The 255,395-nt window shown below is 55.3% G+C and overlaps 18 protein-coding genes, 3 long non-coding RNA genes and 1 pseudogene across 34 annotated transcripts; 11 read left to right on the forward strand and 11 right to left on the reverse strand.

Moving 5' to 3' along the window:
* The first annotated feature begins 8,047 nt into the window (after positions 1–8,047).
* C15H19orf84 (chromosome 15 C19orf84 homolog) lies at positions 8,048–9,937 on the forward strand. Its single transcript, XM_013366419.3, has 2 exons — positions 8,048–8,176; positions 8,904–9,937. The coding sequence occupies exons 1-2, from the start codon at positions 8,118–8,120 to the stop codon at positions 9,412–9,414; spliced, it is 570 nt and encodes a 189-aa protein (XP_013221873.3). The 5' UTR covers positions 8,048–8,117; the 3' UTR covers positions 9,415–9,937.
* Positions 9,938–10,214: 277 nt separating this feature from the next.
* On the forward strand, positions 10,215–14,657 carry Lim2 (lens intrinsic membrane protein 2). Its single transcript, XM_078031502.1, has 5 exons — positions 10,215–10,280; positions 10,568–10,748; positions 12,786–12,935; positions 13,985–14,119; positions 14,330–14,657. Exons 2-5 carry the CDS (start codon positions 10,574–10,576, stop codon positions 14,389–14,391), a joined length of 522 nt encoding a protein of 173 aa, XP_077887628.1. The 5' UTR covers positions 10,215–10,280; positions 10,568–10,573; the 3' UTR covers positions 14,392–14,657.
* Positions 14,658–17,930: 3,273 nt separating this feature from the next.
* On the forward strand, positions 17,931–19,159 carry Nkg7 (natural killer cell granule protein 7). The gene is made up of 4 exons (XM_005342660.4): positions 17,931–18,401; positions 18,477–18,623; positions 18,706–18,840; positions 18,936–19,159. Exons 1-4 carry the CDS (start codon positions 18,245–18,247, stop codon positions 18,992–18,994), a joined length of 498 nt encoding a protein of 165 aa, XP_005342717.2. The 5' UTR covers positions 17,931–18,244; the 3' UTR covers positions 18,995–19,159.
* A 2,112-nt stretch (positions 19,160–21,271) lies between these two features.
* Positions 21,272–22,677, forward strand: Cldnd2 (claudin domain containing 2). The gene is made up of 4 exons (XM_078031504.1): positions 21,272–21,449; positions 21,809–21,949; positions 22,198–22,317; positions 22,560–22,677. The coding sequence occupies exons 1-4, from the start codon at positions 21,281–21,283 to the stop codon at positions 22,631–22,633; spliced, it is 504 nt and encodes a 167-aa protein (XP_077887630.1). The 5' UTR covers positions 21,272–21,280; the 3' UTR covers positions 22,634–22,677.
* Positions 22,678–23,269: 592 nt separating this feature from the next.
* Positions 23,270–35,213, forward strand: Etfb (electron transfer flavoprotein subunit beta). The gene is made up of 6 exons (XM_078031503.1): positions 23,270–23,403; positions 29,997–30,155; positions 30,274–30,432; positions 32,242–32,304; positions 34,065–34,223; positions 35,002–35,213. The coding sequence occupies exons 1-6, from the start codon at positions 23,347–23,349 to the stop codon at positions 35,170–35,172; spliced, it is 768 nt and encodes a 255-aa protein (XP_077887629.1). The 5' UTR covers positions 23,270–23,346; the 3' UTR covers positions 35,173–35,213.
* Positions 35,214–37,516: 2,303 nt separating this feature from the next.
* Positions 37,517–45,729, forward strand: Vsig10l (V-set and immunoglobulin domain containing 10 like). Its single transcript, XM_078033328.1, has 10 exons — positions 37,517–37,532; positions 38,107–39,042; positions 39,481–39,774; positions 39,905–40,189; positions 40,839–41,093; positions 41,794–42,072; positions 42,658–42,954; positions 43,773–43,886; positions 44,104–44,258; positions 44,747–45,729. The coding sequence occupies exons 1-10, from the start codon at positions 37,517–37,519 to the stop codon at positions 44,816–44,818; spliced, it is 2,703 nt and encodes a 900-aa protein (XP_077889454.1). The 3' UTR covers positions 44,819–45,729.
* A 709-nt stretch (positions 45,730–46,438) lies between these two features.
* Iglon5 (IgLON family member 5) lies at positions 46,439–61,498 on the reverse strand. The gene is made up of 8 exons (XM_078031506.1): positions 61,363–61,498; positions 53,671–53,749; positions 52,770–53,002; positions 51,211–51,330; positions 49,835–49,969; positions 49,528–49,648; positions 48,897–49,051; positions 46,439–47,730 (listed from the first exon to the last, which is right to left on the reverse strand). Exons 1-8 carry the CDS (start codon positions 61,439–61,441, stop codon positions 47,642–47,644), a joined length of 1,011 nt encoding a protein of 336 aa, XP_077887632.1. The 5' UTR covers positions 61,442–61,498; the 3' UTR covers positions 46,439–47,641.
* Positions 61,499–66,634: 5,136 nt separating this feature from the next.
* LOC101969860 (SIGLEC family-like protein 1) lies at positions 66,635–78,352 on the reverse strand. Of its 4 annotated transcripts, none has more exons than XM_040279102.2 (7): positions 78,220–78,352; positions 72,997–73,298; positions 72,294–72,575; positions 72,071–72,173; positions 70,911–71,029; positions 69,092–69,178; positions 66,635–68,214 (listed from the first exon to the last, which is right to left on the reverse strand). In XM_040279102.2, exons 2-7 carry the CDS (start codon positions 73,184–73,186, stop codon positions 68,174–68,176), a joined length of 822 nt encoding a protein of 273 aa, XP_040135036.1. In that variant the 5' UTR covers positions 73,187–73,298; positions 78,220–78,352; the 3' UTR covers positions 66,635–68,173. The 4 variants fall into 4 exon arrangements, with proteins under 4 accessions (XP_040135036.1, XP_040135035.1, XP_077887633.1 ...); XM_040279101.2 differs by having other exon boundaries at positions 69,075–69,178; XM_078031507.1 differs by having other exon boundaries at positions 66,635–69,178.
* A 733-nt stretch (positions 78,353–79,085) lies between these two features.
* LOC110597284 (uncharacterized) lies at positions 79,086–104,143 on the forward strand. Of its 6 annotated transcripts, XR_013430604.1 has the most exons (5): positions 79,086–81,645; positions 84,501–85,290; positions 89,909–90,244; positions 101,551–101,708; positions 103,751–104,143. It is a non-coding gene; the product is annotated as an uncharacterized LOC110597284 (long non-coding RNA). The 6 variants fall into 6 exon arrangements; XR_013430608.1 differs by lacking the exons at positions 101,551–101,708; positions 103,751–104,143 and adding an exon at positions 91,800–92,206; XR_013430606.1 differs by lacking the exons at positions 101,551–101,708; positions 103,751–104,143 and adding an exon at positions 91,357–91,764.
* On the reverse strand, positions 82,701–85,203 carry Siglecl1 (SIGLEC family like 1). Its single transcript, XM_078031512.1, has 3 exons — positions 84,798–85,203; positions 84,544–84,649; positions 82,701–82,945 (listed from the first exon to the last, which is right to left on the reverse strand). The coding sequence occupies exons 1-3, from the start codon at positions 85,201–85,203 to the stop codon at positions 82,738–82,740; spliced, it is 720 nt and encodes a 239-aa protein (XP_077887638.1). The 3' UTR covers positions 82,701–82,737.
* Positions 104,144–110,586: 6,443 nt separating the features above from the next.
* LOC101969279 (myeloid cell surface antigen CD33) lies at positions 110,587–116,416 on the reverse strand. Its single transcript, XM_078031509.1, has 5 exons — positions 115,105–116,416; positions 114,642–114,920; positions 113,018–113,120; positions 112,605–112,686; positions 110,587–111,049 (listed from the first exon to the last, which is right to left on the reverse strand). Exons 1-5 carry the CDS (start codon positions 115,577–115,579, stop codon positions 110,804–110,806), a joined length of 1,185 nt encoding a protein of 394 aa, XP_077887635.1. The 5' UTR covers positions 115,580–116,416; the 3' UTR covers positions 110,587–110,803.
* A 3,634-nt stretch (positions 116,417–120,050) lies between these two features.
* On the reverse strand, positions 120,051–123,518 carry LOC144370699 (uncharacterized). Its single transcript, XR_013430609.1, has 3 exons — positions 122,563–123,518; positions 120,410–120,493; positions 120,051–120,204 (listed from the first exon to the last, which is right to left on the reverse strand). It is a non-coding gene; the product is annotated as an uncharacterized LOC144370699 (long non-coding RNA).
* A 272-nt stretch (positions 123,519–123,790) lies between these two features.
* LOC144370698 (sialic acid-binding Ig-like lectin 8) lies at positions 123,791–133,659 on the reverse strand. The gene is made up of 7 exons (XM_078031511.1): positions 132,912–133,659; positions 132,450–132,728; positions 132,185–132,232; positions 131,048–131,305; positions 130,362–130,458; positions 129,920–130,001; positions 123,791–125,145 (listed from the first exon to the last, which is right to left on the reverse strand). Exons 1-7 carry the CDS (start codon positions 133,360–133,362, stop codon positions 124,957–124,959), a joined length of 1,404 nt encoding a protein of 467 aa, XP_077887637.1. The 5' UTR covers positions 133,363–133,659; the 3' UTR covers positions 123,791–124,956.
* An 8,462-nt stretch (positions 133,660–142,121) lies between these two features.
* LOC144370697 (myeloid cell surface antigen CD33-like) lies at positions 142,122–145,531 on the reverse strand. The gene is made up of 4 exons (XM_078031510.1): positions 144,806–145,531; positions 144,342–144,620; positions 142,563–142,656; positions 142,122–142,253 (listed from the first exon to the last, which is right to left on the reverse strand). Exons 1-4 carry the CDS (start codon positions 145,278–145,280, stop codon positions 142,181–142,183), a joined length of 921 nt encoding a protein of 306 aa, XP_077887636.1. The 5' UTR covers positions 145,281–145,531; the 3' UTR covers positions 142,122–142,180.
* A 9,756-nt stretch (positions 145,532–155,287) lies between these two features.
* LOC101963898 (myeloid cell surface antigen CD33) lies at positions 155,288–163,734 on the reverse strand. The gene is made up of 5 exons (XM_078033329.1): positions 162,955–163,734; positions 162,574–162,905; positions 159,679–159,772; positions 159,267–159,345; positions 155,288–159,018 (listed from the first exon to the last, which is right to left on the reverse strand). The coding sequence occupies exons 1-4, from the start codon at positions 163,509–163,511 to the stop codon at positions 159,273–159,275; spliced, it is 1,056 nt and encodes a 351-aa protein (XP_077889455.1). The 5' UTR covers positions 163,512–163,734; the 3' UTR covers positions 155,288–159,018; positions 159,267–159,272.
* A 6,635-nt stretch (positions 163,735–170,369) lies between these two features.
* Positions 170,370–171,155, reverse strand: LOC144371120 (myeloid cell surface antigen CD33-like; annotated as a pseudogene).
* A 6,352-nt stretch (positions 171,156–177,507) lies between these two features.
* Positions 177,508–186,078, forward strand: Ceacam18 (CEA cell adhesion molecule 18). Of its 6 annotated transcripts, none has more exons than XM_078031518.1 (7): positions 177,509–177,687; positions 179,010–179,369; positions 180,536–180,817; positions 181,406–181,678; positions 182,416–182,557; positions 184,467–184,522; positions 185,040–186,078. In XM_078031518.1, the coding sequence occupies exons 1-6, from the start codon at positions 177,636–177,638 to the stop codon at positions 184,483–184,485; spliced, it is 1,128 nt and encodes a 375-aa protein (XP_077887644.1). In that variant the 5' UTR covers positions 177,509–177,635; the 3' UTR covers positions 184,486–184,522; positions 185,040–186,078. The 6 variants fall into 6 exon arrangements, with proteins under 6 accessions (XP_077887646.1, XP_077887647.1, XP_077887645.1 ...); XM_078031517.1 differs by having other exon boundaries at positions 185,574–186,078; XM_078031520.1 differs by lacking the exon at positions 182,416–182,557 and having other exon boundaries at positions 177,508–177,687.
* LOC144370700 (sialic acid-binding Ig-like lectin 8) lies at positions 186,023–197,244 on the reverse strand. Its single transcript, XM_078031514.1, has 7 exons — positions 196,527–197,244; positions 196,070–196,342; positions 195,804–195,851; positions 194,674–194,931; positions 193,990–194,086; positions 193,549–193,630; positions 186,023–188,420 (listed from the first exon to the last, which is right to left on the reverse strand). Exons 1-7 carry the CDS (start codon positions 196,960–196,962, stop codon positions 188,232–188,234), a joined length of 1,383 nt encoding a protein of 460 aa, XP_077887640.1. The 5' UTR covers positions 196,963–197,244; the 3' UTR covers positions 186,023–188,231.
* A 12,827-nt stretch (positions 197,245–210,071) lies between these two features.
* Positions 210,072–215,701, reverse strand: LOC144370701 (sialic acid-binding Ig-like lectin 13). The gene is made up of 7 exons (XM_078031515.1): positions 215,080–215,701; positions 214,623–214,895; positions 214,357–214,404; positions 212,299–212,556; positions 211,897–211,990; positions 211,484–211,562; positions 210,072–211,233 (listed from the first exon to the last, which is right to left on the reverse strand). Exons 1-6 carry the CDS (start codon positions 215,513–215,515, stop codon positions 211,490–211,492), a joined length of 1,182 nt encoding a protein of 393 aa, XP_077887641.1. The 5' UTR covers positions 215,516–215,701; the 3' UTR covers positions 210,072–211,233; positions 211,484–211,489.
* An 8,861-nt stretch (positions 215,702–224,562) lies between these two features.
* On the forward strand, positions 224,563–231,369 carry Ctu1 (cytosolic thiouridylase subunit 1). The gene is made up of 3 exons (XM_005341692.5): positions 224,563–224,704; positions 227,260–227,784; positions 230,766–231,369. The coding sequence occupies exons 2-3, from the start codon at positions 227,277–227,279 to the stop codon at positions 231,281–231,283; spliced, it is 1,026 nt and encodes a 341-aa protein (XP_005341749.2). The 5' UTR covers positions 224,563–224,704; positions 227,260–227,276; the 3' UTR covers positions 231,284–231,369.
* A 2,790-nt stretch (positions 231,370–234,159) lies between these two features.
* Positions 234,160–239,443, forward strand: LOC120887961 (uncharacterized). The gene is made up of 2 exons (XR_005731382.2): positions 234,160–238,901; positions 239,148–239,443. It is a non-coding gene; the product is annotated as an uncharacterized LOC120887961 (long non-coding RNA).
* A 689-nt stretch (positions 239,444–240,132) lies between these two features.
* Positions 240,133–245,160, forward strand: Klk14 (kallikrein related peptidase 14). Its single transcript, XM_005341691.4, has 5 exons — positions 240,133–240,900; positions 241,622–241,793; positions 243,717–243,970; positions 244,084–244,220; positions 244,736–245,160. The coding sequence occupies exons 1-5, from the start codon at positions 240,861–240,863 to the stop codon at positions 244,886–244,888; spliced, it is 756 nt and encodes a 251-aa protein (XP_005341748.2). The 5' UTR covers positions 240,133–240,860; the 3' UTR covers positions 244,889–245,160.
* Positions 245,161–255,395: the final 10,235 nt, after the last annotated feature.

Below are 255,395 nucleotides of genomic sequence, written 5' to 3' on the forward strand. Positions count from 1 at the left end.
TATATTTTTTATAAAGCAGCTTTGGGTTCAATTCCCAGTACCAAAAAATAAAATACAACTCAGCCTAATCTTAAATCTTAACCCCTAAATTGAGTTTAAATCCCATCACCTCAACTCTCCTCCTTGTCTGGTGTAGGTTCCAACTGGCACCTGACCCCAGGAGATGACAGGTAGAACTTTGGCTCTAAGATCCTTTTTTGCCATTCCCACTTTATGATCTTGTTTCTCCAAGGTATTAGGGCCCAAAAGAGGGACAACTAATGGGACAAGTGACTTTTAGCCTAACTGGTCACAGCTGTGGTCTCTGATGGCCAAAGCTGTGATCTGTGTCTAAAGCCAGCTGGCCCTCTGCAGGGTGGGTCTCCAAAACTCTGGTTCTCATGGAGCAAAAGCATAAGGACTTGGGCAGACCCAGTGAGGTTTCGTAATTCCTCCATCTTTGGACATGAGAGTAGTGGTCTCCACCTCCTTCCACACCTTCCCCAGTTCTACTGCTGGAAGATGACGCATGGCTTCTTGAGAACTTTTTGGTGAGATTCTCTCTAGAGAGCTGAAGCTTGGTGCCCACTCAACCCGCTATACACTGCCTGTGTCTCCCCCAGATTTTGTGCTGAAAATCTAACCCCTAATGTAGGGGCTAGGTGTGGTGGCACACACCTGTAATCCCATGCTCGGGAGGCTGAGGCAGAAGGATTGCTAGTTGGAGGCCTACTTCATAGCATCTTTAGTGAGCCCTAAGCAACTTAGTGAGAACCTGTCTCAAAAAGGGCTGGAGATGTGGCTCAGTGGTTAAGCACCCCTGAGTTCAATCACCAGTGCTCCTCCCCCCAAAAAATGAAAGAAAAAGAAAATAACCCTAACCCTTAATGAGACAGACTTTGAAGGTAATCAGGTCCTGAGGGTGGAGCCTCCGTGAATGGGATCAGTGTCCTCTTAAAAGAAACCCCAGAGTGCTTTCCCCTTTCACCATGCGAGGTCACAGAAGGCAACATCTGTGACCTAGGAAGTGGGACCACATCATACATTGGACCTGCCTGCATCTTGATTTGGGCTTCCAGCCACCAGCACTAAGAAAGGAATTTCTGTCATTCGTGAGTCACCCAGATGATGGTGTTCTGTCAAATGGCCTGACAACCTCTGAAGCAGGAAAACTTAGCCAACTCCTGGCTCACCCTAGGAGAGCTGAACAGAACATCTGCAACCCTCACGGTGGACCTGGGAAGGCCCGGAAGACCCTCCCCAGTGGAGACTCTGCCCTGCACCAACAGCCTCCAGCTCTAGAGGGCGCCATGGCTACTTCTGTTTCAGACCTCTCTATCTGCCCCCAGCACCTCACCAGCTCCAAACCAGCCATCCTCCTGCACCACCAACGACCTGCAAAGCACAAAGCACCCCACTCCGCCATCTCTCCCAGACCCCATACTCCAACTTTTAGGGACAACTTTGACTTGTCCCTCACTCCCCACTCCAACAATCTCAGCTATTTTTTGTCCTAAATAGCAGGTGGGGCTGCCTCCTCTACCTTCCCTGTGACTATTGATTTTGATATCCACATTCTGCCACTTGGAGTGTGCGTGTGTAAGTGGATGTTAAAAAGCATAGGTGCCCACGCGCCACTGACAGGTTGCTCACTGAGAAAGAGCTTCAGGCTGGGCCTGGTAAATACTCTGTCGTGTTCTCAAATCAACAACACTGAAACAAGTGTTATTAGCTAGCCCCACAGTGAAACTAAAGCTCAGAGAGGCTCAATAACTTGTCCTAGGTGACACAGCTTTTCAGGGGTAAAGTCAGGCTGTGACATCACTCAACATGCCAGTTGAATTTCATGCCCATGATTTTAACACATCCCTGCACTCCCTCTCATTATTGTTGATTTCTAAATTGTCTTGACCTTCCAAACTGACATACAGATTTTTTTTTAAATAGCTAACCAATTGTGATTGTCCCTCTGCTTAAAATTTTCTACAGGCTCCCCACTGCCTAACAGAACACAGTTGAAGCCCCGCTTAACCCTGCATAAGCTGGTCCTATCTACCTTTTGGTCTATGTTTCCATCACTCCTCTGATGAACCTTCAGACATATCATTTCTTCTTGCTTTCTTTTTCTTTGCAGTGCTGGGGACCAGACCCAGGGCCTCATGCATGCTAGGCAAGAGCTCTGCCACTGAGCTACACCCCAATCCCAGACATATAATATTTTTAATTTCCTGAATTTGCACATATTATTTCTTGTGCCTGGAATGACCTTTGTCTGCCTTGGAAATTCCTACATCCTACAAGACCCAGTTCAAATATATTGGCCTAGTCAAAATGAATTTATGGTGCCAGACATCATGGCGCACTCCCATAATACCAGAGATTTGGGAGACGGGATGAAAGGATTAGAAGTTTAAGGCCAGCCTGGGCAACTTAGCAAGACCCTGTCTCAAAGTAAAAAAAAAAAAAAAAAAAAAAAATTAAAAGGGCTGGGGATAAAGCTCAGAACTAGAGTGCTTGCCTAGCACTGGCAAAGCCCTTAGTGGAATTTCCAGTATCAAAAGAGAGAGGGAGAGAGATCATTTATAATGAAAAAAAAAAAATCACAACAGAACATGGTTGCCTGTGAGGCGGGTTGGCAGGAAATGACTGGGGAGAGGGGACTTCCTGGTGACAGCAATGCTCAACATCTTGACAGGAAAGCATTACATGGGGGGGCTCCTCAAATGATGTACACGTGTTGGGAGGTGATTAGTCAGGAAAGCTCCCCGCAGGAATGAGATTGGGACATCTGTAAAAGAGGCCCCAGAACTGCCTAAGCCTGTGCTAGAGAAGGCGAAGGCACCGGGCAACAAACCTTCCCCGGACGTGGAATCCACCATCACCTTCCTCATGGACTTCCGAGCCTCCAGAACCGTGGGAAACACACTTCTGTTTACAAAGGACTCGGCTGATGGCACTTTTGTTATGACCAAAACAACAGAAGCTGACCACCACTCCTCCCCGTGGTCGGAGGCGGCTGGGACTAGACAGAGCGGGGAGGAGGGGGGACAAAGTCCGAAGGTGACCCCTGCATCTTGACGGAGCCGGGAGGGGGGCTGCGAGGTGAGAGCCTCTGGAACGTGGGGAATACTAGGGAAGAGAGGCCAGGCCTAGGGACGGAGGGAGGGACAGGATGAAAGGGGACAGTGGCAGAGGACCCCCAAGATGGAGAGGGCCTGTCCAGCTGGGACTCCGGAGGGGTCGGACAAGGGGGAGGTGGAAGAGGAAAAGGAGAGCCGCCGCGGGGTGCCCTGAGCAGCAGGAGGGGCGGGAGCGGCTCTGAGGAATCTGGAGCACCTCTGCAAAGGGAGGTCGAGTCTCGGAAGTTTGAGGGTCTAAGGCCGGTGAAAGGGCAGGGAGAGAAATGAGTTGATCCCAACAGGTGGACTCGGCAAGGGGCCTCCCCGACGACTCATCTCCCTCACGCGTTGGCTAGCAGTCTCCGGGCCGGGCTGGCTCCTCAGGAAGCCGCCGGCCGCGCCCAGAGCCACCACAGACAAAGGCCTAAGTCATCACGCTTCCAAAAGGCGCGGAAAGATGCTAGCCAATCAGAGGGCGGGGCGGGGCGGGGCTGCCGATCAGAAAGGCAGACCAATCAGGGCGAGGGTGCCGGCCGCGCCTCTGGGCTCGGGGCCGGGACTTGGAAGCGACTCCGCCCAGGACGGCGGGGCGAGGGGAGTTGAGTGACGGAGCTTTCCGGCCAATCAGAGATGAGGGCGTGGCTAGTGCTGCGTACGTAACAAGGGACGGGCGGGGCTGAAAGACAAGCGCTGCTGCATTTCCCGGCAAATCCACAGCCGGCTCTACCCAACCGCTGGAGTCGGTCTGTCGGCTTTCCGAATTTGCCAATCTTTTTCGGAAGCTGCCTTTTACCGACATTTCCTCAAGTGGCGCGAGGTCCCGCCTCCGCTCTCCTAGCCAGGCAAGCGGACTTTAAAGGGCCAGGTACCGGGTCAGCAAAAATGGACCTCTGGTTCCCAGTAGAGTCGCCCGGGATGACATGAATTGGAGGAGCAAAAAATAGCAGTGCCATTAAGAACCGACTGAGCTTGAACAGCTTGCTTGAGGTCACACACTTGAAGTACCTGAGCGGAGATTCAAGCCCTTATTTCTGAGTCTGAGCCTTGTATAGAAATAAGATGCCTCTTTGGCAAATGAGGTATTGAAATGGATAAAACCCACATTTGAAATCTGGAGATCCGGTTTTCATCAGTTTCCAGGAGAAAGGAAGTCAAGCCTCTTGATAAAAATCCTTCTACTCCAGCCGCTTGGTGTCATCTGTCGTGGGGCTACCCTCCATATCTGGAACTTCTCATCCTTAAAATGGGATGTTGTGAACTTTTCGCTTTAAAAATTCATATTAAAAGGGGCCAGGATGAATACTTATCTTTGATTATCCTTACCCACCCCAGTAGTCCAGCAGCAAGTCCTAATATCCCTTCCTTCAAATACACCTCAAGTCCTTTCGCATCTCCAGATCTCCAGCACCCTCACCCTCCTTGGAACTGCCACCACGTCTCTCCTAGAGAAGAGCAGCGTCTTCCCTAGACTTTCTGATCTCACTTTTGCTCTCCATCAAATCTGTTCTCCAAACTTCAGGAAAAGTGCTCGTAAAACATGTCTGGTGCAGATGCTCACAAACGTAATCTCAGTGACTCAGAAGGCTGTGGCAAGAGAATCAGGAGTTTGAGGCCAGCCTGGGCAATTTATCCAGTCCTCGTCTCAGAATAAAAAAGGCTAGGGCTGGGGATATGGCTCAGTAGTAGAGTGTCTCTGGGTTCAATCCCCAGTACTCAACAACCAAAAAAAAAAAAAAGCAACCAAATTATATCATACCTCTGCTTACAACTATTCAGTTTTTCAGTATTCTTACAATTTAAAAAAATACAGATGCTGGGGATGTAATTCAATGGTATAGCACTTGTCTAGCATGCATGAAGACCCTGGCTTCAATCCTTAGCATCACAAAAAGAAGAAAAAGGAAAAAACCCCAAATTTTTCATTGCCGCCTACAAGATTCTATATAATCTGGATGCATCTTGTTTCTCCATTGAAAACACGGACTTTAGGTCCAGGTTTCTGAGTTCAAATCCTAGCTGTGCCACATAGGTAACTTTGGGCAGGTTACTTTACCTCTCGGAGATACAGTTTGGTCATCTGGAAATAAGGATTGAGTTTGTGGTATTCATGAAGACAGATCTAACAGACAATAGACCAATGATACAAAATAGAAGACAGAGACAAACCTACATATCTTCAGTCATCTGGTCCTCAACAAATGTCAAAAACATGGGCTGGGGTTGTGGCTCAGTGGTGGAGCACTTGCCTTGCAAGTGTGAGGTACTGGGTTTGATCCTCAGCAAATCATAAAAATAACTAAAGGTAGTGCGTCCATCTACAACTGAAAAATACATATATTTTTAAAAAGATGTAAAAAACAGACATTGGAAAAAGGACAGCTTTTTAAGGGCTGAGGCTCAGCAGTAGTGCACTTGCCTGGCATTTGTGAAGCACTGGGTTTGATTCTCAGCACCACATATAAATGAATAAAATAGTTGTCTATCAACAACTAAAAAATAAAACTAAAAAAAAATTTAAAAAGCTTTTTAAACAGTGCTGGGACAACTGGTTGTAGAAGAATGAAATTAAATCCTTATTTCTCACCCTGCACAAAAATCAACTCAATGGGTCAAAGGCCTAGGAATTAGGCCAGAAACTATGTAAATGCTAGAAGAAAATGGAAGGTGAACACTCCAGCATATGGGCACAGGCAATGGCTTTCTCAATAGGACTCCTAAAGCTCAGGAAATAATACCAAGAGTTAATAAATGGTATGGTATCAAATTTTAAAAATTCTGCACAGCAAAGGAAACAATTTGGAATGTGAAGAAATAATCTACAGAATGGGAGAAAATCTTTGCTAGTTTCTAGTGACAGAGGATTAATATCTAGAATATATAAAGAACTCAAAAATCTTGACTCCAAAAAGTCAAATAACCCAATTAATAAATGGGCAATTGAATTAGACACTTTTCAAAGGAAGGAATACAAATGGCCAATAAATATATGAAAAAATGTTCAACATCACTAGCAATTAGGGAAATGCAAATCAAAGCTACACTGAGATCTCATCTCACACTAGTCAGAATGGCAGTCATCAAGAATACAAATAATAAATGTGAAGAGGATGTGGAGAAAAAGGAACACAATTACATTGTTGGTGGGATTGTACATTAGTACAACCACTATGGAAATCAGTATGATAGTTCCTCAAAAGACTAGGCTTGGAACCACCATATGACCAAGCTATACCACTCCGTGGTATTTATCGTAAAGAACTGAAGTCATCTTACTACTGTGATACATGCATACCCATGTTTATAGCAGCACAATTCACAGTAGCAAAACTATGGAACCAGCTTAGGTCTCCATCGATGGATGAGTGGATTAAAAAAATGTGGCATAGGGGCTGGGGATGTGGCTCAAGCGGTAGCGCGCTTGCCTGGCATGCGTGCGGCCCGGGTTCGATCCTCAGCACCACATACAAACAAAGATGTGTCCGCCGAGAACTAAAAAAAATAAATAAATGTTAAAATTCTCTCTCTCTCTCTCTCTCCTCTTTCACTCTCTCTTTAAAAAAAATGTGGCATATACATTCAATAGAGTTTTATTCAGCCATAAAGAAAAATAAAATTATGGCATTTGCAAGAAAATGGAAGAAACTATAATCCATCATGTTAAAATAAAACTCAGAAGGTTAAGGGTTGTATGTGTGCATGTACGAATATGTAACAAATTCCACTCGTATGTATAACTATGATGCACCAATAAAAGTGGGAAAAATGTGTAAAGATAATTTTAGGTATCAAAAATAAAGACTAAGACATACAAAAAAAGAGATCTCCATTTTATAAAATGACTGACTCAGTACTCTACAAAATTGTTGAGGTTGTGAAAACTAAGACTGTGAAAGGGCAGCAAATCACAGATGTAAAAACTGGTGAGATCTGAAGTGTTGAGTTCACTTAATGTCATGTCTGTTTCTTAGTTGGGATAAATGTACCATGCCAATGAGAGATGATAACATTAGAAGCTGGGTGAGGATTATAGGGGCATTCCACGTTATCTTTGTAACTTTTCTGTAAATATAAAAGCGTTCCAAAATCAAACGTTTATTTTAAAAATTATTTCTTCTAGCTCATTCCTTTCCAATCTTGCATGCGCTATCCTTGCTCTACCCCCAGAGCTATGCAGGCTGTTCCTTCCAATCTCCAGGTCTTCTGGTGCCTTCCCACCACAACATTGCCTAAGGACCTTATCTAAACATCCCTTGCCCTGATTTCACATCTTCAGGTAATGAGTCCTACAGAAAATGAACTATTTAAGTCTTGTCCTTCACCCTCACAAGCATGCAATTTCTTGAGTAGTGGCCACATCTCTTTTGTCCCCAGCTCCCAGCCTGGAGCCCAGCACACAGCAGGAACTGAATAAGTATTTCTTAAATGCATGGAGAGGAGAAGGACGATTACTTCTCAATAAAACACTACCGGGACAAGCAACAAGCCAACGCATTGGATCCAGACTGACATCTGTTCAGACTGTGTTATGGCTTTGCACACGTGGTATCACGGGATATCACGAAAGCTTCACAAGAACCTGGGTGTAACATTAGCCCCGGTTCTCAGGCAAACATTAGGTCTCAGTTCTCGGACTGAAGCAAAGAGAAGAGGAAGACCCTAAAGTCACCAAGTCAGGCTGCACAGAACGGAATCCAGACCCTGGGGCGGCTGAGATTCCCACCATCTAGCTTCCCCTTTGCCCAGGAAGTATCTAAATGTCCAGTTTTCCCTGACTATAATGTCCAGGTAGTCCTGAAGGATGTCCTGAGGCCACTTGTAGAAAGAGGCAGAGTGAAGGTGGAAGGACCCCTTGTCCTCTGGGTCTGAGGGAGGAAGGGGCTAGGTCAAAACGTGATGCCAGGGCTGCACCGCTCAGCGCCCCTTGAGCCCCGGCTCTGCGCACTTGGCCAGAGCCCGGCCCTCTTTCTTCCCAGGCCCCGCCCCTCCGTCCCAAGCCCTGGAAGGATCCACGCGAAGTTGATGGAAGAGACTCCCGTGAAGATGGAACAACTAAAGAACGGACCAGCTGGATCCGAGGGGTAAGAGACAAAGACCCCTAAGAAAGAGAGGCCCAGAGAGAAGAGAGGTCAGAGAAAGTGGGAGGGGTGGGGGCTGAACCGACCCCCCCCCCCAGAGAGTGTCTGGTGGGGCGTTGGGGGCGGGGATCAGGATATCATCACATGGAAACAGAGTCTTAGGGGATTTTGGTGACGATATGGAGCCAGAAACTTAGAAATGGGGAGAGGGCTAGAAAGATATTCGTCCAAGAAATTTCCAAAAAGGAACCAGGAGACTTGAAGGTGCTGGGGCAGCCATAGGGCTGAGAAAAAAGTAAGTGACACGTTTCCTGAGCACGCACCAGACTCAGCCCTTAAACACTCTTTTGATGCCGCCAGGGTTATCTTTTTCCACCCCTTCAGTGCTGGGTATTGAACTCAGGGAGTCTGGCATGCTAGGCAAGTGAGTGCTCTGAGCTACACCCCAGCCTCCACAGCTGTGTTTTGGTATGAAAAATGTGGGTTCCAATGAGAAATGATTTGCCCAAGATGCACCACAAGGGAGGCAGCTGCGAGGCAGAACTGAGTATTAATGGCACAGCTGCAGGCCGTTCTGCAGGAAACAGGGGGGACAAAGAGAAGGAACTGGAGTGAGGGTGTGAGAAAGTCAGAGGGGGGCTGCTGGTGGAGGTGCAGAGGCTGCCCTGCAGCCACAGGAGGAGGAGTTCAGAGAGGTGAGACCCACTGACCTGTCTTCTTGTCATCCTAGGAACAGCCTGCCCCTCCTGACACCTGGAGCTGAGGGCTGCTCCCCTGTGTCCATCCCAGCCCTGCCACCCTCGCTGGTGGGCACCCCACACCCAGCCCACCTGGGACTCCCCGAGCACCTGGCCTCTGTTACTGTTCCCATCCGCTTGGATGCCCTCTCCTACCTCCTGCACAGTGCCCTGATGGGGGCCTACAGCCTCCAGCAGTCCTTCCCCTCCTGCTGCTGCTCCCCACAGGGGTGCCACACCCAGCCAGGAGTGGCCAAGAGGCCCTTCAGGGGGCGTGGAGGGTGGGATGTTCCCCGCAGGCCCAGCCGGGGCCAGGGCCAGTCAAGACGCGGCCCTGGGAGAGCTGAGCAGCCAGAGAGGGACAGGGCAGGGGTCCCTTGGGCTGGCCCCAAGACCCCACCGGTGACACCTCCATCACCACCCACCCTGCTGGCCCAGGATGGGAAGAAGGAGCCACTCCTGGACCCCACACCTGCTGCTGAGGACTGGGAGACAGAATATTAGGACCCAGAGGAGGGTCCAGCACTTCATCACCCACAGTTTATTTTTTCCTGGAGCCCAGAGTGACTTAGCCCTTAGCCTCCTGTTAACCCCACCCCACCCCCTTCACGTGGTGAAGCTGGGACCTGCCTTAGGATCCCAAGTCAGGGAAGCCCTGAACCTGGACCTCACATCCATGTCCACACCCACGCCTGCCTGCTGCATGGCCTCAGTCCCATCCCCTGTACCATTCCCAACTGCAGCTACACTCCTGAGCCCACCAGCACCTAGGGCTCCTCCAGGGCCATTCCCAGGCCACTCGGGATCCCTCAGCCCTTCCCCCCTGCCTCTCCACATCTCCACTCCTGTCCCCAAACCCACTGGCTCCTTCCCCTATCCCCAGCCCCAGCCCAGTCTCGGCCTTCCTTCCCAGCCCCATTCCCTGTGTGCCTCAGCCCCCTGCCCATGTTCAGCTCCATCTACAGACAGCTGTACCCCAGTACTGTCCCCTGCTGCTCAGGGTGCCCTGCTTGAACAATAAATGGAAGGCTGCACTTCGTCTTGGTGTGTTGTGTGTGCACGCAGCTTAGGCTAGCCCAGTGGGTGCTGTGAGAGGAGGAGGGTCCAGGGAGGGTCACAGAGAGAGGCCAGTGGGGCCAGGGGCTGGGGCAGGAGCCACCTGGATCCCTGCTTCAGCGAATTCCATTTGAGGCCTCTGCCACCTCTGCACTTCTGCCTGCTGGAAGCTGCTGGGCCATGGGGCCATTGTGTAGGGAGGCTTAAGGGATTTGGGGGACACACGGGGCAGAGAGACCGTTGACCTGGCTCGGCTCAGTCTGCACAGAGGGGCTGTGGCAGAAGAAGGGCTCAGAGCAGGCTCTGCCACTCAGGTAGGCATCAGGCATGAGACCTGCAGCCCCCTCCCCCAGGACCTGAGGTCTGGGCTCCCCGCCCCCACCTTGTCTAGGGACCTGGTGTCCCAGCCCCAGCCCCCTCTTCCCCTGGGATCCAGGAATCCAGGCCTCCAGCCTGCTTCTCTCACAGAACCAGGAGTCCACACTCCAGCTTCCTCCCCACAAGGACTCAGGGGTCCCAGGCCTCCCCCCCTCCCCAAGTCCCTTCCTCCACCAGCACCCAGGTGCTCAGCTCCCAGCCCCCTCTCTCCCCTTCCCTGCAGATCACCATGTACAGCTTCATGGGTGGCGGCCTCTTCTGTGCATGGGTGGGGACCATCCTCCTGGTGGTGGCCACAGCAACAGACCACTGGATGCAGTACCGGCTGTCAGGGTCCTTCGCTCACCAAGGCCTGTGGCGGTACTGCCTGGGCCACAAGTGCTACCTGCAGACGGAGAGCATTGGTGAGCCCTGGGACAGAGCCCCGCCGCGGGGTGTTCCGGAGGGAGATCCTCGGGCTTTAAGGAAAAGGGACCACAGGCCCACAGCCACTGGGCTTGGAGGGGCAGAATCAGGATTTCAGGATTGTTTTCTAGCTGCAGGGGCAGGATGTATTAGTGTGGAGGTTAGGCTAGGAGGTGGCATTTCCTGAAACAAAGAGGTGTCAGGCACAGCAGCTGGAGCTGGGGTTGCCTGAACAACATTTTATAAATATCTGCTACAAGTGGGTTTAGTGGTGATGCAGTCCTGTCATCCCAGAGGCTCCGGAGGCCAAGGCAGGAGGATTGCAAGTTCAAAGGCAGCCTCAGAAGATTAGCAAGACTCTGTCTAAAAATGAAAAGGGGCTGGGGATTGGAGCTCAGTGGTTATGCATCCCTACATGCAATCCTTGGTAATAATAATAATAATATACAAATAAATATCTGCTATGGACCAATAATCATGTTAGGACCTGGGAGGCAGAGAAGCTGTTCAGGTGCTGAATATTGGATGATGTACTTTATTACTTACTGCATGCCAGGCCACCTTGCACACAGACATAAAGAGAGATGCACATACAGATGTACAGTATATTACATAGAATAATAGTCTATCATATCCATAAATTATATAGTGTGTCTTATGCATACAAATTATTTTAATAACACATTACATTTGATAGATTTGTAGTATATAATATAAATTAATAATATGTAATTGTAATACATTGCATAATAGTTAATATGTTATTTAACTAATATTATAGTTACTAATAGTACTAATAGTAGTAATAGTAATAATAGTAGCAGCCTGCATTTATTGAGTGCTTACTGTGTCCTGCGTGCTATTTTTTTTTTTTTTTTTTTTTTAGTGTTTCAAGGGCATTCCTAGGTTTACAGAAGAATTAATCCGAAAACACAGGGAACTCCTATTTACTCTCCCTTTGTGCTATTCTTAACACTTTGTGTGGGTTAAGCCCCTGCTGTCTCCCAGCAGGTCAAAGATGTGTGTGAATAGAGAGATTTGACTGTGAATAGTCAAACATCCTCTGAGGGCCATCCTTACCAAGATTTCGCAGACCCCCTTGCTGAGTCAGCCTTGAGAGAGGGGCAGCTCAATACCCACTGCTGGGGGACAGCCTGAGGTGGGGAGCAGTGGGAGGGTTTGTCATCTGCCTGACACCACACATGCTTTTCCCTTGTGGCTGACCCTTGGTGACCCTTTCTATCCCTCCCCCTTTAGCCTGGGCCCCCTGTGACTGCTCTGAGTTGCCTCCTCAGCTCATCGCTGCCAGGTTTAGTGCAGCTCTCCAGTTCCTTTGACATCCTTGGGGCCACAAAACCAGGGACAGCCAGCTGCATGGATTCTTGGGTATTTGTCAAGTCAGCTCACTAGACTTGAATCGGCTGTAATTTGCTCCCCCAATTTAAGAGCAGGAGCCCTTGACTTGCTTCCTGGGTGCCTAACCCAGTTGCTGGTTGAAGATAAGGAGTGGGAGACAGTACTAGGGCCCTGGTAGCAAGGCCCTGTCTTCACAGAGCTGAAAATTTGGTGGGAACAGACAGGCATTGTGGACAAGGTAAAAGTAAATGAACAGGACTTTGGAGATGAGCGAGGGGCCTGAGGAAATGGAAGAGGGCACCGAGAGAGAGCGAGAGAGCGCAGAGCATGCTGAGCAGGAGGGCGGAGAATCTGAACTCACCGCTCATTCAACACGTCTCCAGACCCGTGTGCAAACCAAACCTGGGCTGAGGTTGTTCACGGCAAGAACCAACACAGTCCCTGGCCTCAGGGAGAAATCAGGATGAGGTGAGCGTGATGCCCGAGAGACGAAGGACCTTCTCAGAGGAGGTCTTGAGAGACGGGCTTTGGAGGATGAGTAGGAGCTTGCCAGGTGGAAAGGAAGGCGTCTGCAGAGCCCAGGGCAGCTGGCTGGGGTCAAGGAGAGGGCGAGATGTCCGGTCCCAGGGAAGCAGGGTCCCTGCTAGAGCAGCCTGGGAGTGACCTGGGTGTTCCCACAGCCTACTGGAATGCCACCCGGGCCTTCATGATCCTGTCCGCTCTGTGCGCCACCTCGGGCATCGTCATGGGCATCCTGGCCTTTGCGCAGCAGTCCGCCTTCACCCGCCTGTCGAGGCCCTTCTCTGCGGGCATCATGTTTTTTGCCTCCAGTGAGTGAGCCCGCCCTTCCCCCCCTTCCAATTCCCAGCTCCCCCTCATTCCCAGCTCTGCCCCCTAATCGCAACCCACTCCCCAAACCAACTTCTCAACCGCCCCCCTCCACTGAGAACCAGCAGTTCTGATTCCAGTCGCGTCTGACGCCACGTGGTGCACTTTACTTCTGGCCTAACCACCCAGAGTTAGCGTGGGACTCCACAGGTTAGGGTCACAGCTCCTGGTCACAGCTCCCAGGCCAACCGCACTTCTGACCAGCTGACTACAAATCCAAGGGTTCCTGAAATGTATTGGAGAGAAGAGCAGCACACCCCTGTAATCCCAGTGACTGGGGAGGCTGAGGCAGGAGGATCACAAGTTCAAGGCCAGCCTCAGTGCAACTTAGCCAGACCCTGTCTTAAAATAAAAATTAAAAAGGTGGGTGGGGAGCTGGGGATATAGCTCAGTGGTGGAGCACCTCTGGGTTCAATCTCTAGGACCAATACACACACACACACACACACACACACACACACACACACACACCCATATTGGGGCAACTCGTAGAACTCAGGAAAGTGCTCTGTTTACAGCGGGATCAGACAGGTTCCCCACGCACCCCACAGTCCTGATCTGCAGGCAGACTCTGGGTTTCAGTCAGTGTCGTTACACAGGCTTGCTTGACAGAACAACTGGCCATGAGTGGAGCCTGACTTCCAGCCCCGCCGCTCCCCAAGAGGTTGTGTTGACATCACGGGGCTCAGAGCTCCAGCCCCAGGCGCTTTCCTGGTGACCGGCTTCCTGAGTCACGGATGTGAACTCAGGTGTGGCCCACGGGCTCAGGAATGACAGAGAGAGTCCTGTTACTCAGGGGCTCTCAGGGATTCCACCTCCCTCCTGTGTGTACACTGCCCCCCTGCCCCAGTTCCCCAGCCCCCCAACCCATGCACACCCTTCTCCCTACCCCCATCCTGCCTTCCCTGACCTCTGCCCCTCCCCCGGCGGCAGCCCCCTGCCCACCCCACACCCAGCCCCCTGGGCCGTCCTCACCATCCTCTCTCCCCAGCCCTCTTCGTGCTGTTGGCCTTGGCCATTTACACGGGAGTCACGGTCAGCTTCCTAGGGCGCCGCTTCGGGGACTGGCGCTTTTCCTGGTCTTACATCCTGGGCTGGGTAGCCCTGCTCATGACCTTCTTCGCAGGTACCAGGGTGGGAAGGTCGATGTCCGGGGCAGGGTGGGCACTCGGGGTGGGGGCGAGATGCTGGGGTGTTCCCCATGCACCCCACAGTCCTGATCTGCAGGCAGACTCCAGGCCTGAGGGGCCTGGGGCCTGTGGCCACCCAGGGAAGGAGGGAAGGAGTGTGGGGGCTTGGGAGGGGTCTGCAGGTCCACTGGGATCCCTTCCCGCAGGGATTTTCTACATGTGTGCCTACCGCATGCACGAGTGCCGGCGCCTGTCCACGCCCCGCTGAGCCCAACGTCAGCCCAGTTACAGTGAGGTCACTGGAGAGGAGGAGGGTCTGGAGGCCTGAAATCCTGGTTCCTGGGGGGATGTGGGGCTCAGTCCCAGACTCTGGGAAGGGGCCTCTGACTCCTGTGTCCTGAGGGGAAGGAAGAAGAACAGGGCCTGGCGGCGGGGAGCGGAGGTGACCCAATCCCCAACCTGCCGGGCCGTTGTTAGAGAAACAGTATCCTTTAGAGTGACATTTTGGGGTCTAATAAAACTGACGTGAAACTACCGCAGTGTGAATCTTTGGAGGTGAAAAGAAGCAGAGGTGAGTGTGGTAGGTGGGTGTGAGGTAGGGGAGGCCCGGCCCTCTCCATTTCTGTAAGTTTGGGGACAGAGATCCATCACGTGGTCTCACCCAGGAGTTAGTCCTGGATGTGTCAGATCACAGGACCCGATGAAAAGGTGAGAGAGAAAACGGCCTCCCTCGGAGCCTCCCCCAGTCCCTGTGGCCTCCTCCAGTCTCCTCTCCCGCCCTGGCAGGGGCTCCTCCAGCTGCCAACACCACACTCGGAGCTTGCACCGTTCATGAACCTGACTTCTCTTCATTCACCCACTCACTAGTTCATTTAGTAAACAGGTGCCAGCCACAGGAGACCAGTTAGTGAGGTGGATTCTAATAATAAGCATTTTTATCACAGCCTCTGCGAATAAATGTTATGTGAATAGGAGCTGATTCCCTAATGCATTATTTATTGGAGCCTCCTCAAAAAAACAATACTGTATTTATAGAGGCTTCCTCTGATAATAATGGCAGTTGAGGCCTTCTGTAATAATAATGTATTGGGGTCTATGTAGGTACAAGTATTTACTGAGGCTTATTCCAGTAATCGTATTTATAAGGGCTTATCGGGCAATAATAATGATATAACTCCAGAATCAGATCTCCAGCTACTGACTCAACATTTCCTCTTGAAGAGACATCTCAAATGTCACAGGTCTAAAAATAAGTTCCTCCCTCTCTCTCTCTCTCTCTCTCCACCCCACTCAAGTGCTCCTCTCATGCTCTCCCCTTCTTAGAAAATGACAACTCCAATTTTCATAGTTGCTCAAGACAAGAACGTTGCAGATCATCAGTCCTCCCCTTCCTTCCTTCCTTCCTACCTTCCTTCCTTCCTTCCTTGCTTCCTTCTTTCCTTCCTTCTTTCTTACTTTTTTCTCTCCTTCCCAGGGATTGGACACAGGGATATTTAACCACTAAGCACATCCCCAGCCTTTTCTCTTTTCATTTTGAGACAGGGTCTCACTAAGTTGCTGAGGCTAGCCTCAAACTTGAGATCTTCCTGCCTCAAGCCTCCCAAGCCACTGGGATTACAGGTGGGAGCCACCATGCCCAGCTCTCAGTCCCTTCTTTCTGTCACATCCAACATCTAATCTATGAGCATATTTGCTCATAGATCAGCATTATTATGTTGACTCTACCTTTAAAAATGTATCTGCATTTTGGCTCCTTCTTGTCCATCCACAGTTACCACCTGGTCCAAGCCTTAATCATCCCCTACCTGACATTGCCACAGCCTCCTAGGCAGCCTCCTGGCCTGGTCTCCCCTCTCTGACCCCTGCGGAATCTGCTCTGCACAGGGTTCAGATGCAGTTTTGTGAAGACACGATTTGAATGGTGCCAATTCTCTGCCCAGGTGCAGGCATTCACTTCTTCAATGGAATGTATGATATAATGTAGGTTCGGGGACAATCAGGGTCCTACATGCCTTGTGCAATGCTGTATTCTCAATTTGGGGCCCCTAAATCAATAAGATCTTATTCCTGTTAAGACAGAAATAACTTCTTGAAGTCTGAAAAAAACATGGAAAGTAGTGGAAGGAGAGAGACTTTGGATACACCAAATAAAAGAGTAGAAGTGTGAGGCACGGGAGGAGGGTCTTGGGTGCGGGTGGAGCCTTGGGATTTGAGGCAGGGGGCATTGGCCCTGAAGACAGAATCAATACCAATAGAGCCAAGAGCAGCTCTCTGTGTGGCCAGGGTGGGTGGAGCAGACCCTTCACAGAAGACCCCTGAGTGATGACACTGGGTGGGTGTTCTGTATGGTTGGGGGCTGCTAAGGAGTTTGGAGAGGCAGGAAAGGCCTGGAGAGACCCGGGGTGACTCAGAAAAACTGGCAGCACTTAGACAGGTAGAGATCTAAGGAAACCAGCAGTTTGGCAGTGTGGACAAGCAAGGAACTCATGTGCACTCTCAGGAAAAGCTTCAAAACCAGCCTGGTTTCCCCTCTGGCCACCTCAGACCAACCTCCTGTTCAAGGTCACATTTGGCTCTCCTGCCTTTGTGCTCTTCTTCCTGACCTCCACCTGCCCCCGCTGGCTCAAGGTGTGTGTGCCCAGCCTGGGCCCAGCCTGGGATGCTCACATGTGCAGGGAGTTGCTGGGGCCAGGTGCAACTCACCTCTGTGTATGCGGGAGGCCTGGATGTCAGGGTGCTCACTTGAGGGAAGGAGAAACAGGGGTGTGGGCTTGGACCTGGAGGTGAAGATGAGGGTGACAGGTGGGCAGGGAGGAGCTAGAGGGGCTGGGTTTGGGGCTGCGGTTGAGTTTGGAGCTGGAACTGGGGTTATGATGGGGTCACTGTCACAGAAGGCCTCTGTGCTCACCACCCACCAGTAGCCCCGACTTCCCGAAGCTGTCTGGCTGCTCCTTGCCACAGACCTGTCTGTATGTTTGTGCTGGTGACCCTCCTGCTCATGATGACCTTCACCCATGTCTGCAGGCCTGTCCTTGTTTTCAGGAGCACCCACTTGTCTCACTGGTGGGGACCTGAGCAGAGATGGGGCCTGCAAATTGAGGAGAGAAGCTAGCCTCCTGGGACATTTCTTGTTCTCTCCATTCTCCAGCCGTCCTGGGACAGCTGGCCCAGTTCATTGACATGACCAATGTCCCCTTCCAGGCTATTCCCCACTTCATAGGAGGAAGGTGTTCCTGGGCCTTCTCCCTGGGCTGTGGCACTTCCGCCTCCCAGGTGAGGTGTTGTCCAGGACCTGATGCTGAGAGGCCAGAGGCCGGCCCTGACATGTTTGTCCCCACTGCCCAGGCACCTGCAGCCCCCGTGCTGAAGGACCCACCACGGGGCAGAGTTGCCTCTCATTTATCAGATGAGGATGTGGGCAAGTCTTCCCTCCATGGCCTTTCAGAATGCTAGCTCTCCACCCCGTTTGCCTGCCCCAGGTATAAATTTCAGCCCTGGACCTGGAGTCTAGTTCTGGCCCCCTAGTCCCTTCCTTTGGTGGAGACCCTCCCTGGAGTTGGGGCCCTCCTTTCCCAGAATAGAAGGTTACAAAACCACAGGAAAGCATGACAGGTCACCAACTGTCCCCTCCAGCCACAACTCCCCTCCCATTTAACTCACACCAGAGCCTGATTGGCCACCTCCCACCTCCTCCGGGGCCCCCAAGTCTCTCTTTCTCACCCCTTCCAGGAAGCTATCTCTGGTGTTAAGGGTTCCAAGGGTGGGAGGTATAGAACCTGCCACAAAGACACAAGTTCTAAGCCACCAGCTAAACCACCAATGCTTTGACACCCCCAGTGCCCGCCCTCCACACACGGCAGGAGGGAGCCCAGCCTTGCTGGGGAGGGCGGGCTTGGTTGTATGTGCAACTCAGGAAGAGTCAGCTGATGGGAACTGTGAGAAAACAGCCTGGCCTCTTCTGAGGTTGCACAAGGCACCTAGCAGATCCTGCTGCTTGCTGGCTTCTTCTGGAGCTCAGAGAACCCAGGAGTTTGGGCGCACGGTTCCTCCTCTCTCCAAGTCTGCAGCCTGGGTCTGAAACCTTTTCATTGCCTGGAGCCCAGAAACCCAGCACTCACCCCATGGAGCCCTGCCGATCTCTGGCCCTGCTTGCTGGCTCACTGGGCTTGATAGCCACTCTGGTTGCTCTGAGCACCGATTTTTGGTTCGTGGCCATGGGACCCACCTCCTCTGCTCACTCAGGCCTCTGGCCACCGGGACATTGGGAGTCAGTAGCAGGTAAGGGGGAGAGGGCTCTCATGTGGGAGGATGGCCGGTGGGGAATGGACACTCAGAAGTCTCATCTGCATCCAGCTTCCATCCACGTGACCCAGAGCTTCTGCATCCTGGCTGCTGTGTGGGGCCTGGTGTCGGTGGGCTTCCTGGTCCTGTCCTGTATCCCTTCCTTGTCTGCCCCAGGCCGCGGCCCTCTGGTCTCAACCATCACAGCCTTTGCTGCAGGTACTCTGGGAAGGGTTTGGGCTTCGAAGCCTGTGAGCTCCTCCAGAGGCCTGAGCCAACTCTCTCTGTTCCTTGCCCCCAGCTCTCTCCTTGGTGGTGGCCATGGCTGTGTACACAGGAGAGAGGTGGGCCCAGCCTCAACACCCCCAGATCCAGACCTTCTTTTCCTGGTCCTTCTACCTGGGTTGGGTCTCAGCCATCCTCTGGCTTTGTGCAGGTAACCACCCAGCCCTGGGGAGCTGGGGAGGCCCAGCTAGAAATAGTGAGGGTGCAAAGCAGGAGGAAGTGCTTAATTCTCTCTGGCCACCCCAGGTGCCCTGAGTCTAGGTGCTCACCTTGGTGCCCGGCAGCCCGGCTATGAAAGCTTGTGAGTGGAAGGCGAGAATACCAGGATGAGTCTGGGGCACTGTTCTCTGAAGGCATCATCAGAAGCTGCAGGAACGAATGCCTGACTCTGCCTTTATCTCTCTCTCCCAGCCCTTCCCCCTCCATTTATTATGTCTTTATTCATTCAATAAAAATTTGCTGAGATCTGATATTTCAAGATTAATTCAGTCAAGATGGAAACCAGCCACACATTGGCTCCTTGGTGGGTGACAGTGGGTGTCCAGGGTAGGTGAGAGCTGGCCAGACCTGCCTGCAGGGTGCTTCTGCCCTATGTGGGCACAGGCTCAATATGTCCCAAGTGTGTCTCCTGCTTTCTTTCTCTAGTGCTTTCCTTTTCTTTCTTTCTTTGTACTGGGGATTGAACCCAGGGGCACTGTATCACTGAGCTCAGCCCTTTTTTCTTTTGAGATAGGGACTCACTAAGCTGCCCAGACTGGTCTGGAGCTTGCGGTCCTCCTGCCTCAGCCTCCCGAGTTGCTAGGATGATAGCTGTGCACCTCTGCACCTGGTTCTAACGCTCTTCTTTCTCCCTGTATCCCTTTCTCATTTCTTCTGTGTCCTTTCCCCTTTAGCTAGCTTTTTACTCTTCTCTCTCCTTTGCTGGGCCATGCTAGGGTCACTGACATGTCAGACTCAGTTCCTGCCCAACAGGGGCTCAGTGAGAAGAGGAGAGGCAGTTCAAGACTAGCCTGGGCAACTTAGCAAGACCAAGAGGAAGTGCCCGGGAATTTTTAAATAAAATTTTAAAAGGATCTGGGAATGTAGCTCAGTGGTGGGGTGTTTGCTAGCATGTGCAAGGCCCTGGGTTTACCCATGGGAGCAGGAAGGTGACAGAAAGACCAACCCTCTGGTAGAAGTGCAGAGATGAACTCTTGAGGGGAAAAGGCATTTAGGAACTTCTTGAGGGCCAAGACAGGGTGATTTCTAGGTAGAGGGACCCAAAGATGCAGGCAATAGGAAGTCCAGAAGTTTTCAGGGGATGGAGAATGGTGTTCTGTGGCCAGAATGTGGAATAGAGAGGGAGAGAGAGCAGAGAAACAGATGGGATCTGGGGACCTCTAATGCCACAGTGGGCTTTCTCCTCAGGGTGATCTGGAGTTAGGAGAAATCTGTGAGCAAGGGAGGGACAGTGTCCCTAAGTGCCAGAAAGATTCATCTGGAACATGGAAGTGAGGCCTGGAGGTTAGGGAGGCGATAGGAGAGGGGAAGGGACGGGGCCTGAGCTGGATCAGGGCCCAAGATGGAAAAGAGGGAACGACCCTGACAGATGCAGGGGCCTGGACAGTGCCCAGGGCTCTGCCTGATGAACTGGGTGGTTTGGTGGGTCCATCCCAAGTCTGGTGGAAGCCTCTGAGCTCCGTTGGGATGTGGTTGAGTGTGAGGTCCTGGGGGACAGCCAGGAGCAGGTGAGGACTGGTCTGGGTCTCAGAAGATGTTGGAGATGGATTGGGGGTTGTCCTCAGAACCTCAGGTGCCAGCTGGGGGAGTGAGGAGGCCCACCTGGAAAGAGGTGCAGGATGGCGCCTCAGGGGACAGCAGCGCTGACAAGGGCAGGGGAGGAGATGCCAGCGTCCTGAGCCCGCATGTGGTCTGAGAGGGGCACAGCTGGAGAGCTGCCACAGACCCAAGCTCCTGGGGTGCCTTGAATGTCAAGGGAAGAGAAATGTCTCCAAGGACTTGATCTCCCACATGGTGGCTCTCAAGCTCCCCTACCCCTAGGCCTGTGGTTGAGGGGGCTGCTGGCCAGTGTGTGGAATGTGGGAAGGGGCGGGGGTATTCCTTTAAATGGCTGCTGAGGGAGGGAGTTCTGGAACTTTGGCTGCCTCACAGACACCCAGTCTCCCTTCCCCCACCCCTCTGGGCTCCGAGTCTAAGAAGCCCCAGGGAGCTGAGTGTGAGTCACTTGGGTGGGAAGGACACTGGGCGGGTTGAAAGGACATTCCACCTGTGGAGGGAGGCCCAGGGAAGAGGTTCTGGAGCAGAGCTGAGGCCTGGGGTGAAGGTCTCAGGGGCCTCCATGGGGGGGTCTCAAAGTCCCTAGTAGGAAGGCTTGGGCATGGAGGACTGAGGGTTGGGGGAGGGGCAGTGGGTCCCCAGGCCGAGTTACTAAGGGAGGGACCTGGGCGTGGGGGTCTAAAGGAAGGGGGTCTTCAGGTTCCCAGGAGTAGCGGCCCCAGAAAGGGGTACTGGGGGCGAGAGACATCCTGAAGCGGGGCCTCTGGGGTGTGGCCAATCCTGCCTGTGTGGTCCTTGGCAGCAGCCTCCTTGGCATGGGGGTGAAGCGGAGCCTTCAGAGCGGGGGCACTTTGCTCACCATCTTGGCCAACGTCCTCACGGTGCTGTCCACTGCCACCAACTACTGGACCCGCCACCACCAGGGCCACAGTGGCCTGTGGCAGGAATGCACCAAAAACACCTGCTCCAACATCCCCTGCCAGAGTGAGGCCCGCCCTCCCAGATGTCAGACCACACTTGTGAGCCCCCCAGACAGCCCCAGACACAAAAGCTGGGCCCAAGAGCAGGCGCCCGTCCGCCCTTTTCACTCCAGGCCCAGACCCAGCTGCCTTCCATGGCTCGGGACACTGCCGACTCCCACTTGTGGACCAGATTCCCGGCCACGACATTAACCGCCCATCCCGATGTGACCTCTAGGTCCCCAACCAAACACCTGACTCTGGGTCGGGAAAGCTGGGCTCTTGGCGGGTGGACTTGTTGGCCAGGACAGCTCCATCTTGCGACGGAAGCTGTCGCAGGAGGGGCAGCTCCCGCTCAGAGCTGATGCGGCCCACTCTCCCCAGCCACGCTGGCCGTTACCGCGGCGTGCATGGTGCTGACGGCTGGCTTTGGCATCGTGGCCATGGTGATGGGGATGCGGATTACGTGCCACAAGGGCGAGCCGCTGCGGGCCCGGACTACAGTCTCCTTGCTCTTCCTTAGCGGTGAGAGGCAGCAGCCACCAGCAGAGGGTGGGCCTGGGAGTGACCAAGGCGCTTGAGCTGGGCGGGAAAAGAGCAGAAGGTGTCGGGCAGTATTTGGAGCAGGAGGAACTAAGGGGCAGGACTCGACGCCGGGCTTGGAGGGAGGATGGGCGTGGTCACAACGGGGCGGTTCTTAGGGGTGTGGCCCGGGTGGTGCCACGGTGTAGACCCACCTGGCCACGCTCACCTGGCGGGCGGGCGTGGCCCAGGGCTGCTGCTGCTGACCGCCCTGATAGGCTACACGGTGAAGAATGCCTGGAAGGACGACGTCTTCTTCTCCTGGTCCTATTTTTTGGGATGGCTGGCTTTACCCTTCTATATTCTCGCGGGTAATTTGGACAGTCGGGAAGAGGGTTGAAGAGACTGTCCAGAGGACCCCCTCCCCCGAGACTCCCCAGCCACTCCCCGGGGACACCCCACAGTGACTTCCAAACGCACTCCACTCCATACTCCCGCGGACCCAGCAGAGACGCCCTTGGCACCCCAAATCCCGGTCCCCCGGTCCCGCCTGGTCATCTGCCCCAGGGCCCACTTTCCTCCACCCGCCCTCCGCTCCCCTCCCTCCCGCCAGGCTTCTGCTTTCTCCTGGCGGACATGATCCTGCAAAGCACCGATGCCATCAGTGGATTCCCCGTGTGCCTGTAACCGCGTCTGCCTGGGACAGAATAAAGGAACGGCTTTTATCGCCATGGCTCCAAGTGCATTTCTGGGGGACACAGGGCCACGGGGTCGCTGACGTGGGGGTACATAGAGGCTCAGGGGGGACAGAAGGGCACGGCCGAGAGGGAATGCGGAAGCGGAGGAGGGGACGCGAATATGGGAACACGAAGCTGGAGTGGACACAGGGGAGTGGAGCCACGAGGGGACGTGGGCGCATGGAGAGGGTATGGCGACAACGCAGAGGGAAAGTGGGGACAGGGGTGGACGCGGATACGGAGGTGGTGGGAAACGCCGGCAGGGAGAGAACCTGAGGACTCAGAGGCGTAGAACAAGGGCACGGGGTGGGGACCTGGGCACGGAGATTTAGAGAGGAGGAAGAAGGAGGATCTGGAGGGACACTGGGAGGAGCTTAGAGAAGCCGGGAGTCCGTCCCTCCCGGCAGAGCCGCCCTCGGCAGCGCTACCTTTCCCCTACTTTCCCGCCACGCCCCGGGTCCCGCCTCTCTCCTGGGGATCCGCCTCCCATTGGCTCCATCCCTCCGGCCTTCTGATTGGTTCCCTATCGGGGCGGGGTAACCGGACCGTGGTGGTTGACTGGCTGGCCGCGAGGTGCGCAGGCGCAGAGACGGGGCGGGCGGGGGCGGGGGCGGACGGAGGGGTCGGGTGCTGGCTGACCCTGCAAGTGGCTGCGGCGGGAAGATGGCGGAGCTGCGCGCGCTTGTGGCTGTCAAGAGGGTCATCGACTACGCCGTGAAGGTGACCGGGCCCCCTTCTCCCACTCCCTGAGCCCCGAGGCCTTGAGCTTCCGGGATCACGAACGCACTGTACGGGGATCTTCTCGTAGCCTCCGATCTCTGCCGCTGTCCCCCGAACGTCAAAGTCACACCTGGGGGCAAAGATCAAGGGCTGTTAGGTTCTGATATCCACCCCTTTCAAGGCACCGACCATTTCCTTTTCCTCGCTCTGGACTCAGTTTCCTAATAACTGTGCAAAACGAGTTGCTTTCTGTATTTCTCACTGACTCTAAGAGCCACAGTCGCTGTTTAGCCACATGGGGAAGCTGAGCCACAAGGAGGTCATTCGGCTAGAAGGTGCAGAGCCCAGAATCCTGCCCAGGTCCTCTGAGTCCACACTCAGACTCAGGTTTTGCACACGAGCCAAGCTTTCACCCTCTAGGACCCATTGCCTGCAGTACTCCAAATGTCCTAAGACCCCGTCAGACAGGGCACGATTGGACACCCCAATTATCTTTCACCCTCATAGCCACAGGTGGGAGAGGGAGCTCTAGCTAGGAAAGGAGGGAGACATGTTTGTTAGAGAGGAAAGTTCAAAGGGCCAACCTGACTGAGCTGGGGGAGTGAGTCACTTAAGGGGTTGGGGTAGGCAGCATCCCTAAGGATCTGGCTTGTCCCCAGAGGGAAACTGGTATGGGCAGAGATGAATCAGACATGGACCCTCAGGCCAGTTTCTCTTAATGCTTGGCCTAAAATGCTGTCATATCTGACCTCCCATCAGACTGGGAGCTCACCTGTGTCCCCAAGCATTGCCTGACACAGGATCTTAGGGTGGGTGCAGCTGGACCATTGATAGTACCCCTGCCTGCTTGGGGCACTTGGGGAGGAGGGTATGTATCAGAACATCTGACATTAAGTGGGTACTTACCCTGTGCCAGGAGGCATTCTGAGTCCTTTACAGAGATGAACCCATTCAGTCCTAACCTTTTCTATATCCACTGTTATTAATCCCATGGAACAGACAAGGAAACCGAGGCCTGTGAAGTTCTCTTACTTGCCAGATAACCGAGCTAGTAAGTAGCAGACTTAGGAAATCCAGGCAGGTCCTGTTCCAGACTCTGTTGTGCCTGACTCCACTCAACAGCCACTTGGCCTGATGATGCCTCAGGCAGCATAGGACAGGGGTGTCACTTCCATCCTGTTTTGAGACATGCTGTTTTGAGGTCCTGGAGCCTGACTCCTGATTTCTTCCTACCTTTGCCTGTTCCTCAGTGGCCCCCATTTGGATTCCTATGGACTCATCCCCCTGCCCCAGCACTGGTCTCCCTGGCCTGGGCTATCTAGGTCAGCTGTGTCTCCCTCACCATGCTTGACACAGCTGTGGTCGAAGTGGCACCCAGCACAGAGCCTGGCACATGGGTACCCGTGGTGTGTTTGGTAAGAGAACAGAGAACAAAGTGTGAATGCAGAATTGTATCTGTTTCCCAAGGGTCAGTGCCACTTCCCCTCCCACACTGGCCCAGGGCTCTCTCTTACTTCCTGTCTGGATGGGTCTGATTATGGCCCTTTTGGAAACAAATAAATGATTCAGACACTACTAGCCATCTCATCACGGGGCCAGACCAGGCCCCAAGCCCGTTCCTAAGCCTCACGTACTGCAGCCCATCTTCAGCCTTCTCTCCCTGCCCCACTGTCTCCTCTCCATCCCCTCGGCTCCTGCTGTGCAGGCCTCCTCTTGTCATCTGGCTGCAGTACCAGGCTCCCCTTTTCCCCCAACTCAGCCTTTCCCTCCAGCCCATCTTCTAGCCTTAGGGGCCTTCCTGCATCCAGAGCTGACCCTGCTCATGGCCCTCCTGTGGCTCCCCAGCACCCTCAGTATGAAATTTTTGGCTGTTCAGCCTGGCATTAGAGACCCTCATGGTCAGGTTCAGCCATCTCTATCCCTTGTGGGACCCTCCGTCACCACAGCTGCTTCCACAACTCCAGCCTGTGCCTCCTCTCCTGATGCACCAGGCTGCTTCTCGCTGGGGCCTTTGCCAGTGGTCTGCCTTCTCCCTGGGTGCCCTTCTTGCTCCTCCACCACCTTCCACCCTGGCCTTTGTGTCCCTCTCCTGTCTTGCTCGCCTGCTTTTTTCCTTCTTTCCTTCCTTCCTTCCTTCCTTCCTTCCTTCCTTCCTTCCTTCCTTTCTGTACTGGGGATTGAACCCAAGGGCACTTAACCACTGAGCCACATCTCCATCCCTTTTTAGTTTTTATTTTGCTACAATGTGATGCTAAGTTGCTTAGGGCCTCCCTGAGTTGCTGAGGCTGATTTCGAACTTGCAATCCTGCTGCTTTAGCCTTTCAAGTCGCTGGAAGTGTAGGCATGTGCCACCATGCCCTACCTGTCCTGCTTCATTCTGATCCATCGATTATATCAGAAGTTTGTCAACCTCCAGGAAGCCTCTCACTCTACTCCAGGCTACCTTGGTGTGTCTTTGGATACTCCTGAGGCCCCTGGGCGTGGTCACTGGCCTTTCTCACACTGGACTGTGATCCTCTGTTTGCCATCATCCCCAGACTGGCAGCTCCCCACGGGGAGGACCAGGTCTGACCCATCTGTTTCCCGCATCCCTGAGTTGCCTCATCTCCTTCAAGTCTTTGCTCAAAGATCACTTTCTCTGTGGCCTTCCCTGGTCCTCTCAAGATTACAGCCCCAGAGTCTCTGTCCTCCTCTTTGCTGTACCCGCTGCCATACTCTTATCACATTACATTTATTATTTCAGCATTTTGTCCACTCCTCCTGGAAGTTGGAGTCTGTCTGGTGTGTCTGTCTTGGCAGCTACACAACTTGAGTGCTTCAGAGCCTTGACTCCCAGACCAGCTGCTTGGGTCCACTTCCTGCTGCATGACCTTGAGGAAGTTACTTAGCCACTCTGAACCTCGTGTCCCCCTCTGTACAATGGGGATGATGGAAGTACCTGTTTGGTGTGTGTTAGTGAAGATGGAGTAATCTCTTAGGACAGCACCTGACACAAAGTTTGTGTTGACTGGCATGGAGTAGGTACTGTCACTATTTGTGTGTGTGTGTGTGTGTGTGTGTGTGTAGGGGGGGGGCTCTTAAGAGGCAGTTGGCAACCATTGACGCCCAGCCTTGGCCAGGGATACATTTTCCATGAAGCCTTTGGAGGCCTCTTTTAGGGGCCCAGGAGAGGCAAGGCTGGGGCAATTTTGTATTCATAATTTGGGCTTCATTTTCTACTTATCGACTAATTGTTGTACTGGGGATTGAATCCAGGGGTGCTCTACTACTGAGCTACATCTACAGCCCTTTCTCTGTTTTGAGACAGGGTCTTGCTAAGCTGCTCAGGCTGGCCTTGAACTTGCCATCCTCCTGCCTCAGCTCCTGAGTTGCTCCAAGACCTTGAACAATGCTAGGCAGGTGCACTACCCCTGAGCTACATTCCCAGCTGGGATTCAGGACAGGAGCTTGAAGCCCAGGAAGGCTGTTTCCACTTGGGCCCACCAGCCCCACCCTCTCCCAGTTCTGGGTGAGAATGCACCTTGGCTCCCCACTTTCCTCCACTCCCCATACTTATGCCCCCTGCCTCCTCCTCTGCCGGGGCACACATACCCCCTCCTCAGGACTCTTCTCCATTGGCCCAGGAGCTCCCTTATTGAAGGGTTCAGAGCCCCAGTCCTGTAGCAGCAGTCTGTGGCTGGCCTTGCTCACTGGCCACAGTCCCTACACCCGGCCTTGCTGTGCTGCTTGCTCTGGGTCCCAGGTACCCTTTCCTACTATGCTAGACAGAGAAGGCTAGAGGACAGAAGCAAATAAGTCCTTGCCCTGTGTCCAGGAGGGGCTGTTGAAATCACACCGTCTAAACCCTGTCAGATGTAGTGGCACGAACCCGGCTGTCTAAGGCCAACTCAGCCTCTTCCAGAGCCACCTCATGCCAAGACAGTCTTGGGGTCAGATCCCTGATCCTGCCACTTTCTTGCTGCATGACCTGGGGCAAGACACTTTGCCTCTTTGCCTCAGTTGTCCCCACTATAAAATGAGTCTGGTAATGGCAGTGACCAACCTCTCGGGATGGCAGGACAGGGATGGGAGTTAATGCATATGAACCCTGGGGGTGTTGCCTGCAAGGATCGAGGATCGTGGCTGTTGTTGTAGAAGTTCAGCCTGTTGCCCCCTTAAGAGCAAACCTAGAAATGTATCGCTGAATCTTTGGCCTCTGGTTCTAAAGCACCATTACTTAAAGCAACACAAGGCCTCGACTCTCCCATCTCTCCATACAGCCTCAGGGCCTGTCAGTTCCCTTTCAAATCCTCGAGTCCATCTGCCTCTTGGTCTCCACTTCACGGTGGTCTGAGCCACTGTCTTCTCTAAAGTCAGTGACTAACAGCTGCCTGTCTCCCACTTTTTCTTGTCACTTCCAGCTTCTCCCACAAGAATCCAGAATGACCTGTGAAAACTCCAGTTGACTCCAGTTGGCCACTTCTTTGCCCTGCCCTGAGGTCCTTAGGCCAAGGCCCAGTGCCTTGCTTCCTCCCGGGCCTGCGCAGTTGAATCCTGTGGCTGCAGTGGCGAGATAGGTGCCACAAAGCCATCCCCTTACAGTTCTGGAGGCCCCAGGTTGAAATCAAGGTGTCCACAGGGCTGCGTTCCTTCTGGAGGCTCCAGCACAGCCCAGGTCTCCGCTTTCCCAGCTCCTGGAGACCACCTCATCCCTGTGGGAGGCCTCTCCCCTCCTCCTGCAGAGCCAGCAGCGGGGCATCTTCTGGCCTCTCTATGACTTGGACACTCACTCTCAGCGCCTCTTCCACTTATAAGGACCCCTATGATTACATCTGGGCCCACCCAGGTAACCCAGGCCAATATCCCATCTCAAAACTCTGAATTTGGTCACACCCATAAAGGGCCTCTTGCACATAAGGTCTCATTCTCAGGTTCCAGGACATGGACAACTTTGGAAGGCCATCACTATGCCTGTCACAAGGTCTAGCTCCTGCTGTCCTCTCCAGCCTGATGGCATCCTGCTCCCCACTGGCCACACTAAGTCTCCTTTGACTCCACAAACCCTCCCTGCACCTTCTCACCTCAGGGCCTTGGCACCTGCTCCTGCCACTCCTGGAACCCTTGTTCCTTGCAGTCCACCTGGTCAGTTCATCTTTCAGATCATAGCCTGAGTACCTCTACTCCAATGAGGCCTTCCCTAGTTGGTCCCATCATCCTCCCTCTCCTCCCTGGACATGGCAACGTCAGGAGATACAACAGGGGCCCAGTACACACGACAGACCCAGTGCTGACCTCAGCCAGATGCTTCAACTTGGAGCCTCAGTTTCCTTGTCTGCACAATGGGACGATGACATCTCCTCCCTCTGTGGCCAGGATGAACACATCAGGACATGTGCAGTCGCTGAGAGCAGGGCTTGGGCTCGGTGCTCCTGTACTGTGGTGGCCAATAATGTCTCTGACTGCTTTCCAGAGGACTGGATGGCTAGGAAATGGCCCTGGGGAGTCCATCCCTAGCCCTGGACTGAGGAGGGCCCGTCCAGATGCTATGCATCACACAACTTGATTTCCTGTAGTGCCCGGTGGGCCCTAAATACCATCTCAGGGGTTCTTGTGCTAGAGCGGCACCAGGGATATTTGACACACAGAGGAGAGGCCACTTGCAGACAGGTGAAGGTGCTGGCCTTGAAGATGAAGTGAGGCAGCCGTGGGGACCCGGAAGAGCAGGGAGCAGATCTTCCCCTGGGGCCTCCAGAGAGAGCCCCCTGGCCTCCAGAACCAGGAGCCCCAGTTCACACTGCAGCCCTGGGCACAGCAGTGACCCAGAGTGCCGTGTGGGCCAGCACATGGCACCGTTCAGTGCAGACAGGCCACGTGGAGAGGGGTGAGAGGGCCTTGGAGGCCCACCGCCTCACCTGTCAGGCAGAGAGGCCTTCCGCGCTGGGGTTTTCTAGATTGGGTGAAGACGACGCGTGAGGATAAAACGAAGAGGGCTGGTATTTAGTGAGAACGGGGTGTGTCATGGGGGGGGGTGCATAGCAAGGTGGGTAATGCCACAGGACGTGACACTCAGGTGCTTGTGTGCAGGTGGGCCTTCTGATACACTTGAGGGTGTTGCAGATTCATCTTTCCCTGTGGGCAAAAGCAAACAAAGCTTGAGAAACCCTCTGCCAGACCTGAGGGCCAGAGACACAATGGTGATAATCACGTTGCATGTCCCTGGTGCTCAGGAAGGTCTGAATGAGAGGCAGTGTCCTCCCTGTAAATTCTTTTTTTGTGTGGGGGTGGGGATGGGTATTGAGAATTGAACTCAGGCACTCAACCACTGAGCCACATCCCAGCCCTATTTTGTATTTTATTTAGAGACAGGCTCTCACTGAGTTGCTTAGTGCCTTGCTTTTGCTGAGGCTGGCTTTGAACTGGATCCTCCTACCTCAGCCTCCCAAGTGGCAGGGATTATAGGTGTGTGCCACTGTGCCCAGCTCCCACCTGAAATTCTAACCCTGCCCTGGCCCTGGAGCTGTGTGGGCCACTGTAGTTCCCATCTACCCATGAAAGGGTTGGTCCCAAGGTCCTACCTGACTCCCCGATCTTGCCCTTCCCCTCCTGCTGGGCAGATTCGGGTGAAGCCGGACAAGTCGGGCGTGGTCACTGATGGTGTGAAGCACTCCATGAACCCCTTCTGTGAGATTGCTGTGGAAGAGGCCGTAAGGCTCAAGGAGAAGAAGCTGGTGAAGGAGGTCATTGCTGTCAGCTGTGGCCCCTCACAGTGCCAGGTGTGCAAGGTCGCTGGGGGTGGTCTGGACCCCTGGGTCTGAGGGAGGAGGGTCTTGGGTCCAGGTTTCTAGGTCCTTCTCATGACAGAAACCACACGAGCCCCTCCTTCCCTGGCAGGAGACCATCCGCACTGCCCTGGCCATGGGAGCAGACCGAGGCATCCATGTGGAGGTGCCAGCTGCGGAGGCGGAGCGCCTGGGTCCCCTGCAGGTGGCTCGGGTCCTGGCCAAGCTGGCCGAGAAGGAGAAGGTGAACCTGGTGCTGCTGGGCAAGCAGGTAGGTCTCCAGCTCCTCCCACTCCGCCTGGTCCACTCAGGTGGGGGTGTAAGGTGACACTGCTGGTGGCCCGGGAGTCCACACATTCCAGGTTGAGCAGGGGAGGGCAGGTCACTCTGGGTGTCATAAAGATCCCTTGGAGCCCTGTGAAGTGAGGCTGAAGCTCCAGACACTGAGGATCTGGTGCAGGAGTTAGAAGGAGGTCGAGGGGGAGGTGGGGCCAAGGCCCCGGGGAGTGAGGGAGGGACAGCCCCTGGTCTGGCCTGGTAACACAGGTGAGGAACCTGGAAGATCCCGTGACCACTACTCAGGGAGTGTGACAGCCAGGGACATCTGGGGGACACAAGGAGGCAGTCTCAGGAGACAGGTGTGGGCTTGAAACAGAGACTTGGGCCTTTAGCAGGCACTGGGGAGCCACAGGGGCCTGTGAGCAGGAGGGAGTGGGACCAGCTCAGTGCAGAAAGACCAGAGGATGGGCTGCGGTTGGAGGGGACACTGGAGGCCTGGCACTCAGCTGAGGCAGGTGTTCCCTCAGGGCCCCAGGGACACTGCCTTCCTTGGGGTATCATCCTCGTTTATCCCCTTGGAGACCAACCTGGTGGCCTTACCCAGGGGAGGAGCAGAGGTGGATGACAGGCTGCAGGGAGTGAGGGGAGAGGGAATGAGGCGTGGCTGCTGAGAAGGAAGGTCAGAGGCTGAGGTGAAGGAGGAGCGGAGGTGACAGGGCACAGGAAGCTCAGAGGGGTGGGGTTCCAGGGAAGAAGCGGAGCCAGGCAGATGCAGACAGTCCCTGGGTCCTCCGGGCCCTGCGGAAATCAGTAGAGAACAGACAGCTGACCCCAAAGAGAGGGGGCCAAGAGCAAATGAGTGGGCTGGGGCAGAGGCCACCCAAAAGAAGGCCAGGAAACAGGCCCGTGTGGCTCTGCCCAGGTCCCACATCCGCTCCCTGGCACATGTTGGCAACCTGCTGTGTTGAAGCCTGTGCATTTCCTGTGGCTCTGACTCAGTTCCTGGGGCTAGGGCCTCCCGCTGGGGAGATGCCAGATGAACTGGTCAGGGTGCTTTCAATCTGGGCAGCCAAATCACAGCTCACACTGGCCTTAGCGAGATAGCCGGTTCCTGAGCTCGTGTAACTCACATGGTGCAGCCTGATCCGGGGTTATGGGTTAGCACCCGGCCCTGCTCCTCTGCCTCTGCTCATCTGCATCTCCAGCTCACATCCCACTGACTAAGTGACCCAGCAGAAGGCAGAGAGCCTCTTTCCCAAGCGCTCCACAGAGCTCCCTGGGCTGGCCGCTGCCCAGTTTGAGTCTCAAGCCCGAGCCTGAACCAGTCACAGGGGTCCGGGGATAGGTGGTTCTCATTGGCCCAGATCTTGTTCATCCAACTTCCTGTGGTGGCTGGCTCAGGGCCTGGCTCACAGAGGCTTCTGCAGTATTTGTACAGAGGGCAAAGATTTCGCTCTGGGAATGCTGGGGCACGCCCGGGTTCCTGGAGGCGACTGTTTACTCTGCGTCCATGTGAGGGACTGTGCTAGAGCAGGAGTCGGCACACTATGGCCCACGACATAACCTATTTATTTTGTGAATATGGTTTTGTTAGAACACCTGCACACGTTCATTTATGTGTTACCTGTCACTCCTTGTGCAGTGCAAGGGCAGAGCTGAGAGGTCGTGACAGAGACTGGAAGACTCGCAGAGCCTAAAATGTTTAGAAATATAGAAAAAGTTTGCTGACCCCTGTTCTAGCAGAGGCCTGAATAGACATGAGAAGCTCCACTGATCGTAGTCTTCTCTCTCCCCCCACTAGGCCATCGATGATGACTGTAACCAGACAGGGCAGATGACAGCTGGACTTCTGGACTGGCCGCAGGTGGGGCTGGGTTGGGGAGCACAGCTGAGGGCCTCATCCCGGAGCTCAGCCTGCCTCGCGGTTTCCCTCGCCCTTCCCTCCTCCTGGGACCCTGTCTGCTCAGATGGCTGCATGGCTTCCTCCCTCCCTGCCTCTGGATCTCCGCTTGTCCACCCTGCATGAAATCCTCAGGTCCCCTCAGCCCTGCCTCTGGTCCCCATCTATGGCAGTGCAAGTAAATTTAGCAGTACGCACAGCCACATTGAAAATGTAAAAAGAAGCCACAAGCCAGGCACAGTGGTGCGTGGCCAGAACCCCACAGCTCAGGAGCTGAGGCAGGAGGACGCAAGTTCCCGCCCAGCCCAGGCAACTGAGCGAGACCCTGTCTCAAAATAAAAAATGAAAAGGACTGAGGGTGTGGGATGTGGCTCAGTGGTAAACCACCTCTGGTTCAATCTCCAGTATCAAAAGAAAAGAAACAGATGCGTTACCTTTTCTAATGTTTAACGTAATCCCATCACATGTAAAATGCTGTCATTTCAACATGTAACCAATATGAGAATACTGAGACTTTTTACATTTTTTTATTCTTTTCTGTACCAAGTCTTCAAAATTCAGGATATATCTTATATTTGCACCACGTTTCAGTCCAGATGTTGAATTTCATCAGAAATACTTAATTTGGACTTCTAAAGCAGTTCACGTGCCCATGTGGTGCCAACAGACTGAAATTTCCCAGTAACTGTGAGGCTCAGGGCTTTTACAGCTTTGCCCACAGTGACCTGCACACATCTAAAGCGTGCAGTGGACAGGTTTTGACACAAGGACGCGCACATCTCCACACTCATGATAATGTATCAAATAGCTGTTTTTAAATTTTAATTAATTAATTAAAATCTGAAGTTCCATTTGTCAGCTGTACCAGCTGCATTTCTTAGGTTCAGTAGCCCCTGGTGGCCAGCAGTGACCAGAGGGAACAGCACAGTTCTTGACCATTCTCCTGTTTAATTTTCTCTGAAGCACTTATCCCCACGCGAGCAGCCCCTGAAGTCACCTTCCTCCCTGATGCTGGCCATCCTCCCCACTGCCGTACATGTCCCCCAAGGCTGGGGCGATTGGTCCTGTTCACGTTGTGTCCCCAGAGCCTGGCTCACAGGGGCACTGGGTGAGGCTGCTTCTGTGACGCCCAAACTGTCACCTGAAAGATGAATCCAGTGAACGAGTGAAAGGAGGCAACAGGTCAGCTAAGCAGAGGCCTGTGGGGTGTCGGCCAGCAGGGGAGGAGACGTGGATTCAGGCCCAAGCGGCCTCAGCCAGAGGATGGGGTCCCAGAGGGCCGTTTAAGGACCAAGGTGAGCTCACCTTGTTCTGCTTTGGGCCGGTGGAGAAACCTCACAGAGCCCCTGGGGAGCTGGTTGCCAGCCTCAGGAGTTACTCTGTGGGTGACGGGCGCCTGTTGTTGAGCTGTGGCTCGTGCCTCCTGGACTCTCTGAGACGCGATGGCTTAATACACGTGAACTGCCTGGAGCAGGGCCCAGCACTCGCACACGCTCACTGTCATTACTGTGGGGACTCGTATCCAGCAGGGCCGGGGAAGTGCGGCCCCTCCTGGACTTTTGAGGTCCCTTTCTGTGGCTCCCTCCCCAGTTGTGCTGTGCAGGACTCCGTCTTTTGCCACCCTCTTCCCTGCCTGCTCAGCATGGCCTGACGTACCCTGCTGAGGACCGCTCTCTCCCCGGCTTGGACTAACCTTGCCGGCTGTCCACACTCTCCCTCCCCAGGGCACATTTGCCTCCCAAGTGACGCTGGAGGGGGACAAGTTGAAAGTGGAGAGGGAGATTGACGGGGGCCTGGAGACCCTACGCCTGAAGCTGCCAGCTGTGGTGACTGCTGACCTAAGGCTCAATGAGCCCCGCTACGCCACGTTGCCCAACATCATGGTGAGCACTCAACTCGCGGGTCGCTGAGGGCCTAGGAGTGGGCCAGCACACTGCAGGCCCAGTGCCTCTGTCATGGATGGATTGAGGAGGGAAGGGCCCCAGGGATAGCCCACCCAGAGGAAGGGATCACCTGGTCATCTGGCAGATAGTGGGTTTGCTGGTCATCTCTGCTAGTGATGAGGGGACTGCTGGGCTGTTCTGGCTAATTCTCCCCAATAGAAAGATTCAGTGGGCAACAGAGAAGGTCCTCCTTGTCATTCCAGCCAGTGGAAATGTTCACTGGGCAATCTTGGCCAAGCAAAGAGGATCCATGCAGTCATCTCGGTTCATTAGGGAAGGTTCCCCTGGGTAATCCTTGCCATCAGGAAGTTATCGCATAGGCCATCTTGGCTACCAGGGAAGGGCTCTTCAACAGGAAGAATTCACTAATCATCTCCAGGACGAGTTCCCTGGGTCATCTCAGCCACCAGAGAACATTCAGGCATCATCCCAGCCAACAGGAAGGGTTCTGTGGGTCATCCCAGCCCAAAGGATTGAACCATTATTGCCAAAAGGATGGGTCTGTGGGTGCCTTGCACTGGTGCGGGGCTCCCCAGGGTGGCTCCCAGGAATGGTCACCCAGGTGTAGCCCAGGAGAGGGTGTGTGTGCCGGCCAGCAGGAAGGGCAGAGGTTCAGCCAATAGGAATGGCTCTGCAGATGTGGCCGCCCTGGGGAGGAGGCCGTGGGAGGCTGGGCAGGGGCTGCAGCAGCCCCTGAGCTGAAACTCCCCATGTGCAGAAAGCCAAGAAGAAGAAGATTGAAGTGATCAAGGCCGGGGACTTGGGCGTGGACCTGACTTCCAAGCTCTCTGTGGTCAGCGTGGAGGACCCACCTCAGCGTACCGCCGGTGTCAAGGTGGAGACCACCGAGGACTTGGTGGCCAAGCTGAGGGAGGTGGGGCGGATTTGATCCCTCCCTGAAACTCAGCAATAAAACTATGACCCTCTTAATGCCTGTCTCTGTTACCTCATTCTCTGGAGGTCTGCTCTTTGATTCATTCAACAAATGTTTACTTAAATCTCCTGTGTCCCTGGCCCTGTGCAGAGCGATTCTGGAAGCCAGGTGAGTAACATATAGCCCTGCCCTTGAGATGCCTCTGTACTGAAGGGGACAGACGCTGGCAAAGGCAGCTGTAACACAGGGTGATGGGTGCTAGGTGTGGAGACACACAGGGCTTGGAACCTAGCTGGGGCACTTGGCCTGGCCTGTGGGGTCAGAGAAGCTCCCCAGGGAGCCTCATTCAAGCTGAGTGTTGAAGGACTGTCAGTGAGGTCAGTGAGAAGGACTCTGAGCTCAGAGTGTTTGCTGGGCCTGCTGGTACCAGATCCCTGTTGAGACTTGGGACACAAGAAGGATTGAGATTGGAGGCCCTGGTTCTGGTCAGTGAGACAGGACCGCAAAACTTCATTTGGGGACGAAGAGCCCAGGGCCTACAGTTGGATTTATTGCTTTCAAATCCTCCCTCTCACCTTTACCTGCTGAGAAGCGTTGGGTAAGTTGCTTCCTGTCTGAGCCTCACTTTCCTTGTCTGGCAGGCCAAAATACAAGGGAACAGCAATGGAGGACTTGGGTTCTGGACCCTGAGACCAGGGTTCAAACCCCGGTTCTGACCAGGGTCTGGCTCCAGGAGGACCTGAGGCAGGCACCACTCCCTGGGCCTGGGTTTCTTCTTCCATTGGATAGAATTAATAACATCTTGTCTTTTTCTTTTCTTTTTTTTTTTTGCCACATAGCAAACTACCCCAACACTTGGTGGCTTGAGACAACAGACGGATCATCTTGCTTACAGATCTGAAACAGATCTGAAACTCAGTCAGGCTCAGCAGCTCTTGTCTCCATGTAGCATCAGCCAGGGTGGTGTGAACGGGGCCAGAGCATCATTCCAAGATGTCTCACTCCAGGGCCAGCAGGCTGGCTGGGACTCCTGACCCAAGCTGACTGCTGCCTGGGGGCTTCAGCCAAAGCTGTGACCAGAGGCCCTGACCCCTCTTCTTGGGGCTGCTTGAGAGGCCTTATAGCATGGCTGCTGGGTTCCAAGAGGCAGTATTCTATGGAACAGGAAGTGGAGGTGCCAACCTCTAGAAGCAGGAAGTGGCCCCAGTTTACTTTCTTTCTTTTCCCTTGGTACTGGGTATTAAATCCAGGGGCTCCACCATTGAGCTACATCCCTAGCCCTTTTTATTTTTTGAGACAGTTTCACTAAGTTGCCAAAGCTGGTCTTGAACCTAAAATCCTCTTGCCTCAGGCTCCTGAATCACTGGGATTACAGGTGTGGGCCACCACACCAGACTCTCCAAATCCTCTGATCTAGCAATGACAGAGCCTGCTGAGACCCAAGGGGAAGGAACATAGACCTCACTCTTAGTGGCAGGAGGGTCAAATTTGCACCATCCTTAAGCTACAAAGCCTACCTCAGGGGTTTTAAAAAGGTAACTTATGTAGCACTTCCAGAACCACACCTGACACACAGAAAATGCTCAACATGTATTATTGCCAAGATTATTATCAGCATGGCAAAGATTATGCCAGGTCTGGGAGGACTGGGAGCTGAACTGAGGCACTAAGCCCAGTATGGGGTAGCAGGAACGAGCCTTCTGACCATCCTGGGCCCAAGTCCAACTTCCTTTTCTGGCTGTGAAACCTCCTGCAGTTCCCTTGTCCTCTCTGAGCCATAGTTTCCTTCTCTGTAAAGTGAGGATAAAGACTCCCACCCAGCTCAGAGGGCATTTAGAAGGATTCAGCGCGATGGATTCCTGGCACAATGTAAATGGTAATTATCATATGGTTCTTAATAAGGTGAGACCTGAAGGACAAGTTGCAGTTTAGCCAGATTGAAGGGTGGGGATAGTGAGTGATAGCATGCCAGGTAGAGGAAGTAGCACAGGCAAAGACTGGGGAGTGAGGATGGCATAGGAATGGCGGCAGGTTCAGAGTGGGTGCTGGATGGGTGGGAGTGGCTGGGTGGGCTGAGGAGCTTGGGCTTCTCCAGAGGGCACTGGGGAGCCAGGCAGGGTTGTAAGCAGGGGAGAGCAGCAGGAATTCTGGGTGTGGCAAGACCCTCAGGTGGACTGGAGGGGACTGGAGCCTGGGGGGTGGGGAAGGGGACAGTTGGAAAGGATAGGCCTTGCTGTGCTGGGGCCTGGGCCCTGAGATTCAGATGGAACCATCCTGGAAGTGGAAAACCAGGGGGAGGATGCTGAGTGCATGGGATGCAGGGCTTGTGAGAGCCTGGAAGACACAGAAATCCGGCTCTATGGGTCTCAGGAGAGGTAGGTAGAACTAGGGACTTGAGAGCAACAGGGAACCCTGGGATGACCTGGAGCAGCGGGGAGCAGGGTCAGATGTGGATATCAGAGGCTACAGGCAGGACAGAGGGAGCAGAGGGAGAAGGCTGGGGAGGAGGAAGTCTGAGCTGAGGGGAGGCCATCAGAGGGGAGGCTCTCCAGCAGGCCACGTTGCCTTCCTCTGGGAAGCCTTCCTGGACTTGCCTGATATGTCTGCTACCTCCTTTTCAGCTGGGACTCTGTTCTCCCCCTCTCCCCCTGTAGTTAGAACATGCAGGGACAGGGCTGGGTTTCTCCACAGACAGGGCCAGCCTATGAGGACAACAAGTAGGGTGGGGTGGGCGGCTTAGCCACCAGTTCAGCCAGGGGGACTCTGGCACCTCCTGCTGGGTCTGGCTCCCTTCCCCGCCCAGGAAGCTAAGCTACCAGTCCTGTTGGACTCGTCCAGCCCAGGAGGGATGGATGCAGGCCCTGGATCTCTCTCCAGTGTCCTCTCAGGGGTGCGGCCAGCACCATGGACATCCTGCAGGCTCTGCTGCTCTTCCTACTCCTGGGTAAGTTCCTTTCTTGACCCCTTCCCCACCAGCCCCCTTCCTAGCAGCCTCCCCCAAAGCCCACCCCTCCTACCTCTCCACTGCAGCCCCTCCGTTAAGGATCCTTGCCCTGGGAGCCACTTCTGGACTTCAGCAAACCAACTTTACCTCCGCCTCCTTGGACTCAGCCAGCTCCTCCCTCAGCCTGGGCTCCAAAGTTCCCTCCATCAAACCCCCCAGCCAGAACTTTCCAAAATTCTCTCTGGATTCACAAGCCTCTGCTGAAGTTCCTGATTCCAACTGGCTTCCCAAGGCCCGAAATTCAAATGATGTGTCTGAGTCCCTCTGGTCAAATATTTCTGCCGAGGGTCAACATTTGAGCCCCCATCCCACCTTCTCTACGATTCCTGGTTCAGAAGTGTTTCCTGAGAGGTTGGATTCCCCAGTTCCTGCCAAAAGTCCTGTGCCTTCCTTCTCTGTTAAGACCACAACTTCAAACATTTCTGCTCAATTTCCTGACTCCAAAGTGACTGTTGAGGCCCCAGATTCAAAACTCCCCCCTGAGAATCGGGACCTTGAATTCTCTGCCCAGAGACCCCAATCCAAAGTTCCTCTGGAGACCCACTCAGCTGCAAGCTTCCCCCAGCAGGTTGGGGGGCCTCTTGCTGTGCTGGTGGGGACTACCATCCGACTCTCCCTGGCTCCAGCCCCCAGCCCTGTTCCTCCTGCCCCTCTGGTAGTTTGGCGAAGAAGCTCCAAGGTGCTAGCAGCTGGGGGCTTGGGGCCAGGGGCTCCTCTGATCAGCCTGGACCCTGCACACAGAGACCGCCTGAGATTCGACCAGGCCCGAGGGGGGCTGGAACTTGCCTCTGCCCAGCTGGATGATGCAGGGGTCTACACAGCTGAGGTCATCCGGGGTGGGGTCTCTCGGCAGATTCAGGAGTTCACAGTCAATGTGTATGGTAAGTGGGCCCTGGAGTCACAAGTGCAGGCTGCTGAGACATTTGGGCAAGCCATTTCTGTTGTAAGGATGTTTCCTCCCCTAAGGGACAAGGGACCGAGGCAGGGGTGCTGAGGAAGGTTGGACCTGGATGAAGACTGGGGCAGGGATCACCTGAACTCCTGTGTCTGAGGGAGGAGGGCTGGGGCCTGTACTCTGGGTCTGACGGAGCAAGGAATGGGGACTGAACCCTTGGGTCTGAGTGAGGAGCCGCTGGGACTGGACTCCTGGGTTGGAGGGAGGAGACATCATGGGTCAAGGAGAGGAAAGGGAAGGGACGGATAACCAGACTCCTGGGGCTAAAAGGAGGCAGTGGCTGGGGGCGAAGACCTGGGAATAAGAGAATGAGTACTGGGGCCTGGTTCCTTGAACGGATCCTAAGGGCATTGGCCCTCTCCAGAGCCCATACCCCAGCTGTCTGTGCAGCCAGAGACCCCAGAGACGGAGGAGGGGGCGGTGGAGCTCCGGCTGCGCTGTGTGGGCTGGAAACCAGGCTGTGGGCAGCTGAGCTGGACCAGAGACGGCCGTGCTCTGAATGCAGCGGATTCTGAGGGAGCGGAGTCGTCCCGGATCCGCGCAGAGGGCGACCAGCTGCTCATCGCTCGCCCTGTGCGCAGCGACCATGCGCGGTACACCTGCCACGTCCGCAGCCCCTTTGGCCACACCGAGGCTGCGGCCAACGTCAGCGTCTTCTGTGAGTGGGGGCTGCCTTGAGCCAGCTAGGAGTCCCTCTGGAATCCCAGGAGAGAAAGGACTAGTGGCCTGGTCTCGGGATTTCTGGAGACGCCCCGGTTGAGCCTAATCCCGACTCCCTCTTCCCCCAGACGGTCCTGATCCGCCGGTCATCACAGCGTCTTCCAATCGAGACGCCGCCCCGGACCTGTATGTCACTGCAGGCAGCAACGTGACCTTGCGCTGCACCGCCGCCTCGCGGCCGCCGGCTGACATTACGTGGAGCCTGGCGGACCCGGCCGAGGCCGCAGTGCCCGCAGGGCCGCGCCTCCTGCTGCCAGCCGTCGGGCCAGGCCACGCGGGCGCCTACGCCTGCCTCGCAGCGAACCCGCGCACTGGCAGCCGGCGCCGCTCGCTGCTCAACCTTACGGTGGCAGGTGAAAGCGGCTGGGGCGCCACAGCTAGGGCGGGGCCAGCTGGGGAGGGGAGGGGCCAGCTAGGAGGAGCTGGGACAGCTGTGGTGGTGTGGGGTGGCGCCCGCGGCTTGCAGCGGGGAGGGCGGCGGTGATTGCTGGTAGAAGGGGCGGGAACGCCTAGGCGAAAGGGCGGAACCAGAAGGAGGAGACGGCGAATGGCGCAGAATGGGATTAGAGAGGGAAGGGAAGGGACCCAGTTGCTTGGGCCAGCAAGTGGTATCAGCCAAAGGAGAGTTACCTGGCAAAGGGGGTGGAGAAGGAGGCTAGGTCTACCCGGGAGGGCGGAGCTACCCAGGAAAAGGGGCGGTGTCTCGTGGAGTAACCCAGGAGGGGGCGGGGTGACCTGGGAGAGTGGAGCCAGAAAGGAAAGGGCTGGGTCACGTTTGGAAAGAATCAGTGTGTGAAGTTGCAGTTTTACGAAAGAGGGGCGTTCAGGAGTTGCGCGCTTAACGGGGATTACTGGGAACAGGGAGCTGAGTCAGCCAGAGAAAGGGACAGGATTTGCACCTATGAAGCGGGGCTAGGTGAAGAAGTGGGGTCCGAGCGCGGAGAGGCAGCCCTGGAGAAGGTGGGGAGACCGACTCAGTCCTTGATCTCTACTTCTCTGCAGATCTGCCCCTCGGGCCCCCAAAGTGCTCAGTAGAAGGGGGTCCTGGGGACCGCAGCCTCCACTTCCGCTGCTCGTGGCCCGGCGGGGTACCTGCAGCCTCCCTGCAGTTCCAAGGTCTCCCCCGCGGTGTGCGCGCGGGTCCGGAGCCCTCCGAGCTCCTGGCGGTGGTTCCCGCCCACCCCCAGCTCAGTGGAGTCCCCGTCGTCTGCCTTGCTCGCCACCTGGTGGCCACGCGCACCTGCACTGTCACCCCGGGTGAGAGAGGCAGGGCTTTGCTGTTTGGAGAGAAGGGAACTTTCCTTTGGTCCTTTGGGACTTGTAGGGCGGGAAGAACCTCCCTCTACTCCAGGAAAGGGCAGAACTTGACTTTCTTTGAAACTAAAGAGGCAACAAGTTTTTTTTTTTTTTTTTCTGTACTCCAGGGTGGGGAGGGGGCAGGGGCAGGGTTTTCCCCCTGGTCTCAGGAACAGGGCAGTCCCTATATTTGGAAAGATAGATTAATCTTTTTATTTTCATTTTTTCAAAGTAATGAATAGCTGAGCATAATGGGCTTCCCAGCCCTTGCCCATGTATAACATATATTCAGTTAAGTGTTTGCTGAGGATATCAGTGAATGAATGAATGTGAGAGTGAATGGGCAGTTCCCCCACAGTGCTGGGTTCACCACTATTTGATTTATCGAAGGACACAGGACTTATTATTCCAGTGGAGAATATGGTCTTGCCTTTTTTTTTTTTCTCCCAATACTAGGGATTGAACCCTGGGTGGTTATACCACTGAGCTGCATCCCCAGCCCTTTTTATTTTTTATTTTGAGACAGGGTCTCTCTAAGTTGCCCAGGCTGGTGTGGAACTTGTGATCCTCTTGCCTCAGCCTCCTGAGTTGCTGGGATTACAGGTGGGCCTTACCACACTAGGCAGGTCTTGACTTTTAACTGGGCTTCTGTCACCTACAGAGGCCCCCAGGGAGGTGCTGCTACATCAGCTGGTGCGAGAGACAAGGTCAGGGGAGGCAGAGGTGGCTCTGGAGGCTTCTGGCTGTCTCCCACCCTCTCGAGCATCCTGGGCCCGGGAAGGAAGGCCCCTGGCTCCAGGAGGCGGGGGTCGCCTGCGAATCAGCCAAGATGGGCAGAAGCTTCTCATCAGCAACTTCAGCCTGAATGTGGACCTGGGAAATTACTCTGTGTTCTGCAGTGGGGCGCTGGGTGCTGGGGTCGACCAGATTACCCTTATTGGTGAGCCCCGCCCATTCCAAGAACCTGTCAATTTAAGTCTCCCACCTCCTCCTCTCCCAGACCCAGGAGTATGTCCAGGCCCCCTCTCTCATCCCTGAGGTCCAGGCGCCCTCCTCCCTCAAACCCAGGGTCCAGGCCCAGCCTCCTCCCTCAGACCCAGGGTCCAGGCCCAGCCTCCTCCCTCAGACCCAGGGTGCAGGCCCAGCCTCCTCCCTCAGACCCAGGGTGCAGGTCCAGCCCCCTCCCTCAGACCCAGGGTCCAGGCCCAGCCTCCTCCCTCAGACCTAGGGTCCAGGCCCAGCCTCCTCCCTCAGACCCAGGGTCCAGGCCCAGCCCCCTCCCTCAGACCCAGGGTCCAGGCCCAGCCCCCTCCCTCAGACCCAGGGTCCAGGCCCAGCCTCCTCCTTCAGACCCAGGGTCCAGGCCCAACCTCCTCCCTCAGAAGCAGAAAGCTGGGCCCCTAGCTCCTTCCTCTTTCCAGAGACAGGAATGTAGCTCTCCATGTAGGGGATTTAGGTGTCCAGTTCCCTTTCCCTCTCCTCTCTAGCTCCCAAGAATCCAGCCACCCCCTCCCCTCATCCCCAGGCCCCTCCATCGCCTCATGGAGGCTGCAGAGAGCCCGGGATGCGGCAGTGCTGACTTGGGATGTGGAGCGTGGGGCCCTGATCAGCAGCTTTGTGATCCAGGCACGGACAGAGGGACCTGAACTGGGCAGAGCCACAGCCTATGAGGACTGGATCTCCCTGCTTATCCTGGGGCCTCGGGAGCGCTCAGCTGTGCTGCCCCTCCCTCCTCGGACCCCCAGGGCCTGGACCTTGCGCATCCTGCCCATACTGGGGTCCCAGCCAGGGCCTCCATCCCAAAGCCGGGTCTACCAGGCAGGTGAGTCGGGCCGTGGACATCTTCTCCTGGACTTCCTCTTAGAACTCTGGCCAGCCATTCTCAATCTGTTGCAGTGGCTTGTCTTCCCCCTCTGGTAACCTGCTAGGGCACCATAACAATGTACCATGACCTGGGCGACTTATAATGGCAGACGTTGATTCTCTCATGGCTCCCAGGGCCAGAAATCCAAGATAGGGGTGTCTTCAGAGCCATGTTCCCTCTTTCTGGCTCTCTCTCTCTCCCTCTTTCCCCCTCTCTCCCTCTCCCTCTCTCCCTCCCTCTCCCCTCCCTCCCTCTCCCTCTCTCTCCTTCCACCCACATTACCCTGTACTGAACACAGAAGGCTCTTCCCAACCTCTGAGCCTTCTCATTTTCTGTTCCCTCCTCTTGAAACACCCTTTCCCAGGTTTAGCCTGACTAACTTCTTATTCTTCAGATCTCTGCTCAGCTGTTACTTTCTTAGTGACCTTAATCCATCACCCTTGCTAAACATCATCTCCCCTCCCATTATGTCTATTACAGGGTTTTTTTTTTTCCTTCTTAGTCCAGTCTGTCGTTATGCTAGTTGTTGCTCCTTATTCTGCTGCCCTTATTAATCCCCATGGAGTAGGCATCTGGGTTGTCTTACCCACCAGTGGATCCTCACCACGAGGCCGAATTGCCAGGCACTGGGTAGTCCGTCATTCAGAAAACATTAAATGAATTGAGAGTGCTCAGCCCCAAGTTCTGTGTTCTGAGAGGGACAGTGCACGGGATCCTCACAGGAAGGGTGAATTAGGGGTTTGGAAACTTCTCTTCCTTCTGTTTGTCTCTTCCAGGCCCCACCTTGGGCCCCGGTGCCATTGCTGGCATTGTCCTGGGCTCCCTATTGGGTATAGCACTGCTCGTCCTGCTGCTTCTCCTCTGCATCTACTGCCTGCCCTGCTACCGGGGTGAGTGGGGAGCCTGCAGAGGAGGCCGACTGGGAGGGGCTAGAAAAAGGGAGACCTAAGTGAGCCAATCAGCGCAGTCCTAGCATGTCCCATCTTCCTACCTCCATATCAATCAAAGTGAGGTCCCGCCTCTCACCCCAGCTTCCCTTGCTATTGGCTGGGTCTGCATGTTGGGGCAGCCAATCACATGTTCCTATTTCTCTGCCTCCTCTCTCAGCGAAGGCACCAAAGAAAAAGAAGCATCCTGCAGCCTTGGCCCCTGTGGTCATCTCTCCAGAGGAGAAGATGCAGACTGTGAGCCCAGTTCAGACCCCACAGCCACTGCCCCTCCAAGTCCCTCTGAAGGACTCTAACAAAGCCAAGGCCTACCAAGTGAGTGCACCTGTCCCCATTTCCTCCCAGAATGGGGACGGAGCTTGTTTCATACTCAGGAAGATGAGTGTTTCTTAATTCCAGTCTCCAACTTTGTTTGTCAGCTTACAAAGTTGGTAAAACCTTATTTCTTAATAAGAAAAAAAAAATCTGGACAGGATTTCCTGCACAGCTTTTAGGTATCCTAACAGAAGGGTGCATCCTAGTATCTTCTCCAAAGGAGAATGAGGTGAGGCCTCCTTTGATTTTCATAAAAATTGCTCAAACCTTCCATTTTTCTCCCTGAGGCAGTGGAATTTCCGTGTTTCCCATTAAAGTTGGGTTGCTGCTGCATGTCTTAGCCCCTCCAATGGTGGTCAAATATGGGGGGCAGGGGGAGGGACAGCTAGTTTTTGAAAAGTTTGAGCTAGGCTGGGGAAATGATGTGGGTGAGTCATGTCACATCCAGGGTGCCTCCTGAGATCACCCCTACTTTGCTTCTCTTCCAGGCCACCAGCCCCAGTCCAGTCATCTTTCCAGGTGGGGGACCAAGAACTGTTCGGACAGCCACGCAGGTGTGATCCGAGCCAGTGCCCCACTCTTCACGGGGGATTTTGGGGCAAGGATCCTGTTTTGCCCCAGCAGCAAGTAGGGCCAGCTATGACTGAGGGCTGGGCCCTGAAAGTGGGACTCCCTGTCTCGTCACAGAGAAGACTTACCCTGTGTTTGTAGACCCAGCAAGCTGGGACTCCTGGGACAGGAGGTCCTGCACATCTGAAACAGTGCAGTTCTCACAAGCCCCGGCTCTGGGGCGGACAGGCAGGGCCGGCGTGTTCCTCTGAGCTGGAGGGGAGCTTGCCCAGGTTCCCTGAAGTGGTCTCCTGTCTTCACCTTGCCTCCTCTGGGCCACACCCCCTCCAGCTCCCAGGCTTCCTTCTTTTCCTTCTTCTCTTTAGACTCTTTAGATTTTATCTAAACTCCTCAAGGACCTCCAAGGTCTTGTGCTTTGGCCTGTTGGCCTTCATCACCCTCTTCCCAGGACTAACCCTGCTCCCTAGTGTTTCTGTTTCTTTTAAATACCTTTATTTATTTTTATTGGTGCTGAGGATCGAACCCAGGGCCTCACAGGTGCTAGGCGAGCGCTCTACCGCTGAGCCACAACCCCAGCCCCTCCCTAGCGTTTCTCTCAGCCATATTTCTCCCCCTCCAGGCCTTTGTCCCTGAATTCACTGTCTGGGCACTTGTCTTCCCCATATCGATCATCAGCTCCCAGGTAGCCGTTACCATCTTTCCCCTCACCTCTCTTTGGTCATGGGTTATGTCCCAGAGCCCCTGAACTTTCCCTCCTCACATGTAAATACATCATTACGCGTAGCTTAGGTTCCAGCTCTGCACTGACAGCGTCACAGAGGCAGAAACCACACATTATCTCAGCACTTATCACAAAGCCTGGCACACAGCAGGCGATCAATAAATTATTTGTTGACTGATAGATGTTTTGGTGCCAGTGAAGGGCTGGGCTAGCTGCTGCTCTCTCCTGCATGTCAGCTATCTCACTGAGAATTGGGGGTCCACCAGTGGGGATTCTCTTGGCTGCAGATAACAAGATAAATGGCAGCAAGAAATATGGAGGCGGTTGGTTTCGGGTTACGACCCAGTGATCCTGCAGATGCCCACCGTGAATCCTGGAGCCCTGTTACCCAGCAGACGCACCACTCCTCATGAATCTACTCCCTCCGTAGCCCGGCTGGGCCATGTGCACACCTCTGAGCCACTTGCGGTGGGAGATGGGCTCTGGGGAATGGCTTAAGCCAATTAGGGGCCACTGCTGTAATGGGCCAATTTAAAGGCCCCAAAGAGAGAGTGGGGGATGGGAATGACGCTGGGGAGGCACCTCCAGAGATCCACGACCCCGTGCCCTCCACTCCCAACTCCTAATGACATTGACAGCTGCAGGCAGAGACTTTGGAAAAAGGCGTTTATTGGTGCGGTGGTCTCAACACTCCCCATGAATCGGAACACACGGCCCCCAGGGCCCCCCACCCTCCCCGCCCAGCAGCCCTCCCCTCCCTACCCGATCCCTGGACCCTGGGAATGGAAGACAATGTGGGATGGGGCCCACGCCCCTGTCTGAGGTACAGTCACTGCCCCTTGCTCCCCCGCCCCTCTCTGCCCTCTTCTCCACCAAGCTCTGGGTGGTGTGGTGTGGGTGGGTGGGTGGTTATAGAGGGTCTCCAGGGAGTTGGAGCTGGTGACATGGCATCTTTTCTGGGCTCAGGATGTCACCCCCCCCACACCTCTGTGTGTCGTGGTGTACCAGGGTGGAGTATCTGACAATCCGAGCTGAGGCCACAGCCTCAGCATCCCTTCCTGACAACAGGGGCCCACCAGGGATCAGCAGCTGGTCACCAGCTACAGGACAGCTGGAGCCAGAGGGCTATTGCTGGTCACAGTCGCTGGTGTGTGGGTGTGTGTCTGTGTGTGAGGACGGTCAGGTTAGCCTTTGGGAGGTACATTTGGTGGAGGCCAGGGAGTGGGAGGCCGGGAAGCCCACACCTGTGGGCCAGCTGCAGGGCCGGGGGGAGCTGGTTGGTACTGCAGGTGGCCAAGGGGAGTGGTGGCGGGGGCGGGGCAAAGCACTGAGACAGACAGGCGACTTCTGTCACCAGCCTGACAGTTGGATGGAAGCACCGAATGGCCCAGGAGGGGGCCAGAAAGTCCAGGGTGGGGAGGGGCAGGGCAAGTGGAAGGTCTCAGGCCACGGAGCCAGTGATGGGGCCTCTGGCTACAGGCAGCAGGTGGCGCAGCAGGGAGGAACCTGCCAAGGCAGCCCTCACCTCTTCCTGAAGGCTGAGCAACTGCCCAGCTCCAGACCTGCCCTAGTGACAGCGAGGGGGAGGGGCGGGCAGCGTGCACACGTGGGAAAGCCTGGCCGTTCTCTCGCAGCCTCACAGAGAAGCACCCACATACCTACCTCCAGCCAGAGGAGAGAGGCAGCAGGGCGGGGCAGGGGACACGGGGTGGCAGCGGGGGAGGACTGCTGGTCCCCTCCTCCAGCCTCCCCCCCACACACACCTACACATACGTGCGGGCTCACACTCACACACCCACCCACACACACGAGCCCGTTGACAGCCTGAGCTAAGAGAGGGGTGTGGGGTGGCGGGGGTGGGTCACAACTGGAAACGTGAACGGGTGGCGAGAATGGCTGTAGAAAGATGCATAATTTTGCGTTATCCCTCACAGTGATGGGTTCTCTAAAGATCCTCCTCCTCCTCCTCTTCCTCTCGTCCTTCTCGGTGGCTGAGAGCTCTTCTGCCCGCTCGAGACCCACGGCGCTGGCTCCCCCTTTTCCTCTTGCTCTTGGCCCGAGGCCCCCTGCAGGGGGAGGCCCTGGGCTGCACCTACATCCTCCACCACAGCCAGCCCAGGGCGGAGAGCAGGGCCAGCGGCCCCGGTGGCCTAGGGGCTGAGTTCTCCAGGGATCCTGGGCCTGAGGGAAGAGGAAGGGTCAGGGACGGAGGCAGCAGCGGGGAGGCTTCCTGCGTGTCCCTCTGGGTGCCTCTCAGGGGGCCTTCCTGAGACTTTTCTGCTTTGTGAGTCTTAGCACGCTCTCAGATCTTCTCCACTCCGTTCCACTGTTTTAGCCCTGTCCTTCTGTCTTAGGATCTGTCTGTCCAGCATTTCCACCAGTTGTCTCATCCTCCACATGCCCAAAATTGTTTCTTGGACTTTTCTGCCTTTGGCTGGCCGCCCTCCCCTCCCTCTTCAATACTTGAGCATATTAATATTTCAGCTCCAGCCCAAGCCTCAGGAGCACTCTGACTCAGCTCCTCCCTTACCTTAGCTCGCACATCAGCCTGGCACCTAGCCCCATGGCGCCACATCCAAGGCGACTCTGGACAGAGGCTTCATGCTGTCCATCCACCCAGCTCTGGATCTCTACAGCTGCCCTCCCCGCCAGCTCTCTGCCTCCATCTCAGAGCCCTAAGTGATTGTCTTTAGAAGTCTCAACACATGTCACTCCCTGCTTAACTGCCCCCAGTGGCCTTACCTGCAGTACAATAAGCCCAGACCCCTTACTAATGGGGCAAGGGCTACTTTCCTTTTTCCTCCCAGGTTCCCTGCAATTTATCTGCCACACCAAGCTGTTCTCACCGTATCTTTGCAAATTCTGTTCCCCTGCCTGTGAAGCCCTTCCAGCAGAATGGCACAGGCTGGCTTCTTATCATTCTGGTCTCAGAGTAATGATGCCCCTCAGGGTAGCCTGACTGATGACCTTGGGTAACACCTGCCACCTCTAATCCTATCTATTCGTTTCTTGCCAGCTCTTCTTGATATTCAAAATAATATTTTGTTCATGTATTTGCTTATTTATCTACGTGCCCACATATATGCTTTCCTATTACTACTAGGCCACGAGCTCTGTGCATCCCCAAATCCTGTCTCTTTTGTGCACTGCTGTGTCCCCAGCACCTGGCCCTTAGTGGGCGCTCAATGAGTATTGATCCAGTGGATCGGTTTCTTTGCCCAGTCGCGTTGCTCAAGTCTCACGGTTCCTCTTTCCTAAATTCAGGGCCAGTCAGGGGGTGGGTCCCGGGGTGTCTGCCTCCCCTTCCCGACCCCCGACCCCTGCCCTGCCGCCACGCGCAGACGCACGCAGGAGCCTCATGGAGGCGCTGGACGCTCCGAGCCGGTTGGCGGCGCGGCACGTGTAGTTGCCGTAATGCCGGGCGCTCACGTTGGCGAAGAGAAGCATCGAGCGGGTGCGCTCCGTCTGCACCTTCAGGCCCTCGGCCGCGCCACTGCTCAGCCTGCCGGGGACGGGATCAGCGTTGGGCCAGACCCTCCTGGGAGCAGCGCCCAGTCCCCCGTCTCGGCCTCCTCCAGCGACCACTAGCATCGGGCTCTAGCTCTCTAGCTCCTCAGGGATGCCTTCTCCAAGCACGGTGGCCCCGAGGGACACTGGACTCTCCCTGTGTGCGCCACAACCCCCAATTCCTAAGGGCTCTCAAACCCGGTCCCAGTGGTCCCCTTGCACGCCAGATCCTCAGCGGACTCCCGACCCTAGACCCCTCCCTGAAGAGTCCGGGAGACGGGCTTCGGCGTTCATCCCGGGACCCACGTTAGTCTCCCTGGACCCGGCAGGCTCTACCACCTAGACGCTGGACCCTCACTTCTCAGAACACAGAACTCGGCCCCTCCACCCCCGCGCCCTGGCCCTGCCATTCCAGGGACCGAGGGCCTCCCCCTTTCCTCCTCTCCCGGCCGGCCCCGGGGCGGTCCTCACAGTCTGTCGTCCTTGTACCACTGGAAGTCCGCAGGCGGCACGGCCATGGCTTCGCAGCGCAGAAGGGCTGCCCGGCCCAGGGCGGTGCGTGCGCTGGTCACGTCCGTAATGGTCGGGGGATCTGGCGAGGGTGTAGCGTCGGCTAATTTTAGCAGCGTGGGGACTACAGGGTGCCACTCCAGCAGCCTCCTCCCTCGGACCCAGGAGCCCCGCCCAGCTTCCTTCTCCCACATACAGACCCCGCCTCCCCAGGGCCCTAAGGCCCACCCCTCTCCTGCCCAGTGCCGGGGTGGGGGTGGGCGCTCACAGTTGACTGTGACCAGCACGCGGCGGCTGTCGGGCGCCGAGTTAACCCCGTTGTGAGTCACGCACTCGTATTCTCCGGCCTGGCCCCGCTGGATGTCAGAAATCTCCAAGATCTCACCCTCGGAAGTGAAGCCGTCTGTGGGGGAGGGAGCAGGAGGGGGCGGGGCCGGACACAAACACTTAACACGGGACAACACGGGCACAACACGGACACACATCAGCGGGGCGGGCACAGCACGGCCTGGAGTGCCCGGGGCAGTAGGAGCCGGGAGGGGCCTGAGGGGTGGGAGAGTGAGGACAGGGACTTAGGCACTGCAACCCAGCGGGGAGGGTCCTGGAATTTCAGGATTCAGAAGATCCAGGGATCTGGGATCTTATGATTCAGATCCTGGACTTCAGAGGATCCAATGGGGTGGAAGATTCCAGGATCTTGGATCTCAGAAGGATCCAGGGAACACCATGGGGAAGAATCCAGAATTCTGAGACCTAGTTCTTCGGGTCCAGGGAATTGATATCTGATTATTAGTTATCTCGATATCTGCAATCTTGTGACAGTTCTGCACACAGAGGACCCCTTAGGACTTAAGGAACCCAGGGATCCAGGATCTCAAGATCAGGATTGTGGGGTTCATAAGACACAGTGGGGCAGGATCCAGGGATCTGAGGCTTAGTAATTGGGTTCTGGGATCTCAGGGGATCCAGGGATTAGGACCTAGCAATTGGCACCATGGGTCTCCAGAGACCCAATGAGTGAGGATCCAGAGATCTGAATCTGGCAGTGAAGAGCAGGTAAAGGGCTGGAGGGTGATGTCTGGGCCCAGAGCTGTTGTATTTGGAGGGAGCCCTGAGAGGTGGTTCTCAGGGCTTGCTGAAAAAGACTGGGGTGAGGTGGAGGGGGCTCCTGATCTCCTCTGGGTCTGGGCAGAGGCCTGAGAGTGTGCCTTTCTAGCAAGTTCCCAGAGGATGCTGATGCTGGGGTCTGGGGACCACATTTTGAAACCACTGAGCTATAACAATGAGCTGCAGAGAGGTGGGGGTGTGACTAGGAGGTGAGTGTATGGCCAGGGCCCAGGCTGCAGCTTGGCTTAGGGCATCTGGTGGTGGGGAGCTGAGTCTAGGAGAATCAGTGAGCAGGTGGGAGAAGCCAGAGCCAGGGCTTAGTGGGGTCTTTGGAGGTACCGGCCCAGACTGGGCAGCAACTGGGAGGTTAGTACTGGGGTCTGGTGAGGAAATAACTGGAGATCCGGCTGGAAGGGAAATCAAGACACCAGAAGGGCTGGAGAAGGGGGATCTGGGAGTCCAGCCAGGAATATGGGGAATGAGGGGCCCAGACCGCAGAATTGGGGAAGAGGCTTTGGGTCAGGGGTAGGGCCTCACCTCGGAGCTGCCTCCAGGTGACCGTAGGCTCTGGCCGCCCTACAGCCAGGCAAAGCAGGTTTACGTTGCCTCCCTCGTTTACCGTCACAGGGGAGGAGATGTTCACAATGCGGGCAGGGACTGTGGGCAGCGGGAGAGGTCAGTAAGTCCTGTGTGCACTCCTGGAAGTCCAGCCTGCCCTCTTCCCTCCTCCCCCAGACCCAGGGTCCAGGCCCATCCCCTCCCCCAGACCCAGGGTCCAGGCCCCAGACCTTCTAAACCTCCCTTTGTTTCCTCACTTGACTCTTTGCCCTCTTCTCTGCCTGGGCCTGGCCCCCTGTCTAATTACTGGCTTTGTCTGTCTGTCTGTCTTTTCTGCTTTCATCCTAACTTTATCTTTGGTCTGATTTCCTCCCTCCCTGGCTCTACTGGCTCCACTTTTATTTATTTGTCATTATGATTTTTTGGGGGGTATGTTGGATTGAGCCCAGTGGTTTCCTACCTGGGAGCCACATTCCCAGCCCTTTTTATTTTGAGACAGGGTCTCTCTAAGTTGCCAAGGCTGTCCTGGAACGCGTGATCCTCCTGCCACCATGCCTGGCTATTTTATTTATTATTATTTTAAAATTAACTTATTTAACAAATAAGTTAAATAAGTTATGTGGTAGATTGTGTTCTAATTGCTTTACAAAAACCCAGCCACTAGGCCCGCACCCTGTTTTCTGGGTGGGCGTTACCCTGTTTCCCCAGTTCTAATACACTGTGCCTTACTTCCCGTCCTCCCTGTGGACATTCTCTAATCAGGATTGGCTTGTGATATAGGAAAGCAGAGTTTAACTGGCAGAAGGTTTTTCTTCTCTTATAAAGGAGAAAATACAGGTGGCCCTTCTGATTGAGGAGGTCCTGCACTGCCTGAGTGCCAGCACCGTCCCCATCCCGGGAGGAGGAGGCTGATCCCGAGGCCTCTGCTCACAGGTGGGTGCTGGCCCTGAGTCTGGAACCGGGCAGGCTGGCTCCTGAGCTATCAGGACTCCCTGTCTCGGGCCGTTTCCCCTCGTGTGCTGCTGTCTTCCGGGCCACTCTGCTGGCCAGGGAAGCAGCCTCCCGAGCTTCACCTCTAGGCCCTCTGTGCCTCCCCCCCTGCTGTGGGCCCTCGCAGCCCTGGGTCTGGTCCTGTGGATCCCCGAGGCTCTGTTTCTTTTCTGGTACCGGCTTTGTACCTGGGAGCCCTCCCTGAGCCGCTCCCGGGGAAATCTGCTCCCAAGGAGCAGGGACAGCCTGCCTCGTTGGCATCCTCCGTCTAGAACAGCCCCACGCGGTGGGCACGCAGGAGACGGCTCCGCAGAGTGCCTGTCTTCCTCTGAGCGCCCCTCACCCTGCAGCTCTCCCGCTCTAGAAACGGTCCAATGAAGCGTCACCAGGAGTGTGACGTCCCCCTTCTGCTTGGCTGAAATCCATGAGGGCAGGGTTGTGCCCGTCTTCTACTTGAATGTGTCCCCACTCCCACCATAATGCAGCCTGTCACGAGTCCCCTCCTCCCACACCCCTCACCCTATCCTAAGCCGTGGCCGAGGGCTCACCGTGGACGATGAGGTAGACCTGAGTGGTGTACGGCTGGTGGCGGGTCTGGAAGGAGCAGGTGTAGAGGCCCTCGTCCCCGAGCCCCACCTGGGTGATGAGGATGGAGAACTCTTCAGGCGTGTTGATGAGCAGCCGCACACGCGGGTCGCTGGTCCAGCGGTCATTGCCAGCGTACAGGATGTTGGAGCGGTTCAGCCAGGCCACGCGGGTCACATGCTCGTCGATGAAGCAGCTGTGGGGTGGGGGAGGAAGGGTTTCTCTACACCGCAACCCAAAAGGCGGACCCTGCTGTGCACCCGGGCAGGTGGCAGCTGAGCCTCAGAGAGCCCATGTGCTGATGTTAAGTGCCAGAGACCCAGAGAGGCACGGGCACCCTGGGAAGAGGGATGATGAGGACACAGGAGGGGTACAGAGACCTAGACAGAGACCCAGGGAAGGAGCAGAAACCCAGAAAGAGGGGGAACAGAGGGTCAGAGAGGGGGAGTCAGAGACCGAGAGAGAGAGACCCAGGGGAGAGAATAGAGACCCAGAAAGAGGGGCAACAGAGACCTAGAGGGAGGGAGACAAGGACCCAGAGAGGGACGGAGACCCAGAGAGAGGAGACGGGCCCTGAGTGAGGTGAGGAGCGAGCCGGCGAGGCAGTGACCCTGCTCTCATTTACGACGTGGCCACGTCATGCCAAGCCCGGGGTGTGGGCACTCTCCATCCTGGACGTGGTGTCTCAGGCGCAGCACTCCTGGGACGGACAGGGACACAGAGGCTCTGGAGCAGAACTGGACTCAGAGTCCACACTCCTTTGGGCCTGATGGGGATGGCATGGCCCCAGCCTGCCCCTGCCAGGCTGCCCCCACTGGGGAGGGACAGAGGACTTGGACTCCTGGCTCCGCTTGCAGGAGGTACCTGAGGGTGGCGTTGTCGCCTTCGCACACGGTGTAGTTGTCTGCGGGGGAGCTGAACTCCAGGCTCTGGGACAGCAGCCCTGTGGACAAGAGGGCAGGCAGGAGGGACACGTGAGCACACACCCTGGGGACACAGAGACGTCTTCCACACCATCCTCTGATGCTGTCAGAGACTCAGACATGGCAGACACACCCATACACACTGGGCCTGACTGATAGATGGGGACACACAAACACACATCTCCAGACACAGAGGCAACAGCCAACACAGCACAGGCACAGATACACGCATGCATGTATCTGTGAACATACACAAACAACACACACGCACAGACATGGGTATGAAGACACACATCTATGTGCAGTTACATGAGCACACAGAATACATTCACAGTGCACAGGGACATCCATGTGCAAATTCATAATTACACAGATACACATGTATGTGCACAGATGAGGCATGTGTACACATTTACACATACAGATACACCACATCACAGATACAGGTACAAGCACCCAGGCACTTGTGTACATGCATGCATATACACACACATGCATGCACACACATATTCACAGGCTGTGAATGTGCAGGATGTATAAACACACACTTAAGGAATGCGTGTGCACAGATACACATGCACAGATCCACGTGCACACAGACCCCCATGAGTACACAGACACACATGAATTCAGAAACATGCCACAGGCACACAGAGCCAACGTGCTCCACGCAACACAGACAGACATCACACCCAGATCTGCAGACATGGTGCATGGACACACACAAACCTTTGCACACACACGTGTGCCAGACACACCTGCGGCCTGTGCTCACAGGCACACTTGCGGGTACACACCCATTCCCACCTGCACACTCCAGTGTGGCCCACAGGCCCCATCAACACCCCTCCCACACTCATCCCTCTGTGGACCGTGGCTGGCCGGCTGGACCAGGGCCAGGGAGTGGGGGCTGGGCACGCGGAGGCGGTGGAGACAGCCCTGGGCAGGGAGGGAGGGATGGGCTGGATGACCTTGGCGCCTGGAGCGGGAGGGCCCTGTGCGGCTGCCCTACCCCCAGCCTGGGAAGAGGAGCTAATTAATCTAATGAATTAATTGCCCATGCTGCCCCGATGACTCCCGGGGGCCCTCTCCATCAGCAGCCCCTCAGGAAGGGGCCAGGACACAGCCAACTGCGGTGGGCTGGCCGGCGCCGGGCGTGGACCTGGGCCGCGGAGCCCCTCAGCCTGGCTCCCAGGCCAGGGCCTGGTCCTCCCCCTGAGGTATGGAGCGGGCTGCCACGCACAGCCTGCTCACGACAGGACAGACACACGCACACAGTCGCCAGGGCCTGGCAAGGACACACAGCCACAGCAGGCCAGGAGACGGTCCCAGCTCCTCCGTCACACACAAGGCTATGGCTCTGCTCAGAGGAACACTGAGTCACACTGACACCCACAGCCCCAGACACACGCCAGCAGGTCAGCTGGAAAAGCAGCTCTGCCCCAGGAGCAGTCAGACTGTCACACTCCGCCGAGGGGGACAGTCCCTGTCAAGCAGCACCTGTAGACCAAGCCCCCCCCCCCATGCCACTGGTTCCCGCAGGGTTCCTCGCACACCAACGGGGCTGCCAAGTCCACGTCTGGTTACAGCCTACCCAGGGGAGGTGACACACGCTGGCCTGACCTGTCACGCTGACACCACGGCCTGAGGGGACGCGCCCCAGCCCCACTCTGAAAGGCCCTGGGTCAGAGTTCCACAAAGCCACACCCTGCACGAGCATACAGCTGCACTGTCACATCCCCTCAGACACCAAGGCCACCCCAGGCTGAGGATCAGGTGCACCAAGTCATGCTGTCACCTACGGTCAGATCACACATGGCCACACACAGCCACACAGGGAGTTGGACCAAGAGACAGTCATGTCACGCCATTCAGTTCTGAGACAGTTACATGTGGGCACCAAGATCCCTTCCCAGGCTGGCCAAGACAGACAGACAGACAGACCTCGCCTCCCCAGGACTTGGCCACCTTCTGGTGACCTGCATCCTAGGCCAGGGTTCCCAGGTCCCAGTTCTGCTGACATCTGGGGCTGGACAGTAGTGTGCACTTCAGGGTGTTAGAACCTCCTGCTCTGGACCATAGCTCTCTCCGACCCACAAACAGCTCAAGCAGACTGTGGGATGCCCGCTAGGGGCACAGCACCTGGCATCGTCCCACTGAGAGGGCCTGCAGGACAGGAAGGCCTGAGGCTGAAGGTGGAGCTGTCCAAGGTGCCACTCCAGGTTCAGGGGATGCAGGATGCAGGGCTGGGCCCTGGGGTGGGGAGGGGGCCCTCCAGAGGCGAGCAGGACACGCTGGGCCAGAATCACTGACACACACACACACACACACACACACACACACATTCCTGCCACAGGTGTGTCTCCTGTGCCCAGAGCTGACTGCACCCCTGGGGCTCCCAGTGTCCCCCCTCAGCCTGGTGTCTGTTGGGAATCCCTGTCTCCCTTGGCTTGTGAGGTCCAGCCTGCATGGCCCTCTTCTCACAGCACACGCACTGTCCCATTGGAATCCTTCTCCAGGTTTCCTAGGGCACAGGGGCCCTCCCAGATTTCCTAGGGGAGCTCCTGCCCTGCTCCTAGGTCACATGACCTTGGGTAGAAGTTGTCTGTCTCAGAGCCTGGCTTTCGGGCAGTCCGAGGAAATGTGTGATGAGCAAATCCATCCCTCAACCAGGTCTTTGGTTCCTAGTCTGTATCTATGAACATGGAGAGCTCAGGCCTTTGCATCTGTCTCACAAAACCCCAAAACTCTGAGATCAGGAGGCCCTCCTCTGTGCTGAGTGGCCTTGGGTGAGTCCCTTTCCCTCTCTGGGCTGCAGTGAGTGGGGGTGGGAGTCAGTCACTCATTGGTTCAGGGCTGAGCTTCTTCAGTGACCACAGCCGACTCTGTCCCTGAGCCTGGTTCCTCCCCTGCATGCCCCGATCACCCTGGGTGGTGTCAGGTCTGCTGTCCTCACCAGACGGAGGGTTCCAGCAAGGCGCGGCTCCCCTGGTCTGCAGGAGGCCTCAGGAGACACTGATCAAGAACAGGCGAGCGTCTGTTTCCCGCGTGCTTGGACTACCTCCCCTGGAGCCCAGGACACGGTGCTGTCTGACTTCCCCCGCAGACTAGCAGTTCCTTGAGGGCGGAGCCTGGTTCTGACTCACGTCTGGGTCCCTAGCATCTCCCCACACAGGAGCTGGCCGGCTGGAGGCCTTTTTGAGTGAATAACTAAATGGACACGGTGACACACCTCAACTCCCGACACGAACGCCCCCCCTCCAGGAGACCCTCTCTGACTGCTCAAGGCAAAGCCCATGCCCCCTCTTCTGGGCCCCCTGTGACTCAGCTGAGATGGAGTTCATGACCCTCACTGGACCAGGAGCTGGTTCCCTGAGGACCTGACTCTTGGCCGTGTTCAGAGCTGGGCAGTGTGTGAGAGGGAACGGAAGGTCCTCAGAGACAACAGATCCCCAGGAGCTGGACTGGAAAACCAAATGTCTGCTCACCACGTCCAGCCTGGGTGACCCCCGGTCAACCTGAGCCTCAGTTTGCCCAAACGGAAAAAATGAAAACAATACGAGTTCTCCACAAGGGTTTCCGTGAAGGATCCCCGCGACCAGCCTGGCATGAGGGTCCGACGTGCTGGCCGTTCCCAGCTGCACCTTCTTTTTATCTGTTGGTGCTGGAGAGTGAACCCCGGGGGTCTCTACCACTGACCCATATCCCTAGTTCGTTTTTTGAATTTGGAGACAGGGTCTTCCTAGGTTGCTGAGGCTGGCCTTGAACTGGCCATCCTCCTGCCTCAGCCTCCTGAGTTGCTGGGATCACAGGCCTGCGCCACTGTGCCTGGCTAGCGCCTTCTTTTTTAAAGAAACATCTATGGCTGTTCCTGGCCCGGCACAACCCAGCACAGCTCCCCTGGGGGCCAAGAGAACAGAGCAGGGAGCTGAACCGCCCCAGTTCAAACTGCAGCATTGCCACAGAGCCCCACAATCACTTCCCTTCTCCGAGACTCAGTTTCCCCACCTGTAAGTGGGCTTGGTGACCACGCCTCCCTGCCCGGGACATGAGTGGACTAAAAGAGGAACTTCGAGGGGAACATGTAGGGCTGCTGGTGTGGCCCTGTCCTTGCAAGGGCTGTCCAAGAGTTGGCTGTTAGGAGGCGGAGCTGCAGGCACCAGGAGCCTCCTGGGGGACCCCGGGACCACACAGGATCCCGGGGATCCCTGCCCTGAGGGACCTACAGTCCACACAGTCCAGACTAGCGGGCCTCACACTCCTTTGATAAATTCAGGAATGAAGGTCACAGACAGGTGGGTTTCCTGGAGAGAGAACGAGATTTCTAAAAGCTGAGTGACCTTGAGTTGGGTCCTGGAAGAACTGAGGCCCAGCGGGGACCCTGCAGTGGGCTGGGGTAGGAGTGCTCCGATCCCACAGTCCTAGAAACCATGGGTCGGGGCCCTGGGGCCCTGGCAGTGGGTGTGAGCCCGTGCGGGTCCTCCAGGGAGTTGGCTAGGTGACGTGGGGACCAGGAGGCCCAGGATCTGGCTGGGGAGGGCCGTGAGAAGGGGTGGGCCTGGTGCAGCTGGCACAAGGGACCCCCAGACTCCCCGCTTGGTGACCCGGGAAGCCTGCAGGCTCCCCTCCTGCACTAGGGAGGCCCTGGAGTCCGGACGGTGGGCCCGGCACCCTGGAACCGGATGCTGCGTGTTGGCTGCCATCTCACTGGGGGTCCACACCACAGGGCCTCTGCTGTCCCCAGGACCTGTCCAAGTGTGACTTCTCGTCTTCCTTCAGGCCACTCTCTGCTGCCTCATCTTCTAGACCACCCAGAATCAAACTGCCAACTCATTCCCAAGTCACTTTTATCTTTTTTATACCATTTGTCACTCTCTGAAGTGACCCATCTATTTGTCTGTGAGACTTTGCGATTGCCTTTGACCTCTCCGTCCCACTGTGGTACAAGCTCCATGAGGGCAGTACTCGGTCTGACCCGCTCACGTCCATGCACGTCTCCCGAGTGCCTGGAGCAGGGACTCCAGGCTCAATAAACATTTGCTAAATGAACCAATGAAGCAGAGCCCACCATTCCGTCAATCTGGGAGCTCAGAGGTCCCATGGACAGCTGGTCAGGGGCAGCACTGGGACTCGACCTTCCTGTCCCCTTCTTGGCTATTGTCCCTCCACCAGCTGCCTGTGGAGCAAAAGAACTCCAACCCTGCTACAGCTGCCTTTTGATTTTGTTGAATTGTTTCATGATACAGTGTAACTACTTTTGTGAATGAATATGTACACTTGAGTATGTGTGTATGCCTGTGTGTTGGCATAAAAGATTTAGAAAAAAAATAAAAGTAGATTAATATTTATGGATGCCACAGAGCTTTTTTTTTTAAGTGGAAATAAGAAATGGGCTTATTTTTGTTTCTATTTTGGGAAAAACAAACAAACAAACAAACAAACATCACCCAACCAACCAGTCCTCTTCTTCCACTGACCTGTTGAGTCTGAGCCTGTGTCAGGGAGAGAAGCCACCGCTGGCCCAGCTCTCAGAGAGCAGGTGTGAGGAGGGCAGGCTGGGGCACCGCAGGGTTTGCTCTTATACCTGTTGCGAGGTGCACTGTTCTACTCATGTGCAGCTCGTAACTTGGAAAACATCACCATAAAAGAGGAGAAGGCACTATTTTGCATATCTTGCCAAGGGCTTATTTTCAGACAATGCAAACTGAGGGTGGGTGGGTGGGCTGGGTGCCTGTCTGGCACCTAGCTGTCATGGCTCACCCCCCACCCCATCATCTCTTGTCCTTGGTTCTCAGATGGGGAACCTAAAGCACCGATGGGGCTGGAATTGACCAAGGTCACATGCTACCCCTGGCTTTGCGAGTGCTCCCACCCAGAATGTGTGCATGGCAATGATTTCTGGGGTCTTGAAGACAGAAAGTGGAAGATGGGAAGTTCCTTGGAGAGTAAAGGGGGAAAGGGAGGAAGGGAGGAGAAATAGGTCACAAAGGGACAGGGGGTTGGGGGAGGAAGAAGGCAGCAAGAAGGGAAGAATGAAACAGGTGAAGGAGGACTGAGGTATGAACAAGGGAGCCAGGAAGAGAGGTGGGAGGTGACCATGGGGAACAGTTTGAGAGGCAGAGAGACAGATGTGACACTGAGCCCAGACCAGCAGGAATGAGACAAAGACCCAGAGACAGAAATGGATGGAATGTCACCAGCAAATAATAGACAGGATAGGAGTCTCTGGAAATGGCCAAGACACAGAGATCTAAAGAGACCATGACAGGGACAGAGAGGAACACAGAGCAGGTCTGCAAATCAGATAACCACCCAGCCTTCTGCACCAGCAAGGGGCTGGTGCTCTGGCCCACTCTGGCCCTGACCTGATCGGGTGTGGGGACGTAGATGTAGATGTCCTGTCTGGACCAGGATGTGTTTGTAGGACTTTGGGTGTCTGCAGGTGCATCTTGGGGCAGAGTGCTGTGGCGGTGTTTGTGTGGCTGTGCATATATGGTAGGGAGGCTGAGAGCAGCTGCCTCTTTGGTGCTGAGGTCACTATGTTGGGGTTTCTTGTCCCTGAAGCTAACCCTTGGTTGGGTCAAGGCCTGAGGAATCCTCCAGAGACACTGGATGAGCACTGTTCCCTGCCCGCGGAGCCACCCAGCGGCTTCCTACTCTCCTTCTCTTCCCCTTGGGGGCATCTCCTTGACCATCCCCTCCCAGCCAGGCCCTGCTGGGGAGACACAGGCTCCTTCCACACATCCTCCAGCAGGACTCCCTCCAGCTCAGCTGGAGACCCTCCCCCAGTCTCCACTGGTGGGGTTGAGCTTAACCCTGTGACCTGCATTAACCCTTCCCCCTCCCCTCCTCTTCCAATGGGTCCCTGTCCTTCATCCCTCCATCTCTCATGCTTTGTCCAGCACCAGAAATCCAGACATTCATCAGAGCTTTGGAATCAGTTCCCAGCCCAGCACCCCAACTTCCTGGATCCCAGTACTGTTCCCCCACATAATTGCACCACCCCAAACGCCAACACTTTCTCTTAACCTAGAAGATTCAACTGGGAGATTCAGCTCTTGGCTCCCTTTTCCTGGCCCTGGGATTTAGGTCTGTGGACACTGTGTCCCCTACTTTTACTGACCCTGGGAAGATATCTATCCCCCCCACCCTTCTGTCCAGAGACGCATGCCCCAGCCCCCAGGCAAGAACTCCCTTAGGGACCCTCTCCAAGCAGAGGCAAGACCCTTGACCCGCATCATTCCGAACGTAGCACCCCAACTCGGTTCGCAGATCATGTCTGGGGACCCCTACTCCAGCGTCAGAGCCCCCTCCCCGATCCAGAGGCACACACTCTGGGCCCCCAGGCCCGGACAAGGTGTCCGCTACCCCCTTGCTAGCAGGCGACGAGAAGCGGACCTCCGCCCCTGGGCCCAGGATCCAGCCCCGGGACACGATCCCACGGCCCCAGGGCGCGGATCGGGACTTGGGAGGACCCCCTTCCTGGCCAGGGAATGCAACCCCTGCGGCGGGCCCAGACCTCGGCGTCCAGCGCTCCCCTCCCGGCCGGGGGACGCAGCCCCGCACCCCGTCCCATCCCCCGCCCCAGACCCAGGCGTCCCGGCCGAGCCCCCCGCCCCCGGCGCTGCGGTACCTCGGCTGATGACGGCCAGGCCGGCCAGGGCGGCGGCGGCGAGGAGCCGGAGCCGGGCCCCGGGCGCAGGGGGGGGCATCGCGGCAGCGGCGGCGCGGAGGGGGAGGGGAGAGGGGGGGCCGGTCCGGGGCGCGTGAGGCCTGGGGGAGAGGGGGAGGGGGAGGGGGACCCCGCCTGCGGCTGCACCGGCCCGGGGGGCGGCGGGGGCGGGGGGAGGGGGCTGGGGGGGCGCGACGAGGCGGCCGGAGCTGCAGCAGACCCGGGGAGGGGGGCGGCGCTGACGGGCAGGGAGACCGGCCAATCAGGGGAGGCGGGGGGCCGCGGAGGCGGGGCCGAGGGGGGGTTGCTTGTTGGAGGGAGAGGCCTTTGTTACTGCGGCCCGGCCCCCACCCCGCCGCCCCGGGCACCCCGCGTCTTCCCGGCTCCAACACGGGTCTGAGACTCTTCCTAAACCCGGCTCCCTCCTGCAGGTTCCAGTCTCATTCTCCCCAGACCCTGGAGTCCTGGCTCCAAGGCCCCTCCCTCAGACCCAGGGTCCAGGTCCAGCCCCCTCCCTCAGACCCAGGGTCCAGGTCCAGCCTCCCCCCTCAGACCCAGGGTCCAGCCCTAGCCTCCCCCCTCAGACCCAGGGTCCAGGCCCAGCCTCCCCGCTCAGACCCAGGGTCCAGCCCTAGCCTCCCCCCTCAGACCCAGGGTCCAGCCCTAGCCTCCCCCCTCAGACCCGGGGTCCAGGTCCAGCCTCCCCCCTCAGTCCCAGGGTCCAGGCCCAGCCCCCTCCCTCAGACCCAGGGTCCAGGCCCAGCCCCCTCCCTCAGACCCAGGGTCCAGCCCTAGCCTCCCCCCTCAGACCCGGGGTCCAGGTCCAGCCTCCCCCCTCAGACCCAGGGTCCAGCCCCAGCCTTCCCCCTCAGACCCAGGGTCCAGCCCTAGCCTCCCCCCTCAGACCCAGGGTCCAGCCCTAGCCTCCCCCCTCAGACCCAGGGTCCAGGCCCAGCCTCCCCCCTCAGACCCAGGGTCCAGCCCTAGCCTCCCCCCTCAGACCCGGGGTCCAGGCCCAGCCTCCTCCCTCAGACCCAGGGTCCAGCCCTAGCCTCCCCCCTCAGACCCAGGGTCCAGGCCCAGCCTCCTCCCTCAGACCCAGGGTCCAGGTCCAGCCTCCTCCCTCAGACCCAGGGTCCAGGTCCAGCCTCCCCCCTCAGACCCAGGGTCCAGCCCCAGCCCCCTCCCTCAGACCCAGGGTCCAGGCCCAGCCTCCTCCCTCAGACCCAGGGTCCAGCCCCAGCCTTCCCCCTCAGACCCAGGGTCCAGGCCCAGCCTCCTCCTCAGACCCAGGGTCCAGGCCCAGCCTCCTCCCTCAGAGCCAGGGATCAAGGCCTGTGCCCCCCTCTTCCTGTGGGACACAGTTCAGCTCCTCTCTTTCTTCCCTTCACCCCATCCTCATCAGGAGGATAGTAGGGCAATGGGGAGGGACCCTGAACCTGATCGTGGAAAAGATAACGCGGGGTTGGGACACAAAGCATGGGATCCCAGGGCTTTCAGCGACTTGGTTGTGTGTCCTTGGATAAGTCAGTTCTCTTCCGAGGCCTGGGTGCTTTCAACTGCAGTGGAATAACTTTGCTTTCCCAAGGTTGTAGAGAAGGATGAGAGCCCCTGGAGAAGCTGGTGGCTCAGGACCCGTAGTTAGTCCCTTCTTCCCCTTCCCACTTGGCTCCTACATTAGGGCGTTGGTCTTTTGTGGGCACCCCCTGAGGGCGCCAGGCACCTTCTCATTGTGACCAGCCTGGGGCCCCTGAAGAAGGCCTCTCCAAAGACAGGTGGTGAAGGACAGACCAGAGCGTGCAGAGCCACTTGGCCTGGGCTTGAGTCCAGACCCTGGCTCCTTGGCTGTCTGTGGACAGGTAGCACTGCCCTTCTGGGCCTTAGTTCCCTAACCTAGACAGTGAGAGTCAAAGTAGTTGTACTTTGAGAACTGGGAGTTGGGTCACCAGAAGTCTTCATAGGCCATAAGAGAATTCAGTGGGCTATTAACACAACAGATGGCTCAGGGCATGGCAGACACTCAGTAAGAGGCAGGAATCAATATGGGGTGATGGGAAAGACAGCCCAGGGCAGAGGTGAGGAGCACAGGACCACAGAGCTCAGCTTCCTGCCCACCCTCACCCCTCTCTCCATCACTGCAGACTGCTTGTGTTCCCTAGAGTGATCCAAAGCACTCTGTTCCTGCTGTCCCCAAGTGTCCCTGCAGCCTGAAGCATCCTTTCCCTCCTCTGTGCCTGTTGAACACTCTCTGGGACTTAAGAGTCTCACTGGCTTGTCCTGTGTATTTGTTCCTGCCTCTGTCCTTCCCAAGTGACCCCACCCTCCCAGGCCTGAGTTTCCCTTCTCCCAAATGCTTAGGACCATAGTGTTTCGGATTTTGGAATATTTGCATACAGTCTACTGGTTGAGCATCCCTAATCTGAAAGTTTGAAATAGGAAATGCTCCCCAATCCAGAGTTTTAGGAGCGTTCTGTCAGGACTCAAAAAGCTTTGGATTCCATTGGAGCATTTTGAGTTCCAGATTTTCAAATTAGGCATGCTTAATCTTCAATACCGCTTTGTTATTGCCTCTCAGCTTCGTAGCTACCCTTTATTGCCTGCTTGGCAAAAATGGAGCTGCAGACTTTCAATAGATTTCCTTTGCAGCAGAAGGAGCCAGAGGGACTCTGTGGGAGGAGCAGGGTTCTCTGTGGTTTGATTTTTATGTGGGCTGCTTTGTGCTCCTGTCTTGAGGTCGCTGGAGACAGGTATAGGGGACATTCAGCGGTGCTCAACTCCATCAGGTTTCAGTGGCTTCCCTTTAGATGGTTTCCTAGTCTGTCCCAGACTCGAGTCTCCTGGCCTCAGCCTGCCTGCGCTGTGGAGGGTCTTCTGCCTGCCAGCACCTGTGGATCAGCTCTGGCCTGGCAACCCAGAACACCTCAGGGCAACTCTGTGAAGTGGAAGCTTTAATAAGCCCAGTGTTTTTGAGGCACAGAAAGATTAGCAACTTGCCCTGCCAAGTGTTCTAAATTGAACACAAAGTTTAAGGAACTAGTGACGGTAACAGGTAGTCCTCTATAGAGGGGTAAAGAAGAACTCAAAAGGATGGCCTAGGACTCAGGGAGGGTACTCAAAGGAGCTACCCTGGAAAAGGGGCCTCCTTCCCTAGGCTGAGGTTCAGCCCTCACTGGAGATGGTGGCTGTGGCCCAACAGAGTTGCCCTGGGAAGTAAGCAAGTTGCCTCATGCCTGGAAAGCATTTCGCTCAGCACCTGGCTCAGGGTGAGGGCCGTGAGGGCTTGCCACTGGGCTGTCTCTAGTCCACATGCCCGCTCCCATGTGTATTAGTTCCTGTGGCTGCTGTAACAAATTATCACATATTTGGTGGCTCAAAACAACTCACATGGGGTTGGGGCTTTACCTCAGTGGCAGAGCGCTTGCCTAATATGTGTGACGCAATGGGTTCGATCCTCAGCACAAGAAAGGAAAAAAGGAAAAAAGGAAGAAAGAAAGGAAGAAAGAAAGGAAGAAAAGCATTTACAACCCCCCCAAAAAAAATTTTTTTAAAAACTCATTTTTTTCTCTTGCAGTTCTGGAGGTCAGAATCCACCATCAAGTGTCAACAGGGCCATACTCCCTCAGAGGCTTTAAAGGGAGAATCCATTTCCTGCCTTCCATTTCTGGTGCCTGCCCTCTGCCTTGGCTTCCTGCCAGATCTGCCTAGTTTCTGGGTGTATTGACATAGCCTTCTGTCTTCTGTCTCTGCTCAAATTTCCCTCTGCCTCCCAGAAGGACACTTGGGATTGCATTTAGGACAGAGCTGCGTCATCTAGGATAATCTCATCTCAAAATCCTTATCTTCATCACATTTTAATTTTTTTATTCATGTCATCACGTCTTATAAACTTGCTAGGTTCCAGGGTTCTGACCTGATGTCCTTGGGAACCCTTACTCAGGCCAGCACACCACATCCCTCCCCATCCTCTGTTTGCCTGCTCCATGCCCAGGGGTGACCTTGGCCACATCTGCAAGCTCCCTTGCCCTTCATCCTCCAGGTCAGCTTGGACAAAGGGAGGCATGGACAGAAGGCTGGTGGGTGGCTGCAGATCACACCCCTGGGCCGCCGCCCCACCTTGGTTCAGTTCTGGCAGTGGAGGCTGCGACATCCTCAGGCAGCCCCTCTTTGTGATTGGCATCCTCTTCAGGTGGCAACTACGCCATTTCTCCCCCCTGCTCCTCCAGGACTCAGCAGAACCTGACAAAGACCCCTCCCTCCTGTTGCTGGAAGCTGGGAACCTTCCCATCCCTTGGGCAGAGAGAACCTGACTTAGGGCGGCTCAACTTACTGTTTTTTGATTCAGGAGCAACTGTGCTTTGAGTTTGGAATCTGACCTTCTCCTGGGCTGGCCACAGGCTGTGTGGGACTGTCACATGCCCATAGGGCCACTTCCCCATCAACCCTGGGGTCCCAAGGGTGAGCCACCGGCATCCCTGCCGTGCACTGTGCTGTTCAGCTGGATGCTCAGTTGGTGTGTGGGCTGCATTTTCAATTTATGGTATTTTCAACTCACCACAGGTTTATTGTGAAGTGACCCCTTTTAGGTTGGGGACTGACTGTGTCTGTAACCTCGCACACACCTGTAAGTGGTGCCTTTATTAGAAAGTCTGTTTAAGAAATACCACTGCAAGGGGCTGACTCCTCCCTGGCAGGACCCGGCTGACCGAGCACCATCAGTGGCTCTGCGGTTGCTCACTGAGTGTGCTCCTTTGTGCTAAGGTTTCATAGGGTCTAGGTGGCGGCCGGAAGCCCAAGTGACAATGCTTGGAAGGCGCAAGAGTGTGAAAGATGCTCAATTTCACAGCAAATAAGCAAAGTAAAGGACCTTAATGGCCACAGATACTATTTCTTCATCTATTGTATGGGCAATAAAAGGAGCCTGGTTTCACAGGAGATTGGCACTGCCAGTTATTGACAGGAATGACGTCGGCTCCCTTTCTGTGGAGGGCAATTTGGCCTGATCCATGAAAGTGATGTAACTGTTCTGTGACCTGGAAAGTCCACGCCCCGAGTTTTCTCCTGCAGAGTTATCTCATGCCTGCCCAAAGGCAACAGACAAGGATCAGCAGCTTAGGGTTGTCCCTTGTGCTCAGGGGGGACGGTCTGCCTGAATGCCCATCACCAGGAAGGCTGCTTCCATGCCCTGGGGGTCCTGGTCCACTTGTGTGGCTATAACAAAATGCTGGATGCTGGGTAAGGTATAAAGAAAGAGGTTTATTTGGCTCATGATTCTGATGGTGTGACAGTCCAAACAGCACGATTTCTGACACCCCTCTGGGACCAACATGGCAGATGGCATCACATGGAGGGAGCATATTTGAGGAAACCCACATGGCCAAAGAGTGAGCAAGAGACCAAGGAGGGGCCACTCTTTTAAAGAATCCAGTCTCCTGAGAACCAACCCAGCCCCACGGGAGACCTAACCACTCTCTTAGAGACCCACATTAGTCCCTCCTGAGGGTGGTGCCACCACGGTCATTCCATCACACCCCCCACTAGGCTCCACGTGTGACCGTCCCGCCACCTGTCAGTAGAGCTGCACTGGGGACTGGATTTCTGGCACATGAACCCCCGTGGGACAAACCATGTCCAAAGGACACTGATCTGGGGCGGGTTCGAGGGCTTGTTCTGAGGACGCTGAGCACATGACACTGTGTGATGAGTCTGGAGGTGCAGCAGCACATCGTGGGCCTGCATGTGCGTCAGCCCCTAGCCAGGGCCGCTCCACCTGGGCACCGTGGCCCCCCAGGCTGACGGTCCCCGGTGCTGAAGCGTCCTGTGTGTTGCAGATGCCAGCAGCAGCCTCGGCCTCCCAAGCAGCAGCCTTTCTCCCGGCCCCGTGAGGGCAGAGCTCCCAGCTGGGGACGGCCTCGGGAAGGGAGCACAGGGCACCAAGGACGGTGTTGCCTCCTGGGAGGGGACTGAGGAGGAGTCGGGCTTCACCCACGGTGAGTCCTCGGCCGGCCTCAGCGTGTCCTGGGAACCCGGCCTCCCTCCAGAGACTCTCCGGCTGGCTGCGTCAGCTCTGGCTGCCCTGGGTCTTTCTCACCTGGTCCTCTGCAGGGACCCTCCTCTCACTCCCTTGCCTGTCACCTCCACACAGAGCCCTTCCGCGGCCACCCAGGCTGGGCAAGGACCCCTCTCTTCTCCACCTCTCTCCCTGGCCCTCCGCATCCCTGATGTTTGTTATGATTTCTACCTGTGCCGTGTCTTCCCTCAGGGACTCCACGCTCCCCAAGGGCAGGGGCCAGTCCGCCTCCCTCGGGCTCTGTCCTCAGGGCCGGGCACACAGCAGGCACTCAAAGTGTTCTTGAAGGATAGGAGCCTGCTCATTGACCAAATGCCCCTCAGCCTCAAAGATCCCCCCTCTGGGACAAGATCAGGCATGACAGACACACGGGGACACACTGTCCGTTTCTGTGCCCTGCCCCTGGTGCTAGGAATGGCAGCTGAATGTCGTCACCCACAGGGTGGATGGGGGTCCATCAGCCCAGCTCCTTCCCTGGTCCTTCCTGGTTCACAGATGGTGTCTATACTGCATCCTCACGTGGCAGATGGAGGACTCCGCCTGTTAAGGGAATCTGTCCCATTTGTGAAGGCTCAGTCTTCATGACCTAATCACCTCCCCAAATCCGGGGGTCAGATTTCAACACAGGAGTTTTGGGGGAGCACGGATTCCAGCACCTGCCTGGCCAACCGTCCCCATCACGGGAGCCCATCTCTGCCGTGGATCTCAGGGTGGGTCTGCTGCTGGAGCTGTTCCGCTGGTGGAGCCTGGACAGATACAAATGGGAGCATCTGTGGAACATGCCCAGAATGTGGCTGGCATGGACAGAGGGCTCGGGAGACAAGGGCTGCTGCCGTGGTGCCCACGCCGCCCGGCTGGCTGCCGAGTGACCAGGCCATGATGCGGGCTGGGAAAGGGACACGGCTACCCCGTGCTCAGCGCCAGGACTGGGATCCTAACATGCGGCCTGGCTCTAGCATCCCCATGGCTGACCACAGGTGCATACTCTTTGCCGTGACCCACGGGGGGGGGGGCTGTCCCCTCCCAGGAGATGGTGGCAGCCTTGCCCACGGCCATCCTCCAACCAAGCAGGGTGCAGGTGAATGGACGTAGGGGTGGGGTGGGAGGTACAGCCTGGCCTGGCCCTGGAGGTGGAGCCCTGTCTCTGTCGGGGCAACCCAGATGGGTGTGGCCCTGGAGCAGGCAGGAGAGGGCAGGAGAGGGAAGGAGGGCAGGGGAGGGCAGGAGAGGGCAGGGGAGGGCAGGGGAGGGCAGGGGAGGGCAGGAGAGGGCAGGAGACCACCTGCCTTTGCCCCTCAGGCTGAGGCCCTGGGAGGGACCCTCTGCTTTCTGTACTGCAGCTTCCTTGTGGGTAAGGATGGGGCCCACTGGGAACTTTGGGTGCTTCCCTTGGGTGGCTTCTTGCCCCCTCTGGGCCTCGTTTCCTCCTCTGTAATGTGGGCCTGCTAACCTGGCCAGGTGCATGGGCTGCTGGGGGAAGTGGGCGAAGGTGTGCGGGGCTGGGAGCATGCTCAGTCCCGGCCAGCGCCTCCTCCCGGGTCGCTCCCACCGCCTTCTGAAGCACGGGCTGCCCGGGGCTGCCCGTCACCATCTCCTGGGCTTTTACCTGTCCCCTCAACTGACCGCTGATGAGAGCAGGAGCTGCTCCCTGGGGACTCGGCTCTCCTCTTTGTCCCGCAGAGCTTCTCCAGGAGCCGGAAGTGACCTGGCCTAGAGGGCGACACAGGTGTCCTCTGACACATGCCTGGTCCCACCCGCATCCTGACGTGGTAAGTCTGTCCTGGTCTGGGGGCTGCTGGCCCATCGGGGCCGGGTCCCTGCAGTGCCCTGTGTAGTGTGGCACCTGGGGTCAGGTGGGAATTGAGCAAATGCAGGAGGGGAGGGAAGAGCAAGAAAGGGAAAGAGACAGAAAGAAGGGACACACACACACACACACACACACACACACACACACTGGAATACTACACAGCCTTTAAAAGAGAGGGGACCTGGCCATTTGTCCTGGATGAACCTGGGGACACTCTTACGTGAAGCCAGACACCAAAAGGCAAATACTGCATGATTTCACTCATCTGTAGGATCTAAAACAACAATGTCAAACACAGAAATGGAAAATAAAACAGTGGTTACCAGGGGCGAGGAGAAACAGGGAGACGTGGTGAAGGGACACAAATGAGGAGATCCGCAGGGTGCACAGGCCCAGGGCTCACATGACCCTGGGGCCGCAGCTGATGGTACTGTGTTCAGGAGCTTTGCTAAGAGTAGACAGCAGGTGATCTGGCTACACGAGGGCCAGCTGGCTCATTGGGATGGTCTGTCCTGCCCTTGCCCGGGCGCTCTGAGTCCCTGCTGTGTGGGGAATGCCGTCACCTCCCTGGGAGTCTGCACAGCTCAGGTACACTGCCAAGCCCTCCCCCCCCAGCCCCCAGGCAGTTCCAGGGCTCTGAGGACCTGGAGTTCCAAATGGGCAGGACCTGGCTCTGACTCCTCTGTGTCCCCACCCAGGGCCTGGCAGGTGAGGGGGGATAGGAGGTTTGTCCAGCAACTGGTGAGAGCCAGGCCTGGAGCTCGGGCTGCAGTCTGCTCCTGCTCTGCAGTCTGTGCAGGCTGGACGGCACTGGTGGCACCAACACGTGGTGACCCTCTAGCTCACAACACACGCTCTGCCTTCTCCTGCCAGAGCCTTGGGCCGTGGGGGAAGCACACGCTCTGTCCTTCTGCCTTGGGCAAGCCTCCTGCCCTCCCTGGGCCGCACACAGGCTGGGATCCATTCAGCCCTTTAATCCTCTCCTGTGGGTGGAACTGGCTTCTCTTTTGAAGCCCTAACCCTCCGAACCTCACTGTGCCACTGTATCAGGGGAGACAGATTTACACAGGTAATCACACTAAAGTGGGGTCAGGTGGGGGTCTTAATCCTATGTGCCCTGTAAGACAGGTCAGGACACAGATACACAGGAGAAGGCCGTGTGAGGACGCAGGGAGGAGCGGGGCACCCGCAGGCCCTGCCCACACCTTGATCTCCAGTTCCAGTCTCCAGAATGTGGGAAAGTTCACTGCCGTGTTTGAAGGCTCCCAGTCTGTGCTGCTCTATTGTGGCAGCCCCAGCAGAGTAATGAAGCCCCGCTGAGAGTCTTCACTGTCCTGTGTCTGTCTGCAGTGCCTTCCCCAGGGCTGGGGGCTGGGCCTGACGCCCTCCGTGAGGAGGGTCCTCATCAGGGGCAGCACAGGGCTCCCCTGCTCTGAGGGACCTTGGCGCAGCCCCTGGTGCGGGCGTCACACTGGAAGGAGTTGGAGAGCTTGCTGCCAGCGCAAGGGTGCTGTGTGGGGGCTGGGTAGGAACCGGTCCCTAATAAGTGCCCCTGGTGGTTCTGCTGGGCCAGTGTGGCCCTGGCCTGCAGCCCCACAGGTTGGTGGCTGAGCTCAGCCTGGCACAGGGACTTACCTCCAGCCCAGGCCTGTGGGGTTGCAGCTTCCAACACGTTGGGTGCTTCTGGCTGCCCCAGCAACTCTGGTCTCCTGCGGGCCAGGGCTTCTTTGGCCCTCCACCGAAACATCTTCATTCTAAGGCAGTGAGTGAGCCCCTGGTGAGTGCTGGGCTCAGTCCCACTGCAGTCCCCGCCTCCCCCACTATTCCCACAGGGAGCTCAGCCCGGAGCCAGAACAGGCCCTTCCTCTTGCTCCCTCTGTGATCAGCACTGCCTGCTTCACCCCAGCGGACAGACACAAACCCCTGCTCTCTGGGTGTGGACCCTCTCCCAGCCTCTTTCCTGGCTGCGGCCTCCAGTCTGTGCCCACCTGGCCTTAGAGATGGCCCTGCACCTCCCCAGCTCCAGGCCTCCTGTGGCACCCGGCCCTTCAGCCAGGCGCCCCCACCCTGCTTGTCCCTAGCTTACCACCCTGTTGCTATGTGTGCAGCTCGGTCTGGGGACTTTTTATTATGCACATTCTTGTTTATCTTGATATTATGGGTAAAAGTCTGCATGTTGTACAGGGGGCTTCCTGTCTCTGTGAAAGCTGGGTGGTGTGCGGGCGTGGATGGGCCCCTTCGCCTCTCACTGGATGGATCTTGATTAATGAATCATAGATATATCAAAGATAAATGACGATCATGGATGAATCCTTTATCTACAAATCATGGATAATTCAACAAATGTAGAGTAACATATTCTTTTTAAGCCCATATGGAATGTGTATTAAAAACTAAACAAAAAATGTGCTACAAGAAAATAAGAAATTGAAGTAATACATAGTATATTTACTCATCTTATTGAATTTAAGCTAGAAACAAAAAGATCATTAGAAAATATTGATATCTACAAAAGCCCGTGGGTCAAAAAATTATCATGGAAATTAGAAATATCCTAACCAAATGAGAATATAAGCAATTCATATCAACATCCATGAGGTGCAGTCAAAGTGGTGCTTAGAGGGCGATTTGCAGCCTTCAATGCAGATCAAGCACAAGGGCTGAGGGTCAAGGACATGCAGTCCCTTTCGAGAAGGGAGACAGACAAAATGAACTGGAAGAAAGTACGGGAGGGAAATAAAAAAAGGCAGCGTGCACTGGGCAGGCTGGCGATGCCCTTGAACTCTGGTACTCACGCAAGGAGGACAAGGCAGAAGAGGAGCAGCGCGGACGCCATGGCCCCGTACACTGTGCCCTGGACCAGCCCTCGCAGGAACACGCTGGAAACGGAGCTCTTCCCTGTTGGCTTTCTCCTAGGGCTTTGAGGTCTGGGCTCTCTCCTCCCACCCTGGGCCCATCCCGTCCCGGTCCTGAGGTGTCTTCACTGTGGTGGGGATTCGCAGGCCCCAGCACACTCACCTGGTATCAGGAAGATGCTGGAAGTGTGGATTCCATACGGATTCCTGCCCGCACAGTGCAGCCTCCTGACTATTTCTGGATCCCCCCTGAGGCTGATGGTGCTGTTGGCCCAGGGACCAAGTGTGGTGGAAGTCACCTGGAGGCCACCATCCACACTGTTCACACCCACAGGGACACCGCCCACCCACCACTGCACAGAGGGCGTGGGGACCCCGTGGAAGGAGCAGCTGCACTGCAGTGTCTTCTCCAAGGAGCAGGAGGAGTCGAGCAGCCTGGCCGGTGCTGTGGAGAGGGAGTGGGAGTCAGCAAAGCACCCCACTTCCCTGCTCCCCCCAGGACCCAGCTCTCCCCTTAGTTGTTCTTTTCTTTTTTTAAATATTTATTTGTTAATTTTTAGGTGGATACAATATCTTTATTTATTTTTTACGTGGTGCTGAGGATCGAACCCAGTGCCTCACAGGTGCTAGGTGAGCACTCTACCGCTGAGCCCCAACTCCAGCCCCTTAGTTGTTCTTTTCAGGGAGTTTCAGAATCTCAGATGGGGCTGGGACGCAGAGAGGCTCCCCATCATCTGCCCCAAACTCAGGCTCTGCTCTTAACCCTGACCTCTTGGGCCCAGAGGGTAGGGGAGATGTGACTGTTGCAATCAAGGACCCAGGACTTTCTCTTGGGGTCACCATTTTCCCATGTCCCCAGCACTCACAGACTGCTTGGAGCTTGGCCAGGCTACTTCTGGTCGAGTTCTCTAGGGAGAAGTTCAAGTGACGTCCAACAATGGTGCCATGGTCCTCGGGCTTCAGGGTGAGGTGCAGCCGGGAGGAAGAGGAGAAGGAGGAGGAAGAAGAGGAGGAGGAGGAGGAGTCATTGCTGGAGACAGCAGTATTGGAGGACATGGTGGTTCCTTCCAGGAACTGGTCTCTTTGCGGGTGTCTGGATGGTGCAGGTCAAGGTCACCTCCCTCGCCGCAGGAATCCTGGGATGTAGAGGTCTGGTTCTGGGTCGGGTCTGAAGGAGAGGGAGGGAGTCCACACTTGGGGTCAAGAGACCCTGGTGGACACTTCACTGTGTTTCCATCTGGAACCCCTCCCTGCTGCCACCCTCCCAGCATCATCATGGAACCTGGGATTGTGATCTTGGGGTGGACTTTCACACCCAGACTTCCTTTCTGTGCACAGAGAGGGCACACCTCGTGGCAAGGGTGAGTGCGCTTCAGAGGCTCATGTAGGAGGCAGAGCTGGAATCTGACCTCTGCACTTTCGAGACTGAGGTTGAGCACCTGTTCTGGGAACCTGCTTTGCCTGGTCCCTCGGCTGTCCTCAGACTGAGTCCCCAGTGCTAGCTCCTATGGGTCTCCTCCCACCACCCCACTCCTCCTCAGGCTCTGCCCCTTCCTGCCTGGTCTCTGATCATGTCCCCCTCTTTATCTTACGAGCTGGAAGTTGCTGGGAAAGTCACTTCCCTTCTCTTTGCCATTTCTATTCTGAAAAATAAAGTAACAGCTGCATTTATCTAACGGTATTGTTCATGTAAAAATTTAATATTCAAGGTTTTGTAAAGTACTTGGTGAAGTAAAAGTGACACAATTACCAGAACCCCCTCTGGATTGCCTTCTTTGCAAAGCACTTAGTGCAAGAGACTGAAGGTCACCTGACACTCGGAGGTCAGCAACATCCCTCAGGGACAGCACTACTTTGTTCTCTTAGATCTGTGTAGAACAAGCAGCCACGCTGTCCTTTCGAGTATATCACGGACCTGCAGGGCCCAGTCTTGTTCCTCAGGACTCCTTCCAATGGGAGACTCTGTCCCCGGCATCACCAGCAGTGGTGGCACTGGGTTCATCTGCAGCCGCAGAGAAGCTGATGTTTTCATTGAGCCAGTAGCTTACCATCATGGAATGCCTGGGGATTCTTTGGGAAATTCCCACAGGGGATTATAGCACACACTCATTCACTGATGTGTGTGTGTGTGTGTGTGTGTGTGTACACACACACACACACACACACACACACACACACACATATATATTTGGTACCAGGGATTTAATCCAGGAGCACTTTACCACTGAGCCACAACCCCAACCCCTTTTCGTATTTTATTTAGAGACAAGGTCTTGCATAGTTGCTTAGGGCCTTTGCTAAGGTGCTGAGGCTGGCCTTGAATCTGCAATCCTCCTGCCTCAAGCTCCCGAGTCTCACTGGTATATTCTTGACTTCCATCAATACAGAAGAAAGTCTAACATGTAAAACATGTAGGGAGGGATCTAACTTGAGAGAGAGACCTACCTCAGGTCCTCAGTATCTGCCCTGTGCATCCAGAGAACAGGGTTTGAACCCATCCTCCAGGTGGAGCGGGGTGGAGCACGGCTGTGGTTGACACCCACACAGGGAGCCTGGTGCCCTAATGGCCTTGTGGAGTTGCTACACCATCCTCCAGGCTGTCCCTGTGCCTCTATCATCCTTTCCAAGCCAAAGAGGAAAACGCGTCCTTTCTACACATACGCCACACGTTCCTACCTCTCTGTGTTGGCTTGGGCCAGTGCCTTTTATGACTCTTTCTTCTGCCTACGTTGAATCCCACCTCCCTCTAAGCCCAGGTCAAAGGTAACTTCCTGCCAGAAATTCCTCTCTGGATCCCCACAACCTGGACCCCAGAGGCTCTTCATCAGCTCCTGAGGCCTCTTCTAAGGCAGTGTTTCAAGCAGTCCTGAGGGTGACTCACCTGATACCCAGCCTCCTGGGGGCCTTATTTCAGATTTGTTCAGGCAATCAAATCCCAAGTTTGAAACAAACAAACAAAACCCTCTGTTTTTCTGTCTCCTTTATGCCTAAGAGTGTAAATGTGACAGCTCTGGCCAGTGAACCAGGTGGAAGACAAATGCTATAAAATTATTATCATCAAATAAACACCTATTCGTCCTCCTCCCTTTATGCCATCAAGATTGAGCTTTGAAAGCCTGTTCTTTGCCTGGAATATTAGCTAATAAAATCCCAGAGCTGGTTCAAAAAAAAAAAAAAAAAAGAAAGAAAAAGAAAAAAACAACTAAGTTTTCACAATAAAGTAAACTAGTCTCAGAAAGAGTTGAAGGAGACATTCCTTTCCCTGCAGCAATAAATCAACAGATTTTGTTGGGTGTTATAAAATGGCTCAAGGAATTGGATTTGATACTGTGCAAAACAGAGAACATTTATTAGGGTATCATTTATGTTCTCCTCTGCAATATGCAGTTTGGTATGAATATTCATGACTATTACTGACAGCTTCTAGTCTTTGTTAATACAAATCTGCCCTTGGAAGAACAATTTAAATAAAATGGTCTTATGAGACTCCAAAAACATTAGAAATCATTCCATGTCTTATGAAAATGATCCAAACAAAACAGAATTCTGATGAGTTGTCCTCCTTGGTGATGGCTCAGGTGACAGTAGTACCGTACCTGACAACTCCGCTTTCCTAAATCACGTGCTGTCTGAGGCTCCATTGCACTCTCCTGCTAGATGATTAAGCAAGGATTGTGAAAGACATTTTTACGTAAAATACCAAACCCAGGAGGCTCCCTGCTGGAGATTTCACTTGTTCTGATGTTGGCACTACTTCTTCCTTGTTGCTTCCTTCTCCCTTTTCCTGAAATATGGGCGTGATGCTGGAGGTGGAACAGCCATCAGGCCACCACGAGGTTGAAACCAGAGGTGCAAGGATGCGGTGACCCCCACACAGGGAGCCTGGTGCCCTAATGGCCTGGTGGAGTTGCTACACCATCCTCTAGGCTGTCCCCATGCCCCTTCATCTGGCTGTCACTCTAGTAGGAAAATGGGTGAAATAACTATCTAGGGAATCCACCTGAGTGGGCTCCTTTGGGGAAAGGCCTACGTTATAGATCTGTGGGTCCTCCATGCTAAGACAGGTTCCTGTCCAGTAAATATTTGTTCCCGGCTTGTAAAGAGCACTGGCCTGGGCCTGGGATGGCCGAGTTTGAGTTTCAGCTGTTCCTTGTGTCCGGCACTGCTTTCTGGCTGACCTGATGGACATTTCCAGCTACTACTAGGAGACCAGGGATCATGGATGCTCTCCCAGTTTCCCTTGCAGCTACTGGTGGCCATGTGACATAGTTGTGATCAATACTGCACAAGTGGAAGTTGGCTAGAGCTCTGAAAAGTCTATTTATTTATTTGTTTATTTGGGGACTGTTTATTTGGATTGAACCCAGGGAGCTTTACCACTGAGGTACATTCTTAGACCTTTTTTCTTTTCTTTCCTTATCTTTTTTTTTTTTTTTTGTATCGAGATTGAACCCAGGGCATTTAACCACCGAGCCACATCCCTGGCCCTTTTTAAATATATCTTATTTAGAGACAGGGTCTTGCTAAATATTTGCTGGAGAAAAATGCTCTTTATAAGCTGGGAACAAAAGTGCTTACAGCCTTGCTAAGCTGCTGAGGCTGAGTCTGAACGTGAGATCCTCCTGCCTCGGCCTTCTGAGCTACTACACCCAGCAGTATATCTTTTCTTCTCTTTTGGCATTTCTTAAATTTATTGAAATTTTACTTGGGAGAGGAATATATCTTTTCTTAGGGACATAATTTAATCCATAACACAAGGGAAAGTAGAAAAATATTTTAAATTTTTGCCAATTATGTGATTTGGAAAGCCTCCAAGTCACGGGATCTGCCTCTACAAGCTGAAAAACGAGGAAAGCCAGGGGTGGGATCCAATCTGAGTTCAAAGGCCCAAGAACCAGGAGCTCCAACACAGGCAGGAGAAGGCGGATGTGCCCAACTCAAGAAGAGAGGATGTTTACTTTCTCCTGCCTCCTTGTTCGATTCCGACCCTCAGTGGATTGAATGATGTCCACCTACACAGCTCAGGGGGGGTCTTCTTTAGTCAGTCCACCAATTCAAGCATCAGTCTCTTCTGGAAATACCCACACAGTCACCCCCAGAAATATTTTGCCATTTTACCAGGAATTTATTTAGACATCCCTTAGCCCAGTCAAGTTGGCTCATAAAATTCTCACATTCGTTTTTTGAAAAACATCCAATAAAATTGATAAACCTTGAATAAACTGACCAAGAAAAAAAAGAAGTCACAAATTATGAATATCAGAAAACTATGCTTTTCATTTGGAATGCTTACATTACTCATAGTTCTTACAATTATTGATATGGTTGCCTTGAAATGTACTATCTTCCTAGTTGTTTTCTATTTGTCCCATCTGCTCTTCATCCTTTTCTCTCTTCTTGTCTAGTACTGGATTAAGACAGTATTGTATTTCACTATTGGCCTTTTGGTTATATCTTTTGATAATTTTAAGTGGTTGCTAAAGGAATACAATACATCTCTTCAAATCGTTAACACCATCTATCTTCAAATAATACACTATCTCACATATAGTGAAAAAACTTTAGCCAGGTTCAGGGGCACACGCCTGAAATCCCAGTAGCTTGGGAGGCTGAGACAGGAGGATCACAAGTTCAAAGCCAGCCTCAGCAATCCAGCAAGGCTGTAAGCAAAAACTTGGTGAGACCCTGTCTCAAAATAAAAAATAATTTTAAAAAGGCTGGGGATGTGGCTCAGGAGTGGAGCACACCTGGGTTCAATCCCTGGTAACCTCCTTCCCAACAACAACAACACAAATCCTTTGTAACACTATATTTCTATGTCATCTCCTGTCCTTCAAGCTACTGTTTTTCTACATGGTACCTCTTGGTATTTTATAACCCCCTGCCAATACTGTGTTGCCATCTTTCTTTTAGATTGACAGGAGTGGCCTGTTCTCCCATCCTCCCCACTCCTGGGAGGTGTACAAAGCACAGTGGTGAAGACTGTGGCTCTGGAGTCAGCCTGCCTGAGTGTAAGCCTAGTTCCAGCACTTGCCAGCTGTGTGACTGTGAGCAAGTTATGTCCCCTCTCTAGGCCTGGGTTTCCTCACCTGTAACTGGTACTTTACAACAGTACCCAACCTGTAGAATCACTGGGAAGATTAAATGAGTTCACGGATGTTAACGTAAGCACTGAATAACCAAGTGTCCATCATCCTTCACTTTACCCTGTCTGGTCACTACAGGCATTTGACTCTTTCCAGTGATGCTTTGGTCAGTGAACCAACTTCCTCCTTCTCTCAGCAAGGGCGTGCCCCAGGCTTCCAGAGGATCAACCGTTTCTCTCCTTCAAACCCAACTTCCGCTTTTCAAGTTTTTTCACTGTCCAATTCTTTCCTTTTCCTCTAATTTAAAACCTCAGATTGAAGGCTGGGAAGAGGCTGGGCTGGTTCCAGCTGGGGCTCTGCCAGTGACTCGGTGGATAGCTCCGGCAAGTCTTTCCCTTCTCGGGTTCCTCATCTGTAAATTGGGAGCGTTTCTCTGCAGAGCCTGCGACCGTCCTGCAGACCCAACAGTCTGATCTCTTCTATCTCTTCCTTCCCCAGGGCTGAAGCTCCCGGGCCGGCTTCACAGCAGCCTCTTTCCCTCCCCTCCACAGTCGTTTCCTTTACCAACTTTACCTCCTGGCCGGTAGGAGCGCTCCAGCCCGGCCCTTCCTCAGGGTCTCCCCCTGGCTATTCCCTGTCTTCCGCAGCTGGGCTGAAAGCACAGGTGACAGTTACAGCGACCCTGCCTGGAGACACTACTTTCCAGAGGGACAGACTGGCCCAGGATTTAAGGACTCAGCCCAATGAACTGGCACGCGGAGTAACGGTGTCAATGTCCTTGTCCCACAGGGCCAGGGACCAAGGTCGCGGAAGGCTAACTGATCAGCGGATCAGCTTGTCAGTCCGTCTGCGAGTCCCGCGGAGCGCCACCAACCTCGCCCCTGGAGGTCATCCGGGGATACCAGCCCGCTAAGCCCCGCCCACGACGACCCGCCCACGGGCGTCCAACGGGCATGCGCGCGCTGTGCAGAGCCAATCAGGGACGGCGAAGCACGGGGACCGCTGGGATGGGGCGGGGCCGGGCCGCGGGGTACGCTCTGGTCTCCTCCGCCGGAGCCAGGGCTCTCGACAGGCTGCTCTGTGGACCAGCTGGCGTCCAGTGGTCCAGATGGTTCTAGACCCTTGCCAGCCCTGGCCAATGAGATGTTAAAGGACCCTGCTCCCTCGACCCAGTGGGCAAGCGGGTGAGGGACTGAAGGAAAGCCGTCAACCAAGGAACTGGTCCAGCGCTTCACCCTCAGGACCAGAAGGCAATCTGTCCGTCCCCTTGTTTCCTGTCCTGCAGCCCAGGCCCCTGCTGCCAACAAGCCGAGGCACGTGAGGAAGCCCTGTTCTCCATTCCCGTGCCCAGCCCAGCCCAGCCCTGACCGAGCCCCAGCTGAGACCCGGTCCTCTCTCCCACTCATTTGATCTCATTCTCCTCTCGCTTCCCACACCTACCACGCTTCCTCTCCCCAACCTTGTCCTCTTGTCTCTCAAGCAGATTATGTTTCTTTAGTAGAAGCAAACGTCAAACCTTTAAAGAGAATCATAACTGAAGACTTCTGCTATGCAAGATTCGTATAGATAATCACTCTGGATATGAACCCATTTTCCAAAATTACAAAGCAAGAGAGGCTAAACTCACTAGAGCACTGGAGTCCCTGTAAGTTCTGCTCCTGTGAGCTCCAGCCACGTGAGCCTGCCCTGGGCTTTTGAACTCACCAAACCTCCCCCATCTCAGGCTAGCTCCTAATAATAATTCAGGACCAACACAACTGCTTCTCTCTCTGAGAAGCCTTCTCTAATACTGCAATCTAAACAAGGTTCCTCTCCTGTAGTTTCTCACAGTATTGTCCTTTTCTTTCCTAGCACTTATCAATATTTTATTTATTGGTACTGGGGATGGAATCCAAGGACACTCTACCACTGGGCTCTATTCTCAGCTCTCTCTCACTTGCCCTTTTAAATTTTGAGACAGTCTGGTTAAGTTGCTGAGATTGACCTCAAACTTGAGATCCTTCTGCCTCAGCCTCCCAAGTTGCTGGGATTGCAGGTATGCACCACCATGTCTGGCTCAATGTTTTACACTATAAATTTTTGTGTATGTCTTCATGGTATACTCATGCAGACCACAACTCCATGGGGACATGGCCATTATCTTGCACAAACTGGGTGCTTATACTTCTGTGGAGCATGTGAACTGCATGTGACAGCTGCTTGTACTTGTAGGAGTTATAAAAGCATCTACTCTGAGTACAAGATGCCTCTCACTGGTGTTGCAGGATCACTGTTCACTCATAGGGAAGAGATGATCCTCCTTCAATTACTGAAAACTACTGACATCTGGATCCAGAAGGGTGGTTGTCTTTGATTCTGAAGGGATCAGTGCATAGCCATAGTGCATCCTAATGCCACGATCCTGTTCTCACTCCTTGCTTGCCTACTTTTCAGCTTGGCCAAGAAATTTTGCAATAATCTCCCGAGGACTCTCTTTGCCTCTCTCTTTTCTCCATCTCTGTGTTTCAGGGTCTGTTTCCATATCTGATCATTCCACTTCCTTGTTTCAAACCTTAACAATGCTTTATAATTCACTTGTTAATTCATGTAATTATTTGACAAGAATTTTGAGAGATTCTTTTATTTTAAGCACAATTATAGGTACTGGCAATACAGCTAGAAAGCAAGAGAGATGAAGACCTTCTTCCCATGGAATTGCATTCTGAGAGTCAGGATAACGCCCTATGAGATCAAGCTCCAGTGCCAGGTCCTGGCATTCAGGCCCATGTGGTGTCTTCTGCATTCTCATCTCTGGATATTTTGCTCATGCTCGTGTTTTTTGCTCACCCAGGTGTATGTCATGTAAAGATACTGAAGTTTCGAGGGGGATGAAAGGTCTTGTCCAAAGGCATACGGTCACTAAGCATTGAGGTTGGGATTTGATCCAAAGATGCCTGATGTTCTTGTGTGTGTATCTCTTGTCCCACGATAGAAGCTCAAAACACCTTCCTGATGGAGCTATCTCATCATTTCACATGTATTTTTCCGTCTTGTGACACCATCACAGAATGGGGCTATCCAAACAACAAATCACAGTTTATCAACAATGGTTCTGAGGCCAGGTTTAAGAGTAAATCTCAATCCATGGAGAACCAGCACAAGGGATAGGTGGGGGTTGAGAGGAATTTGTGAGCTGTGGAGATTCTGATGGCTCTGGATTTATTATCAACTCCATGCTTTCTAGGGACTCAGTGGGTTTTGTGGACTTTTGTAATTCCATGGATACTGGGGACTCCCGGTGTCATGGAGTTTTCACAGCCTTCACTGTCTGCAGTTTAGCTTGCTTTCCTGGAAGGAGTTATGGAACAGTCAAGCAAAGAAAGAAGGATATTGGAACAAGCCTAGAGATGAGTATCCAAATCTTAAAAGGACAGCTCTTTGAGTACAGAGGTAAGCAACATGGATCAGGTGTTGGCTTAATCTTTGCTCATAATCCCATGCTTGGAACCTGCAGCCTGTCTTCTTCCTCTGGTCCTGCCCCTGTGCATCCCCTGTACCAGGTGTCACCAAACTATTCCCCAGATTCCTCTGGGGCATCTTGTTTGACATTCTTAGATAGGTTTGGTCTTTCCCTCCTCTGGGCCACCATAACCCCATGGATTTTTTTTTTTTTTTTTTTTTTTTTTGTGAAGGCGCCTTTTCTACCATCCTGTTTGCTCACTGAGGGCAAGACCTGGGTGAGACACCAGCATTGCACAGCGCAGAGATTAGGAGATTTGATAGGAAACATTGGTAGTATTTAATAGATATAATCTATAAAGGGACACCAGTTCTTCACATAGGGTGCTTGGAGGGTGGCAGAGGATTTCTGGTCTTAGAGAGTAAGATATGGTAAACAATAGATGTCTAGCACCTTCCAGCACTTTCCCTTTCAAGTGCTGCAGAAGATGGGAGTGAAGTGTGAATGAAGAGTAACCGAGGTGTGGCCTGCCTCCAAGCACTTCAGGCCGTCTTGGGCCTGTGGCATCTACAAGGTGCTGAACACTGCTTGCTAAACACCCAGAGGCCAACCTTTGGTTTCCACTCTGATGCTACAACCATTGCTAGGGGTCCCCAATTCTCTTCCCAGTGGAGATTCAGTGTGCTGGGTGTGTGCATGTGTGTTTGTTGCAATCCTGATTACTCTTTAAATTATGTCTCTTAATTTTCTTCTTTCATAAGGCTCTCTGGGGCCTTAACTTCACCACCTATAAAATGATCTGCAAGCACATTCTATGTTTATATATCAATACTGAGTAGGGGAGATTCTTCTCAAGCCCTGTATTAACCTCTTCCTGTAGGACTTTATTTTTATTTTTGCAGTACAGAGGATTAAACCCAGTGGTTCTCTACCAACCAAGCTATATCTCTAGCCCTTTTTAAATTTTATTTTGAAACAAAGTCTTGCTTAGTGCTCAGGCTGGTCTTGTAATCCTCCTGCCTCGGCCTCCCGAGTTGCTGAGAATACAGGTATGTGCTACTGCACCTGGCTCTCTTTGAGTCTTAATTATCTATCATGATAAGATAGACTGGATTCCAAGCATAATGGGTACCTACCAAAATATGGTTCTCAGAAGATGGGGTAGCTATGGATTTCCCTGGTTCAGCATTCTTTGGAGACATCTTGGGTTCTGGCCTACTGACTTCAGGGTTCTTTTGTGCTTTGATCTTTGCAGTTTTCTTTGCATTCTTCTTTCTGATATGCTTCACTCTAAGGAAATGAGCGTCTTATCAGTTCTGGCTCTCTACCTCTCTGCATCCCCAAATGGACTCTGGTCTTGATCATAGGTTCTGGTTTTGAGCCCCAACAACACTACCAGCTTGCTGTATTATCTATGGGTAGCCACATAACCTTGCTGGGAATTCATACCCTATAGAATGGGAATTCCCTGTACACTGTAAAGAGATCACTAGTCCAGCTGACTATACTTCAAAATAGCTCATCAGTTTTCCCCGCCACTCACTCCTTTTCCTCCACTCCTCTGATGGCCGGTCATTCCCAATCCCACTGCTCTCGCTGCCCCTCGACACTTGCCCCTGCACAGGCTTGGTTCTTTCCTGAGCGATGAGGCACCATCTGCCTGCTCTGGCCTCCGGGCTCTTGCTGTCTGATCTGTCCCATCCCAAGGTTATGCTTCCATTCCCAGCTTACCAGTCTCCCATGGTTCCCAAACAGATATTCAGTCCAAGGCATCTAGCATCCAAGCAGCCAGAGGCCCTGATGCCCGAACCTTGGCCTGACCTCCAGCAACTCTGCCTTACTCTGGGCTCCTAGCCAGTATGTTCAGCAAAGTTTCAAGGGTCTTTATGAAACAACACCAAGGACCTTTTCCAACCCACTTTTAACCATTATCTGTCACTTTCAAGGTACCTGACTTCACACAGACACTGAGAAATGCCTCAGTGTGCTGCTGGGCTTCTATATACTACTTTCCACCAAAATGAGTACTTGGTCTTCCAGGCCCACTTCAGACAACGCCTTTTTTGTAGTACTGGGGATTGAACCCCGAGCCTTATGCATGCTAGGCAAACACTGTACCACTGAGCTACATCCCCAGCCCTTTTATTTTGAGAGAAGGTCTCACCAATTTTCCTAGGCTGGCCTCAAACTTGTAGTCCTTCTGCTTCAGCATCCTGAGTAGCTGGGGTTCTAGGTGTGTGCCACCACACCTAGCTCTGTCAGCATCTTGTGGTCTCTCTGTTGGCTTCTCCAGGGCCACCACTTCTTTCCCAGATTTATCTTTTGTAAAATGCACTGAAAACTGAGTCCTGTGGGTGTGTTTTATGGCAAGGTGTAGCCTGGTGTCTCTGTAATGACCCTTCTCAGACCCTGAGCTCATTGACTTTGTCCTCTCTGCGCTGGTTCCAGAGCTAGAGTATGCAGGGTAGCAGGCAGGTAGGTAGCTGGTAGTAGGGAGAATTTAACCACAGTACTGGCATCTGCTGTGTGCCCCCAAAAGTCTCTGTGTTAGAGACCTAGTCCCTCAATTCACATGTTAATGGTGTTTGGAGCTGGGCCTTTGGGAGGAAATTAAGGTTAGATGATGTCATGAGGGTGGGGCCCCCATGATGACATTAGTGACTTTTACAAAGAGGAAAAGAGACCTGAGGTAGCACCCTTGCTCTGTCTCACCAAGGAGTGCCCTCTGCCATCTTATGATGTAGCAAAAAGGCCCTTACCAGAAGCTGAGCAGACACATGCCATGCTCTTAGACAGAACTGTGAATCAACTAAACATCTTTTCTTTGTACATTCCCTTGTCTCAGGTATTTTGTTACAGCAGCAGAAAATGGACTAAGGCATACTCACATGAAGGGGAGGAGGCAGAGGAAGAGCAATGTGACTGCCATAGATCCATAGACAACACCCTGGAGCAGCCCTTTCAGAAAGATCTGGGGAGCCAAAGGACTCCTTCCTGGAAGGAGAGAGCTCGTGAGGAAGGTTTCCCTCCAAAGACCTCAGATTCAGAGCCCTCCTCTGGTTGCAGTGCCAGTGCCCCCACCAACCCCCAGCCCCACCCTGCTCACTACTGACCTCACCTAGTCACCGGGTCCTCCACTCACCTGACATCAGTAGAATGCTCACAGCATGGGTTCCGTTTTGGTTCTTTCCCTCACAGAGAAGGCTTGTGCCCATCTCTGGCTCCTTGGCCAGGCTGATGGTGCTGTTGGCCCAGGGACCAAGCGTGGTGGAAGTCACCCGGAGGCCGCCATCCACGCTGTTCACACCCACAGGGACACCGCCCACCCACCACTGCACAGAGGGCGTGGGGACCCCGTGGAAGGAGCAGCTGCACTGCAGTGTCTTCTCCAAGGAGCAGGAGGAGTCGAGCAGCCTGGCGGGTGCTGTGGAGAAGGAGTGGGAGTTAGCAAAGCACCCCGACTTCCCTGCTCCCCCCAGGACCCAGGGAGCTTCAGGCAGACTTTCTAGAACCCCACAGGATCTAGGCCTCACAAACCAGTACCCCATTATCCCCCACCCCTGGGGTGCTCAGCCTTGGGATGATGGCGAGTGATTTTCTGAGTTCCTGCCTTGCCTCCGATCCCCGTTCCCCAGGTTAGACACCGGCCTGAGCTCCTCTGCTTCGCTCCTCACACCCCAGCTTCCTTCCGCCTTAGGCTCTGTGATCAATCTGTGTCTGGCTGCTGTTGGGCGAATCGCTTCCCTTCTCTTTGCTGCTTCTAGGCTGGTGAATTGGGGCAGTAACCAAAACTATCTCGTTATTATCTGAGAGTGAATTTGTAGTGCTTCTAGCTCAGTGCGTGATGAAGTATTTACCCATTTGACAAGTAGAACACCTTTCTGTTTCCTTCTTCCCAGTCCCTGGTGGCCTCCCATGGAGCCTCCACCTGAAGCCAAGATTGCTGTGGCACTTTCTGGTTAAGAAGGTTTGAAATGCCCCCACTCCACATAGAATAGGGACGACACGTTGACCATGTGCTAAATACCTTGGATTCACAAGGACTCCAATAATGAGGAACAAGTCTTTACACTTTTATGTGTGTTTTCATTGATGTTTGAAGTTGCTAGAGGAAAGGGAGCATTATCCCTTGATCTCTGACTTTTCATCTGGGTCATGGTGGGCATGGGGAGTTTTTGGAGGGTTCTAGTGCACACCCCCGTCCCCTGCTGCCCTCTGCACTGTCTTTACCACCTGGAAAGAGTGCCCAAGGGGATACGAAGATGCTGAGAACCGACTAACACCCGAATCAGCTCCTTGGGCTCCCTTGTCTCCAGCCTGCCTGAGTGAGCCCCCACACCACCCTCACCTTCAACACCACGCCCTGGCCCAGCCGAGACACTAATCCGCACTGGTTGTTTGGTGCCTATTCCCTCACCTCCTCTGTCTTCTCACCACTGTAGCCCACCCCTCCCCTGGCTCCCGAGACTGCCCAGCGTGCTTCTCATCTCACTCACTTGGCTCTAGCTGTGGCAGCCCCCTGAGCAGTGGGGACATTCTCAGGCACAGGAGAGCCCTTCCGTATGCCGGAAGGGACGAGGTGATGGGTAGCGGCAAGAGCATGTGGTGGAGGGAATCAGATGTGTCTTGGCAAGGCAGGGACATCTGTCTCCTTGGTCATCCCAAGGACCTGTTCACCTGGAGAAGCAGGAATTATATAGGACGAGATCTCAGGACAGCTGGGACACTCTGCCATGTGTAGCCCCAGTGCCATGTCTCCTTGTCTCTTCCCTTGTCTTTCACTCCCCTTCCCCATTCCCCTGGGTTCTTTAAGTTCTCTCTTAAAACTAATGGGATCCGTGGAAGGGCTGTGCGACAGGGAGGGACAGGGTCAGGAGGGTTGGATGTTTGGACAGTTCCATTGGCACCACACGAGAAATGGCCTGGATGGTGAATGTCTGCAGACCAGGTGGCCAGAGGAGAGACGGTGGCTGTGGTGGGGAGAGAAGGTTGCATTCGTGTTGGTGCCTGAGTGGAATTTCTGTGGTCCTTTCATTGTCCAAAAAACTGTCAATCTTCAGTCCACATATTGTAAGACCCAGGCTATCTACTAAAAGAATTATAAAGTTTTCAAGCTAACAGAGAAAGAAAGAAAGAAGAAAAAGCAATACCAAAGAGGGGAACGAGTTTACCTCACTTGTTTTTCCCTGACTACTACTACTTTATGTTTAATTTGGTTTTCTATTTCTGGCTGATCACAGCTTTAGCTGCATCCCAAGTTTTGAAAAGCAGTATTCTATATACATAAATTTTCATTATCATTAAGATTTAAGTGCATATCCAGTTGAGAATTTTAAGACTGACAATATCAAGGGTTGGCAAAGATGTATAATGCTGAACTTTCATACACCATTGGTGAGAATATAAATTAGAAAACCACATTATTTATCAAAGGAGAAGATACATATACTCTATGACCCTGTGTTCTACTCCTAGATATATAATCAATAACAATGTTTGCATATAAACACTGAAGACAAGTGAAAAAATGTTTGTAGCAACAGTATTTATAACAGCCCAAAGTTAAGCAATTCAAATATCATTAAAAATAGAATGGAAAAATAAACAAGATACTACACAGCAATTAAAACATAAGTTAATGCTAGAAGAACAATGTGGACCAATTTCACAAAGTGTTGTGTGAATGAAGCCAGATACAAGTAAATAATAAAATAGGAGAGTATTCATTTTAAAGTTCAGGAAAAACACAAGGCTAAATCAAAATATAGTGTTCATGTATACACTCATAATTAGTAAAATTCTTTTAAAAATTGCCAAAATTCCTACTATAAAGGTCAGGGAGGACTTGTGGGGAGGAAGGAGGTGGGAGGTGGCAGGGGGCAATTCCATAGGGCCGTACCCTCCACAGGCATCCCTTCAGTAGCCCAGTTCTCCATTGTCCATCTGCCTACACAACCAGGCCACTGGCCGCTGCCCATTTTTTACCATATCTTTGGTAAAAACCCAAAGATAGGGCAGTTCAGTTCACTGAACTCACTAGTTTTTACCTCCTTCAATCTGAGTGTCAGGCTTCCAAACAGGATGCTGTTCATCCCCTTTGGATTTTCCGTCCACAGACCCGCCAGCTCTTAGTCGGCCAATCAAGAGCTATTTCTAGGCACCGTCTAAGTAATGGGGGGATCTGGCAGCCCCTTAGGTGGTTCCAAAGCTGATCCTGGGGGAAACGAGGCACCTACTCATGGATGCAGTGTACCTCTTGCATTCCTCTAGTAGATGTTCCTTAAAAGCCACTTTCATTGTATTATGGACTCTTCTGCACTGACCTTCCTTACTAGAGTGTTTCTTTACAACATTACAAAACACATCACTGGGCCCTTACTTTATGTCCTCTAGTGATAGGTGCGATTTTAAACCCAGTAGCCCACTAGCTCTCTCTCAAATGGAAACGTTCTGGCCCCAAATCCCAGCATTCACCACTGGGTGGCTCACTAGCTCTTTCCAAAGCTCTGTATCTAAGGACTCCAAGGGGCTTGCATGGTTTTATGGACAGGAGCTAGCAAGAGTCCTAGATGTGGGATTTATGTCTCCTCCAAAATCCAAATAAGCCAAACATTTGGTCCTAACTGGCCCATCATATGTATATCCTATACTGTTTCAAATTAATAATCGAGTGGGTTTGGGCAACTTCACTAGTACTCACTTAGCACATTAAATCAGTGTTGATTGAAGGGAAGGTTTACATGCCTTCTGTTTTAGCACAGTGGATAGGGGGAGTGTTTTCCAGGCAGAAACAATATCCATCCCCATACTGGGTTCAGGGAAACAGATTTACATAAAGTCTCCTCAACCATTCCAATTTTCACCCAGTTGGGAGGTGGGAGTACTGGGGATTGAACCCAGGTATACTCTTATCACTGAGCCACATCTCCAGCCATTTTTATTTTGTTATATTAAGACAGGATCTTGCTAAGTTTCTGAGGCTGCCCTCCAACTTGCAATCCTCCTGCCTCAGCCTCCCCAGGTGCTGGAACTGCACATGCAAATCACCATGCCTGGCTCATCCAAACTTTAATCCCACAATTCAATACTTTCCCAGCTCCAACTAGGACTTCACCCACAGGGTTTTGAATTACCATGTATGGGATCCCCATGTCATGGAGTCCTATAAATATCTCCACATTCATCCCCAAACCATTCTACCACTAATGGTCCCCAGCTGGTGGCCAGGCCAAGGGATCAAGCCCTTTTGTCACTTATCTTATTGGACTGCTCATTGCCTCAGGAGATTTGAGGTCAGATTTCTTATTGTCATAATTGCACTTTTTTTGCTTTTTATGTCCTTCCAGATAGAGTAAATAGAGCAGACTTCATTTGTTTTCTTCAACATTGGGGTGGGTTGACAGCCAGGAAAGCTCACCCAAGCCTTGTGTCCGGTTTTTCCTGGGCCTCCATCACATAGGCGTGGTTGACATCCTCCATGTCTGACCACAGTACCTGGCTCTTCCTGACGTGGAGCTGACACCACCTGACAGACACATTCTAAGTCTCATGATTAGACTATCTGCTGTGGCCTGCTCCACTCTGAATCACATTGTTAAAAATATCAACAGCCTGGGCACTGAGTCACATTTTTGGATTATCCAGTATGATTTAGGCCCCCAGGAAAAGACAGTCCTATCAGACATGACACTCAAAACTTTAGACACTATCTGCAGAATAGGGCAATGACCTTTCTTCAGGAAAGGCTAAATTTGTTACTACACCAAATGATGAATTCCACATTCAGGAGAGCAGTTCAAAAGTGGGAGATGTGTTTGAGGGAGGAGTGTAGCAGGGGGTAGTGTTTTGAGTTTTGAGCTGAACTGTGGACATGTGCTCTTGTGATACCTTTTTTATGCCTTTCTATATAATTAAGTGAAAATTGGATCATTTGTCATTTATGTAAAAGCTTTACACATGTGTATTATATGTAAGTGTATGTACCTGTAAATTCACATATAATATGCTCATGAATGTACATACAAGAATGAATCAAAATGAAATGTTTAATAAGCTGGTACTTGTGCTTACTTATGGTTATAGCCGAATTAGGGAAAAGAAGTAGAAATTTTAGGTATTTTATTTCCAGCCTTATTGAGACATAACTGACAAATAAAATTATGTATATTTAAAGTTTACAACGTGATGATTTGATATCACACACAGTGAAACGATTACACCATCAAGTGAATTAACATACCTGTCACTTCACAGAGTAACTGTCTGTCAGACTTCTCCAGAAGAACAGGAGAAATAGAAGATCTGCAACTACAGGAGAAGATGTCTTAGAGTAGCTTACAGGATCGGAGGATGGACAGTCCCGCAGCGGCCAGCAAACCTGGGGCTTCTCAGCCCAAAAGCTGGGAGCCTCAGAACAAGGGGACCAACGATGCCGCTCTAGTCCGAGGCTGGAGACGTGAACACCGACCACCACCCACCACCACCACCTCCGAGAGCGGCTGGTGCTTCAACATTCAGAGGCTGAAGAATCTGGGGTCTGACTTCGGCCAGCAGCAGAACACACCACGCAAGAAGGGCCCCTGCCTCTGGGTGAGTGCTTCCAAGTTCAGGGTGGGTCTTCCTCTCAGTTCGCTGACTCCACCCTGATCTTCTCTGAAAACACCCTCACAGTCACAGCCAGAAGTGTGCTTCACCAATTCTCTAGGCGTCCCTCAATCTAGTCAGGTTGACAACCAAATGTAACCATCAACAACCTTTTTGTGTCTGTGATAAAACACTCAGAATCCACTCTCTTGGCAAATTTCAAGTTATTACCTACAGTCACCATGCTGTACACTGGGTCCCCAGAACTTAACTCATCCTGCCTCACTGAGACCAATATGTCTCTATCACCCCTCCGCCATGGGAAAGCACCATTCTACCCTCCACTTTTATAAGTCGGACTTTTTTGGATTCCACAGGTAAGTGAGGCCAGGCAGCTCTTGTCTTGTGTCTGGTTTACATAGCAAATTATCTTCCAGGTTTATCCATTTTGCTGCAAATAGCAGGACTTCCTTATTTTTTATTTTATTTTATTTTTGTGTGTGTGGTACGAGGATTGAAGCCAGGGCCTTATGCATGCAAGGCAAGCACTCTACCAACTGAGCTATATTCCCAGCCCAACTTCCTTATTTTTAATGTTGAGTAATTCTCCTCTCTGTGTGCACGAATCACGTTTTCCTTATCCATTCTTTCACCAATGGACACTTAAGTTATTCCGTAGCTTGGCTATTGTGAATAATGACGTAGTGAATATCAGGGCGCAGATGTCTCTTCAAGACACAGACTTTGTTTCCTCTGGATATGTACCCAGAGGTGGTATGGATCATATGGAAGAGGGATTGTCAGATCACATCATATTCCTGACTTTTTAAAGGAACCACCATAGAGGTTCACATTCCCACTAACAGTGTGCAAGTTTTCCTTTTCTCCTCATCCTCAAAACTGGTTATTTTTCTAATTTTTTGATAAGAGCCATTCTAACAAGTGTGAGGTAATATTTCACAGTGACTTTCATTTTTGTTTCTCTGATGATTAGTGATGTTGAGCATTTTTATACTCACATGTCATCTATCAAAAATGACTATTCAGGTCCTTTGTCCACTTCAAATCAGATGAGTGGATTTTTGCTGCTAATTTGTTTGCGTTCCTTTATCTTCCAGATTCCAAGCCCTTATCAGAGGCAAGGTTTGCAAGAGTCTCCTCCCATTCTGTGGGTTCTCTTCACTCTGTTGATTGTATTCTTTGCTGTATGGAAGCTTTTTAGTTTGCCTACTTTTCTTTTGTCCCTTGTTCTTTCAGGTAATATAAAAAAATCTGCTCAGATTAAGGTCAAGAAACTCTTGCCTTGAGAGTTTTCTTTTCGTAGTTTTACAGATTTAGGTCTTATGTTAAGTCTTTGGTCCATTTTGAGTTGGTTTTTCTATGTGGTACAAAATAAGTGTTCACTTTCATTGTTCTGCAGATGGACATCATTTTTCCTAGAATCTTTAGACTTTATTTGCTGTAATTCTTTTTTTTTTTTAAAAGAGAGAGTGAGAGAGGAGAGAGAGAGAGAGAGAGAGAGAGAGAGAGAGAGAGAGAATTTTTAATATTTATTTTTCAGTTCTCGGCGGACACAACATCTTTGTTGGTATGTGGTGCTGAGGATCGAACCCGGGCCTCACGCATACCAGGCGAGCACACTACCGCTTGAGCCACATCCCCAGCCCCAATTTGCTGTAATTCTACTGGCAACTACTTTTAAAATTAATTTTCGATTAAGATATAATTCATACATGCCAAAAATTGACCGTTTAAAAGTGCACAGTAGGGATTTTAGTGTATTCACAAAGTTGTGCATCTTCTAATGCTAGAATATTTTCATCATTCACTCAAAACCCCAGTGTGCAATAACATTCACCCTCCCAAGATCCCAGCCCCAGGACCATAAATCCACTAATATACTCTCTGTAACTATGGATTCATCTGCTCTGGGCATTTTTTAGAAATGAAATAAAATAATCTATGGTGTTTTGGGGCCTGCTGTCTCTCAGTGAGCATGTTTTCAGGCACTTTGTGTAATTTCTCAGTGCCCCTTTAGTCTTTATGGTTGAAGAATCTCCCACTGTATGTAGAAAACATTTTATTTTACACATTCACTAACTGATAGACATTTTGGTTATTTCTACTCTTTGGAATAAATTACAAACCCATGAATCACACTGCTGTGACTGGGAACTACCTTTTAGTTCACATCTAATGAAAAATTACTGTTGCAATTTACAACTCTAGAGAAACTCTGTCTCACTTAATCCCCCAGCAACCTGGGATTTAGACCTCAGTGTCCCTTCACACAGAATGTCATAGACCCAGAAGAGTCCTGTGTCTTGACCAAAGGATGGGAGGAGCCATTGGGTTGACAGGTCTCAGATTCAACTCGACTCCAAATGGAGTGCCCTTCTCAGGATTTCATGTAGCTTTAAAACCTGCGATATAAACATGATCAAGTTCATTCTATCACGTCCATCTCCTCATGAACAAGAGATGAGACTAAATCAGCTGGTCCTGACCACCTTATAAGGTGGGTAAGACATTCCAGGAAAGAGCTGTAAAATGCACAGCAAGACGAGTTACAGACATTTTCAGCTGTGACCTGATATGACCCACACAGTATGCCAGCAAAGGGATCTAGATTCTTCCTCATCAGAAACTGGAAGTCAGAAGGCCTGATCTTTGTCCTTACTTCCTGGGTGAGTCTCAGGAAAGTCACTTCCCTCACTATTGGACTCTCCCAAGATTGGCAACCAGTAGTACCCTCGCTGGGAACTCACTACTTCTCTTTTGTTAAAAAAAGAAAAAGTCAAGCGCACTGCCTGTGTGAATCCTAGTTAGCTGTATAGGAGCAGACAAGCTGCTTCACGCCTCCCTGGGCCTGTTTCCTTGTGTTTAACACGTGTGATAACAGCCCCCATCTCATATGGTTGTGGCTCAGGGTTAAATGAGCTAATAGAACAACCTCACATAGAGAGACGCCCTATAATGTTAGTTACTTCTTAGTGAACCGCCTGCCTGGCTCCATCAGCCTTGGATTTGGATGTGCTCTAGGTCCCCTTTACACCTGCCCGTGCTGCAGACTCTGCCCTCCGCTTCCCTATTCCACAGTTCTCCATGTTGGCAGGACCCTCAGAGTGGAGTTCACTGCAGAGCTAACCCTCACTGTCCAAACTGACTGCCCGACTTCTGCTCACAGAAAGAAGAATCTGCAAGTTCCCAGTCAGGAGCCTCTCACACCAAACACATGCTGCCTTGCTTTTTTCCTTCTGTTTCTATAAATTAAAACCTTGGGGTGGGGCTGGGGCTCAGTGGTAGAGCACTTGCCTCACAGTTGTGGGACCCTGGGTTCCATCCTCAGCACCCCAGAAGAAAAAAATAAACAAAATCAAGTCATAAAAAATAAGAAAACCTCATTTGGGATGTTGGATGAACCTTACCTGGGTTTTGGCTCAGGCTTTGCCAGTAAATCACTGAAGACCTTGGATCCAGTATTTTTTCCCCTCTTGGTTTCCTTTTTCTCATCGATGGCAGGAGTGGGCTTTATTCCTGAAGATGTAAGGGTCCATCTAGTTTTAAAACTCACTTCTTCTTGTTCCTCTCTGCCAGGCTCCTGACCACCCCTTTTCTCAAGTTCACCTTGGTCTGTGTTCCAGGGCTGCAGGCAGTTCTTTGGGGCTCACTTCCTTCTGTGTGTTTCCTTAGCAGAGGGAGAAGGGTGGAAATGCTCTCCTGCCTTTATAAAGAAAGTTCTGACTTATATTAATGGAAAAACTTGTTTTCTAGAGGAGCCCAAGGCTAACAGGGAGACTGATACCCTGTCTTTATAGGTGGGATGACTGTGAGAACTGACGGCCTTCTCCTAAGAGATTGAGTAGAGGAGCCTAATTAACCCACTAAGGAGCAGGGCATGAAGGGGTGACTTGTCTCAGTAATTGATGAACTGATTCACAAGGGGCTAATCACTGACTCCTTCGGGCACTAATCTGATCCTTCACTGACACACCGCTTGGTTGCATTATCAACAGACTGGTGACTCCCTTGCTGCCCTTTTGCCTGACCTGATGACTGACCTGGAAACAGGCCGACCAGGGAACTGATGGGGAGGCAGGCTGACCAGGTGACAGGAGTGACATAGGACAGCACAGACCAGGGAGCACAGACACGGGCTCCAGGTGAACTGACCAGGGCTCCAAGCTCTCGCTGGCCGTTACCCTACAGGCCTGGGAGGCCTTGGTGCAGGCAGAGCCTCGATGGCCTGTGACTGGATCCCTGACTCCCACTGCCCACTGGAGAGCAGCCCCACCTCCTGAAACTCAGCCTGCAGAGCACCACACAGGCCCCCTCTGCCACTCCAGGGACGCCACAAGCAATTGCGCCCAAGGACAGGTCACCACCATCCATTTGATGCGCTGGAAGGCAGTGTAGGGCTCAAAAGGGGCCAACGCCCCCGCCCCCCGCAGGGCACACGCATCCCTCAGCCAATCAGCGCTGGGCGGTCTTTTCATCAGCCAATCAGCAGCTGCACACGCCTACTCCACACCCCCAGCCAGTCAGGCAGATGGGGCACAGTCCTCAGGGAGCTGAGGCACATTCACCAGGACCAATCAGGAGCTGAGCCTGCATGTCCCGCCTCTCTGTGACTGGTGGGAAAGAGCCAATCAATAGGGGGGGCGGAGTCTTGGGAGCTGATAGGGAGCAGTTTTGACTCAAGAGAGGCTTTTCTTAACCAGGCTCATGAAAGCACAGATCACTGTGTTCCTCTTGATTGATCGCTTAACCTCTTATGCTTTACCCATTGCATGGTTTCTAAGCCATTTCAAAACATTATGCTGATCAATTCTGTTTTTAATCGCCTGACTGTCCCACTAGGACATAAGCTCAAATAGGCAGAAATTGTTGTCACTACATTTCCTGGCTGTGTCCTCCAGGCTTGAAATATTGAGGGCATCATATTCGCCCGTGAGCGGTCATTTAATCAGGAACAAGCACGTGGGGCGGGCCTGGGAGTTCCAAAGGTTAGACATAGAGATCACTTTGTAAGATGTGGCTGATGTGGATAAACAGGTGACACTCCCACCACCAGAGCAGGAGAGTCCCATGTGCTCCACATCCCTGCCAACAGGTGATGAAGTTGTGTGTGTGTGTGTGTGTGTGTGTATGTGTGTGTGTGGTGACTGTGTAAACTCTATATGCATTGAAGTAAAATTTAGTTGTGTTGTATTTTTTATATTTCTTGTTTTATAGCAGTTATGCCGTTGATATAAATTCTTTTTTTAGGTACACACACTGCAAATATCTTCAAGTCTTTGCTTGCCTTTCACTCTCTTAGTGTTGTTTATTTATTTATTTTATTTATTAGGGATTGAAACCAAGTGTGCTTCACGACTGAGCTAAATCTCCAGCTCCTTTTATTTTTTTAATAAAAGACAGGGTCTTGATAAGTTGCTTAAGGCCTTAACAATTTTGCTAGGGCTGGCCTCATACCTGCAATCGTCTTGCCTCAGCCTCCTGAGGCACTTGGATTACAGATGTGTGCCACCACAGGTTTTAAATTTTAAATTTTAATGCTTTTAAAATTGAGAGAAGTTATTAGAATTTTTAGTGAAATTCAATTTAACACTTTTAAAAAATTAGGGCCTGGGTTTGTGGCTCAAAGCAGATTGATTGCTTCTCACCTATGGGGCATTGTGTTTGATCCTCAGCACCACATAAAAATTTAAAAAAAGGTATTATGGCCACCTACTACTAAAAACCATTTTTTAAAATATGGCTAATGATTTTTGTATACTGCTTAAGAAATATGAGCCCCACAAGATTGTAAAATATTCCTCTTTGCTTCTTCTAGAAGCTTCGTGTTTTACAGTGACACTTAAGTCTATTATACATACCAAATTGATATTTGGGTGTGATATGAAATGTGGATCCAGGTTAATCCTCTTTTTGTTTAGATTTCTAATGACTTTGGCACCAATTATTGAAAACACCATTTCTCCCCTGAATCCCTGTGGCCCTTAATCACCCCCAGTTCTCTGTGTTGGCAGGTCTTTATTTAGGTGCCCTGTTCTGTCCCAGTGGCCTGGTTATTTCTGCTTCCACCAAAACCAGTGTCTTAGTTACTCTAACTTCATCCAAGTCTGAAAGTCAGGCATCTGCAGGATTCCAGCTCTCTACTACTGCAATAATGGTTTGTTTTTCAGCTGTTTTGCATTTTCTTATAACTTTGAATCATCTTGTGAACCCCCCTCCACACACACCCCTGCCAGAATTTTGATTGGAATTTTATTGAACTGATGGAAAAGTTTGGGGTGAAATGATCCAATGTGGTACAATACTCTTTATAATTTTTTGAGAAAATAAACGTGAAATAATAATTATGATTTTACCCATTTGAAGGTGTAATTGTCAGTGTCATTAAAGACAGAGGTCTCAGTTTGGAGTGTCACGGTGGGGACCCTGGCATGGACGTTCCTGCTGGTGGGCAGCTCCATTTCCCTGTGGTCCTGGTATCTGGCACATCCTCAGCACGATGCTGGCCTCCAGAATGAGCTGGTGCCCCTCTCTCCACACTTTATGGGGAGATTGAGGTCCATGTTAGCCCCATGTGATCAGTAGAGGTGACCAGTGAGGCCACCTGGGCCAGGACTGTCCTGGTGGAGGTCTGGGGTGAGGGACTCATCTTCTTGCCAGTGTGAGGTCTGCTCAGGGGCTCTGCCTGCTCATGGCTCAGCCTGTGTAGGTTGCAGGTTGCAGGAATCTGTCCCCTCACCCAGGTGGGGCCACTCATGAGCGAGGACTGTCCCAGGGGCTCAATTAATCCTCTTCATTTCTCTAAAGTCATGGGGTGTCCTCATTTTCATTTACGACTTTCATGATGTGAGGCTCTCTACTTGGTCAGTCTAGCTACACGTTGGTCAATTCTGTTGATTTTTTAAGAAGCAGTTTCTTGTTTGATTTTCTGTGACTTTTCTGTCCCGGTGTCATGGTGTCTGTGTGACCGTGGTCCCCTCTGTTAGGTTTGTACTTTGGTCTTTGCCTGACATCAGGTGGCTGGTTGGAGACCTTTCCTCCCAGGTCAGCTCTGATGCTCACATTTCTCTCCAGCTCTGCCCCCTGGACCCTGGATCCTCACGCTGTGTCCCGCTGCTCCTCATCTCCAGGAATTGTCGGTCTCCCTGGGGAGTTCTTCTTGCCCACGGGGGGTTCGCGGTTGGTGTAGGATTTCCACATCCCTGTGGCTCTCTGCTCTCCTCTTGGGATGGATTTCTGGTCTGTTCCATCATGATAGGAAAAGATGCCGCGATTCCAACCTTATAAAATCCATGACGACCTGGGTATGGCCCAGGGGTCCTCCTGGTCCCCCAGATTATCCTGTTGATAAATCTCCTTCTAGTCCAGGTTTGTCCTTTCCGTGTGACTTCAGGGTGACGTCCGCCCTCATCCTGGCTGCCTGGTCCTTGGGCACAGACCCAGGTGACTCTGGGGGACCCTGATGTACAGGACCCGGCTGCTCCTTGGCTCCTCTCTCTTGGCCACCTCCTGCCTCCCCTCCAGGTGCAGCTGGAAGGAGCTTCTTCCAGGAAACCTCTCCAACCTCCACTGCCAGGAAAGGACTCTGAGATGTTGTCACTAGTCACAGGCTGCAGGACGGAGAAGGAAAGGACAAGGGAGTTTTGTGACAATGAAGGTTTTAAGCTAAATCAAAAAAGAAAAAACAAAACAAAACGGCTCCACCTCTATCTCCTGCAGGTTGGAGACCCCCATCAGGTGACATCCTATTGCTCTTAGATCCAACCAATCAAGGAGCAGCAACACCTTCCCTCCCTGGACTGCCCCTGTCCCAGGATTCTGCTCGCTCTGTGTCACCTTGTCCCTTATATCCACAGCCAGTGTAGGTTCAGGGGAGATGGTTCACATTTCCTCCCCATAATGTCATTCAAACCCTCCTGGTCCCTTAACTCTGGTGGGTGTTTTCCCAGCTGCCATCTGGCCACCCTGCTGGTGGCCCAGGGGACTGGTCTCAGGACCACGTCTCTCCCTGGGCCAGCATCTGTGCTGCTCACCAGCCCTTTCCTTCAGACACCTCTTAGTCTCAAAGCTGAACAACTCCCCTCCCCAAGAGCTCGTGCCCTTGGCCCCAGACCTGGGCCCTGATGACCTGTTCAATGTCTTGGGCTCCTATTTACAGGAACCTGTCACATTGTGTCTTAGGAAGTCACCTATTTCTGTCCCTTCCCAAACCCCCACCACTCATGGATGTGAGCCCCACCCATTGGTAGAAATAATTAACTGGGAAACCATTGGAGTTCCCAGATCTGGCTCTTGGCTCTGGGGTTTTAAGGTAAAGAAAATGAACATGGACTCATAGTGACTGGTCATCTCCAGGACAGTAAGCTTGAGGTCAACCACCAGACACTGTCAACTCACCTCAAACTGGGACTTTCCAGAAGACACCAAATGTCTTCTTTAAAAAAAATGATACTAGGGATTGAACAATCCAACTTTCCTTAACCACTGAGCCACACGCCACATCCCTGGAACATTTTTTCCTTTTGCTTTCTTTTTTCTTTTTTATTTTTTTGAGACAGGACCTTGTTACGTTGCTGAGGCTGACTTTCAACTTGCAGTCCTCCTGCCTCAGCCTCCCCAGCCACTGGGACTGAAGCCAGGTGTGCTTTGACCACTGAGCCTTTTCAATATTTTATTTTGTGACAGGGTCTTGTGCAGTTGCTGGGGGCCTTGCTAGGTTGCTGAGGCTGGCGGTGAACTCGTGACCCTCTTGTCCCAACCTCCCAAGTTACTGGGTAACAGGGGTGTCCCCTAAGCTGGTGTCTTAAGGACAGAGAAGCACTGTGCTCCTTCCTCCGAGGTTCCTGGGGTGGCAGATCCATGCATGTGGCAGAGCATGAGAGCAGAGAACAGGAGAACCAGCCACCCCAGGGTTTCCTTCAGGGTGTGACGAGGAGGAACCAAGTGCACTTCACTGTTTTACTGTGTGGAAACCCGACAGGGAGAGGAGTGATGGCCCCTGTGGTGACATTGAAAGGAACAAGTAGGAAGTGGTGCAGGAGGCTCCCAGCACAGGCTTCTTTTTTGACACTGGAGGAAGGTCTGCACAGAGTGGACACAGTTCTGCTTGTCAGCTGGACAGAGGACACTGCCATGTCCTGTAGGTGGAGGCCAGGGAGGCGGCTCAGCCCCCACAGTGCCCAGGACAGCCCACCACCCCACAGAGCCACCAGCCCCAAATGCCCAAGGGGAAGGGTGCTGAGGGGGCTGAGCCCGGCTCCAGGCCGCCCCATGGGAAAGTGCGGGGTGGGGAGACCGGGAGCACGTGGTGGGAGGTGGATTGGAGCCACAGGTGAGCATGTCCTGCCAAGATGGAGACAGGGAGGGGACTGCAGGGGGCAGACCTGGAAGGAGGCTGGAGAGGCTTCCTGAGAGCCCCAGGAAGGAGCAGGTGAGCTGAGCAGGGCGGGGCTGAGACAGGGCTCTGGGGTGAGGGGAGATGGAGAGTCCCCCAGGGGCTCACTGCAGGGGGATGGGAGGGACAGGGCTGGTGGGGACCATTAGGAAGCTCCCTTTGCTGATGCTGAGGGTGATGGCTGGAGGCTGAGGGGAGCCCAGAGGTGGGGAGAAGGCTGTAGGAATGGTCTGGGAAACAGAGGTCACAAGGTGGACCTGGAGGTGGGGAAGAGGGGACAGATCAGAACTTGGGGACTGTGGGAAGGGCCACCAGAGAGAGAGGGAGAAGTGAACCAAAACCCTGGCCAGGCACGTGGGAAACTTCTCCTTATAGAAACATTGTCTAACACTTCCTGTCTGCTAACTGGGACTTCAGGGGGTTTTCCCTGTGACCACAGGGACACCCACTGGACCAGGGGCAGGTGGAGAGCAGCACAGAGCTGGTCCCTTAGGGGACTGTTATGGTTGGTATGAGGTGTTCCCTGGAAATCTCCTGTGCCAATGCAGGAATGTCACAGGTGAAATGAGGAGACTGTGACACTGTCACCTGATCTGTGGATTAGTCCACGTGATGAGTAATAATTTGAGGGCTTACTGGGTGGTGATGGGAGGAGGTGGGGATGGCTGGAAGAAGGAGTCCCTGGGCTGTGCCTTTGGGGCTTTTACTTGTCCCTGGCTCTGTCCTCTCACTGTGCTCTCCTCTGCCCTGGGATGAGCAGCTGTCCTCCACCACACCCTTCTGCCACGATATCCCACCTCACCTTGGCCCCAGAGCAATGGAGTCTGCCCACCACAGACTGAACCTCTGACTGTGATTCCCAGATACACTTCTCTTCCTCTGAGCTGTTCTCACCAGGTGTTTGGGCCACATCAGTGAAAAGCTGACACGGTCAATTAGAAGATTGAACAATGACCTCAGCAGCACGTGGCACTCAACTGAATGCACTTTGACCAGTCCCCCAAAGCTGACTGCTGCTGGACACTTACCACACCCAGACATGCACCAGACTGCTGTGCCCCTTCCCTGAATCCTCAAGATGAACCCTTGAGCTAAGTGGTCCTGTTATACCCATTTACAGATGTGCAAAGGGAAGAAGCAAGAGATGGAGCTGTGAAGCAGACATTAGAGTCCTGGAGCTCTGACTTCAAGTTTCCATCCCCATCACCATCATCACCATCACCATCATCATAACTATCACCATCACCATCACCATCACCCACATCACCATCATCACATCACCATCATCACCATCACCATCACCATCACCATCACCATCATCACCATCACCATCACCATCACCATCATCATCATCACCATCATCACCATCACCATCATCACCATCAATCACCATCACCATCATCACCATCATCACAATCACCATCATCACCATCACCATCACCAACATCATCATCACTATGATCATCATCACATTTTTGTTTTTGGGACTGAACCCAGGGCCACTTCACCATTGAGCCACATCCCAAGCCCTTTTCAATTTTTATTTTGAAAGAGGGTGTTGTGACTTTGCTCAGGGCCTCTTTTATTGCTGAGGCTGGCCTTGAACTTGTCATCCTTGGACCTTAGTCTTCCAAGGCACTGGGATTACAGGCACATACCACTGTGACAAACCTATTATTTTTCTAATTGAGGCAAAATTGCATGACATAAAATGAACCATTTTAAAGCAAACAATTCAATGACATTTAGTACATTCACAATGTTGTGCAACCACCTCTATCTAGTTGCAAAACAATTTCATAACCTCAAAAGGAGAACTTTTGTGTCCACTAAGCAGTTGGTATTCATTTCCTCCTCCTCCACTTCCTGGAACTCACCAATTTAATTTCTGTTTCCATAGATTTTCCTCCTCTGGACATTTCCTAGTGTTGGAATCATACAATATGTGATCATTTGTGTCGGGCTTCTCATGGAGCATCATGGTCTTGAGATTCATCCATGCTGGAGTGGACATCCATGATCAGTCCTTCTATGGCTGAGTGATACTCCACCATATGGGTAGGTCACAGTGGGCTAATCCATTCATCAGTTGATGGGATTTTGGTTTTTCTCCACCTTCTGGCTGTTACCAAGGGGTTTAAACTTTACCCATTGTTCTCTATTGATTCCTCTCAGACAATTCAGACAGTCTCTAGATCCTATAAATACAGCTATGGAGAAGAGATGGATGAGATCCAAGAGGGGGGAGTTCTAGAATTTTCCCAGGGTGGTAGGAAGGACTTGGAGAAGGCTAATGCTGCAGAGAACGTTGTCATTGTGTCTTGAGGCTCTTTATACAGTACCAGAGAGCTCCCAGGCCCAGGGAGGCAGGAGGAGGGGAAGACTCACCAGATCAGGAAGAGGCTCAGTGGCCCCTTAGAGAAACAGGCAGAGAGGCCCTCAACTGGGACATGAGAGATTGGAGGATGACAGGGTGAGACCTGTCCCACAAGGTCCTGTGAGTGACAGGCCTGGGATCACATTCAGTGGTAAATCAGAGCTGGATGCAGAGAACAATCCTCCCACCCCCCGCCACCCTGTGCATAGGACAGAGTGCATGTGCCACTGTCACCTCCTCCTGTGGCCATGTCCCTTGGTGATCTCAGAGTTCAACAAGGGCATCTGGGTGAGGGATTTATAGTCACTCTCTGTAACATCTCAGCAACTTTTCTGTGAATATAAAATTCCTCCAAAATTAAAAATTTATTTAAAAGTAAGAAAGGGTTGGGGATGTGGCTCAGGGGTAGGGCACTTGGGTAGCCTGTATGAGACCTGGGGCTCCGTCCTCAGCTCTGCAGGAAAATAAAATGAAATAAAAATAAGATACAAGACACTGTGCATAGAGAGTATGTGTGTGTGTGTGTGTGTGTGTGTGTGTGTGTGTGTGCGCGCGCGTATGTGTGTGTGTGTGTGTACTTGAATGTACACACAGAGGTTCCCTATGAAAGGATAGTCTAGCAGGGAGAGACACAAGATGTGAGGATTACCTTATTCTTACTCAATTTTAGTGTATATTGAATTCTGTTTTCCTAAGATCCACGTGTTGAAGCCCTAACCCCCAATACAGTGGTATTTGGAGACAGGCCTTTGGGAGGTGACTGGTGTCACTGAGGTCATGGGAGCAGAGCCCTCACATAGGACTAGTCAGAGGAAGCACTGTCACCAGGGGGCAGAGGTGCGATGTATGCAGTCGAGGGGAGAAATAAAGAATGTCCACACACTTCTGCCCTTTAAAATGCTTTATTCCCTCAAATCACTCAGTACAATTTCACTCTGTAGGTTCTTAACAAGAAAAGGACAATCCTTACTGCCAGGCACTGCAATAGACAGAGTCAATTCACAGCAATCAATTCCAGATAATTAATTCTAGGCACTGCAAACACACTTAATCAGCAGGCTCAGGACAGACATCCCCTCTGGGTGCTAAGTTCTAAAGTCTCAGGCCTTAGGCTTTACGTCCAGCAGATGCCCACTCACTCAGACCACGGTGAGCAGGTCCTGACCCAAGGCAGGCTTCTGGCGTGGACGACCAGTTGAGGAGAGGGTACGGGGAGAAGTTGTGGCCCTCACCAGGGTCCAGATGAGCTGGTAGAGTTTGAGGGCAGTGAGGACCACACAGAGGATCAGGAAATGATGACAAGTGATGGGACGTCAGTCCAGGTCCTCGTCAGGCCCTCCAGCTGAGTGCATCCTAGTTTCCGCTGGCTGAATCCCTGTTCATTAGCTCTATTGTTTATACTAAATTTTGGGGCTTTTTACCCCCGCTCCTTCAACCCTTATCAGCTACCACTGTCATTTACCCTGGGGTCAGAAACATCTGGTCTGCTGGTCTCCACCCTGAGCTTCTCCCCTTCCCTCTTATCAGGCCAGGACAGCCTGCCAGGGCTGCACTCTGTTATCAGGGTGAGGGGAGGTGACTTGTCTGAGGACACACTGGAGGGCCCCCTTAGGTGAGCCACTGACACTGCAGGTTTCCAACTGGAGTTTTAAATGGAGTTGCTTAGGCTCAGGCCTCAGGCCATCCTCCAAACACCAAAGAGCTTGGACCTCTTTCTCCACAGTGTGAGACAGGAAGAGGAGAAGATGCTCATCTAAAATCCAGGGGGAAAACCCTCACCAGGAAACAGATTGGCCAGCACCTGGAACCTGGACTTTTAGCCCACAGGACATAGAAGTAAATTTCTGTGAAGTCGCCCAGTGCACAGTGTTTTGTTACAGCAGCTCAACAGACCAAGACACACTGTGTGCTTACTATTATAAAACAATAGCATTGCAAGGTTGAAGGGGAGCAGGCTGGGTTGGGACCCTAAGGAGAATGAGGGCAGAGTTTGGGACAAGAATGTAGCCCTGGAGGATGGGGTTGTGGCTCAGTGGTAGGGAGCTTGCCTAGCATGTGGGAGGCACTGAGTTTGATTCTCAGAACCACATAAAAATAAATAAATAAAATACACGTCCATTGACAATGAAACAATATTTTTTTAAAAAAGAATATGGTTTGAAGGCAAAGGAGCATCTTTTAATCATTATGAGTAAAATATGTAGAAGTGGCTATTAATTGAATGAATAAATAACCACCAAACTTAAAAAAAAAATGTAGCCCTGGGACAGGTGAGAGGGGAAGTGGCCTTGTGACCCTTGGGGACAGCAGGAGGATGGAGTTGGAAGGTGACAGTGGGTGGTTCCTGCCTTTGCTGGTCCTGCACCTGGTCTGACCTCCTCCTGAGCTGTGAAACCCAGGTCTTGTCTGAAGCTGAAACAGTCCCCACCTCCATCACACCCCGGGGAGGGTGGCTGTGCCCCCCTGTGCCATCTCACATGGCCGGGTTCTGTGGAGACAGGATTGTTCCTCTCAAGTAGCAGGAAGGTGGCTGTGGATACCTGTCCCAGAGATTTAGGAAGGGGAAGGCGATGGGGTCTGTGATGCTCCCCCTTCCTCCTCAGTCCTGGCCTTTAGGGACCTGGGCACCCTGACCTGGCACTCACAGGACACCTCTAGCCTGACAGCTCTCTCCATCGTCACCTCCGCTCAAGGGAGGTCACGGGAAAGGTGCGGTAGGAGCCCTGGTCGTGGGGCCCTGGTGAGAGGTGACACTGGGGAGCGGGGCGTTCTCAGGCCTGGGGGAGAGGCTTGTGCTGCCTTGGGAGGCGCGTGGCCTCTCTGCGCAGCTGGAGGCCCTGCCCTCAGGGGTGTGGGCTGAGCCTACAGTGAAATGGGGTCAATCAAGGGAACTGAGGGGTGGGTTGGAGGTGGGTGTGGTTTCCTGAGTGTGGTCAAGGGGGGCCTGGCTGAGAAGAGAACACCAAACCCCATGACTCCGCCCACACCGCAGGTTGGCTCCACCCACTGGCCACACAGAGAGGAGGGGCTTGCAGGCTCAGCTTCTGATTGGCTCTGGTGGCTGCTCCACGTGGCACCTGGAGCCATCTGTCCTACAGGCTGGAAGTGGAGTCAGCGTTTGGAGCCACTGATTGGCTGCGGGGTGGGTGGTCCCTGTGAGGTCCAGGGTGGCCCAGGGCTGCAGTGAAGCCCTCCACCCCGTGCCCCGCACTGCAGGAGAAGGTTGACTGGCCCCCTGTAGTGGCGGAGGGATCTGAGTCAGGCTCCATAAACTGGGCTGCAGGAGGCCTGGCTGGTCTCTAATGGGCCACTGTAGCTAGCCCGGCAGCAACCATCAGTCCAACCCCGCGTCCAAGACCCTCACCACCGCCCTGCCGGCCTGTCGGGTGTGCATGACCAGCTCCTGATGGTTGGACCCCAAGAGCGAAGACTTCTGGTCAATTCGCTCAGAGCCCATTCATTTACTGGTCAGTGAACCTGCTCAGCCTGTCACCCTCAGTCACCTGGACCTGCATAATATAGCCAGTGGGTCACCAGTCACAAGGCAGCCAGTGTGTGTTAGTGACCACGTCACTGTCCTGAAGGGTGGAAAGCTCTTCCTCTTGAGGATGGGTTCATGTGGTCACCCCCAGTCTGCCAGCCCGAGGCACCATTAGGATCCACTGTCCTCTTACTAAGATAGTCCCACTCTAGGTCACCAGTCCCCAGCCCTGTGCCTGTCCCATGGGTAGGGCAGGTAATGGGTTTCACTGTGGCCCATCTGTTCCCCAAGAAGGTCTCACTTTGGGACAGGCACACACAGGGCGTCAGGGGTTGTCTGCTGTCCCACTCCACCACTGTCCCTTCTGCCTCAGTCATGTTCTTATCCTGTCTGCCCTGGGGTCTCGGGAAACCCAAGTCTCAACCTCCTCCTTCATCACCACCTCCTCCTCCTCCTAATCCTCCTGCTCTCTGGGGACATGGGTGGTGACTGAGCCACCAGGTGAGCTCTGCAGCCAACAGCCCTCACAGCTGTCCACGGGGGACACTCTGGTTCCCCCTGTTCAGCCCCTTCATTAGCACATTGGTCCCCCCAGGAGCTTGGAGACCTGGCAGGAGAAGGGACACTCTCCCAAGGGATGTTCCTCTGGGGCTGGGATGGACCAGGAGATGAGAAGAACTTTCCAGACACCCTGAGGGGCTCTCAGAACATCCTGTGAGTCCACCTCACCTTCATGGGACCCTCAGGCAGGGCTAGGACAGGGCTCCAGGGACAGGTCCACTTCCCAGTGCTCCTGGGCTCCCTGCTGGCCTGGGACCCAGGACCCCCCTCTTAGCCTCCTGCCTTTCTACTCCCCACACTGTAGGGGGCCAGTTCCCCTCTCCCCTGGCCTGGCTGGTCCCTTCCTGCATTCCTGAGCAAGCTGCCTGGCCCCGTCCATCCTGCACTGGTCACTCTGAGCGTGGATGCACCTGGTGCCCCAGGTTGGGCCAGCACCAGGGTTGCGAGGCCATGGGGTCCCTGGATCCCAGCAGCAGGAGGAGAACGGTGACGTCAGTGAGCAGGGCAGCTGGGCCCTGGGAGCTAAGTCATCCAGATGGCAGGCAGTGGCCAGAGGCACTGTGACTCTGTCATTTCTCTCCTACCAGGACATTGGGTCTGGCTGGCCGGAGGGCCAGAGCTCCAGTGTCCCAGGGCAGAGTGAAGGAGCCCTCAGGACCCAGGGTGGCTGCTGCCCTGCTGTGTGTGTTGTAGCATGAGCGGGTCCTGCCTGTGTCCATGGCCAGGGTTTGTGCATTGTGGTGTGTTTGTGTTGGTTATCTGTGGGCTCTGTTTGTGTCTGAGGTAGGTGTGTGTGTGCATATGTGGTGTGCACGTCAGCATCTGGAGTGTATATGTGTCCTGCATGTGTGTCTGCATGTGTGTGCATGGTCTTTGTGCACATGTCTGAGGTGTGCATGTGGATTTTTGTGTGCTTGAGCTGTGATGTGTCTGAGGTGTGTATGCATCTCAACTGCTAGTGTATGTGTGTGTCTGCACGAGTAATATGTGTGAATTTTGAGGTGTGCCTGTTTGTAGGTGTGAATATGTGTTTGAATGTGTACGTGCATGTGAGTGACATATGGTCACACTCTGCATGAGCATAAAGGATTTATTTGTATATCGGTGTGTGTGTCTATAGTCTTTGTATGTGTACTTGTGTGGATTGTGTGTGCATCTTCATAATTGCCATGTTATGTGTGTGCATTTGCAAATATTAGTTTTTCAGGGATGATCTCCATCGGAGACATATTGAAGAGTCCAGTCCACCCTCATTCCCCATAACATAATCCTATTTTGTTTCACTCCAAACTTCTTGTCACCAACCAGAATAACATGTAATATACTTAGTTATTTTCCTGCCTTTCTCACTATTAAGTTGTGTACCTAATGAAAGATTTTGTATCTCTTCTACTTACTGCTGAATCCTTCTTAGAACAATGTGTGGCATATGTGAGGTGCTCACTAGTTACTTTATGAATGGAAATATAGAAATTCAAAATGAGATTGCTTCTCCAAGGGACGACTCTGTGCTCTTAGAGCATCCTGTCTGCAGTGATCTGATCCCAGCCTGCTGTGCCTTTGTGCTGTGTGACAATGCCCTAAGGGGAGATGGAGAAGGGCAAGCCATTCCTCCACACATGCACCTGCCTTCTGTCTCCTGGAGGCCCTTGGTGCCCACACAGTGAGCTGGTTTCCTAGTTCATCCACAAATTTCTATCAAAACACCTGTGTTTCTTTCTCTCCTTTCTGGATCTCTCATTAGTGATGAGTGAAGTAAAATATCTAGTGTGTTAATTTTCCCTGTGTGACAGTCATGGTGGTGTCCCTCTTTGGGGAAACCGTCCTTGGATGGAGTAGTGAAGGAACCCAGCTGTGCCTCTGTGCAGGGGGTCCCTGCTGGGTCTGTGCTCTTGGCCTTAGAGACAGTGCCCCAGGCCTCCAGGTGGAGCAGATCCTGGGGAGGCCACAGGTGAGGAGGAAGCTGGCCCAGGTGGCCCCCACGCAGGCAGGGACCAGAAGGAGAGGGCACAGGGAGGTGGGGGATGCAGGCATGAGGTCCCCGTGCCAGGTCTCAGTGGCACCCAGACTCCCTGCCCCTCCAGGACCCTGGGCTCAGGTCAGCCTGGGCTGAGAAGAACCTGCAGGAAGCTTCTGGGCAGAAATTGGGATGGGGCCTGCGGTGCCTGAGGCCACCTGGAAAGATGGACTCCCAGACAGAAATGTGAGAAGACAGAGGGAAACCTCTGAGGGGAAAGGGGAATAAATTCAGATGAAGAGGGGGAAGCCCTGCGGGTGTGGGCTGCCTGGAGCAGGCTGCTCACCAGAGCCAACCCGATTCTCCCAGGGTCTGGGAGTGCTCTAAATGCCACTGTGAGTGACTCATGCTCCTTACCAATGCTGCCCCAAGACAGCACGGCCACTCCCACCTGGTCACTGGAGATGTCCCTGGCTAACCCCCCCTCACCTCACGACAGCATGAGTCCCTAGCTAACACCCCCGGGGACAAGAAGCCCCAGCCTGGACACACGCCCACAGGGTCCTGGACACCCCTGACCAGCTCACAGACAGCGTGTCACCAGGCCCCTCTGTAACCCACCTCTGCACTGGAGTGTGGCCAAGGCTTTGCTCAGGGACCTCCATCCACCAGGAGACTCTGGCCCAGGGACATCCCTGCAGAGGGGCTGCCACTGACCGTGGTGCTGAAACAGGGTCAGGATCAGCTCAGCTGCCCCAGCTCTGCAGAGGGCTGAGCCCAGAGCCTGAGGAGCCCAGTGTGGCCCAGGAGGGGACGGCCAGGCCTGCTGCAGAGGCCCAGGAGGAGTCACGGGGGACCAGACATCAGAGGTGGGCTGTGCTGAGCACCCCCTGCAGCTGCCTGTCCCCCTCGGGCAATGTCCTCCTGAGGGCAAGGTCATCTGCCCCCCTGGCTGGGCCACAGGGAAGGGGCTGCGCTTGATGAGGCCCTCTGCTGGCCCCTGAGCTGCCCCTTTACCATCTTGCTTCACACCAGCCTCATGACTTTGACCAAGAAGAAAACTGAGGGTCAGAAATACCAGTCGCCATGGCACAGGGCTGATGGGGAGGGACCACCTGTGACCACTGGTTCAGCTCTGATTGTTCCCCTTCCAGGAAATGTCTGTCCTGCCTGAGGCCATCAGAGGATCCTCTTCTACCAGGAGCCCACGTGGCTGCCTTCTGCTGCTGGCCAGGGGTGGGGGCGGGGTCCTGAGGGACCTGCACCTGTGGGGTGGTGGCAGCTGAAGGGGCAGAAGAGGCTCTGTCTCCGTGTGTCTCTCCAGTCCAGGGTCCCAGAGCAGCTGGCCTCGCCCACTTCTCAGAGTCCCTCTGTGTCTTGAACCATTTACAGGTTCCTAGTTGTGCTTAGGTGGAGGAGCAGGGGACAAGGGACAATGCCAACTTCTCAGGACCAGAAGCCTCACAGCCACCTCCCAGTGTCCCAGCAGTGAAGTCGAGCTGGTCACGCCTGCCACCAGCCTGGACAGGAGCCTGACTCAGCCGCCCTGCTGAGGACCTGGGAGTGGCGTCCAGGCCACAGGTGCTTTCCACTCATGGCCAGAGTCCACCACTATTTACTGGTCCTCACGAATTTCTGGGTAATGCTGTCCCTGCCATGGTTTGGTGCTGCTTGGTGCATGTTGGGCAGTTACGCCCTGAAGTAGCTTTCATTATTATAATTGGGCTTTCTAGAAGGACAGTCATGAGCTCTCCTTCACCAGTCCACCCAGCATCTGCCCTTGAGCTCATTCTGAAGGACATGGAGGTTTTACCTACCTGTGGTCAGCTCTGAGTTCTAGAACGTTCTCTCAGTGCTAGCCTGCAGTTTGCCTGTGGCAGGACATAAAGGAGCTGGGAAGGCTGAGTAGGAGAGAGGAGGGATGGAGAGAAGGAGGCTGGGAGTGCAGGGAGGTGGTGCAGGTCAGGGGGAGAGCGCCCCCTGCAAGGTGTGGGCAGTGGGAGCCTGAGCTGCTGATTCAATGTCTGTGCTCAGGGGCCTCTGGACTAAGGTCAGCAGGAAGGACCAGGATGCACAGTCATGGGCTCCTGCAGGTGCATGCTGGGAGCACCTCTGCCGACCTCACAGTCACTGTTACACTAATGCAGACCTGGAATCTGGTACACGGAGGGGCAGAGTGGCTGGCCTGTGTCACAGGGTTCATCAGGAGGGAGCACAGGTGTGATCCAGGTCTCTGGTGGCAAAGTCTCAGAAAATGTAATTACAGCAGGAAATGCACAGAGGGCTGTTTGCCGATCCCTTCTCTATGTGGTGTCAGTCTCCAGTCATTAGCCTCTGGGTCCCACAAAGCGTAGGATTGTGCCCCTGAACAGCTCGGGCAGCTGAACTAAGATGGCTCCTGTGAATTTGCAGGGACACAAAATGAAACACAATTTACCTTCACACAAGCCTCAGGACGGCTTCCTTGACTTTGGGCTCAGGCTCTCCAAAAGGAAGAGCAAGAGAAAGTCACAAGAGCAGAGAGAGAGAGAGAGAGAGAGAGAGAGAGAGAAAGAACATATTTGGAGTCACCTTTTATTGGGGGACTCTGTTCTTAGAAAGTTCTATCCATAAAAGGGCAGAGGGGCAGGACTACAAGGGAACAGGTGAGTGTGACTCCACCCTAGGGACATGCCCCACACAGAAGCCCTCCTTGCTGTCCCCTTGGGTCTCTGACCAGGCCACAGGAAATCAGGGTTGGCCAGAGCCTGGGCATCAGGAATGGAGGGCGTGGTCACTCAGTGTGGCTCCACAGCAGGTGTCCTCTGCTGAGACAGGCTCCTGCTGGTCCCTCCCTGTGCCCTGATCTCTGAGTACTGGGTGGAGGTGTCCTCTGCAGGACTTGCCCCGTGGACGTCGCGGGAGGCCCGGTGAAAGCTGAGGGTGGCGTAGTGCAGCTCCTGCTCCTGCCCCAAGCCAGGGCCAGCTCCTGAGGAGCTGGTGGGGTCAGCAGGGCCAGGCAGCGGGGGCTCCAGCCGACACGCCTGTGTGGAGAGGAGAGGGTCACACAGGGCAGGGTGGGAAGCTGGAGGGCTGGACGGGGTCCACCCTGGCAGGACCCTCCTGCCCTCCTCCTCCTCCCCAGGTGGCCTGCTGCCTCACATCACAGGAGTCCCCTGCTGCTCCCAGTCCTGCTCTGCATTCCCAGACCTGGGTGCAGACCCCTGTTCTGCCGTCTCACAGACACGGGAACTGACTCAGAGAGGAGGGGCTTCCCCTCAGGCACCCTCCATCCCAAACGCCACTGGGTCCTGGGCCTCTGTGCACAGCACTGGGTGCCAGGAGGGGGCAGTGCAGAGGGAGCCCTGTGGGTCAGTGTCAGAGGGGACCAGTGCGGATTGCTGAATAGGCAGGTGATGGCCAATGGGGACACCTGCAGAGGACAGGGCACAGGTGCCCACAGAGGTCCTTGTCCTGTGGAGCTCAGGTGGGAGGCCCAGGGACTGCGGCTGCCACCAGGTGTGGGGAGCGGTGCCCACAGGAGCCTGGGCAGCCATGGAGAGGGGCCGAGCTGCCTGGAGGGTTTGGAGACCAGCCCTTCTCTGCTGAGGCCCAGTTCTGGGCTCTAGGTCCACAGCGCTGACCCTGACCCTGCGTTTCCTGTCCCAAATGCCAGGGCAGGCTGCTCAGGGGCTCCTCTTCTGCAGTGAGGAGAAGCAGTGCTTTTCAAACTTGGGTGGGGACGAGGACAGTTGGTGCAGGTCCTGCTGATGGGCTGGGGGAGGGGTGTGAGGCAGGAAGGAGTGGGGGGGAGGGAGCTGGGCTCAGGGGGAGGGCTGCCTTAGGCTGAATTCAGAGGAACAGGAGTACCTTGGTGCAGGTGGGCAGAGGGAGAAGGATGGGGGACTGGGGTGGACAGGGGCCAGGTCTCTGTGGGGCTGTGGGGACAGGAGTGCCATCAGAGATGGGGAACCCAGCGAGTGAAGGGTGCAGGGATGTGTTGGCCACGCACTTCTGAGGTTCTGACATCAGGGCCTTGCCCACCCAGACACTGCCTCTCCCAGAGCCCATCCCCAGGGACAGCAGAGGACACGCCCACTATGCACCTTTCCCTGCAGACCAGGTACCCAGACCCCAGACCAACCCCGTCCTCCTGGAGCCCTTCCTCTCTGGACGACCATCACGTACCCTAATAACCTAGGGCAAGGCGCCAGGCAACAGAGACACCCCAACCCCAGGCTCTGCTGACACAGAGCAGCCAGTCCTACCCGCTGCCCGCCCGGTCTCCCCCAGGCCCTCAGCATGGGCTCCTGCCCACGTCTTCCCTCACCCTCTCCCCTGACCAGCCCTCGTGCTCCACGAGTGGCCTTGCGTGGCGTGGCCTGCCTGTTCCTCTAGGAACTGGGAGTCACACACTGTCTTCACACAAGGCCATCGTCCCTGCAGACTGGCCTTGCCATGTCTCAACACTGAGACCTAAACTCTAAACAAGGGACAGGCGACCAGCTCAGTTCTAGGCATGCTGAGTGGGCACCACCGTGGCCACCTGGGAACATGCTCTGGGTACAGGCTGGATCCCAGGGTGCACAGGGCACTTACCAGGGAGGCTGGCTGGAGGGCGGGCTGGGGGTCACTCATGTCCTCTGCTGCCCTGGCTGCCTTCCTCCTGTGGGACTTCACTCTGAGGGGACACGGGTGTCTTTGAGCCTGGTTTGCTCAGACGGTGGGGTCACTGTCATACCCTGGAGTGAGTGACTCTGGCAGGTCTAGGTCAGCGGTAGCCTGGTGGCCTTCACCATAGGACTTTGTGACAAGGTCCCCTCTCCACCCTGCTTCCTGGGCATCTAGGCTGGGGCTGGGAGGGGACAGGCTTGCCCAGAGGCTGCAGCCTGGATCCTCAGCACCACTGCACCCCATCTTGGTCCCAGGCCCTCAGAACCCCTCCAGGTCCCTCCAACCCTGGATGCCCCCTCTCCACCCCAACCCACCCCTGACCCCAGGCTGGGGCTCACATGGAGAAGATGAGACAGAGACCGAGGGCCACCAGGGCCATGACGCCAGCACCCCCGATGGCCCCCCAGAGCACTCCTGCTGCTGCGTTTGTCCCCTGGCTCCCTGCAGAGAGAAGAGACTTGGGTGACCTCCAATCTTGGTAACCAGGCACGTGTCCCCTCCTCTCCTGCACTTGGGGGCCCTCACCTCCCACGTGGGTTCATCCCCTAAGTCTTCCCACCCTCAGAAGACGTCCCCCTTGTCAGGAACCTTAGGAGAAGGACACAGCTCACCCTGTGCCTCCTGTCCACCCAGGCTCTTGCCCAGACCTGGGACCCCAGTCTCTCTCCACCCAGGGTCTCCCCGCCACAGACCCCAGACCTGGCCACAGTGGGGCCATGAAGCTATGGGGGACAAGGACTTTCCATTAGAGACAGGGACGGGGACAGAGAAGGTGCAGGACCCTGAGGGACCTCATCCCTCCCTCTTCCCTAGTCTCCTGTCCTGGTCTCTGCTGGCCCTGTCACTCAGGGTCAGAGGGCTCCCTGGGCCTGTAGAAGGGACGAGAAGCAGGGTGGAGCAGGGAATCCATGTCAGGCCTCGGGTCAGACCTGGGCAGCCTCCCGGGACCTCGACACCTGGAGTCGGGGTGTCCCTGGGCAGTGGAGGCCCACGGTTGAGGAGGACTCCTGAGGGAACCACCCCTGCTCTGGGGTCTCACTGTCCAGCGAGGGGACCAGATGCCATTGCGATGGGAACAGGCCGTGGTGCTGATCTCTGGGCAGAGGTCAGGGCCAAGGGAGGAAGGATTGACAGGAAAAGCAAGAACGTCCCAGAGACGTTTCAAGGCTCTTCTGTGTGACTGTGTTATGGGGTCAAATCCCACAGAACGTAGGATTCCAAAGGTGGCCCTGCCGAGACTGAGGACTCCAGGTGACAGTGACGTGTCCATGTAGGTTTGTGGACTGTAGTAAATGACCCCCTCTGGAGCACGAGGTCAGCAGGCTCAGGAGGTGGTGACACACAGGGGTACCTGGTGTATGGGAAATCTCTGCACCTGTCGCTTGATTTTGCAGTGAAACTTCATTTCCTCTAAAACCTTAAGAACATTTTTCAAATATCCCCAAGATCTACAGTGATTGAAAAATAAAAACAGAAAATTCTTTGAGGTTTGCAAAGAGCTAGCAGCTGGTCACCCCCAAATGTCCTTACGCAATTATAGGAAGATACTTGGGGACGGAGGCCTGAGGGGGGCTTCCTGTGGGACCCTGCAGCCTCTCCAGTATTCTGACACCTGGAAGCCAGGTCTCAGCCAGCCTGGCTCAGAGAGCACAGCACTAACAGCCCCGGGGAGGCCCCCCTGCCTGGGCCAGCCCTGGGGAGACACTGACTGCAGGGCTCTCTGCAGCATCTGGACAGGAAGGTGGTTTGTTTCCCTTTTTAGTTGGATTGAAGATGAGGCAGCCCTCTCCACACCCACCCCATGACCACAGACACACAGAGGGACAGGCCTGTGACCTCCAAGGTCCCTGAGTCAACCAGGCCCCCAGGACATGGTCACAAAGTGTTCCCAACCCTGGGACCCAAGCCTCCTTCCCTGCCCCTCACACCCTGAGGTCCCAGGTGTCCTGGTCCATTACTCACAGGTGACATTGAGCTGGATGGTTCTCTCTGTGGTCACGCCAGCTGCAGGGAACTTCACCTGACAGGTGAGGTTGGTGCCATGGTCCTGGGGCCGCGGGGTGAGGGTGAGAACCGAGGAGTGGGTGGTGTTGGGGCCCAGGGAGGACACAGAGGGCCCTTCCCAGGAGAAGGTGGGGGGCGTCCCCTGCTCACAGGCCCAGGGCACAGAGCAGGTCAGGTTTCTGGGATGGCAAGACTCCAGGGTTCCAGGGACGAGGATGTCAGGGGTGTGGGTCAGGGCTGGGGAGCAGAGGGGGACAGGCAGGGTCAGGAGGGAGGGGGGAGGTGGGGCCCTGAGAGAAGCTCAGGCTCTGACCCAGCTGCTCCCTGAGCCCCTAATGCTTGACCCCAGCTCCCCCAGGGCAGGGTCCCACCCAGCCCTGCCCCGTGACCTCCCTGAGGCTCCCTGGAGCTGGAGTCTTACCTGTCACATGCACTGAGACCATCTTGTCATAATAATTCCACTTAAACGTTCCTTTCTCCAACCGGAAGAAGTAGGAGCCACTGTCATTGTGCTTGGTGTCTCTGATGCTCAGGGAGCAGTTGTTGGTTCCTGGGTCCCTGAGGAGGTGGAACCTGCCCTGGGTCTCCTTAGTCACTTTCCGAGTAGAGTTGGTGGTGGCCACTGCAGGGCCCTGGTCTGTATTGGTTCCTGAACGGAACCAGGAGACAGAGACTTGGCCATTCCTTGAGCCGCGGTAGGAGAAGCTGCAGGGCACCAGGACACACAGACCCTCCTGCACCGTCACGGACTCAGGCACATCCACGCTGTATTCGGGATTCTTAGGGGAGGGCCATTGGGGATGCTGAGGGTCATCACGGGGCACACTCCCCGGCCCCTCTGCCCAGGCCCCCTCCACTGCCCACAGCAGGGACAGCAGCAGCAGCAGCCGCAGCATCCGGAGGCAGAGGGTCCTGGGCTCCTGGGACTGAGCAGAGCAGCGAGAGCCTGCGGAGGGGAAGCTGCAGGACCCACAGAAGCTGGGGAGGGGCCGGGCCTGGGCGGTTCTCAGAAGAGGAACCTCAGACCCGCTCACCACTGCAGTCCATCTGCTCTGTGCTGAGGAGGGACACCCCACAGCCAGAGATCCAGAGGCCTGCCAGAGAGGGGCAGAGGAGAGAGGAGACCAGGCCCCCGTCTTGGGTGCTTCCCTGGAACATTGAGTTGGGACCAGGGCCTTAGGGACACTGGAAGCGTGTGACACTGGGAGGGTTCTGAGTCCTCCCACCTGAGGGGCTTTTCTGTGTGTACTGGTCACCCCAGGAGCTGGCCAACTCCTGCCTGGACCTGGAGCCACACTCCTCTCATTCCCTGGAGTGGTCAGTCCTGCAGGAGACTCTGTAGGGCCGCGTCTGAGCACAAGAAAGGCAGCGGGACACAGCCAGCCAGACACTCTGTGCAAACCCCAGGCGCTCCCTGCACTGCTGGTGAGGCCACAAGAGGCTGCCCCCTGGTCCCCACCTGGGTGCCCCACGCAGGAGCTCAGGCCTCAGCTGCCTGCCCCAGAGCCGCAGGTGCTGGGGAGTCGGCCACCTGCCTTGGTAGCATGAGGTGGGGTTCAATAGGGCACAGAGCTGTCCCAGTGTCCAGGGCAGACACCAGGTCAGTGACCCTCTAGAACAGGGGCCACATGGTGTCCTCAGGAGGCACAGAGAGGGCCAGTGTCCTCAACCAGAGCTGAGGGGCTTCTCTCCCAAGAGTGCTGCCTGCTGGGCGAGTACTGGGGCCATGTGGGGACGTCCCCGTAACACACACTGGCACTTCCACATTAGTGTGCCTCTCACTGTGAAGTGGCCCTCTGGGACGTCAGGTTTCCAGACAGCCCCAGTGGCTCCCAGGACAAGATGCAGCGCTCAGCTCGCAGGTTCCCCTCCCCCAGCAGGGGCTCAGGTCTGCTCCACTCTCCTGGCTCCTCATATTCCAGGGTCATCGCGGGTTGGCTGTGTCCCCAGGAGCTCCTTTTATGACGACCTCCCACGTGGCTTCTGTGGACACCTCTCACACACTCACCAGGTGACAGTAGGGTTGCTGTCAGGCCTGGTGACAGTGATAGAAAGCTGCTCTAAATATAGAAACACAAGGACAAGCCACTTATTGTGTGGAGGAGTGTCCCCATGTCACTTGGTGAAGATTTGGGAGAGGTTGGCGTGATCCCTGGCAAGAGTGTAGGTTCCCATTTAGGTGACATCTGCCAACTCCTCCCCATGGGGCAGTACTGCTCATTGTCCCGCTGACAGCCTTGGGGAGCTCTGGTGGCTGCAGGTCCTCTCCAGCATTTGGGGACGGGTGTCCTTGTTCCTTTGTGAAGGTTTCCTTGGTGCGTTACAGTTGTGCCCGAGAGCAGGGTCACTGGGACACCGTCATCTGGGCAGGGAAGGTGACTGGCTCCACTCAGTCCCAGAGCTGTGTCCCCCCTCTGTCCTCCACCTGTCCCCTCCCCCACCCACTGGGCTCTTCTACTGATTCACTGTCCTCTCATTGGGGCTCTGTTGGAGCAGGAGAAGGTGGGGTTCAGGCCCTGTTCCTGGGGACGCACAGCAGGACTTGGTCCACTGCAGTCCACGGTCCTCCCCCTCTGGTCGCTGTATTCCCCTGGAGCAGGCCGCGCCCCACCCCTGGCTGCAGTCTCCAGCCCCACAGGCCAAGGCTGCTGACCAGCATCTCCTCACTGACTGGCCCTGGATGCTCTGGGCCCAGTGGAGGCCTCTTCCCGGGGCCCCGCCATGGAGACCCCACTCCCCTGTGAACTCTCCTGCTCCAGGCCCCTCAGTGGAGATGGTGCTGTCCCTGTGCCTGGCCTCCTGTGCTCAGGGGGCACCCTGCTGAGGCTCCTGCTGGGTCCTCCTCCCCTGCAGGTCAGGGCAGGCTGGGTGGGTCCAGCAGCTGCTGAGGGACAGGTGGCCGCTTCCCCTTAGCTACAGTGGATGCTGCCACAGTGACCCTGGGGTGGACACTGCCTCCCAGGTCCATGTGTGTTCCCTAGGGGTGGTCACAGGGGAACCTCTGGGGACCAGATCAGCTGTTCCTGGTCTTTTGAGGAACCACGGTGCTGCCCTCCACAGAGGCTGCCCCTTTCTCCTTCTCAGCACAGAGCACAGGCCTCCAGCCCCACGTCCTCCTCCTCCCTGGCTTTGCCCATTTAAAACAGGACCCTCATGGTGGGTGTGAGGGGCACGTATTTAACAGGTGCAGTGTGAAGGGGGACGTGGAGGTTTGGGGTTGCACTTCGCTGGTGACTACTTATGCTGGCGTGTGTGCACGTCCTCATGCTAGGCACCATTTGTATACCTTGGAGAAGTGTCTCCAAGTCCTTTCCCCAGTGTTTTACTATAGCCATGTGTGTATTTCTTACAGAGTGACCATTTGTCAATCAGGTGGGGACCATTTTTGTTCCTTGTCATTTGCAGATGGCCTGGTTTTGAGGTTCTTCTGTGAGGATTGAACCCAGTGCCCAACAGGTGCTGGGCCAGCACTGCACCACTGAGCTCCAGCCCCATGCCAGAGGGTCCACCTTGACATGCTCTGGACACAGGACACGCCCTAGTCCCAGGGTTTCCTCTCATGTGTGACTTTTTCTGTCCCCCTTGAATGACCTCATCAGCAGAGCAGGTCCCTGTTCCCCAGCGTGGGTGTTGCACACAGGGAGCCCACTAGTGTGTCGGGGCTGGAAGAGCCAAGCAAAGGTCAGGAGCATAGGACAGGGGCCACCTCATGAGCATAAGGTCACAGGTCATGGCTGTGGGCTGAAGGGAGCCATCCAAAGAGGCCCAGGCCTTAGCCACTAGAGCTGTAGATGTTTGCTGTTAAAAGGGGGTGTGCAGATGAGATCAGGTAATGACCGTGAGCAGAGTTGATCCTCCAGGATTATCCAGCAGGTGCCTGAATCCAATCAGGAGTCTCTCTGTGGGAGAGGAGGCACATGTTCTAGGTCACGAGGCCAGGCATCTGCAGAGGCAGAGACTGGGGGACGGCAGCCAGGGGTCCAGGCTACACCCTGGGAGAAGCAGGGGTGAACCCTGCCCCAGCTCTGCAGAGACAATGTGGAAATTGTCCCCCCTGTGGCCATCATAGACCAATGGGCACATGGAGGGGATTCAGTGGGCAGCTCTGGAGGGTGTGGAGCAGGATCCAATTAAAGCCCTCTGTCCCCAGAGCCATTTGTGTGTCCCTCTTTGCACCAAACTCTTCCAAAGAGGCCTTGTATTCCCAGCCCACTCCTCCTTCCAGGTTTCCTGAATGTTCTCCAGGGAAGTCTCCACACCCGTCCCCATCAACAGCGTTGGAACTGCTGTTGCCCACCATCCTCCCCCTGCACAAAGGTCACCACAACAGATGAAAGGCCCCAGTGTGAGACCTGGAGCTGTCACACGCTGGAGGGAACACGGGGACAGCACCCTGACCCTGGCTGTGACAGGGGTATCATTCCCTGCGTATCCCCAAAGCACAGGTGACAAGAACTGAACAAGATGGATGGGATCGCAGCAGAATGAAGAGTTTCTGCACAACCAAGGAGGGGACCAAGCAGGTGACAAGGAGAGAAGGGACAGGGTCAGGTGTTCAAAAATATAGACACACATGGATCAGGGCTGGACACCCAAAGTGCACAAGGAACACAAAGATTTCACAGCAACAAACCCCTATTAAAATGGAGAAAGCCCCAAATAGATATTTCCCTGAAGCAGATTCCTGTGGACAGCAGGCGTATTTAAAACACCCAGGTCACTAGTCATCAGGGAAATGCAAATCAAAACCACAGTCCAGGGCGGGGTTGAGGCTCAGTGGTAGAGCACTTGCTACAGGAGAGAGGCCCTGGGTTTTGTTCCTGGCTCCACATAAAATTAAAAACAAATAAAATAAAGGTTAAAAAAATGGATGTCCCCACACCCCTGCTAGTACACCCAGGGTCAAAAAGAGAAAAGACGAGTGTCAGCAAGACACGGAGGAAGGAGCCCATGCCCAGTGTCTGTGGGGTGTCCGTCAGCAGAGCCGCCCTGTGGAAGAGCACAGTCCCAACCCTGAGAGAAGGACCCGCCCAGGATCCAGCAGGCCCACTGTGGGGGTCAGTGGCCACAGCAAGAAATGAGCTTGTCAGAGAGACGCCTGCAGCCCACGTCCATTGCTGCACTGTCCACAAGAGCCAAGGCAGGGAGCGAGCCTGTGTGTCCACCAGCGGTCATTTGTATATAAAAAGGTGATGCCCCCCCCCCCACACACGTGCACACATAAGCATTCAAGAGCACACATTCATATACATACATGCACACACATACATGAAGTGATGCACACACAACTGCACACACATGCACACACACACAGCATGATCTTATACGGCCTTAGAAAACAATGCTGTTTTCACAACACACACGAGCTTGGATGGCATGATTTTAAGTAAAATACGTGGGAACTTGAAAGAAAAATATCCCATATGTCATTATGTGGAATGTGACAAATTCACACCCAAATACAAGATTACAGAGCTGGATGAGCCAGGAGAGAGGAGGGTCCAAGAGCGCAGAGCTGCACCTGGGAGGAAAGAGTCCCGGGGTCGAGGACCCCAGTGGATAAGGTCAGTGTGACATGCAGCGTATTTCAGCACAGCCAAGAGAGCTCCTTCCCATCTCCCAGGACAGAGCAACAGGGCAGACACTGTCGGGCACAGAGCATCTTCCCACAGCACAGGGTGTGCCAGGTGGAGCGCAGAGGGGCTGGTGGGGTTGAGGGCGCTCACCTGGTAGTCCCTGTGCTCAGCCCTCCACGCTGTAGGGAGTGTCACAGCTCAGTGCTGCACACAGTGAGCAGATGCCACCTCTATCTGTCCATAAGAGAGTGACATTAGTGATGGTAACAACAGAGCACAGCAGTGAACATTCACAAGGGCCACGTTGTGCATAAATACGGGACATTTTATTTGTCAGTTGGACCACATGGAAGTGCTTGTTCTTTGGGGGGAATATAGAAATATCTGTCTAGATTAAGGTCAAGAAACTCTTTCTATGAGTTTTCTGTTAATAGTTTTACAGATTTAGGTCTCATGATAAGTCTTTAGTCCATTTTGAGTGGTTTTTCTATGTGGCACAAAATAAGTGTTCACTTACATTCTTCTGCATGTGGATATCATTTTTCCTAGAATTTATAGACTGTATGTAGCAACTTTTAAAAATAATTTTCATTTAAGATATAAGATATAATACCAAAAATTGACCGTGTTAGAGTGCACAGTGGGGATTTAGTGTATTCCCAGTGGTGCAGCCATCGCCATCGTCTAATTCTAGAACATTTCATCGTCACTCAGAGCCCCAGTGCGCTCTAACCTGCACTCTCCAGCTCCCAGCCCCAGGAGCAGAAATCCACTAATATACTCTCTGTAACCATGGATTCATCTGCTCTGGGCATTTTTAACAAGTGAAAAAAATAAAATTTAGTTTTGGAGGCCTTCTCTCTCTCACTGAGCATGTTTCCAGGCTCTTGGGGTCATTTCTCAGTGCCCCTTTGGTCTTTATGTTGAAGAATCTCCCACTGTATGGAGAACACCTTTTATTTTACACATTCACTAACTGATGGACATTTTGGTTATTTCCACTCTTTGGAATAAATTACAAACCCATGAATCACACTGCTGTGACTGGGAACTACTGTTTTACTTCACATCTAATAAAAAATTGCTGATGCAAATTAGAACTCTAGAGAAACTCTGTCTCACTTAATCCCCCAGCAACCTGGGACTTAGATCTCAGTATCCCTTCACACAGAATGTCATAGACCCAGAAGAGTCCTGTGTGTGGACCAAAGGATGGGAGGAGCCATTGGGTTGACAGGTCTCAGATTCAACTCGACTCCAAATGGAGTGCCCTTCTCAGGATTTTATGTAGCTTTAAAACCTGCGATATAAGCATGATCAAGTTCATTCTATCACGTCCATCTCCTCATGAACAAGATATGAGACTAAATCAGCTGGTCCTGACCACCTTATAAGGTGGGTAAGACATTCCAGGAAAGAGCTGTAAAATGCACAGCAAGACGAGTTACAGACATTTTCAGCTGTGACCTGAGATGACCCACACAGTGTGCAGCAAAGGGATCTAGATTCTTCCTTATCATAAACTGGAAGTCAGAAGGCCTGATCTTTGTCCTTACTTCCTGGGTGAGTCTCAGGAAAGTCACTTCCCTCACTATTGGACTCTCCCAAGATTGGCAACCAGTGGTACCCTCGCTGGGAACTCACTACTTCTCTTTTGTTAAAAAAAGAAAAAGTCAAGCGCACTGCCTGTGTGAATCCTAGTTAGCTGTATAGGAGCAGACAAGCTGCTTCACGCCTCCCTGGGCCTGTTTCCTTGTGTTTAACACGTGTGATAACAGCCCCCATCTCATATGGTTGTGGCTCAGGGTTAAATGAGCTAATAGAACAACCTCACATAGAGAGACGCCCTATAATGTTAGTTACTTCTTAGTGAACCGCCTGCCTGGCTCCGTCAGCCTTGGACTTGGATGTGCTCTAGGTCCCCTTTACTCCTGCCCGTGCTGCAGACTCTGCCCTCCTCTTCCCTATTCCACAGTTCATGTTGGCAGGACCCTCAGAGTGGAGTTCACTGCAGAGCTAACCCTCACTGTCCAAACTGACTGCCCGACTTCTGCTCACAGAAAGAAGAATCTGCAAGTTCCCAGTCAGGAGCCTCTCACACCAAACACATGCTGCCTTGCTTTTTTCCTTCTGTTTCTATAAATTAAAATCTCAGGCTGGGGTTGTGGCTCAGTGGTAGAGCAATCGCCTCACAGTTGTGGGACCCTGGGTTCCATCCTCAGCACCACAGAAGAAAATAAGTTAAAAAAAATAAAGTTATAAAAAATAAGAAAACCTCATTTGGGCTGTTGGATGACCCTTACCTGGGTTTTGGCTCAGGCTTTGCCAGTAAATCAGTGAAGACCTTGGATCCAGTATTTTTTCCCTCTTGGTTTCCTCTGTCTCATTGATGACAGGAGTGGGCTTTATTCCTGAAGATGTAAGGGTCCATCTAGTTTTAAAACTCACTTCTTCTTGTTCCTCTCTGCCAGGCTCCTGACCACCCCTTTTCTCAAGTTCACCTTGGTCTGTGTTCCAGGGCTGCAGGCAGTTCTTTGTCTGGGGCTCACTTCCTTCTGTGTGTTTCCTTAGCAGAGGGAGAAGGGTGGAAATGCTCTCCTGCCTTTATAAAGGAAGTTCTGACTTACATTAATGGAAAAACTGGTTTCTAGAGGAGCCCAAGGCTAACAGGGAGACTGATACCCTGTCTTTATAGGTGGGATGACTGTGAGAACTGACGGCCTTCTCCTAAGAGATTGAGTAGAGGAGCCTAATTAACCCACTAAGGAGCAGGGCATGAAGGGGTGACTTGTCTCAGTAATTGATGAACTGATTCACAAGGGGCTAATCACTGACTCCTTCGGGCACTAATCTGATCCTTCACTGACACACCGCTTGGTTGCATGACAGACTAGTGACTCACTTGGGCCCTTTTGCCTACCTGGTGACTGACCAGGGAACTGATGGGGAGGCAGGCTGACCAGGTGACAGGAGTGACATAGGACAGCACAGACCAGGGAGCACAGACACGGGCTCCAGGTGAACTGACCAGAGCTCCAAGCTCTTGGCTACCCGTGTACCCCCCACAGGCCTGCAAGGCCTTGGTGCAGGGCCTCCAAGGCCAGTGGCTGGATCACTGAAGACCATAGCAGCCCGCCTCCTGAAGCTCAGTCTGGGGAGTCCCAGGCAGGACCCCTCTGCCACACCAGAGACGCCATAAGCAATGTGCGCCCAGAGACAGGTCATCATCATTTTGTGGTGCAGGGAAGGCACAGGGAAGTCAATAGCTGGCCAGACGCCCCCGCCCCCCCCACCCCCCCCCACCCCCGCCGCAGGTCACACCCACATTCTCAGCCAATCAGCAGTTGGTGGTATTTTCAGCAGCCAATCATCGGCTGCACACGCCTACACCACTCCCTCAGCCAGTCAGGCAGAGGGAGCAGGAGCCTCAGGAGCTGAAGCACAGTGACCAGGGCTAATCAGGAGCTCACCTGCATGTCCCGCCTCTCCATGTGACCAAAGAACACCAATCAATAGGCGGGGGGCGGAGCCTTGCGAGATAACAGGGGCAGTTTTTACTTGGGGAGGCTTCTCTTGACCACATTCATGAAAGCCCACCCACCCTCCAAGCCAGACAGCTCAGAAAGGCCAGGGGAGGCCTGGGCAGCAGTGAGGACCCAGAGGGCGTGGAGGGAGGCCGCAGGAGGCTGGGATGGGCCACTCAGGACCAGGGAGCCACGGGGAGCTGCGAGCAGAGCAGAGAGCTCCCTGTGCCAATGACCCCTGACTGCATGCAGGTGACAGGCTAAGGACAGCTGGGAGGCCAAGGCCAAAGGAGGGGAGGAGGCCCGGCCAGAGCTGTGCAGGCCTGACCCTAAGGCACGGTCACTTCCTGGTTAGCTGTGGAATGGCCACGTGTGGCCAAGGGCACAGGCAGGTGCACCCTGCTGCCTCCAGAGGAGGAGCCCGCAGGTCCTGCTGCTCAGAGCACAGGGACCCGAGGTGCTCAGCACCCACCTCCAGGCCCTGCTGACGGGCCTGACTCCCTAACCCCCACCCGGCAGGTGGACGTCTCAGCCCAGGTTCAGAGAGACCCTGTCCCTCCGTTCCTCACCTGTAGGGCTTTGTAAAGTTTTGTTCTGTTTTAATGTACAAATAGTGACTGTGTGCATTTATCGGGGACAATGTGATGTTCAATGGCTTCAGACCCTGAGGACGGACACACTGGGCCAATTAGCCATCCATCACCTGGGACACCCTTCATTCCCTTGTGGTGAGGACATTTAAAATCCTCCCTTGAGGCTGGGGACATGGCCCAGTGGGTAGAGTGCTTGCTCACGGGCACAGGGCCCTGGGTCCGTCCCCAGCACCACAAACAACACTCCTCTCTTGCAATATACAGTGTGATGTTCTGTCCTTGTGACACCTGGGGGACCTGCAGGACAGTGTGGTGGATGACATAGGCCCAGAGAGACGCACAGCAGGGTCTCACTGCAGTGGAGTCAGAAAGAGCTGAGCTCAGGAGCAGAGAGGAGAGCGGAGGCCCTGGGTGGGCAGGTGGGGGAGAGGAGGAGGTGGCCACAGCACTGAGTGCAGCTGGGAACAGGTCTGGGTTCCAGTTGTGCGTGGCGCCAGGACCCAGAGGTGTCCCTCCACAGGGACCTGACTTTTCCTTGGCTTGGAAGAGGCTGTGCCTTGAGCAGGGCGGTCTCAGCCTCTCATGGCTGGATGTGGATCTCCGCGTACTCACTGTCGGGCGCCTGCTCTCCCTGCGGGCCGCTGGCCTTCACCTCATGAAACCTGAGGGCTGCATAATGGATCTCCTCATCCTCTGAGGGGCGGGTGGCCACGGCCAGGGCAGCTGGCTCTGGGGAGCCTTCCTCTGCCCGGGACTGGACCAGGCGGCTCTGAGTGGAGAGAGAGGATAGAGTCAGGGTGGACAGTGGGGAGGAGGCCAGGGCTGCAGGGTGCCCGTGTCCTCCATGCACACGGCCTTGTGCGCCAGAGTTGACCTGTCCTCATGACACTTCCCCCAGCACCAAATGCTCCACGCACCGAGCCTCGTGAACTTCCCCCAACAGCTCCATGGGGGAGGGGTTATTTCATCTCCATTTCATAGAAGTGAAAACCGAGGTTGAAGGAGGGATGCAGCTCACCCAAACTCCAGGGTAAAATCAGGGTCTCATCTTTTTCTCCCTGACCCCAAAACCCAGTGTCCTCCTGAGGGCCCCGGTGCCAGACCCTAAGCTGGGTGCTCGGTGCACCCTGTGGACACAGCAGACACAGGCCTGGCCTCTTACAGCTCATTCCTTAATGGACGGTGGTCACAATAAAGACTATTCAAAACCAAAAATCCCATCGTGCATTATGATAAGATGGGCAGGAACAGGGCACCTGGGAGAGGCCGGGCCTGGACCAGACATGCGCCCGCCCCGAGATGCTTACAGCCTGATGGGCTGGGGCAGGAGCCAGCCAAAGAAATGGTATCCCCCCAAGAGGAAGAGAAAGGACCCCCAAATGTCCTCATGTGAGTCCTGGAACCTGCAAATACATTTCCTTTTGAGAGAGACTTTGCAGGAGGAATTAAGTCCAGGACATGGAGGTGCAGAGGGATCCTGGGTTTGTGGGCAAGCCCAGGGTAGTCAGAGGGACACTTCAGTGAGGGTGGGGGACGTGAGGGACTGGAAGATGCTGCTGGGTCTGCAGATGGAGAGAGGCCCTGCCCCCCAGATCCCCAGGCCCCCCAAGACACAAAAGCAAGAAAATGTCATCTTCCAGAGCCCCCCGGGGTCCAGCGCCCACTCCCTGATTTTATTCCCGGGAAACCCATTTTGGACTTGTCACCTCCCGAATGGTAAGGTGACACGTATTTTGTTTGACGTCACTAAATCTGTGGCAAGTCTTACAGCAGCAGCGGGAAGCTAATAGAGCAGGTCAGGCAGCAGAGAGCCACGGGGCTCCCCCAGGCGTCCCCCTCATCTTAGGCGTTTCTCTGCCACCCTGGACAGCAGATGGCACCACAGAGCCACAGTGACTTGGCTCCTCCCCCTGCCTCCTGATTGTCTGAGGATTCACACTCAAGCTGCCTCTCCACCCTGAGGCCCCCAGCCCTGCTCCTCCCGGACTCTGCAGAAGCCAAGGATGCAGCTGCACACCTTCCCCACGCAGAGGCCCTCTGCACTGAGCTGCAGGACACCTCCAGGCCCATCCACCGCCCTGGCAGCCCTCTGTCCTGTCCACACCTCCTGATCCCTAAACCTGAACAGCCGTGGAGCCACTCAACACCGCATCCACAACAGGGCAGCGCAGGCCTCCACAAAGCGCTGGTCTACCTCGGGTGTGGCTTGTGGGGGACGCTGCCCCTGCCCAGGGCCACAGCATGTCATGTACCACCCATCCCTGGTCCCAAGAAGGTCCACATGCTAAATCTGAAATGTGGCTTCTCTGAGTGGGTACTGCTTTGCATGTTCCTAAAGTTGAGAAGTCGTCCAAGGAAACACTGTGAGTAGGGGCTGTCAGTACTCGGAACCCCTCCCTTGTCCAGAGCTAAAACCTATTTCAACAGAACTCCTCCTTCCCTCCCCAAGTCCCTCCTCCTACCTCGACTGGACCTCAGTGGTTGGCGCCTCCATTCTGACTGCTCAGGGCAAAGATCCGGGAGTCAAGCATCCTGGATCCTGTCACTCAATCCCCGCTCCCCGTCCACAGTGGTCCCACTCAGCTGACCTCAGGATCCAGCCAGAGGCCAGTCAAGGTTCCAGCCAGCATGACCTCCTGCCTGGCACTGCCTCCCAGCCTCCTTTATAACCTCTGGCCTCTGCCCCCCACAGACATCTGCCCCCAGCACACACACACACACACACACACACACCACAGGGTCTCTCCTGCACACAGCAGCCAGAGGACCCCTCCTCCTGCTCAGGCCTGCACCCTGCACAGCCCCACAGCAGAGGGCATTTGCATAAGCTCAGCCTCTCCCAGCTGATCTCCTGGGGTCACCTGCCTCCCTCTGTAGAGCCCAGGCCCTGCCCTCAGCCCTGGGCAGCCTCCTGTTGGAGTAACTGCACCCACTGTTCCCTCTGCCTGGAACCTCACACCACAGACTCCAGAGCCCCTCCTCACTACCCTCGCCACAATGGGAAGACACTTGGGAGAGCCTTCCATCTGATGAGGGCCCAAGAACAAGGCTGCAGAAGGGACCCTGCAGCACCTCAGCACTAAACACAGCCCAAATAGACAGTGGGCAAAGAACATGACCAGACATTTCTCCAAAAAGACACAGAAATGGCCAAGAAGCACACACACAAATCTTCAGTGTCACTAGTGATCAAAAAATGCAAATCAGAGCCACAGAGAACTGTCACCTCACATGCATTAGATGGACAGTATTAGGAAAATAATAGGAAATTAAACCAAAAAAAAAAAAAAACAGTGTTGCCAAGGATGTTGAGAAATGGGAACATCTTATGCTTCTGGTGCATGTAAGATGGTGTAGCTTCTGCAGAAACAGGAAGTTCCTCGAAAATTAAAAATAGAACACTGTACAATCCAGAAATCCTAGTTCTGGGCACATATCCAGAAGAATAGAAACAGAATCTGGAAAGGATGCTCACACAGCTGTGCATTATTCACAGTAGCCAACAAATAGAAGCAACCAGAATCCCATCAACAGATAAATGGGCAAAGAAAATGTGGTGGATATTATTCACCCTTAAAAAGAAAGACCTTCTGTCACATGCTACAACACAGACAAACCTTGAGGACGTGCTGCATGACATAAGCCAGTCACAAAAGGGCAAATCCTGGACACGTCCACCTCAGTGAGGTCCCCAGAGGAGGCAAAGGCACAGAGACAGAGAGTAGGAGGGGGGCTGGCAGGGTGGGGGGGGGAGGAGGGCAGCGGGTTGTGATCATGGATGGAGATGAAGTGCTCCGGGGATCTGCTGCCCAGCTCTAACTTCAACACGGCTAAGATGGTCAAACCCACGCTGCATGGTTTTGCACCATCGAGGACAGATCTAAAAAACAGAACCTCTCAGCCCCTCCCAGTCCTGCACCCCTCCTTCCCCAGAGTAAGTCTCTCTCTCTTGTGCCCATGCACCACCATCTGTTTGCTTGGTGGCTTGCTGCATCCCTCTGTCTAGAAGAGAAGCTCTGAGCCTCAGGTTTGCTGCTGTGTCTCATAGATGGGTCCCTGGCACCTACACAGCTGGTCCCTGGTAGGTCTCAGGGACATTCCCTGAGGGTTAAGGAATTCCAGAGCAGGCTACTTGCTGCCAAACTCTCCAAAGCAGGCTCTAGATACAAAACACAAAGGAGGAGGGTGACAGGTCCCTGGAGCAGGGAGGGTGACAGGAATGAATAGTGGGACTGCAAAGAGCCTCTGAGAGGGAGGAACAGGCAGGCCCAGGCCCAGAGGCACCAATGACCTTGTTCTGTTCTAGGGACCACAGTGAAAGCCCTCTGCAGAGGAGCCCAGTGTGGGGGGCGGGAGCAGGCTGTGGGGAGGACGGGGCCAGGAGAGCGAGCTGGGCACTCACCAGGAGAGAAAAATTAAAAAGGGGGAGAAACATGTCAGAAATTGAGATAAATATTTTAATGAAAAATACTTTTTAATCAAAATTAATGCCAAAATTCATGGAAAACAAAATAAACCCAGCATTAGTGAAAGTGTCAGCTGAGCCAACTGGAGGAACACTCTGTTTGTATGTTTTAGTGACATTTTTAATGGTCAGCTTTTTAGAGAACTTTAAAATAACTGAAATGGTCACGTTTCATTAATATGTAGCACAGCCTTTTCCTAAGTTGAGGATCTGATGTCCCCACCAGCCCTGAGGTCATTGTGCCTCCTGGCTCTGCTAGAGATGAACACGGGACGGTCTTTACAACCTACTCTTTGCTTCCCTTCTGTTCAGGGGAATGCGGCCACGCTGCACCATGACTCTGGACTGAATGACAACCCTAAGTCACCTTAGCTAACGTTACCTTACCTAGTTTTGTCAGCTCATTAGAACACTATTTGTCTCCATCCTGAGGTTTTCTTGGCACCCCTTAAATTTTCACTGAAGGCAAGTGGCTCTTGGCTCCCCCAGGCTCCTGACCTGATGGGTGGTGGGGGCCACCAGGGGCTGAGGAGCTCACTTTCCCTGTGGGTCAGCCTTGCACAGGGCCATGGTCACCATTTGCACAGACCCTGTGACACAGCAGATTCTCATGCCACAGTAGCACAGCTGAGTAGCCACAACAGGGACAGGGGGTCAGCAGCCAAGGGTCTACCGTCTGGCCCTGCAGACAGGTGTTCAAGTGCAGAGGAAGTGGACACTGGGCACCTGGAAGATGGCACCAGGTGGAAGGGGAGACAGAGGCGGGAGGTGAACAGGTCCAGGGAAGAGATCCCAGCCCCTAACCATGAGGGGTCAGGGAGTGCGGGGGCTGGTGCTCGCTGCTCTGAGGAGCCATGATGTGACACAATGGCTTAACAGGAGGACAGCAGAACAGAGGGGGGTCCCGGGGCCTGGCCAGGGAGAAAGCAGGGAGGAGGGCGCTGTCAGCAGCCCACGGTGTGGGCATCCAGCTGGACAGCCGGCTGTCCCGGGGAAGAGGGGAGAGCAGCCGAGCCACCCTCAGCAGAGCAGTCCTGGGGACATCTCTGGAGGTGTGGGGATGTGCCATGTCACTCACCTGAGAGGCCGGGCCCTGGACAGCGTTGGTATCCCCCGAGCCCCCCGCTGGCCTGGCGGACCTCTTCCTGTAGGAGCGCGCTCTGAATGGGGACACCAAGGAGCCTCAGTGGGGCCAGGGCGGGCAGAGGGCAGACGGCCACCCCACCCCTGCTTCTTGCTGAGCCCAGGAGGGCGGCCACGTGGGAGAGGATGGTCCTATCCTGGAGGCTCCTACTGGGAAGGCAGCTCCGGGCTCTGGCCTCGGAGAGTGGGGACAGCCCGGGAGCCCCTTGCTTGGACGTGGGCTTGCGTGGCTGGCTCCCCCAGAGCCCACCTGGACCTCAGGGGCCCTGGCTTCAAGCCCTCGGCCACCCAGGTCCCTCCAGCTCAGGGCCCGGCCCGGCTCGCCCTCCTCCTCTCCAGGGTGCTGCCCGGCCTCCCCGACGCCCGCCAATGCTCACCCGAGGAGGAGGAGGGTGCAGGACAGGAAGAGCAGGGAGGTAGCTCCAGCGCCCCAGAGGGCCCCCCGCGTCACTCCGAATAGAGGCCCCGCTTTGCCTGTGGACGACCAGAGGGAATCCCTTTGCCCACTCAGCTCCCAGGATCCCTCCTCCCTCCCTGATGCTCCCTGCAGGACCCTGGACTGAGCTTCCTGGTCCCTCTCCCAGACCAGGAGAACTAGGATGGGGGGGGGGGGCGTGTGGTTATTGAAATTTGGTATTCTGTTCACCATAGAATTTTTTCATCCATTTTTACTTTTTTGATTATTGCATCGTGATACTATTTTCGCTCAGTGTCTGGGCTGGTTCTGTTCTCACGGGGGTTTTCTTTGCTTTTATTCTTGGCTTCTGGCTTCTGGCTTCATCCTAAATGTTGTGCCCAAGGCAAATGCCTCAGGAGCCCTGGCCCACAAAGCAAGGGCCCTGCTGCCCAGACACCTGTCTAAGGCCCACCTGGCCTCCAAGGTCCACCACCCACCCCTTGGCCCAGCAGGGAGAGGACAGCGAGGCTCTGGGTCCCAGGCCCCCAGCTGAGGGCAGGACAGAGATGAGCTTCCCCCTCAAGCCAAGGAGGTGGCTGCAGGGACTGGTGTGGGGCAGGTGCTGTCCCCTCCTCCTGGCCCTCTCCAGCCCACTGTGACACTCACTCTGTGGTGACAGGCTCAGGGAGATGTGCTGGGAGCCCAGAGGGTTCTGCGCATGGCAGGTGAATTCCCCTCCACCCCTGAGGTGCTCTGCAGACAGCTCCAGCACCCCAGGGTCCACGGTCTGCGGGGGACACAGAGTCAGGTTCCCCCAGGACCAGCTCAGCCTGGCAGGGGGACAGCTGTCGACGACACAGAGCAGACGCAGAGATTGACCCTCCAGGACGGAAAGAGATGAGCCATTCTCCAGGGTTGTGGATGCTGTGGGGAAAGAGACAGAGGGTCAGAGTGACAAAGAGAGCAAAGGACAGAGAACCCTGGAGTCCAGAGGGGGGAGCACCCACACTCATGGACTGAATGAAGCACAGGAAAACACACCCTTGACCTGTGCCCAGGAACATGGCCAAGTTGATGTTCCTGTGACGGATGTGTTTTCCTGTACCTCCTTCAGCTACATTGACTCAAGCTCTTGAACCAGAACATGTGGCTCAGCTGTATTCTGTGCTCAGTAGCTGAGCTCACTGACGTGCACACCCAGCTGTGGACGGAGGCTCAGGACCATCCACTGCCCACTCCTGTGGGCTGAATGGACTCAGTGCTGGTTGGCAGAGGACGCCCACAGAACAGGGTCCATCTGGGCAGTGGGACACCCTCACCACCGAGAACGAGGACCCTGAGTGCTACTGACATGCAGTGACCTCTCAGTCCCCAGGTGCACAATCCAAAGCTCAGCGCATCCTGCATGGATATTGGCCACGTCAGGGAGGGACCTAGGCTCTGGGGACAGACTGCTCTGTGTGTGTGCCCTGGACTGTGCCTCCTCCCACAAGCACTTAGAGCAAAGCTGTTGGGGAATAAGAAGAGGAGGCTGGAGGCAGGTCCAGGAGGAGGCTGGGAGGGGGCCTGGGAAGCCCAGTTCTGCTGTGAGAGTGTCACCATGTCCCTGTGGGGGTGAGGGGCAGGCGCTGGAGTCCAGGGAGCCTGGGAGGGTGGGGACAGGAGCTCAAGGCACATGTGGGGCTTAGGTGGGGAGGGGTCAATGGGTTCCCCAATAAGGGGCTCTGTCACCAGGTGAGGGGACCCAGCCCTGCCCTGAGCTGAAGAGGCCCTGCCCCCAGCCCCAGCGAGGCCCCTCCCTACCTGGGCCAGCTCCTGGGGACACAGTTACACTCAGGTTCTGTGGAGAGTCTGGGGCAGGGAGACACGCAGACCTGTCAGTGGGAGGCTGGGGACATCAGCCTCTGTCCCAGGAGCCTCATGGTGGGGAGGGGTGGAGGCTGCATCCTCCTGGCCCCCCCCCACATGATTTCAGGACCCAGCACCCAGTGGCCAGGGTCTGGCCCCTCTCCCTCTCCCTCAGGGACCAGCCCCATCAGAGCCCCAGGTGTCCCAGCCCAGCTCTCACATGTGACGTTCAGGTGGACGGTCTTTGTCCTGGTCACACGGGCCCCAGGCAGGGTCACCTGGCAGGTGAGGTTGGTGCCATGGTCCTGGGGCCGCGGGGTGAGGGTGAGCACTGAGGAGTGGGTGACGTTGGGGCCCAGGGAGGACACAGAGGGCCCTTCCCAGGAGAAGGTGGGGGGCGTCCCCTGCTCACAGGCCCAGGGCACAGAGCAGGTCAGGTTGCTGGGACGGCCAGACTCCAGGGTCCCAGGGACGAGGATGTCAGGGGTGTGGGTCAGGGCTGGTGAGCAGAGGGGGACAGGCAGGGTCAGGAGGGAGGGGGGAGGTGGGGCCCTAGAGAAGCTCAGGCTCTGACCCAGCTGCTCCCTGAGCCCCTAATGCCTGACCCCAACTCCCCCAGGGCAGGGTCCCACCCAGCTCTGCCCCGTGACCTCCCTGAGGCTGCCTTGACCTGGAGCCTTACCTGTCACATTCACTGAGACCCAGTATTTTCTGTAACTGTATTTCAAGTGTCCTCTCTCCACCCGAAAGTAGTAGGACCCTGCGTCCGTCTTCCTGGCGTCTCTGATGCTCAGGGAGCAGTTGTCGGTACTTGGGTCCCCAAGGAGGTGGAACCGGCCCTGGGTCTCCTCCTGCACCTTCCTGTCAGGGTTGTTGGTGGCCACTGGAGCATCAGTGCTCTTGTCCCGTAGCCGGAACCAGTAGCCATGAGCTGGGTCCGTGTTAGTCCAGCTGCTCCAGGGGTAGGAGAATTGGCAGGGCACATGGACACACAGGCCCTCCTGCACTGTCACCTTCTTCTTCTCCAACTTCAGGGTGTAATCTGGCTGGGCATAACCCCCCTGGCCCTCCAACCGCCCAAAGCCCTGCAGCAGGGGCAGCAGCAGCAGCAGCAGCAGCAGCAGCAGCAGCATGTCGGCCGGGGCTGCAGGGCCGCAGGGGAAGTCTGCCCCAGAGCTCCTCTCTGAGGAACTAAGAGCCCACAGGAGGAGGCCCACGGGAAAGGGACAGAGGGGACGGTGGCCTCCTAGAGGAGGAGCTTCAGCCAGCCTCTGCCAGGGCGGCCTCTGCCCTTGGAGACCAGCCCCCACCACCACATCCAGCCTGCAGCCCTGAGGACAGAGAGGACAGGGACCCTTCCTGTGTCACCCTGTCTCCTCCCTCCCTGTTGACGTCTTTCCTCTTGGGAGACTTTTCTGCAATGTCACTCAATGGGCTTCCTCTAACCAGAGCCCTGAGTGACCCCAGGGCCATTGACGATTGTAGGGTCAGGAGATGAGGGAGGCCACTGGGGTGAGCAGGTCCCCTCTCCTCCCTCCCTCAGCAGCCACACAGTGTGACACCCTCTCTGCACAGAAGACTTGGACATTGACCTCAAGAAGTCACTGCTAAGGGGACAGATACTAAGTCCTCAGGCACCTGGGCCACGGTGGGGTCTACTGGGCAGCGTGGAAGGCTGCTCCCGCCCTGGCTGGACTTTGGTCCCAGGGGACTGTGCAGAGGAGACACAGGGCTGAGTTCTCTATGGTAAAACACCAAGGACACAGAGGGACCCAACTGGCAGGTGGCCTGAGGGACAGAGACCCAGGCTGAGGCCTCATGAGGAGGGACTGGCCAGGAAGACAGTGGGAAGGGAAGAGGCAGATTTTAAAAGGTGCAAAACGTCCCCTCAATCACCAGCCACCAGGACGGACTCCCTCACCACCATGCTCTCTGCTGCGGGTTACTCCAGAGCATGTGGACCTGGGGCCTCCAGAGCTGGTTGGCTCTGCCCCAGGAGTCCCAGGAACAGAAGGCACAGAGCACGAAATGCCAGTGTCGACGTCCCCCCTGGGGTGGCCAGGATTTCGTGTGAGCAGCAGCATGCGCCTGAGTAGAGTGATTTGCAGCTGGGGCACGTCCTGGGGGTCCTGGGAGGGGGAGCGCTGTGACTCGTGTGGGTTTTCCTTGAAACCTTTTTCTAGGGGAGGTGGAAAGATGTGTCATGTGGGTAAATGTGCCCCCACACAACAGCTCCGTGATTGAGAGCCAAATGAGTGTCCTCCAGGACAGGCCACCAGAGCACCCAGGGCCACCATTGTCCTGCTCCCCGTGGCCACCCCCGCTCCCCTCTGGCAGCCCTGGCCTCCTCTGCAGTTCTCCATCTGAGCTCACCCCCTGCAACACCATGGCTTCCTCTGAGACTCTGTGCAACAGAAAGTTGGGCTGTGTTCGTCCACTCAGCCCCATGGACCTGTCCATTCCATGGTATCCCCAGAACCAGCTCCCAAACCTGGGGTGGGGTCGTGCACTGTGACGGCTGGGGGGAGGGGTGGGGTTCCACACGCAGCCCCCCCTCACCACCCCCTGCATTGCCAGCTGCAGTCCCACCTGCAGCCCTCCTAGGCCCCCCGCTGCCCAGACATCCTCCCAGCAGGAGCAACTGCAGAGCCCAGTGGTCAGAAGGGCTGCTCAGGACCCTCTGTTTTCCTTCGTCTCCAATTTGCAAATAAAAACAGAAGAACAGGAAGGAGAGACCTGGGGAAGCCACAGAGAATCCACATGTAAGAGAGGAACTTGTGAGAGAGCTAGAGAAGCCCTCTTGTTCCACTTCCCCAATTTAGAAGAAGACACCCAGGTCAGAGTGGTGAGTGCTGTGGGCTGAATGCTGTCTCCCTCCAAAATCCACATGGTGACATCCTAACTGCTAAGGGGAGGGTCACAGGAGGTGGGGACATTGGGAGATGATTGGTCCTGGGGGCAGAGCCCTGATGGATGAGATTAGTGTCCCTTACAGAAGGGACCCAAGGGAGCTCCTTTGCCCCTCTGCCACAGGAGGACACAAGGAGGAGGCAGGGTCGAGGAGGACACTGGCCTCCCCAGACATGGGGTCTGCCAGCCCCTGGGCTGTGGGCGTCCAGAACTGTGAGGAGCAGATCTCTGCTGTGCACAAGCCCCAGGTGATGGCCTCCCCCCACAGCCCAAGGACTCAGAAGGCAGGTGGGTCCCCTCTTGCCTCTTGTCTGGGGCAGCACCTCATCAAACGTTGTCCACCAGGGCTGACGGGGCTGGGGAGGAGAAGTCCCGCCAGATGGGGAGGGAAGGACTGTCCAGTCTGTCCAGGGGACAAGGAGAAGCTGCATTCATGCCACAGCCAGGTGGTGCCCATTCACACTGGGCCCTGAGGTCTGCAGCTGAGGGGTGAAGAGGACAGGTCCAGTGGTTTCCTTGAGGGACAGCAACGTCAGGTTGGGGACACACAAGTCCCCAGACAATGCCAGTGCCACAGGCAGGTGGCTGAGATGGGCACCAGCTGGGGGTGGAGGGGATCTTGCTCTTCTGGAGAGGAAGGTGAACTCTCAGGGGACACAGGCAGAGGGACATGGTGGGGACGTCGGGCAGACCTGAGGGACATGGGTGACCCAGGGGACGCTGAGACAAAGGCCATCCCTGGCTGAGTTCCCCACACCTCTGAAGCCCCCTCTGCTGAGGTCCTCAGCCAGCAGTGAGTCTGTGCTCCGTCTGTGTCCACTCCCGCTCTGCCCAGCAGGGAAAGGGCGCTGCTCAGAGTGGGCACTGCCTCTGCTCAGGACTGGCTCTGGCTTGGGGATGGGAGGCCTTGGGGTGCTGTCCGTGGTGCCATGAGAGTGGGTTCTGACCCAGGAGATGCGACAGCTCTGTGCAAGAGCCTGACCAAGAGTCTGCAGTCAGGGGTCAGCACGTCAGGTGCGCCAGGGAGAGCCCAGATCCACCTGGAAGGGGGCACTCAGGAGGGGACAGATCTCTGCTACTGTCCTGTCCACCCTCAGGAATGCCCTATGGACCACACCAGGCTGCTGGCTCTGTCCCCATTTCACCTCCCTACACCCGTGACTGAGAGGGGGATTGTCCTTGGCAGGGGGACGGGGCAGCTGGTGTGCAGGTGGGTGAGCCGCTGTGGGAAACAGTCTCCAGACACAACCCAGACCCCACCCACAGGACAAGGGGTTCCTCGGTCACTAGAGGGTTATCCCCTTCCCACAGCCCCTCCTCTGGGGGTGACTGGAGCCCAGGGCTGCTCTGGCCATAGAATGTGGAGGCTGAGAAGTTCAGAGACTGAGGAGGTCAGGCAGCCTCCACCCCACCCATGGATCCCTGGGCACCTGGGCATCCTGGGCCCCTGCTGGACAGAGACCCACGTGGACGAGCACCAAGATGTCACATGTCCCACCCTGACAGAGGCCACCATCTCAGTGCAGCTGCCTGAGAGAGCCCAGGGCCAACCACCAGCCACAGTGCCCAGCCGGGGTCCCGCCCACCCACAGCAGGGGACGTACAATCCACTGAGTCCTGGGGCTGATGGTCAGCAGTACCTGCCTGGAATAGCAGGCCACGGGGCACAGCTGAGGGAGAAGGAGGGACTGCACTGGGCTGCTCTTCTTGCTCACTGATCTGAGAGGACTGCTCTTAGCTGGCCACGAGGAGCCCTGGGTGAAGACCCTCTGGAGGTCTCCACTCGGTCAGCCTGGCCAGGCCGGAACTGCATTCCCAGAATCCTCTGCTCTACATGCTCCAGGCTAAAGTGGACCCAGGACCAGGCAGAAGGAGAAGCAGCCACAGGGCTGGGAGGGTCAGGAAGCCTGGCCTATTACAGGGATGGTCACAGGTCACCAGGATCTGTTGGTCATCTCACTGGTGTGACACAATGGCTCCTAACTTCCAGGCCAGAGGGAGGGAACTGGGGACAGCCACTGGGAGAGGGATCACTGAGTGCTGGGGCAAGCACTGGTGGCCCAGGTGGACCCAAGTGGCCGAGACTGAAATGGACAGCAACATGCAAACAACCAGGGAAAATGTCGTCCCTTATGCCAAGACAGTGACCTAGGACCTCTGACCTGACCTCTAGGGTTCTATTCACAGGTGCCCCATCCTCCCAGGAAAGAGGACAGGGTAAGGCCCATCTCAGAACTAGGAATGTACAGTGCCTAGGTGTGTGTGTGTGTGTGTAGGTGTGTGTGTGGGTGTGTGTGTGTATGAGGTGGGGGAGAGAGAGAGAGAGAGAGAGAGAGAGGGAGGGAGGGAGGGAGGGAGGGAGAGAGAGAGAGAGAGAGAGAGAGAGAGAGAGAGAGAGAGAGGAGGCGGGGGAGAGAGCCAGGCAGACACTGCAGAGTCAGGCTCTTCTCTGATGCTATAATGAAGCAGCTGAGTCTGGTGATTTATAAAGAGCAGAAGTTCATTAGCCTCATGGCTCTGGAGGTTCCACAAGAAGAGCGTGGAGCCCCATCTTCTTCCCTGGGGGTGCTCCCTGCTGTGTCATAACCTGGCAGAGGGCACCACAGGGTGGGGTGGGGCAAGCACGCCAGCCCAGGTCTCTTCTGACAAAGCCACAAATGCCATCAGGGGTCCCCACCCCATGAGCTCATCTAATCCTACTCAACTCCCAAAGGTCCCTCCTCCTGTGGCTTTGGGACCACATTTCCCCATGTGGACTTTGGGGGACACATTCCAGCCACAGCAGATGACATAGAGTTACAAAGCAAGTAGGAGCCGGGTTGCATGTTACCAGGTATTGTCATAGACGGGATTCCTGTCCCCTGATGTCCCATGACCCCATTCACATCTGTAACCTGAGAACCCTGGGGTGGCTGTGCCCATTGTAGGTGACACAGAGGTAGACCATTAAAGCCACAGATTTATGGGGGACAACAAATCTACAATGCAACAGAGCCTCAGGGTGGGGTAAGGACAGTACAGTGTTACCAAGGGAACGTTCAGGTGGCAGAGGACTGTCCCCTGGGATTCCCACCAGCATCTCCCTCAGAGCACTGGGTGCTGAGGTCCCTGCCCTGCAGCGCCCCCAGGCTCCCCCAAGCTCAGCGTGTGACACCTGAGAGGACTTCAGCAGAGCTCCTGAGTTGGTCACGGGCTGGTCAAGGTGACGTGGGACAGGAACCTGCCTGCAGGGGAACAAGGACTTGCCATCTCTGACCCCAGCCTTCCCCATGTGAGCGGGGGCTCTGGCCCTGCCATGGGGTGGCGGAGACCCACCCTTTCCTTCTTACTTGGAACGTCACTGAAGGCGGTGGTGCCGGGGAGAGCAGGTCTGGGACGAGATGCAAGTTCCTGCTCAGGGTGGGGTGCGGCCACGGATGCTGCCTCCCTCCGTCTACAGCCAGAGTCAGCACAGAAGGTGGAGTCTGGGCTCCCTCTCCTACATCTGTCCCCAGGAACCAGGCCCTCAGCGTCCCTAACCTGAACTCTCCCTGGGGTCCCCGTTGCTCTCAGGGTCCTGGAGCCCTGGCCCCACTCCTAGGAGACGTCCAGCTGGACAGTTCCTCCACTCACCAGCCCCAGAACACAGCGTGCATGGTGCTCCATGTCACCTTCCCAGGTACAGAGCGAGACCTGATGATGGCTGCCAGCGCCCTGGTCTTTCTGACCTGGGGTCAACCTTCTCCTTCCAACCTGACCCTGACCCCGTCTGTCTGGAGGCCCATGGAGGTGGCTCAGCACACAGTGAAACTGTCCTCCCAAGACAGGGACCTGGGGAGCCCAGGCCCTGGGCGGTGCTGTCCACGGTGCTGAGCAGCGTTGGTGGGGCCTGGGCTTAAAACCCACCCACTCTGCAGAGGACTCAGGGCCCACGGCAGGGGACCCAGCTCAGGCCAGGAGAGTGGGCGGGAAGGTCTGGCCTGTCTGACAGGAAGGATCTGGGAACACGCAGGCCTCGCCCATGGGCTGGGATCTGGAAAGCTGCCGTCCCCTTCCTGGTCCATCGTGGACTCTCCTGTTGTCCCTGCTCCTTTAGGAACACTGCGTCTCCAGGAAACCCCATGGGGCCTAAGGTTGAAAATCCGAAACCTGAAGAGAGAAGGATTCAGGGAGATGGGCCATGGGCACAGAGGGGACAACTGAGGGACAAGGACTCATGGGTGAGGGGCATCTATTCCAGAGACTGATCATCATAATACCAAGAAGTGGGGTCACTGTCCTTAGGACGGTCTTCCAGCAGGTTCTTTCAAAGGTGCTTCTCACCAGACTTTGCTGGTGCAGTTTATGCTAATTCAACAGTTTCAGGGGATCCAGGAGAGACCAGAGGACTCCCCCTTTCCTGAGTGTCGGCTGTGCTCTGTGACAGCCCTCCCACAGGCACAGTGAATGAACATACAGACAGTAGGTCCTCAGCGCTCTAACTTCTGGATCCTCAGAGAGGATAAGATTAGGAATAAACCATCTGTGGCCCCCCACTCCCCATTTTGGGTTCAGGACCCTCCCATCTTCTCCCCACTCCCACTCCCCATAACAGAACCAGAGCTAGCCCAGGCCTTCACAAGTCTGGGGCCCATGCACTAGACCCCTGTCACAGACACTTAACCACTGTGGTCCTGGACCTCGAGTCAAGAGTAAAGGATCCTCCTAGGGCCACCAGGGACAACTTCTAATGACAGGGGAACTTGGCCACAATCCTAAAGAATAAGAAGACTCCTGGGAGTGTCCCCAGCATTGTTCTGCACATGGAAAAAGCTCAAAGTCATCAGTGCTCGCACTATGACCACCTTATTATCTACTCTGCCAAACAAATGCCACAAGACTCAGTGGATCTTACACATCCTTCAAATCTCATGGTTTCTCTGGGTCTGAAATCAGAGTGCAGCTGAGTCAGGTCCTACAGCATAAGGCCTCTCACAGGCCATGATCCAACGGATGCTCCAGTCATTTGAAGGACAAGGGAAGGAGTCCCCCCCAGGACGACTCTTGAGGTTGGGGAAAGGAGTAGGGTCCTGAAGCTGCTGGTGGAGGACCAGTCAGAGGCCCTGATTTATTAATGACAGCAGACACACGTTCAAGACAGGTTGCAGGCCATCTTGAGGGTGAGAAGCTTCAGGAATAAAGAAAAGAATTCACGTTCAAGGGGGAGCGTGGGCCATCTCCAGGGGGAACCAGCAACACCTTGGTCTGGGGTGTCCACATTCACACTGGGACAGTAGTTAGGGCCTGGACTAGAGGGGAGCAGGGCTGTTTCTCTGGCCCTTGTGCATTGCCCTCGAGTCCATCTTTGAGACAGGGCAGGGGCTGAGGACCTGAGTTGGTGGCTCAGGAGGGCTTGTTTGGCATTCCAGTGGCTCATGGACGCTTCTCTTTTGAGACTCACTATACCTTTACTTTTCTGCATCCCCAAGTTCCTCCCTCAGGGCCAGTGCAGAGGCCACCCTCAGAAATGTAGGAAGACACTGCATGGACCAAAGTCCCCAGGGCCACAGAAAGACGGAGACCTGGCAGGGACGGGCCAGACCACTGTCCCCTCTACCAGGCAACAGTTGCTTCAGTGACCCTACAGAGAGCAAGGCATGTTGAGGTGGAAGGTGGGCAGGGCTGCAGTACAGCCTGAGGAAGGTGGCTTTATTGTGATGGCACTGGGGAGCCCTGCCAGGGTCCTCACACGGAGAGACACTCATCCATCGGGAACTCTGAGGGAAGACTCAGGTTCTGAAGGAGATTCCAGAAAGGGGGGCCAGGGAAGCCTTTGGGCCCCTCAGTTTTGGGTCTCCAACATCTCAGGATCCCATCAAGGCCTGTCTCACCCACCGTCCTCCACCCTGAGCTCCACCCCAGGTCCATGGTAAAGCAGAGGGTAGTCGTGTCACTGCCCGAGGTCTGCACGGAGGACCTCAAGTGCACCCACCATCGACCTCAACTGCACCCACCATCGCAGCTCTCTCCCACACTCACCTGTGCACATGCACCACTACCACCCCCAGGGCCAGCACAGACCCACTCCATCCCCATCCTCCGAGAAGCCCCTCCCATGTGCATTCTGCCCTGTACAAGTCCTGATCCTCCGCACCCCCTTCACTCCCTCCCCGCAACCCCTCCTCAAAGGGTGCAAATCCCATGTTCTATAATTCCTGTAGCCTATAGTGACCACAAAACCAGGAAATCAGGACAAAGCTGTTTCCCCTCCAGGCGATCCAGCGGCCAAAGCTTTCTGCCAGAGCAACAGCATGGACTGCTCAGTGCCCGCGCAGGCGCAGAGGAGAGGCCCAGCAGTGCCCTTGGAGCCTCAGGCCGAGTGGAAGCCTGGACCACAGGGTTGGAGGGAATCCCCCAGCCTCAGGCTCCCCGAGGACTGTTGCATTCTGGGAGTCGTAGGCCAGGCAACACCAAGGCCTGGGGGTGACCAAATCGTGCAGAGGCAGGAGGAGGCGGAGCTGCGTGTCGGGAGCAGGGTCTTCGCCTGCCGAGTCTCGGACCCCAGCAGCCTGGCCCTGAGGGTGTGGGGGTCTGCAGAGGAGGGAGAGGACGGCTCTGGGGGAGAGTCCACAGCACGGCCCTGGGAGGCCCTCTCTTCCAGGCTGTCCTGTTCCCCTGTCACCCTCCCTGGAGGGGACAGGCTGCTGGGAAAGCCGTTGAGGAAGTGGGCACATGCTGGACGCTGGTGCTGGGGACAGATGGCAGGAGCTGAGGAACATCCGGTGAGCAGGGAGACCAGGGTCAGAGTGGACAGATATCAAGGAGGTCAGGTTTAGGAGGAAAGAAACTCCAGGTGGTGACTGAGGGGACCAGGGAGGTACAGCAAGGTCGAGGTGGGGACCCAACTGGCTCTGCTGTAGAGAAGGGCCCTGAGCCAAGGACCCACAAGACCCCAGCAGGAAGGGGGGCTTCAGGATGGGGACAGGCAGCTCAACTGTGGCCATGGGAAGCTGGCCTGGGGACGTGATGGAGAAGGGACCCTGGGCATGTGGGATGCTGAGACACTTCATCACTGACCTGGGACTAACTGGTGACAGCATTTCTGTGTTCCTCGCCCATAGCTGGCCTTTCTGCCCTCTTCCTGGGGGACCTCACTCTGAGGGAAGAGACCAGGGCCTTCAGGGGAGCAACTTGGGTACAGTGGGCAGGGGTCCCTGCCCTGTGCCCTGTCAGGGGCTGGAGGTGACTGAGGGAGTCCGAGGAGGCCTGGTATGAAGACCTCCTTGAGAGACCCATTTCCCCCACATTGGGCCAGAACTGGGGACAGACAGCGATGGCCCATGGCCCAGGCAGAGTCCTCAGCACTCGTTCTTGACCCCTAGGGTCCCCAGCGCTGGGACTCTGGGATTCAGCGCCAGAAGCCTGCCCTGCCCACACCTCCTCTCCACCCCTGGGCAGCGCTGACCTGAGCAAGATGAGGCAGAGGCCGAGGAGCAGGATCTTGACAGCCACCTCCCCGATGGCCACCAGGACCACCTGGGCCATGGGCCCTGACCTCCCTGCAGAAAAGTGGATGAGGCCAGAGTCACCTGCTAATCCACAACCCAGGTCCCTCTTCCCACACGAGGCTATGGACATGGCTCCTCAGGCCTCCTCCATCCCTAGTGTGGGGCCATCAGCCCAGGCCACCCCCCAGGCCCTGACTGCCCAGCAGCTGGACAGGAAGAGCATAACTTTCTCATTGTCACAACAAAGTCTTTTGCTAATCCATCGACACCATCAAGAAAATGAAGAGACAACACACAGACCTGGAGCACAGAGTGGCCAGTCACAGGGTTGGGGGTGGACAGGTCACTTTCCAGTGTGTGGAAAACCCTCCTAGGGCTCCAGTGACCAAAGACCCACACACCCAGGCTAAAGCAGGATCCTGGGATTTGAAAACACCCCCTCTGATTTGTGTATAAATGACCATACGTACACATTACCTTCACGGGGACCTTCATGACAGTCAAAGCTGCAGTGACTGTCCCCTTCACACCCACAGCAGAGCACAGTTTGCACAGAGGAAAACCCCAGTGTTGGTGAGAGTGTGGAGGATTCAGGACGCGTGGACAATGCTGGTGGGAATTCAGGGTGTCTGACGCTGGGGGAGGGGCAGTCATCCTGACACAGGGACAATGACAAGAGCCTTGGTAGCTCCATCCACAGGTTATTCCCAAGGAACAGGAAACCTTTGCTCAGAGTAATACGTCCTTTGAGGTCATGCCCCAGTCTGAGAAGAGCTTGGGACCCAGGTGCCTCTGCGTTCAGGAGCTGAGCTCACTGAGTGCACCCCCAGCTGTGGACGCAGGCTCAGGACCATCCACTGCCCACTCCTGTGGGCTGAATGGACTCAGAGCCAGGACGGCCAGTTGGTGGAAGATCCCACAGAACAGGGTCCATCAGTGACATTTGACACCACCAGGAACAAGGACCCTGAGTGCTACTGACATGCAGTGACCTCTCAGTCCTCAGGTGGACAAACCAAGGCTCAGCACAGCTTTCATGGACACTGGTCACTTCTGGGAGGGACCTAGGCTCTGGGGACAGCCTGCTGTGTGTTCTGTGTGTGCCCTGGACTGTGCCTCCTCCCACAAGCACTTAGATCAAAGCTGTTGGGGAATAAGAAGAGGAGGCTGGAGGCGGGTCCAGGAGGAGGCTGGGAGGCACCCTGGGAAGCCCAGTTCTGCTGTGAGAGTGTCACCCTGTCCCTGTGGTGCTGAGGGGCAGGTGCTAGAGTCCCAGGGAGCCAGGGAGGGTGGGGACAGGAGCTCAAGGCAGTGGTGGGGCTGAGGGTGGGGAGTGGTCACTGGATTCCCCAACAAGGGGCTCTGTCACCAGGTGAGTCCAGCATGAGGGGGACCCAGCTCTGCTCTGAACTGAGGTGGCCCTGTTCCCCCAGCCCCAGCGAGGCCCCCCCTGTCTGGGCAGCCCCTGGGGAGACAATGACTGCAGGGCTCTCTGCAGCATCTGGACAGGAAGGTGGTTTGTTTCCCCTTTTAGTTGGATTGAAGATGAGGCAGCACTCCCCACACCCACCCCATGACTACAGACACACAGAGGGACAGGCCTGTGCCCTCCAAGGTCCCTGACTCAACTAGGTCCCCAGGACATGGATAAAAATTGTCATTAGCCTTGAGACCCCAAGCCTCCTTCCCTAACCCTCACCCAACCTGGGACCCAGGTGTCCTGGCCCATCACTCACAGGTGACATTGAGCTGGATGGTTCTCTCTGTGGTCACACCAGCTGCAGGGAACTTCACCTGGCAGGTGAGGTTGGTGCCATGGTCCTGGGGCCGCAGGGTGAGGGTGAGCACCGAGGAGTGGGTGATGTTGGGGCCCAGGGAGGACACAGAGGGCCCTTCCCAGGAGAAGGTGGGGGGCATCCCCTGCTCACAGGCCCAGGGCACAGAGCAGGTCAGGTCGCTGGGACAGCCAGACTCCAGGGTCCCAGGGACGAGGATGTCAGGGGTGTGGGTCAGGGCTGGTGAGCAGAGGGGGACAGGCAGGGTCAGGAGGGAGGGGGGAGGTGGGGCCCTGAGAGAAGCTCAGGTTCTGACCCAGCTGCTCCCTGAGCCCCTAATGCCTGACCCCAACTCCCCCAGGGCAGGGTCCCACCCAGCTCTGTCCTGTGACCTCCCTGAGGCTGCTCTGGAGTGGGTGTGTTACCTGTCACATGCACTGAGACCATCTTGTCATAATAATTCCACTTAAACGTTCCTTTCTCCAACCTGAAGAAGTAGGAGCCACTGTCGCTGCACTTGGCGTCTCTGATGCTCAGGGAGCAGTTGTTGGTTCCTGGGTCCCTGAAGAGTTGGAACCGATCCTTGGTCTCCTTACTCACTTTCCAAGTAGAGTTGGTGGTGGCCACTGCAGGGCCCTGATCTGTATTGGTCCCTGCATGGAACCAGGAGACAGAGACTTGGCCATTCCTTGAGCAGTGGTAGGAGAAGCTGCAGGGCACCAGGACACACAGACCCTCCTGCACCCTCACGGACTTGGGCACATCCACTCTGTGTTCTGGATCCTTAGGGGAGCGCCTTTGGGGATGCTGAGCGTCATCACGGGGCACACTCCCTGGCCCCTCTTCACAGGTCCCCTCCACTGCCCACAGCAGGGACAGCAGCAGCAGCAGCCGCAGCATCAGGAGGCAGAGGGTCCTGGGCTCCTGGGACTGAGCAGAGCAGCGAGAGCCTGCGGAGGGGAAGCTGCAGGACCCACGGAAGCTGGGGAGGGGCCGAGCCTGGGCGGTTCTCAGAAGAGGAACCTCAGACCCGCTCACCACTGCAGTCCATCTGCCCTGTGCTGAGGAGGGACACCCCACAGCCAGAGACCCAGAGGCCTGCCAGAGAGGGGCAGAGGAGAGAGGAGACCAGGCCCTGCCCCGTCTTGGGTGCTTCCCTGGAACACTCAGTCGGGACCAGGACCCTGGGGACACTGGAAGCACATGACACTTGTGGGGTTCGAGGTCCTCCCACCCTGAGGGCCTTTTCTGTGTGTACTGGTCACCCCAGGAGCTGGCTAACTCCTGCCTGGACCTGGGGCCACACTCCTCTCATTCCGTGGAGTGGTCAGTCCTGCAGGAGGGACTCTGTAGGGCCGCGTCTGAGCACAAGAAAGGCCGAGGGACACAGCCAGCCAGACACTGTGTGCAAACCCCAGGCGCTCCCTGCACTGCTGGTGAGGCCACAAGAGGCTGCCCCCTGGTCCCCACCTGGGCGCCCCACGCAGGAGCTCAGGCCTCAGGTGCCTGCCCCAGAGCCCCAGGTGCTGGGGAGTCGGCCACCTGCCTTGGTAGCATGAGGGTGGGGTTCAATAGGGCACAGAGCTGTCCCAGTGTCCAGGGCAGACACCAGGTCAGTGACCCTCTAGAACAGGGGCCACACGGTGTCCTCAGGAGGCACAGGGGGGCCAGTGTCCTCAACCAGAGCTGAGGGGCTTCTCTCCCAAGAGTGCTGCCTGCTGGGCGAGCACTGGGGCCATGTGGGGACGTCCCCGTCACACACATTGGCACTTCCACATTAGTGTGCCTCTCACTGTGAAGTGGCCCTCTGGGACGTCAGGTTTCCAGACAGCCCCAGTGGCTCCCAGGACAAGATGCAGCGCTCAGCTCGCGGGTTCCCCTCCCCCAGCAGGGGCTCAGGTCTGCTCCACTCTCCTGGCTCCTCATATTCCAGGGTCATCGCGGGTTGGCTGTGTCCCCAGGAGCTCCTTTCATGACGACCACCCACGTGGCTTCTGTGGACACCTCTCACACACTCACCAGGTGACAGTGGGGTTGCTGTCAGGCCTGGTGACAGTGACAGAAAGCTGCTCTAAATATAGAAACACAAGCTCAAGCTGCTTATTGTGTGGAGGAGAGTCCCCATGTCACTTGGTAGAGACTTGGGAGAGGTTGGCGTGATCCCTGGCAAGAGTGTAGGTTCCCATTTAGGTGACATCTCCCAACTCCCTGCCGGGTGGGGTCACTGGGTCACTGGGACACTGTCATCTGGGCAGGGAAGGTGACTGGCTCCACTCAGTCCCAGTGCTGTCCCCCCCTCTGTCCTCCACCTGTCCCCTCCCCCACCCACTGGGCTCTTCTACTGATTCACTGTCCTCTCATTGGGGCTCTGTTGGAGCAGGAGAAGGTGGGGTTCAGGCCCTGTTCCTGGGGACGCACAGCAGGACTTGGTCCACTGCAGTCCACGGTCCTCCCCTCTGGTCGCTGTAGTCCCCTGGAGCAGGCCGGGCCCCACCCCTGGCTGCAGTCTCCAGCCCCACAGGCCAAGGCTGCTGAGCAGCGTCGCCTCAGTGACTGGCCCTGAATTCTCTGTGCCCAGTGGAGGCCTCTTCCTGGGGCCCCGCCATGGAGACCCCACTCCTCTGTGAACTCTCCTGCTCCAAGCCCCTCAGTGGAGACGGTGCTGTCCCTGTGCCTGGCCTCCTGTGCTCAGGGGGCGCCCTGCTGAGGCTCCTGCTGGGTCCTCCTCCCCTGCAGGTCAGGGCAGGCTGGGTGGGTCCAGCAGCTGCTGAGGGACAGGTGGCCGCTTCCCCTTAGCTACAGTGAATGCTGCCACAGTGACCCTGGGGTGGACACTGCCTCCCAGGTCCGTGTGGGTTCCCTGGGGGTGGTCACAGTGGAACCTCTGGGGACCGGATCAGCTGTTCCTGGTCTTTTGAGGAACCACGGCGCTGCCCTCCACAGCGGCTGCCCCTTTCTCCTTCTCAGCACAGAGCACAGGCCTCTAGCCCCACGTCCTCCTCCTCCCTGGCTTTGCCCATTTTAAAACAGGACCCTCATGGTGGGTGAGGGGCACGTATTTAACAGGTGCAGTGTGAAGGGGGACGTGGAGGTTTGGGGTTGCACTTCTCAGATGATTCCTGATGCTGGTATGTGCCCACATACTTAGCCACCATTTGTATACTTTAGAGAAAGGTCTCCACGTGTTTTACTACAGCCATGTGTGTATTCCTTACAGAGTGACCATTTGTCAATCAGGGGGGGACCATTTTTGTTCCTTGTCATTTGTAGATGGCCTGGTTTGAGGGTCCTTCCTTGAGGACTGAACCCACTGCCCAACACGTGCTGGCCAGCACCCTACCCCTGAGCTCCAGCCCCATGCCAGAGGGTCCACCTTGACATGCTCTGGACACAGGACACGCCCTAGTCCCAGGGTTTCCTCTCATGTGTGACTTTTTCTCTCCCCTTGAATGACCTCATCAGCAGAGCAGGTCCCTGTTCCCCAGCATAGGTGTTGCACACAGGGAGCCCACTAGTGTGTCGGGGCTAGAAAAGCCGAGCAAAGTTCAGGAACATGACAGGGGCCACCCCAGGAGCAGAGGTCACAGGACATGGCTGTGGGCTGAAGGGACCCATCCAAAGAGTCCCAGGCCTTAGCCACCAGAGCTGTAGATGTTTGCTGTTAAAAGGGGGTTTGCAGATGAGATCAGTGAATGACCTTGAGCAGAGTTGATCCTCCAGGATTATCCAGCAGGTGCCTGAATCCAATCAGGGGTCTCTCTGTGGGAGAGGAGGCACATGTTCTAGGGCACGAGGCCAGGCATCCGCAGAGGAAAAGACTGGGGGGCAGCAGCCAGGGGTCCAGGCTACACCCTGGGAGAAGCAGGGGTGGACCCCGCCCCAGCTCTGCAGAGACAGTGTGGGATTTGTCCCCCAGTGGCCATCAAAGACCAATGAGCACGTGGAGGGGATTCACAGGGCAGCTCTGGAGGGTGTGGAGCAGGATCCAAGAAAAGCCCTCTGTCCCCAGAGCCATTTGTGTGTCCCTCTTTGCAACCAAACTCTTCTAGATGCCGTGTAGTCCCAGCCCACTCCTCCTTCCAGGTTTCCTGAATGTTCTCCAGGGAAGTCTCCACACCCTCCCCCATTGCTGCGTTGGAACTGCTGTTGCCCACGATCCTCCCCTGCACAAAGGCCACCACAACAGGTGGAAGGCCCAATGTGAGACCTGGAGCTGTCACACGCTGGAGGGAACACGGGGACAGCTCCCTGACCCTGGCTGTGACAGGGGTATCATTTCCTGGGTATCTCCAAAGCACAGGTGACAAGAGCTGAACAAGACAGATGGGATCGCAGCAAACCCAAGGAGGGGACCAAGCAGGTGACAAGGAGAGAAGGGACAGGGTCAGGTGTTCACAAATATAGACACTCATGGATCAGGGCTGGAAATCCAAAGTGCACAAGGAACACAAAGATTTCACAGCAACAAACCACCTGCTAAAAATGGAGAAAGCCCAGAATAGGTATTTCCCGGAAGCAGATTCCTGTGGTCAGCAGGTGTGTTTAAAACACCCAGGTCACTGCTCATCAGGGAAATGCAAATCAAAACCACAGTCCAGGGCGGGGTTGAGGCTCAGTGGTAGAGCACTTGCTACCCACTTGCACTGGGTTCTGTTCCTGGCTCCACATAAAATTAAAAAGAAATAAAACAAAGGTAAAAAAGAAAAAAGAACAATGGATGTCCCCACACCCCTGCTAGGACATCCAGTGTCACAAAGAGAAAAGACGAGTGTCAGCAAGACACAGAGGAAGGAGCCCGTGCCCAGTGTCTGTGGGGTGTCCGTCAGCAGAGCCGCCCTGTGGAAGGGCACAGCCCCAACCCTGAGAGAAGGACCCGCCCAGGATCCAGCAGCCCCACGGTGGGGGTCAGTGGCCACAGCAAGAAATGAGCTTGTTAGAGAGACGCCTGCAGCCCACGTCCATTGCTGCACTGACCACAAGAGCCAAGGCAGGGAGCCAGCCTGTGTGTCCACCAGGGAAATTTGGATATGAAGAGGTGATGGACACACACACACACACACACACACACACACACGATGATGTGCAGCGTATTTCAGCACAGCCAAGAGAGCTCCTTCCAATCTCCCAGGACAGAGCCACAGGGCAGACTCTGCCGGGCACAGAGCATCTTCCCACAGCACAGGGTGTGCCAGGTGGAGCGCAGAGGGGCTGGTGGGGTTGAGGGCGCTCACCTGGGAGTCCCTGTGCTCAGCCCTCCACGCTGTAGGGAGTGTCACAGCTCAGTGCTGCACACAGTGAGCAGATGCCACCTCTATCTGTCCATAAGAGAGTGACATTAGTGATGGTAACAACAGAGCACAGCAGTGAACATTCACAAGAGCCATGTTGAGCATAAATATGGGACATTTTATTTGTCACTAGGTCCACATTGAAGTGATTGTTCTTTGGGGGGTGATACTGATATATCTGCCCAGATTAAGGTCAAGAAACTCTTTCCTTGAGTTTTCTTTTCATAGTTTTACAGATTTAGGTCTCATATTAAGTCTTTAGTCCATTTGAGTGGTTTTCTATGTGGCACAAAATACGTGTCATTTACATTCCTCTGCATGTGGATATCATTTTTCCTAGAATTTTTAGACTGTATTTAGCTGTGATTCTGCTGATAAATACTTTTTAAATTGATTTTCCATTAAGATATAATTCATGCACACCACAAATTGACGGTGTTAGAGTGCACAGTGGGGATTCAGTGTATTCCCAGTGGTGCAGCCATCGCCATCGTCTAATTCTAGAACATTTCATCGTCACTCAGAACCCCAGTGCGCTCTAACCTGCACTCTCCAGCTCCCAGCCCCAGGAGCAGAAATCCACTAACGTACTCTCTGTAACCATGGATTCATCTGCTCTGGGCATTTTTTAGAAATGAAATAAAATAATCTATGGTCTTTGGGGGGGCTTCTCTCTCTCACTGAGCATGTTTCCAGGCTCTTGGGGTCATTTCTCAGTGCCCCTTTGGTCTTTATGGTTGAAGAATCTCCCACTGTATGTAGAACACCTTTTATTTTACACATTCACTAACTGATGGACATTTTGGTTATTTCCACTCCTTGGAACAAATTACAAACCCATGAATCACACTGCTGTGACTGGGAACTACTTTTTAGTTCACATCTAATGAAAAGTCCCTGTTGCAATTTACAACTCTAGAGAAACTCTGTCTCACTTAATCCCCCAGCAACCTGGGACTTAGATCTCAGTGTCCCTTCACATAGAATGTCATAGACCCAGAAGAGTCCTGTGTCTGGACCAAAGGATGGGAGGAGCCATTGGGTTGACAGGTTTCAGATTCAACTCGACTCCAAATGGAGTGACCTTCTCAGGATTTCATGTAGCTTTAAAACCTGCGATATAAGCATGATCAAGTTCATTCTATCACGTCCATCTCCTCATGAACAAGATATGAGACTAAATCAGCTGGTCCTGACCACCTTATAAGGTGGGTAAGACATTCCAGGAAAGAGCTGTAAAATGCACAGCAAGACGAGTTACAGACATTTTCACCTGTGACCTGATATGACCCACACAGTGTGCCAGCAAAGGCATCTAGATTCTTCCTCATCATAAGCTGGAAGTCAGAAGGCCTGATCTTTGTCCTTGCTTCCTGGGTGAGTCTCAGGAAAGTCACTTCCCTCACTATTGGACTCTCCCAAGACTGGCAACCAGTGGTACCCTCGCTGGGAACTCACTACTTCTCTTTTGTTAAAAAAAAGAAAAAATTCAAATGCACTGCCTGATTGTGTGTCACATTCCTGGAGAAAAAACACTCAGGGTCACTCTAGTGAACTGGGCTGCGCGAAATAACCACACAAGGGACAGAGATAGCTTTTTCTTTGGGGGTGCTGTGATGGCTCCTCTGACCTTAAAGGTCCACAGAGAGAGAGAGAGAGAGAGAGAGAGAGAGAGAGAGAGAGAGAGCACACGCCTGGGAGTTCTGACCCCTTTAATTGAGGAGAAGCCATTCAAATGAGGCCAGGGGTCAGGTTTCAGGGGGCTGAGTCTAGCCTTGTGATGTCCACTGTCAGCAGGTTGACTGACATCTAGGAAGGCCACACCCAAGGGCAGATCAAGAGAAGGGGACACACAAAGGGAATTTCCAAAAAGAAAAAAAAAACAAAAACAAAGGGAGTTTCCATGGAACATTCCATCCCCAACAGGGCAAGGGGGTAATATCACAAAGGAACAGGTGAGCATAGCTCCACCCATGAGGCTGCAGGAAGGCACACCTGGGCATGAAGACACATTTGGCGGCATTTTTACTCCTCTCAAGACAGGGGTCTGCAGCCACTTGAAAGTGGCCAGATCACTGGACGTGACCAACAGGACCTCAAACCAATCAGAGAGGAAAATGCTGGTCACATGGCATTGCGCCTCCCACAGTGTGAATCCTAGTTAGCTGTGTACTAGCGGAAAAGCTAGGCCCCTCTGCTAGTGTACAGGTACACTCACCTGTGGGCTGGGGGGGCGGGGGCTGGGGTGTGGGGGGCGGAGTCCTGGGAGTTGGCAGGGGCAGTTTTTACTCGGGGAGGCTTCTCTTGACCACACTCATGAAAGCCCACCCACCCTCCAACCCAGACCCTCCCTTCCTCTTGGTGGATCCTCCTAATCTCCCATGCTTCCCCCACTGCATGCTTTCTGACCCCCTTCAAAACATTATGCTGATCAGTTCTGCTTTTATCGCCTGACTGTCCCACTAGGACACAAGCTCGAGTAGGCAGAAATTGTTGTCACTACGTTTCCTGGCTGTGTCCTCCAGGCTTGAAATATTGGGTGCATCATATTCGCCCGTGAGCGGTCATTTAATCAGGGACAAGCACGTGGGGTGGGCCTCGGAGTTCCACAGGTTAGACACAGAGATCACTTTGTAAGATGTGGCGGATGTGGATAAACAGGTGACACTCGCACCACCAGAGCAGGACAGTCCCATGTGCTCCACATCCCTGCCAAGAGGTGATGAAGGGGTGTGTGTGCGCGCGCACGTGTGTGTGTGTGTGTGTGTGTGAGTGTGTGTGTGTGTGTGTGTGTGTGTTAGGGCCTTAACATGATTTTAATTTGCATTTCCCTGAGGGGTGATGTTATTTTCTATTCTTATAAACCATTTGGAAATGTCTCTGTGCTGTTGGGTACCAGTATAAAGTCTATATTCATTAAAATAAAATTTAGGTGTCCTTTTTCTTTTTCTTTTTTTTTTATAACAGTTGTGCATTTAGATAGGAATTCTTTTTTTAGGTACACACATTGCAAATATCTTCAATCTTTGCTTGCCTTTCACTCTCTTAGTGTTGTTTTTCTAAATATTTTTTATTATTATTTATTAGGAATTGAACCAAGCGTGCTTCACTACTGGGCTAAATCCCCAGCCACTCTTATTTATTTACTTATTTATTTTTGAGACTTTTACTAAGTTGCTTAGGGCCTTCCTAATGTTGCTGAGACTGGCCTCAAACTTGCAATCCTCTTGCCTCAGCCTCCTGAGTCACTTGGATTACAGATGTGTGCCACCACACCTGACTTCTTTTTCGTTTTTTCTTTTTCAAGAGACAGGACCTTGTTAAGTTGCTGAGGCTGACTTTCAACTTGCAGTCCTCCTGCCTCAGCCTCCCCAGCCACTGGGATTGAAGCCAGGTGTGCTTTGACCACTGAGCCTTTTCTTTCTTTCTTTCTGTTTTGTTGTTGTTGTTGTTGTTGTTTGTTTGTTTGTTTGTTGTTGTTTTTTATTTTTGAGACCAGGTCTTGGGCAGTTCCTGAGGCTGGTGGTGAACTAGTGATCCTCCTTCCTCAGCCTCCCAAGTTACTGGGTAACAGGGGTGTCCCCTAAGCTGGTGTCTTAAGGTGAGGGAAGCACTGTGCCTCCTTCCTCTGAGGTTCCTGGGGTGGCAGATCCATGCATGTAGCAGAGCATGAGAGCAGAGAACAGGAGAACCAGCCACCCCAGGGTTTCCTTCAGGGTGTGACGAGGAGGAACCAAGTGCACTTCACTGTTTTACTGTGTGGAAACCCGACAGGGAGAGGAGTGATGTCCCCTGTGGTGACCTTGAAAGGAACAAGTAGGAAGTGGTGCAGGAGGCTCCCAGCACAGGCTTCTTTTTTGACACTGGAGGAAGGTCTGCACAGAGTGGACACAGTTCTGCTTGTCAGCTGGACAGAGGACACTGCCATGTCCTGTAGGTGGAGGCCAGGGAGGCGGCTCAGCCCCCACAGTGCCCAGGACAGCCCACCACCCCACAGAGCCACCAGCCCCAAATGCCCAAGGGGAAGGGTGCTGAGGGGGCTGAGCCCGGCTCCAGGCCGCCCCGTGGGAAAGTGCGGGGTGGGGAGGCCGGGAAGCACGTGGTGGGAGGTGGATTGGAGCCACAGGTGAGCGTGTCCTGCCAAGATGGAGACAGGGAGGGGACTGCAGGGGGCAGACCTGGAAGGAGGCTGGAGAGGCTTCCTGAGAGCCCCAGGAAGGAGCAGGTGAGCTGAGCAGGGCGGGGCTGAGACAGGGCTCTGGGGTGGGGGGAGATGGAGAGTCCCCCAGGGGCTCACTGCAGGGGGATGGGGGGGACAGGGCAGGTGGGGACCATCAGGAAGCTCCCTTTGCTGATGCTGTGGGTGATGGCTGGAGGCTGAGGGGAGCCCAGAGGTGGGGAGAAGGCTGTAGGAATGGTCTGGGGAACAGAGGTCACAAGGTGGACCTGGAGGTGGGGAAGAGGGGACAGATCAGAACTTGGGGACTGTGGGAAGGGCCACCAGAGAGAGAGGGAGAAGTGAACCAAACCCTGGCCAGGCACATACGAAACTTCTCCTTACAGAAACATTGTCTAACACTTCCTGTCTGCTAACTGGGACTTCAGGGGGTTCTCCCTGTGACCACAGAGACACCCACTGGACCAGGGGCAGGTGGAGAGCAACACACAGCTGGTCCCTTAGGAGACTGTTATGGTTGGTATGAGGTGTTCCCTGGAAATCTCCTGTGCCAATGCAGGAATGTCACAGGTGAAATGAGGAGACTGTGACACTGTCACCTCATCTGTGGATTAGTCCACGTGATGGATAATAATTTGAGGGATTACTGGGTGGTGATGGGAGGAGGTGGGGATGGCTGGAAGAAGCAGTCCCTGGGCTGTGCCTTTGGGGCTTTTACTTGTCCCTGGCTCTGCCCTCTCATGTGCTCTCCTCTGCCCTGGGATGAGCAGCTGTCCTCCAACACGCCCTTCTGCCACCATGTCCCACCTCACCTTGGCCCCAGAGCAATGGAGTCTGCCCACCACAGACTGAACCTCTGACTGTGATTCCCAGATAAACTTCTCTTCCTCTGAGCTGTTCTCACCAGGTGTTTGGGGCACATCAGTGAAAAGCTGACACAGTCAATTAGAAGATTGAACAATGACCTCAGCAGCACGTGGCACTCAACTGAATGCACTTTGACCAGTCCCCCAAAGCTGACTGCCGCAGGACACTTATCACACCCCAGACCTGCACCAGACTGCTGTGCCACTTCCCTGAATCCTCAAGATGAACCCTGAGCTAAGTGGTCCTGTTATCCCCATTTACAGATGTGCAAAGGGAAGAAGCAAGAGATGGAGCTGTGAAGCAGGCATTAGAGTTCTGGAGCTCTGACTTCAAGTTTCCATCACCATCACCATCATCATCACCATCACCATCATCACCATTACCATCACCATCATCACCATCACCATCATCATTACCATCACCACCATCACCATCAGCAGCAGCATCACCATCACCATCATCACCATCATCACCATCACCATCATCACCATCATCACCCTCATCATTATCATTACCATCACCACCATCACTATCACCATCACCATAACCATCACTATCACCATCATCATACCATCACCACCATCACCATCACCATCATCATCACCATCACCATCACCATGACCACAATCACAATCACCAGCACCATCATCATCATCACCATCACTATCCTCATCATCACATTTTGCTTTTTGGGACTGATCTCAGGGGTACTTTACCACTGAGCCACATCCCCATCCCTTTTTAATTTTTATTTGGAGAGACAGTCTTGCTACATTGCTTAGGGCCTCTCTTATTGCTGAGGCTGGCCTTGAACTTGTGATCCTTCTGCCTAAGTCTCCCAAGGCACTGGGAATACAGGCACAATGTCACTGTGCCAAACGTATTATTTTTCTAATTGAGGCAAAATTCACATGACATAAAATGAACCATTTTAAAACAAACAATTCAGTGGCATTTAGTATATTCACAATGTTGTGCAACCAGCTCTATCTAGTTGCAAAATATTTTCATATCCTCAAAGTTATGAAACTTGTGTCCACTAAACAGCAGCTATCCATTTGCTCCTCCTCCTTCCTTCCTGCACATTACCAATTTAATTTCTGTTTCCATAGATTTACCTCCTCGGGACATTTCCTAGTGTTGGAATCATACAATATGTGATCATTTGTGTCGGGCTTCTCATGGAGCATCATGTTCTTGAGATTCATCCATGCTGGAGTGGACCTCCATGTTCAGTCCTTTTATGGCTGAGTGATACTCCACCATATGGGTAGGTCACAGTGGGCTAATCCATTCATCAGTTGATGGGCTTTTGGTTTTTATCCACCTTCTGGCTGTTACAAAGGGGTTCAAAGTTTACCCATTGTTCTCTATTGTATCCCTCAGACAATTCAGACAGTCTCTAGATCCTGTATATACAGCTATGGAGAAGAGATGAATGAGATCCAAGAGAATCAAGTTCTAGAATTTTCCCAGGGTGGTAGGAAGGACTTGAAGAAAACTCATGCTGCAGAGAACGTTGTCATTGTGTCTTGAGGCTCTTTATACAGTACCAGAGAGCTCCCAGGCCCAGGGAGGCAGGAGGAGGGGAAGACTCACCAGATCAGGAAGTGGCTCAGTGGCCCCTTAGAGAAACAGGCAGAGAGGACCTCAACTGGGACATGAGAGATTGGAGGATGACAGGGTGAGACCTGTCCCACAAGGTCCTGTGAGTGACAAAGAGCTTGGTCCTCTTTCTCCACAGTGTGAGACAGGAAGAGGAGAAGATGCTCATCTAAAATCCAGGAGGAAAACCCTCACCAGGAAACAGATGGGCCAGCACCTGGAACCTGGACTTTTAGCCACGGAACTGGAGAAGTAAATTTCTGTCAAGTCGCCCAGTGCACAGTATTTTGTTACAGCAGCTCAACAGACCAAGACACACTGTGTGCTTACTATTATAAAACAATAGCATTGCAAGATTGAAGGGGAGCAGGCTGGGTTGGGACCCTAAGGAGAATGAGGGCAGAGTTTGGGACAAGAATGTAGCCCTGGAGGATGGGGTTGTGGCTCAGTGGTAGGGAGCTTGCCTAGCATGTGGGAGGCACTGGGTTTGATTCTGAGCACCACATAAAAAATAAATGAATGAATGAATGAATGAATGAATGAATGTCCATTGACAACAGCATTAAAAAAGAGTAGGGTTTGAATGCAAAGGAGCATCTTTGAATCGTCCTGAGGGACAGATGTAGAAGTGGATATTAATTAAATAAATAAATAACCACCTGAAGCAGCAGCAGCAGAAGAAGAAGAACAAGAAGAAAGAGGAGAATGCGGCCCTGGGACAGGTGAGAGGGGAAGTGGCCTTGGGATCCTTGGGGACAGCAGGAGCATGGAGTTGGAAGGTGACAGTGGGTGGTTCCTGCCTGTGCTGGTCCTGCACCTGGTCTGACCTCCTCCTGAGCTGTGAAACCCAGGTCTTGTATGAAGCTGAAACAGTCCCCACCTCCATCACACCCCGGGGAGGGTGGCTGTGCCCCCCTGTGCCATCTCACATGGCCGGGTTCTGTGGAGACAGGATTGTTCCTCTCAAGTAGCAGGAAGGTGGCTGTGGATACCTGTCCCCAGAGATTTAGGAAGGGGAAGGCAATGGGGTCTGTGATGCTCCCCCTTCCTCCTCAGTCCTGGCCTTTAGGGGCCTGGGCACACTGACCTGGCACTCACAGGACACCTCTAGCCTGACAGCTCTCTCCACTGTCACCTCCGCTCCAGAGAGGTCACGGGAAAGGTGTGGTAGGAGCCTTGGTCGTGGGGCCCTGGTGTGAGGTGACACTGGGGAGCGGGGCGTTCTCAGGCCTGGGGGAGAGGCTTGTGCTGCCTCGGGGAGGCGCGTGGCCTCTCTGTGCAGCTGGATGCCCTGCCCTCAGGGGTGTAGGCTGAGCCTACGGTGAAATGGGGTCAATCAAGGGAACTGAGGGGTGGGTTGGAGGTGGGTGTGGTTTCCTGAGTGTGGTCAAGGGGGCCTGGCTGAGAAGGGAACACCACACTCCATGACTCCGCCCACACCACAGGTTGGCTCCACCCACTGGCCACGCAGAGAGGAGGGGCTTGCAGGCTCAGCTCCTGATTGGCTCTGGTGGCTGCTCTATGTGGCACCTGGAGCCATCTGCCCAACTGGCTGGAAGTGGAGTAAGCGTTTGGGGTCACTGATTGGCTGCGAGGTGGGTGGTCCCTGTGAGGTCCAGGGTGGTCCAGGGCTGCAGTGAAGCCCTCTACCCCGTGCCCTGCACTGGTGATTGCTCCTTGGAGTGGCGATGGGACCTGCGAGGGGCTCCGCAAACTGAGCAGCAGGAAGCCGCGCTGCTCCCTAATGGGCCACTGTAGCCAGCCAGGAGCCACTGGCCGTCAAAGCCCCGCGGCCAAGCCCTACACCACCGCCCTGCGGGCCTGTCGGTGTATATGACCAGCTCCTGATGGTCGGACGCCAAGAGCACAGAGTCCTGGTCAATTCGCTCACAGCCCTCCGCACCCTGCCACCATGGCTTCCACCTTCTCCCTAACACTCCACAGAGAACAGCAGGTGCCACTGTCTCTGAGCCAGGGCGCCCTGCTCCTGTACCCCTGTCCCAGGTCCCTTCCTCAGGGAACCCCAGCCTGTCTCCCCGGCCCCCGCTGGCTTTGCCCTAACACCACCCACAGCCATGGCCTCAGAGCCGGTCCCCCGCCACCAGCTGTCCCCTGCACCACCTCCACAGACCCCGTCAGTGCCATGTGTCCTCGCCCACTGTTTATGATGGTTTCCATTCCTGCCACCTCTGCAAGGAGACCCAGGGACAGGGAGGACCTCCACATCAGTGACATCACAGCCCTAATCACGGGTGGACGCCACCCCCAACACCTGCAGGAACCTCACACACACACACACACACACACACACACACACACACACACACACACCTGAAGGAGGACCAAGACATGCAGAGGCAGGAGAGGGCGGAGCTGCGTGTCGGGAGCAGGGTCTGCGCCTGCCAAGTCTCCGACCCCAGGAGCTGGGCCCTGAGGGTGTGGGGGTCTGCAGAGGAGGGAGGACGGCTCTGGAGTGGAGTCCACAGCACGGCCCTGGGAGGCCCTCTGCTCCAGGCTCCTCTGTTCCCCTGTCACCGTCCATGGAGGGGACACACAGCGGGTGATGGCGTGGAGGAAGTGGGCACATGCTGGATGCTGGTGCTGGGGACAGATGGCAGGAGCTGAGGCCGATCCAGAGAGCACGGTGGACGAGGACCAGGAGTGTCCAGGGGTAGGGTGGACAGACATCAAGGAGGCCAGGCTTAGGAGGAAAGAAAGGCCAGGTGGTGACTAGGGTGCCAAGGAGGTGACGCAAGGTTGAGGTGGGGACCCCCCTGGCTCTGCTGCAGACAGGAGCCCTTGAGCCAGGGTCACAGGGCCCCAGCAGGAGGGGTGGGCTTCAGGACGGAGACAGGCAGCTCACCTGCAGCCATGGGGAGGTGGCCAACGTGGGAAATGATGGGGAGGGTTCCCTGGGCAAGTGGGAGGCTGAGCCGCTGCATCACTGACCTGGGACTAACCGGTGGCATCATTTCCACACTCCACGCCCACTGTAGGCCCCGCTGCCCTCTTCCTGTGTGATGTCACTCTGAGGGAAGAGAACAGGACCTTCAGCTGGACAGCCTGGTACAAGGGGCAGTGGTCGCTGCCCTGTGCCCTGTCAGGGGCTGGAGGTGACTGAGGGAGACAGATAAGGCCTGGCCTGAAGACCTCCTTGATGAGACCTGCTTCCCCCCATGTTGAGCCAGAACTGGGGACAGACAGCGATGGCCCATGGCCCAGGCAGAGTCCTCAGCACCCACTAGCCCCTGCCAGGCACCAGTGCTCTTGACCACTTTGAGTCCCCTTTGCTGGACTCTGGGATTCAGTGCCAGGTGCCTGCCCTGCCCACACCTCCTCTCCACCCCTGGGCAGCGCTGACCTGAGCAAGATGAGGCAGAGGCCGAGGAGCAGGATCTTGACAGCCACCTCCCCGATGGCCACCAGGACCACCTGGGCCATGGGCTCTGACCTCCCTGCAGAAAAGTGGACGAGGTCAGAGTCACCTGCTAATCCACAACCCAGGTCCCTCCTCCCACACGAGGCCATGGACATGGCTCCTCAGGCCTCCTCCATCCCTAGTGTGGGGCCATCAGCCCAGGCTGCCCCCAGGCCCTGACTGCCCAGCAGCTGGACAGACAGGACATAACTTCCTCATTGTCACAACGAAGTCTTTCGTTAATGGATTTCACCATCAAGAAAATGAGGAGACAACACACAGAACTGGAGCACAGAGTGGCCAGTCACAGGGTTGGGGGAGGACAGGTCACTGTCCAGTGTGTGGAAAACCCTCCTAGGGCTCCAGTGACCAAGGACCCACTCACCCAGGCTAAAGCAGGATCCTGGGATTTGAAAACACCCCCTCTGCAGGGACCCACAAATGACCACACGTACAGGAAAATGTTCCCATCACCCTCCACGGGGACCTTCATGACAGTCAAAGCTGCAGTGAGTGTGCCCTTCACACCCACAGCAGAGCAGAGTTTGCACAGAGGAAAACCCCAGTGTTGGTGAGAGTGTGGAGAATTCAGGACGCGTGGACAATGCTGGTGGGAATTCAGAGTGTCTGACACTGGGGGAGGGGCTGTGCATCCTGACACAGGGACAGTGACAAGAGCCTTGGTAGCTCCACCCACAGGTTATTCCCAAGGAACAGGAAATCCTTATTCAAAGAAAAACACCAGCCCTCCCACAAATGTTCATAATGGCCAAAGCGGGGGAACAGCCCTGCTGTCCATCAACTTGTGAATGGATGAGCAAACGTGGTCTTGCCCACAACAGACACTGGACACTTGGGAAGGAGTGCAGTGCTTCTCTGTGTTACAGGGAAGAACCTTAAGTCACTGTCTGGTGAGCGAGGCCAGAACAGAAGCCACTCTTGTGTGATTCCATTTCTATGCAACGTCCAGAGAGCAAATCCACAGAGACTAGATCAGGTTGGTGTTGGCCAGAGAAGGAGACCTGCTTCCTGGGTGCAGGGCTTCCTTCTGGGGTGATGAAAGTGTTCTGGGACTTCACAGAGGTTGTGGGTCACATCACTGCACAGGCACAAGGTGCCATGTCTTGTGTAAAGTGGATTGTGGTGGGTTTTATCTCAATAAAAATGTGTGGATGTAAATTTATAAAATACAGGGAGATTTGAAATTGACCTGACGTGGGCAGAGATCCAAGGGTTCTTCCAGGAGTAGAGGGTGTCGCTCAGTGGTGAGCAGGTCCTGAGCCCTGGGTTCAATCCCAGCACCAGAAGCACAACCAGACAGGAGGTCCTCCCCCTTGCTTGGTGGACACCCTCACTGGCCCCTCGCTGGTGGGAGTTACTGTCTCCACTCTGGGGGGAGAAGCACCTGGTCATATCCCAGAATGAGAAGAGCATGGGACCCAGGTGCCTCTGCGTTCAGGAGCTGAGCTCACAGAGTGCACCCCCAGCTGTGGACGCAGGCTCAGGACCATCCACTGCCCACTCCTGTGGGTTGAATGTATTCAGAGCCAGGACGGCCAGTTGGTGGAAGCTGCCCACAGAACAGGGTCCCTCCTTGCAGTGGGACACCACCAGGAACAAGGACCCTGAGTGCTACTGACATGCAGTGACCTCTCAGTCCTCAGGTGGACAATCCAAGGCTCAGCTCAGCTTTCATGGACACTGGTCACTTCTGGGAGGGACCTGAGCTCTGGGGACAGACTGCTGTGTGTTCTGTGTGTTCCCTGGACTGTGCCTCCTCCCACAAGCACTTAGAGCAAAGCTGTTGGGGAATAAGAAGAGGAGGCTGGAGGCGGGTCCAGGAGGAGGCTGGGAGGGGGCCTGGGAAGCCCAGTTCTGCTGTGAGAGTGTCACCCTGTCCCTGTGGGGGTGAGGGGCAGATGCTGGAGTCCCAGGGAGCCTGGGAGGGAAAGGACAGAAGGTCAAAGCAGCTGTGGAGCTGAGAGTGGGAAGGGGTCCCTGAGGTCTCCAACAGGAGGTTCTGGTCACCCGGTGAGTCCAGCAGGAGGGGGACCCAGCCCTGCCCTGAGCTGAACAGGCCTCCACCCCAGCCCCAGCGAGGCCCCTCCCTGCCTGGGCCAGGCCCTGGGGAGACACTGATTGCAGGGCTCTCTGCAGCATCTGGACAGGGACATGGTTTGTTTTCCCTTTTAGTTGGATTGAAGATAAGACAGTGTGGGAGACCAACCTGGCATGTGACTGAGTCACACCCTGCCTGGGTGATTGAGGCATGGAATAGCAGAAATGCCACTAGGGTGCCCCGCCCTTCCTGGGTTCCAGGACTGGAGGACAGTGTCTTGTGTAGAGGCGTCTCTCCACAACCCAGGGACCCATCACATCACCTGACCTTGCGACTCTGCTCCCCCTTGACCTTCATTGGACGGGATTTCCCCCAGAATTTAGAGTTCCCCAATAAAAGCCCACTCCAAAGCATGCTTGCCCTCTCTCGCTGCCTCTCCTGGAGATCCTCGCTCCCCGGATGGGGAACTTGAGGCAGAGAGCAAGAGGAGCCATCCTGGAGCTTGGTTAAAGGTAATTTGTGTGTCTGTGTTTCGTTTCTAACTCCCTGAGAATTTCCCTGAGTGACCGAACAACCTGCGCTGGCATCAGCCGATAAGGCAGCACTCCCCACACCCACCCCGTAACCACAGACACAGAGGGACAGGGCCTGTGCCCTCCAAGGTCCCTGACTCAACCAGGCCCCCAGGACATGAACAAAGTGTTCCTAGCCCTGGGACCCAAGCCTCCTTCCCTGCCCCTCACACCCTGAGGACCCAGGTGTCCTGGCCCATCACTCACAGGTGACATTGAGCTGGATGGTTCTCTCTGTGGTCACGCCAGCTGCAGGGAACTTCACCTGGCAGGTGAGGTTGGTGCCATGGTCCTGGGGCCACGGAGTGAGGGTGAGCACCGAGGAGTGGATGATGTTGGGGCCCAGGGAGGACACAGAGGGCCCTTCCCAGGAGAAGGTGGGGGGCATCCCCTGCTCACAGGCCCAGGGCACAGAGCAGGTCAGGTCGCTGGGACGGCCAGATTCCAGGGTCCCAGGGACGAGGATGTCAGGGGTGTGGGTCAGGGCTGGTGAGCAGAGGGGGACAGGCAGGGTCAGGAGGGAGGGGGGAGGTGGGGCCCTGAGAGAAGCTCAGGCTCTGACCCAGCTGCTCCCTGAGCCCCTAATGCCTGACCCCAGCTCCCCCAGGGCAGAGTCCCACCCAGCCCTGTCCTGTGACTTTCCTGAGGCTCCCTGGAGCTGGAGTCTTACCTGTCACATGCACAAAGACCTTTTTTGTATAATAATTCCACTTAAACCTTCCTTTCTCAACCCGAAATAAGTAGCAGCCACTGTCACTGCGCTTGGCGTCTCTGATGCTCAGGGAGCAGTTGTTGGTTCCTGGGTCCCCGAGGAGGTGGAACCTGCCCTGGGTCTCCTCCTGCACTCTCCGAGTAGAGTTGTTTGTGGCCACAGGACAGCCGTGGTGTGCATTGTCCCCTGCATGGAACCAGTAGACAGAGACGTTGCCAGTCTCTGAGCCGCGGTAGGAGAAGCTGCAGGGCACCAGGACACACAGACCCTCCTGCACTGTCACGGACTCGGGCACATCCACGCTGTGTTCTGGATCCTGAGCGGAGGGCCCCTGGGGAAGCCGAGGGTCATCACAGTTCAAGCTCCTCAGCCCCACTGTACAGGCCCCCTCCACTGCCCACAGCAGGGACAGCAGCAGCAGCAGCCGCAGCATCAGGAGGCAGAGGGTCCTGGGCTCCTGGGACTGAGCAGAGCAGCGAGAGCCTGCGGAGGGGAAGCTGCAGGACCCACGGAAGCTGGGGAGGGGCCGAGCCTGGGCGGTTCTCAGAAGAGGAACCTCAGACCCGCTCACCACTGCAGTCCATCTGCTCTGTGCTGAGCAGGGACACCCCACAGCCAGAGACCCAGAGGCCTGCCAGAGAGGGGCAGAGGAGAGAGGAGACCAGGCCCTGCCCGGTCTTGGGTGCTTCCCTGGAACACTGAGTTGGGACCAGGACCCTGGGGACACTGGAAGCGTGTGACACTGGGAGGGTTCTGAGTCCTCCCACATGAGGGGCTTTTCTGTGTGTACTGGTCACCCCAGGATCTGGCCAACTCCTGCCTAGAACTGGGACAACACTCCTCTTATTCTGTGGAGTGGTCAGTCCTGCAGGAGGGACTCTGTAGGGCCACGTCTGAGCACAAGAAAGGCCGAGGGACACAGCCAGCCAGACACTCTGTGCAAACCCCAGGCGCTCCCTGCACTGCTGGTGAGGCCACAAGAGGTGCCCCCTGGTCCCCACCTGGGGGGCCCACGCAGGAGCTCAGGCCTCAGCTGCCTGCCCCAGAGCCGCAGGTGCTGGGGAGTCGGCCACCTGCCTTGGTAGCATGAGGTGGGGTTCAATAGGGCACAGAGCTGTCCCAGTGTCCAGGGCAGACACCAGGTCAGTGTCCCTCTAGAACAGGGGCCACGCGGTGTCCTCAGGAGGCACAGAGAGGGGCCAGTGTCCTCAACCAGAGCTGAGGGGCTTCTCTCCCAAGAGTGCTGCCTGCTGGGCGAGCACTGGGGCCATGTGGGGACGTCCCCGTCACACACATTGGCACTTCCACATTAGTGTGCCTCTCACTGTGAAGTGGCCCTCGAGGGACGTCAGGTTTCCAGACAGCCCCAGTGGCTCCCAGGACAAGATGCAGCGCTCAGCTCGCGGGTTCCCCTCCCCCAGCAGGGGCTCAGGTCTGCTCCACTCTCCTGGCTCCTCATATTCCAGGGTCATCGCGGGTTGGCTGTGTCCCCAGGAGCTCCTTTCATGACGACCACCCACGTGGCTTCTGTGGACACCTCTCACACACTCACCAGGTGACAGTGGGGTTGTTGTCAGGCCTGGTGACAGTGACAGAAAGCTGCTCTAAATATAGAAACACAAGGACAAGCCACTTATTGTGTGGAGGAGTGTCCCCATGTCACTTGGTAAAGATTTGGGAGAGGTTGGCGTGATCCCTGGCAAGAGTGTAGGTTCCTGTTTAGGTGACATCTCCCAACTCCTCCCTGTGGGGCGGTACCCTTTATTGTCCTGGTGACAGCCTCAGGGAGCTCTGGTGGCTGCAGGTCCTCTTTAGCATTTGGGGACAATGGGGTGACCCTAAATTTATGTCATGTTAACCCTCCTTGTTCCTTTGTGAAGGCTGCCTCCGCAGTCCGGCTGGCTGGGCAAAATAACCAGGGGGTGACGAACAACTTGTGTAGATTGATACAGCAGAGGTGGGAGCCGTTTTTTGTAGGAAAGGAGGGGTATATATACATGCCACACAGCTTATCTTAATTAACATAAACTAGATACAGCAGTCAACCTATAAGGAATCTCCACACTTAATGGTTTGCTGGCATTACTTCACAAACCACTCCCTCTGGCAAAATGCCAGGAGCCATCTTGACTTGTTTACAGACCCTAACAGTTGCCTTAGTGCGTTACAGTTGTGCCCGAGAGCAGGGTCACTGGGACACCGTCATCTGGGCAGGGAAGGTGACTGGCTCCACTCAGTCCCAGTGCTGTCCCCCACTCTGTCCTCCACCTGTCCCCTCCCCCACCCACTGGGCTCTTCTACTGATTCACTGTCCTCTCATTGGGGCTCTGTTGGAGCAGGAGAAGGTGGGATTCAGGCCCTGTTCCTGGGGACGCACAGCAGGACTTGGTCCACTGCAGTCCACGGTCCTCCCCTCTGGTCACTGTAGTCCCCTGGAGCAGGCCGCGCCCCACCCCTGGCTGCAGTCTCCAGCCCCACAGGCCAAGGCTGCTGAGCAGCGTCTCCTCACTGACTGGCCCTGGATGCTCTGTGCCCAGTGGAGGCCTCTTCCTGGGGCCCCGCCATGGAGACCCCACTCCCCTGTGAACTCTCCTGCTCTAGGCCCCCCAGTGGAGATGGTGCTGTCCCTGTGCCTGGCCTCCTGTGCTCAGGGGGCACCCTGCTGAGGCTCCTGCTGGGTCCTCCTCCCCTGCAGGTCAGGGCAGGCTGGGTGGGTCCAGCAGCTGCTGAGGGACAGGTGGCCGCTTTCCCTTAGCTACAGTGGATGCTGCCACAGTGACCCTGGGGTGGACACTGCCTCCCAGGTCTGTGTGGGTTCCCTGGGGGTGGTCACAGTGGAACCTCAGCTGTTCCTGGTCTTTTGAGGAACCACGGTGCTGCCCTCCACAGCGGCTGCCCCTTTCTCCTTCTCAGCACAGAGCACAGGCCTCCAGCCCCACGTCCTCCTCCTCCCTGGCTTTGCCCATTTTAAAACAGGACCCTCATGGTGGGTGTGAGGGGCACGTATTTAACAGGTGCAGTGTGAAGGGGGACGTGGAGGTTTGGGGTTGCACTTCTCCGGTGACTCGTGTAGCTACTGTGTGTCTTCATGCTTAGCCACCATTTGTATACCTTGCAGAAATGTCTCCAACTTCTTTTCCCAGTGTTTAACTACAGCCATGTGTGTATTCCTTACAGAGTGACCATTTGTCAATCAGGTGGGGACCATTTTTGTTCCTTTGTCATTTGCTGATGGCCTGGTTGTGAGGGTCCTTCCTTGAGGACTGAACCCAGTGCCCACACGTGCTGGCCAGCACCCTCCCACTGAGCTACAGCCCATCCCAGAGGGTCCACCTTGACATGCTCTGGACACAGGACATACCCTAGTCCCAGGGTTTCCTCTCATGTGTGACTTTTTCTTCCCCCTTGAATGTCCTTCTCAGCAGAGCAGGTCCCTGTTCCCCAGCGTGGGTGTTGCACACCAGGAGCCCATTAGTGTGTCGGGGCTGGAAGAGCCAAGCAAAGGTCAGGAATATAGGGCAGGGGCCACCTCAGGAGCAGAAGGTCACAGGACATGGCTGTGGGCTGAAGGGAGCCATCCAAAGAGTCCCAGGCCCTAGCCACCAGAGCTGTAGATGTTTGCTGTTAAAAGGGGGTTTGCAGATGAGATCAGGTAATGACCTTGAGCAGAGTTGATCCTTCAGGATTATCCAGCAGGTGCCTGAATCCAATCATGGGGTCTCTCTGTGGGAGAGGAGGCACATGTTCTAGGGCAGGAGGTCAGGCATCCACAGAGGAAGAGACCGGGATATGGCAGCCAGGGGTCCAGGCTACACCCTGGGAGAAGCAGGGGTGGACCCCACCCCAGTTCTGCAGAGACATTGTGGGAATTGTCCCCCCGTGGCCATCACAGACCAATGGGCACGTGGAGGGGATTCACAGGGCAGCTCTGGAGAGTGTGGAGCAGGATCTAAGAAATGTCCTCTGTCCCCAGGGCCATTTTTGTGTCCCTTTTTGCAACCAAACTCTTCTAGATGCCATGTACTCCCAGCCCACCCTCCTTCCAGGTTCCTGAACGTTCTCCAGGGAAGTCTCCACACCCTTCCCCATCACTGCGTTGGAACTGCTGTTGCCCATGATCCTCCCTCTGCACAAAGGCACCACAACAGATGGAAGGCCCCAATGTGAGACCTGGAACTGTCACACGCTGCAGGGAACACGAGGACAGCGCCCTGACCCTGGCCATGGCAGGGGTAGCATTTCCTGGGTATCCCCAAAGCACAGATGACAAAAACTGAACAAGACACATGGGATCGCAGCACAATGAACAGCTTCCACTCACCTGTTCCCTGGTATCCCTGCCCCTTCTGCCTTTTATGGACAGAACTTTTTAAGCAAAGTGTCCCCCCACATAAAAGCTGACTTCTGAAGTCCTCTCTCTCTCCCTCCTTCTGTCCCTCCTTCCCTTCCTCCCTCTCTCTCTCTCCCTCTCCCTCTTTCTCTCCCTCTCCCTACCTCCCTCTCTCCCTCTCTCCCACTCCCTCCTTCCCTGTCTCCCTTTCCCTCCCTCCCTCTCCCCCTCTCTCCCTCCCTCCATCTCCCCCTCTCCCTCTCTCTCTCCCTCCCTCCCTCTCCCTCTCCCTCCCTCTCTCTCTCTCCCTCCCTCCCTCTCCCCCTCTCTCCCTCCCTCCATCTCCCCCTCTCCCTCTCTCTCCCTCCCTCCCTCTCCCTCTCCCTCCCTCCTTCTCTCCCTCCCCCACCCCCCACCCCCGTCCTGAAGCCTGTGTGAAGGTCAGTTGTGTCTGTGTTTTATTTTTGTCCCTGCAGATTCACATGGCGACTTAATTCAGCTGCAGGCGCTGGTCAGGGACAGCAGTGAAGGTCACTAATGACAACTGTGCTTCTTCTCCACCTGCCCAGGTGACAAACTGTTCCCTAGTGACACAGTGTGACATCCAAAGGTAGACTCTCTCCTCTGTCCCCAGGGTGCAGCCAGCTCCCTTCCCAGGATCCCTTGTGGGGCCAGGAGCCTCTCAGAACCCCCCTCCTCCCACAGCCCTGCCCCTCTGTGTCCATTGGTTGCTCAGGGAAGCCGGCTGCCCCCACCCCTGCCCTTCTCCCCACTGACCACATCCCTGGACACTCTGACCTTCCAGCCCTTCCCAGCGCGTCCTCCCCACACCCTGCCTGGTCTTGCCTCCCCAGCTCCTCAGGAGGCTGCGTGGCCCCTTCTCTGGGCACCCAGGACCCACTCTGGCCAACAACCACAGAAGCACAGGGTCCTGCTAATGCCACGTGCACCTAGGGCCTGCTGTCCTCGCAGGGCCTGCTGTCCTGCTGTCGCCCCCCTCTGCGCCCAGTCACTCCACAGAGCACAGCGGTGGCCTCTAGTCTGAGCCATGTCACCCTGCTCCCTGTACCCCTGTCCCAGGTCCCTTCCTCAGGGAACCCCAGCCTGTCTCCCCGGCCCCCGCTGGCTTTGCCCAAACACCACTCACAGCCATGGCCCCAGAGCCTGTCCCCCTCCACCAGCTGTCCCCTGCACCACCTCCGACAGACCCCCGTCAGTGCCATGTGTCCTCGTCCACTGTTTATGATGGTTTCCATTCCTGCCACCTCTGCAAGGAGACCCTGGGACAGGGAGGACCTCCACATCAGTGACGTCACAGCCCTAATCACGGGTGGATGCCACCCCCAACACCTGCAGGAACCACACACACACACACACACACACACACACACACACACACACACACGGACCTGAAGGAGGACCAGAGGCAGGAGGGGGTGGAGCTGCGTGTCGGGAGCAGGGTCTGCACCTGCCAAGTCTCCAACCCCAGGAGCTGGGCCCTGAGGGTGTGGGGGTCTGCTTAGGAGGGAGGAGGGCTCTGGGGGAGAGTCCACAGCACGGCCCTGGGAGGCCCTCTCCTCCAGGCTCCCCTGTTCCCCGTCACCATCCATGGAGGGGACACGCACCTGGTTATGCCGAGGAGGAAGTGGGCACACTCTGGAGGCTGGTATGGGGTACAGATGGCAGGAGCTTGTGCACAGGCACAAGATGCCACGTCTAGTGTAATGTGGATTGTGGTGGGTTTTATCTCAATAAAAATGTGTGGATGTAAGTTTATAAACTACAGGGAGATTTGAAATTGACCTGACGTGGGCAGAGATCCAAGGGTTCTTCCAGGAGTAGAGGGTGTCGCTCAGTGGTGAGCAGGTCCTGAGCCCTGGGTTCAATCCCAGCACCAGAAGCACAACCAGACAGGAGGTCCTCCCCCTGGCTTGGTGGACACCCTCACTGGCCCCTCGCTGGTGGGAGTTACTGTCTCCACTCTGGGGGGAGAAGCACCTGGTCATATCCCAGAATGAGAAGAGCTTGGGACCCAGGTGCCTCTGCGTTCAGGAGCTGAGCTCACTGAGTGCACCCCCAGCTGTGGACGCAGGCTCAGGACCATCCACTGCCCACTCCTGTGGGCTGAATGGACTCAGAGCCAGGACGGCCAGTTGGTGGAAGCTGCCCACAGATCAGGGTCCCTCCTTGCAGTGGGACACCACCAGGAACATGGACCCTGAGTGCTACTGACATGCAGTGACCTCTCAGTCCTCAGGTGGACAATCCAAGCCTCAGCTCAGCTTTCATGGACAGTGGTCACTTCTGGGAGGGACCTAGGCTCTGGGGACAGACTGCTCGGTGTGTGCCCTGGACTGTGCCTCCTCCCACAAGCACTTAGAGCAAAGCTGTTGGGGAATAAGAAGAGGAGGCTGGAGGCGGGTCCAGGAGGAGGCTGGGAGGGGCCTGGGAAGCCCAGTTCTGCTGTGACAGTGTCACCCTGTCCCTGTGGGGGTGAGGGGCGGGTGCTAGAGTCCCAGGGAGCCAGGGACAGGTGCTCAAGGCAGTGGTGGGGCTGAGGGTGGGGAGTGGTCACTGGATTCCCCAACAAGGGGCTCTGTCACCAGGTTAGTCCAGCATGAGGGGGACCCAGCTCTGCCCTGAAATGAGGAGGCCCTGCTCCCCCAGCCCCAGCGAGGCCCCCCCTGCCTGGGCAGCCCCTGGGGAGACACTGACTGCAGGGTTCTCTGCAGCATCTGGACAGGAAGGTGGTTTGTTTCCCCTTTTAGTTGGATTGAAGATGAGGCAGCACTCCCCACACCCACCCCATGACCACAGACACACAGAGGGACAGGCCTGTGCCCTCCAAGGTCCCTGACTCAACGAGGTCCCCAGGACATGAACAAAAATTGTCCTTAGCCCTGGGACCCAAGCCTCCTTCCCTGCCCCTCAACCCCCGAGGAATTCAGGTGTCCTGGCCCATCACTCACAGGTGACATTGAGCTGGATGGTTCTCTCTGTGGTCACACCAGCTGCAGGGAACTTCACCTGGCAGGTGAGGTTGGTGCCATGGTCCTGGGGCCGCGGGGTGAGGGTGAGCACCGAGGAGTGGTTGGTCCCAGGGCCCAGGGAAGTGAGGGCAGCTGAATTCCAGCAGAAGGTGGGGGGGCGTCCCCTGCTCACAGGCCCAGGGCACAGAGCAGGTCAGGTTGCTGGGACGGCCAGACTCCAGGGTCCCAGGGCCAAGGACGTCAGGGGTGTGGGTCAGGGCTGGTGAGCAGAGGGGGACAGGCAGGTCAGGAGGGAGGGGGGAGGTGGGGCCCTGAGAGAAGCTCAGGCTCTGACCCAGCTGCTCCCTGAGCCCCTAATGCTTGACCCCAGCTCCCCCAGGGCAGGGTGCCACTGTCCTGTGACCTCCCTGAGGGTGGCCCACAGCTGGAGCCCTACTGTCACATGCACTGAGACTTGGTTTGCACAATAACTCCACTTGAACCTTCCTTTCTTCATCTGAAAGAAGTACAAGCCACTGTCACTACTCTGTGTGTCTCTGATGCTCAGGGAGCAGTTGTTGGTTCCTGGGTCCGCGAGGAGGTGGAACTGGCCCTGGGTCTCCTCCCGCCCTGTCCAATAAGGGTTGTTGGTGGCCACTGGAGAGTCATGGTCTGTATTGGCCCCTGCTCAGAACCAGTAGCAAGAGACGGGGCCACTCCCTGAGCCAGAGTAGGAGAAGCTACAGGGCACCAGGACACACAGACCCTCCTGCACCATCACGACTTCGGCACATCCACACTGAACCCTGGATCCTGAGCCAGGCACCACGGGGGAAGCCGAGGGCCATCATTGTGCCCCCTCCCTGATCCCTCTGCACAGGCCCCCTCCACTGCCCACAGCAGGGACAGCAGCAGCCGCAGCATAGGGAGGCAGAGGGTCCTGGGCTCCTGGGACTGAGCAGAGCAGGGAGAGCCTGCGGAGGGGAAGCTGCAGGACCCAGGGAAGCTGGGGAGGGCCCAGGCCTGGGCAATGACAGAAGAGGACCCTCAGGCCCGCCCTCCAGGGGAACTTGCCCTTCTGCACAGAATGGACGGAAACCCCACCTCCAGGTCCCAGAGACCCACTCAGAGGGGGACCAGGGCCTCATCTGCCCCTTTCTCTGGGCTTCCTGGATTCCAGGGGCCTGGGCGGGAAATGTGTGCACGGCCCACCGTTCCTTTAGGATCAGCCATGCACATCCTGTCTGGGGTCAGACAGGGACCTCTGAGGTCCCCTGAGGCCCAAGAGACGGGACACCACGTCTAGGAGTGCTCCTGCCCAGGCTGAGGTGCTGCTGGGCCCCTTATTATGCACCAGGAAGTGGCCCCTCCCTGGGCTGGCATGAGGAAGTCACAGGGTGGTCCAGGCTGTCCCTCAGCCTTGCTCAATTCCACTCCAGGACCCCTGACCACCTGGGCAGGCACTTCATAATATTTGACTGGGACATGGCGGAGCTGCTGCCCCCTAGTGGGTGGAGGCCAGAGATGCGGCTCCCATCTGACCCTGCAGAGAGCAGTCCCCCAGCATCAGGTCAGCAGGGTCAAGAGCACCAGGTGGAGGAGCCCTAGAGGCAGCCTGTGCAGCCAGGTGTGGGCACCGGGGACACAGAAGGCAGGCAGCGTCCTGGTGACGGGTGGAGGCAGCCATCCTCCCTCACTCCCAGTGAACACAGTGGCTTCTGCTCTCTGGCCTCAGAGCCCAGCAGCCAGCTCTGTCCACGCCCTCGAGGGCCTCCCCAGGGCGGGACTCAGACAAGGTGCCAAGGAGCACTTAGCTGTGGGTCGAGGCCTCATGTGAGACGGGACGTGGACTGTCCTCTCCGGGGACTGGAGGGATCTTCCCAGAGACAGGGCCCTGCCAGGGGGGTGACCTGGCCAGGGGCAGAGCTGGGCGGGCCCTCCTCAGCGCCCGCCCTCTCCCTGCTCACCTGCCCTTCTCACCAAGGTGGTGCTCAGCCGCCTGCAGGTCTCTTCTCCTCTCTCACCTCCCAGCACCCTGGCCTGCCCCACCTGGTCACGCTGTCCCCGATGGAGCCCACACCTGCGGCTGCTGACCCCTGCTTCATGCTCTGAGAGGAGTGTCCCCGTCCCCCACCTGTTCCTGTGCTGAAGTCCTAACCCTGAGGTGACAGAGTTCAGGGTGGGGCCTCGGGAGGCCATCAGGGCCTGAGAGTGGAGCCCTCCTGAGTGGGTCCCTGTCCTTGGAGTAGAGAAGCACCTTGGCCTCCCACCACGGGAGGCCACTGTGAGCAGGGGCCACGGGGACCAAGATGCCCTCGCCAGACAGACCCCACTGTGCACTGCTCTGCCCACTGCCAGGGCGGACAAGGGTCCTGCCTCCTCCATCCTCAGCACAAACCTCTGCCCCGAGCTGGGTGTGATGGTGGACAGGGCGGCCCAGGAAGGTCCTCTCTGTGGGTTGATGTCATAGTCACCTGCCTGAGCCAAGGGCTGCCCAGGTGAGGGCCTAACAGTGTCTGGACGTGCCCTGCCCCTCCTCCCACGCGGGGTCTTTGCTGAGGGTCCCAGGACCTGAGTTTGGCCGACTCCAACACGATGCAGCGTTTGCAGGTGCTGAACAGCACGTGGTTCCCATCAGTGTCTACAGATTTATGTTTTAGGTAGCAGTTTAAAATACATCTGATTTAAATTAAAACAGAGGAGACTCGTTTTCAGAGCTGGTTTGGCTCTCAGAACACTGGAAGCCCCAGACCTTCCCCTCGCCCCGCCCCTTCCCTTGTGATGGACATCTCACTTTGGCATGGAACATGGGTTACAGTGAAGACATCATTATCGGTCCTTTACCCATGAGTCAAGTCCATAGCTGATTTGTGCTGCCCACTGCCCTCCTTCCTGGCCCCCAGGACACCACATCCCCTTCAGCCTTGTGTCCTGGCTTCCCTGGGCTGGGCTGGCCTGGGGGGTTCTGAGCTGCAGGGACAGGTGAGTTATAGGGCGCCCTCTACTGGAGCTTCCTGGTGCTTTCCTCCTGTTCAGTCTGGGAACAAGCATTTGGAGAAGAATTGAGCTGTTCACTTTATTCTCTCAGAAATGGAAGGCAAGCGTGCATCTGGGATCTTAGCAAGTAAAAAAGTAAATTAAAGGACTGATTTGGAGTATGGGCCAGGTCTCTGAGAGAAGCTCAGCTAAAGGCTTTTCAGCAACGGTCCTGGATGAACGTTCAAGTTTATCATTGGTCAGAGAATAAATAGCAATTCTCAATTCCACCACCTGTTAGAAACAGACTCACTCTCATCACAGAGATGTGCCCCTAGCACACTAAGTATGACTGTTATATTGATCACCTATTTGTATTTAATAGCGATGTCTAATCAGGAAAAAATATTTGCATTCCATTCTGACGATATTTTTCATTTGTGACTTTAAAATTCTCCTCTGGGTTTAATTTTGGAGACATCTTCCAGGAGGATTGGAATCCTATGTTCAAGGAAAACTGACCTAGTATGTAGAATGAAGAGCACATGCACACACTGGGACACACGCATTGGTCACACACATGCTAAGCCCAGTGACAATATCCAAGGAGGGGAACCCAGTTCCACAACCCTGACCCCTCCAAGGCATGAAGACACACAGTTAATTTCTTTTAGGCATGAACAGTCATCCAAAGATTTGCATTTCAATTTTGTTCAGAGACAATTCTCAGAAAAAGTGTCAAGTGGCTGGGAACAAGGAGTAAGATCTGTTCTGAAATGCTTCTTGGAGAAGAGAGGAGAGTCGGGCTGCAGTTGAAAACTCAATTCCTGATGGCAATGAACAACAATACCTGGGGTAGAACTCTGGGGCACTCGACCACAGAGTCACATCCCCAGCTCTGTTTTGTTTTTATTTTGAAACAGGGTCTCACAGAGATGCTTAGCACCTCACTTTTCCTGAGGCTGGCTTTGAATTTATGATCCTCCTGTCTCAGCCTCCCGAGCCCTGAGATTACAGGTGTGCGCCCCCACACCCAGCACAAACGCAGTCTGGATTCGCTTCTGTGGAGTGTGCCAAATGAAACCAACACCGTCTCCTTCCTTCCTGTCTGTACTGAGATTACTGCATGGCTCCCAGGAAGTTGAAGCTTAAAAGAGAAGTAGAGAGAGATTGTGGTGAGTCATGGAGACTTGCAGGCTCACAGAGCATGAGTCAGCCAAGCCTTGGCAGGTTTGAGGAGTTTCTTCTTAGTAATCATCGAAAATGTGGTGCACATAGGAAAACAGCTTCCAGCAGGTAAAACATAGCACATGGGCACAAACCAGACCCTCATCTCCTGCGCAGAGCCCACTGGAGGTCTCCAGGGGCACAACACCACTGGTCAGATGGGAACAGGTTTGGTGTGGACATGTCACTGTCACCTGTCAGGACAGACATGCTACGACTTTCAGCAGCCCTTGGACATTTACTATTTCTGGATCTTCTTCTTCTGGACTGCACATCTGCTGTCACAGCCTCTCCCACAATGTGTGCACCAGGTCCAGGAACCACCACCATGGAATCAATGTTCTCACAAAAGTCCCAGTTGTCACCCGTCCAATATGACCTTATGCTTTTTTAAATGAAAAAAAAAATGCACCAAATCTCTTGCCTGGGACACCTGTGGGTAGATGTGGCTCTGGTGGACTGGACTCCAGGTGTCCATGAAGAAGGCCCGTCTCCCCCTCGGTTTTCCTCGCAGCTGTGTGTTCTTGTTCCTCTGGTCGTTGACTTTATTCTGCCTGGTTTCAGATCTCGGGTTTATAAAGGTAGTGGCCGAGGTGTCCACTCTAAGATGAGGACCTGGGGCCACAGGAAGGTCAGGCAGCTTTCCTTCTGTAGGGAGCCCCCTGTGCACCCAACGCAGGTGGGTACTGTGGTGAGGGCCCCTCTGCTGCCCACCAGGCTACAGGGCTCAGCTCTGCCTCCCGGGACCCATCCTCTTTTTCCACCCAGTGCTTCCTGCTGCCTGGCTCTGACCCTGCCCGCCACAGACCTCCTGCCTCAAGACTTAGTCTCACTAAGGAGGAAAGAGAGCCACAGGGCACACTTGTGCTGTTAGTGCTGTGGTTGGTGATGTTACTCTTCTGTCCCCTGAGCCTCGTCTCCCCTGAAAGCTGGTGGGGGGCTCCTGACTCTCCCCATCTTTATCCAATTCCTGCTCCAGGAGGACTTCCTCCCAGGAGGATGCACAACAAGGTCAAGGAGGCTGTTACCCTCACACCCGGCTTCACCTGGTGGCGTGAGGCTTTGGGGGTGACGGGGCTTGCCCAGATGGGGTGGGGGAGGCGAGAACCCCCCTGCCTTCCTGTCCCCAGATATCACGAGTTACCGTTCCTGCAGCTGCAACCTGATAACAGGGAGGGGCAGGGGTACAGCAGGTCCACTCTGGCTGTGCTGGGCCGCACTTTGCCCTGGGAGGGACTGTGACGTTTCGCTATTTTGATAAACAAGAAGGAACAGCATTAGACCCCAGAAGGAGGTTAAAATTTCCTTGGGGCTTCTCACCAAGTTCCCACCTGTCCCTGGGTGGTCACTGGAGGCCACCACTCCTGACTAAAGGGACAGGGTTTCAGATGAGACACTCCAAGTCATGGAGGATCCAAGAAGGGATGGGGTGGGCCAGGCCCAGTCGGGGGTCCCCGAGGGAAGGAGCATGAGTACCTGAAGGTGGAGGCATCCTCTGGATGATGCCTGCTGAGATTCGGGGGGTCCACCTGTGAGGATCAGAGTTTGTTAGGTTTGTGGACAACAGCAAGATGTAACCACTGGACCATAACAGCTGTAGAGCCAGGTTTGGGGGTTCATGATTTTCATAACTGGGTGCTGATATGAGTCACCAACATAGCCACAGACTTCCCTCTGCACGGTGCAGTCCTGGGGTTTGAAGGTCTCAGACAACCATCCGTCACCAGGGACATCCCGTTCCTGTACCCTGTTTGCATTCAGTCCCATGTTGCTTAAGGACCCAGTAGGGTTCAAGAAATGTGTCCTGGGGCAGCTTGTTACAGTGTGAACAGCCTAGAGTGCACTCACACACACGTGCATGGTGTAGCCTATGACCTGCCTAGTCACACACACACACTCATGCACACACATCCACATTATGAAACAAGTTATATTATGTGTAACAAGTTCCTCTAGACACACTAAGACTGCAAACAGTTACATTATGTACATGCACAGGAACACTATATGTAACAAGTGACATTGTATATATGGAGCTTATTACTTCCAGGGTCACTATAAACAGAACATCAGATTAAATTACACACAAAACAAAAAGAAAGAAAGAAAATGATGTGGTCAAGACCCACGGGAACTGGGCCGGGGAGGCTGCAGGCTTGCGGGGCACTCTCTTCCACGGGAGTCAGCTTTTCCTAAGTGGACGTGCAGGCTGAAGGGATGACGTGAAGTTGAGCACAGGGAACACGTCAGCCCCAACACAGGGTTGGTCACCTCTGTACCATGCACCATATGTCACTGACCCACGTGGCATGGGGGTGGCGTTGGGAGCGTGGGCTGGTTTACACTGGCCCCACCAGAAACGTGGATAATGCCCTGTGGTAGGAGGTGGGATGGCCACGGGGTCACTAGGCAATGGGAGCGTCCCAGCCCTGTGGTGACCCAGGGGACCACCCCCACCCTGTGGTCCCCTGGCAGGGAACGCACCTGCACTGAGTTGGGTCTGGGTGTCTGACACACACCTTGCAGCCATCCCCACGGCCCTGGGGAAGGAAGTCTGTCACCCTTCCCTGGCAGTCACAAGTGCTGTCCCTGAACCTGTCCACTGCCCCCACACAGGGAGGGAAGAACACGGTGGAGGGGCCAGAGCAGCGGCCAGAACCCGAGAGGACACACCCGAAAACGTGGGCCCAGCCCTGGAAGGAAGCCCAGACCAAAGGGAAGCGAGACCCCAGGTAAAGTGCTCTCTGCTCGTCTTCAATGTGCTTTTCCGTGTCTCCTGGCTCAGCAGCAGCAAGTCTGTGTCCTAAATATAATACAGACACAGGAAAAATTAGAGTCCAGTAATGAGCTCCAGGCAACAGGAGGCCATAAAGATAATGACCTCCTCCCGGGGCCCTCCTCCCCGACTCCCGCCCTGCGGGACAGAGTCCACCCTGGGAGGACCAACACCAGGAAGAGGGGACAGGACAGAGCACATCTCAGAAGACGCAGGTCGGGGGGAGGAGAGAGGCTGCGGGCTCTGGGGGGACACTCTCCCTGGGGCCCCCAGCAGTTCATGGACCTTCCCGTCCCCAGGCGCGGCCCCTGCAGGCCCCTGTTCCTTGTGGGTAAGTGGGACCAGACCTGTTTTCCAGGACCCAGGGAAGGTCAGAGGGGAGTCAGGCTGGGAGAGAGCCAGAAACCTCCCGTCCAGGGCCAGCCCCACTCCCTGGGGAGGGAGGGGAAGGACCCCACAGGACCCTCCTGGGCTCACACACCTGGGCACCCCCACCACAGACACAGGCCACAGACGCACACAGACCGCAGGATGCGTGCGCAGGCACACGCAGCCCCGGGGACACACGCAGCTCCAGGTGGATCCCACCCAACCCCTCCTTCCCAGCACCCTCTGGGCCCTGAACGTGTACAACGGTCATCCTTCACTGGTGGTCACAAGTGCTGTCCCTAAACATGGCCAGTGTCCCCACGCAGGCCTGGAACAGGGCCAGTGCCCCCACCCAGGCCTGCAGCAGGGTCTCAGGCTCCTTTGCCTCTTCCCACAGCCAAGGCGTGGGCTGCACAGAGCAGGGGACTCCTGCCAGAGTCCTGGGTGGTAACAGGTCCCACCCCCAGGCACACCCACTCCCGAGAACCTGGACGAGTGTGGACCGTCTCAGAGTAACAGCACCCCGACAGCCCCTGCCGAGCACCCGGGTTCCCCTCAGGGTGCTGCCCACTCAGGGCTCAGCGAGACGTGCCCGGCCCTGCACCCCCTGGACCTCTAGGCACAGGGTGACACAGGGACCCGTCACCAGGCCCTGACAGCCCCAGTGTCCCCGACTGGGATGAGGGAAGTCCAGGGGCTGGGAGAGCCTGGCAGGGGCTCCTGACCCAGGCTGGGGGGACATCAGAGCCGAGAAGTGAGGGTGCAGCGGGGAGCAGGCGCTGTGTCAGGAAGGGGAACAGCGGGTGCCCAGCTGGCACTGGGAGAGCACGGTGCATCCAGAGAGCCCCCTGTGAGTGGGCAGAGCCCGAAACCACGTCTTCTCAAAACTCAGTACATGGAGGACTGAAGGGGTGCAGAGGTGTGGGGCAGGAGTGGGGCAGGTGAGGCCAAAGGAGGCGGCCCCTGATCACCTCTTGCTGAGAAAGTCCTGAGGATGTGCTGCACTGACCCTGAGAACACGGGGCCACAGGAGGCACTGGAGGTGACAGCAGGGTCACGATTGGGCTTTGTTGAGGTCCACGTGACAGTCGTGGAGGGTGGATGGGAGCTGAGGGACCGAGGGGGAGGGCGGGCTAGGAGATGATGAAGGAAATAATGGACCAGGCAGTGGCCAAGGGCAGCGGAGAGGAAGGGTCAGGCCAGGGAGTCGCTGTCCCTCGCACACAGCATTCCGGGGGCCACCCCTGGTGGCTCAGGACTCAGTCTCTCCTCTTCTCTTACCAGTGGCAGCCAGCCTGCTGGCCTGTGGGCCGCGCCAGGCCTCCGGGCAGCTCTTCATCAGCCCAGACTCACTCACTGCCGTTGAGAGACACAGGAATATCCTGGCCCTGGAGAACGTGCCCGAGGGTGTTCAGGAATACAGCTGGTACCGGGGCGCAGAGGACAGCGCGGACACCATGATCATCAGCTTCAGGCCCCCCGATTCCAACGTCCCTGGGCCCTTGTACAGCGACCTGGTGACGGTGACCAGCAAAGGCTACCTGTCCTTCAGGAAGTGCACCTTAAATGACACGGGGAACTACACGGTTCGGGTGGACACTGGCCACGGGACCCAAAGAGCCACTGGCTGGCTGGAGGTTCTAGGTGAATGGCAGGTGGTCCCTTTGCCCACCGCAGACGGGAGCTGGACCCAAGGGCTCTAGGAGGGGACACCGTGGAGATCGTGCAGGCTGAGTGTCTCCGGAAGGCACGGCACAGGGAGCCTTGGCAATGGCCCCCAGCTTCCCCTGCGCACAGGGCCGCTCGCCACCTCCAGGGCTCTGGTTTCATGTGGGAAAGTGTGACTTTTTACTGCTGCATAACACCCAGCCACAGGCCAGCTGCCTAAGGTCACCCCTGCATTACCACACAGCTCCTGCTGGCCAGAGGTCCAGGTGACGCTCAGCTGGTCTCTGTTCTGAGTCTCCCAAGGACTCTGGCCAGCGCTGGTCCCTTGTAGAGGATTAGCTGGGGGAGAAGCCACGTCCAGGCTCCTGCAGGCTGATGACCGAATTTGTTTCTTGTGGCTGCTTAGCAGAGCCCTGGGGTCCTAGAAGACACTGCGATGACCCGCCTTGGCTCTGTCCACGGGCATTTCTCATATGGCTTTAGGGTCAGTGGGAATCCCTCTCTAGTTGGCTGAGATGGAATCCTATATAACGAAAAGCAGTGATAGGATGTCACCCCCCACCTATCTACAGATGGGACACAAGCCACCAGCCCCTCCCATGCTTCAGGGTGGACATTCTACAGAGCCTAACCCAGGGGCCACCAGACAGCTCCAGGGGAGGAGACTGTCCACGGGGAAGACAGGGAGCTGCGTTTGCCTCTGACTCAGAGCGCTGCACAGCCCTGAGCCAGGGGTCTTCTCTCTGTGACCCCCAGTGTCCTCCTCCGTGGCATGGGAGGTTCCCACCCTGTGGCCTGCTGTAGGTCGGAGGGAGCATTTGTAAAGTGAACCAGACCCAGGTACCAGGAGCCCATGGGGGGTCCAGATGCCATCTCTCCTGGCTCCTCGGATGGGGGTTCCTGGTTTGGGGTTCAGAAACCATCAGTCCCCGTCGTATGCCAAGAGCTGATCATATTGCAGCAGATGGGCAGCAGGGGCCCAGGCAAGGGCCCACCTGGGCAGCTGGTTGCCCACGCCCTGCTTCTCCGGCCCTCTGAGCTCCAAGCTCTTGGCTTCTCTTCCACACACCCCAAGACCACCCTGGGAGAGCAGAGCTGGGGGCCAGGCCCCACACCTAACCCTCTTCCCCTGCTTCACCCAGAGTTGGGTCCCCCACCGGTCATCTCGGCCAACGCCAGCTCCGTGGTGGAGAACCTGGATTCCGTGGCGGCCGAATGCCACACCAACGCCTCCCACATCGAGTGGTACCGGAACAGCGTGCCCATCTCGGCCAGTCAGCGCATAGCCATATCTGCAGACGGCAGGACGCTGGTCATCCGCAGGGTCAGCCGCCATGACAGGACCTTGCAGTGCGTCATACAGAGATACGAGAGCTTCCCAGACATTCTTCAGAAAAGTGACACCGTCTCTCTGACTGTGGCCTGTGAGTGCTCTGGGGGGTGGGCGAGAGGCCAGGGGCAAGGCCTTCCTGGGACGTGGCCAGGAGGTAGGCAGATCAGGAGAGCCAGCAAGCCTGCTGGGTTCGGGTTCGAATCCCGGCTCCGGATCTTCTGCTCTGGATCCGGAACTGCCCCCACCCTACTCAGCACCATGCTGCACTCTGTTTTTAAGGGGAACCTGTGTCCCCATTTCTGTGATTAGCAATGGGCCCTGGGAGGTTCCTGAGCTCTGGCTTTGTACAGAGGGGGCTGCTTACAAGAAAGCGGTTCTCAGAGGATCAGTTTGAGTTGATTCCGTCGATTAAGTTTCCAAGCCTGTGGAGGTGCACAGAGACCAGCACACTCCCTGGCCTGCGGCACACCAACCTGCACTGTCACAGGAGGCCATCTCCCTGGGACTGAGGGGCCCCTAGGGCTGATGGTGGCAGACGCTGTCACTGCTCCTAAAGTCGCTGACACGGCTCCCCTGCTTGGTGGCAGGGGGTCCTGAGCAGCTTGGGGCACAGAGTGGGGGCCCTCCTGGCTGGAGAGGGCAGGAGCGCAGCTGCAGGTCTCCTGCCCTGTCTCTGCAGATGGGCCTGACTACGTGAGCCTGTCCACCAACCTCCAGGGCTTCGACGGCGCCCTGACTGCTGGCATCGGCTCCCAGGTGCAGCTGGAGTGCTCTTGTGATTCCCGCCCAAGTCCCAAGTACCACTGGCTCCACAACGGCTCCCTGCTGAGCTCGCATGCAAACTTGAACTTCTCCCTCGTGGCCTGGGAGCAGATGGGCAGTTACCGATGCATCGGAGAGAACCCGGTGACCCAGCTGGCCTTCTACGAGGACGCCAGGATCCAGCCTCCCCGTGAGTGCCACAGCCCTGCCAGGTCACCTCTCCAGGTCTCCCCTCCCTGCTGTGCCTAGACAGTGCCACCCCATGCTCACGGCTTCCAGTGGTGTCCTCCCTGTCCTCAGTGTCCAGGGCCAAAGCTGCCTCCTCTGAATGCTCCAGACCCTCACATAGGGCCAGGGAGAATCCTGGGGACAGTGGGAGCTGTCATTTACTGAGCACGTGTCCCGTGCTGGCCACCCTCCTACCTGTGTGCCTGTCACGGAATCGTGGACTTGAGTCTGAGACAGGGAAGGGCCTCTCCCCATCCACACATCCAGCTTTCTGTGTCGAGGGGAGAGGCCGACAGGCCCAGAGAGCCCAGGGCAGGCCAGGGAGCAGGAGGAGTCTGGGGTCCGAGACCCAGGTCACATGCTGGCCCTGCCCTGGCCATCACACGGAGCAGGAGCAGGCAGCTCAGGTTTCAGACTCAGGTCCCCATGTGCAGTGTCAGGACAGTCCCCAACAGCGTGAGACTGCAAGGAAGGGCCCAGGGGGCTGCCAGCCGGTCACCCCAGAGCCAGCTGTGACAGGGGCAGGTTGTGGGCTGGACACTCGGTCACACCCCACAGCGTGCTGGGCTCCCAGGCCAGGCACCATGTGCTGTGCCCAGAGGCAGCGCTGATAAGTCTTTGAAGCACAGAGGGGGTGGGCACAGGGAGGAGGGTGAATGAGCACTGAGTGGGGTCCTGACCCGGGTGTTCTGTCCCCAGGACCCTCGCCTGCTCCTCCGCCTCCTCCTGGCTTCTCCGTCTCGGGCCCCTTGGTGGTGTTCCTTGTTTTGGTGACGTCCCTGGGCTGCGGCCTCCTCTATGGGATCCTGGTCTATGGCCTGGTCATCCTCTACCTCCGCAGGTGCCCATCGTTCTGGCAGGGGGTACCTGGCTGGGCTGGGCCTCAAGGCCAGCTCTGGCTGCAGAAGGGAAGGCAGGGCTGGAGGGGACACAGGCCAGGAGCTGGAGCAGGTGGACAGAACCCAGGCCAGAGGGGGGGAGACGGCGGGTGGTGAGCGCTGGCCACGACTCCAGGTAGCTGCAGGGACCCCTTCTCCTCAGCCCAGTTTCTCTGCGTTTAAACTGTGGGTCTCGGTCTCTGCCTCGAGGGCAGGGCTGACAGTGGGAGGGTCACATCAGGCATCCAGCATGTGACAGGGACCCAGTGGTCACATGTTGCCAAGCAAGTGGGGACACGGGTGCCATAGGTCGATGAGCAGGGAGAGATGGGACAGTGTGGTGACACTGGTCATGTTGGTAACGATGGTGACTGCCAGGCTGGTTACAATGGTGCTGATGATGGTGTCTCTGCCGACCATGGCGATGCTGTGGTGTAACAGTAAGACGTTCTCAGTGACAGTGGAAACAATGCTGACAATGGTGACTGTCAGCCTTCTGTCAATGCAACAAAACACCTGAGATAGGCAACTTGTAGAGATGAAGGTTGATGTTGGGCCACAGTGTTGGGCAGTCAGTCCTGGCTGTTGGTCCCCTTGTCCTGGGGCCTGTGGCGAGGCAGCACGTCACAGCAGGAGTGTGTGGTAGAGCATGCTGGTCACCCACGGCAACCAGCCAGTACTCATCACCTGGAATTGGCATGTCCAGTCTCAGTTCAGTCCCCAAGGACCTGCCCATACACCCAGGTGTCCAGCACACCAAAATTCTTCACTGAACAAACCTTCATTTTAAAATTAAAGCTAAACTTAAACCTAACTGAAATGCAAACCTTGAGATCACAATTATTTGAAAGGTCTTCTAATTTAAAGGTCACACATTTGAAGATATTTAGTACTGGCTTCATTGAATGTTAAATTTATACTACCTTAAAGGGAGGGTCTCTAGGCTTGAGTTAAAAATATGGGAGACACTAGCCATATGCAGGTCTTTAAATTTAAAATGGCTAAAAATTAAATAAGCAAAAAATTCAGGTCCTCAGTCACACCATCCGTCAAGTGCTTGGCCGCCCCTCGTGGCCAGTGGCCTCCACATGGGACATGCAGACACAGACCTTCTGCACCATTGCAAAGGTTCTGCTGGACAGTTGCTCTAGGCCAGTTACACGAGATGTTTTGAAGAGTAAAAAACAACGTCTTTATCAATAAAGTGTAGAGAGACAACCACAAATGATTCCCCCCTCTCCCCCGCCACCCCTTGAGAAAGCACCCTGCATGGGACTAGGAAAGGCCCAGGTGGGGACAGAACCTCATCCTCAACAGGGCAGAGAGGGGGCAGCTGGGAAGGAGACTGAGAGTGTCCAGACGCAGGAGGAGGAGCAGGGCAGGGCAGCCCAGGAGCCTGGGAGGGCAGGGCAAAGGCGGGCTGCTGACCTCCACAAGGCAGGGCTCAGAGGACACCAGGTCTCAGCTTCCCGCTGAGCAGGGGGACCCACCTGAGGCCACATCCCTCCTGGAGCAGGCCCCTCCTGGTCTCAGGGCTGGAGGCTGGAGGGAAGCAGGGAGCCCACGTGGCCAGGGGTCCCGGACCCTCCCCAGGAGACCATCATCAGCACCTCTAACCCTCACCTGCACTGGGACAAGGATGGGCACCGTCCAGGGCGGATCCTGCTCATCCTTCTTCTGATGTCAAGACAACCTGGTATTAAAAGTCAGGTCTGGGCATGTGGAGGGCTAGAGTGGAGGGGACGCCCGCAGTCCATCTCCCCCAGCCCCTGGGGTCCCCTGAGACGGGGCTTGGTGAGACCTTGGGCTCCTCAGGCCTCAGTGTCCCCAGGACTTAAGGACCTGGGACCTGACTCCTTCACTCTTCCCCAGGAGGAATCGGGCCACCTGACCTGAGACGTGGAGGACAGTCCCCGTCCAGCAAGGAGGTGAGTGGAGAGCGACGGGGAAGGGCTCAGAGTCCCAACCAGGGACAACTGCACTGGGAAGGCCTCAGGGTCCCCCTGGCAGGGACAGTCAGGGAGGGAGCTTGAAGACAGAGGCTCCTACAAGACTGAAGACCCCGTCTAGTGTTATGCTCAAGTTCATGACCCCCAAAAGACCACCAGAGACCAAGAGCGATGTAAGCAGCAAAGAGGTGTTTATTGCGAGCTAGCTCGGTCCTCCGGGCGCACACAGCAACTGGTGACGCTGAGAGCCCCCGAGCCCAGGGTTTGCAGCAGTTGTGTACACTCTTTGGGGAAGACAGGGACCCCCACATACATCATAGCATCTCTCCACCCACTGTCCCAGGCGGTCACTCCCAGGCCACTCTCCCTCCCGGGCCAGCTACCCCCAGGTCTACCGCTAGACCTTGTGCCCTGTTAATTAGCAGATGAGGCCGGGAGGTGCACGATTCTGAGGGACCGATGATTTAGGGGACTTTCAGCATTATCTATTGACCAGGTAATGGACCACGTCAGCCTGAGGACCCTGAGGTTGACCAGGCCACCCCCAAGCGTCCTGGAATCACCAGGCTGACTCAATCAACAGTGGACACTTCAGGGGGAAAGGACAACCTGTGATTTAAAAACAAACAAACAAACACATAATTGGGGGGGAGGACTAAGAGCAGCTCAGAGGGTGGGTAGGAGCCTCCAGGTTCACCTCGGCAGCTGCCCCTCTCCCTGAGAAGCACCAAGGAACGTTGTCCCCTGCACATGTGTCCCCTCTGCCTCCCTCCATGTCAGAAGAGACCTCAGAATCAGGCCTGAGTTCCAATTCCAGCCCTGCCCCGAGCAGCACAGGAACCCTGGGACAGCAGCACAGCCTCTCTGAACCTCAGTCTCTTCATCTGCTGTGGGTGGTCATCTCACAGGACGCTCCAGCACATGAGGGCACTGACAGCAAAGCCCCTGGCTGGAGACTCGCACAGCACAGCCCAGGGCCACATAAAAGCCCCTGGAAGGTGGATGCACGTGCGTTGGGTTTGTTTTTAAGGGGAAAGCTGATACCTGAATGCAGTGCTACCTGTGGCCCAGCAAGGACACCCTGTGATCTGCCATCGTGACAGCCCAGTCTGTCCCTGCAGACAGGTGCAGAAGTCTCCTGGATCAACGCCTGGCTCCACAGGGGCAGGGGGGCAGGTTATGAATCCCCCAGGGAAGCCCAGAGAGCCTCCTGGGTGGGGCCGGGCAGCAGCCACGCCACGTCATGCACATGGGGACCTTTGTCCCTAGGAAGGCTGGTGCTTTTCCCAGGAAGCTCAGGAACCCAGGGGCAGAGCGTCTGCGCCTGTCAGTAACCACAACAGCCTGCCTCAGCACAGGGCACAACACCCGGAAGAGCAGGCCCCCGGTCCCCAAGGTCTCCCCCTGTCCCCAGAAAGACGCAAGGCCCACATGTGGGTTTGGTGTCTTAGTGGTCACAATAAAAAGTTAAAGGTAAAATCACTTTAACGATGTTGTATTTAACACATACATTAAAATATCAAGTATTAAGATCACCAAGGAAGCACCGTGTCCTTTGGCCTAATCAACGCGGCACACTGGGGGTGCCCAGGCCTGGGGGCTGGCAGCTACCTCGCTGACCACCCAGTGTAGACGCTTTACAGGTTCACGCTCACCTCCAGGTCCCTGACTCACCGCAGACGTTTCTCGGGTGTGACGTGGTGAGTGTCAGAGTTTCCACCTTTCCAACCCTTGATCCTCTCCTTCTACTCCACTGATTGAAAAGTCTCTCCTCTCCCAAGGGAATGAACTTGAAGTCCACTGACAGGGTGCGGGGCCATTCATGGAGTCCACCGTCCCACTGCACTGCCTGGTGACTCTGCCCGGAGAGGACTGTGACCCTCAGCTCTTCTTCTTCTGCAAGATGGTGGCATTGTTCTGGGCCCTTTATATTTCCATGAAGACTCACAGTCACTTGTGCATTTATACACGTGAAGGGGAACGTCACCTGTGTATATTCACATACACGTCTGCTCACACACCTGTGTCTACTAACACATGCACCTACTCACACTCAGAGGGTAGGGTTGGACTGGGTATTTGAAACCCACATGGAGAAGGTGATACCTCACCTAGGGGTCTTCCAACCCCTGGACATGGTGTCCCCCACACATTCCTTGCATCTTCCTTCTGCTCCCGCGGCAGTGCTCTGTGGGGTGGGGACAGGTGTCTTCCACGGTTCTCAATCCTTGTCCCTTGATATTGGTGACGCTGCTGTGAATGGGCTGGGACCCAGGTTTAGGGCTTTGGGTGCTCCCTCCAGTCCTCGGGTCCCTGCCTTCCCGCCTACCTGGGAAGTGACTGCCGTGACCCATTCCTTCCCTTGTTGGGGTGACAGGTGTCGGTGAGACTTTAGGTCACGTGGTTCATTCTGGGGATAACCCTCAAACTGTGGGACACTTTTCCCACTCACTGGTTTGGCCCTGGAGGGGGGAGACCATGGCTGCGTCCCCCTCTCAGCTGCACCCCTGGAGCTCCACGCTCACAGGAATAGGAGACCAGGAGGACAGCCTTCGAGGGGGAACCAGTGTCCAGGGACCAAAGGATGCGTCATGGGGCCGACGGAAAAGGGCTCAGAAAGGCCAGGGGAGGCGTGGGCAGCAGTGAGGACCCAGAGGGCGTGGAGGGAGGCCGCAGGAGGCTGGGATGGGCCACTCAGGACCAGGGAGCCACGGGGAGCTGCGAGCAGAGCAGAGAGCTCCCTGTGCCAATGACCCCTGACTGCATGCAGGTGACAGGCTAAGGACAGCTGGGAGGCCAAGGCCAAAGGAGGGGAGGAGGCCGGGCCAGAGCTGCGCAGGCCTGACCCTAAGGCACGGTCACTTCCTGGAAAGTTGTGGAATGGCCACATGTGGCCAAGGGCACAGGCAGGTGCACCCTGCTGCCTCCAGAGGAGGAGCCCGCAGGTCCTGCTGCTCAGAGCACAGGGACCCGAGGTGCTCAGCCCCCACCTCCAGGCCCTGCTGACGGGCCTGACTCCCTGACCCCCACCCGGCAGGCGGACGTCTCAGCCCAGGTTCAGAGAGACTCTGTCCCTCCGTTCCTCACCTGTAGGGCTTTGTAAAGTTTTGTTCTGTTTTAATGTACAAATAGTGACTGTGTGCATTTATCGGGGACCATGTGATGTTCAATGGCTTCACACCCTGAGGACTGACACACTGGGCCAATTAGCCATCCATCACCTGGGACACCCTTCATTCCCTTGTGGTGAGGACATTTAAAATCCTCCCTTGAGGCCGGGGACATGGCCCAGTGGGTAGAGTGCTTGCCTCACGGGCACAGGGCCCTGGGTCCGTCCCAGCACCACAAACAACACTCCTCTCTTGCAACATACAGTGTGATGTTCTGTCCTTGTGACACCTGGGGACCTGCAGGACAGTGTGGTGGATGACACAGGCCCAGAGAGACGCACAGCAGGATGTCACTGCAGTGGAGTCAGAAAGAGCTGAGCTCAGGAGCAGAGAGGAGAGCGGAGGCCCTGGGTGGGCAGGTGGGGGGAGGAGGAGGTGGCCACAGCACGGAGCGCAGCTGGGAACAGGTCTGGGTTCCAGTTCTGCGTGGGGCAGGACCCAGAGGCGTCCCTCTACAGGGACCTGACTTTTCCTTGGCCTGGAAGAGGCTGTGCCTTGAGCAGGGCGGTCTCAGCCTCTCATGGCTGGATGTGGATCTCCGCGTACTCACTGTCGGGCGCCTGCTCTCCCTGCGGGCCGCTGGCCTTCACCTCATGAAACCTGAGGGCTGCATAATGGATCTCCTCATCCTCTGAGGGGCGGGTGGCCACGGCCAGGGCAGCTGGCTCTGGGGAGCCTTCCTCTGCCTGGGACTGGACCAGGCGGCTCTGAGTGGAGAGAGAGGAGAGAGTCAGGATGCACAGTGGGGAGGAGGCCAGGGCTGCAGGCTGCCCGTGTGTCCTCCATGCACACAGCCTTGTGCGCCAGAGTTGACCTGTCCTCATGACACTTCCCCCAGCACCGAATGCTCCACGCACCGAGCCTCGTGAACTTCCCCCAACAGCTCCATGGGGGAGGGATTATTTCGTCTCCATTTCATAGAAGTGAAAACCGAGGTTGAAGTAGGGACGCAGCTCACCCAAACTCCCAGGTAAAATCAGGGTCCCATCTGTTTCTCCCTGACCCCAAAACCCAGTGTCCTCCTGAGGGCCCCAGTGCCAGACCCTAAGCTGGGTGCTCGGTGCACCCTGTGGACACAGCAGACACAGGCCTGGCCTCTTGCAGCTCATTCCTTAATGGACGGTGGTCACAATAAAGACTATTCAAAACCAAAAATCCCATCGTGCATTATGATAAGATGGGCAGGAACAGGGCACCTGGGAGAGGCCGGGCCTGGACCAGACATGGCGCCCACCCCAAGATGCTTACAGCCTGATGGGCTGGGGCAGGAGCCAGCCAAAGAAATGTATCCCCCAAGAGGAAGAGAAAGGACCCCCAAATGTCCTCATGTGAGTCCTGGAACCTGCAAATACATTTCCTTGTGAGAGAGACTTTGCAGGAGGAATTAAGTCCAGGACGTGGAGGTGCAGAGGGATCCTGGGTTTGTGGGTGAGCCCAGGGTAGACATGAGGGACACTTCAGTGAGGGTGGGGGGACGTGAGGGACTGGATGATGCTGCTGGCTCTGCAGATGGAGAGAGGCCCCACCCCCCCAGGTCCCCAGGCCCCCCAAGACTCATCTTCGGGAGCCCCCCGGGGTCCAGCGCCCACTCCCTGATTTTATTCCCGGGAAACCCATTTTGGACTTGTCACCTCCCGAATGGTAAGGTTACACGTATTTTGTTTGACGTCACTAAATCTGTGGCAAGTCTTACAGCAGCAGCGGGAAGCTAATAGAGCAGGTCAGGCAGCAAAGAGCCACGGGGCTCCCCCAGGCGTCCCCCTCATCTTAGGCCTTTCTCTGCCCACCCTGGACAGCAGATGGCACTACAGAGCCACAGTGACTTGGCTCCTCCCCCTGCCTCATGATTCTCTGAGGATTCACACTCAAGCTGCCTCTCCACCCTGAGGCCCCCAGCCCTGCTCCTCCTGGACTCTGCAGAAGCCAAGGATGCAGCCGCACACCTTCCCCACGCAGAGGCCCTCTGCACTGAGCTACGGGACACCTCCAGGCCCGTCCACCGCCCTGGCAGCCCTCTGTCCTGTCCACACCTCCTGATCCCTGAACCTCAGAGTCAAGGATTCTTCTCTGCCACGTCCCTTGGTGGTCACGGTCAGTCCACACGGCCCCTTGCCATCCACAGCTGTGACGTGCAACCCTCCTCCCGCTCTCCCTCCTGACCACAGACTCCGGCCAACAGTGTGCAGACACCCCTCAAGTGACAGCCAATAAACCTACATAACTAAAAAGGTCAAGGTCAAAAGTGGGCTTAGTGCACTGGACGGACCAGGAGCACCAGTCACCTCCCCGACCTTTAAGCACGCTCACCACACTCACGTGAGCCTGGCACTGGGAGAGCGCTCACGCAAAGCCTGTTTTGTAGCGAGTTTGAACAGCCGCGGAGCCACTCAACACCGCATCCACAACAGGGCAGCGCAGGCCTCCACAAAGCGCTGGTCTACCTCGGGTGTGGCTTGTGGGGACGCTGCCCCTGCCCAGGGCCACAGTGTGTCATGTACCACCCATCCCTGGTCCCAGAGAAGGTCCACATGCTAAATCTGAAATGTGGCTTCTCTGAGTGGGTACTGCTTTGCATGTTCCTAAAGTTGACAAGTCGTCCATGGAAACACTGTGAGTAGGGGCTGTCAGTACTCGGAACCCCTCCCTTGTCCAGAGCTAAAGCCTATTTCAACAGAACTCCTCCTTCCCTCCCCAAGTCCCCTCCTCCTACCTCGTCTGGACCTCAGTGGTTGGCGCCTCCATTCTGACTGCTTAGGGCAAAGATCCCGGAGTCAAGCATCCTGGATCTTGTCACTCAGTCCCCGCTCCCCATCCACAGTGGTCCCACTCAGCTGACCTCAGGATCCAGCCAGAGGCCAGTCAAGGTTCCAGCCAGCATGACCTCCTGCCTGGCACTGCCTCCCAGCCTCCTTTATAACCTCTGGCCTCTGCCCCTTACACACATCTGCCCCCCCCACCACACACACACACCCACTCACACACACACACCTGCCCCCCCACACACACACACAGGGTCTCTCCTGCACACAGCAGCCAGAGGACCCCTCCTCATGCTCAGGCCTGCAGACCCTGCACAGCCCCACAGCAGACGGGATTTGCATAAGCTCAGCCTCTCCCAGCTGATCTCCTGGGGTCACCTGCCTCCCTCTGTAGAGCCCAGGCCCTGCCCTCAGCCCTGGGCAGCCTCCTGTTGGAGTAACTGCACCCACTGCTCCCTCTGCCTGGAACCTCACACCACAGACTCCAGAGCCCCTCGTCACTACCCTCGCCACAATGGGAAGACACTTGGGAGAGCCTTCCATCTGATGAGGGCCCAAGAGCCAGGCTGCAGAAGGGACCCTGCAGCACGTCAGCACTAAACACAGCCCTAGGAGACAGTGGGCAAAGAACGTGACCAGACATTTCTCCAAAAAGACACAGAAATGGCCAAGAAGCACACACACAAATATTCAGTGTCACTAGTGATCAAAAAATGCAAATCAGAGCCACAGAGAACTGTCACCTCACATGCATTAGATGGACAGTATTAAGAAAATAATAGGAAATTAAACAACCACAACAACAACAAAAAAAAAACAGTGTTGCCAAGGATGTTGAGAAATGGAAACCTCGTACGATTCTGGTGCATGTAAGATGGTGTAGCTTCTGCAGAAACAGGAAGTTCCTCAATATTAAAAATAGAACACTGTACAATCCAGAAATCCTAGTTGTGGGCACATATCCAGAGAATAGGAAACAGAATCTTGAAAGGATGCTCACACAGCTGTGCATTATTCACAGTAGCCAACAAATAGAAGCAACCAGAATCCCATCAACAGATAAATGGGCAAAGAAAATGTGGTGGAATATTATTCACCCTTAAAAAGAAAGACCTTCTGTCACATGCTACAACACAGACAAACCTTGAGGACGTGCTGCATGACACAAGCCAGTCACAAAAGGGCAAATCCTGGACACGTCCACCTCAGTGAGGCCCCCGAGGAGGCAAAGGCACAGAGACAGAGAGTAGGAGGGGGGCTGGCAGGGTGGGGGGGGGAGGCAGGAGGGCAGCGGGTTGTGCTCATGGATGGAGATGAAGTGCTCCGGGGATCTGCTGCCCAGCTCTACCTTCAACACGGCTAAGATGGTCAAACCCACGCTGCATGGTTTTGCACCATCGAGGACAGATCTAAAAAACAGAAACCTCTCAGCCCCTCCCAGTCCTGCACCCTTCCTCCCCAGAGTAAGTCTCTCTCTCCTTGTGCCCATGCACCACCATCTGTTTGCTTGGTGGCTTGCTGCATCCCTCTGTCTAGAAGAGAAGCTCCGGGCCTCAGGTTTGCTGCTGTGTCTCATAGATGGGTCCCTGGCCCCTACACAGCTGGTCCCTGGTAGGTCTCAGGGACATTCCCTGAGGGTTAAGGAATTCCAGAGCAGGCTACTCTGCTGCCCAAACTCTCCAAAGCAGGCTCTAGATACAAAACACAAAGGAGGAGGGTGACAGGTCCTGGAGCAGGGAGGGTGACGGGAATGAATAGTGGGACTGCAAAGAGCCTCTGAGAGGGAGGAACAGGCAGGTCCAGGCCCAGAGGCACCAATGACCTTGTTCTGTTCTGGGGACCCCAGTGACAGCCCTCTGCAGAGGAGCCCAGTGTGGGGGCGGGAGCAGGCTGTGGGGAGGACTGGGCCAGGAGAGCGAGCTGGGCACTCACCAGGAGAGAAAAATTTAAAAGGGGGAGAAAAATGTCAGAAATTGAGATAAATATTTTAATGCAAAATTTTGAAAAATCAAAATTAATGTCAAAATTCTTGGAAAACAAAATAAACCCAGCATTAGTGAAAGTGTCAGCTGAGCCAACTGGAGGAACACTCTGTTTGTATGTTTTAGTGACATTTTTAATGGTCAGCTTTTTAGAGGACTTTAAAATAACTGAAATGGTCACGTTTCATTAATATGTAGCACAGCCTTTTCCTAAGTTGCGGATCTGATGTCCCCACCAGCCCTGAGGTCATTGTGCCTCCTGGCTCTGCTAGAGATGAACACGGGACGGTGTTTACAACCTACTCTTTGCTTCCCTTCTGTTCAGGGGAATGCGGCCACGCTGCACCATGACTCTGGACTGAATGACAACCCTAAGTCACCTTAGCTAACGTTACCTTACCTAGTTTTGTCAGCTCATTAGAACACTATTTGTCTCCATCCTGAGGTTTTCTTGGCACCCCTTAAATTTTCACTGAAGGCAAGTGGCTCCTGGCTCCCCCAGGCTCCTGACCTGATGGGAGGTGGGGGGCCACCAGGGGCTGAGGAGCTCACTTTCCCTGTGGGTCAGCCTTGCACAGGGCCATGGTCACCATTTGCACAGACCCTGTGACACAGCAGATCCTCATGCCACAGTAGCAGAGCTGAGTAGCCACAACAGGGACAGGGGACCAGCAGCCAAGGGTCTACCGTCTGGCCCTGCAGACAGGTGTTCAAGTGCAGAGGAAGTGGACACTGGGCGCCTGGAAGATGGCACCAGGTGGAAGGGGAGACAGAGGCGGGAGGAGAACAGGTCCAGGGAAGAGATCCCAGCCCCTAACCATGAGGGGTCAGGGAGTGCGGGGGCTGGTGCTCGCTGCTCTGAGGAGCCATGATGTGACACAATGGCTTAACAGGAGGACAGCAGAACAGAGGGGGGTCCCTGGGGCCTGGCCAGGGAGAAAGCAGGGAGGAGGGCGCTGTCAGCAGCCCACGGTGTGGGCATCCAGCTGGACAGCCGGCTGTCCCGGGGAAGAGGGGAGAGCAGCCGAGCCACCCTCAGCCGAGCAGTCCTGGGGACATCTCTGGGAGGTGTGGGGATGTGCCATGTCACTCACCTGAGAGGCCGGGCCCTGGACAGCGTTGGTATCCCCCGAGCCCACCGCTGGCCTGGCGGACCTCTTCCTGTAGGAGCGCGCTCTGAATGGGGACACCAAGGAGCCTCAGTGGGGCCAGGGCGGGCAGAGGGCAGACGGCCACCCCACCCCTGCTTCTTGCTGAGCCCAGGAGGGTGGCCACGTGGGAGAGGACGGTCCTGTCCTGGAGGCTCCTACTGGGAAGGCAGCTCTGGGCTCTGGCCTTGGAGAGTGGGGACAGCCCAGGAGCCCCTTGCTCGGACGTGGGCTTGCGTGGCTGGCTCCCCCAGAGCCCACCTGGACCTCAGGGCCCTGGCTTCAAGCCCTCGGCCACCCAGGTCCCTCCAGCTCAGGGCCGGGCCCGGTTCACCCTCCTCCTCTCCAGGGTGCTGCCCGGCCTCCCCGACGCCCGCCAATGCTCACCCGAGGAGGAGGAGGGTGCAGGACAGGAAGAGCAGGGAGGTAGCTCCAGCGCCCCAGAGGGCCCCCCGCGTCACTCCGGATGGAGGCCCCGCTTTGCCTGTGGGCGACCAGAGGGAATCCCTTTGCCCACTCAGCTCCCAGGATCCCTCCTCCCTCCCTGCCGCTCCCTGCAGGACCCTGGACTGAGCTTCCTGGTCCCTCTCCCAGACCAGGAGAACTAGGATGGGGGGGGGGGCGTGTGGTTATTGAAATTTGGTATTTTGTTCACCATAGAATTTTTTCATCCATTTTTACTTTTTTGATTATTGCATCGTGATACTATTTTCGCTCAGTGTCTGGGCTGGTTCTGTTCTCACGGGGGTTTTCTTTGCTTTTACTCTTGGCTTCTGGCTTCTGGCTTCATCCTAAATGTTGTGCCCAAGGCAAATGCCTCAGGAGCCCTGGCCCACAAAGCAAGGGCCCTGCTGCCCAGACACCTGTCTAAGGCCCACCTGGCCTCCAAGATCCACCACCCACCCCTTGGCCCAGCAGGGAGAGGACAGCGAGGCTCTGGGTCCCAGGCCCCAGCTGAGGGCAGGACAGAGATGAGCTTCCCCCTCAAGCCAAGGAGGTGGCTGCAGGGACTGGTGTGGGGCAGGTGCTGTCCCCTCCTCCTGCCCCTCTCCAGCCCACTGTGACACTCACTCTGTGGTGACAGGCTCAGGGAGATGTGCTGGGAGCCCAGAGGGTTCTGCGCATGGCAGGTGAATTCCCCTCCACCCCTGAGGTGCTCTGCAGACAGCTCCAGCACCCCAGGGTCCATGGTCTGCGGGGGACACAGAGTCAGGTTCCCCCAGGACCAGCTCAGCCTGGCAGGGGGACGGCTGTCGACAACACAGAGCAGACGCAGAGATTGACCCTCCAGGACGGAAAGAGATGAGCCATTCCCCAGGGTTGTGGATTCTGTGGAGAAAGAGACAGAGGGTCAGAGTGACTAAGAGAGCAAAGGAAGAGAACCCTGGAGTCCAGAGAGGGGAGCACCCACACTCATGGACTGAATGAAGCACAGGAAAACACACCCTTGACCTGTGCCCAGGAACATGGCCAAGTTGATGTTCCTGTGACGGATGTGTTTTCCTGCACCTCCTTCAGCTACATTGACTCAAGCTCTTGAACCAGAACATGTGGCACAGCTGTATTCTGTGCTCAGGAGCTGAGCTCACTGAGTGCACACCCAGCTGTGGACAGAGGCTCAGGACCATCCACTGCACACTCCTGTGGGCTGAATGGACTCAGTGCTAATTGGCAGAGGACGCCCACAGAACAGGGTCCATGTGGGCAGTGGGACACCCTCACCACCAAGAACGAGGACCCTGAGTGCTACTGACATGCAGTGACCTCTCAGTCCCCAGGTGGACAGTCCAAGGCTCAGCGCATCCTGCATGGACACTGGTCACTTCTGGGAGGGACCTCGGCTCTGGGGACAGACTGCTGTGTGTGCCCTGGACTGTGCCTCCTCCCACAAGTACTTAGAGCAAAGCTGTTGGGGAATAAGAAGAGGAGGCTGGAGGCGGGTCCAGGAGAAGGCTGGGAGGGGGCTTGGGAGCCCAGTTCTGCTGTGAGAGTGTCACCCTGTCCCTGTGGGGTGAGGGGCAGGTGCTGGAGTCCAGGGAGCCTGGGAGGGTGGGGACAGGAGCTCAAGGCACATGTGGGGCTTAGGTGGGGAGGGGTCAATGGGTTCCCCAATAAGGGGCTCTGTCAACAGGGTGAGGGGACCCAGCCCTGCCCTGAGCTGAAGAGGCCCTGCCCCCAGCCCCAGCGAGGCCCCTCCCTACCTGGGCCAGCTCCTCGGGACACAGTTACACTCAGGTTCTGTGGAGAGTCTGGGGCAGGGAGACACGCAGACCTGTCAGTGGGAGGCTGGGGACATCAGCCTCTGTCCCAGGAGCCTCATGGTGGGGAGGGGTGGAGGCTGCATCCTCCTGGCCCAGCCCCCACATGATTTCGGGACCCAGCACCCAGTGTCCAGGGTCTGACCCCTCTCCCTCTCCCTCAGGGACCAGCCCCATCAGAGCCCCAGGTGTCCCAGCCCAGCTCTCACATGAGACGTTCAGGTGGACGGTCTTTGTCCTGGTCACAAGGGCCCCAGGAAGGGTCACCTGGCAGGTGAGGTTGGTGCCATGGTCCTGGGGCCGCGGGGTGAGGGTGAGCACCGAGGAGTGGGTGACGTTGGGGCCCAGGGAGGACACAGAGGGCCCTTCCCAGGAGAAGGTGGGGGGCGTCCCCTGCTCACAGGCCCAGGGCACAGAGCAGGTCAGGTCGCTGGGACGGCCAGACTCCAGGGTCCCAGGGACGAGGATGTCAGGGGTCAGGGCTGGTGAGCAGAGGGGGACAGGCAGGGTCAGGAGGGAGGGGGGAGGTGGGGCCCTGAGAGAAGCTCAGGCTCTGACCCAGCTGCTCCCTGAGCCCCTAATGCCTGACCCCAGCTCCCCCAGGGCAGGGTCCCACCCAGCTCTGCCCCGTGACCTTCCTGAGGCTCCCTGGAGCTGGAGTCTTACCTGTCACTTGTACTGAGACCATGTCATTTAGGTAACTGTATTTCAAGTGTCCTCTCTCCACCCGAAAGTAGTAGGACCCTGCGTCTGTCTTCCTGGCGTCTCTGATGCTCAGGGAGCAGTTGTAGGTTCTTGGGTCCCCAAGGAGGTGGAACCGGCCCTGGGTCTCCTCCCGCACCTTCCTGTCAGGGTTGTTGGTGGCCACTGGAGCATCCGTGCCCTTGTCCCGTCGCCGGAACCAGTAGCCATGAGCTGGGTCCCTGTTAGTCCAGCTGCTCCAGGGGTAGGAGAATTGGCAGGGCACATGGACACACAGGCCCTCCTGCACTGTCACCTCCCTGGGCACCTGCAGGGTGTAACCCGGCAGGTCATAACCCCCCTGGCCCTCCACCCGCCCACAGCCCCGCAGCAGGGGCAGCAGCAGCAGCAGCAGCAGCATGTCGGCCGGGGCTGCAGGGCCGCAGGGGAAGTCTGCCCCCAGAGCTCCTCTCTGAGGAACTAAGAGCCCACAGGAGGAGGCCCACGGGAAGGGGACAGAGGGGACGGTGGCCTCCTAGAGGAGGAGCTTCAGCCAGCCTCTGCCAGGGCGGCCTCTGCCCTTGGAGACCAGCCCCCACCACCACATCCAGCCTGCAGCCCTGAGGACAGAGAGGACAGGGACCCTTCCCGTGTCACCCTGTCCCTCCCTCCCTTTGACATCTTTCCTCTTGGGAGACTTTTCTGCAATGTCACTCATGGGCTTCCTCTAACCAGAGCCCTGAGTGACCCCAGGGCCACTGATGATTGTAGGGTCAGGAGACGAGGGAGGCCACTGGGGAGAGCAGGTCCCCTCTCCTCCCTCCCTCAGCAGCCACACAGTGTGACACCCTCTCTGCACAGCAGACCTGGACACTGTCCCCAAGGACTCCCCACCTTGGGGACAGACACTAAGTCCTCAGGCACCTGGGCCTCACTGGGGTCACCCAGGCAGCGTGGAGGGCTGCTCCCGCCCTGGATGGACATTGGTCTCAGGGGACTGTGCAGAGGAGACACAGGGCTGAGTTCTCTATGGTAAAACACCAAGGACACAGAGGGACCCGGCTGGCAGGTGACCTGAGGGACAGAGACCCAGGCTGAGGCCTCATGAGGTGGGACTGGCCTGGAAGACAGTGGGAAGGGAAGAGGCAGATTTTTAAAGGTGCAAAACGTCCCCTCAGTCACCAGCCACCAGGACGACTCCCTCACCGCCATGCTCTCTGCTGCGGGTTACTCCAGAGCATGTGGACCTGGGGCCTCCAGAGCTGGTTGGCTCTGCCCCAGGAGTCCCAGGAACAGAAGGCACAGAGCACGAAATGCCAGTGTGGACGTCCCCCCTGGGGTGGCCAGGATTCCGTGTGAGCAGCAGCATGCGCCTGAGTAGAGTGATTTGCAGCTGGGGCAGGTCCTGGGGGTCCTGGGAGGGGGAGCGCTGTGACTCGTGTGGGTTTTCCTTGAAACCTTTTCCTGGGGGAGACGGGAAGATGTGTCATGTGGGTAAATGTGCCCCCAAAACAACAGCTCCGTGATTGAGGGCCAAATGAGTGTCCTCCAGGACAGGCCACAGAGCACCCAGGGCCACCGTTGTCCTGCTCCCCGTGACCACCCCTGCTCCCCTCGAGCACCCTGGCCTCCTCTGCAGTTCTCCATCTGAGCTCACCCCCTGCAACACCATGGCTTCCTCTGAGACTCTGTGCACACAGAAAGCTGGTCTGTGTTCGTCCACTCAGCCCCATGGACCTGTCCATTCCATGGTATCCCCAGAACCAGCTCCCAAAACCTGGGGTGGGGTTGTGCCCTGTGACGGCTGGGGGAGGGGTGGGGTTCCACACGCAGCCCCCCCTCACCACCCCCTGCATTGCCAGCTGCAGTCCCACCTGCAGCCCTCCTAGGCCCCCCGCTGCCCAGACACCCTCCCAGCAGGAGCAACTGCAGAGCCCAGTGGTCAGAAGGGCAGGTCATGATCCTTCTGTTTTACAAAGAAAAACAGAAGAACAGGAAGGAGAGACCTGGGGAAGCCACAGAGAATCTGCATGTAAGAGAGGAACTTGTGAGAGAGCTGGAGAAGCCCTCTTGTTCCACTTCCCCAATTTAGAAGAAGACACCCAGGTCAGAGTGGTGAGTGCTGTGGGCTGAATGCTGTGTCCCTCCAAAATCCACATGGTGACATCCTAACTGCTAAGGGGAGGGTCACAGGAGGTGGGGACTTTGGGAAGTGATTGATCCTGGGGCAGAGCCCTGATGGATGAGATTAGTGTCCCTTACAGAAGGGACCCAAGGGAGCTCCTTTGCCCCTCTGCCACAGGAGGACACAAGGAGGAGGCAGGGTCGAGGAGGACACTGGCCTCCCCAGACATGGGGTCTGCCAGCCCCTGGGCTGTGGGCGTCCAGAACTGTGAGGAGCAGATCTCTGCTGTGCACAAGCCCCAGGTGATGGCCTCCCCCACAGCCCAAGGACTCAGAAGGCAGGTGGGTCCCCTCTTGCCTCTTGTCTGGGGCAGCACCTCATCAAACGTTGTCCACCAGGGCTGACGGGGCTGGGGAGGAGAAGTCCCGCCAGATGGGGAGGGAAGGACTGTCCAGTCTGTCCAGGGGACAAGGAGAAGCTGCATTCATGCCACAGCCAGGTGGTGCCCATTCACACTGGGCCCTGAGGTCTGCAGCTGAGGGGTGAAGAGGACAGGTCCAGTGGTTTCCTTGAGGGACAGCAACGTCTGGTTGGGGACACACAAGTCCCCAGACAATGCCAGTGCCACAGGCAGGTGGCTGAGATGGGCACCAGCTGGGGGTGGGGGGATCTTGCTCTTCTGGAGAGGAAGGTGAACTCTCAGGGGACACAGGCAGAGGGACATGGTGGGGACGTCGGGCAGACCTGAGGGACATGGGTGACCCAGGGGACGCTGAGACAAAGGCCATCCCTGGCTGAGTTCCCCACACCTCTGAAGCCCCCTCTGCTGAGGTCCTCAGCCAGCAGTGAGTCTGTGCTCCGTCTGTGTCCACTCCCGCTCTGCCCAGCAGGGAAAGGGCGCTGCTCAGAGTGGGCACTGCCTCTGCTCAGGACTGGCTCTGGCTTGGGGATGGGAGGCCTTGGGGTGCTGTCCGTGGTGCCATGAGAGTGGGTTCTGACCCAGGAGATGCCCACAGCTCTGTGCAGGAGCCTGACCAAGAGTCTGCAGTCTGGGGTCAGCACGTCAGGTGCGCCAGGGAGAGCCCAGGTCCACCTGGAAGGGGGCACTCAGGAGGGGACAGATCTCGGCTTCTGTCCTGTGCACCCTCAGGAATGCCCTATGGACCACCCCAGGCTGCTGGCTCTGTCCCCATTTCACCTCCCTACACCCGTGACTTGGCAGGGGGACGGGGCAGCTGGTGTGCAGGTGGGTGAGCCGCTGTGGGAAACAGTCTCCAGACACAACCCAGACCCCACCCACAGGACAAGGGGTTCCTCGGTCACTAGAGGGTTATCCCCTTCCCACAGCCCCTCCTCTTGGGGTGACTGGAGCCCAGGGCTGCTCTGGCCATAGAACGTGGAGGCTGAGAAGTTCTGAGACTGAGGAGGTCAGGCAGCCTCCACCCCACCCCATGGATCCCTGGGCACCTGGGCATCCTGGGCCCCTGCTGGACAGAGACCCACGTGGACAAGCACCAAGATGTCACATGTCCCACCCTGACAGAGGCCACCATCTCAGTGCAGCTGCCTGAGAGAGCCCAGGGCCAACCACCAGCCACAGTGCCCAGCCGGGGTCCCGCCCACCCACAGCAGGGGACGTACAATCCACTGAGTCCTGGGGCTGAGGGGCAGCAGTACCTGCCTGGAACAGCAGGCCACGGGGCACAGCTGAGGGAGAAGGAGGGCCTGCACTGGGCTGCTCTTCTTGCTCACTGATCTGAGAGGACTGCTCTTAGCTGGCCACGAGGAGCCCTGGGTGAAGACCCTCTGGAGGTCTCCACTCGGTCAGCCTGGCCAGGCCAGAACTGCATTCCCAGAATCCTCTGCTCTACATGCTCCAGGCTAAAGTGGACCCAGGACCAGGTGGAAGGAGAAGCAGCCACAGGGCTGGGAGGGTCAGGAAGCCTGGGCTATTACAAGGATGGGTCACAGGTCACCAGGATCTGTTGGTCATCTCACTGGTGTGACACAATGGCTCCTTACATCCAGGCCAGAGGGAGGGAACTGGGGACAGCCACTGGGAGAGGGATCACTGAGTGCTGGGGCAAGCACTGGTGGCCCAGGTGGACCCAAGTGGCCAAGACTGAAATGGACAGCAACATGAGAACAACCAGGGAAAATGTCGTCCCTGATATTTCACTTTTACCAAGACAGTGACCTAGGACCTCTGACCTGACCTCTAGGGTCCTATTCACAGTGCCCCATCCTCCCAGGAAAGAGGACAGGGTAGGTCCATCTCAGTACTCAGAATGCCCAGTGCCTGGGTAGGTGTGTGTGTGTGTGTGTGTGTGTGTGTGTGTGTGTGTGTGTGTGTGTCAGAGAGAGAGGGAGAGAGCGGGGGTAGGGGGAGAGAGCCAGGCAGACACTGCAGAGTCAGGCTCTTCTCTGATGCTATAATGAAGCAGCTGAGTCTGGTGATTTATAAAGAGCAGAAGTTCATTTGCCTCATGGCTCTGGAGGCTCCACATGAAGAGCGTGGAGCCCCATCTTCTTCCCTGGGGGTGCTCCCTGCTGTGTCATAACCTGGCAGAGGGCACCACAGGGTGGGGTGGGGCAAGCACGCCAGCCCAGGTCTCTTCTGACAAAGCCACAAATGCCATCAGGGGTCCCCACCCCCATGAGCTCATCTAATCCTACTCAACTCCCAAAGGTCCCTCCTCCTGTGGCTTTGGGACCACATTTCCCCATGTGGACTTTGGGGGACACATTCCAGCCAGAGCAGATGACATAGAGTTACAAAGCAAGTAGGAGCCAGGCTGCATGTTACCAGGTATTGTCATAGACGAGATTCCTGTCCCCAAACATCCCATGACCCCATTCACATCTGTAACCTGAGAACCCTGGGGTGGCTGTGCCCACTGTAGGTGACACAGAGGTAGACCATTAAAGCCACAGATTTATGGGGGACAACAAATCTAGAATGCAACAGAGCCTCAGAGTGGGGTAAGGACAGTAGAGTGTTACCAAGGGAACGTTCAGGTGGCAGAGGACAGTCCCCTGGGATTCCCACCAGCATCTCCCTCAGAGCACTGGGTGCTGAGGTCCCTGCCCTGCAGCCCCCCCCCCCCGCAGGCTCCCCCAAGCTCAGCGTGTGACACCTGAGAGGACTTCAGCAGAGCTCCTGAGTTGGTCACGGGCTGATCAAGGTGTCGTGGGTCAGGAACCTGCCTGCAGGAGAACAAGGACTTCCCATCTCTGACCCCAGCCTTCCCCATGTGAGCGGGGGCTCTGGCCCTGCCATGGGGTGGCGGAGACCCACCCTTTCCTTCTTACTTGGAACGTCACTGAAGGCGGTGGTGCCGGGAGAGCAGGTCTGGGACGAGATGCAAGTTCCTGCTCAGGGTGGGGGTGCGGCCATGGATGCTGCCCCCCTCCATCTACAGCCAGAGTCAGCACAGAAGGTGGAGTCTGGGCTCCCTCTCCTACGTCTGTCCCCAGGAACCAGGCCCTCAGTGTCCCTAACCCTCAACTCTCCCTGGGGTCCCAGTTGCTCTCAGGGTCCTGGAGCCCTGGCCCCACTCCTAGGAGACATCCAGCTGGACAGTTCCTCCACTCACCGGCCCCAGAACACAGCGTGCGTGGTGCCTGATGTCACCTTCCCAGGTACAGAGCGAGACCTGGAGATGGCTGCCAGCGCCCTGCTCTTTCTGACCTGGGGTCAACCTTCTCCTTCCAACCTGACCTGACCCCGTCTGTCTGGAGGCCCATGGAGGTGGCTCAGCACACAGTGAAACTGTCCTCCCAAGACAGGGACCTGGGGAGCCCAGGCCATGGGCGGTGCTGTCCACGGTGCTGAGCAGCGTTGGTGGGGCCTGGGCTTAAAACCCACCCACTCTGCAGAGGACTCAGGGCCCACGGGAGGGGACCCAGCTCAGGCCAGGAGAGTGGGCGGGAAGGTCTGGGCTGTCTGACAGGAAGGATCTGGGAACACGCAGGCCTCGCCCATGGGCTGGGATCTGGAAAGCTGCCGTCCCCTTCCTGGTCCATCGTGGACTCTCCTGTTGTCCCTGCTCCTTTAGGAACACTGCGTCTCCAGGAAACCCCATGGGGCCTAAGGTTGAAAATCCCAAACCTAAGAGAGAAGGATTCAGGGAGATGGGCCATGGGCACAGAGGGGGACAACTGAGTGACAAGGACTCATGGGTGAGGGGCCGTCTATTCCAGAGATTGATCATCATAATACCAAGAAGTGGGGTCACTGTCCTTAGGACGGTCTTCCAGCAGGTTCTTTCAAAGGTGCTTCTCACCAGACTTTGCTGGTGCACTTTATGCTAATTCAACAGTTTCAGGGGATCCAGGAGAGACCAGGTGACTCCCCCTTTCCTGAGTGTGGGCTGTGCTCTGTGACAGCCCTCCTACAGGTACAGTCTAGGACACCATCAGAGCCGGTCCTGCTCCCCAGAGCCAGCGGCCCAGGTCATCCTGGTGCACTTCTGTCTTCACATCTGGGCATTTCTTCTGTCGTCTGGAGCCTCTTGGAGATGTGGTCTGTGTCTTCTATGTTCTCTTTCTTGGTGATTATCCAGCTCTCCTCGTGTCCTCCTGGTTTGGAAGAAGCGTCTGGCACACCACTGACCTCTCACGGGAGGCTGGGAATTCATGTCCCCACCAACTCCTTAGTAACGGGCGATGACCTCAGGACTTCTGCACGTCATTTTCCAGGTCCTTCTCACTTGGCAACGGGAGGACTTTCTAGAACAGATATCAGCGCACCTCAAACCTCCATTAGACCTTGTCAGTACCCCCCCATCATTTTCTCCTCAACAGCATCCATCAGCCCATCTCCCACCTGAGCAAGGAGGACACCAGAACGCCACCATCCTGGAGCCCACGTCCCCAGAGGCCCAGGGAAGAGCTGGGGAAAGTGACCAAAGTTGGTTTCTGCTAAAGCTTAGGACAATGGATTTGTGCCAAAGAGGACTGACTTTCCTCCAGTGTCACTGCCTTCCCGTCACCTCCTTTCTGAACCTCCTCAAAGAAGGAAGAGAGAAATCAGAGCTGTGGGTCTGAGTGTGGGGTTCCCCTTACTATGTTCTCCTCTGGGAAAAGCTAAATGCTCCAGATTTAGGTGCTGACACGTGGATCATCGTGACAGTCTGGAGTCCTTCCTGGGAAAGGAAGACCTCGGAGCTCGCCCACACCTTAAAGAAGAGGGGGGCAACTGCTGGGGAGGGCGGTCCCCAGGGAGTCTCTGTGTTGGGCTTGTCTTGGTGGTGAAAAACCAGCCTCTACCTCAGAGCAAAGCCTGTCTAAGGAAGGGACATGACCTTTGTTCTTGGAAAGACCCACAGAGCACTCCTAGGCACATTCCCACCCTGCTAAGTTGTTTATCTACAAATAACAGGAGAGATCTGCTGCGCCAGGTGTCCCTGACTCAGTCAGGCCAGGTGGGGACCCATAGAAGCCCCCTAGAAGCCACCAATCAGCATGAGACAGGGAAATACCTGGGATGCCAGATGACCCCCCAGTGGTTTATGGTGGTTGATAACATGATGGGAAACCAAGTAGTTCAGCACGAACACCCCTCTTGGCTTAAACCAATCAGTTCAAATGAATACCCTTTTTGTATTGACTAATCACCCCTACCCAACTTGTTCCCGCCAGTGAATGTGCTAATCATGTTTTAGAGTTGTTATTTGATTTTCCCGCGGTGTGTGATGATTTGCTATGATGTATGTGAAGTCCCTGCCTTCTCCAAAGAATGTATAAAACTGCTGCAAACCCTGGGTTCGGGGCCTCTCAGCGTCACCAGTTGCTGTGTGCACTCGGAGGACCGAGCTAGCTCACAATAAACACCTCTTTGCTGCTTACATCGATCTTGGGTCTCTGGTGGTCTTTGGGGGTCCCGAATTTGAGCATAACATATGGGGGCTCACCCAGGATCCCCCTAAAAAGCCTACCCAGACACCCTGATTGAGAGGTGATAAAAACCCGGCCGGTAAGTAAAGGCATTACCGATGTGTAAGAAAATGTACTCTGGATGCATGCAGTTACGGTTCTGTGTTGTGAGGTCGGCAAAAGGTCCAGGTGGACGCACCAAAGGGCAGCCGACAGGGTTTGTGGGAGACATCCCCAGGCCCTTTCTGGGTTCTGAGTGGGTTGCCTGTAGTAAAGTCTTTTGTGAAGTATTTGGTAAAGTATTTTGTAGCTGACGGATCCGCAGTCCGCCTGAGCCTTTAGTTTCTGGGTAGCAATCTACGACACGCTGCGAATTCTGTGGCCGCGCTGCGAATTTTGTGTTATGTGTGTTTGTTTCTATTGTCCTGTCTGTCTCCACCCCAACACTCTGGCAAGAGAACTAATCTCCCAGTCTGGGGTCTTCAGACCCAATCTGAGGGGGATGCTCCTCCAATCCATTTGTCTGAAGGGAAGGCCCCAGTTGGCTTGGGGCCAGCACCCACTCTCATTTTTTTGACAATCTGAAGAGGAAATCTGTGTCTTTGTGTGTCTTTTTCTGTGTCTCTGTTGAGTGTGATGGCTTTGTTTTACTTTGGGAAGATGCAGAGTCCCAAGTTCCAATCTGCCTTAGAGGTGTGCAGGTAACTTTAGCTAAATTTTAGCCTAAGAATGTCCCTAGTATGCTTCTCCTGTAAGGGACCAAAAGTCAATAGAACCGCCAGCTGTTCTGTTCTCACCTTTTACACCCCTTTTAGCTGTGTCTTAAAGAACGTTGATAAACTTTACTCCCCTTTGCCAAGCGAGATTAGGGAAGCAGTGTTTTCTTTCCTTCCTGTAGTTGGCTTGAGTGCACCCACTGCAGAGGGAACTGCCTGCTGGGGGTCTAAGAACTTTGATATCTCGCTTTAACTTTTCTCAAAACCCTGTCCTCATTATTAAATTGGCATTAATTGGCTTTGGGGATGGGAACCGAACTTTCAGTCACAAATTTTGGCACCCCAGAGGGGACTTTAGAGGAGTCCCCACTCTGCCTTCTTGGGGAAGCCTAGCACTTGAAACAACTGCAAGCAGAGGATGAACTTTTGGGAGCTGAGTACTGAAAAGTTAGGAGATGTGGAAAATGCCTGGTGCCTGGGGTCAGACCAAACCAGAGGAACTAATCCTGTAAGTAAAAGGTGGGACTAAGGGACTCCCAGCAGCTGCCAAAGCCATTTTCGCTTTGGGGAACTCCCTCTTCCTTACCTGCACTTTAAGGATTACTCCACCTCTGTCTACTTAAAAAAGGGACAATGAATGCAGCAATGTGTTGATATTATGGATTGTTTCTTGGGGATGACCTTGGCTGAATGTGTATCTAAAAGATGATTTTTTTATTGTAACAATCTGGTATCTGAATGGGTTTCTAAAGCATTGCACAATCTTGCAGTTAAAAGTTGGGTTTAAGTAATTGTTTAATTTGTGATTTCAGATAGTTCATGCTAGAAAACTTAAATACTTAGGATGGAAAATTAAAAGAACTCTACTTCCAAGTTGGCAAGTAACTTCCAATCATTGAGTTTTATATTTTTCATCAATTTTTGAACTGGGTAGCCTGAAAAGATTTCACTAGGTATACTAGTACATTAACTTGGGCAAGGATAATAAATTATGATATGATATCTGTTCTCCTCAGTGTGTAAGATTCAGGAAAAGAGCGTGTTGGATTGGGACGTTGGCCTGGCTTATTGAAATGACATTAAATAGCCACAGTCTAAAAATTTTTAAAGCTTAATTTTGGATATACATGCTAGTGTGTGGTTCTTTTTAAAAATTTTTTCAGGCGATTTAATGTAACTTAATACTATTCTTTAGGAACTTCAGAACAAAGGAAGTGACTTAATGATCCTAAAGAAATTTCTTCTGATGGTAGAGATCCTATTTTCAGTTTTGTGTGAGCAAGTTTTTCTAGTGTAGGAAAATGTAAAGGTATAAAATTTGGTAAATTGTAGCTTAAACTTGTATCATAATTTTCAACATCCAAACCTGGAAATTGTGATTTATGGTTGAAATGCCTTAGGCATGAGGTTTCTGCTCAGAATTCCAGTTTTTCTTGCTCCTCCAGACCTCAGGCAGGATTTAAGTTGAAATGCAAATAGAAGAAGCCTGGAGCTCAGTAGGAGACAGATCTGAGGCCCAAGGGAAAAAAAAAGAGTAAAAGTGTCTTTGTATGGGAACTCAAACTAGACCAAACCAAAGAGTAAACTGTATGGCATTTATTAATTACTGGCCGGTCAATTTTTCTAGGACTTTTGCCTTTTCTTAGATTCTGTATTCTTTTGAGCTCATGATTTTGATCCTATAGACAAGTTAATGTTTTTCTGATAAGTTCTATTTTTGATCAACTGGAGTTTTTTTTTTTTTTTTTTTTTAACATTGCAATGAGATTTCACCTGAGGAAAAAGCTGCAAGACCTTTACTATTGTGTTATGTGTTACACTTGTGTTATGTGTTGTATGTGGGTATGTCTGCATGTGTGTATGTCCATATATCATGCAGTGATATGACAATTGATAGATATATGAGGAGCACTCATGAAAAATTAAAAAAACTGGATCCAAATATATTTGATTTACATGATTCAAATGGCTCAATTTAAATATTGTAAATAGATGAAAGAAACGATGTCTTTAAAATTAAGCTTACAAGTTTTTCTAGGTGTTCAAAAATAAAACCTAATAAAATGTTGATGTCTATAAAATAATCTGCTTAAATTAAAAAATGTACAAGTATTGTTTCTAAATGTGAACAGAAGGAGGTTAACAGATAAAAAACTAGAAGGTTCTAGATATGGATTTAATAGAGGGAAAATGTATTTCTGGATAAGAGTCTATGATTAAGTAATTAAGAGGGTTTAAGTAAGTAATATAAAGAAGGTCTGTGTAAGTGTAAGTTTTTGAGCAAGTAATCTTAAAGAAATTAAACAGCTGGTTAAACAAGTGCAGTTGTTTTAGAGAATTGTGCTATGTTATTTCTTTAAAAACTAAACTTGGTTAATATAAAAACATCAATGTAATTGGTGCTATTAATGTGTTCATGTCTTCTAGGTATACAAGTCTGTAAGGTAGAAGCTTTAGAAAGGGCATTATATCAAGCTGTGATCTAAAGTTGTATGGTAATTTTAGGCTTAACATGAAAAACATATTGGAGATTTATTTATATAATTTGTGTTCTATAACTGGACTTATTATCAATAAGTTACATAAAGTTCTATGTTACTTTTTACACTGAAATGTATAAAAAGTATTTAAATGTATTTTTAAGTTAATGAGAGCCTAATCTGTGTGAAGGTTTTATTGTAAAACACAAAAATACTTTGCTACTTTTCTACAAGAGGTTAAAAGCTTTCAGCTTTTCTTTAATTCATGTTTTAGGTGTGATATTAGATTGTGTTAGCTAATATTCATGTAAACTTGAGCAACAATTTATGTAGGCTTTATAAAATGATGTCTAAAAAGCAAAGATCAGCTTCAGAGCTATAGTATTTAAGATTTATGAAGAGCACAGCCTTACCTGAGATAAGGCTCTGTGTCCCATCTCACTACATGACTACGAAAGAAGTAGGCCAGATTTCAGTACATTTACATTTAAAGTTGTGTCCAAAAGTTGGTTTTTTGTCACAATTACCAGGATCTCAAACAGGGGATTATAATGTATAACTCTGCCAAAATTCAAGGTAGCTATTACGTAAACTAAATATGTTTTTACCCTAGTTAATTTTATTTTGTAGTTTTCTTATAAATGATCTAAAGATTGCCTGTTAATGTTTTGCAGAGGTACTGCTTCAAGAACACACAACCTGGGTTAATTTAAGATAATGAGTTATCACAGGATAGAGAGATAGACATTAAAGCCCAGTACTCTTAATATAAGGCTGTTGAAATTTATTTGCTGGATGTTTAAGATTAAGTTTTAAAATTAAAGTTGAATTAAAAGAGCCAAGAAAACCAATATTTGGCTCTTGCCCTCTGAGTCAGTCTGAATCAGGGAATAGGGGACTTCTCCAAAGAGCTTTACAACTCTAGGCCACATAACCTCCTGATCAGGGAGATTAATGAGACCAGTGGAGGACAGAAAGCCAATTAGTGCATTTGCTATGAAGAGGAGGGTCATCAGAGAAGGGAGACATCCCTGATGCTTCCGAGGGAAGCCACATGGTCAAGCAAGGCCTGGACCCATCCTAGCGCAAATGGCACTAGCAGAACTGAGAAGCTGCTGTAAGTTCCCCGAGGAATCCCAGGGAAACTCAGCTGACTGTTAACAATAGATAGAAACAAAAGTCATTTTGACTCACTTCATCTTAAACACTTAGCAAAGACAGTCAAAGCCAAAACACAGCTGTTCCTGGGCATTTTAAATGAAAATAATAGTTAAATGTAACCTCCCAAAATAAGTAAACTGGAGGCTGCAAAAGAGATTCTTAGGTGGGAATGCCTGATAACTATCAAAAGGAACTGCCAGAGTAGTTTTTAGTTTGAGGCCTACAGATATTCCTAACCTACACAGTTAGGCTTAGTGTTTGCTAGTATGGTTATCCAGCCCTAAGTAACAGAATTAAAGATTTCTCTATTAGACACAGGTCATACTAGTAAAATAATTTTGCAAGATCAGATGATTTTAAATTATTAAACTGTATCTTAAGGGGAAGGACATCTGTAACCCTAAAAGTCCATCTTTGCAGACAGGGCAGGGGGCTGAGGACCTGAGTTGGTGGCTCAGGAGGGCTTGTTTGGCATTCCAGTGGCTCATGGACGCTTCTCTTTTGAGACTCACTATACCTTTCCTTTTCTGCATCCCCATGTTCCTCCCTCAGGGCCACCCTCAGAAATGTAGTGACCCTACAGAGAGCAAGGCATGTTGAGGTGCAAGGTGGGCAGGGCTGCAGTACAGTCTGAGGAAGGTGGCTTTATCGTGATAGCACTGGGGAGCCCTGCCAGGGTCCTCACAGGGAGAGACACTCATCCATCTGGGAACTCTGAGGGAAGACTCAGGTTCTGACGGAGATTCCAGAAAGGAGGGCCAGGGAAGCCTTTTGACTCACAGTTTTGGGTCTCTAGCATCTTGGGATCCCATCAAGACCTGCCCCACCCACCGTCCTCCACCCTGAGCTCCACCCCAGGTCCATGGTAAAGCAGAGGGTAGTCGTCTCACTGCCCGAGGTCTGCACGGAGGACCTCAAGTGCACCCACCATGGACCTCAACTGCACCCACCATCGCAGCTCTCTCCCACACTCACCTGTGCACACGCACCACTACCACCCCCAGGGCCAGCACAGACCCACTGTGTCCCCATCCTCTGAGACTCTGCCCTGCGCATGTGCGTTCTGCCCCGTACAAGTCCCCAGCCTCTGCACCCCCCCCCATTCTCGCTTCACTCTCTCCCTGCAACCCCACTGTTAGACCACGATGCAAAGAAAGGCCACCAACTCCAATTGACATCAAATTAAAGCAATCCTGTAATTCCGACCAGCCAGGGCTGTTTCCTGAAAACCCTGGGAACAGAAGACAGCCCGCAGCTCTGAGGAGCGCAGCTTTACAGTACAGAAAGTTACAAAAAGGGGGGTGTCTGCAGAACTTACAGATAGCAGGATTTTGACAAGCATAAGACAGAGGCAAGCAGTAGGTTAATGGTTGAGCACTTAGGGAGTAAATTGGATTCCAGCATCAGAATTCATAAGGCACCATTAGAGCTTCAGAGAGGGTCCTTATCTGGCCAGGGAAGGCCAAGAGTTATGAGGTGTCACTAAAGTCTCAGAGAGGGTTGTTATCTGGTGGGGGAAAGCCAGGCGTGGGTGAGGTCAAGGCACGGGCAGGCATTCCAAGTAAGTTCAGAAATCGCAGTGATTCATAGTAAAGCTGAAGTTAACTTTTCATGCCTTAGTGACGTGATGGCTCCCCATCTTAAGAGGGAATTAGGCTGCGTTATCACCCACCTCGAAGGGTGCAAATCCTATGTTCTATAATTCCTGTAGCCTATAGTGACCACAAAACCAGGAAATCGGGACAAAGCCGTTTCCCCTCCAGGCGATCCACCAGCGACAGCCCTCTGCCTCATCCACACCACGGTCCTCTCGCACCCTGGCGCAGGCGCAGAAGAGACGCCCAGCAGTGCCCTTGGAGCCTCAGGCCAAGTGGAAGCCTGGACCACAGGGTTGGAGGGAATCCCCCAGCCTCAGGCTCCCCGAGGACTGTTGCATTCTGGGAGTCGTAGGCCAGGCAACACCAAGGCCAGGAGGTGACCAAATCGTGCAGAGGCAGGAGGGGGTGGAGCTGCGTGTCGGGAGCAGGGTCTGCGCCTGCCAAGTCTCGGACCCCAGCAGCCTGGCCCTGAGGGTGTGGGGGTCTGCAGAGGAGGGAGGACGGCTCTGGGGAGAGTCCACAGCACGGCCCTGGGAGGCTCTCTCCTCCATGGTCCCCTGTTCCCTGTCACTGTCCATGGAGGGGACACGCAGCTGGTCAAGCCATGGAGGAAGTGGGCGATGCTGGACGCTGGTGCTGGGGACAGATGGTGGGAGCTGAGGCGGATCCCGTGATCAGGGGAGACGAGGACCAGGAGTGTCCAGGGGTAGGGGGACAGACATCAGGGAGGCCAGGCTTAGAAGGAAAGAAAGGCCAGGTGGTGACTGCGGTGCCAGGGAGGTACAGCAAGGTCGAGGTGGGGACCCTCCTGGCTCTGCTGTAGAGAAGGGCCCTGAGCCACTATCCATATGGGACCCAGCAGGAAGGGGGGCTTCAGGATGGGGACGGGCAGCTCACCTGTGGCCATGGGGAGGTGGCCAACCTGGGGCCTTGACCAGAGAGGGGTCCCTGGGGATGTGGGAGGCTGAGACGCTGCGTCACTGACCTGGGACTACCTGGTGACAGCGTTTCCAAGCTCCTCGCCCATTGCTGGCCTAGCTGCCCTCTTCCTGGGGGACCTCACTCTGAGGGAAGAGACCAGGGCCTTCAGGGGGGCAGCTTGGTGCAGTGGGCAGTGGTCCCTGCCCTGTGCCCTGTCAGGGGCTGGAGGTGACTGACGGAGGCCCAGGAGGCCTGGCCTGAAGACCTCTTTGCTGACACCCGCTCCCCCCCCACATTGGGCCAGAACTGGGGACAGACAGCGATGGCCCATGGCCCAGGCAGAGTCCTCAGCACCCACTAGCCCCTGCCAGGCACCAGTGCTCTTGACCACTTTGAGTCCCCTTTGCTGGACTCTGGGATTCAGTGCCAGGTGCCTGCCCTGCCCACACCTCCTCTCCAGCCCTGGGCAGCGCTGACCTGAGCAAGATGAGGCAGAGGCCGAGGAGCAGGATCTTGACAGCCACCTCCCCGATGGCCACCAGGACCACCTGGGCCATGGGCCCTGGCCTCCCTGCAGAAAAGTGGACGAGGCCAGAGTCACCTGCTAATCCACAACCCAGGTCCCTCCTCCACCTGAGGCCATGGACATGGCTCCTCCAGGCCTCCTCCATCCCTAGTCTGGGGCCATCAGCCCAGGCCTCCCCCAGGCCCTGACTGCCCAGCAGCAGGACCCCAAGCACCGTCCAGCCTCACAGCTGACCTGAGGCTGAGCAGAGGACCCTCATGCCCCCTGCTGGGCACGTGGGCATTTGCTCAGAGGCCTGGGACCTGCAGGTCCTTCCTGGGCTGGGGTCAGGTGAGCTGACCCAGGACACTCACTCTGCGGTGACAGGCTCAGGGAGATGTGCTGGGAGCCCAGAGGGTTCTGCGCATGGCAGGTGAATTCCCCTCCACCCCTGAGGTGCTCTGCAGACAGCTCCAGCACCCCAGGGTCCATGGTCTGCCAGGGATACTGAGTCAGGTTCCCCCAGGACCAGCTCAGCCTGGCAGGGGGATGGCTGTCGACGACACAGAGCAGACGCAGAGATTGACCCTCCAGGACGGAAAGAGATGAGCCATTCCCCAGGGTTGTAGATTCTGTGGAGAAAGAGACAGAGGGTCAGAGTGACAAAGAGAGCAAAAGAAAAGAGGAAGAACACAGGAGACTGCAGAGGGGTCAATTCAGGGACAGACACGTAGACTGGGAGAACGGAGACCCAGAGATGGAGAGCACAACCCTGGGCCCTGACTCAGCCCCCCCTCCCTGGGTGGTGTAGATCCATCTCTGTCCTGATGGGCTCTGGCCCCTGGACTCAGGCCCCAGCTCTCTCAGAGGAAGCATCTTGGGCTCCACAGGATCCTCAGGCAAGTTGTGAGTCCAGCCCTAGATTCCAGGTCCCCAGGGGCCCTCGGTGACACTTCAGATGCCAGACTTTCCTGGGGTCTCTTGCCCTGTACCACATCCTCACCTGACGCCAGCCTCTGGTTTATCAGCCTGTTTCTAAGAGGGGCTCACTCCCAGGCACTCAGAGTCTGATGGACTGGGGACCCAGGAGCAGGTGTCCCTACGGCCATGTGACAAGTGATGGGGACAGCAATGTAAATGAGACAGGGAGAGGATGTGGTCAGGAGGGCTCCCTGGAGGAGGCGTGGCTTCCTTACACACAAAGTACCCAGTGAAGGTCAAGTTTGGCAAAGATGGTGGGAGGAGGAAGGGGCTCCCCAAGGGGAACAGAGAGCGCCCAAGGACCAGGGCAGAGTGCACCAGGGAGAGCCCAGGACCTGCAGGGCAGGCGGGAGGGTGTGCAGGGAGGTGGGGGCACTCACACAGGGCCTCGGAGGTCAGGGGAGGAGCTTGTTCTTGGGAACTCAGAGGGACACCAGAGCTGCCACAGAGCCTGGTGACTATGACGCAGGGCAGACCTCCACCCGCTCCCTGTGCAGGCAGCGAGCTCCAAGGGAAAGGCCAGGCCTGGTGTGAGGAGGAGGGCCCTCAGGCCTGGACAGAGCTCCCAGAACCAACAGTCAAACAGGACGTCACCTGGGCACTGAGCAGAGTGGACGGGAGTCCCCGGAACTGCCCCTGGGAAGAGGCCTCCTCCTGGGAAGACAGTGCCCATGCAGAACACGCCACCCAGGCGTCACCAACACGGGCAGAGAGGCCTCGGCCCCGCTCTCCCCCTCGGAGCTGGGAAGGGACTCCCTGGAGACCCTCAGCCTCTCCTCCAGGTCACAGGGACGGACGAGCCAGCTCCTGTGGTTAGGAATGTACGCCACTGACCACGCGGGAGGGACACAGGGGACTGTTCCCTGCACAGTCCTGTTGGGAGATGACGAGGGCTGGGCGCATGGACCAATTTGGTTGTCAGAGGACGCCCACAGGCCAGGGTCCATCTGGGCAGTGGGACACCCTCACCACCGAGAACGAGGACCCTGAGTGCTACTGACATGCAGTGACCTCTCAGTCCTCAGGTGCACAGTCCAAGCCTCAGTGCATCCTGCATGGACACTGGTCACTTCTGGGAGGGACCTAGGCTCTGGGGACAGACTGCTCTGTGTGTGCCCTGGACTGTGCCTCCTCCCACAAGCACTTAGAGCAAAGCTGTTGGGGAATAAGAAGAGGAGGCTGGAGGCGGGTCCAGGAGGAGGCTGGGAGGGGGCCTGGGAAGCCCAGTTCTGCTGTGAGAGTGTCACCCTGTCCCTGTGGGGGTGAGGGGCAGGCGCTGGAGTCTAGGGAGCCCAGGAGGGTGGGGACAGGTGCTCAAGGCAGCCATGAGGAGGGGTCATTGGTTTCTGCAACATGGGGTTCTGTCACCAGGTGAGTCCAGGGTGAGGGGACCCAGCCCTGCCCTGAGCTGAAGAGGCCCTGCCCCCAGCCCCAGCGAGGCCCCTCCCTACCTGGGCCAGCTCCTGGGGACACAGTTACACTCAGGTTCTGTGGAGAGTCTGGGGCAGGGAGACACGCAGACCTGTCAGTGGGAGGCTGGGGACATCAGCCTCTGTCCCAGGAGCCTCATGGTGGGGAGGGGTGGAGGCTGCATCCTCCTGGCCCAGCCCCCACATGATTTCGGGACCCAGCACCCAGTGTCCAGGGTCTGACCCCTCTCCCTCTCCCTCAGGGACCAGCCCCATCAGAGCCCCAGGTGTCCCAGCCCAGCTCTCACATGAGACGTTCAGGTGGACGGTCTTTGTCCTGGTCACAAGGGCCCCAGGAAGGGTCACCTGGCAGGTGAGGTTGGTGCCATGGTCCTGGGGCCGCGGGGTGAGGGTGAGCACCGAGGAGTGGGTGATGTTGGGGCCCAGGGAGGACACAGAGGGCCCTTCCCAGGAGAAGGTGGGGGGCGTCCCCTGCTCACAGGCCCAGGGCACAGAGCAGGTCAGGTCGCTGGGACGGCCAGACTCCAGGGTCCCAGGGACGAGGATGTCAGGGGTCAGGGCTGGTGAGCAGAGGGGGACAGGCAGGGTCAGGAGGGAGGGTGGGAGGTGGGGCCCTAGAGAAGCTCAGGCTCTGACCCAGCTGCTCCCTGAGCCCCTAATGCTTGACCCCAGCTCCCCCAGGGCAGGGTCCCACCCAGCTCTGCCCCGTGACCTTCCTGAGGCTCCCTGGAGCTGGAGTCTTACCTGTCACTTGAACTGAGACCATGTCATTTAGGTAACTGTATTTCAAGTGTCCTCTCTCCACCCGAAAGTAGTAGGACCCTGCGTCTGTCTTCCTGGCGTCTCTGATGCTCAGGGAGCAGTTGTCGGTTCTTGGGTCCCCAAGGAGCTGGAACCGGCCCTGGGTCTCCTCCCGCACCTTCCTGTCAGGGTTGTTGGTGGCCACTGGAGCATCCGTGCTCTTGTCCCGTCGCCGGAACCAGTAGCCATGAGCTGGGTCCCTGTTAGTCCAGCTGCTCCAGGGGTAGGAGAATTGGCAGGGCACATGGACACACAGGCCCTCCTGCACTGTCACCTCCCTGGGCACCTGCAGGGTGTAACCCGGCAGGTCATAACCCCCCTGGCCCTCCACCCGCCCACAGCCCCGCAGCAGGGGCAGCAGCAGCAGCAGCAGCAGCATGTCGGCCGGGGCTGCAGGGCCGCAGGGGAAGTCTGCCCCCAGAGCTCCTCTCTGAGGAACTAAGAGCCCACAGGAGGAGGCCCACGGGAAGGGGACAGAGGGGACGGTGGCCTCCTAGAGGAGGAGCCTCAGCCAGCCTCTGCCAGGGCAGCCTCTGCCCTTGGAGACCAGCCCCCACCACCACATCCAGCCTGCAGCCCTGAGGACAGAGAGGACAGGGATCCTCCCTGTGTCACCCTGTCTCCTCCCTCCCTTTGACATCTTTCCTCTTGGGAGACTTTTCTGCAATGTCACTCATGGGCTTCCTCTAACCAGAGCCCTGAGTGACCCCAGGGCCATTGACGATTGTAGGACCAGGAGACGAGGGAGGCCACTGGGGTGAGCAGGTCCCCTCTCCTCCCTACCTCAGCAGCCACACAGTGTGACACCCTCTCTGCACAGCAGACCTGGACAGTGTCCCCAAGAAGTTACGACCTTGGGGAGAGACACTAAGTCCTCAGGCACCTGGGCAATAGTGGGATCCACTGGGCAGCGTGGAGGGCTGCTCCTGCCCTGGCTGGACATTGGTCCCAGGGGACTGTGCAGAGGAGACACAGGGCTGAGTTCTCTATGGTAAAACACCAAGGACACAGAGGGACCCGGCTGGCAGGTGACCTGAGGGACAGAGACCCAGGCTGAGGCCTCATGAGGTGGGACTGGCCTGGAAGACAGTGGGAAGGGAAGAGGCAGATTTTTAAAGGTGCAAAACGTTTCCTCAATCACCAGCCACCAGGACGACTCCCTCACCGCCATGCTCTCTGCTGCCTGGTTACTCCAGAGCATCGTAGATCTGGTGGACTCTAGTGATTGTTTGGTTCTGCTCCTAGGAGTCCCAGGGAACAGATGGCACCCAGCAAATAATGCCAGTGTGGACGGTCCACCCTGGGGGTGGCCAGGATTTCATGTGAGCAGCAGCATGCGCCTGAGTATAGTTACCTGTAGCTGGGGCAGGTCCTGGGGAGTCCTGGGAGGGGGAGCCTCCTGTGACTCGTGTCAATTTTTCTTGAAACCTTTTTCTGGGGAAGACATGAAAGATGTGTCATGTGGGTAAATGTGCGCAAAAGAACAGCTCCACGTGGGGCTGGGCTGTAGCTCAATGGTAAAGCATTTGCCTCGCGTGTGTGAGGCAGTGGGTGTGATCCTCATCTATAGCTTAAAAAAAAAAAAAAAAAAAAAAAAAAAAACTCCATGTATTAGGGCCAAATGAGTGTCCTCCAGGACAGGCCACACAGCACCCAGGGAAAACCACTTGTCCTGCTCCCCGTGGCCACCCCTGCTCTCTCTCAGGGCAGCCCCTGGCCTTCCTCTGCAGTTCTCCATCTGAGCTCACCGTCTCGATGTCGCAAGGGGGCAAAATTGTGACATACGCAGTCGAGGGGAGAAATAAAGAATGTTCACACACTTCTGCCCCTTTTCAATGCTATATTCCCTCAAATCACTCAATACAGCTTCACTCTAGAGGTTCTTAATGAAGAAAACGACAATCCCTAACGCCAGGCCCTGCAACAGACACAGTGGATTCACAGCAAACAACTCGAGGTTCATTGTAGGGTCTGCAACACACTTCATCACCAGGCTCCTTCCAGACATCCCCTCTGCGGGCTAAGTTCAGAAGTCTCCAGCCTTAGGCTTTCCGTCCAGCAGACGCCCACTCACTCAGACCGCGGTGACCAGGTCCGGAACCAAGGCGAGGAGTGGACCACAGTGAGGAGGGGGGCCTAGGGAGGAGTTGTGGCTCTCACTAAGGTAGAGTGTGGAACCGGTGAGGATCACACAGAGGATCAGGAGCGACGGCAGGTGATGGGAGTCAGGTCCTCGTCAGGCTCTCCAGCTCCAGTGCACCCCTGTTTCGGCTGGCTGAATCCCTGATCATTTGCTCTATTATTTATACTAAATTTGGGGGGTTTGACCCCCCTTTCAATCCTTATCAGCTACCACCAGATTTCTCAGTGACATCGTTTACCCTGGGGTCAGAAACATCCGGTCCCTTGGTCTCCACCTGATCTCCTCGCCTGTCCCTCTTATCAGGCCAGGACAGCCTGCCAGGGGCTTCACTCTGTTTATCAGGGTGAGGGGAGGTGACTTGTTTGAGGCCACCCTGGAGGGCCCTGTGGGCATGCTGGTGAGACTGCAGGTTAAACTGGAGTTTTTAAAGTGGAGTTGCCTAGGCTCAGGTCTAAGGCCACCCTAACACTCCAACACCATGGCTCCCTCCAAAGACTCTGTGCACACAGAAAGCTGGTCTGTGTTCGTCCACTCAGCCCCATGGACCTGTCCATTCCATGGTATCCCCAGAACTAGCTTCCAAAACCTGGGGAGGAGTCGTGCCCTGTGATGGCTGGAAGGGAACAGGGATCCACACGCAGCCCCCACCACCACCACCCCCTGCATTGCCAGCTGCAGTCCCACCTGCAGCACTCCTAGGCCCCCCGCTGCCCAGACACCCTCCCAGCAGGAGCAACTGCAGAGACAATTGGTCAGAAGGGCTGCTCAGGACCCTTCAGTTTTACAAAGAAAAACAGAAGAACAGGAAGGAGAGACCTGGGGAAGCCACAGAGAATCTGCATGTAAGAGAGGAACTTGTGAGAGAGCTGGAGAAGCCCTCTTGTTCCACTTCCCCAATTTCAGAAGAAGACACCCAGGTCAGAGTGGTGAGTGCTCTGGGCTGAATGCTGTGTCCCTCCAAAATCCACATGGTGACATCCTAACTGCTAAGGGGAGGGTCACAGGAGGTGGGGACTTTGGGAAGTGATTGGTCCTGGGGCAGAGCCCTGATGAATGAGATTAGTGTCCCTTACAGAAGGGACCCAAGGGAGCTCCTTTGCCCCTCTGCCACAGGAGGACACAAGGAGGAGGCAGGGTCGAGGAGGACACTGGCCTCCCCAGACATGGGGTCTGCCAGCCCCTGGGCTGTGGGCGTCCAGAACTGTGAGGAGCAGATCTCTGCTGTGCACAAGCCCCAGGTGATGGCCTCCCCCACAGCCCAAGGACTCAGAAGGCAGGTGGGTCCCCTCTTGCCTCTTGTCTGGGGCAGCACCTCATCAAACGTTGTCCACCAGGGCTGACGGGGCTGGGGAGGAGAAGTCCCGCCAGATGGGGAGGGAAGGACTGTCCAGTCTGTCCAGGGGACAAGGAGAAGCTGCATTCATGCCACAGCCAGGTGGTGCCCATTCACACTGGGCCCTGAGGTCTGCAGCTGAGGGGTGAAGAGGACAGGTCCAGTGGTTTCCTTGAGGGACAGCAACGTCTGGTTGGGGACACACAAGTCCCCAGACAATGCCAGTGCCACAGGGCAGGTGGCTGAGATGGGCACCAGCTGGGGGTGGAGGGGATCTTGCTCTTCTGGAGAGGAAGGTGAACTCTCAGGGGACACAGGCAGAGGGACATGGTGGGGACGTCGGGCAGACCTGAGGGACATGGGTGACCCAGGGGACGCTGAGACAAAGGCCATCCCTGGCTGAGTTCCCCACACCTCTGAAGCCCCCTCTGCTGAGGTCCTCAGCCAGCAGTGAGTCTGTGCTCCGTCTGTGTCCACTCCCGCTCTGCCCAGCAGGGAAAAGGGCGCTGCTCAGAGTGGGCACTGCCTCTGCTCAGGACTGGCTCTGGCTTGGGGATGGGAGGCCTTGGGGTGCTGTCCGTGGTGCCATGAGAGTGGGTTCTGACCCAGGAGATGCCCACAGCTCTGTGCAGGAGCCGGACCAAGAGTCTGCAGTCAGGGGTCAGCACGTCAGGTGCGCCAGGGAGAGCCCAGGTCCACCTGGAAGGAGACACTCAGACAGGGGGACAGATCTCGGCTTCTGTCCTGTGCACCCTCAGGAATGCCCTATGGACCACCCCAGGCTGCTGGCTCTGTCCCCATTTCACCTCCCTACACCCGTGACCGAGAGGGGGATTGTTCTTGGCAGGGGGACGGGGCAGCTGGTGTGCAGGTGGGTGAGCCGCTGTGGGAAACAGTCTCCAGACACAACCCAGACCCCACCCACAGGACAAGGGGTTCCTCGGTCACTAGAGGGTTATCCCCTTCCCACAGCCCCTCCTCTTGGGGTGACTGGAGCCCAGGGCTGCTCTGGCCATAGAACGTGGAGGCTGAGAAGTTCTGAGACTGAGGAGGTCAGGCAGCCTCCACCCCACCCCATGGATCCCTGGGCACCTGGGCATCCTGGGCCCCTGCTGGACAGAGACCCACGTTGAGGAGCACCAAGATGTCACATGTCCCACCCTGACAGAGGCCACCATCTCAGTGCAGCTGCCTGAGAGAGCCCAGGGCCAACTACCAGCCACAGTGCCCAGCTGGGGTCCCGCCCACCCACAGCAGGGGACGTACAATCCAATGAGTCCTGGGGCTGAGGGGCAGCAGTACCTGCCTGGAACAGCAGGCCACGGGGCACAGCTGAGGGAGAAGGAGGGCCTGCACTGGGCTGCTCTTCTTGCTCACTGATCTGAGAGGACTGCTCTTAGCTGGCCACGAGGAGCCCTGGGTGAAGACCCTCTGGAGGTCTCCACTCGGTCAGCCTGGCCAGGCCAGAACTGCATTCCCAGAATCCTCTGCTCTACATGCTCCAGGCTAAAGTGGACCCAGGACCAGGTGGAAGGAGAAGCAGCCACAGGGCTGGGAGGGTCAGGAAGCCTGGGCTATTACAAGGATGGGTCACAGGTCACCAGGATCTGTTGGTCATCTCACTGGTGTGACACAATGGCTCCTTACATCCAGGCCAGAGGGAGGGAACTGGGGACAGCCACTGGGAGAGGGATCACTGAGTGCTGGGGCAAGCACTGGTGGCCCAGGTGGACCCAAGTGGCCAAGACTGAAATGGACAGCAACATGAGAACAACCAGGGAAGATGTCGTCCCTGATATTTCACTTTTACCAAGACAGTGACCTAGGACCTCTGACCTGACCTCTAGGGTCCTATTCACAGTGCCCCATCCTCCCAGGAAAGAGGGCAGGGTAGGTCCATCTCAGTACTCAGAATGCCCAGTGCCTAGTTAGGTGTGTGTGTGTGTGTGTGTGTGTGTGTGTGTGTGTGTGTGTATGAGGCGGGGGACACTACAGAGTCAGGCTCTTCTCTGATGCTATAATGAAGCAGCTGAGTCTGGTGATTTATAAAGAGCAGAAGTTCATTTGCCTCATGGCTCTGGAGGCTCCACATGAAGAGCGTGGAGCCCCATCTTCTTCCCTGGGGGTGCTCCCTGCTGTGTCATAACCTGGCAGAGGGCACCACAGGGTGGGGTGGGGCAAGCACGCCAGCCCAGGTCTCTTCTGACAAAGCCACAAATGCCATCAGGGGTCCCCACCCCCATGAGCTCATCTAATCCTACTCAACTCCCAAAGGTCCCTCCTCCTGTGGCTTTGGGACCACATTTCCCCATGTGGACTTTGGGGGACACATTCCAGCCAGAGCAGATGACATAGAGTTACAAAGCAAGTAGGAGCCAGGCTGCATGTTACCAGGTATTGTCATAGACGAGATTCCTGTCCCCAAACATCCCATGACCCCATTCACATCTGTAACCTGAGAACCCTGGGGTGGCTGTGCCCACTGTAGGTGACACAGAGGTAGACCATTAAAGCCACAGATTTATGGGGGACAACAAATCTAGAATGCAACAGAGCCTCAGAGTGGGGTAAGGACAGTAGAGTGTTACCAAGGGAACGTTCAGGTGGCAGAGGACAGTCCCCTGGGATTCCCACCAGCATCTCCCTCAGAGCACTGGGTGCTGAGGTCCCTGCCCTGCAGCCCCCCCCCCCGCAGGCTCCCCCAAGCTCAGCGTGTGACACCTGAGAGGACTTCAGCAGAGCTCCTGAGTTGGTCACGGGCTGATCAAGGTGTCGTGGGTCAGGAACCTGCCTGCAGGAGAACAAGGACTTCCCATCTCTGACCCCAGCCTTCCCCATGTGAGCGGGGGCTCTGGCCCTGCCATGGGGTGGCGGAGACCCACCCTTTCCTTCTTACTTGGAACGTCACTGAAGGCGGTGGTGCCGGGAGAGCAGGTCTGGGACGAGATGCAAGTTCCTGCTCAGGGTGGGGGTGCGGCCATGGATGCTGCCCCCCTCCATCTACAGCCAGAGTCAGCACAGAAGGTGGAGTCTGGGCTCCCTCTCCTACGTCTGTCCCCAGGAACCAGGCCCTCAGTGTCCCTAACCCTCAACTCTCCCTGGGGTCCCAGTTGCTCTCAGGGTCCTGGAGCCCTGGCCCCACTCCTAGGAGACATCCAGCTGGACAGTTCCTCCACTCACCGGCCCCAGAACACAGCGTGCGTGGTGCCTGATGTCACCTTCCCAGGTACAGAGTGAGACCTGGAGATGGCTGCCAGCGCCCTGCTCTTTCTGACCTGGGGTCAACCTTCTCCTTCCAACCTGACCCTGACCCCATCTGTCTGGAGGCCCATGGAGGTGGCTCAGCACACAGTGAAACTGTCCTCCCAAGACAGGGACCTGGAGAGTCCCAGGCCCTGGGCGGTGCTGTCCACGGTGCTGAGCAGCGTTGGTGGGGCCTGGGCTTAAAACCCACCCAGCCCTGCAGAGGACTCAGGGCCCATGGCAGGGGACCCAGCTCAGGCCAGGAGAGTGGGCGGGAAGGTCTGGCCTGTCTGACAGGAAGGATCTGGGAACACGCAGGCCTCGCCCATGGGCTGGGATCTGGAAAGCTGCCGTCCCCTTCCTGGTCCATCGTGGACTCTCCTGTTGTCCCTGCTCCTTTAGGAACACTGCGTCTCCAGGAAACCCCATGGGGCCTAAGGTTGAAAATCCCAAACCTAAGAGAGAAGGATTCAGGGAGATGGGCCATGGGCACAGAGGGGGACAACTGAGTGACAAGGACTCATGAGTGAGGGGCCATCTATTCCAGAGTTTGATCATCATAATACCAAGAAGTGGGGTCACTCTTCCTTAGGACGGTCTTCCAGCAGGGTTCTTTAAAAGGTGCTTCTCACTAGACTTTGCTGGTGCAGTTTATGCTAATTCAACAGTTTCAGGGGATCCAGGAGAGACCAGGTGACTTTCCCCTTTCCTGAGTGTCGGCTGTGCTCTGTGACAGCCCTCCCACAGGCACAGTGAATGAACATACAGACAGTAGGTCCTCAGCGCTCTAACTTCTGGATCCTCAGAGAGGATAAGATTAGGAATGAACCATCTGTGGACCCCCAACTCCCCATTTTGGGTTCAGGACCCTCCCATCTTCTCCCCACTCCCACTCCCCATAACAAAACCAGAGCTAGCCCAGGCCTTCACAAATCTGGGACCCAGGCACTAGACCCCTGTCACAGACACTTAACTACTGTGGTCTTGGAGCTTGAGTCAAGAGTAAAGGATCCTCCTGGGGCCACCAGTGACAACTTCTAATGAGAGGGGAACTTGGCCACAATCCTAAAGAATAAGAAGACTCCTGGGAGTGTCCCCAGCATTGTTCTGCATGTGGAAAAAGCTCAAAATCATCAGTGCTCGCACTATGACCACCTTATTATCTACTCTGCCAAACAAATGCCACAAGACTCTACGGATCTTAAACATATTTCAAATCTCATGGTTTCTCTGGGTCTGAAATCAGAGTGCAGCTGAGTCAGGTCCTACAGCATAAGGTCTCTCACAGGCCATGATCCAACGGATGCTCCAGTCATTTGAAGGACAAGGGAAGGAGTCCCCCCAGGACGACTCTCGAGGTTGGGGAACAGAGTCGGGTCATGAAGCTGCTGGGTGGAGGACCAGTCAGAGGCCCTGATTTATTAATGACAGCAGACACACGTTCAAGACAGAATGCAGGCCATCTTGAGGGTGAGAAGCTTCAGGAATAAAGAAAAGAATTCACATTCAAGGGGGAGCATGGGCCATCTCCAGTGGAAACAGCAACACCTTGGTCTGGGGTGTCCATATTCACACTGGGACAGTCGTTAGGGCCTGGACTAGGGGGGAGCAGGGCTGTTTCTCTGGCCCTTGTGCATTGCCCTCGGGTCCATCTTTGAGACAGGGCAGGGGCTGAGGACCTGAGTTGGTGGCTCAGGAGGGCTTGTTTGGCATTCCAGTGGCTCATGGACGCTTCTCTTTGAGACTCACTGTACCTTTACTTTTCTGCATCCCCACGTTCCTCCCTCAGGGCCAGTGCAGGGCCACCCTCAGAAATGTAGGATGACACTGCATGGACCAAAGTCCCCAGGGCCACAGAAAGACGGAGACCTGGCAGGGACGGGCCAGACCACTGTCCCCTCTACCAGGCATCAGTTGCTTCAGTGACCCTACAGAGAGCAAGGCATGTTGAGGTGCAAGGTGGGCAGGGCTGCAGTACAGTCTGAGGAAGGTGGCTTTATCGTGATGGCACTGGGGAGCCCTGCCAGGGTCCTCACAGGGAGAGACACTCATCCATCTGGGAACTGTGAGGGAAGACTCAGGTTCTGACGGAGATTCCAGAAAGGCGGGCCAGGGAAGCCTTTGGACCCCTCAGTTTTGGGTCTCCAGCATCTTGGGATCCCATCAAGACCTGCCCCACCCACCGTCCTCCACCCTGAGCTCCACCCCAGGTCCAGAGGGTAGTCGTTTCACGGTGCAAGGTCTGCTGGGGGGGGGGGGCTCAATTGCAGCCACCATCTCAACTCTCTCTCCACATTCACCTGTGCACACGCACCACTACCCCCGCCCCAACACAGGCCCACTCTGTCCCCGTCCTCCGAGACTCTGCCACGCGTATGCGCGTTCTGCCCCGTACAAGTCCCCAGCCTCTGCACCCCCTTCACTCCTTCCCCGCAACCCCACCTCAAAGGGTTCAAGTCATATGTTCTATAATTCCTGTAGCCTATAGTGTTACACAAAACCAAGAAATCAGGACAAAGCTGTCTCGCCTCAAGAGGATGCACCCGCGACAACCTTCTGCCGCAGGAACACCACAGACCACTGCGTTACGCCCGCGCGCAGGCGCACAGGAGAAGCCGAGCAGTGCATTATGGGAGTGTTAGGCAGAGCGGAAGCCCGGACTGCAAGGGTTGGTGGAAAACGTTAGTAGAGCGGCACCAGAGCTACAGGCTCCTGGGCAGAGTGTTGCATTCTGGGAGTCCTAGTTCCGCAATACCACGGCCTTGTGGGAGTTGTAGTCTCGGAGCCACTTCCGCACCGGGCTGAGCGTGGTAGGCGCGCGGCACTTCCCGACGTGGCGTTCTGCACCGGTGAGTGTTCCTCCGCGGCGGCAAGGCACGCCAGCCCCACCTCCGTGCTGCGGTGCCGTGGGAGGGTTCAGGGTCTCTCTCTGGATGTGACACTTGCCTCCGCGGTTTCCAATGCCTGACTGCCAGGCCGCCCCGTCCCTCTTGTCAGGATAAGGCTTTCTTCCTGCCCCTGCCCCAGTTGGGTCCGACTGGAGGCCCCTCCTCTGCCCTGGAAGCTGTGCTGATCGGGATGGCACGCTACCCGCCCTTCTGACCAGGCTGCATTTCGGAGGCATCCTTGGGCTCTGTGGCCTGTCTGGTCACCCTTACTGTGCCCTCATCCCACAGATATTTTCTGAGCCCCAGCCCCAGGCAGTCCTCCGTCATGTCTCACAGCCTTCTCAGTGGCCTCCTGTTTCTGTCTCTGCCCCTTACACTCTTCCCCGCACCAGCCAAAGGAATCCTTTTAAGACCTGTCACATCGCATCCCTGAATAAAACTAAAACTCCACATCCTGGTTTATGAGGCTCTGCCAACTCACACAGCCTCATCTCCTGCCAGGGTCTCCCTCCCTCAGGATGTGCACACCCCTCCCCACCCGGACTGGGTAACCGCGGATTTACAGGGTGAGAGATGAGTCCAGGGTGACAGAAAGGCTGGAAGATGTCTGCTCTCAGGAGACAGTGAACCCCTCTGAGGACAGAACAGGTGGTTTGGGGCACTTAGGGGCTGAGGGTCTGAAAAGTGCACCAGTGGGGAACCTCACGGGCCATTTGCAGGAGCAGCGTGGGTAGACATCTGGGTATTTAAATCATATTCAGAGCCCCTCACAAGGAGAGTGGGAGGAAGTGTGCGGCCAGGACTGTAGACAGAAGAGGACTCCCCAAAAGAAACTTGGCAGGAGGAGCAAGTCGAGATTGTCCAAACCAGGGGAGAAAAGATTTCAGCTGTGACACTTGCCTGATGATCACAACACATGAGTCCTGAGGGCTGCTAAGTGGGTTCAGTGACAGGGAAAAGAACTCTGGGCAGAGGGGGGCATGTTCCTGACACCCTTGAGAGCAGAGGCCAGAGTGGCTGAAGGAGAGTGGGAGGAGGTGAGGTTAGAGAAAGGGAGCCACATGGGGTAGGGTCTCATAGGCCATGGGCATTGGCTAGCGTGAGATGAGATCCACGGAAAGACACTGAGAAGGTACCGGGCAGGTCTCCACCAGACATTATGTGGAGAACAGCGTGTGCAGAGGAGGGGAGGTCAAGGAAGGGAGTCCAGGAGAGAGATGGCCCAGGCCAAGGTCCCAGCTGGGGAGACGGTGAGAAGCATGTGGCTTCTGACTCTGTCCTGAAACTATAGTCATGCAGGATTTGCCATATTTTGTTTGGATATCTGGTTTTGTAGGCCAAGGATGTGCCCCTGGTGCATATGAAGAAAAGGTCAGGACTTGACTTCACCGCTTTGAGCCACCAACAGGGAGAGTGACAAGAAGTGGTGAGAGAAAGCGCAATGCAGATCTCAGATTCTGTCCTGAGCAACTGAAAGGGTGGAGCTGCCCTTTACTATAGGAGAAGCCGCTTTTCATTAAAGGAATCCAGGATTTAGGGTTTGAGATGCCTACTTGATATCTGAGTGGCACTTGTCCCTGTCCTCATGGTACAGAGAGTAAATAAACAATCACAATCTAATTCTGAACATTCTGGTACATCCTAGAAGCAGCCTGACCTCTGAATGGTGAGAAGGCTACTGAGTAGTCCAAGCTGGAGACCAGGGTGGCTTGTGAGGGGGACTGAGCCTCTTGAGATTTTGGGGGTTCTCCATGCAAGAGAAGTGTGACTGGAGGGCTGGGGTCTTGGCTGGGTGGGGATGGATGATGCAGGAAAGGGGAGAACAGAGAGGGTCCTAGGATGGGCTGATCTGTCTCTCTGTGAGGCCACAAAAGCTTATGCACTTAAAACAGGTGCAACCCCAGCTGGTCCCCACAGAGGTGCCATCCATGCTGCCCCCGTCTCTAGAGGTGACTTCCTTCCTTCAGAGGAAGTGATCAGGCCATTCCTGGAGGTGGTATCCTGCCCCAGTAGTGAAATCCAATTGGTCTTTCAGGTTTATCTACCTTCCCTCCAACACAGCTGCAGGCCCTGACCTCCCTCTGTCCTTGTGAGTCCTGCACCTCCTCCCAGACACTGAGCAGCCCTGGAGGGCCAGCCAGGTCGAGATCTCCACCGTGTCCTTCTGATCAGGGCTGTAACAGGGGAGGCTCTGCAACTGGTCCTGAAAGGCACCCATCCCTCTACAAGGGACACAACCTAATTCTGAGTATAACTTGTCTCTCTCTTTCCCCCTGAAACCACCTCCTTTGGCCCCTTTCTCTTCTTGGTGCATATTGAGTGCAATTCCAGAACCCTTACCAGAGGCAATGGTCTCCCTTAGCTGGAAACTCAAGTGTAACTCTCCTGTCCCCAGCTCCGGAAGAAGTTCCCTCCTGTGTGCACCTGTGCCTAGTCCATCCCAAGCATGGACGCTGTCCAGGCAGCCCCCCCACCATCCAAACTCCACATGTAACCCATTTCTCTCTCCCTTCCAGGAGAAGCCGACTCCGCGATGCCCGCCCCAACGTGCGCCTCCTGCCACACGGCTCGGGCAAACCTCCGGCGCCCGCGCTCAGGGCAGGCGCTGTGTGGTGCCTGCTTCTGCAATGCCTTCGAAGCCGAGGTGCTGCACACGGTGCTCGCTGGCCGCCTGCTACCACGTGGTGCTGTGGTGGCTGTGGGTGCCTCGGGTGGCAAGGACTCCACCGTGCTCGCGCATGTCCTGCGCGCACTGGCACCCCAGCTGGACATCTCACTGCACCTTGTGGCCGTGGATGAGGGCATCGGCGGCTACCGGGATGCGGCGCTGGCAGCTGTTAGGCACCAGGCAGCGCGCTGGGAACTGCCACTCACTGTCGTGGCCTACGAAGACCTCTTTGGGGGCTGGACAATGGATGCGGTGGCCCGCAGTACAGCTGGCTCTGGCCGCAGCCGCTCCTGCTGCACTTTCTGCGGGGTCCTGCGTCGCAGAGCCCTGGAGGAAGGGGCACGCCTTGTGGGAGCCACGCACATCGTGACAGGTGAGTGCAGGCGTTAAACAAATGGTGTGGTGTGGCTGTGTGAGAAGGCGCTGGGAGGGAACCAGGACGCATGCCCAAGGAGTGGAAAAGGAGACTCTGTGCCTAACCTAAGGGGAGGAGCCAAGTAAGGATGCATGTTATGCGCATGCTCCGGTTTGGGGCAGGGTATAAAAATATTTGGGTTTTAGCCACAGTCTTGGCCTACACAGCTTGGCAAAGGGGTGGGTATAGAAGTTAGTTTCTGGAGATGAGATCCTTGGCTCTTTATTTTTATGGCGGGGAGGGGATACCAGGGATTGAACTCAGGGGCACTCGACCGCAAGCCACATCTCCAGCCCTATTTTTTGTATTTTATTTAGAGACAGAGGTCTACACTGAGTTGTTTAGCACCTCGCTTTTTGCTGAGACTGGCTTTAAACTCGCGATCCTCCTGTCTCAGCCTCCTGGAGCCACTGGAATTACAGGCATGCGCCACCGCGCCTGGCTCTTTACTTATTTTTAATTGTTTCTAACATTCTTGGTCTCTCATGGTCCACCTCTCCATCCCTCACTGCCTTGAAAAGTATTTCCGTCCCTTAACGCCTTTTCTTTGTGACCTCTCCTCTCTTCCTCGACTGTTTCAGTCCCTCTCTCATGCACTCCTTCAAGGCACAGCTGCTGAGTTTGTACTACACAGCAGATCCAAATCGTAGCCACAGCAAACTCCTTAACCTCTCTGTATTTGCTCTGTCATCCCTAAGACAGGAGTATCAGTGGTACCTAATTCATGGGTTGGCTTAACAATTAGATGAGTTAATAGGAGTAGACAATCATAAAAGTCACTGAAGGAGAGTACATGACCCATGTGTGCAGGGGACTTAGGACCTGGAGGGAGAGAGTCAGGGAAGTCTCTTGAGATCTGAAGGCTCCAGGTAAAGAGGTGAAGGGTCAGGGAGTGTGGGGATGTTGTTCCAGGCAGAGGAAACCACCTGTGGAGGCCACTGTGAGATTCTCCCAAGAAGTCCAGTGTGACTGAAGCCCAGAGAGCGAGGGGAGGGGAGATAGAGATGGGGACAAGTCAGACCCTGGCCTCTGGACAATGAGGAAGCAGGAGGAAGTGATGTGGCTTAGAGGAGCTCACCCTGGATTGGCAAGGAGGGGGCACGGCCAGCCAAGGGGGTCAGTAGGAGGAAGGCAGCTTCAGCCATCTACTGGGAGAAGATGGCCGTGGGAAACAGGAAGGGATCTCTCTTCTCCCCCCATGCCAGGATGCACTCAGATAGACAGCTTCGTCCCCTAGTGTGTCCCTGGACCTATCTCTCTTAGCTCTCAGCGGGAAAGGGGAGGAGTAATCCTTTCTACATAAGAGTGGTGTGTAAGGAAGAATGAGAAGTTGCCTTAAAATTAATTTATTAGAATCTCTCATTAATTGTGCTTGTAAAAATGTGAAGGCTTCCAGAAAAAAATCTCTCACTTGTAAGGTGATTTTTTTTTTTGCCTTTTGTTTATACACTCTATTTTCTTTTTTTTATTATTTATTTTAGTTTTCGGCAGATATATACTCTATTTTCAAAGGCATTTTATAATAATTATTGTAATTACTGAGCTCTTAAGTGGGTTTGTAATGACAAGATGTGGAGCAAGTCCAGCCTCCTGTGAGTAATGTGGTTTCCAACTTTAAGTCAACAGACTTGCAGACAGTGAACATATATAGCCAGATGTAGTTTCCAGGAGCAAAGACAACTGCTGTCAAGGTCATGGGTCTTGGCAGGTCTTTGGAAAATAACTATTACTGCAAACAAAATTAGAGCAACGTTCTTGGTGGGTTTCACCATGTGGACCAGGGATTTTCCACTTTAGCATGGTTGACACTTGGGGGCAGGTAACTGCTGTTTGGGGCTGTCCTGTGCATTGCAGGATCATGACAGCATCCCAACTTCCGTCCACTACATGCTAGTACTCCTCCAGCCCAAATCATGACAACTAGAACTGTTGCTAATTCTCCTGGGATGGGTGGGGTGCAGAATCACCCCTGGTTGAGAACCACTGATAAAATCTTAAACATAACTAGGCAAGATGCAGAATAGGCACAGATTTAGTTCCCATTTTATAGTAAGTGGTATGTGAACATTTCTGTCTAGTGTTTCTAAACAAAGATAAACACTGCAATCACATTGCCAAAGGCACTGTGTCAAAAACTATTAGTTTCCTGTTGCTGCTGTGACAAATGATTACAAATTCCGAGGCAAATACACAATTATTATCCTGCAATTCAGGAGGTTAGAGGGCCACAGGGGTCTCCCTGGGCTAAAACCAAGGCGTTATCAAGGCTTCCGTTCCCTGTCTTCAGCCCTTGCTCCATCTTCACAGCCAGCAGGGACAGATCGAGTCCTCAGAGTGTCATTCTGACCCTGTTCCTGTCCTCACATCTGCTATTCTGGCTCTTCTGCCTCCCTCTTCCACTTTAAGGACCTTGGTGATCACGTGGAGCCCACCTGGATAATCCAGGGTACTCTCCCTCCGCAAAGCCTGTTATCAACACCTCAGTTCATCCTGCAACTTTAATTCCCCTTTACCCTGTCACCAAACAAGCACAGGTTCACATAGACCCCTGGGGCATGGGGCAAGGGGAGCCTGCCCACCAAACAGTGCCCTGGAGAATCTCCGTTAAATGGCACTTTGACTTGTTTGAATTGTTTTTGGATTATTTTTAACTAAGGCTAATAAGGCTTTTGCTGCAAAGCGCAGAAGCTCCCCATGTGACTCCCCATGTGAAAGGCTGGCTCAGGTCTGATGTGCAGCAGGAGGTAGCCAACGCGGGCTTCCCAGCCTCGCTCCAGGAAGCTTGTGTGTGTTTCTTGCTGTGTCCACTCCGCCTCCGCCTGGGTGCCCACCCTCCTGCCCTACCGCTACTTGGTTCCTGCCTCCCCGCGGGTCCCCAAGATTCTGTGGCCCTCCGTGTGCTCTGCCGCCCACCTCACTGTGCTCCCCCCCCCCCGCAGGTCACAACGCGGACGACATGGCAGAGACGGTGCTCATGAACTTCCTGAGGGGTGACGCGGGGCGGCTGGCCCGGGGCGGCGGGCTGGGCTCCCCGGGCGAGGGGGGCGCGTTGCCGCGCTGCCGGCCACTGCAGCTGGCGTCGCAGAAGGAGGTGGTGCTGTACGCGCACTTCCGCCGCCTGCACTACTTCTCTGAGGAGTGCGTCTACGCGCCCGAGGCCTTCCGCGGCCACGCTCGCGACCTGCTCAAGCGCCTGGAGGCGGCGCGGCCGTCGGCGGTGCTGGACCTGGTGCACTCTGCCGAGCGCCTGGCGCTGGCCCCGACCGCGAGGCCCCCGCGCCCCGGCGCCTGCTCCCGCTGTGGGGCGCTGGCCAGCCGCGCGCTCTGCCAGGCCTGCGCGCTCCTGGACGGCCTGAACCGCGGCCTGCCCCGCCTGGCCATTGGCAAAGGTCGCCGCGAGCTGGAAGAGGCACCACGGCGGAGCGTCCCCGCCGCCGATGCCCTCACGGCCTTCTAGCGGCTCCAGGTCCCTCTGGGACCTGGCACCCGGGCGGGAGGGGCTCCCTGTAAATAACACTGTGAATAAACTCAGAGCTGTCTGTACCTGGCCGTCCACGTGGGACTTAGAGGGGACAAGGACTCAGGAACCCAGTAGAAGCTGCACCCCAGAGGCCTGGGGCCAAGGAAGTGGGGGAGCAGCCTGCGTTCAGAGCCACTGGGGGTCTGGGGACTGTGTGCTGAGCTCCTCTGTGGCCTCTGAGAGCTCCATGCGGTGAGATGAGCAAAGTCAAGTGAAGTGACAGACGCGGGGCCCAGTCACCAGGAGGATGCCCCTCCCTTCCAGCACTGTCCCCTCCTTCCATCCCCGCCTCCACGCCTAGGCGCTGCAGAGGGCCCAAGGTTACCAGCTAGAAGAGTCCTCATCAGGCCCCTCCAGGGTTCTCCGAGATTGAAGAAGCCCCCTCCCTGCCCTGCCTGGTGAGAAGGGGCAGGTGGGCTGCCCCAACCTTGAGCGACGAATCTCCCAATTCTTCTGAAAAGGGAAACTACCCACCTCGTCCCCTTCAAAGCAGAGGGTGGGGGGCTGGGGCTGTAGCTCAGTGGCAGAGTGCTTGCCTAGCATGTGTGAGGCACTGGGTTCAAGTCTCCGCACCCCATAAAATAAATAAATAAAGGTATTCTGTCCACCTACAACTAAAAATAAATAAATAAAAACAAAGCAGAGGGTGGGGAGGACAGGGAAGATCTGAGAGGCTTCAGAGCTCCGCGAATGGTGGCCAACTTGGATGTTCATAATAATGTTTGGCCACCAGAGGGCTCCAGGGTGCTGGCGGGTGTGAGGCCCTGAAGCCCCTTGAGAAGGCAGTGGCGTTCTCCGTCCCACCTCCAGGGGCTCCTGGGGAATGTTCCCTTTCCCCCCATCCTGCTCTACTCCTTCAGGGTCCTCCTGGAAGCCTTCCCTGCCTCCTCCTCCCACCCAGTCCTGGGTAGAGGACACCTCGACTTCATCCTCTGGTCCTTGGCGCTCCCTTCACCTGGTAGACTGGCTGGGGGCCGGCAGGATGCCCCCCTCCTCTGAAGTGGGGGGGGATTTGACATCGGGTTAGTTATTCATTTAACAAACATTCCCTGAGCACCTTCCCCGCGTGGAGCGCAGCTCTGGGTGCTAGGGGTCACAGTGCAGGACACAAGAGCCCCTACCTGAGGACATCCACATCTGGGAGAACGGACAGAAAGCAAAACTGCCAGGTACTAGGGACAGCAAGAAAAGACGAAAGGGCCAAGGTGAGAGGGAGACGGGAAGAGCCGGTCTCCATAGGTTTCAGCCGAAACCGCCATCAAGCAAAATGAACCTGAGGCCTCTTAGGGAGCAGCTCCCCAGAAGGAGGGAACCCCCGTGCCAGAGCCCAGAGGTGAGAATGAGCGTGGTGAATCCAGGGTGAGCGAGAAGAGCAAGGACGAGATGACAGTGGCCGGGTGGGTCACGTATGGTCTCGAGGAGAGAAGCACTTGGGTTTTATTCTAAGGGTGACAGTCAGTCTCTGGGGGGCTCCCCTCCTGGAAATCTATCCAATTGTCCTTTTCTAAAAATTGCTCCAGGTGCTGTGAGGAGAATGCAGCTGTAGGGGGCGCAAGGTGATCGCGGTCGGCTCTGCAGGTCGCCGCTTGCCCGCCAGGCACGAGCTTCCTTCCTGGCCAGCTCAGTGACGCAAGGAGTGGGTTTTTATTCCTAGTTTTATGAAGAGTAATCTTGTGGCCCAGAGAAATGAAGTCACTTACCTAAGGCCACACAACAGCAAGTCAGGGAAGGAGCAGCTTTGCCACCTGCCGGGAGCCAGGAACCAGCGTTCTTGTTGAAGGTGTGCCATTGATTCGGCCTGTGAACGTGGGTGCATTGAGAACACCTGGAGTTTAGCTGAGCACTTGCTGCTTCTGGAAAAAGGTGCTGTTCTCCGCTCTGGCCGCCAGGAGGCACTGTCACCACATCTTGACTGCAAAGCCAGGCCTTGCCCTGCCCAGACCCCAGCTGGGCCCTCTCCTCCCTGCTCCCTCTGGCCTCTGAGTCAGGCCCCAGGACCGAGCCCCACAGCGGAGAGTCTGCAGCCCATAGAAACAATGGAAGCCCTCTTTGCCCTGGAGAGTCCTGCATTCATTCATATATTCAACAAATGTTGACTGGGCCTGCGATTTTTTTAGGAATGGAGGATACAATTTGACAGCAGTGAAGAAAACAAAATCCTGTTCTAGAGAGACAAAGAACACACAGCGTATAGTATGTCAGATGGAGCCCACTGTGGGGGTGGGGAGTGTCCTATACATTGAAGCAGGGGGGACAGGAGAGGCCTCAAGAGGAAGGTGATATTCTGCAAAGACCTGTGAGAGATGAGGCAGGGAGCTCAGCAGACCTGCAGGAAGAGCATTGCTGGCAGTGGGAACAGCAAGCATGAATGCTCTGAGGTTCAAAGAAAGGCAGGAGGGGTCAGTGGAAGAGGCGAGGGCACTAGGCTGCATGGAGTCCCAGGCTCAGGCTTTCCCAGCAGAGCAGCGATGATAAGGATCATGCCTTTGTTCACACAGCAAGCATTTCCTGACACCTCCCAGAGCCGGGCCTGCAGAGGAGTGGGGAAACTGCTGAGTCAGCCCCTGTCCCTGCCCTCAATGGGCTCCCTGTCTGCTGGAGAGGCGGGCACGGACACTGGCAAGGCAGGAGCCAGAGGGCTACGTGCCACCTGGAGGGTTAGGAAGGACACGAGAGCCCAGAGGTGGGGCGCCCAGCTCAGAACCGTGCGTCACGGTGCTTCCTGAAGGAAGTGGTGTTTACACCAGGACCCAGAAGATGAGTAAGAAGAGTGAGCCTGGGGGAGGGGGGAGGGGGACTCAGGGGCCGGGCAGGGGCGGGGTGGGCACCCGGGCAGGAAGGTCAGCCCTGCCCCAGATGGACATGGCACCGGAGCTGGTGGGGCTCCTGGAAGGGGTCCGAGCAGACAGGGCCAGCTCCTAGGTCCACCAGGAGGAGCCTTTGGGGCCCTGTGCTGTCAGGGCAAGACTGGAGGGGCAGAGGAGGGGCGCAGGCAGCAGAGGACCCAGAGCTGAAGGGGGGTAACCCAAGGGTGTGGCAAGGTGGGAGCAGATATGGGGGCGTCTGGGGTAGATCAGAAGTTCCCAACCAAGAGTGGGTCTCCAGCCCAGGGTGTTACCTCTGCGTGTAAACCCAAGAAATGTCTCCTCTAAGCAGACAGAACAAAAATACAGGTGCTCCGCACCAGGCAGGTGGCCGGAGCCTGCGGAGGAAGGAGGTGAACATGGAGGGCAGGAGAGGGGCTGCTGAGGCAGGAGGAGCTCATCATGGGGAGAGGTAGCTGACCACGACCCCTACGCACACACCAGGGACTCTTCATTCTTTTTGGAGGGGCAGTAGGCCTGAAGTCCAGCGTCCCCTCCCTGGGGTCAGAAGCTTTCTCCTCCTGCAGGCTTTGGAGAGTTGGCCCAGCCTCCATCTCTGTGTGGGAGACCACTGTCAGCCCTGAAGACGTGGAGGTGCTGGGTGCAGAGATGCTGCCTGATCTCACACGGCCCCTGCCCCGTGCTGAGCTCCAGACTGGACACCAGGGAGAGCAGTGAACCAGGTAGGCAAGGCCCTGCCCTCCTGAGGCCCAGTGAGAGAGACGTCTCTTACTCCCACGGATGTTCCTGAGAAACCATCAAGTGCCAGGGCGACAGGTAGAGCTGGTGAAGATCTCTGCCCCGTCAGAGTTGACGCTCTTGTTACTGGAGATGTGCTTGTCCTCAGAGTTAGGGTGAGAGAGGCAATACATAAAACATGAGGGATGCCCCACTGGGACAAGTGCCACAGAGAAATGCACAGCAACAATAAACAAAGAAGCAAACACAGAAAGTAATTATAGGTCAAAATGAGATCAGCAAGGAGCCAGCACAGGGTGTATAGTGTAATCCCAGTGACTCGGGAGGCTGAGGCAGAAGGATGGCAAGTTGGAGGCCAGCCTCAGCAAATCAGCAAGACTCTGTCCCAAATTCAAAAAGAGCTGGGGATGTAGCTCCGTAGTAGATTACCCTGGGTTCAATGCCCAGCACAAAAATAAAAATTAAAAAAGAAGAGGCAGAGGAAGAAGAAGAAAACCACCAAGGGCCTAGTTAGAGGAGAATGTTGACTCCAGAGATGATCTGAAGGTGACCTTCAAGCTGAGAGTTAAAGAATGATCACAGGCAGAGGGTGGGAAGTGTGTCCCAGGCAGAAGGAAGAGCAAAGACAAGGGCCCTGGGGTAGGAAGGTCCCCACCATGTTGAGAAAACCAAAGGGGTCAGGGGTGCGAGGGGCGTGCGTGAAGGAGGGTGGGGTTGGAAGGACAGGAAGCAGACGTGGCTGCCTTGGAGGCATCTGGTTCTAGGGAGTGGGGGCGATGCTTGGTGTGAGCTGTGGGCTGCTGGGTGGAGAGTGGCCTTGGCTGGGTGGAGGCTGGAGGTGGGGGTCCAGCTCCGAAGCAGCGAGACCAGTTTGGATGCTCTTGCACCTGTGCAGGTGAGAGGTAAGGGTGGCTTGGACGAGGGCGACCAAGAAGATGCATGTGGGTGGATTCTTCGTCGTCCATTTTGGAGCCAAGGTGACAGGAACTGCCTAAGTGGGCGGTGAGAGGACCACCCCCAGCTTTTGGCCTGAGCAGCTGAGCAGAGGAACAGGGGAGGCTCAGGGGCAGGTGGGGGACCATGGCTTGCGTGAAATAAACGGAAGCCAGTTGAGAGGGAGGGGATGGGGCAGGGACGCTGTCCCCACACATCAGGGGCACCCAGATGTGCACGCAGAGGCTTCCTGGCACGTCGCAGACACAGGTGCAGACTCACACACCCCGTCATAGGTCGCCCAGAGAGAGTCTGAGTAATCGGAGCCCCGTGAGATCAGCAGCAGGGGTATCAGTCAGCCTGGCCTGGGTTCGAATCCAGCTGAGCAGGGTTGGGCTCCTGACCTCATTTCTCCTCATCTGTAAAACGGGTGTCTTTGTGGGCACCCCCCGCCCAGGGCTGGCAGGAGGACTGCGCCCCAGAGTGTGGTGGGCGCTAAAGCACTGCCAACCAAGAGCCCGTCGGGTCTGCAGGGAAGACGGCCTTCGCCCGCTCCCTGCACACCCAATCACACTGCATCGGGAACGCCACAAACAGGGCCCTGGCCCTCAACAGGACACAGGAGGCACCTTTCACCGCCAGGCCATCTCCACGGAAGTCCTGGCTGTGCCGCTTGCACGGCTGCTCCTGCCCAAGGCCTGGCTCCTGACTGAGCCCCACCCAGGATCCCCTCCCAAGCACTGAGCCCACGGGGTGCGGGGAAAGTGGAGACGGGGTGGGCATTCGGTGGCACTGGGAGTCCTCAGCCCAGGGGAAAGAGGGGCCCAGATCCCCAGCCCCGTCACCTCCATAGCAGAGACCACTCCCCCCGTCACGCCCCCCTCTACCTCCAGCCCCAGAAGGGCTCCACCAGAGACCACCAAGCCCCACGGCCGCAGCCTCCAGCTCTGGGTGCTGTGGGTGGCTCTGCTGTACCTGTTCTCCCCCAGGGGCGCCCGGCCCTCCCCAGGCAGCCCCCCACAAACCCCCTGTCTTCACTTCCTGGCCCCGAGGACCTCTCCTCCCTGCTCCCCTCCACTCCCCAGTCTCAGCATCCCCGAAGCCACCACTCCTGTCCTGCAGGTGACTTCTCCCTGCCCGTCCAGGCTGCTGGAGAGACCAAAAAATCAACAAAAGCATCCACCTGCTGGACTGGCCCTCCAACAGGTGGTCGCCAGTTCCACCGGGACACCTCCGCCATCGGCCTCCGGGACCCACCCACCCAGCTGCAGAAATCAGAAGCCCCCACCAAGGCCTGGCCTCCACTTCCTGCCACTTACCCACACCCACTAACCCCATCCGCCTTTTCCTCCTTCCTTCCTCGAACAATGGAAGTTCCTGGTCCAGGACTGACCGCACCCCCAGCCGGTTGCTCCATCTGCCCCTTTGTTCTAGGTGAAGAGCCCTCCGCCTGGGTTCGCATGGTGGAGTGGCTTAGCCTTGTGCAACCAGGGAAGGACCGACCAGCTGGGCTTCCTGGTCCCCAGGGCAGGGGTCAGAGGGTAGCTGCCTGCCAAGGGGAAGGATCGGTGGGTGCATTAAAATCCTGTTGGACACACACGTAAGCATGCAGATGAAGCAGGCAGGTCCCGGGGACAGTACAGAGAAGTCCAGGGACAGTTGTGAGAGCTATATGCTGCCTCCTGTCCTTTACAGCTGGGTGACCTTGTCCAAGGGACTTCCTCTCTCTCCTCCTCAGTCTCCCAGTCTGTAAAGTGGGGGGCAAGTAGAGCCTGCCGCACAGAGCCCGGACTTCCACGAGTCACTGCCTCCTCCTCCTGCTCCTTTGCAGCCACACTGGTCTCCTCGATGGTCCCCAAACCTGCCAGGCCCTCTCTACCTCAAGGCCTTTCCATTCACTTCTCCTTCTCATAAGCCCTTATAACTTGAAATATCATACTTACATTTCTCTTCTCTTTCTCCTAGAATACAAGGCAGGGGTGTTGTTTTGTTTTGGTGTATTTTGTCACTACTCTTTCCCCAGTGCCTAGAACCATGAGGGATAGGTACGTAGCAGGTGGTCAATAAATATTGGTTAAGAAGAGGGAGAAAAGAAAGACAAGTGGGAGAGAGAGAAAGAGGAAGGAAGAGAAACAGGAAAAGAGGGAGGAAATCAGTACAGAGCCAGGTGAGCCGAATGGGACCGTACATTCAAGAGAATATTCTCAGCCTTGAAAAGGAAGGGCATTTGAAAGATGCTGCAGCAGGGGTGAACCCCAGGACCTCGTGCTAAGAGACAGGCCAGACTCCAGGGGCCAACCTTGTGCGATTCTCATATGAGGCGCCCAGGGGGTCAGGTTCGCAGGAACAGAAAGCGGGCGCAGGGGCTGGAGGTCAGAAAGGATATGATTATTCAATGGGTGCAGCATGTGGCTGGTTGGTAGAAACGTTCTGAGGACGTGGACGCCCAGGACGGCAGAACATAACCCTACTGAACTGCACTGAAGAAATGGTCAATTGGTAATTTTTCTGTACGTCTCACAACGATAAAAAATTAGGAATTTCTTAGAAGTTTAAATATCAACAACAGGACTTCACGCAGCTTCGGGACACCACTCTCCTGGTGTCTTCCCGGCTCTCCAGTCACTCCTGCCTGGCTGGCCCGAAACTGTGGGTCACCCGCGGCTCTGGTCCGCCAAGGACAGCAGGCAGGCGCTGTGCTCCACCTGCCCGCGGTCTGCATAGACGCCACACCCCAGTGCCCATCCTGACCGCTCTTCTCTCCCCACTCAGAATCGCGACACCCCTCACCCTGCGCCCTCAGCGGGCAGCCCCCGCCCCTGCTGCTTCTGTCCTCATCCTCCTGCCAAAGGCCCCGCCCACTCCCGCCACACACCACACCCGGGAGGACCCCGGAGGACCCGCATCCGTCTGCAGACCGTGGAGCCCTCTCCGTGGCTCCGGGGCTCCATCAGTCGCCTCCCGCACAGAGGACACTAGGAGTCTCCTGCTGCCCGGTCGTCCTATCCCATGGGGTGTCCAGCTCCTGGAGGGCAGGGACTGTGGCCTTCACTCATCAGGTATCTATGGAGCACCCATGTCATGGCAAACAAGATTCTGCCGAGCAGCCGAGGACAGTGGCAAGTGGATCCCCAGGAGTTTAGTCTGGAGGGAGAGGCTGGGGAACCTGGCAGTGACACGCCCAGCAGGGGAGGCCGGTCCTTGGGCCCCACCACAGTTAGCTGAGCTTCCTTGGAGGCTGCATCCCCAGAGGTCGCCCAGGGGTCACCAGGGCCTGCTGCTAAGGAATTCTATTTTGTCTTTAGCTCTCTGTTTTGAGATAATAAGGCCCTGTGTCCTCTATGTGAAGTGGCACCTACAGGACAGAATTCCAAGTGTCCTCCTGACTTCTTCCAATGGCGCTCAATACCAGAATCAGGAAATCTACTGCATACGTGTACAAATATGTGACAGCGAATCCTATCATCGTTTTCTGTAATGCACCAGGAAATCAACCGTGGGTACCATATCGCTAACTGGACTACAGACTTTATTCCCCGTCCATTGTTAAAATGCATCTTTGGTTGTGCGTGAACGAGCGTGCTCTCCTGTTGTCTTGCCACTTTATTGCCTGTGTAAGTTTGTGTAACCACCACCGCATCAAACCCAGAACCAGGTAGACTCCCAGGATCGTCTCTCTTCAGTGAGGGGCTTCTTCTCTCAATGCATCTCACTCTCCAGGACTTTCAGGACCGTTCAGGAGGAACACAAACGCGCCGATACACACAGACACCAGACCCAGAGACCAGACAGGCCACGGCCCCACCCTGGGTCAGCCAGGGAGAGTGCAGGCAGGCAGCCTCCTGAGTCACTGCTTGCCTGGGCCTGGGGCTGGAGGCCAGAGACAAATTACAATCATTAGGGAATTTAAGAGGCTGGGGGAGGGGCTGAGGATGACAGGCCCCAGGATGCAGCCCCCAGGTTGGGCCAGCCTCCTCCCTCCACCTCCCCCATCCGGGTCTATGACCGTCTCTGGGTCTCTGCCCACCTCACTTTGGGCCTCCCCAACCCTTGCAGAGTCCATGCCAGGGATCCCCAGTTCTTCCTGTCCCCAACGTCTCAGGACACGAGGAATCACACTGAGAAAGCAAGTGTGGTACCTCCCGCCCGTCTCCAACCGGTTGTCCATCCACCCTCCGTCTCCTTGTCCTCTAGCCCTGTCCCGCCTCGGCCTCTTCCATCAGCACTGCTGCTCTCCTCTCCTGCGCATCTCTCCAGGGCCTCCCCCCACCCCTCCCCTCCCCCCACCCCTTCTCTTTCCATCTGCCTCCCCCACCTGCCCAGGCACAGGGGCCTTCCTCTTCCTCCTCCATCTCTCTCCTCAGTCCCCCCTGCCTTCAGCGTCCTCTCTCTGTCCCTGTATTTCTTGATGTCCTCTGTCCCTGCCTCTCAAGGCTTATCCCCATCCACTCTGCAGCCTCAGGCTCCTGGGGCAGCCTTGGTCCCTGTAGGTCTCAGCCCCTCCCAGCGGCTTCCTCCAGCCCCCCCACCCGGATTTCACCATCCCACCACCAAATCCCCGGCTTCCCGCCCTGCCCCGGGGTCCTTCTCAGCAGGGCGGTTCTCCCTAACAACTCTGGCTGCTTCTCTGGCTGGAGAGAGGAGGGAGGGAAGCAGGCAGTTCCGGAATGAAAACCAGGCAATAAAAAAAAAAAAAAAAAGACCTGTCAGAAGGGCGGTGGGGAGCAGGGCCGCCTCTCCACGGGATAAAAGGCTCTGTGGCGTGACGGAAGGGACACCACCCTGCTTCTGCTTGCCCTGTGCAGGAGGGACCTAGCCTGCTCAGCATCCTTCCTCCCTCCTGAGGAGCCCCTGGACCCGCCCTCTGGGGCTCTGGCCTCTCCCCTCTGCCCCTCTCTCGTCTCTGGGGCCTCTGGGGGGTCTCGGTGTGAGTGGTCCTCGTGGCCCTGAGTCTCTTGCAGCTCCTCCTCCTCTCCGTTTACCTCTGCACGCGCCAGGACCTGACCCTCAGGCCCAGAATGTTCCTTCTGCTGACAGCACTTCAGGTCTTGGCTGTAGGTAAGGGAAGAGTGGTTCCCTGGAGTCGCTGGGAAGCGCTTAGGGAAGGGCTCTGGAGAAGCAGGAGGCTCGGGGCCTGGTGAGACCCCAGAAAGAGGTGCATGCGCACTGCAGGCCCAAGTTCCCAGCTGTAGAGATACTGGGAAGGGGTGGGGATGGGGAGAGAGGCAGGGATGGGAGGAGAGAAAACGAATAAGGAATTGAGGGAAACTCCAGGTCCTATCAGCATGGGGGCCATGGGGCTCTCCTTGGTCCAGTCAGGGAAGAAATGGCTTGTTGTCCCAGCACGGTGGCAGAGGGTAGGGCTGCAGGTGCGGGGCAGGGTGTGTGGGGTCAGGGTAGAGGCGGGGCCACACTGGCGGGAAGGTTGGGGAGAGACAGGGAGCCCCTGGACGTGTTCAGGAAGGACTGATGGCGGGGAGTGAAGGGAGACTCACGGATGGGGGATGGAGTCAAGGGTTGTGGGTGCAGGAGGAGGTAGCCATGGAAACTACGGACACTGTGGAGGAGATGTGGGGGAGAGGTCAGAAAACGCCCTGGTTGTGTTGGGGCAATAATGGGGACAATGCTGGACACACTGGGTGGGGTAGAAAGAATGAGTGACTCAGGGATTAGGTCGAAGGCAGGGGCTTTGTCACTGGACAAGGCGCAGAGTCGAGAGAAGTGGGGAGCCTTTGTCCAGCAGCCTTCCCCTCCCCACCCCACCCCTGCCCACTCCTAGGCCTGGCAAGAAGCCAAGAGGATGACAACAAGATCATCGGTGGCTACACTTGCATCCAGAACTCGCAGCCGTGGCAGGCCGCGCTGCTGGCCGGTGCCGGGCGCCGCTTTTTCTGTGGAGGGATCCTGTTGTCCGACCGCTGGGTCATCACTGCGGCACACTGTGCCCGCCCGTGAGTGAGCCCCTGGCCCCTTCATGCCAAGTGCATTCAGAGTCGAGCACCCGAGCTCAGAACCCAGTTAGTAACCGGGTCCCAGCTTGGGGTCTAGAGAACACCCGAAAAGAAAGACAGCTCACAGTGTGGGTTCCAGCCGTGAACCTTGAGCTCAGATGAGAGTCTAAGCAGCTGGCATCCTGGAGCCCAAAGTGCAGCTCAGAAACCCAGAATAACCAGAGATCCGTCCGTGCACCGATCTCCAGTTCAAGACCAGTAACCCCTTCCAGATCAGTGACTGAACTCGGGGCTGTACCTGGAACCCAGAGCCCAGTTCAGAACTTACAGTCTAGACATAAATCCAGAACCCATCTTGCAGCTGGGATATACAAATATAAGAAGAGAGTGAGAAACTGGAGCTGGTTCCCATGAAAGGTTGAACTCACAGTCCTCTACAGTCATCTTTGAGCATCTAGAACCAGACCCCCCGGGCAGAGCAGCAGAGCACCTGGCTGCGGGGTGGGGAATTGAGAGGTTAAGGGGAGGTCCATCCCCCAGCAACCCCCAGGAGTCCAGAACCCTGGGCTGTTCCCTTAGATCCAGGGGTCCAGGCCCCCAGCCCCCTTCTCTTAGACCTGAGTTTAAATACCAGAATGCAGCCCCAACCCATAAGAGCCCAGAGCCCCTCCCAGACCTCGGGCCAGAGCTAAGAACCCAGACCCCAGCCTTGAAGTCCAAGTGCAGGCTAAAGCTCACGTAGCCTACAAACCAGATGAATGCCATACACTGAAGTTCAGTCTAGCACCTAGAGATAGAGCCCAGCGCCAAGTCTAGGACACGACGCTCAGAGTGAGAGCCAGCCTCTGGAACCTGGTACCCGGTGGTCATCTAGAGCCCCTCTTGAGGTGGACGGCTCAGGCCAAATCTACAAGCAAAAGCCCAGGCTATAATCTGTCATTCAGAGCCTGGCCTAGATTCTAGGGTTCAGAGCAGCCTGGGATGCGGCTCAGTGGTAAAGAGCTTGACTAGCATGCACAAGAGCCTGGGTTCCATCCCTAGTACTGCAAACAAATAAAAAGTTCGGACCAATATTTAGAACCCTGAGCCCCAGCAGAGCATGGAGCTCAAGTCGTCGTTTAAAACTCACTCGTGAACAAGAGCTTAACCCAGAACCCAGCACTCAAACCAGAGTTCAGAATCTGTTAGCTCAGGGAACATTGCTAAACATGGAACCGTCAGCCCGAAAGCTCGCATCAGAACCTGGAAAGTGTGCTGTCTTCAGAACTGATGCAGAATCCTGATCGTAGGCCAGAGTCAAAACCCAAGCTCTCAGGACCCCAGAGTCCGGGCTGGATTAGGATGAACCTGCTCCAGCATATCCATCCTGACTTAGAGCCCAGAGCCATGACCTGGGGTCTCATCAAGGCCTCAAAGCGTAGAACCCTGCACAGACCCTGGGACAGACCCGGGAACTCCAGTCACCACCTTAGACCCAAGCCAAGAGCCAGAGCACAGCTCAGGGGAAGAGGGACGGCAAGTGAGGATGGCCTAAAAGAGATGCCAGGGGCCGGGCAAGGTAGTGCACGCCTGTAATCCCAGCCACTCAGGAGGCTAAGGCAGGAGGATCACAGGTTCAAGGCCAGCCTCAGCAACTTAGTGAGGCCCTAAGCAACTTAGAGAGACCTTGTCTCAAAATAGAAAATAAAGGAGGCTGAGGATGAGGCTCGGTGGTTGAACGCACCTGGGTTCAGTGCCTGCTACCCAAAGAGAGAGGGCGGGGGAATGCCCAAACCAAGAAAAAGGATAAGAAAATGTTCACCTGCAGTTAGAGGGGAGCAAGTTAGACTTAGGGAAAACGTCATCTGGGGCGGGTGGGCTGGAGGCAGGAGGAGGCCGAGGCCCACCGTAAGCTGCCTTACTCTGGGGGGGGTCACGGGCCAGGACCCTTCAGGTGTCCCTGGGCAAGCACAACCTGAGGAGGTGGGAGGCTACCCAGCAGGTGCTGCGCGTGACGCGCCAGGTGCCACACCCTGGCTACCGCTCCCGGACCCACGAGAATGACCTGATGCTGCTGAGGCTGGAGAAGCCGGCACGGCTCGGGAGGGCAGTGAGGCCCATCCCCGTGGCCCAGTCCTGCGCCAGCCCTGGGACTTCCTGCCTTGTGTCAGGCTGGGGCACCACCTCCAGCCCCGTGGGTAAGGACACCTGCGCCCTGGGAGGAGGACCAGGGCCTGGGCTCCCGGGCCTGAGGGAGGAAGGCTGGGCCCGGAGCCCGGTCTTACTGGGTCTTCCTGCTCGATGCCCGCAGTCAGATACCCCACGGTGCTGCAGTGCGTGAACGTGGACATCTCCTCAGACCAGCAGTGCCGGAAGGCCTATCCCGGAGCCATCACCTCGGGCATGGTGTGTGCCGGGGTCCCCCAGGGCGGGAAGGACTCCTGTCAGGTGAGGCCCCGGGCGTGGGCGGAAGGAGGGGGTTGCTTGGAGCTGCCTCTTGGCAGCAAGAAAGTCAGCAGTGTTGTCTGGGGAGGGGCTGCGAGAGCCGGGCCCCCTGCCTCCTAGCCCTGCACCCCTCCATGCCTGAGTCTCCTCATCAGTAAATGGGGGTGACCCCCGTCAGGGTGGTTGGTGGAACTGGACACGGGCGTCGTGGGAAGCGGCCAGGGTGCACAGCAGGGCGCACAAAGGGTTTGGGGAGCACCGGCCTCCTCCGGAGGCCTGAACCATCTGAGTGGGCGGAGCCGGCAGAGCTGAGGAGAGACACAGTTTTGTGGAGACAGAGCAGAGATGGAGAGGGCCCCGTGACCACCAAGGCCCCAGGCCAGCCCAGGGCTGGGTGGAGATGATCAGGACCCCGGGAGGAGGGAGGCAAGTTCCCCTGGCCTGTCCCCTGGGCAGGGCTGGACCGCGGGCAGCTCAGCCGCCTCCCTCCCTACCCACATCTCTGTCCCTCCCCTCAGGGTGACTCGGGGGGACCCCTGGTATGTGGAGGACAGCTCCAGGGCCTCGTGTCCTGGGGGATGGAGCACTGCGGACGGCCCGGGTACCCAGGTGTCTACACCAACCTCTGCAAGTACCCAAACTGGATCCGGGAAACGATTCGGGGCGGTTGATCGTCCACGTGACAGTTCCTCAGCTGCCCCGGGAGCCTCCCCAGCCCCTGCTGCCTCAGGCCCAGGACCCCAGCTCCCTGACTCTTAGCCGAACTCCAGCCTCCTGCTTCCCAGAGCAGGGCTTCAGGCGTCCCCCACCCCAGGACTCCCTCAGGCACAGGGGACAGGGACACAAGCTTCGGGCTGGCGTCCTATTTCCAAGAAGACAACTGTCAAAACTCAGTGTCTCTAAAACCCAAAGAAACGACAACAATAAAAACAGAATAATCCCAGATTTCACTCATCCTTCATTTAGTTCATGTGAGAAACAAGGGCACAGTGGGTCTCATGGGGGGGGGCTGGTACCGGGAGTCTGCTCCGGTATCTAGGCGATGCCCCAGCCTGCCGTCCTCCCTCAGCCTCCTCTCCAGAGCTGCTGAGGCCAGCGCGAGGTCTCCCGCAAACTGTGCACACGCACCAGCCCTCCTGCTGCAAGGTCTCAGGTGTGCAGAGCTGGGCGCGTCACACTCCTGAGGTCAAGGTCTGGCAAAGCCCTTACTTTAAAGTTGTTTCTGCCCTTCCTCCCCATCTCCACAGTCCTCCTCCCCAAAGGGACAACACAGCAGCCTCAAATTCCACGCATCCTGGGAAAGCACGCAGGGTCACGTTGAACGTGACGTCCATGACCCCATTGTGTTACGGGTCTCATTCTCTTTCTTACTTTCACCCCTAGATGACTATTTATTGCCCGCCTACCCCGTCCGAGGCGCTCATCCATTTACTGGGTGCCTGTGGTATACCAGGCATGGTCTTGGGAGCTGGAGGGGGAGTGGGAGCCTGCGTTCTAGAAGGCACGATGGGCTGGCAACAGTAGAGTAAAAATAAAGCAGAGTTCCTGTGAGTGAAAGGCCCTTAACCTTGGACAGGGTGGCAGGCCCCGTGTGCGCCAGAGCCAGCGCCTACCTGCTACTATAGCCCACTGGAGAGTGTTCCGGAATTTCCAGAGCCAGCTGCTACATACAGCCATTCTTAAAAACTGAGGTACATAAACTTAAAACTGGGTGATTTGTTAAATGAAGTCAATAACCACAACATCTGTCCCTAATTATTCAAACGAATACCTGTGATCTGGGGTCATTTCTGTCCACGGTTCTACATTGGTACTGATGAGCTTCGACATATCCACTCCGTGTCCAGTGAGGCCACATGGTAGCTCGATGGCAACCACAGTGTACTCACACCACAGAGGCTGACCAAGGCCGCAGGCACAGGCACGCACAGAGACTGGGGAGCCATTGCTAAGCCTTGGCCCCTGGAACCCGGACAGGTCTGCCCGGAATGTGTCTTAGTGTCTGTCTTCTCTAAATTCTGTGTTCGGATCCTACAGAGTTCAGATACAGTACAATGTCACTCTGGCCTCAGGTTCTGTGGGAGATGGCAGGGACTGGGGAGCTCTAAGGTGGCAGGCCTGGGACCTGCTCACGGCAGCTGCACAAAAGATGGCCAGGATAGATGACCAGAGCCCCGCCCATGTTCCTCCCCAGCCCTCCAGTCCCTGTAGGTGCTGTTCTCAGCGCCTGATGGACTCGTTAGTCTCCACACTTAAGTGAGGTCCTGCAGTGACTGTCTCTCTGCATCTGGCTCACTTCCCTTAGCGTAAAGTCCTCCAGTCCACCCGCGTCATCACAAGAACGACCCTCTTCGATTCACACCCATTACCCTTTGTGCACTCAGTGCTCAGCAACACCAAGGTGGCTTCTGTATCGTGGAGGATGCCACCGTGAACACAGGCGTGCAGACCTCTTCCTTTCCTTTGGCTGTGTACCCAGGAGAGGGGCTGCGGAATCACGGGGTGGCTCCGCGTTTACTTTTTTGAAGAGCCTCAGACCGTTTCTATAAGTTCCTACAAGAGTGCAGGGTGGGTCATCTCTTGAGGTGATATCTCAATGTGCCTCAGCCTGATGATTAGTTGGTGACACTGAGCACCTTCTTATATATCTCTTGGCCGTTCACACCTTTTGAGAAATGTCTATTCAGGTCCCATTTTTTATGGATTTCTTGTGATCTTGCTATTGGGTTCCTTTACTATATGTTTGGATATTAACTCTTCATCTGATGTGTATTCTGCAAACATTCTCTCCCACTCCATAGGTGGGGAGAGATCACTCCTGATTGTTCCCCTTGCTGTGTGGAAGCTTTTTAGTTGTTTTTTTTTTTTTTCCATTGCTGGTGATTTGGAGGTCATATTCAAATGCCAAGAAGTTTCCCCCTGTGTTTTCTTCTGGTGGCTTTAGAGTCTCAGGTCTTATGTTAAAGTCCTTGATCCATTTGGGGTTGTTTTTTGTGTATGGTGTGAGGCAGGGATCCAATTTCATTCTCCATGTGGACATTCAGTTTTCGCTCTTTGGGGACTGTCCTTTCTCCACTGTGTGTCCTTGGCATCTTTCTTGGAGATAACTTGGCAGTAAATGCCTGGAGGAGGGAAGTGTAGGTGAGGAGTCACACTGAAGTGGTAAATAGAGTAGCGTTCAGACTTCCCCAAAGGCTTTTTTAAACAAGAAGAGCCATTGTCCTTCTCATTTATTGCTTCTCACTGTCCAGAGTCTTCCAGGCTCTCTACTCTGTTCCCTCGCTCTCCACGTCTGACTTCATGCTGATATCATGCTGTTTTGATTACGTGGCTGAATGGCAGATTTTGAGATCAGGTACCGTGATGCCTATAGTTTTGTGCTTCTTGCTCAAGATTGCTTTGGATATCCAATTATGTTTGTGTTTCCATGAGTTTTAGAATTATTGCTTTTTCTATTTCTGTGAAAAATGCCACTGGGTTGACAGGCATTGCGTTAAAACTGTAGACCACTCTGTTCGGTGAGGACATTTTAACAATGCTGTTTCCTCCAGTCCATGAACATGGGATATCTTCACATTGACTTGTGTCATCTTCAATTTCTTCAATGTTTTATAGTTTTCAGTGCACAGATCTTTCACCTACTTGGTTGAATTTATTTCTAGGTATTTTATTGTTTCTGATGCTATTATCAATGGGATTGTCTTCTTAATCTTTCTCCAATAGTTTGTGGTTAGTATATAAGAAACACAAGTGAATTTTTGTATGTTGATTTGGTATCCTACAACTTAACTACATTCATTTACTAGTTCTTACAATTTTTTGTTTTATGGACTCTTCAGGGTTTTCTATATAAAAGATCATGTCATCTGAAAACAGACAATTTCATTTCTTCCTTTCAGGTTTGAATGTCTGTTGCTCTGCCCAGGACTGCCCCCACGATGTTGGATAGAAATACCGACCGTGGAGGCCGAGGGTGAAGCTCAGGGGTAGACTGTGGGCCTAGCGTTCATGAAGCCCTGGTTTGATTCCCAGCAAAACAAAAAGAGAGGAAGGAAGGAAGGAAAGGAGGGATGGAGGGAAGAAAAGCAAGGAGGTAGTTGCAGTGGGCGTCCTTGTTCTAATCTCAGGAAAAGCTCTCTGCTTTTCTCCACAGGGTGCGTTAGCGGGGGCTGGTCACACACGGCCTTCTGTATGTGAAGTGCATTACTCCTACACGTCATTCATCAAGGGTCTTTATTTTGAAAGGATTTCGTGTTACTTTAAGTGATTTTTCTGCATCTAGTGAGACGATTGCATTATTTTGCCCGTCATTCAGCTAAGGGAGCACATCACATTTTTTAATACACTGAGCCCTTCTTGCTCCCAGGGATAAATCCCACTTGGTCAGGGTGTTATGAGCTTTTCATTATCTCTTTAATTCTGCATCCCAGTATTTTGCTGACGACTTTGCATCTATGTTTAACAGGGATATTGGCCTATAATATTCTTGTCTTACCGTGTCCGCGCCTAGGTTTATGGAGGATTCGCCCTCTGTGTCAAGGCAACACACACACGTACTGTGACTCCACATGTGGCAGCCATACGAGCTCTGTGGGAGAAAGGAGTCAGAAGAAGCTTCATAACTGGGTAGCCTCAGCCCTGACGAGATGATTCACCCCATGCCATAATAATCTGCCTGCATCCTTCTATAAAACAAAGTGAAAGTAGTTTAATGCAATTTCCAACTCACCAACCCAGCTGTGGTGGTTGAAGACCATATTTTATTGATTCCAAGATGTACATTCTGTCCACATTTTAATACCTTTGGAATTGGGTGGCACCTCACAACAGGTTGAAACGCACTAGGTAACGACATCATGTCATAATTTAACTAGCAGCTCCTTTTTCTTAGTAGTGTATAAACTAATACATCAAATGAGGTCAACAGTCCTCTTGTATTCAGTGTAACAGGGCATGAAGGGAGGGAAGTGTAGGAGAGGAGTCACACTGAAGTAGTAAAAAAGTGGTGTTCAGACTTCCCCAAATGCTTTTTTAAACAAAAGGAGCCATTTGTCTATCTCATTTATTGCTTCTTACTGCCCAGAGTCTTCCAGACATGTGCTGACCAATATGGTGCCCATTAGATATATCATGTGGTTATTTAATTTTTTAATTAAAATTAGGATCATTTTAAAATGTGATTTCTTAGTCATACTTGCTGAGGTGCTCAGAAACCATATGTGGTCTTTGGCTGCCAGTACAGATGCAGACTATCTCCATCATGTCTGAAACTTCTATTGGATGAGACGGCTCAAGGTCATACCCTTACTTCTCCCAGTGTGGTCCAGGAAACAGCATCATGGGATTTCTGGGGCTTATTAAGAATGCAGAGTCTTGGACCTCACTCCAGGTCAACTAAACCACTGTGCATCATAACAAGATCCCCAGAGGATTCCATGCATGTCAAAGTTTGAGAGGCATCACTCCATAGTGTACATCCACCATGTTTAATGACCCAGTCCCCAGCCATGGACACCTAGGCTCCCTCCACTACCAGAGCAACAGGGAAGTGAATATTTTCTAAACGTGCCACCAGTGTACCTATAGAAGATTCTGGAATGTGCACAGAGGAAAGAGCCAAAAGACCTGCCTTTAATCAATTTTGCCAAATACTGGCAATGGCATTTTTTAATCTAGAAAAGAAAGATTCCTCTCTTCCTACACCCTCCACAACGTCTGTAGTTCATGAAATCTTTCAGAAAATAGTAATTGAATCCTATTGTGTGCCAGGTACGGTTCTAGGAATAAAACGGTTGAACACTTCTGCTCTCTACGCGCTCCCATTCTAGAGGGAAGGCAAGAAATCAAAGGATAAGTAGAACATGAAGTCTGAGAGATGAGGGTAAGTACCTCAGAGGAAAAGAGAGGATAAAGAATGTCAGAGATGAGCTGCGATTTGATGTTGGTGGTTACACAGGCCAGTAGGCCTGGGTGGCCAAACTCCACACATTATTAACAAAGGTTTGGCCCTGGCTTGGATTCTGGGAGATAAACTGTGGATCCTCGGAATATCCTGCCTAATAACTGCGTCTTTGTTTACCTTGGGGCCTTTGGCCATGCCAGGAAATCCACACAGATTTACAGTGAGGACATAGATGTTGTGTCAGTCTGACCTCCAGAGAACCTGGATACTACAGTCAGCCGGGTAGACGGGCAGCCCCCAGTGAGAAAACCCCGGACACCAAGGCCCGGCTGAGCTCCCTGTGGGCAGCACTCTGCGCCTGTTATGCAGCCTCGCTGGGAGATCGAAGAACTGCCCGCGTGACCACCAGGGCAGGACAAGTGGGAGTTCATGCCTAGTCATTCCTGGACTCTGCCCCGTGCATCTTTTCCTTTGTGGATTGATTTTGTGGTACTAGGGATGAGAACCAGGGCCTCACACGAGCTAGGCAAGCCCCCTACCACTGCGCCCCATCCCCAAGCCCCTTGGCTGATTTTAACTGTATCCTTTCACCACAATGAACCAGAACCATGAGTATAACAGGTTTTTTCTGAGCTCTGTGATTCCTTCTAGCGAATCGTTGAACCTGTTCTGGGGACCCCTGACCACAGTGGTCAGAGTCTTCATGGAGACCATGACAAGAAGAAGCCATGTAAGTTCCAAGATGGGGCGTGCCTGGCATGAGAGGGCAGGAGGGGAGGAAGGGTAGACGGTGACATCGGGAGTACTGGGGCCAGATGCCGCCAGAAGGAGACGAGACTGTCATCACAAGTGGAGGATTTTGAGGAGTGACCTGCTCTGGCTGGCATTTTACAAGGCCACACTAATTGCTCTGCCAGAAATAAATATAGGAAGATGGGGACAGGAGCCGAGACCCAACAGGAGACGTGTGGGGATCCAGCCTGAGGGGCGAGGGTAGTCGGAAGGGGACAAGGATGGACCATGGGGAGCAACGGTTCCACCCTGGACCTGTCTTGGAGGTGGAGCCGACAGGACTTAGTAACAATATGGATTGGGGACATGAGAAAAGGAACTCAAGGGTGAGACCAAGATGTTTGGCCAAGTCGTGAAAACATGGCGCGACCCTCTCCTGGAAAGACCAAGGCCAAGGGAATGCACGTCTGGCCCGTGAGGGGTGGAGGACCGAGGTCCGGTTTTGAGCATGGAGATGTTGAGTGGGCAGCTGGACATGAAGTTCAAGAGAAGGTCTTTCTGGAGACATTAAGTTTGGGAGTCGTCAGCAGCTGATGGCATTTAAAGCCAAGGGGCCAGATGAGATCACAGAGGGAGTCAGCGAGGACCCAAGAGAGAAGAGGCCCAGGAGCCAGCACCGGGGCGCCCCGCCATGTGGAGGAGACACCAGCGCCAGGCACCCAGGAGGAGCAGCCGGTGAACTGGGAGGAAAAGAGCAGCTCTCTGGGGGAGCAGGCAGGGGGCCAGGGGCTGAGCTGCTGATCCTCAAGTAAGAGGAACCCCCAAGCGCTGGCCATGGGACTCAGCACCCGGAGGCCGCCTGTGCCCCCCGCAGGGTATGGCTGCTACAGCCCCCAGAGAGCGGCCTCAAGGGAGAAACGGGGGAGAAGTCTGCAGCCAGGGCGTGTGGCCAGCTGTCAGGAGGAGAGCAGCCAGAGCAGAGCAGACACGAGGGCAGAGAGAAGGCGATTCTTTTTTTTAATGGTGATTATTGTCCTTTGGGAGAAATTGGGGAGGACTTGTAGCATGTTTCTGTGGGGACAGCTCATGAGGGAAGAAAATAATCGGTGACACTAGCAAGAGGGAGGACTTGCTAGGAACCAGGCTGGCACGAGGTCCTGGAAAGGTCGAGGGGACGGACACCCAGCCAGGCGGAGGGGCTCCCTCCGGGGCAGGGGCAGGCTGCTCACCTAGAGAAAGGAGAGGAGGCAGAGGACGTGGGCCCAGGTGCGGGGGGTGGCCAGACGGACTCTTCTGACTTTTGCTATTCTCATGGGAGAAGAGTGGCCAGTGGCTGCATGGGGACAAGTGGTGACGGCGTTGGCATCCCGAGGGACACCACAAACCCAGCTCTAAAGAAGAATGCATGTCTCTGACCTTGTGCCTCCATCCCTCCAAGAATCTGCTGTCCCCCGGTTCTCTGCCTTCCACGCTCTGTGGCTCTGTGCTGCTGTCTGCCTGGGTGTCTCTGTCTGTCTGTCCTCTCCCGGAGGCCCTGTTTATCCTTCCTGTCTCTCTTGGTCTCCCCTCCCTCCATGTTTGCATGGGGGCCCCTCCTCTGGGCCTGGGTGTGGGGCTGACTTTCTGGACCCAGGCAACAATTCCAACCAGAACTTCCAGTTTCTGCTTGACAAAGAATCCCATTCTGAAGCCAAGCTAGGGTGGGGCCTCCTCAGGGAACTTCAGGCTGCCTCCATCTCCAGCTTCACGCTTGTGGCCCTCGGCTGAGGCCAGGCTCCATTCTAAGCACCTGCAGATATTAACTCATTTAACCCTTCTCTAGGAGGTAGGTGCTATGCATGGTGCCGCTTAACAAATGGGGACACTGAGGCCCAGAACAGCCACCTCATCTGCACTCAGGAGCTCCACTAGGAACACTGCCTCTTTTTCTAGTCCTTCTTTCTCCAGCCCTGCTCCCTCTACACCTGGATCTGTGAGAAGCGTACCTGGATTTGGTCCAGTTCCTGTGTGACTTTCAGCCGTGGGCTCCTCTTACCTTGTTAATCAAGTGAGGAGGTGGAAGGAACCCAGCCCTCGGTGGGTCCGTGACCTAACTTCAACGCCAGCCAGCCAACCTGAGTCCTGCCAATCAGAACCCCTAATATCAACAGTGACCTGGCACTCACCCCTCAGCAAATGCCACAGCCAGCCGCCCCCACTCCAGGCTCCAGTCCCTCCCAATGAGAAAGCTTCTCTGGAAGTCTGGACCCAGGCCACAAGAGGGCACAGGTACCCCGACTTCCCACACAGCGTGTCACCTCACTTCACCTGGCATCCTCCCTCCTGCCACCCCACCTGACCCCAGCGCTCAGAAGGAATGAGCTCAGCACCCACTCCAGGCCCTGCCCTGTGGGGTGGAGGAAGTCCAGGGTGCGGAGGACAGTAGCCTTTCCGTCACCTTCAGAAGTCACAGCCCTGACCCAGGCCCCCACACAGGCACCACAGCCTACCCCGGGGGACAACTCCTTGTCTACCCTCATCCCCACTGGACACCCACAGCCCCAGATCAACCACCTCAACATCTCCCCATCCAGGACCTCAGCCTCCGCCCGAAATCCAGCCCCGACCAGCAGACCCCATCAACAGCACTATCCCCTGTCCCTCCCATCCACAGCCCAATCCTATCCCCAAAGTCAACTCTAGAACCACCTACAGCCCCAACCATCCTCACCTAGTGCCCATTCTCCCCCCAGACCTGTGGCATTCCAGGGCTGACCCCAGACCCACCAGAAGCCTAATCCAGACTTTCTTCCTAGTGAAAGACTTTGAAAGAGACCCAACAGGTATCTCCCTTAGAAAACTAAGTGGGTTACCTGGTTTTGTGGGTACCTGGTTTTCTGCATCTTTTACTGCCTCTGAGCTACTGTGCAACTTCCAGTTGCAGATAGCTGATAGCAACACAAATAATTCCTGTCCCAAACCATGCAAACGAACTTCATCCTGTAGAAGTACCACTAATCACCCTCCTCCCCTTCACATCACGTGCAATAAGCCACTTTCATGTCTGTAAATTCATTTCACACTCCTAATCCCCCATATGTGTAACATCTTTGCTGGTTAGTCGCTTATTAATGAGTCAAAATATAATCTTTGTTTGACATGTTCATTTTGTATCTATTGCATATTCTTAGTTACTCCTTTTTTAAAAAGTATCTTTCGATCGCCACATCCCATGTGTGACTCCCCAGTTTGGGCGGGATCCCCTTCTGCCATTTGTCTCTGCCCTTGATTTTCATGATGACAACACTGCCAGCTCTCTCTTTCCAAACTTCACCTGGTCCCCATCCTTGGCTTTTGTCCAAATCCTGACGACACCTCCATCCTTCTTAATCCCTAATCCTGCCCCCTCCGCCCCCCCTGGGATTAACTCACAACCCCACCCCAACAAAGTTCCTGGAGTCGCCTACTCATCCCCAAACACCACCCCTTCCTCCTTCCTCTTCCCCACCCCCATCCCAGCCCCAGAGCCTCAGGATTTCTGCTGCTCCCTCTCCACCTACCTTTCATGGACTCCCTCACCCCATCCCACGGCTCCTAAAAGGCCATTTAACCAAAATGGCTTTCCCAGGCCCAGTCCCTGCCCCCGTGCAAGCCCAGGGGCAGTTGACTTTCTACCCATCTAACCCATGAGTCCTTGTGCCTGATGGCTGTGGGCATGTCTTGGGGAGGGGCTGACAGAATAAATAAGGCCATCTCTGTGCATTTCAGAGAAAAAGGGGCTGGAGACGCTGGGAATTGCAATCTGAAGTGTTGGGTTTGCTGTTAAGAGACAAGCGGGGTTGAAGCTGGCCATGGCATGGGGCTGAGGGACAGAGCAGAGGTGGGGGGTGCAGGGTGTGGTTAACCGGGGTTGAGATTTGGAAGTAAGCTAGAAACTGGCCATCTGGGAGCTGCCCTGTGCTGCCCTGTGGACCCGCGGAGGAGGAGGCTAGGGCATGGGTGAAGACCTTTGAAGCTGGGTGGGCTAGGGGCTTGGAGGATGGAAATGGGCTTTCCCCTTCCCCTTGCTGCCCAGAAAGTTCACAGTGGGTTCAACTCCAGCTTGGGCGGGGCCAGATCTGGGTCCCAGCTTGCCCTAGAAGCTCCGCCCCAAGCAGAGGGCCATGCCCAAGCTGGGGGGTGCCTATGGAGAGCCTGCTGAGCCATTGGGGGTGGAGAGGGGAGCCAGCCACCGGGAAATGCTGAGCGAGCTGGGGGAGGGAGTTCAGGGGTTAAAAGCCATGGGTCGGGGCTGAAGTTCTAGGCTGCTGGCGGCTGAAGTTCCTCACGGGGCCCCTCACTCAGGTAGGGTCGCGGGGGCGGGGGGCATCGGAGGGGAAGAGGCGGGGGATGGCCAAAGTGGAAGGAAGGAGTTGCGGGAGAACAGCTGAATCAGCGAGGTGCGGGAGAGGACCTAGGCACCTGCAGAGAAGGAGCGACTGAAGCTCAGGACAGACAGAAACTCAGCTGGAGACCAGGGGTCCGGATGGTCTGGGGAGGGGAGAATGGGGTCAGAGCCCGGAAGA

Source organism: Ictidomys tridecemlineatus, chromosome 15 (genome assembly GCF_052094955.1).
Source record: "Ictidomys tridecemlineatus isolate mIctTri1 chromosome 15, mIctTri1.hap1, whole genome shotgun sequence".
NCBI classification, from domain to species: Eukaryota; Metazoa; Chordata; class Mammalia; order Rodentia; family Sciuridae; genus Ictidomys; species Ictidomys tridecemlineatus.

Excerpts from the sequence above, each read along its gene's own strand:
- C15H19orf84 (XM_013366419.3), top strand. The coding sequence starts at position 8,118 with ATGGAAGAGACTCCCGTGAAGATGGAACAACTAAAGAACGGACCAGCT. Across the intron at positions 8,177-8,903 it reads GGACCAGCTGGATCCGAGGG|GAACAGCCTGCCCCTCCTGA; the intron begins GTAAGAGACAAA and ends TTGTCATCCTAG.
- Lim2 (XM_078031502.1), top strand. The coding sequence starts at position 10,574 with ATGTACAGCTTCATGGGTGGCGGCCTCTTCTGTGCATGGGTGGGGACC. Across the intron at positions 12,936-13,984 it reads CATCATGTTTTTTGCCTCCA|CCCTCTTCGTGCTGTTGGCC; the intron begins GTGAGTGAGCCC and ends CTCTCTCCCCAG. Across the intron at positions 14,120-14,329 it reads GCTCATGACCTTCTTCGCAG|GGATTTTCTACATGTGTGCC; the intron begins GTACCAGGGTGG and ends CCCTTCCCGCAG.
- Nkg7 (XM_005342660.4), top strand. The coding sequence starts at position 18,245 with ATGGAGCCCTGCCGATCTCTGGCCCTGCTTGCTGGCTCACTGGGCTTG. Across the intron at positions 18,402-18,476 it reads ACATTGGGAGTCAGTAGCAG|CTTCCATCCACGTGACCCAG; the intron begins GTAAGGGGGAGA and ends ATCTGCATCCAG. Across the intron at positions 18,841-18,935 it reads CATCCTCTGGCTTTGTGCAG|GTGCCCTGAGTCTAGGTGCT; the intron begins GTAACCACCCAG and ends TGGCCACCCCAG.
- Cldnd2 (XM_078031504.1), top strand. The coding sequence starts at position 21,281 with ATGGGGGTGAAGCGGAGCCTTCAGAGCGGGGGCACTTTGCTCACCATC. Across the intron at positions 21,450-21,808 it reads CTCCAACATCCCCTGCCAGA|CCACGCTGGCCGTTACCGCG; the intron begins GTGAGGCCCGCC and ends CACTCTCCCCAG. Across the intron at positions 22,318-22,559 it reads ACCCTTCTATATTCTCGCGG|GCTTCTGCTTTCTCCTGGCG; the intron begins GTAATTTGGACA and ends CCCTCCCGCCAG.
- Etfb (XM_078031503.1), top strand. The coding sequence starts at position 23,347 with ATGGCGGAGCTGCGCGCGCTTGTGGCTGTCAAGAGGGTCATCGACTAC. Across the intron at positions 30,156-30,273 it reads GTGGCCCCTCACAGTGCCAG|GAGACCATCCGCACTGCCCT; the intron begins GTGTGCAAGGTC and ends CTTCCCTGGCAG. Across the intron at positions 30,433-32,241 it reads TGGTGCTGCTGGGCAAGCAG|GCCATCGATGATGACTGTAA; the intron begins GTAGGTCTCCAG and ends TCCCCCCACTAG.
- Vsig10l (XM_078033328.1), top strand. Across the intron at positions 41,094-41,793 it reads CACCTGCACTGTCACCCCGG|AGGCCCCCAGGGAGGTGCTG; the intron begins GTGAGAGAGGCA and ends TGTCACCTACAG. Across the intron at positions 44,259-44,746 it reads ACAAAGCCAAGGCCTACCAA|GCCACCAGCCCCAGTCCAGT; the intron begins GTGAGTGCACCT and ends CTTCTCTTCCAG.
- Iglon5 (XM_078031506.1), bottom strand. The coding sequence starts at position 61,441 with ATGCCCCCCCCTGCGCCCGGGGCCCGGCTCCGGCTCCTCGCCGCCGCC. Across the intron at positions 49,052-49,527 it reads TGGTACAAGGACGACAGACT|GCTGAGCAGTGGCGCGGCCG; the intron begins GTGAGGACCGCC and ends CGTCCCCGGCAG. Across the intron at positions 47,731-48,896 it reads CGCCTCCATGAGGCTCCTGC|GCCCAGGATCCCTGGAGAAC; the intron begins GTGCGTCTGCGC and ends CTCTTCCCTCAG.
- LOC101969860 (XM_078031507.1), bottom strand. The coding sequence starts at position 73,186 with ATGTCCTCCAATACTGCTGTCTCCAGCAATGACTCCTCCTCCTCCTCC. Across the intron at positions 72,576-72,996 it reads GGCCAAGCTCCAAGCAGTCT|CACCGGCCAGGCTGCTCGAC; the intron begins GTGAGTGCTGGG and ends CCCTCTCCACAG. Across the intron at positions 71,030-72,070 it reads TTCTGCCTTGTCCTCCTTGC|AATGAAGATGTTTCGGTGGA; the intron begins GTGAGTACCAGA and ends TCACTGCCTTAG.
- Siglecl1 (XM_078031512.1), bottom strand. The coding sequence starts at position 85,203 with ATGGGGTACTGGTTTGTGAGGCCTAGATCCTGTGGGGTTCTAGAAAGT. Across the intron at positions 84,650-84,797 it reads GAGCATTCTACTGATGTCAG|GAAGGAGTCCTTTGGCTCCC; the intron begins GTGAGTGGAGGA and ends CTCTCCTTCCAG. Across the intron at positions 82,946-84,543 it reads CTCTGCCTCCTCCCCTTCAT|AGTGAAGCATATCAGAAAGA; the intron begins GTGAGTATGCCT and ends TCATTTCCTTAG.
- LOC101969279 (XM_078031509.1), bottom strand. The coding sequence starts at position 115,579 with ATGCTGCGGCTGCTGCTGCTGCTGTCCCTGCTGTGGGCAGTGGAGGGG. Across the intron at positions 113,121-114,641 it reads CATCCAGCTCAATGTCACCT|GGAGCCAGGGGACAAACGCA; the intron begins GTGAGTAATGGA and ends TTCTCTCTGCAG. Across the intron at positions 112,687-113,017 it reads CTCTGTCTCATCTTCTCCAT|AGTGAAGTCCCACAGGAGGA; the intron begins GTGAGCCCCAGC and ends GTGTCCCCTCAG.
- LOC144370698 (XM_078031511.1), bottom strand. The coding sequence starts at position 133,362 with ATGCTGCTGCTGCTGCTGCTGCTGCTGCTGCTGCTGCCCCTGCTGCAG. Across the intron at positions 132,233-132,449 it reads CGTCCACCTGAACGTCACAT|ACTCTCCACAGAACCTGAGT; the intron begins GTGAGAGCTGGG and ends TCCCTGCCCCAG. Across the intron at positions 125,146-129,919 it reads TCCAGGGCCCGGCCTCTCAG|AGCCGCCTGGTCCAGTCCCG; the intron begins GTGAGTGACATG and ends CTCTCCACTCAG.
- LOC144370697 (XM_078031510.1), bottom strand. The coding sequence starts at position 145,280 with ATGCTGCGGCTGCTGCTGCTGCTGTCCCTGCTGTGGGCAGTGGAGGGG. Across the intron at positions 142,657-144,341 it reads CATCCAGCTCAATGTCACCT|GGAGGTCAGGGCCCATGGCC; the intron begins GTGAGTGATGGG and ends ACTTTTCTGCAG. Across the intron at positions 142,254-142,562 it reads CTCTGCCTCATCTTGCTCAG|AGTGAGGTCCCCCAGGAAGA; the intron begins GTCAGCGCTGCC and ends CTCTTCCCTCAG.
- LOC101963898 (XM_078033329.1), bottom strand. The coding sequence starts at position 163,511 with ATGCTGCGGCTGCTGCTGCTGCTGTCCCTGCTGTGGGCAGTGGAGGGG. Across the intron at positions 162,906-162,954 it reads CCTGGGGGAGCTGGGGTCAG|GGCCCCACCTCCCCCCTCCC; the intron begins GCATTAGGGGCT and ends AGCTTCTCTCAG. Across the intron at positions 159,346-159,678 it reads CTCTGCCTCATCTTGCTCAG|AGTGACATCACACAGGAAGA; the intron begins GTCAGCGCTGCC and ends CTCTTCCCTCAG.
- Ceacam18 (XM_078031519.1), top strand. The coding sequence starts at position 177,636 with ATGGACCTTCCCGTCCCCAGGCGCGGCCCCTGCAGGCCCCTGTTCCTT. Across the intron at positions 180,818-181,405 it reads CGTCTCTCTGACTGTGGCCT|ATGGGCCTGACTACGTGAGC; the intron begins GTGAGTGCTCTG and ends CTGTCTCTGCAG. Across the intron at positions 181,679-184,466 it reads CGCCAGGATCCAGCCTCCCC|GAGGAATCGGGCCACCTGAC; the intron begins GTGAGTGCCACA and ends ACTCTTCCCCAG.
- LOC144370700 (XM_078031514.1), bottom strand. The coding sequence starts at position 196,962 with ATGCTGCTGCTGCTGCTGCTGCTGCCCCTGCTGCGGGGCTGTGGGCGG. Across the intron at positions 196,343-196,526 it reads GGTCTCAGTACAAGTGACAG|CCCTGACCCCTGACATCCTC; the intron begins GTAAGACTCCAG and ends TCTGCTCACCAG. Across the intron at positions 194,087-194,673 it reads CCTGAGCCTGTCACCACAGA|GCAAAGCGGGGCCTCCATCC; the intron begins GTGAGTGTCACA and ends GGTCGCCCACAG.
- LOC144370701 (XM_078031515.1), bottom strand. The coding sequence starts at position 215,515 with ATGCTGCTGCTGCTGCTGCTGCTGCCCCTGCTGCGGGGCTGTGGGCGG. Across the intron at positions 214,896-215,079 it reads GGTCTCAGTTCAAGTGACAG|CCCTGACCCCTGACATCCTC; the intron begins GTAAGACTCCAG and ends TCTGCTCACCAG. Across the intron at positions 211,563-211,896 it reads CTCTGCCTCATCTTGCTCAG|AGTGAGGTCCCCCAGGAAGA; the intron begins GTCAGCGCTGCC and ends CTCTTCCCTCAG.
- Ctu1 (XM_005341692.5), top strand. The coding sequence starts at position 227,277 with ATGCCCGCCCCAACGTGCGCCTCCTGCCACACGGCTCGGGCAAACCTC. Across the intron at positions 227,785-230,765 it reads AGCCACGCACATCGTGACAG|GTCACAACGCGGACGACATG; the intron begins GTGAGTGCAGGC and ends CCCCCCCCGCAG.
- Klk14 (XM_005341691.4), top strand. The coding sequence starts at position 240,861 with ATGTTCCTTCTGCTGACAGCACTTCAGGTCTTGGCTGTAG. Across the intron at positions 240,901-241,621 it reads ACTTCAGGTCTTGGCTGTAG|GCCTGGCAAGAAGCCAAGAG; the intron begins GTAAGGGAAGAG and ends GCCCACTCCTAG. Across the intron at positions 244,221-244,735 it reads GCGGGAAGGACTCCTGTCAG|GGTGACTCGGGGGGACCCCT; the intron begins GTGAGGCCCCGG and ends CCCTCCCCTCAG.